The sequence below is a fragment of the Perna viridis genome, chromosome 1 (genome assembly GCF_037379345.1).
Source record: "Perna viridis isolate PV_CMFRI_1.1 ecotype Kerala chromosome 1, ASM3737934v1, whole genome shotgun sequence".
Lineage (NCBI taxonomy): Eukaryota > Metazoa > Mollusca > Bivalvia > Mytilida > Mytilidae > Perna > Perna viridis.
The window spans coordinates 66,939,490-67,227,847 of NC_142445.1; the positions used below are offsets into that span (position 1 = coordinate 66,939,490).

At 32.7% G+C, this 288,358-nt stretch overlaps 9 protein-coding genes and 1 non-coding gene across 18 annotated transcripts; 2 read left to right on the forward strand and 8 right to left on the reverse strand.

Moving 5' to 3' along the window:
- Positions 1-20,888: 20,888 nt before the first annotated feature.
- On the reverse strand, positions 20,889-29,533 carry LOC148629951 (uncharacterized). The gene is made up of 12 exons (XM_088560218.1): positions 29,175-29,533; positions 28,449-28,519; positions 27,635-27,680; positions 27,106-27,291; positions 26,240-26,295; positions 25,526-25,688; positions 25,171-25,261; positions 24,617-24,692; positions 24,235-24,360; positions 23,605-23,772; positions 22,413-22,470; positions 20,889-21,108 (listed from the first exon to the last, which is right to left on the reverse strand). The coding sequence occupies exons 1-12, from the start codon at positions 29,349-29,351 to the stop codon at positions 20,995-20,997; spliced, it is 1,332 nt and encodes a 443-aa protein (XP_088416344.1). The 5' UTR covers positions 29,352-29,533; the 3' UTR covers positions 20,889-20,994.
- Positions 29,534-31,734: 2,201 nt separating this feature from the next.
- On the reverse strand, positions 31,735-56,177 carry LOC148629952 (uncharacterized). The gene is made up of 13 exons (XM_088560257.1): positions 55,874-56,177; positions 54,768-55,019; positions 54,108-54,178; positions 53,469-53,514; positions 48,805-48,990; positions 48,292-48,347; positions 47,160-47,322; positions 45,565-45,655; positions 44,680-44,755; positions 38,190-38,315; positions 36,939-37,106; positions 36,484-36,541; positions 31,735-33,186 (listed from the first exon to the last, which is right to left on the reverse strand). The coding sequence occupies exons 1-13, from the start codon at positions 55,874-55,876 to the stop codon at positions 33,082-33,084; spliced, it is 1,401 nt and encodes a 466-aa protein (XP_088416383.1). The 5' UTR covers positions 55,877-56,177; the 3' UTR covers positions 31,735-33,081.
- Positions 56,178-60,163: 3,986 nt separating this feature from the next.
- LOC148629953 (glucokinase regulatory protein-like) lies at positions 60,164-74,895 on the forward strand. 5 transcript variants are annotated; one of them, XM_088560239.1, is made up of 20 exons: positions 60,164-60,305; positions 60,660-60,741; positions 64,074-64,135; positions 64,600-64,668; positions 66,249-66,317; positions 66,892-66,965; positions 67,531-67,597; positions 67,842-67,990; positions 68,319-68,359; positions 68,681-68,745; positions 69,321-69,430; positions 70,287-70,385; positions 71,147-71,244; positions 71,411-71,487; positions 71,867-71,957; positions 72,189-72,268; positions 72,594-72,808; positions 73,506-73,545; positions 73,869-74,003; positions 74,665-74,895. In XM_088560239.1, the coding sequence occupies exons 2-20, from the start codon at positions 60,675-60,677 to the stop codon at positions 74,788-74,790; spliced, it is 1,734 nt and encodes a 577-aa protein (XP_088416365.1). In that variant the 5' UTR covers positions 60,164-60,305; positions 60,660-60,674; the 3' UTR covers positions 74,791-74,895. The 5 variants fall into 5 exon arrangements, with proteins under 5 accessions (XP_088416365.1, XP_088416379.1, XP_088416371.1 ...); XM_088560245.1 differs by lacking the exon at positions 60,164-60,305 and adding an exon at positions 60,361-60,412; XM_088560234.1 differs by lacking the exon at positions 60,164-60,305 and having other exon boundaries at positions 60,447-60,741.
- Positions 74,896-76,582: 1,687 nt separating this feature from the next.
- LOC148629954 (uncharacterized) lies at positions 76,583-139,643 on the reverse strand. The gene is made up of 41 exons (XM_088560227.1): positions 137,316-139,643; positions 125,584-125,631; positions 124,727-124,878; positions 122,437-122,525; positions 117,252-117,414; positions 114,241-114,420; positions 113,666-113,811; positions 112,830-113,148; positions 111,206-111,382; positions 110,385-110,483; positions 109,834-109,950; positions 109,255-109,377; positions 108,444-108,685; positions 107,663-107,773; positions 107,268-107,419; positions 105,501-105,722; positions 104,894-105,113; positions 103,876-104,049; positions 103,067-103,270; positions 101,549-101,770; positions 100,785-100,879; positions 100,221-100,441; positions 99,024-99,214; positions 98,552-98,721; positions 98,013-98,107; positions 97,186-97,371; positions 96,206-96,474; positions 94,962-95,206; positions 92,236-92,384; positions 90,436-90,600; positions 89,393-89,614; positions 86,411-86,585; positions 85,782-85,975; positions 84,983-85,136; positions 83,876-84,032; positions 82,341-82,743; positions 81,434-81,551; positions 80,495-80,678; positions 78,765-78,861; positions 78,121-78,297; positions 76,583-77,469 (listed from the first exon to the last, which is right to left on the reverse strand). Exons 1-41 carry the CDS (start codon positions 137,353-137,355, stop codon positions 77,329-77,331), a joined length of 7,008 nt encoding a protein of 2,335 aa, XP_088416353.1. The 5' UTR covers positions 137,356-139,643; the 3' UTR covers positions 76,583-77,328.
- Positions 139,644-139,794: 151 nt separating this feature from the next.
- LOC148629955 (calreticulin-like) lies at positions 139,795-144,957 on the reverse strand. Its single transcript, XM_088560264.1, has 10 exons — positions 144,797-144,957; positions 144,291-144,395; positions 143,694-143,900; positions 143,386-143,480; positions 142,923-143,057; positions 142,485-142,673; positions 142,136-142,279; positions 141,689-141,869; positions 140,602-140,669; positions 139,795-140,285 (listed from the first exon to the last, which is right to left on the reverse strand). The coding sequence occupies exons 1-10, from the start codon at positions 144,879-144,881 to the stop codon at positions 140,259-140,261; spliced, it is 1,236 nt and encodes a 411-aa protein (XP_088416390.1). The 5' UTR covers positions 144,882-144,957; the 3' UTR covers positions 139,795-140,258.
- Positions 144,958-158,291: 13,334 nt separating this feature from the next.
- Positions 158,292-172,222, forward strand: LOC148629956 (transmembrane protein 59-like). 2 transcript variants are annotated; one of them, XM_088560295.1, is made up of 6 exons: positions 158,292-158,465; positions 164,683-164,788; positions 165,753-165,850; positions 167,183-167,387; positions 168,272-168,546; positions 168,837-172,222. In XM_088560295.1, the coding sequence occupies exons 1-6, from the start codon at positions 158,316-158,318 to the stop codon at positions 168,966-168,968; spliced, it is 966 nt and encodes a 321-aa protein (XP_088416421.1). In that variant the 5' UTR covers positions 158,292-158,315; the 3' UTR covers positions 168,969-172,222. The 2 variants fall into 2 exon arrangements, with proteins under 2 accessions (XP_088416421.1, XP_088416429.1); XM_088560303.1 differs by having other exon boundaries at positions 158,299-158,465; positions 167,186-167,387.
- A 2,994-nt stretch (positions 172,223-175,216) lies between these two features.
- Positions 175,217-201,969, reverse strand: LOC148629957 (DIS3-like exonuclease 1). 4 transcript variants are annotated; one of them, XM_088560274.1, is made up of 24 exons: positions 201,916-201,945; positions 200,770-200,814; positions 198,096-198,286; positions 197,427-197,560; positions 196,708-196,859; positions 196,332-196,413; positions 194,766-194,910; positions 193,949-194,078; positions 190,582-190,742; positions 188,847-188,968; positions 188,307-188,564; positions 187,619-187,767; positions 186,838-187,029; positions 183,029-183,131; positions 182,442-182,536; positions 181,043-181,199; positions 179,811-179,906; positions 178,740-178,892; positions 178,311-178,460; positions 178,069-178,173; positions 176,966-177,108; positions 176,016-176,187; positions 175,737-175,862; positions 175,217-175,445 (listed from the first exon to the last, which is right to left on the reverse strand). In XM_088560274.1, the coding sequence occupies exons 3-24, from the start codon at positions 198,244-198,246 to the stop codon at positions 175,287-175,289; spliced, it is 3,135 nt and encodes a 1,044-aa protein (XP_088416400.1). In that variant the 5' UTR covers positions 198,247-198,286; positions 200,770-200,814; positions 201,916-201,945; the 3' UTR covers positions 175,217-175,286. The 4 variants fall into 4 exon arrangements, with proteins under 4 accessions (XP_088416400.1, XP_088416396.1, XP_088416406.1 ...); XM_088560270.1 differs by lacking the exon at positions 200,770-200,814 and having other exon boundaries at positions 201,916-201,969; XM_088560280.1 differs by lacking the exon at positions 200,770-200,814 and having other exon boundaries at positions 198,092-198,286; positions 201,916-201,958.
- LOC148629958 (U8 small nucleolar RNA) lies at positions 181,763-181,897 on the reverse strand. The gene has a single exon (XR_015919387.1). It is a non-coding gene; the product is annotated as a U8 small nucleolar RNA (small nucleolar RNA).
- Positions 201,970-253,365: 51,396 nt separating the features above from the next.
- LOC148629959 (uncharacterized) lies at positions 253,366-264,849 on the reverse strand. The gene is made up of 16 exons (XM_088560314.1): positions 264,322-264,849; positions 263,243-263,504; positions 262,941-263,047; positions 262,266-262,411; positions 261,444-261,552; positions 261,065-261,189; positions 260,649-260,749; positions 259,720-259,859; positions 258,818-258,985; positions 258,418-258,545; positions 257,717-257,853; positions 257,334-257,410; positions 255,986-256,112; positions 254,747-255,031; positions 254,271-254,456; positions 253,366-253,629 (listed from the first exon to the last, which is right to left on the reverse strand). Exons 1-16 carry the CDS (start codon positions 264,457-264,459, stop codon positions 253,421-253,423), a joined length of 2,445 nt encoding a protein of 814 aa, XP_088416440.1. The 5' UTR covers positions 264,460-264,849; the 3' UTR covers positions 253,366-253,420.
- A 140-nt stretch (positions 264,850-264,989) lies between these two features.
- On the reverse strand, positions 264,990-284,057 carry LOC148629960 (plexin domain-containing protein 2-like). Its single transcript, XM_088578841.1, has 16 exons — positions 284,037-284,057; positions 283,391-283,415; positions 280,943-281,226; positions 280,028-280,150; positions 278,875-278,889; positions 278,099-278,168; positions 277,651-277,776; positions 277,028-277,081; positions 276,752-276,816; positions 275,064-275,151; positions 274,599-274,691; positions 271,868-272,010; positions 268,534-268,635; positions 268,030-268,066; positions 265,991-266,121; positions 264,990-265,702 (listed from the first exon to the last, which is right to left on the reverse strand). The coding sequence occupies exons 1-16, from the start codon at positions 284,055-284,057 to the stop codon at positions 265,595-265,597; spliced, it is 1,485 nt and encodes a 494-aa protein (XP_088434967.1). The 3' UTR covers positions 264,990-265,594.
- Between the last annotated feature and the right edge of the window lie 4,301 nt (positions 284,058-288,358).

Below are 288,358 nucleotides of genomic sequence, written 5' to 3' on the forward strand. Positions count from 1 at the left end.
TGTGAAGTCAGCCTCATATCTTGACCTACACTTAGAAATTGATGGTAAGGGAAAACTATTGACCAAACTTTACGACAAACGTGATGACTTTTCATTAAAAATTGTCAATTTTCCTTTCATCTGTGGCAACATCCCTTCAGCACCTGCGTATGGAGTGTTCATATCACAACTGATACGTTTCGCCAGAGCTTGCCGAAACTACGTAGACTTTTTGTATTGCGCTAGAACTCTAACAAATAGGCTTCTGGAACAGGGTTATGTTGCTACAAGATTGAAGTAATCACTACAGAAGTTTTATGGTCATCATCACGAACTCGTGGATCGTTATGGTGTATCCATCTACACCATGAAAACTGATTTATTCAACGTGTCATAGATTTCCTTTCCTCGTTTGTCTACCCCGGACTCGACTTTTTATGAGCAACTCGGCGGGTGTTTCTAGAAAAGCAGAGGACACTTACCCTGCCGGTGCACCTGGTCCATGCTCCCAGTTTTTAGTGGAATCCGAGTTGCTAATTTGCTTTTGTTACTTTGTATGTATGATTTTAGTTACTTCATGTTCTTTTTTGTGTATGCCTGTTTTCCATGCCTGGTCTGTGTCCCTGGATTACATTCTTTTGATTGCCGCTATAACCTTGGTTCCCTTGATTACTCTTTGACAATTAATTTTGGGAAGGCACCCAAAATTTGTTATGAAAGCTGATGTATATTTTTATTATGTTACCATGGCTACATATTTTTATAACAAAATAGAAAAGAATATCTATTTTATTTTTATGGATCTCCATAATGTAATATAAGGTTTTTAAAATATATACTTTTTACAGGAAAAAAATGTTGAATTTGCTTGTTTAAGTGTCTCAATTCAGCTTTATTTCTACAAATTGTCATAAAGTTATCTGCAGTGACCTATCTATATTTAAGAAAAAATATAACAAAAGTAAATAAATATATAAAAAATATATTGCGTGCATGTGTGTGTGGTGGGGGTATAATTGTTCTTAGATTGAGACCTAACATATTTCGTTGGAAACTAATCGGGTCGTAAATTTTTAAGAAAAAAAACCAACAAAATCAAAGCCGTGTCGTGCCCTTAAAGTGACTTACTTTCTTAAGGGAATGGGACTCTTCAAACGTAACTATAAAATTTATTCTAACACTTAAAAATTATTATATCTACTAATAATAAATCAAAAATGGATGGTCACCCCTTTTCGTGTCTTGAAGTAAGCTATTTCAATCTCATACTGAATAATTTAGCAGAATAAACACATAGACCCGAAATATATATGGTAACGAAATATAGTGTGTATAACGGATAGTTCGTTTACCGTTGTCATGTACCGAAATCGATAAGTACCGAAATGACAATAACATTGGATACTACCCGGCATGCAAGTCTTCCGGAACAAAATTTAATGACACGTTAATAATTCGTTCTGTTTATTAATATTAATAAATGATTTGTCAACACGTTAATAAATATTTATCGACATGTTAATAATTCATCTATGTATTGATATTAATAAATCATTTATGCACATGTTGATAAATATTTATTTACATGTTATTAAATATTTATTAACATGTTATTAAATATTTAATGATGTCAAGAAATGGGGAATAAATTCAACAACATCTTGCCATAAATGAATGAAACGGTAATCTGTCTCCATTATTGTTTTTGTTCAACCAATTCCGGTGCAAAGGTGAAGTTCTTGGTCTTTCATGCATTTAATTAGTATCTGATTTTTAGCGAGGAAATCCTCCTACATTGACCATTTATCAGTTCTGTTTATTTTATTTTAAGTTGGTATAAAATAAAATTAATTAATTAATTAGGTTTTGAATGCATACAAGGATTTTTAAGGTGTACAGTATATCACATTGGCGAATTTATAAAAATAATGATATACCATATATGGAATGTTGAGCAGATTTGAATATGTTAGTAAACGCCCCTTGACCTGACCTCGATGACGTATGATCAACACGCTGGCCATGTTCTTCGTTACAGAATAATAAAAATTTTCGATTGCCCGGATATTGGTTACACCGGTTATAGGTTAAATCACTTTACCTTACGTTTTTTTCTCAACCATTTCAAGTTTGTGTAAATTTGGCTCGAAGCTTACAAAACATAACCTTGGAACCTTAATAGTCATATAATTTCAATCTGAATGAATATGTAGAAATATCGAAGGAAACGAAGGGAGACAACACCAAAGGCACAACGTACTAGGGGAGACAACACCAAAAGGACTAATTTAAAATCATACAGGTGTAATACCACTATTTCGGAAACCAGTCGCCTGCACATAGAAGAAAGTAGTTGGTAATGACACGAAGTAGTCCCAGTATTGCACCCTATCATTCTCCTTGTTTAGTAGTGGCATACAAACTTGGTGTCAACTGAAAGCTGAATGAATCAGTGATACTCTAAAAACTTCATTTTCTTTATTCAGTGTAGGGTAAAACAAAAAGTCTAGGCCACTTGATATGGCTTAATTTCAAAACGAAAGTAGTGATTTCTGCACCTGTCACTTTCACTTTACCGTTCTTTCTTAGAAGGCACATAAGGTATGTTGATATTTTTTTGGGTTAAGGTAAAGGGTGACCATCACAATAATACCCCTCTAGCACCATCTGTACTGATGTAAAGAAAAAATTGAGCTTAATTTTACATAGAAAGTAATGGAGACCAGAAATAATGGTATTACACCTACAAAATATAATATCGGAATAAAAGCTGACTGGGAAAATCGGACCAATTATTATCGTTTATTAGCGTAACGCAACGAGAATTCCGGCATCTCGATCGCTGTTTTGATATTTGACAATCATTGAATACATATGTAAAAATAAATATTGAATGGGATCCTGGACACCTGAGAAGAAATACAAAACTATTGTAATCTGCCAGAGCTCATGTAATTCCTTTTCATCGGGTTTATTGCGATTCAAGATAAGGCCCCTCTTCCGACCAGGAAATGAATTATACATACATATATCTTTATCAGTTTATAACGAATAACGACAGCAGACTTAAACATCGGACTCTAAGTACATCAAACAAGTAATTTTTTTATCATGAAAGAACTGGATGAAGTAAAACTTTAAAGGTTTCAGATGACTAACTGTCGAGCCGTTTCTATTTGTCGATTTTCTCGGAGTGGATGTGGCTATAAGCGGTTCACAGGCAATAAACGTCGTTAACTTTCCCCGATCACAACAAAATGATAGCCCTGTAATAGGTCTCCCCGATGGTCATAATGAAAGAGAATTTCCGTTCCTGAACGTTGACATGGTTTTGATTTCAACCGGAAAGTGCAAACAAATGAAGCAAAGAACGAATTAAATGAAATCGTGGTATTGAATAGTACAGTTCAAAATGATGTTACTGTTAATGGAGAAACAAATCGATTAAGTGCAGCCAAGAACACAGGACTACTTCCTGTTTTTAAACAGAGAACAACATCGCAGTCATAAAACAATTGTTCTGGGTGGTTTGCAATTATTTTAATTTCCTTATTTGTTGTTTCTTCTTCATGTTTTTTTTATTTGATAATCTGCCCGTGTCTGTAAGGGTAATTTGACCTCAGCACTACACACGTAGGCGTGTAAACAAATCTCTGAGCTGGGATGGACGTTTTCAGTATAAAAACATTGTCTGTGTACCCATTCTGATATTCGAAAATGGAGCATAGATTTCACAACCATTCTATGAGAAAGAACAGTCTTATTGAAGAAGAATTAAGAGCCGCTTTAAATAAGATCGAAAAACAAAAGCATGACAAGCTCGATGAGATTTCAACAAAACGTGACATATTCAAAAAGTTGCACTCTAGACAGTGTATCAAGCGTTCTTTGGAATCAGACACTGAAGCACTACCGCAACAATTTACTAATTTAAGAACTTTGGAGTTGATGAAAGATTCAAAGCGTTTCTCGAGCGAACCAGATTTATTTGCAAAGAGGACAGCGCCAAACGATAAAAAACAGACATGTTCATATTATGAATCCGGGAAGTGTCTGTCGTACAGGAAACTTAAGTGCTATGGGAAAATTTCAATGCGCAGTTCGGTAGATTCTTCGTCCCTAGATTCGGGAATAGAGCATTTTGGCCGAGGCAGTACTGGAAGTTCGATATCCGATTCAGCAGACGATCTGAGCTATTCGGGTTCTCATTCGACGCCCATTCTTGCATTTCCTCTGATTGGTCACTGCGACACAAAAAGTACGTCTCCACGGTCCAAAAATATTTTTTCTAAATCAATGGCAGATCGCATATCTTCGAAAGACGGTTGGCGGTATCTGATGACAAACGTTTTCAAAAGACTTAATGAAAGTTCTTACAAAACGGGCAAGATGGAGAACAGAAATCATCACAGTGTTAGCATGGACGAAGTTGCATTGTGTAGATATTTGAGGATACCCCTAAAACATCACCATGGAGATGATCAACATAGAGGTAAAAGTTTAGATGAAACGGAAGCGTAAACCCATTTGCATATTGAACACACATTTTTACAATTTTAGCTTTATTAATTCTTGCCATTTGTAACTTTACTATTGTGTTTTGAAACATAAAAGTTTAAATTATTTTACTCTGGTATCTTATTATACTTGTCTTTATGAAGATATCACTTCTTCTCTCAATTGTTGACGTTAAAATAATTTCTGAGAAAGGTTGAAAATAATAGCTGTTAATTTGTAAATATGAGTCCATTTGCAATGAAAAAAAAAACAAACAACAAAAACACTACAATATACAAGCAAATAACTTGTTCAATGCCCTCCATGACAATAGTATATACATTTTATTTAAAAATCGAGAATGATTCTTTCTTGGCAACTGAGGAAAACTATAATTCTACAATGTATAAACACACGTGGACACAGTAAATTTCCGTATCTCTTGGAAAAATATTGTCTCGTCCCTGGATGGGCTCGAACCACCAACGTTTTGGTTAATAGCCGAACGTGTTTTTTTTTATCATTAGCAGCTGTTCTTTGACCATTCTGGATATTCCTCATAAAATGCAAAACAAAAAATATGTATCTTTTGTGCACATTGAAGATATAACTGTAATGTAATTTCGCTAAAATTGTTTTGATGTTTCAATGTTGTTGCTATAGAGACTTCCAGAGTCACGTGGTTACATATTAGTAATTAAAGTAGAAAAAAATTCCCAAGCATACATTTGAAACTGAAAATTAAAAGTCTTTGGCCGATCAATGACAAGTGTGATTGGAATGTGATGTCTCAGTTTATCCGATCAAGTTTTAGCCCCTCTTCATAGCACAATGCGTATGTTGACAGGTACGGAATTGTTACCTAAAATAATCTGCTTTTTAGGGTTCGGAATACAAATCAATTGGTGTCAGTTGCTTAATCATTCACGATTTGGCCTTCTTTTCAGCCAGTAGATATACCTGTATGCATCAGACAATTTTGAAGAATTTTTATTTCAATAAAGACGTTAAACTATTCGTTTTTATTAAACTCATCAGTGTATCTCTTTTCAAACATCTTTAAAGGTTAAAAAAACACCAAATATAAGGAGAGGGCGAAACAATTGGAAATACATGAAATGCAACCTTAATTGCACATGAAGTGAGAGGGGTATCTTTTTCATTTGCAAAACACAGATATGGCCAGCGAAAGTAAACATATTTCAAGCAGTGCACCCATTTCTTTTTAAAAATACATGTAGACTTTCTTCTCTTCCTTGGTCTCGCTCGAAAAAGTTCTTTATTTTAAGAAGTTTTAAACATTGTTAAAAGTGGAAGTGTGAAACTTTACTACGAACTTTCCAAAAAGTAGAAATGTAGAACTTTTCTGGGAACTTCCCAAAAAGTAGGAGTGTGGAACTTTACTGATCATTGTTGAACAGACCAAATTGTATTCCTCAATGGAAAGTGATCAACCGTTTGTTATAGTATTAAATGAATTAATACACTAATAAAATTACAATATAAAACACTATTTATTTGCCGTTTAAGTGAAAGCTGACATAATAAAATTGATTAATATGGTGACCGAGTGGCCTAAATAGGCCATTTTTTTTTATTTTTCAGAAAAAAATAAGATTATAATGGAACAGACCTGACCATTGAATTTTCAGCAGATTTTCTTCGATTTTCAAATTCTTTTTGGAATATCCTGGATTTTAAGTTCTTATCTTGAATTTTCAACTTACTATCTGGAATTTTCAAGTTATTATCTCCAATATTCCAGTTATTATCTTGAATTTTCAACATTGTGTGTTTGTGTTTTCTAAAAAATAAAAAGAGTGGTTGATATAGGCTTCCGTACATCACGCAGCATCTGAGCACATGTTTTTTTGTAGCAGATTCCGGTTTCCATAATATACCGGAATGGGCACGTGAAAACTCATAACTGGTAAATAGAAATGCAGAGGACGTTAACCCTTCCGATGAATGCATCTGAACAGTAAATAATTATATGTATGGTGGCTTCGGTCCCCCCTTTCTGTCTGTTCATGATCTTGCCTGCTATTCCCGCCACATTATCGTTATTTTTCTTAGAACAGTATTCACCCTTGAATTTCGAGGAATCAGAATGACTTAATAGAATGACTTTGAGTAGAATATATACAGCATCATTTAACAAGACATAGGAACCAGGAGTTGTTAATTTTAACTATCAATTTTGTACCTGTGTAAATTAAATGACATATAATGGGCCATAGAAGCATTTTATAATCAATATTGAGTGTAACTGTGTAATACTTCCAACTCTATTGCTTGTTTTATTTTTTATTAATAAGTTTTAATGATATCAGAACAATAATTGTTAATTCCACAGAATCATAACCCCATAAATCTGTTTATAAGAGGAAAGGTCAAGTTTAATATGATAACAATTTTTGTTGTTCTTTATTTTAATCTATTACATGAAGTATTATAGTACTATCGACAAGCATTAGAAAAACATGAGAACAGAAGACGGTATAAATTGTAACCGAGTAGACACAGCTAAATCAAACATGACTCATAAATGTTGAATAAAAATATTATTTGATCAGTAATAAACAGATGTGATAAAAAATGAAACACTTAAAAAAGTCAAAAGTTTTGGTTAATACTTTGATAAAAATATAATATTGAACATAAGACAACGTAATATGAAGGACATTTCAAATAATAAAATGTAGCTAAAAGCTAATTATAGTAACACAAACCCTCTAAAAACAGAAATACTTAAGTGCTCTGGAAGGGTGTTCAGTTCCTGTTTTTTTTTTTTTTTTTTTTTTTTTTTTTTTTGCTAGACACCCAAATTACTTTTGAAAGGATACGGTTAAGATTGATAAGACGAGTTGAAAGCAGGCAACTATTTAATAGCGGTCAATTAGAAAAATTATTTGTGTTCGTTATGGAGATCTGTTTAAAGTTTCCTACCATGGCCTTTCCGTTTTCGTTGTCATGCTAAGAAACTGACTTTTGCTCTTTCGAAGATTCAAAGTTTTTTTAAATGAGAGTAGTCACCAAATCGACAATTATCAGTTACACAATTTTATAATAACTATAAAACGACGAAAGTTGAAACAGTACAAACTTGTTTTCTCCTTTTTTGTGAATTGAAGAAAAGTGTTTACCGGATACATATAGGTGTTACTATCAATGACAAACATTCCCCTGAGTGATACATGGAGTTATATATGAGCTAAATCACTTGTAACTACTTTTATTATTAAATAAAACAAAAAAATCCAAGCTCGATTTGTTAGAGACAAAGACGACATTATGCTACAAACTGTTAGTAATTTTTACTACTGTCTTACGTATTTATAGATAAGCTGTGTGTAGTCTAGAGTAAACGTAAAATCGATACCGCTATCGTATTAAAATAATTCATGCTTAATAATATGATATAAAGTCCGATAAGATGAGCAATATAATATGAAATAAACTTATGCTTTCTGTATGTTGGTAACTGTTTATTAATATTTGCAGTAAACTATTTACTCCTTTGATCAATAGTAGTTAGATTTCAAATAGTTGTATGATTCTTACTTCACACATTCATACACATTGTAAAACTATTAATTGGTGCTAACGTCATTATGACAATCCTATAGGTCAATTATACAAAACAATTAACTTTTAAAATCAAGTTTAGCCTTAATCTACAGCATGAAGTACTTGCAAATCCGATAATCATGCTAAATATGAGGCAATCGTATTAGTAAAGACACGTCTCATCTTCTTACTTTTTTCAGGTGCTATCAGTAAAATTGATAAACTTTTAAGGTTGAATGAATATATTGACCGAGTAGCGAATGATTAACAAACAATATAAGTAAATAAAAAACAAGAGCAATTAGAGTTTTCCTTTGAAGGTGAAGCATGCAATCTAAAACAATGGAAGTATATTATGTAGACATTAATAGAGAACGTAGTCCCCATATAGGTATTGAATGCGAAATAAATTCATTGCTTGGATGCATTGTAAGCCTGATTTCAGTCTTACAGGAAGTCACGTCTTCCGGGGTTTCTTGTACAAAGTTCGGTATTTTCGTATCTTCTTCAATAAAAAGCGTTTACTCTACGATCTTCAATAGTTATTTAAATTCAGACACTTTTTTGACATGCCATAAGAGTAGGCCTTTCTGATTAGCGACAAGAAGTGTAAAGAAGTTTCAAGAAGTGACAAGAACCATCAAGAAAAGCGCCAAGAAAATTTTAAAATGCATCAATATATTCATCCTCTAACAGGCAACACCTGCCTCTTAATATACTAGTCTTCCAAACTCGACAAGTAACTCTCGGTTGCTCATTTGCTTTTGTTGCTTTGTACGTATAATTTTGGTTATTTTATGTTCTTTGTTACGTGTGTTTGTTTTCTCTGTCTGTTATTTGTCCCTGGATTACATCATTTTGATTTCCGCTAGAATCTTGGTTCCCTTGATTACCCTCTCGATAGTCATGAAAGACTAGCCACGATACCAAACCTGTAAGCAGGAGCTACAATATTAATATCCTTTCATTTAAATATATCATTTTGTAGATGAGCATTTCAAAAGAAAAGACGATGTTGGGAGTGAAAGACCGACAGACAAAAAAAAACAAAAACAAAACAAAAAACAAAAAAAAAACCAGATCTAGTCACTTAGGCCTTAAAAAGTGTACGAACTACCTTCAGATTGCGTATTCTTCGCCCAATCCGATAAAAAATGCTATTACTGAGGATATGAATTTACTCATTAGTTACATGTTAAAACATTAAATTTTAAGGTAGCCTAGATGTTGTGTCATAATTACAAAGTTTACAAAAATACAGTACTATTAGTAGTCATTGAATATAAATCACAGAACATTTGTAATGTCAGGTTCCAAAGTTTAAGAATGAAAAAGAACAGTTCAATTGTCATTTTTTTTTGTGCAGGAGAAGAAAAATTTCACCAAATGGTGGTCGTAGTATACTTCAGCATACAGCATTGTCCTTTCTGTCGTCCATTTGGGTTTTTCAGGGCAACAATTCTCAATTTACATTTTTAGAACTAATCGTAGGCCTTGTAAAAGGATCATTTCATCAATTAGACTTTTGCCCTTTTTCATAATAGGGTATAAGGCCGAGACGGAGCCTGATAGCAGGAACAAGACCTGCTTATTATTGACAATGTTCAAAAATGAGCAATGAAATGAAGTTATACATATTATCTTCTACCTAGTTGAGAAGCTTTAGCAGAGCTTTTCAAGCTAAAACTGTAAGGTTACATTTATTTTTCTGTAGCTTTTATCATTCTGTTGTTATGAGATAAACATCAGTAGCTTCAAGCCTGATTGTTCTAAAATTGGTAATGGTGAACATGTTTTATGTTTTAACAACGTAAATGTAATTTACAAACTGTTTACGCAAAAATTGCAAAGACGCTGATTACAAATGGTAACAGTTGCTTAATTCAGAGGAAAATATTTCTAAAACGACGAACGACAATAACAAATCATGTTATCTTCTAAGCAAGTTCTCCGTTACTTCTTCAAAATACCTCACGGTTAATAAGCAAACTACTTCATTATAAAACTACTAATGGCATTGTAATGTAGAGAAACAAGGAAGCAAATGTCACCGGTAATTTATTCACAAAATAAGGTGGTTAATCAGGGTTTCCAATAGTCTTGTATACGTCTCATGGCTGCTGTAAGTGACTAGATAACCACTCATCTATTCTTGGAGAGGTACACGTATCCATATACAAACTTGATCTATATGACGATTTCCGCGACATCGCAGGTTTTTTAGGATGTATATCAATGTTTGGCAGTCTAGGTCTTGGGCTTGAATTGTTAAGATCTTCAGACATTTGTTTCACAAGCATGTCAAACTTATCTTTGTTGTGTTTAAATTTATCATTAGAAGTCGATTTTTTGCCTTTTTTCGAACTTTCCGAATTGTCACCGCACATTTTTTCCTTGTCTCTATTACCTTTATTTTTCTGATGTTTGACAATGATACTTTCAGTGTCGTTGCTTTTACTATCCAATGAATTCAGCAAGCTTTCCCTTCGAACCTCTCTAGGGTCAAAACCAGATTCTTCGTACGAACCATGCTCTACTTTATCGTGCCACTCATTGTATGAATATGGAAAATCAACAGGAGGCTCCACGAAGCTATTCATTCGTATGAAACTAGGGCGTCGTTTTTGTGAAACACAATGAAATGATCTGCGTCGTATTCCAATGTTTGGTGTTTTCTTTGGCCTAACTTCGTTGTTATAAATATCACCACAAGACAACCTTTTTGTCCTATTGCACAGTGGGTTAAGTACATGTTCATACTTCCGAACAAAGTGCGATTGATTTTCAAAAATTTCCTTATCCCTCTGTCGCATTTCATAGTCAATTGTGCTCATGTGTTTTTTCAAGAAAAATTGCTCATGGACATGCTTACTAAATAACTTTTTATAATTAGTAAAGCCACAATCTGACTTTCCTTCCATAGTGGATTGACTACAACGACCATGAACTCCAAAATAATGAACGCTTTCATAAAGAAATTACAATTTATACAAAATTAAGAAGATTGATTTAATTTTGTGACCCGAATCCAAGACAATTCCAGCCTAAAAAGGATTGTGGTTTATTTTAATAGTCATTAATAGATTTGGTATTAACAACTACAATACATTGGGTTCTTACTCTACCGATTTGTTAACCATATAAAGATCTAAAGATCTACTACCAGTATTTCAACTTAAGATTCTCAAATGAATACAATTCAGGTTGAAAGAGAACATTCTGTAAATTCAGCGTGTTCGTCGATAACACTAGTAGAGTGAACTTGAACTTGCTCTCACTTTTAAGTATGCATGCTGTCCAACTAACATTCTTTTATCTGTTTGGAATTGACTTTCACTACGTATTTAATAATATGGGCTTTTCCAAGTCAACTAGAACGCGACAAAACACAACGGGAGTTATGCGAGTTAAAAGATTTATGCTAGAATCCAGTGTGAAATAAAAACAACTCTCAAATGCATTCTTTATATATTATTTCAACTTACAAGTTATACATTGTATTTAACAGAAGATTTGATTTTGGAGGCATTGTTCTAAATGTTTATCCCTTTAATTTATAGATGCATGGAAAGCATGCATGGAAAATAACAAAACATATATGTTTACCTGAAGGTACATTTGAAGTAAAAAAGGAATTCATATGGTTAAATCCATATATTAAAATAAACAAGGTTACGATTTTTCTTTATATGCTATACAGTTATAGTATTAGATTTAGGTTTGATATCCTAAACAGTCATACTAGAGAATTTATTTCACACTCATCTCCGAATGAGAAATATCAAGTAAATGCCACCTTTTAAGACGTTGGACAGCTATTCCATACTCTTGGAGAATTTTACTTTTTTTATGAAACTATTTCAAGGTTGAGAGCAATTCCTTCAAAATAATGTTAGTCATGCAAACAATACATTCCCACCTTATATGCTATTTTGCTGAATAGAAGTTGGAACAAAAATGTTCTAATTTATAGACAAACGTGGAAGTTTATAAATTAATATTCGAATGTACGACCGAAAGCCGTCTCCATTTTTTTCAGTACAAGGTATTGCATAGAAGTATTTATTACTGAAGTTCGGATACATCGCCAATAACAATGGTAAAAAAAAATGTAATGAAGTCGGAGCTATAGAACACAAATACTTCGAATGCGTGAATTAAAACACCTTTGAAACACCTTTGAAATCCGAACATAGCCACTGACATTAGATAAAGTAATGTTTGGTATTATTATGTAACACGATATGGAAGTTATAAATCTGTGTACAAGTATTTTCTTAGCAAAATTCATCAATTGTATGTCTTCTGATAAAACAGAGGACTCTTACCCTACCGATGCATCTAGTCCACGCAGCCAGATTTTAGTTCAGTCCGGGTTACGCATTTACTTTTTTTACTTTGAGGTCTTATTTTATGTTCTTTGTTGTGTATGTCTGTTTCCCATGTCTGGTCTTTATCCCTGGATTACATTCTTTTGATTTCCACTAGAATCTTGGTTCTGTTGATTATTATTTCCTGCGAGTTTTCCCTGTCTACTCTTTATGTTTTGAATATATTCTTTTGATCTTTGCTCAAATCTTGGAGACCTTGAATACTCTTGTACAGTATAGATGGGATCAGAACAACCCCCCGGACGAAAGCCCATCCCCCAGACAAAAGCCCCCCCCCCCATAAGTTTGGATCACAAAAGGGCTCTATAAAGTTATCACAAGATGGCGTTCGTGTCAATGTTGCAAAAACTATTCACTATGTTAGGTTCTGATGCGATTATCATCAGATTTGTATTACCACAGAGTATAAACATAGTTTGCACCCTCCCTCAGTCACTTCCTCTATGTCCATAACTAGTCGTAAATTGGGGAGGTGGTCTTAAGTTTAATATGCAAATCAACAAACATAAAATAAACTGTTTTGACAAGTAGCTAAAATATTTTTTTTTAATCAACTTAGTTGAAATTAGGTTTTTGACTGTGTTAATTCTTGTATTATACTAAATTCGCGTATTACTCCCAGTCGTTGGTTTCGGACAACAGCCGATTTCCCGCATTTTCTGCTATTTATGTATAAGCCATTACATTGGAAGGCAGTCTGTTAACTCAAGGGTATTTTAATGCGGTTGTGTCGGACTATTGTGTTGCTCCGTGGCAAAAATATCATGACTATAAGCTTATTCAACGGTTTAGTCAACTTATTGGGCTACTATTGAGCTTTCCGTGCTTTGGGAAGAATATTACCATGAAATATAGGGTGGGTCATATCGGCACGTATTAATTGTAATAATTACACAGCCAAATATGGACAAATATGGCGGGTCTAAGCTAAGGGTACCGTAGTAGGTCACGGAAATGTAAAACAGTACCTCGTTGTCGCTCGGGGTAAAATAATGCGGCATAAATGGTCAGCCCGTGGTAAAACAATGATAAAAAGGAGTTTCCATGATTTATTTCTTTAAAAATTTGAATTCGAATATTTTAGCTTACAAACTACATTTGCAGCCCTTTTCACAAAAAAAAATCGTAAGAGTAAAATTAGTCGTAAGTTGTGACGTCACAATACTTAACTCTATTATGACATCACAACTTACGACTAATTTTACACTTAAGATTTTTGTGAAAAGGACCGCTGTATTTGATAATGAGTTCCGCGTACCGGTTTCAGTGTATTTGTTTTTAGTTTGGTTTTTTGTGTGTTTTGTGTGTTTCTTTGTTTTTTGTTTGTTTCTTTCTTTGTTTTTTCTTTCTTTGAGGGGGGGGGTATATTTTGACTGTTTTATTTCCTTATTTTTTTTTACCATTGACTTTTAATGTATCATTTTGCCATCGATTCTACTCGAACTAAATTCATGATAGGTTTCGGTTTATTTTATTAATTCTAAATAAGATTTAACAAAAAAATTTCCATTTTATTAACAACGATAGGTCGGTCATGCAGTGATTTGTTGTGAAACGATTTACAATATAATATACGTACTTCCCTTAACTTTACTGATAACGTTCATTTAATCTTTACCATGCACTACAAAATGTCTGAAATAGACCATAACAAATCACAATTTTTTTTTCAAATATAAAATGAATATAAAAATACCTATTTTATATATCATGATGGATGAATTGTGTTAATAATTAATTCTTCAATGCTAAACTTCTGAATTCACTGAAAGATTTCCTTCTGTAATGAGACTGTAACATTTGTCGATCAATATCTTTCACACTGGCTATATCATCCTCAGTGCTAAAATGAACCCTTTTGCTTTCATGTCCTGGTAACATCGTCAAAGTCCTATTACATCGAGTATTTTGAACAGGACCGCCAATTGTTGGAAGCTTCAAAGGGTATGATGTTAAATGTCTTTTCTCTTTTACAACTGTGCGTAAATCCTCACTCAGACTGTTACTTTCATGTGATTTTTTAGGTTTCTCATTTAAAACTTTTCTATCTTTGTTCAACAAAGCTAGATTAGTCTCTGTGTCACTCCTCGTAACGAGCTCATCTGAAGACCTTTCGGTAAAATCACTTAACGATTTTAGTAATTGTTCCTTGTGAATTTCGCGAGGGTCTGTAGCGCCGGTATCTTCAAATGATCCCTCGTCGACACGATTGTGCCATTCCGGAAACGAGTATGGAAAGTCAACTGGAGGCTCAAGATAATTGTTTCGTTTAATTTCTACAACACTCTGTCTTCTTCTCCGTGGAATCTGTAATGATTTCGTCCTATCAGTATTTGACAACCGATGTTTCGTTTCTCTTTCTAACAGTTGAACATCACCACATGACGATCTCCTAGATTTATTTCGTCCGACACTATCATTCCTTGGTAGAAGAAATTTTTTATATCGTTTTACAAATACTGCTTTTTCTTCCAAAATCTGCCTGTCTCTCTGTTCCCTTTCGTAATCTATTTTATGGACTTGCTTCTTGAGAAAGAATTGTTCATGAACATGCTTGAAAAAGAGCTTTTTGTAGTTAGTTCCAATTACTTCACCGTCACTTCTAACCATTGTATCATACACGTATATGATATATTCCTATATATTCCAAACCTCCAAATTACCAGTACTATACGTCCTATGTTTTAGAAACAACTTAGACACAGCGTAACAAACTTCTATGCACGAACCATGTTTTAATTATTTTACAAGATTAGTCTAGGCTTATTCTCGTTTGTATTATGTCTGCATTAGGGTGCAGTTAAATAGTTACTGTGTCTATATACAGAAAAGAATTAATTTCTAGTGCTACACTTTAATAATACATACACTGGCTTTGGTTTTGATTTCTTGATTGTATATCAGCATTTAATTTAATTAATAAATAAATAATATGCAATTTACAATATTGTCACTAATACATGATAAAAATATATAGACGGTTTGTTATCAATTTAGATCGAAGATTAGAATTGGTATAGCAGTCATTAGAGCCTTTAGATTTGTAAAGCCTGGTAGCATCTGCAATTATCTTACACTGCCGCCGTAAAATAGTCCCTTTGACATACCCCATATACGTTCAAATGCAGTTAGTTAGGTCTATTTTGTAGGTATTTCTAATACACCAAATTTAATTCTATGTTATTTACGCCAATAAACAACTTTTACTGCGAACTTAATGTGCTGATGAATTAGGATTGTACAACGATCCAGTTGATACTTCACTTCTAATCTCGTATACCTGTCCTATATTTATTTCTATGCAATCAGTCGTTCACTGTCCATATATTCAAGTTGTCTATTTATTTTTAGACACATAATATAGATAGAAGTCACAGGCACTTGGGACCAGGATTTTTTTTTTAATTTTTCATTAAATTATTTTGCTTCCATATTTGAGTTATAATGCATGTTCTCTGAAATGGCCGCTGGCTATTTATTGCTGTTTATACTATGCCTAGTTTTCATCTATATACTTCTCTAACTATCCCAAGTGCCTGTGATAGAAATAAAAACCTGCGAGCATAAATTGCCGGAATGCTAAAGCTGTCTTCTGATATTTCACACAGGACTTGGCGGATCCAAATATTTACAGATAGGGGCAGTGGATTCGATAAAAAAACTCATATAAAGAAAGGAGTTCCATGCTATCATTAGCAACTCATTTTATTTTGCCAAATGTTTTACAAAAGGGTATCATAACCCACCGAAACCATTCCGATATATCACTCAATGTATCGTGTATCTTTATTTCTCCTCATGACATCAGAATAAAAAATAAAATTTTGCTTAGACGATGGCATAGGAATTTCGATAATGCATTTCTCGGGAATGGTGTCAGTCTGTGGTCTGGTGATATTGCTTTTTGTAATAATTATTCTATTTGGCTGTTTTGGCTATGTGTAAAGATAATAGAGGTGCTCAAGGTGCTCCAGGGCCTTAAAAGTGCATGGCTAGTTTTGTCTGCACCATACATACTTACTGAAATTATTATCTAAGACTTTGGCGTTTATGCTAATAAACATGTGTCTGGAACTAGATGCCCAAGAAACTAAGCACTTTAATTGAAACAGAGGTGTCTATGCGATAACTTGTAGCACTTGAGCTATAAAGCTTATATCAATTGAGGAATGTAGCTAGTTAAAAGAGGCATGTATCTAAGAATTTATTTCAATGATTGTGGCGGCTGAAGTTTGAATGCTTTGACAGATAGTTTCGACCTGGAGGTCAAAAATTAAATTTCGACTTGAAAATATTTAGAAACTGGGAAAAGACCAACTAATAGTTTGTAGTTCAATTACACAGTATGTCGGAGAGTTTTGTGTTCATTGATCTAGGTGTTCCATGCAAACCGACATCGAACCTGATTATTAAGCAAACTGGCGCACTGCTACGATGCATTATGAAATTAGTGTGTGTGTTTTTGTAATGTCCTTCGTTATCAGAATGGTGAATTTAAAAATAAATCAAAGAGTACAACATTAACTATTTACGACAATAAGCTTATGTTTAGATATGTTTTAATTCAATTCCCGTACTTTCCTTTTTTCAAAGTTTTTGCAATTTGACGATTATTTGAGGCGAAAAAGTTCAAACGATCGATGTAAATTGATTCAGTACCTAAGTACTTTGACTTTGATTTCAAATCAGAACCAATGAATACAATCTTTACTTTTTCATACCCACTTAAAGAAATAAGACAGAATCTGACAAGTGCAATATTTGATACGGTAAACATAACGTGGTGAAAGTTTTATTATATTCTATTAAATGGTTTCTGAAGAATTGCCGATAAGAGATAGGTACACATGTACCATATATTCATCAAAGGCAAAGTTCATGCTTTCCTATGGACCCCTATAAAACAAGATCAAAATCTGAAAAAGAAGAACGTGCGCACCTTCAATATTTAAGTTGTTAATAAGAGCACAAGACCATATGTACCCAATCTATCTCCCCAAATCAGATCAAAATCTAAGTGCACATCTTTAATATTTGATTCATAATCTCTAAAAGTCCTTACTAAATTCAGTTCAGTGGTAGGCACCCGTCACACTCTCGAGATTAATATAAATCAAATGCTACAGCTTGATCGTGAATGGAGGACATTAAGTATCGTGAACCATTTCAGTCGATATTTGTTACTTTCTCAACAATTACAGCAAAACTGCTAGCAAGGGTGGCTGTCGAAATATTGATACCACTCACTAAGACCACACATCCACACAATACTGATAATTCAATATTTCATTCAAATTTCATTTATTCGTTTCCATTTTTTTGTTTCGTTTCATTCCGTTTTTATTCTGTTTCTCAATCTTAACAATTTGTTTTTAAGTTTAAACATGGAATCCGTATATGGATATCAGAGATATTAATAAAATATAGTTCAAACTACTAAATATGTATTTGAATTGTTCTCTTACAATCATTTATGGAAAATATAATTTCAATCGTATATTGTCAAAACGGAAAGCGTATTTATACGAAATAATTAAGATATACAATTTAATATTCATCCAGCAGATCTCTTTCGCGGTGGAAGAACTTTTAAGGCGGTTATCAACCGGATGTCATTTTGATAGACAAAAGACTCAGAAGTCACATGACTCCAGAGTAAAAACCTAATCATTGTGACAGGCCCTTGGGACCAGGATTTTTTTAATCACAAAAATATCATTACATCATTTTGTTTGAAGTGTGGTATTTGAAAAAAAATTGCCCATTAGTGGTGAAATGGAAGAAAATATGAAATTCCGAAAATTCTTCTTTTTATAAAAACTCATTGTTTTCACATTGAAACCGAAAAATACTCGTCTGAAATGAGAAGATATGTTGGATACATCGATAATTAAAACAATAGTACCCAACATGTCTATTGCACACCGTTTATATATACATTAACATTTTAGTTCATGCCGAGGTATTTTTTTTCATGGGTATAGGGGTGACAATTTTTCACCTGACTTGACTTGGAAAAGTTAAAATATTTATTACGTAGGCTCATTTGGAAGCTAAGACACCATATCACACAAAAGCTTGTTTAAACTACGGTATTCTGAAAAAGAATGACAATAATGGGTGATAAAGCCAATCGCCTGAATTGATCAGATATGTTGGGTATATCATTATCTTAATTACGAATGCCTAAAATATTATTTTTATGGTGTGTGTATGCTGTGAATGAGAATTACAAGGAACTTTTTGTTTAGTGTAGGAAATAGCTTTCTCCCATTAATATTCTCAACGAGTGATTTAATCAAGACCACTTCCAACTGAGAGAGAATCTATCTGTACCACAGCTACCCTTAACTGGACTAAAGAAGCATTTCAATTACTATAGTCGGTTCATAAAGATTCAACCCTCTTTAAATATATTTACATTGAAATATTGAAAAAAAAAATACGAAAACAGCGTAGTTTCAACGACTAGGCAGTTTCGCTATGAAGCATTGTCTTTTATATATAATGAAAATAATGCTTTTTTAAAAATATTTCTGGAGGAAATTTTTGGGGTCCTGGACTGAGGGTCACCTTTCCTAAATCTAATGTGGCTCAAATACACTGGATCCTGTTCTACCATATTTTGTCCTTTAAGTTATATTTTAATTTATGAAAGTAAAGGAAGTTAATATTTAATTAAGATCATAACAATCTTTTAAGATTATAAATGATTAACTTTAAATTTAAAATAAGATTAACCTCATTTCATAACAGCCGTGATCCTGCATTGTTTGTGATGTCATAAAATACTCCTAAATTTATGATTGGACATTTAACGACCAATCGAATTTAAGGGCTTGTAGGACTGTTCTGAATTTCGCACATCCTGTCTATAGTTTCATTCAGTAATAAAATGCATACGTTAGTATATCTGAAGCACTGAAAAAACCAGTCCCAGTATTGCAGGTTTTGCATTATACTTTTTTCGGTATGCTGAACGGATGCAATCAGGTTTTTTTTAATCAGTTAAAAGAATATAAGGAAGATGAAACCTTAAACGCTCCCAAACAAATGAATTTAAACACCTTTATATGGAAGTCCTTCCATAATTTTTGTCAGCCCTGTTATTATTAACTTCAAAATTGGTTACATTTGTTACGATATACTGTTTTTATTGTCCTTAAACATTCTCCTGTCATGATCTGAAATATGTATGGGCCAAAATGTCCGGCTCTGTTAAGGAATTGTGGATTATCATGGTCCAAAAAATGTCTGGATCAAATTAACTGGTTTTTCACCATTTTCGTAAACCATCCCTATCATGGAATAAGCTAAGATTCTACTTGTTTTAATCATTTACGCTAGCTTATGTTTCCTAGGCTAGTGTGGTTCTCAATTGAATTTACCAAGTATATGAGAATGAAACAGCCATGATTCTGTTTTTAAACTCCCGATTTTACATGCACAAACCGGATATTGATGTTTTTTTTTTTAGCCATAAGTGTACTGAACCCAGTTGATAATACAACTATGAAGTATATATTTTTTTTTATTTTGACTAATTACATATTGCTTGTTTATTTGTGTATTTTAGTGCTCATTTCTATGGAATTCTCTATTTCTTGTTCGTTTTCAGTGTAGTGAAAAAAAACCTGATTGAGTAATAGCTCACATGAAGATTAAATCCACTTATTTTTTTTGCTAACTCTTCAGTTTCTTTCAAAGTATTTTCTGATCAACAACTGTTCTGTATACGACCCTTTTCGATTGATATTCTTTGCTTTCCGCACTTTAATAATGGCAAATCTTCCCTGGGCCAGCTATATTGTTGTGTATGTCTCTAATAGCAAATCTACCCTGAGCTAGCTATATTGTTGTGTATGCCCCTAATGGCAAATCTACCCTGAGTTAACTATATTGTTGTGTATGCCCCTAATGGCAAATCTACCCTGAGCTAGCTATATTGTTGTGTATGCCCCAAATGGCAAATCTACCCTGAGCTAGCTATAGTGTTGTGTACGCCCCTAACGGCAAATCTACCTGAGCTAGCTATATTGTTGTGTGTTCCCATTACGGCAAATCTACTTCTATTTTTCAGTTCTTATGACATTTTCTTTCGATTATTGTGTAAAATACAACTATCCTGGCTTCTTATGGTTATTTAAGGATTGTTTTAAGTTTTGACCAGGTTATGCGAAATAAACAACTTTGGGGTTTATGAACAAGCGTAAAATGTCACAAAAATGGTTTTGCAAGCTTAACTTGGTCAAATATTAATAACTATCCTATGATTTAATTTCTAATCGATTAAAGTCAAAATTAAGAATTGTCCCTTCACCAAAGTCTTATTTAGTTTGGAATTATTTGAGGACTGCGGACCGATCGACGTTAGTGATGTCACAGTACCAAGTTAGTTCATGGAAAATAACCTTGCCCAGATGAGAAATAAACAATAATCCAAAACCAGTTTTACTAAAACTCTAATTTCTATATTATTTTAAATATAGGATTTAGAAATATATGAGATGAAAGGTTCATTAATTGCATTGTTTTTGAAAAAAAAAACATGTAAACCTTAGTTAATATATGATCTTCTCGGTCCCCATGACACCTTATCATAACGAGCTTTCAGTTCTTGGTGTATTTCATCCGCATGTTCTTGGTCCCTAGTTTCTATTATTACTTTCACCTATAATAACAAAATAGAAGTAGAAAACAATCTGATCAATGACAATTCAGGTCCATTCTCAAACTACCCGTAAGCATGTTTAACGTTTATCAGTAGGAATTGCACAAATAAGATTGATTCAACGATTTTGAATTCAGTCACAAACTTGAAGCACGTCTATTTTTATTGGTAGGGATTTTCAACGGTCATGTGCCATTTTTAAAACTGCCTCTGAATTGTTGACGCCAAGCGTAGCGTTAAACGGCGAAGAACAGCTGTAATTTTATGTCGATTCACATCCTCCCATGTCAGGGTTTTGAGTCCTCTGTCGCTAATTATAAACTCGTGGACTGTTCGGTGTATCCATCTGCACCATGAAAACTGATTTGTTCAACGTGTCATAGTTTTCCTTTTCTCTATCCTCTACCCCAGACTCGACTTTTTATGAGCAACTTGGCGGGTGTTTCTTGAAAAGCAGAGGACGCTTACCCTAAAGGTACACCGGGTCCATGTTTCCAGTTTTTAGTAGAGTCCGAGTTGCTTATTTACTTTTGTTATTTTGTATGTATTATTTTAGTTACTGTATGTTCATTGTTGTGGTACCAGTATCGTATTGCATATCCCTGAGCGGGTGTACGTCAAAACATGGATGCCATAAAAATATAGTGCATTTTCTTTTTGCCTCTCTACAAACTAATGTTTTGTCAAAAGACATGAACAATGACTTAAAAAATAGAGCAAACATCACACTGTAAGATGAAGAACTTTTTTAAAAGAAAATCTAACATAATATCATAAAAATGTTCCACTGAAAAGGTTGGTTAGGTGAGTGCAAAACGAAAGTGAAAGTAGGGAAAATGGCTATTTATAGTTCAAGACTACTTTTCTGTCCAATCTTCGTGGACTCACCCTATTTTCTTTGCAGGAAATTATTTTTTCACGTGTCCTTAGAAATGCCACATAAGTGAAAGTTTTATTGAATCAATTTACATATTTTTTAAAAAATCCTAAAAATATGCACTTCACTATAGAGGTCTATGGGAAAATTAATACGATACTGAGACCTTGTGTATGTCTGTTTTCCATGTCTGGTCTTTGTCCCTGGATTATATTCTTTTGATTACCGCTACAACCTTGGTTCCCTTGATTACTCTTTAGTATAAGTTTTGAACTCACAAAATGCCTCAAAATGCAGGTAACATAAACTGCAAACACTTCAAAGTGACTATGGAAATGTTGGAATTTATATAAATTTGGAAAAAGAATAAACATTAACATCGTTCAAATTAGGACATTATTTTGTTGTGCTTTGGTATTTTATATACCTGCGTTGAGAAAACATCAGACTTCAGCCACGCCCTTTCATGCATTATGTCTTTGATACTGGAAGTATTTAAAAGACCAATATTTGTTACAAACCAAATTAATATAATCAATTGATTCCATGAAATATCACATTTACAACGAAATTGAACATGATCGTAAACAGTTCTGTGTTGTTGACTTACTATTTTCATTTCTGAACGTGATTGTTCGTTCACAAATAATTTCAAATTTTGTGTTTTGATTAAGCCAGCACTCCACAGTATTGTAGAACTGCCTGATTTTGGTCTTGTAATCTGATGCTTTGTAACATTTATCACTTTAAAAAATTGTCAAGCATCTGTAAATCTATATATCTAGAAATAGCTCAAGCCAAGGCCTTCAGGATGCAGTAAAAATTTTCTGGAAAAAAATTACCCACAGCATATAGGGTTACCATAGAAACCATGCAAAAATATGCGAAAATTTGCAAAAAAGTTCATAAAATCAGGTTTAAAAATATCAAATTTCCCGCAAAATATCTGAAATTTTTATTTCAATCCCTGAAACTGTTCAAACTTTTCCCTTCAAAAACCCCTTCCTCATATGGGCATCGCCGGTTAGATTTTGAGCTATTTCACTTTGTAATCCACTTATTAAATTTAGCATGGTAAAAAATTGACTTACTTTCACTTTCACAATGAAGTCAAATTGTCATTGAAAAAAAGCCCCTTCAACATTGAATATATATAAAACATTGCAAAATACTTTTAAAAGTCCCCTTTTTTCAGAAAATGTTTTATCAACAATAGATTCTTCATTTTTAATCACTATAGCAACTACCGGTTTCCATTCATGTCATTTTTCATCCCTAGCCAAAAGTGCGAAACTAAACTAAACTGTGGAGTGCTGGCTAAGTATCGGTAAATATTGTGACGGTACTAAACGTCAACTACTCATTGTAATGGGTTTGAATCGTTAGCACTTACGTCGGAGTTTGTTCCGTATTCGCTTTCATTTCGTTCTTCGTTGAGGACTCGTTCTCTTGTCTTATTAGTTCAAAACATCAAATTTACATCAGACGGGTGGTTGACATGTGATTTTTCTATTTTTCACGTAGTTCCTTTGCTTAATTGTAAAGTGTTTATCAAAAAATCAAAATCTCCGAGTAGGTACAAATAGTCCAGTTCCTTTTTAAAAAAACTTACGACATACCTAGCACCTTTTGATGCTAACATCTTAGTTAAATCGGCTACACCGCCAGGTCTGTCGCTAACAGTCACAACAAATCTATTGAGCCTACCATCAGCAGCAAGGCCTCTATCGATGGCACGACCCAGTACTGTTGTATCTATATTACCACCACACAAAGCTATCACCACTCTGTGAAGATAAATATGCAAACATGCGTAGTAAGGAACAAATATTTCGATTTGTTTGGTTATGAGTACATCATTTTTATCTGGGTTTCGATCTTCCTGTGTTTTGATTCTAATGCTGATATAAGCGTACACATACCTACATTTTAAAAAAAATTACGGTTTTAATATAAAAAGGCATTTTGTGCTGCGATTACACTGTTTACATATCAGATTTTCAAACTGCCAAAAAACCTAGTCGCATTGATTAAGCTAATGGAGTTGCAGTGGTATAATGAACACAAAACAAACCGGAAACATTACTTCATTCTCTTTCGGTTTATGTCTGCTGTCCAATGTACAGTCCTACTGGTATAAAAACACAGTTTTGCTAGTCGGACTGTATATTTGATGGTTCGTGCAAGCCCCTGCGAATTGCATGTGTGCAATCGTAGTTTGGCTTTCAACATTATCTCCAAAATTTTACTTTTTGCCTTTTAGTTCAGGGAGTAGGTTCTCTATAACAGCAGCCAACCCAACAGCTCCAGCTCCTTCAACTACGGCCTTCTCTAACTCTACCAATCTCAGTATAGACAATGCTATTGACTCCTCTCTAAAATTAAAATCATATTTACTGGATAGCTCTGTGTGATTCTTACTGCATTGACTGATAAAAAAAACGAAGACATAAATGGACCTTAGTGTACAGGATCCGCCATTGTCGCGCCCCTCAAAGCAGTAAATCCTATTATCATGAATGTTTCTTCTCATCTCTATCTACTTATTTCAATCAAATAATGACAAATTGAAAATGACTATATTTTGTGTTATTGTCACAGATTTTAATAGATTGCATAAAAATATCTTACTTGACTTGAACACATTTGTCGACGTAATCTTTGGCAGTCTCAAATGCATTTGAACCTACTACGGAAACCGCAAGTCCTACAAAGACTGGAGACAATATTTTAAGTGCATACGAAAATATATATTGTATAAATTATGTCATAGTTTTCGCATGTTTTGTCATGAAAGGAAAAATAGGATTCCATAAATCAATTAGCATCGACGCAATAGAGCGTTCTCAACATACTAATCTAGCACTGAGTATGTGTTTAATAGGGTGATCCGAGTACCACTAGATACAACCTTATTCTATTTCAATATATGAAGGGAAATATCTTTAAAAAAGGGAATAAATACTGGTTGTACAGTTATATGTAGTAATTAACATAATCTGTAGTTTAGTAAATCTTCTTAGCCAGCAGTCATATCATTTTACAAATGTATATTAACTCGTGTTCTAATGTATCGTAAACATGTAAACCATGTGTCCATGTGTATATTTACTAAAAGAATGATATGAATGTGAGAGATATAAAGTCTGGCCTTATCAAACAAGCAAAGAAATCACAAAAGTTACCATCAGCTAATGTTGACCCAGACTCTGTGAAAACAGGTTTCCCTTCTCTCATGGCGTTTGCAAAGCCAGGACATGCATCAGATTCGACTCCCTAAATGAATAGTGTTTAGTGTTACAGTGTAAAAACTGAGTCAAAACGTCCAACTTTCAATAATTGAAATAATAATAATAATTGAAACTTGATGGTAGGGTAGTTTTTCATGTTTTCAAGAAGTTCATGATAGTTTGAATCGTCCACGTTCAGAAATATTATCAGAGTGTCTTGATAGAAAATTGTATATACAACGAGTTTAAATCGAAAGTTTTCTATACAATGTTTTAATTAAAGTCAATCTCATTACAAGTATATACGTACAATAACCTGCACATCTGGTTTAAGACTTTTGATGGCCAGGGATACGCCTGCTATCAGACCACCACCCCCTACCGGCACAATACACGCATCAAGGTCCGGTACCTGCTTTAGTATTTCTAATCCAATGGTACCCTGTCCTGCTATTATATTTTTATCGTCATACCTGCAAAGTATGAAGTCTTGTATTATCGTTCAGTACGAATGAAAAAAAACCTGAGTGCAGCATGATACTACCACAGCAGGGGAACTCTGGTCACATGAGGTAAGTGTGGACACAATTCTACCTTTTGACACACTTAAGCATAGGAACTTACAATTCATAAGGGAACACAACATCTGACTTGGACACAAAATAACACTTTCATTTGAAATTCAATTAAAGGTGAAACCAAAATAAAAAGCTTATTTTTTGGGGGCTTGGCACCCTTTGGCCACTTATAACTCAAAAACAATAATAGATAGCAGAGAAATAGTAATACATCTTGTAATATGCATGCTAAATAGATAACTGAGCATCGTGATTAGCACGAGAAGTAGATAACTGAGAATCTTCATTACAGACATGTACTATGGTATATAAAACAAATAAAATATTTTGATTTACAGTAGTAATTTTTTTTTGCTTTTGACTTCTTATAAATTTTATAGTGTGATAAATATTTTTTTTTAAAACAAGAAGCTTTTGAATGCCCATTTGCAAAATAAATGCCATACCCGTTGATATATAGAAGACCTCTTTCGTTCGCTTGCTCCTTGGCGTACTGTAAACTCTATAAAATAAAGCTTAACCACTATAAATATAAGTCAACAGCTAACTCTATAAAATAAACTTAAATCGAATGCATTTTTTATAAAATAAAACTTTCAATTCTAAAACTGAACTGCAAGCTTTATAAAATAAGGTTTAAATGGAAGTTCTTTGAAGTTACACGTTAACTTCACTGACAGTTCTATAACCGTTCTATCCAAACTGACAGTTCTATAACCGTTCTGAAGTTACACGTTAACTTCACTGACAGTTCTATAACCGTTCTGAAGTTACACGTTAACTTCACTGACAGTTCTATAATCGTTCTATCCAAACTGACAGTTCTATAACCGTTCTATCCAAACTGACAGTTCTATAACCGTTCTATCCAATAAAGTTCAACTACAGTCTCTTGAAAACAAAAACATTACAGTAAGTTCTACAAAATAAAACTTTAATCAAATAATGGGGACTGCTATTTCTTTCTTATATCAACGCTTCTTTTAATTGGTCTAGATCTGAATTGTCGATATTACATATAGTTTCTTTTAAACCCCGAGGCTACAACAAAATGAAAAATGAAAAAAATACGCCTCATATACAACAGGCTTGTCTACTTGTAAATTAAATTTAAGTTTCGCATAGCAGACGAAGAAATTATGGTCAAATATCTCTCTAAGGCTCCTGCCTTTGATGTTGAAAAAAAACCCTTAATAAGAGACTCTTAACTGTTAAAACTCCTTCAAAGTAAAACCACAGGAGGAGGCAAGTTGTCCCAAAGGTTAACCATTGATAGAAAGTTTTACTGTTAAAAAAATAAGTATTCACTTACCTCTGCTAAATTTTCTCCGTGTATTAAAATTTCAGCGCCATATACCTTGCAGTTGTTAACTTTCATAAGAGGCGTTGTATTTGGTAAAACAACAGTAACTGGAATTCCAAGTTTGCTACCATGGTAACTCAACCCTAAAGCATGGTTCCCGGCACTTGCTGCAATTACTCCTCTTTCTTTCTGGTCCTTAACGAATAAAAGATATTAATGTTGTACTTCTTTGTTTAGCCAAGATACTATGACAAATTACACTGAGAATCAGAGCAACCTTACTGCTAGTTTTCTCAGTCAGAATTGAACTGATGATTTGTTATGGATTTTCATTCAATTTTAACTCATCTTCTCAAAACCAAATCGGAAGGCAAATATGATACTCGCTTTGTTAATAAAGAAGATTCAGTTTATCATTGCAAATACCAACTAAAATGCTTTGTTTCTTATACAATGAAAATGAATGACAGTTTTTTTTTTTTTAAATATCTTTTACGTAAAAAGTATTGTGTTATAAATAAAAAATTAGATGACTTACATCAGATAACATCATTAAGGCATATCGAGCACCTCGTTCCTTAAAGCTGGAAATTAAACAAAGTCAAATATGAAGTATTTTTTGTAATGTCGTCTTTGTTTTCGCAAAAAAATGGTTTTAACTCCAGTGACTGATTAGATATTTCAGATGCCCTAATCGTTTCTTGTCTTCGTCATATGACTAAGTATGCTTCAATTAATTCTGGACCTCAAAATAATTTGTATTAAGGAACCTCTGACTTATTTATATACCTGCATAATTCACTTTCAGTAGCACTTTGAATATTTCTGGACTTCTACAAATTGTTTTCATGATAGTTGATATTCATAAATTCATTACCCCCCCCCCTCCCCCGAAATCGAATATAGGCCCGAGAGCGCAGTGCGATACGACCGCATAGATAGAGTCATCGTTTGGACACTGTTTCCAAGCTTTCAACATTTTTATTTTGTTAATTATTTAATACCTATATATTTTTTTCGCACTTAATGCAATTAACAAACAGCTATTGCTAGGAGATTCAAGCTGAAACACCACAAATTTTCTATTTCGAATACCAAATAAAAAGTACTTAATTTCATTTACATTTTAAAATTGCGTGTGGATATGGTTTGACAATCTTAGCAATTGAATATAATTTAGAACAAAATCCCACATTCTTAATTTGCGTATAGAAAAAGGGCAAATTACTCCAAAGCACTAATGCAATATACACTGTATCTGAATTTGAGCTATATATTTCAAGGTCCAGAGCAATTACGAAGTAGAGGGATTAAGCTATTAGATTAGTGTCTTTCTGTATAATAGGTTGTACCTTCCTGTAAATTGAAGAAAGTCCTTCTTGAAATAAATTTCCATTCCAAGTTGGTCTGACAACCTAGATCTCTATATAAAAAAGATAAGTATAGATGTTACATGTATGATTCTCAGTTATTGTAGGCAAGTTGATCAAACCGATCATCGATCACTGATGTTTTCGTACTCTAGTCTAATTGATATACCGTTTATCGGTTATCTTGAACATTTTTTGTTGAGTGATTGGTGTGCGATTACAGTATTGGAAATATAATTTTGTCCTTAAACTTTTTTACACAACCCTTCCCCCCCTAAAAAAAATTATCGCAGAAAATATTAAAATTGGAAAATATGTATCCATCCTATAGCAAAAAAAAATATATAAAAAAAAATGCCGCCGAAAAAACTTACATCAGGGGCGGATCCAGGATTTTAGATGGGGGGGGGGCGCACAGTTAAAATTGTTTAGGTTAAATGTTTGAAATATTCTTGCAGAGTGAGTACAAAGTAGATATTCTTTTTTGGTAAAATTTGCGAGAAATTAAAGTTTCAACCTAAAAACGCCTAAATCTACCCCTGACAACCCATGCTTTGCAAATTTATGGGGGGGGGGTTGTGGCGCATGCCCCCGCCTGAATCCGCCCTGCACATGAATTATCCATGCAATATTTTCCGAATATACATGGATGAGGCAGATTTTAATCAATACAGTGTAATGAAAAGCTATATCTAGTTAAGAACTTACAGTACATGGAGTTCTCAGGACGGCACCTTTTATTTTATAAGCTGCAGCACTGACATCTTGGAAATGGGTAGTCCTTGGGTTGTTTGGATCACGTGACATGTGAACGATGGGTTCTTCGTATATACTTTCTTCATAAGAACTAGTACTAGTAGATACAGTTTCACTTTCCGACTCCATACTCACACACAGATAAGGACAGATACACTCCAGGGCGAATTATTTCCAGGAAAAACTATCATTAAGGCTATTAAATCACTCCCGAGGTTAAATATGCATTACTTGTATTCATATGATATTGTTTTGCTCCAAACACGTTAATACATGCAAGTGAAAAAAACCTCGTAGTTTTATGTTGAAGAATTAACATATCCTTTTTCTTCTTATACATTTTAAATAAGTGTTGTTACGATTAAAGATTTGTTCACTACATAAAGTCTGTGGCCGATTACTGACGCACGAAGAAAACAACAGAAGTACAGAAACAAAACTGATTATTGAGAAACAATAAGATAAAGATTAAACAAAACAAAAATAACAAGATGTTGCACGCTACATCGAGAAAACCCCTTATCAACCATCTATGTCTAACCTGGAAAAGGGAATACAAGTCATCATGCAAAAGGAATTTGTGGCGGATCCAAAGAATCACCTAAGGGCTACCAACGGGGTCCCCCCAAAAACCCTTGGTTAACACATTTTAATGCATGCCTTTACACACAAAATACATTATTTTCATTTTTGCAAATTGATAGGGGGTGCCTGCCCTTTTGGATCCGCCTTTGGGAATACACCGAAAATCTAAGCTTCACTCGTGAAGAGGCTGAGAAATCTGTTGCAAAAAGATGTTAGAACATCTGTTTTCCTAGAGGGAAAAAAGGTTTAAAAAAATGAGGAAAGGAAACAAGAAAAATAGACACATTGCAAACCATATATTACGTATATTCATATAATAACGTTTGCGTTTATTTTGATGGGCCTGACCGCATGGGTATGGCGACCATATATACGTGTATGTTCACAATATTATAAAAAAAGTAATGAGATTTAAACATTTTATCTATCAATAAAACATTTTTTTATCAATACTACAAAATTAAACAATAAACATAGATTATTTCAGTGCTAAAAATCAAATTAGGTACGTATGTGAACAAAATGTAAAAATATAGTTAAATTGTGTTCTCTTTGGTGCAAAAGTACACGGCTAAAAGTGCCATACATAAAAATCATACGGTTTGCAACATATGGTTCATTGTATAAATGGTCATATAATATTCAGGTTTTGCACACATATCTACATATGATTATTAATTTCCAAGCAAAAATTAACATATTGAAATCATATTACTATCATGTGAATCGAGCACCAGATGATTACAAGAATCATATATGGCACATTTGGCTGTGTAGTAATAATTCAGGGCACAAGTTTATCGCCGATTGAGACAAAAGCAAAAATGCTTTAAATGTGCATGAACGGTATATCAATTTCTTCATTTACTATTCAAAACAATTATTCAAAATAAATTAGAAAACAGACCATTAATTTGAGCCTTTAGTAGCTGTGAAATACTTCTTGTTTTAGTAGCTGTGAAATACCTCTTGTTCTAGTGTAAACATCTTATAATTATTTTGTTAGTGTTGGCAGAATGGTCGACATGCGTAAAATTTATTGTAGTCATTCAGATTTACAGCTGGTATTTTAGCTCCACCACACTTGTTACTTAATCCTGCCTCTCAATACGAATTTGCGCCATGCAGTGTAACCAGGTTCACAGATTGGTAATCAGTAGTCATGATAGCGCTCATGCCTAATAAAGCACCTATATGCTATCCAGGTGTTGAGAAGTCATGGTAGTGACCGTGCCTAATAAAGCACCTACGAGCTATCCAGGTGATTAGTAGTCACGGTAGTGGCCGTGCCTAATAAAGCACCTACAAGCTATCCAGGTGATGAGTAGTCACGGTAGTGGCCGTGCTTAATAAAGCACCTACAAGCTATCCAGGTGATGAGTAGTCATGGTAGTAACCGTGCCTAATAAAGCACCTACGAGCTATCCAGGTGATTAGTAGTCATGGTAGTGGCCGTGCCTAATAAAGCACCTACGAGCTATCCAGGTGATGAGTAGTCATGGTAGTGGCCGTGCCTAATAAAGCACCTACGAGCTATCCAGGTGATGAGTAGTCATGGTAGTGGCCGTGCCTAATAAAGCACCTACGAGCTATCCAGGTGATGAGTAGTCATGGTAGTGGCCGTGCCTAATAAAGCACCTACGAGCTATCCAGGTGATGAGTAGTCATGGTAGTGGCCGTGCCTAATAAAGCACCTACGAGCTATCCTGGTGATGAGTAGTCATAGTAGTGGCAGTGCCTAATAAAGCACCTATGAGCAATCAATATGACAGTAGTAAAGCAGTGATTCCTGGTGCAAGGTCGGCATTGTAAATAGTAAAAAAGTTGTAATTAAACTGAATGTTGTTCAATTTGTTTCCCAATAACTGATGATTGGCTGATATATAATAAATATTTGTTGCAGATGGTGCATAATGATAAGAAACAATTTCAATTAAAACATTTAATCAAACAATAATAACTTAATTACAGGTAAAACAGGTAAAATCTAATATGTAGAGTACACTGACGGAGATCAATGAGTTAAGTGAGGCAAACATCAGATATAACAAAACCATTGACCAAATAAATAATGAAAATAAAATGCATATAAAATTCTATCTTGGCCCTGGTTCCAGCAATAGTCAATATCTGTCAAATGAATATCCATTAAAATGGCAAGATAGAATAAATAAAAATGTGTTACTCTTCAACTTTCCCTGAGTGATGCAAGAATTATATTCTGTTTCATGTGTCAGGAAATATTTCAGTAAATACATAGTTATTTTATAGACATATACAATAAATGTAACAAGAAAAAAATGTGTTGCTCTGTTATAAAAATACACAAAAATTCACAAAATTCAATCAAGTATTAAAATGACACAATATAATACCAAAGTAGCAGTCTTTATAAAAATCAGACAGGAGATGATTCATGCATTTCAAAAGACTAACCAAATCACTTTTATTTCTTATGCTGAAACAGTTACAGACAGAATAATCAGACATAGTTTGTCATCAAGTTGTTACAAGAAAAAAGTTATACAGGTTGCGTAAGAAATTAGCACTCTGCAAGAGTTATTGTTCTTGATATAGTTGATTTTAGTGAGAGATGATTGTATGGTATTCTCAAAATTACAGATCTGTTAAACAAATAGAAATATTGTTGCATAAAAATATGGTATAAGTAGAGCAAAAACATTTGTTTGATGGGTTTTACCATGAATCACGTCACTACTGGCACTGCCTTTTTTATTTAGATTCATACTTTTATATGTACACCTTAATGTAGTTCTTATGTTTTGTTAATTTTTCTTTTATCCTTCGAAACTGGATGAAAAGAAGCAAAGAAGGACCACACCAGAGAAAAACAAAAAGAAAAAGAAGAAAGCAAGCCTTATATAATATTGTGAATGGAATATACAAAATGTAAAAGGTAATAATATGACAAAACACATGAACAAAATGCACCACAAAAATTTTCTGTAAAATGCAAAAGAAAAAAAAAAAGAAACCAAAAAAAATCTGGTACCTATATTTTAAAAAATACAAGTAAGTACTTTTAAGAGCAGTTGCCCAAGAAAAGATTGGAAGTATGAACTACAAATATATAAAACTATAACTAATAACTTTTTCATTTCTAATCTTTGTAAAAATCATTGTAAAATGAAGGTGTGCAACTATGAATACAAAGATAAAAGTGGTTTCATGAATGCACATAATTTTAACACAACTGTTTGCTCACAAAAAAAACCACAGCAGGTTGTAAAAGGCTCAGTATAAAGTTCTGATTTTAAAAGAGTCTTGGTCCCCATGCGACTTGCTTATAGCTTGCCTTCAGTGCTTCATGGAGTTCATCTGCGTGCTCCTGATCCCTTGTTTCTGCCACAACTTTAACCTATGCAGATAATCCTTATACTAATTAGTGTGTTATCATTTGCAAATATAAAAATGGTTATCAAAATACAGAAACTCCACACCAAACTATTTGTCCAATTAACAGTTCTAGCATGGAACAAGATAGATAATTCTGATCATGATAAAGACAATCTGTAAAAACTCAAACTTTCATTAGACAGCTGTGATAATAAAGTAATTATCCTTTCAAGAATACTTTATATACTCTGATAAAGTAATATGAAGTAAGGTTTTGGTAACAAAAAGTTCTGTATTTATTAACCTTACATAAAACCTTCCATGTTCATACTAACAAATAGAAATGTTAACATGCAGCATTTGGATCATGGTTTACAAAGAAAACGAGGGCTAATTTAAACTTTAAGATATGTTACTAAGATGACCACATATTACTTTTACAACCAGTAATTTAATGCCTCTCAGACGATTCCCGTGTTTCTAGGGGATTCACTCAAGGACCTTGCTTAAGCTTCATCATTTAATGACATTACATTTATAGCTTCAATTTCACCACAAATTTCATACTGACTACAGACAAACCATTTTTTTTTTTTTAAACTAAGGCATAGCATGCCCTAGACACAAGAAAGTTACATTAATTTCATGTAAAATTAAATGAAAACTGACGACTTTTGTGGTGTTGTTTTTATCAAATCTGCAGAAGATGACCAAATAAACTTACACCTGAAATTCACTTGATATGATCTACTCATTTACACACTTTAAATCACCTATTGTGTATACACATTTGGCTGTTGTCCATCTACTGACGAGCATGTCAATGTGAATAGAGTTTATTTTTAATATAATGGAAACATCTCATTATCTCAACTTAGTTTATTTTGACACTCACTGCATAATTGATAAAAACAGCACAGCAAAATCAAGTTTAGATTTTATTTCTTCAAAACAAAACAAGAGGCTCCAAGGAGCCTGAATTGCTCACCTTGTTAAATTTTGCCTTTCAAGGGTAATAAATTTAACAAGATGTTGTCCAACAATTTTGACTCAAGAAGACTTCCTCAAATCATTGAAGTTTCCTTAAATCGTAAATTATAAGCAATCTGATGGGTCAAAATTTCAGTTGAATAAAAACTTTAAGATTTTTTGTGAAACCAGGCTCAAATCTATTTACTGCCTGTTGTTTCTCTTATATTATTATTTCACATTTTGTACTATTAAGACCATGCAACTTTGTGTCTGATCCTTACTTTTGTTTAGCATACTGTTGAGCAATAACTATTTACTAATAACTATTCAGAGGTCAAATGCTGAACATATTAGGCAAGGATGAACAAACCATTTAAGTAAGATACAGGTACGAATTTTGATGGTGAATTAATAATTAACATACGATAAGAATTTGACCACAATCAAAGTGGCCCCATATTCATCAATGGCTCCAGTCACACCCTCAAAATCATACCCAGCCTTGCTTTGGGATTTCAGCACTTAAAGGTAGAATTTCAAAGGGATCATTTATATACAGCAAAGTTATTATCAGGAGAATGTTTGTTTCTGGACCCCAATTTCTAAATAGTGCAAGTCATAAACCCCAAAATCATTCCCAGAATTCCTTTGCTTCTGGACCCTAAATAGTCACAACCCCCAAAATCATTCCCAGCATTCCTTTTTTGTATTGTACCTTGTAGTATAATTTATTAACTATCTCTGCAATTATACTCAAGTCATTGTCAGGACATGAAATGTTTATAGACAACTACAATTATTGAAACACTACCACCACTGCCAACATTATGATACCATTAAATAACTGTATTTTTTTTTAGAACTTGCAAACAATCCAGAGTTACTGAAATACAAGTGTTAATATTTTTAAATGTTTCATACTGTAAATTTGGAAGTTTTTGCTTGTATTTATGTTTCTAAAGTGATAAGATTATTATTTGTGCATTTAAGTCAGCTTTATATTTCTAAAACAGGAAGTTTTAATTCTTACAAATAAAATAAAGAAAGTCTATAAAATTGCATCATGGGTAATATCTAATTAACCATTTTTTTTTGTTTTTCTCTGTTCCAATAAATACTGTTTTAGGATTGATATATTTTAGTGTGTAATTGCACAAATGACATGGTTTATAACTTTACAAATTTCTAAATAAGATGAAAAAAAAAATCAGCATCAGATTTAATAAAGACAAATGTTAAGTCTCATTAATCCACTTACAACTAATCCTTTACAAGTATCATGCACTTAAATCATTTTCAGGATACACATCATAAACTGTGTGTACTTATTACCTGAACCATGACATGCCTAAAATTTACATGAATTTTAATCCATTCATAATTAAACAGCTGGATTAAAGTACATAAAATGTCCATCCATTTTTTTCTGTATAAACTCCAACAAATTTGAAATTAATGAAAAAAAGAATTTCTATGAAGGAAAAAAATCAAAGTATGCGAATATACAGTCAAGATGAATTGATATCAATAACTAAAAGATAAAAGACAACACTTATCCTCCATTTTGCAATATTTGATCAGAATAAATTAATGAAAATTAAACCTTCTCTAAAGTTTAGCTCTATTTTACAAAACATATTTTATATAAATAATTAAAACAAATCTTTCACACTTTTCCTCTGTCATTTTGGATGATTTTTATATATGAGTCAAACAATTTATGAATTTGCCAAGTTCAGATAGATTTTAATGTCAGCTTTTATGGTGATGGCATACAATTCTGAAGGATTTTTGTTCAAATGATGTTTGTTTGTGTTTGTTTTTTTGTCTTCTTGTGTCTGATAAATACAAAAACTGAAGTTACCCACATTGTTGTGCAAGATATATCCACTCATTCAATATAGCAAAAAAAAATCTGTGAGAGTGTCTCACTAGTGATACCTCCACTTTCAATCAATAAAAAAAGGCCTCGCCAACAGAAAGTTCTAGAATTGTTCTGAAAATGTATCCCACCATATGGCATACCTGCAGGAAATTTCAAGCAACTGTGATGAGTAGTTGCTGAGAAAACTGTGATGAAAAAAATTGTTATAGACAGAACCGTGGATAAATTTCCCTTTGGAAAGGGAGGGGTATAAAAACGAAATAGCACAGGAAGTTGTTAATGGACAGCCACCAAAATCATTTTCAACATATGCCACATCTATATAAAACCACATATCAAATTAATTTATTCATTAGGAATCAATATAAGTGATGAAATTTGAACAGAGAGGGATTGACATATAAGGTAATTACAATAAACAACCCACATTGAGTGGGGTATCATTATCAAATAACAATTTACCTGTACTGAGAAAACATCGGACTTGAGCCATGCTCTTTCATGGAACATATCTTTAATGCTGTAAAAATTAATAAGAGAAAAATTTCAATGACACATTTGTTCAAGGTCTATAAGATATTTAGTACTTGCAGCTGGCAAGCTGAGTTTCCATATATTATTACAAGTACATACAAAAAAAAAATTGTAAATGAAATTCAAAGTAAATGGGTCTGACAATCTTGACAATCTGTCAAGCACTATCAAAAAATATTATGTTCAGCTACCCATAAAATATGGAAAAGCCTTTAAATCAGACTGTTTACATCCTAAAAATATATTTGCAGTAGATAGTTTCCTGATAAGACAATAAAAAATAAAAAACTAACCCTGCATTTCTGAAAAACAGATATAAAGACCAGATATTTTTTAAATGCTTTCTAAATGTCAGCAAATCATATTATCAGTAAATAACATACCTAGCACCTCTGGTTGATATAAATTTAGCCAATTCAGCTATTCCACCAGGTCTATCACTGACAGTCACAACAAATCTAACAAGACGTCCGTCTACGGCCAATCCTCTCTCTATCGCACGACCCAGGATTGTTGTGTCTATATTACCTCCACATAGTGCTATTACTACCCTGTTAATAGATTGATTGAAGTTTATTATCCTCTGATAGATATCATATGCATTTTATAATGACAACAGTTGATCAATCAAACAGACAATGCTTTGTACTAGTCCAACATGCTGAAGAAATAGTTCGGGTTAGACCTGTCATCTGAACTTCTATATGCCACATTCTTGGCAGAGAAGCAGTGACAACATATTTTAAAGTCTTTGGAGGATATCAACCGAACAACCTGCCTCGGCCAATTGCTGGAAACCAGGTACACAGGTGCACATAAAATCTGACTTCAGGTATATTTCTAAGATATAACCAATCCATACCAAGCATGGGATCCTCTAGTAATGCTGTCCCCATAACCACCCACTCTTAAAATAATTAGGTTAAAGATTCTACAATAAATGAAGTATTTTGCAATAAACCAATAGATTGCTGTTGATTGTAGAGTATTCACAACAATGTTACAGACATAATGACCTACATACAGAAAAGAAAAATATGCAGCACTCTGAATAAAATTGTACATAATCTCCATTGTTGTGGACCTCATTAATATGTACCACTAGTAAAGTACTGTAGGCCTATAAGTCAGATTATCAAAGAATTTGTTTTGTCTTAACATCTTATAAATCCTCCTTATTGTACATTAGAATTATTGATAGGTGTCCATTATTTGACACATAGTCACCTACGACTCTTTCAATGTACCTGTCCAAGGGACTTGTTTGCATTATTTAAGGAGGTAGACCTAGGGTAAAGGACATAACTCATGAAATCACTAATATATTTGTGTCACATTCAATTTCACTAAAGTCTTTCATGCTTTCATTTGTAACAGAATGAAATCAGTCCAAGTTACTTTGATGCTTACATAAGATTTATGTAAAATGCTGAATACAAACATTCCAATGATTTGTAAGAGTTATGTCCCTTTTCAAAGCAGCCCTTAAATGTATGTTAATTAACCTTGTCATGGTTATGAATATGTAAACAAAATGATGTAGTCAATGTAGATAGCATGAAGGAAATTAGGTTAGGGGTTGGGAGATAAAAATGCCATCCCCTTATCATGTCTTAGAGACTTAATCTTCATACTTTTTCCCTTTAAGCTCTGGAAGTGAGTTTTCAATTAAAGCTGCCAATCCTACAGACCCTGCTCCTTCTACTACTGCCTTCTCTAACTCCACCAATCTAAGGATTGCTAAGGCTATAGATTCCTCCCTGAAATCAGAAACTGGTGAACTATTAAATATAAAGGTAACACAACTTACATTTAACAAAAACACACACATCATTAAAGCTGGAATGTTTTCATCTTAAGAATCATGTGATCTGTTTTTCACTTACCAAGTAATTGATGTTTTCTCACTCTCAAAATGTTTATTTTGTTATCTTTAAAAATATCCTACAAGAAATTAAATCACAAAAAATACAGGTATACAAAAAAAAAACCAGCAATACAGATATGTGAATATTATAGCTAACAAGACGTCAAACGCTACTTCGTGCTAAGAATACCATCATTCGACCATTTTATTCAAAATTGGGAAATGGAGAGAAGGTACAAGTCAGCATTCAGACGCATTATACCAAATATCTTAGCATTCCTTCTAGTAGAAGCTCAGAAATCTGTTACAAAAATTTCCACTATACACAACCTAAAAACTATGAAGTTAATCGGTAAACAGGAAGATGAGCAACAAACCTAAAAAAGGGGGACACGGTACAAGTCATCATGAAAAAGCAATATACCAAATATCTGTTCTTTCCCTGCAGTAGAAAGACTCACCTTGCATAGCATGCCCTATTAACTAAATAAGTAAAGGTATCATGCTTTGTTACCATGTTTGACAAAAAACTGCTGATAAAGAGCATATATTGATGAATGTTGAAAGTTCAAAATAGTACCTAAGGCACTGTAAAATGTTGGAAATGTCTTCAAAGTACTTTAAGAACCTCTGGAAAAAATATGAGCTGGGTCTGAGGGAGCATTAGCCCATTACACATTTGCAGAAAAAGGACACAAAAGGAAGTTATCCAACATTTTCATCATCACTATTTATATCAGGAGACCATGTTTACTACATAAACCAATAATTGTTGAAATAAAAGGAAGTATAAACAAGAGGCTCACAGGAGCCTGAATTGCTCACCTGGTTGAAATTTGTCTTTCAAGGGCAGTAAATCTAAGAAGAATGTCTATCTATCATAGTTTTCAAGATATTAGCTGAAAACTGAAAAAAAAACCTGTCATTTTTCCCTTTTCAAGGGCAATACCTCTTACAAGGAATCATCTGACTTTTTTCCCTGAAGACTTTGTAGTCCTAATAATATGGATCATTTCAGCTATGGAAATAATTTGGCTAACCCTAACGGTTTTGGGGATATATATGCGAAAAGCTACTGTCTGACCCCTATGTTCTATTTTTAGTAACAGCGGCCATGTTTTTTCAACAGATCAAAAATCCCCCCATCAGTTCTATGCAGGACCCCAAGGAACATTCATACCAAGTTTGGTTCAAATTGGTCAGAAGAGAAGAGTTTTGAAAAATCAGCTGGACGATGACGACGACAATGGACGCTAAGTGATGGCAATAGCTCACCTGGCCTTTGGCAGGTGAGCTAAAAAATGCAGTAAATGGATGCCCAGAATGATCTTTGGTCATCACCATTCAACTTAAAACACCTAGTTTCCAAAAGAAACAAAAAATCATTGGAATCTTAGCAACTGGTGAAAATGGTCACAAAATGGCAGCCATTTTGATTATGGCCACTTAAAAAATAATTTTAATACTGCCAATCAACTATATATTACTGTCCATCAGAATTTTGCCAATTTCAAAAGTTTTTGAGTTATTTGCAAAAAACTGTATATCGACCCCTAAGTTCTTTTTTTAGTAACAGTGGCCATATTTTTTTCACTAATTATAAATCCAAACAGTCATTTTGTGCAGGATACTCTAAACAAGAGTCTCCCAGGAGAATGAATCATTCACCTTGTTGAAATTTGCATTTCAAAGGCAATAAATTTAACAAGTTGTCCAACAATTTTGACTCAAGAAGTCTTTTGTAGGACTTTTCATAAGATCTTTTCAACAATTGAAAGTTTCTTTGAAATTTTTAGTTGTTTTCAAGATATTGACTCAAAACTGCTAAAAAAAAGTCATTTTTCCCCTTTCAAGGGCAATAACTCTTCCAAGGAGTCATCTAACAACTTTTTTCCCTGAAGACTTTTGTAGTCCTAATAATATGGGTCATTTCAGCTATTGAAAGAATTTGGCTAAACCTAACGGTTTTGGAAATATATGTGTAAAACTACTGCCTGAACCCTAAGTTCTATTTTTAGTTATGGCTGCCATGTTTTTGGACGGATAAAAAATCCCTACAAAAATTCTATGCAGAATACCCCAAGGAACATTCATACCAAGTTTGGCTCTCATTGGTCTAGTAGTGTCAGAGGACAGGAATTTTGAAAAATTGTTGACAACGACGACAAAGGACGACGACGGACACCAAGTGACGGCAATAGCTCTCAAATGGCCTTTGGCCAGGTGAACTAAAAAACAGTAATACCAACTTTCATTATATTCTGTACAGTAGATTCTGAGGAGAAGATTTTTAAAAGAAAAAAACATCAAGAACATGACTCTAACAGGGTTAACAGATTTTCATCAAAATTTGATAAGTGATAGATCTCATCATGCTGAAAACTTGTATCCACATCAGAATTTGTTTAAACCTATCTGTATTGAGATATATGCAAAAATCTAATGTCTGACCACTATGTTTTATTTTTAGTTATGTCAGCCATGTTTTTCACTGATAAAAAATCCAAACAGTCATTTTGTTCATCATACCCTAATTAACAAAAATAACAATAACTTCTATCAAATTCTGTAAAGTAGTTTTTGAGGAGAAGATTTTTAAAAGTAATAACACCAATAAAAGGCTCCCATGAGCTTGAACAGCTCACCTTGTTAAACTTGGTCTGTCAAGGGCAATAAATTTAACAAGTTGTCCAACAATTTTGACTCAAGGAGACTTTGGTAGGCTTATCATAGGATCATTTCAGTAATTGAAAGTTTCTTTCTATCTCTTATAGTTTACAAGATATTGGCTGAAAACTATTAAAATGTCATTTTTCATCTTTCAAGGGCAATAACTCTTACAAGGAGTCGCCTGACAACTTCGATCCCTCGGGACTTTTGAAGGCCTTAAAATAAGGATCATTTCTGCAATTGAAAGAGTTTGGCTAAACCTAACAGTTTTGGAGATATATGCAAAAAACTACTGTCTGACCCCCCATTTTCTATTTTTAGTAATGGGGCCATGTTTTTCCACAGATCAAAAATCCCCACATCAGTTCTATGCAGGATACTCCAAGGAACATTCATACCAAGTTTCAATTGGTGAAGTAGTGACAGAGGAGAAGATTTTTGAAAGAAATAACATTAAAAGTAGCAAAAAATGATGAACAAGAGGCTCCCAGGAGCCTGAATCTCTCACCTGGTTAAATTTATGCCTTTTAAGGGCAATAACTCTAACAAGGAGTTGTCAGACAATTTTGACTCCATTTGATTCATTGGACACTTTTGTAAGCCTTATAATAAGGATCATTTCAGCAATTGAAAGCTATTGGCTAAAGCTAACAGATTTGGAGATGTATGCAAAAATCTGCTGTCTGACCCCATCGTTCTATTTTTAGAAATGGCAGCCATGTTTTTTCAGCCATCAAAAACAGTCATTTCGTTAAGGATACCCTATAAAACAAAAATGTCAACTTTCATTGAACTTTGCAGAATAGTTTCTGAGGAGCAGATTTTTTAAAGTAATAACATCAAAAGCAGCAAACAAAGTCCAAAAAAGGCAATCACTCCAACATGGGTCTACAGATTTTCTCCAAAATTTAACCACAGATAGATCTCATCATGCTTAATACTTTTATCAAGTCAACCAAACCGTTTTGGAGATATATGCAAAAATCTGCTGTCTGACCCCTATGTTCTATTTTTAGTAGCAGCGGCTATACTTTTTAACAGATCAAAAATCCAAATGGTCATTTTGTTAAAGATACCCTTTAAAACAAAAATACTAATTTTCATTGAATTCTGTAGAGTATTTTCAGAGGAGAAGATTTTTTTAAAATAATAATATTAAAAACAGCAAAAAACGTCCAAAACAGGGCAATAACTCCAACATGGGTCAACAGATTTTCACCAAATTTTGACCACTGATAGATCTCATCATGCTAAACACTTTTACCCTATCAGAATTTGGTTAAACCTAATGGTTTAGGAGATATAAATGTGAAAAATTACTGTCTGACCCCTATGTTCTATTTTTAGTAATGGTGGCCATGTTTTTTAACGGATCAAAAATTCCCACATCAGTTTAATGCACGATACCCTAAGGAACATTCATACAAAGTTTAGTTCCAATTAATCAAGTTTTATCAGAGGAGAAGATTTTTGAAAGAAACAACATTCAAAATAGCAAAAAAAAAGTTGAAAAAGGGCAATAACTCCAACATGTCTTAACATGTTAAAATGAAAATTTGACCATAGATAGATCTCATCATGCTGAACACTTTTAACTGATGTCAGAATTGGCTAAACCTAGCGGTTTTGGAGATATGTGCTGTCTGTACTGTCTGACCCCTATGTTCTATTCTTAGTAAGGCGGCCATCTTTTTTGACAGATCAAAAATCCTCACATCAGTTCTATGCACAATACCCCAAGAAACATTCATACCAAATTTGGTTCCAACTGGTCAGGTGGTGTCAGAGGAGAAGATTTAAAAAAAAAATAACATTCAAAATAGCAAAAAAACTATGAAAAAGGGCAATAACTCCAACATGGCTTAACACATCAAAATGAAAATTTGACCAAAGATAGATCTCATCATGCTGAATACTTTTACTCCGTCAGAATTTGGCTAAACCCAACAGTTTAGGAGATATATGCGAAAAACTACTGTCTGACCCCTATGTTCTATTATTAGTAACAGCAGCCATGTTTTTCAATGGATCAAAAATCCCCACATCGGTTCTATGCAAGATACCCCAAGGAACATTCATACCAAGTTTGGTTCCAATTATTCAAGTAGTTTCAGAGGAGAAGAGTTTTAAAAAATTGTAAACGACGACGACAACGGATGATGACGGATGCCAAGTAATAGCAATAGCTCACATGGCCTTCGGCCAGGTGAGCTAAAAAGGGCAATAACTCCAACATGGCTAAACAGATTAAAATGAAAATTTGACAACAGACAGATCTCATCACGCTGAACACTTTTATCCATGTTAAAATTGGGTTAAACCTAAGGGTTTTGGAGATATGTGCAAAAAACTACTGTCTGACACCTATGTTCTATTTTTAGTAACAGGGCCATCTTTTTCCATGGATCAAAAATCCCCACATCAGCTCTATTCAGGATACCCAAAGGAACATTCATACAAAGTTTGGTTCTAATTGGTCAAACAGTATCAGAAAAATTGTTAATGATGACGACAGACACCAAGTGGTGGCAATAGCTCACATGGCCTTAGGCTAGGTGAGCTAAAAATAGCAAAAAACATCCAAAAACAGCAATATCTCAAACATGGGTCAACAGTTTTAGAGATATATGAAAAAACTGCTGTCTGACCCCCATTTCATTTTTAGTAATGGGGCCATGTTTTTCCACAGATCAAAAATCCAGTAATTTTGTGCAGGATACTCTTAGGAACAATCATTAAAGCTTTCGTGCAAATCCATACAGTAGTTTCAGAGAAGATGTTTGAAGAATTGTTAATGGCAACGACGACAAGTGATGGCAATAGCTCATCTTGCCAGTGACCAGGTGAGCTAAAAAGTGTAACAGACAGATTGATGGAATGAAGGACTGTTGAATGATGCTCTAGTTAAAAATCGACTCCCACATTTTGGCATCCCAATTAAAAGCTTTTGGTAAATATAAAGTGGATGTGGTAAATAGCCACAGAAAACACTGCCCTCTCCCTTATTAACATATAGCAAAATCCACACAAAAAATCACTCTGATGGAATGTAAAATAAGAAGTGCACTATGACATCATGTGATAAAGAATGTTGGTAAGTTTCATCAAAAGTGATTCATGTGTTTTGTAGGAATTGTGGATGGAAACTGAGGGTGGACAGACACACAGCTGGATCACTACATTACTACCACATTTAAAAGCAGAAGATATACACACTGTGTTCATATGAGCATGGCAATAATCACAAATCAGCTGTAATACAAGATGGAAGAATCCCTTGGGCTCATATCAAATTCTAAAATTATTTTTTAGATGGGTTGAATTTTTATTACTATCACTATTTTTCCTTGCGCCTTTGAGTCAGGTCAAAGTTATTTGTAGAGTTTCTGTTCAAGATCAAAAGTGACATTAAAATAAAATATTTAGCTACAACTGAGGGTGGATACTACTTCAATCATCACATTTCTACATTCCTGGTGAAAATTTTAAGATCTTTCTGCATACAATGTTTATTTTTTAGTGAAGTAGATTCACAATTGATGAGCATGGTTGTTGGTAAAATTATTTCCTTATCAATAACAGCTCACCTGACTTGAACACATTTATCAATGTGACCTTTGGCTGTTTCAAATGCATTGACACCAACCACTGATACAGCAAGACCTGAAGCAATATTAAACATATTGTATTAGAGTAAAAAATGGTTTCATTGAAATAAACTAGTGTATAGCAGCTTACATGTACATGAATGTTTTATATTAACAAGTACTAAACTTACATTAAACATTAACAAAACTTTCTTTTTTAATTGAATAAGCATAAAACATTGCATTTATGGATCATTGTGATTACAATTTAAAATTATTTTTGTAATAATTGCATCAGTCCCATAACTGTGATATATAGCCTATATCATATAGGGTTACTAGTATCATACCTATATTGAAAAGTATTGTTCAAAGGAGAATATTATAATGCAAAAGCTTATAGGTTACAACAAATACAACACTTTGCCAAATTACTCCAACCAAAAAAAAACCATTTATAATTGAGAGTGAACAAGAGTTTTTCTGACAATGATTATATTACTTTTGCTTCAGGACAGATTGAAGCCTGCAATATTCACTATTATAGCAGATAAATAAAAATCTGATACAAGGTCAATATGTAACTAGACTAACATAGAACAGTGGCAGGTCCAGAAGGAAGGGTCCAGGGTTTGGAACCCACTTTTGATGGAAAGTTGACTTTGTGCAAAATGAGCATTTGATCAATTGGAACATCTCACAATTTCATACACTTCAGAATCTGTCCCTGTACAGATATTATCTGAATCTGTCCCTGTACAGATATTATCTGAATCTGTCCCTGTACAGATATTATCTGAATCTGTCCCTGTACAGATATTATCTGAATCTGTCCCTGTACAGATATTATCAGAATCTGTCCCTGTACAGATATTATCTACAAACCATCAGCTAATGTTGATAAAGATTCTGTAAATATTGGTTTTCCTGCCTTCAGTGCATTGGCAAAGCTGGGACAGTTCTCAGATTCTACTCCCTACAAGTAGAACACACTTTAGTTTTCTGTGCAGCTTTTAAAAAGGAGAGAATAATCTTGATAAAAAGTCAAATACAGGTAAATCTGAAGCAAGCACTAACATCTATTGAAGGACAATTAACACAAAAGGGCAGGACACTTATAAAACCTATCAAAAATGCCACCAGTCCCTCCCCAAAAAACCATCTTAGAATAATGAAAAAAACATACAACTAAATTTCAAAGGCTGGTAACAGTTTTCATGACATATTCTTAAAGAAAACAGTATACAATAAAAAGACTAATCAAGGGAATCAAGATTTGAGTGGTAATCAAAAGATAAATTCCAAAGTTAAAACCAGACAGGGAAAAAAGATACACAATTTAGAACATGAAACATATATGAAGAAATATAACAAAATGAGCAATCACATGGTTTGAAAATTCCTAAAGCCTGACGCCCGGGACTAAAAAAATTTCACCTCGGACTTCTCATTTTTAAATGTAAAAAGTCTGTCGGTCATGGCAAATCTAAAAAACTAAAAACTAATTTTTGAAATATTTTGTTGTCATTATTTGGTCCATGTTCTATCCCCTGAACTATAAATAGTTATAACTTTATTTTTAGAATGGGTATTTACTAGATCAATCTATTGATTAGTCATTCTCAAGTCTGAATCACACCTGTGCTTGATCAGACACATTTTTTGACATACTGCAAATTTTATTAATCAAGCGCTGGAATGATAAAGATCAAATTTAGTTGATAAACTTTTGAAGAAAATATCGTTGCTCAATTATAATTTCATGGTTAAAAAAAACAGCAGAAACCGAAAGCTGATGACAGGGCATCAGACGTGGAGACGGAATCAATTGACACTGTGTCTTCTTCCCTGCAAACATAGAATCATACATAAGAATATCAGATAACAAAATTGCATTTATATCGATAGGGACTTGACACAACATTGTTCGGGCTTAGTGTACAAAAGATGAAAAAGTCCAGGGCTCGGGTCTTCCCAAAAAAATTTTCAACCCCTGAACCAGAACTGTACTAAAAATCATTGACCAGGTCAATTCCAACAACTAGAACTCTACTAAAAACCATGGACCAGGTCAATTCCAACAACCAGAACTCTACTAAAAACCATGTGCCAAGTAAATTCCAACAACCAGAACTCTACTAAAAACCATGGACCAGGTCAATTCCAACAACCAGAACTCTACTAAAAACCACTTGCCAGGTAAATTCCAACAACCAGAACTCTTAAATACCATGGACCAGGTCAATTCCAACAACAAGAACTCTTTTAAATACCATGGACCAGATGCAATTCCAACAACTAAAATTGATCAATTTGGCCATTGTCACACACAAACTAAGGCCATAGATACATGTACTTAACTAAGGCAATATATTTGCAATAAACTACTGAACGTGAAGATTGGTATACCTACAGTTTAGTGTAAAGGATGATCTCTTTGACATCAGCCAGTCATCCTATTTCATATAAAATGTACTTACAATAACTTGCACATCTGGTTTGAGACTTTTGATGGCTAGGGCAGCTCCAGCAATGAGACCAGCACCACCTATAGGAATAATACATGCATCCAGGTCTGGTACCTGTTCAAGGATCTCCAGTCCCATAGTTCCCTGTCCTGCTATAATGTGTGGATGGTCATATCTACAGAAATATCAAAAAGCAATGTTTTAGAAACAAATCTTCATTTTTTTCTGTTGCCTGATGAGATAGCATTGCATAACTCAGTGAGGCTTTTAACAGGAGGGAGTGTTAAACTTTTGAGTTTGTTAAAAGTTCCACAACTACAGGTATTTGCAGTGTTCTAGGATTCCTATTTCCGTTACAAGGGGCAAATGAAATTTGGGTCAGGGAAAGTTAGGTACTTAGTTACACTTTCCTGTGGCAAGCTGAATACTTCATAAGCTGTAAGGATTTGTTTTGTTAGGAAAGCAGTCATTGACAGTGGGAAAGTTGGTTCTATATGGATTTTTCCTGAGGAAACTTCAATTTCTGAAAAATCCTAGAACACTGATTTGGGAACAATAAATTGTTATATTACAGATATAGAACCTGAATAAATTTATACATCAGGGATTCAAATCAACTTTCAAACACAGAAGTTTCTGGGCTTTTTCAAGTTTCAAATCAATGGTCCACTTGAAGAAAATCAAAAGTCCACAATAAAGTATCAATTAACAGGGCTGAAGGTCTAAGACCCTAGTAAATAACATTTCCAAGGATCCTGGACCTCAGACCACAACTATGTAGACATATATACCCTGCCTAAGAGAAACTGGTATACAAAAAGTGTACTACTAAAATGACAAAATCTCTACCAACAAGGGAACAATAAAAGTTACAACAAAATTACATGTATCAACTCGATCAAAAAGAGTTAATAAGTGAATTCAAGAGACAAAACAAGACATTTTTTATAAAGATGAAGAATATTAAACCTTGGGACAGTTAAATTAATTAAGTAGTTAAAAGAGCATCCTAACTTTGTGAAGATTTCTGTAGTCTCAGAGAATTTGTGCACATAAATAACTAACTGATGGACACACAGATGTTTAGATACATGGATGCAGATCATTACTTAGATCTGGTATATGACTAGGGACAGTATCCTACCCATTTATGTACAACTTTCCATTTTCTTTTCCCAGCTTCATAGCATACATTCTGCTCTGAAAAAAAATTGTACTCAAATAAAATTCAAACTTAAGTCCAACCATGTGAAAGTGTTATGGTTTCCAGTAAACTGATTTATCAGTCCTTTCCCCTGCACACAACAATCTTTCGAGTCTGTATGAAAAATAAACACCAGCACCATTAGTGTTTCATATGCCAAAAAAACAAATATGGAATAAACATAAAAATTATAATGGTTTGACATGTTCACACAGATGGGCATTCCTGTACCATACTGAATGTTGAGTTATATTGGTGGGTGTAATATTCAAAACTTTATAGGCAAAAATGTATACAAAAAAAATTCAAAAAGCATAACAATTAAGCTATTTTTGACATAGTTGTTTCTCTAAGAACAAATTCAGTTGTCAAGACTTGAAAAGGTATGGTATAGATGAGTTATTGTCTGGTATTACTAGATTCTAGCTACACTCCACAGCTATACAATGATACCTCATGTAGATTCCTCCCATGTACAATAACTTCAGCACCATATGTTTTACAGTTCTGAACTTTCATCAGAGGTGCTATAATTGGCATGACAACAGTTACTGGGATACCAAGATCAGATCCATGGTAACACAATGCTAAAGCATGGTTCCCTGCACTAGCTGCTATCACTCCAGCTTTTTTTTGTTCCTGTAATCATAAGGTTCAATACATACATTTATAGAAGTAGACGTCAATCCACCCAAGCATAAGGCATGCTTACAAAATATAAAGTATTTCTATCTGGTTAAACATACTTTAGAAATACATCAAATTAGAAATAACTTAGATAAGAATAGTACCTTGTATATTCATCAATTTTGTACTTTTCTTCTCTTGTATCATCAATTTGACCATAAATGAAGTACAGACAAGTGGACTTGAAGTGGTCAAAACAAGAAATCTGTGAGCAATGGCTTACTAGTGATACACCTACTTTCAGGCTTACTAGTGATACACCTACTTTCAATCATGATATAAAGAAAATAAACAAAGTCCTCAGGAAACATGAAGTTATTGTGAAATTTTTCTGAAAATAAATCACACTATATGGCATACCTACAGGAGTATTTGATGAGAAAAGTGCAAAAAAAATTAACTTTAAATTAAAAAAAACTTGAGTGCAGCATGATACAGCTGCAGTCAGTTGAACTCTATTCACTTAAGTCAAGTGTGGACACAATATTAGTTTTTGACACATTAAACATAAGGAGTTCATTATGGTAACAAACACTCAGTTGGTCACAATAATGCACAATATTTTGAAATTCAATTTAAGTATGAAGGTCTGCTTCATGATCACTTGAACCTCATTATCTAAAAAACAGTATATGATAGGGTTACTAGTAATTTAATTTGGTAAGAATACTTCTTAAAGCTCTCATATTTAGGTTAGGATTTTCATATGGAATTAAAAAAAAATAAAATAATTCAAAATTGCACCAAAAAAAGTCCATTTTTGGGGACATGGTCCCCTTTGGTCTTAAAAACTCAAAAACTGTAAGAAATATCTGAAATCTGATTGAAAATTGCAGGCAGGGATTTTCATGAGGAATCATATAAAACATATTTTTCAAAATCACACCAAAAATAAAAAGTCTATTTTTTGGGGCATGGCCCTCTTTGGCCCCTTATAATTCAATCAAAGTGCTGTTAGCACTGGCAGTTTTTGATTCTTGTGAAAATTGTAGCATGAACAAAATTTCAAAGATTATATGATATTAAATACAATTGCAGTCATACATTGCATTTTAAATACTATTAAGAACCATCCTATTTTAATACATATAAACTAAAAGTCAATCTATACTACCGATAAAACTTTACAAATTCTGTTTCATATCACCTTTTTCCCCCAATATAAAATCTATCCAAAATTTAATGTGTATTTACATTCAAAAGCTATATTAACAAAGTATTTATCCTAATTAACTATTATATTGAAATTAAACCAATATCAGCTTAAAAAAATAATATCCTTAGCACAAGATTTTCAGTTACTGGACACATTTATCAATTGAATTTTCCTGCCAATTTTACTTTGATAAAACCACTGTTCTTCACTTCCTGTTTATAATTGGTAAAATATTCATGACAGGATGGAATATTTGACTTATAAGTGTGTTAAAAGGAAAATATTTAACACATTACTGCAAGAAATTAATTCCTGAAATGAAAATTTATTACTAAATATCTTGTCAAGGCTAAAAAGGAGTCCCTCAAATCTTGAGTTGATACAAAGACTAGATCTTAATTTTATTTGCATAAATAATAGAATATTATTGAGCTGATAAATTGCAAGAAACATATTTACTAAATTTTACTGGTTATAAAAGAGGTCTTGAAGGATATAAAAGGAATTACATTTGGACTATATCTTTGTGTAGTGTTCAGAAATTGTAGGGAAGTTCCAGTGATGGACCGGTGACATAAGATATTTTTATCCTGAAGGATCAAAAACCCCATAACAGTAAAAAGATATCTGAAATTTGATTGAAAAATGCAGGAAATGAGTTTTTTAGGAACCAAAAAAAAAAAATTCAAAATCAGTTCAGAAATAAACAAGTTATCATCAAGAAATCAGAAAAAATACTTGTTTATGGCCTCTTTGTGGTTCCTTATTCTTACTGCCTCAAGTCACAACCCAAAAATTCAATCCCCGTCTTCCTTTTGTGGTATGGCACCTTGTAATACAATATCCAAAAGATACATTCACTAATAGTCAAGTCAATGTCTTGACATCAGGAAAATGCATGTCTCTGCCCCTTTTTGCTCCCTTATTTCTGAAAAGTTCAAGTCTTTACCTATCATACCTATCATATCTATCATAGTCTGTCCATTGTGGAATAAAGTATTGTGGAATATAACAATAGATATTCCTACGCTTTTATTGGAGTTACACAGTTAAAATTCCATGGAATACTTTTAGGCCCCTGTTTGGCCCTTATTTCGCAAACCAAGTGTCTACGACCAAAGACAACAACAATGACAACGCCATACCAATATACGACTGCAAATTTTTCTGGTCATATAAAAATATAAAGTAAAAAAATAAACAAAATCCTCAGTAAACAGCAAGTTGTAATTTTTTTCTGAAAATGTATCCCACCATATGGCAAACCTACAGGAAGAAAGTATTAAAATTTTAAGCCACTGTGATGAGAAGTTCATCAGAGCTGGGATATAAATCAAAGTGCTGTTAGCACTGTTTTTTTTCTATTCTTGGGAAAATTGTAGAGCACGAACAAAATTTCAAAGAATACATGATGAAAAATAAAACTATAATCATATATTTGCATTTCCCATATATTTAAAACTGTTTTTTCCTAATATGCATAAACTGAATGTCAATCAATACTTCTGATTTCTGAAGTATAAACTGTAACTGATGATTAAACAGTATCTAACTTCACATTATTTGCATCTTTTGTTCTGTTTCACCTCTTTCCCAATTTTTAAGCCTGTCCAAAAGATAATTTGCAATCACATTAAAAACTATTGCAACGGAGTATTATCCTACATTGTAATAATACTCAAATAAAACCAATTTCAGCTTAAGAAAATAATTTCTAAGAGGAACATCAGATTCTTCAAAAGTAGACACTTTTTTTATCGATTTGAATCACTGCTCTTCACCCGCTGTTACTGCTTATTGATACATTACTGCAAAAACTTCATTTCCTAAATTCAATTTTATTACTCAACACCTTTCAAGGACATTATTGAGCTGAATATTTGCCAGAAACATATTCACAGGTTATAGAAGAGGTATTAAATGAAATAAAAGGAATTACATTTCGACTATATTTTTGTGTAGTGTTCAGAAATAGTAGGGAAGTTCCTAGCATGAACAGGTGACATAAGGTATTTTGATCATAAATGATCAAAAACCAAAAAAGTACAGACATTTTAACTATCAATGCAAGCTCACAAATACACACACATCAAGATATTTTTCATCCATGTAAAAAGTTGGAAAGAATTTAACAAACTTACTTTTTCTCAACTCAGGTCTTATACATTTACCAGAATTATTGGTAGAACAAAATACAAGAATTTCATGGTGGAAGTTGGTGAATTCCCTGGTAAGACTGGTTTTACCATTCACATTTCGTGACGAAATGTGTAAATTAGTCATGTGGGTTCTTTGGACATAAGTTAAATATATCTCAATTGATAATTCAGTAGAAAACCCGTAGTGTTTCTTTTGGTCTTCATGTTTCATATCAGAACAGTTAATTCTCCATTTCAACAGAACATTTCTTAAGATTGAGACGAAATCGTACCGACCGCTGCAGCCTACAATATGTATCAATAAAGTTTCAGTATTGATTTGTCAGTAATAAATTTTTTACATTATTATTGATACTCTTGATCAACTTATATCAAGAGACTGGAAACTCTAAACAAGAAATCTTTATGGATTAAGTGCGATCAGGAAAAAAACAACAAAAAGAACATTCCAACAGAATGTGAAATTTTCTATTCCAGTGGTGTTAAAAAAAAAAACAAAATGAATAGGAAAAATGCAATGCAAGAAGCTTTGCTTTGCTCAATCATATATTAACTTTGCTGTAATAAATTTGGTAAGGGGCAGAGGTATAGATTAGAAATTCAATTTAATGTATATACGATACAGGAAATCATTCAGTCAGCAGGCTGATTTCATTTTGTCCAAAATATTTAGTTACTTATAAATGTAGCTTAAAGAAAAAGTAGCCTTTATCTCAATAAAAGAAAATAAATATATATATGACTATGCTTGCTTATATTGTGTGCATGTAAGTAACATAACACATACAATTTTAAAAAGCATTAGTAAATAATGTGTGTACGTGTTCACTTCTCCCTGTTCATCCCCACTTCTCCCTAGTGTCTCTCTGAAAGAGAAGTCAATTCTCCCTGTTTTTCTCAAGTAACTTGAGCTCTGGTAAGTCCCTATAGAAACCTAGATAATTGCTGGGTCTGAACCAACAGTAGTGTAGGACCTTAATTTAAACCAAATTTAGTCACCATAACCCAAAAACAATCTCATATATATCTTTGAAAGCCATTACACTTGAAAATGATAAAGGCTTTGATAACAAAGCAGAGACACATGAAAAGGGCATACATGGTAAAAGACTTACTGGTGTCAACATCATAAGTGAATATCTGGCACCACGTTCTTTAAAACTAGAAACAGAAATGCATTATTTAATTTTCATTTAACAGCTAAGATAGGTCATGCAGTAATATTAGATACATGAAACAATCGTTTTCTTTTATATAAAATGTATTTTAATCATTAATAACTATTTATGAACAAAATCTACCAATGCTATTTCAGACAACCGTCCAAAGTTCAACAGCTAAAGAGAATGATATAACACAAAAAGTGCGCAGTTTATCTTTCATTTACACTGCATAGACAAGTACAGAGTTAATCTACAAATATATCATTGAATTTGATTGTTTATTTCTCATCTGGGTAAGAAAGTTTATTTTCCTTAAACTAACTTGGTACTGACATCATTGACATCAGTTGTTCCACAGTCAACAATACAAATAATTCCAAACTAAATGAGGCTTTGACAAAGAAACAAATCTTAATTTTGACTTTAATTGATTAGAAATTAAATTATAGGAATTGTTTTTCATGGTTTATAAAGCATAAACTGCTCCACCAATGATCATCTTGCATAACCTGATCAAAAACTAAAAACAATCCTTAAATATCCATATGAAGTTGATATAATTTTCAGAAAGGGAGATAACCAATACAATACCTTCCAGTAAATTGTAGAAACTCTTTTTTAAAGTATATATCCATTCCAAGCTGACCAGACAATCTTGATTTCTGAAATATAAAATGTAAAATAAAAAATTTCATTAATTGAAATTTCGCATAAGCAACACAAAATTACAAGAAAAAATATTTTGAGTATTAATTAAGAAATACAGATCTGTACGTACATGTACATGTACTTCGCTGTTCATTTAACACAGTGTACAATGTTGATTTTCATGTACATGTACTTCACTGTTCATTTAACACAGTGTACAATGTTGATGTTCATGTACATGTACATGTACTTCACTGTTCATTTAACATGGTGTACAATGTCGATGTTCATGGGGTAGAGTTGATATGTACACATGTATGTATGAATTACTAACTTGAAAATGGAGAAATTCCAAATGCCTTCACATTTATACAACTTTACATTAGATATAGTTGTACATGATGAACAGAACATTTTACAAAAATAATACATATAATTAGCATCATTATGCCAAAGCAGCTAAAATTATTTGCTGGTATGTTTACAAATCAAAATCTAAATAAAAGTAAATTTAATGAACTTTGTTGATACATTTTAAGCTTTCAATTTCTATATCAACTACATGTAAACAAGAGGAATCCAATCTACAAATTATCCACTTACAGTACATGGTGTTCTCATAATACCACTTTTAATTTTGTATGCAGCAGCACTGACATCTTGAAATTGAACTTTCTTTGGATTGGCAGGGTCACAAAATACATCAGTTATTGGTTCTTCTTTGACATTTTCCTCATAAAAACTGTTACTGTTGGATGCTGATTTCTTAGACTTCTTTGCAGTAGACTCAGGTTTTGGTGAACCACTTACTTCTGACATAGTCAACCTACCGGATGACCTTTTCTGTCCTGAACTCTAGAACATTTATTGACAAAATGAAGAAAAAATGTTCTAATGACTGGCAGACACTCAGGAGTTTCAAACATAGGAAATTTTCTGGATTATTTGAAAGGTTTGTCAATTAGCAATAAATTTAAAATATGGCTACTGATTGTACAAAAATTTAAAATTGTAACATTAGTTTTCTGAATACCATAGGCATACATTAGCCCTTAAAAAGTCCTAGAAAACTGGTGTCTTCAAGAAGGAGTGTGAAAAGGCATTATTATCAAGTAAAAGGCTACTTTATTGTAACTACATGGATATATATACAAACTTGGATATTAAGTACACTTAGGACTTAAGAGGATTTCTATTTGATCCCAACGGTGATGAAAAATATTTTTTTGTAGTAAGCTTTTCAAGTCAAATAGCTAAAAAAAAGTGCTAAGAAATACCATATTTACATGCACTGCAGATATAGTAATAAAAATAAGTGTGAAAATGAACATCATATCAAAACGCAAAACTAATATCATAAAAAAATAATCAAATAAAGGAGTTGGAGATATATGTATATTTAACTCCTTGATCAAATAAAAAAAACAAACAAAAACACTAACAAACGAAACACACGGCAAAACACTTCAGTGGTAGGACAAACCGACAGTAAAGTGATATTTAATCATTTGAGGGTCGACTGCGACATACATGATTACATGCCCTTTAAAGTTTAATTTAAAAAGAACACTTTGTTGCTTTTGAAATTTGAATCGGTTAAAATAAAAAAAAATAATTTAAAGGTTACAGAAAGGGCATTTCAAATCCATGACAAAACAAATAAATAGATAAATTAAAATAAATATATACATCAACTACTAAACTCCTACCATTTTCTCCTCTTCTAACCAGCGATATATAAGCCTCTCTCAAAATGTCAATTAACCTCTTTGTTAGTCCTCGTGTGTTTTGTTGATGTTTAGGGTCAAGGTCGGCACTCAGTATGGTACGCCAAATATCAACGACAAAGATCGATCAAACAACTTTAAATCGTGTGGTACGAGTAATTTAGCTATTGCAAATAAAAATCATTAGTCTTTTAGGCTGCTGTGCTAAAAAAAAAATAACATCTATCACTGTTAAGTCGCGAATAAGAAAATGATTCCCTAACTCATTACATTTCTAATAAAAGAAGGTGTGTATGAAGCAACCAATCAATTTTGTTATGACCAGGTCACATTCTTGTTCGACAGGATTAGTCCAACCCCAGCTGCTTAAATCCGTCCAATAAACAACTTTTGCGTTTTGATATGATTTTCATTTTCTCACTAATTGTTATTACTAATGATTTGTAGTACTATATTTATTTGCAGCGTAATATTTTGACATTAAAGAACATTAATCAGACAATGACCATAGTGAAGCAACTGGATATTTATTTCAATATATCTTTATCCCAAATCCTTTATTATGGTGTTCTGTTTTTTTATAGTATTCATTTTGAAATATCAAAAACCATACATTCCGTTCAAAAAATCGAGTTAAATTTAAAAAAAATAGATACAGACATCAGTAAAATAAAACAAAAAAACAAAAAACAAAACAAAAAAAACCAAAAAACAAAAAACAAAAAAAAAAACACTCGGAAATTGAATTCTTGATATAAAAAGAATACTTAGTTATAACACCATAACGAACGAAAAAATAAACGGCGCCTGACCTCACCAAATGAAGGAAAATGAAAAGTGTAATTATCGTACGTACCTGTCGTATTTTAATGGTATCATGCAGTCGATCGTCGTCGTCCGTAGATAAATAAATAAATAATAAATACATTTTATTTAGAGTCGGCATGAAATACATAATAATAAACATCAGCTCTAGTGAGTTTTTGACCGACATAAGATAACAACAAAGCATGCAAGTACATAATGGACAAGAGATACATAAAAAATAAGTTTTATTGAAATAAAGACCAAACATTGATCTATCATCAATTAACAAAGAAACATATATACATACATACATAAGCAAGTACAGGTACAATCAATATCAATGCAAATATAAAATATGTGTTGTAATATCAGTGTAATATAAAAAATGTGCTGTAACATCCCAGCCGACGAAATTGAGTTATCTATCGTGGACCATTTTTAGCACTATTATAATAATGTCTAAACACAAAATCATGCAATATAAATACAATGGTTAAATGTTTTGTTTATAAATTCTTGATTGACAGCATGCATTCTGTTTACACAAGAGATTATAACTTTAGAAACATCTAAATCCTGACTAGTCAAGAAACAAGTAAGTTTCCTTTAAAAAAAAAAGATGGCCGACGCAGTAAAAATTCGTTCTTTTTTACTTCTAAGTTTCTACATTTCTTTCAAGAAAATAACACATGGCACGCAATTTTTAAGGTTCCGATAAAGTTTTATTTTTTCGAACGCAATTCCAAATTTTCAATACAGATCTTTCGAACGCCACTAAGTTATCAGTATTTGGCCAATCGGGAAAAAAGAACTGCCATCAGATGACTTGGGTTTCCACAGAAGAGCGTCCTTAAGGTCAAAGGGTAAAAAGCAAGGCTATACCGACTGTGTCGGAAAAAATAAATTGATCTTCTTCAGACATTGAAGAAAATGAGGGAACTATATCTAAAATATTTTCAAAGAGTTCATCCCGTTCCTTTATTAATTTAACACATTTCATTATAAAATGAAATTTATCTTCAATATCTTCATGACATAAATGACATATCCTTTTCTCAACAGGCCCCGTGCAGGTCCGGGTGTTAAAAGAATAGACCTGCAGCAGCGCTAAGCTTGTCGTAAAAGGCGACTAAATAGTGCTCAGAAACCTAGCCGGGGGCTAGGCGCTCTGCCCACAGAGCAATTGGGATGTGTGCCCCAGGTGGTGGAATGGGGTACCCCTGGCATGTTACATGCTGGGGTTGTCAGGCTATAATACGGAAAAACTGACCGCAAACCATAGTGGTGCACCGTGTTGGGAAAGATGCCACGTTCCTCGCACATTAAAGAACCCTACTGTAGTATTCGATTGGAGTAGGAATCTTTGCACTCCGCCACAGGAGGCTAAATTGCCCGACCTTACCCATCCCACCTTTTTCCAGTGGCAATAAAAATTTGTCGACCCTATTATCCTTGTGTCCCGTCCTTTTTTTCATTTCCTCATCATTTCATGTTCATCGTCTGAATATAGCTGAAATATTGCTGCCCAGACGTTAAACCGCAACAAACAAACAAACAAACATCTCAACAGATAGAAATTTACATAGCGACCCTTTTCAATGTTAAGATTACAATTACTTATACGAGTGCGGGTATAGTTAGATAATCTCTGTTTGTCAACATCTGTGTATAAATATTGCTCCCTCTTAAAGTCGTTTTTAAATTTACGATATAACTTGTTCCCTCCCACAGCTCTATCATCATTAAACGAGAGTGAATGCCAAAATTTGCGATGTCTGTCTTGTAGCTTGTTTTTAATAGCAATTAAAGCTCTCTTGTTAGAAAAAGTTCGCTGATTTTCCCGCATATGACCAAATCCAATTTTATACAATAAACACTTAATCTTATTTAGAAGACTATCCTTCATTGACACATTAACTTTATGTGCCTTAGATATCAAATCGTTGTGATTTGCCTTCAAAACATGTCGCCAATATTCAATACTAGATTCAATTGCTATAATAGACAAGGGGAATAATCCAGGATCACACTGGACTGCCAAATTGGATGCAGATTTATGAACACCAAGAACATACTTGGACATTTTCAATTGAATTCTATTGGGAACATATGATAAGAGCTGACAAACAAAGCCAAATAAAAACCAGATGAATAAATTAGAACTAGTACTCAAAGCAACTAGAACTGAGGTGATAAAAGCAATACAAAAGCGTTAAAGCAAAATAAAAAAAAAAGTATATACATGTATAAATAGACGGAATCAGCACATGCCGTGCATTTACAGTTTTTTCCATCCCAAGATTTTATAATGTTTTTAAATTGATTAAAATTTGATATATTTCTATATTCATCAGGTAGGTCATTCCATAAAACAGCTACAGCATATTTAAAAGAGTTGATACCATAAGTAGTTGTTCGTACTCTTGGTAGATCTACAATATTTGAATATCTAAAACTATAATTTGAGTTTTTAAAAACAACAAGATCATGTAAAACATGGCGGTGACAGTTTGTTTAAAATCTTAAAACACTCTATAGCCATTGTACGTATCCTTCTGATCTTAGACGATGCATGGTACTTTAGCTCTATCTAAAAGTTCATCATACATGTATGTTCTCTCATGGTCTTCATATATAAACCGCAAGGCCCTCTCTTGTATTTTTTCCAATTTAGAAGTATTACTTTTAGTACAAAAATGCCATGCCAAAGGACAAAAATTAAAGTTCGAAAGAATAAATGTGTGAAATGTATTTAATTTGATTTGGAGCCATAAGTGTATAGATCTTTATGTCGTTATACTACAAGATTAGGGAGAACTTTGTGACTTGAACCGTATATGAATTAGGGACCAAAAAGCATCGTCTTGATGTCCGGACAATAATCAGGGGCGGGTCCAGATGAGTTTGTAATGGGAATACACCCCCTTAAAAAACAAAACAAAAACAACAGCAACAACAATAACAACAACAAATAAAAACAAAAAAAAAAAAACAAAGGAAACTATCGTAAGCTGCTAAATGTTGTATTGAATATGGCAGTTTATCATATTCATTCATTAAACATGTCATAATCTGGTTTCCTGATTAACTGATTCTCGTGCCCCTTCATAAAATCCTGGATCCGCCCTTTATAATGTAAATGGAACTCTTAGCAGTATTGGACCACAATGTGCCATGCTACAAAAGTAGGCTTGAATGTGTTAATTTTTGGGAAATGACATGGACAGATTAGAAAATGAGGGTTCAAAATGAACCAGAAACAGGCATATTGAAAAACTTGTAAACAAGGGAATCACGGATCTCTAAAATTGTACCATGCTGAGTGCCGTCACCTCTAGAAAGGCTAGGGTTGTGACTGGGCTGATTCAGGAATTAGGAACCAACAAATGGTCACTTGTCTTTTAGTCATATTATGATTATGCACCTGTTCAATATTTTATCGCAATCCAAATTCAGAGCTGTAGTATACGAGTCCACTCTTGCCTCAACCTTTCAGGGTACGACTTCTGCAGACCGTCATATTAAGCTGAGCCCTGCGAAGTACTTTATTTTCACATATTGAATAACTATATAATCATGCGAACAACTCACAATCCACAGATACTAGGTAAGAATATCATATGACCTAACAAATTTTAAGCAAATACATGTCTAAAGTAACAAATGGACTGATAAGAAATAAGATCTATATTTAGACCAATATTTATTTGTGTGGTAAGTTTAGTCACAGTAAATTTCATATTTTTTACAAGGAAGAAAATTAGCTAACTTAACATTTAGTGCAATATGTACTTTACTTTCTACTGAGTACAACTGCACAAATTCGCAGTTTACGTGTACAACGTGCAACATGATAACCTTAACTTAGCTTTGTATGCAAGAAGAATTTTGAACGTACACAAAATGTATATGTTAATTCAGTAAACAAAATATTAACGATGTCCATGAACATTTTCTACAGTAAAGCTTCAGTAAAATGGAGACACCCATAACAGAAGAATGCAACTCATTGACGTCTGCAATTGATGTGGCTTGTCCTAAAGGTAATTATTCAAAAGGTGAAGAAAATAATGACAAAATTGGTTTTCTTAATGAAAATACCACATTGTTTTAATTTTGAACACGTTCCTATTTATTCAAGGTAAAACCCAAAACTTCCGAAACGTGTGCTCTATCAAACTCCCGTGAGTTGAAATGTACTCAGTGAAGAATTCTTTGTTGTTTATGATATCACTTTTTATATTTTCCTATATGTTTCATTATTATCGCACATTTGGACGTGATATGGGTGCTTTTGCCCCTTTAGTAATGCCGGAAATTGCAAGATGATATCGGCCCCGTATTATTTGATTACTTTAACAATGATGAAAAACAAGTAAACAAATACCTGTGTGGTGCAAACAAATATATCAAATGTCATAACAGATTATGTAAACATTTATGTATGCAATCAACTTAAACTTCTTTAGGATTGTTTATTTGTTGTAACTTATATGAAACCTAAACTGATCAGATTTTCAAGAAGTTTGGTTTAAATTTGATAGAATAAACATACAATATCTTACTGAAAGCCAGATACACATAATACACAAATACGTGAAATATGGTTGCATATATATATACAACGTCTCAGAATGTGACGACTCTATTTGCTACACTGCTCCATCGGATCAAATTGATACAGGGAAGATATATAAACGTATAGAAAGGTCTGAAAAATTCCCAACGATGTTAGAACTATCAAATTTGCGATGCAAATTTTTGGTCAGTCCCTCTGCGGGACTCGAACTCGTACTGCTGTGACATCTATGGCAACACCGCCTGCACGAAACCCAGCGCCCTAGACCACTCGGCCAGCTAGGCTATATAAAAAATATAGCTTTCGCTGGCCGGGTCATTCCTCCTCGTAGGATTTATCTAGGTGGTCTAGGGCGCTGGACTTCGTGCAGGCGGTGTTGCCATAGATGTCACAGCAGTACGAGTTCGAGTCCCGCGGAGGGAATGACCAAACAAAAATTTGCATCGCAAATTTGACAGTTCTAACATCGTTGGGAATTTTTCAGACCTTTCTATACGTTTATTTATCTTCCCTGTATCAATTTGATCCGATGGAGCAGTGTAGCAAATAGAGTCGTCACATTCTGAGACGTTGTATAATATTGAATGGTTGTGACATGCATCATTGGTTTGATCCTCTGTCCTACATATTAACATCTAAATGAACTGTCCCATACCACCATACCTCGTGTACTAAGTTACAGCCCTAGATAAATCCTACGAGGAGGAATGACCCGACCAGCGAAAGCTATATTTTTTATATAGCCTAGCTGGCCGAGTGGTCTAGGGCGCTGGACTTCGTGCAGGCGGTGTTGCCATAGATGTCACAGCAGTACGAGTTCGAGTCCCGCAGAGGGAGAGACCAAAAATTTGCGATTTGACAGTTCTAACATCGTTGGGAATTTTTCAGACCTATATGTCTAAATATGTTTAACATCACCAGAAGATGGTAAAATTTAAATATCCTTCCCCAGCATAAAACTCATAAAACTATATGAGCATAAAACTCACAAAACTTAACGAGCATAAAACTCACAAAGTTCAAGATCAAAACAGATTCAGAAGCTGAATCGCGTGCGCTGTGGGTGATTATACCTTTATCAAAGGCTCACATAAGCAACTGATGAGGAGCCTGAATGAAAATAACAAAGAGGGTCTTTTTATCAAAGATACAATTAACTGTGGAAAACAATTTAAAAAAATAAAAAGTCCAAATATAGTAGTACGGCGTATTGATGTATAGCAAGTAGTGCTGTACCAGCCTTAGATCCAAGACTTAAAAATGAATTGTTTTTTCTCGTTAATTCCATCTGGAGAAGTTGTTTGCAATTTCTTCATCCAAAAGCTTTCCCGAGATACTCTTTTACATTTTGACCAGTTATTATGTTCTATGATCGTCACAACAATGTTGTGGAGATCCTCCTGGGTGTGTCCGACAGATCTAAGATGGCGACTCAGAGGGAGGTCTGGTTTGCATTTGTAGTCACTGCGATGACCATTCATACGCCTGTTGAAAGGTTGTTCTGTCTTGCCAACGTACTGCATACCACATCGGCACTGGAGAAGGTATATGGTATTTTCGGTTTTGCAAGTTACGTCGCAAAAAATGGCAAATTTCTTTCCAGTGCAGTAGCTTTTAAAAGTTTTGGTGTGCAGCATCTGGGTACAGATCTTACATCTCTTATCTCCACATGGTCGACACTGGCCCGTTGTATTTTGTTTAGACTGAGATGAAATCTCTGCCCTTACTAGGGCATCTCTTAGGCTCCTCGGTCTACGGAATGCCAGGACCGGGGCCCCCGGAAAGAGCTTGGAGAGCTTGAGATGTTTTTAAATGTCTTTCCAATTTGAATGCAGTAACTGCGAAATACAACGGGCCAGTGTCGACCATATGGAGATAAGAGATGTAAGACCTGTACCCAGATGCTGCACACCAAAACTTTTAAAAGCTACTGCACTGGAAAGGAATTTGCCATTTTTTGCGACGTAACTTGCAAAACCGAAAATACCATATACCTTCTCCAGTGCCGATGTGGTATGCAGTACATTGGCGAAACAGAACAACCTTTCAACAGGCGTATGAATGGTCATCGCAGTGACTACAAATGCAAACCAGACCTCCCTCTGAGTCGCCATCTTAGATCTGCCGGACACACCCAGGAGGATCTCCACAACATTGTTGTGACGATCATAGAACATAATAAAAACTGGTCAAAATGTAAAAGAGTATCTCGGGAAAGCTTTTGGATGAAGAAATTGCAAACAACTTCTCCAGATGGAATTAACGAGAAAAAATAATTCATTTTTAGGTCTTGGATCTAAGGCTGGTACAGCACTACTTGCTATACACCAATACGCCGTACTACTATATTTGGACTTTTTATTTTTTTAAATTGTTTTCCACAGTTAATTGTAACTTTGATAAAAGACCCTCTTTGTTATTTTCATTCAGGCTCATCATCAGTTGCTTATGTGAGCCTTTGATAAAGGTATAATCACCCACAGCGCACGCGATTCAGCTTCAGAATCTGTTTTGATCTTGAACTTTGTGAGTTTTATGCTCGTTAAGTTTTGTGAGTTTTATGCTCATATAGTTTTATGAGTTTTATGCTGAGGAAGGATATCTGTTATCCGAAATATTCAATTTAAATTTTACCATCTTCTGGTGATGTTAAACATATTTAGACGTTTATTTTATTTATATATTGTTATGTTTCGCACCGTTTTTAACGATCCATCACCCCGTAAGAGTGATTGTTGACTATTATTATTTATACGATATATATATATAAATAAAATTAATTCAAATTCTGATTAGATATAGTTCGGGCGCTTCATAGTTGTGATAGAGAAATATTTGAAGGATGGAAAAGTTACAAGGTATATTGATTAAATATAGGTAAATTGAAGCTAGTCTGTAAAAGAAAGAAAACTTGTAAATAGGGTAAAAAATATCGACTTGGCACTGCCAATTCAAGAAAAAAAAACACACAGCTATATCTTGCATAGAATGTTAAGACGGTTAACATCAACTATCTTTACAAAAGTTTGTCACTCGGGGACGTCAGACCGTCAGCAGTATGAACAGATCGAAAACATGCACAAACACTTTGTTGGCTAGATAATTGAAGTTGTTCCGTATTGCAGACATAAGTAAAAAAGAAATCCATTAAGATATTTTTGCTTTATGTAAGTAGTTTTTTATGACATTTATGGTAATTTACTTTCAAATAATCAAATGTGCGAATCCCATTTCATTAATTAGTCTGCAATTTTAAGATATTATATATCACATGACATCAGTACCTGATGGCAACAGACTACGTTGATTTGAACTGTTGTAGGGGTTGTTTCATGCTGACATTATATCAGTGGTTGAACAGATCTCCAGACAGACGACGGACATTTTAAAGGTTACTATACCAACACGTTGGCTGTTGTCACACTTATTACCAGGGAACTATGATACATCAATAATGCAAAACTGAATTTCAGATTACCATCCCCATAACAAATGAATATGCTTGCATATAGAAAACAGGCGCGGATTTATAGGAGGTGGATCCGGTGCACATTCCAGCTAGCAATATAGATTTGATTACATGAATTCATGATTTTTCACAAATTCTACTAAAAATAATTCCCCTTCACTCGCCCCTTTATTCTAATTAAACTCCCTCAAATATCAAAACCCTGGATTCGCCCCGAAAAGTATGTTTTTTTTTAGCCCGATAATTTTTTTTGGACCAAAATAATCATCAATCACTTATCGGTCGCATGATTATATATTAATCTCTATAGAGCTTGGTCACTAATTTTGGTGAGAAAAAAGATTGATTTGTGATAGGTAATCACATTGTCTTGCCTTTTCATAGGCCGGATTAATTCGATTAAAAACGTAAAAAATTTGTAAAATATTATTACATTTGAAGAGTACCACACCAGACTACATGGTCTACGGGGAGCTTCCTCTTGATATTTGCATCAAATTGAGAACAGCCAATTACTGGTTCAAATTAATATTGGGAAAACAAGAGAAACAACCTGTTATTTTGTACAAACTTTGTTTACGAAAATTTTTGATGGACAAAATATGACCTGGATTAACTTGATTAAATCCGCATTTGATAACTGTGGATTGTCATACGTTTGGGATACTCAAAATTTTGTCAGTAATACCTGGCATTATAACACTGTCAAACAAAAACTGACAGATCAATTTAACCAGTCATGGAATTCCCAAGTTCAGAATTCACCGAAGGCATTGAATTTTCAAAGAAAAGTTTTAGTTCCAACACTATTTGAAAGTTTTAGATCATAAAAGGCGATCGGACATTGTAGATTTAGAACTACAAATCATAACTTGCCGATTGAATCTTGCAGATGGCGAAATATCAATCGAAATAACAGAAAATGCTTTTTATGTAACTCTCACGACATTGGTGATGAGTTTCATTACCTTTTTGCTTGCTCCGCATTTGATATTGATAGAAGGAATAATTTGAAATTTAGATTTAGATCACGTCCAAATATTCTTGTTATGAGAGATCTAATGCAAACTAAGAACGTCTCGGATCTTGGTAAGTTATATAAATTAATCAATGCTATAATTAAAAATCTGAATTCTCCTGGGTAATAAATATGTTTAATAATGAGACAATTTGCTGTACATTAGTAATGATTTCATACACTGTTTTGTAACCTATTGTACTGATATTCCTAATTATGTTGTTTTACATATAATATATTTTGCCATTAGTACTATATTGTAATGTTAACTGTCTCTATATCACTGCTGAAATTGACTTGTTTTTTAAACACCGAAAAAAATCTATCATTGAAACATGAAATTACAGCCCCAACCTCGGTAATAAAGTGGTTGGTATCTATGTAGTTGTGTATATAGCGACATAGTCATATATGTGATGAAATTTAAACTTAAGCATACAAAAACACAAACCTGGAATAAAAAGACCACACAGTCTCATTTCAGAAGCCAAGCGAAGGTATGATAGTCTTGAGTGGATGTGGAACGTCAGGGAGAATTGCCTTTTTAACCGCGGTAAGTAAAGTGATACTTCTTTGCTTATACAAACAGGTGAAATTAATATTCAACATGTTAGAAGGTTCCTTTTACGGACAAACGTGCACGCGATTGCCGGACCAAACATGTTCGCGTTTGCCAGACCAAACGTGCTCGCGGTTGCCAAACCAAACGTGTACGCGGTTGCTCAGACCAAACGTGTTCGCGGTTGTCAGATCAAACGTGTCCGCAATTGCCAGACCACGCCTGTTCGTGGTTGCAAGACAAAATTAAGTGTTCGTGGTATGGCAGGTTGTCAGACCAAACGTGTTTGTGGTTTACCAGACCAGACTTGTTCGAGGTTAAGCAGGTTGCCAGACCAAACGTGTTGGCGGTTACCAGAACAAACATGTTCGCGGTTGCCAAACCAAACACGCACGCAGTCGCTAATTTTCGGAAAGAAATGATATCAGATGAAAGACAAAAATGGCTTTGCGGATACGATTTTTCGCGGTTTCTAAAAAGAAATCAGAATACAGTATTCTTTCTTTTTATCACATTATAATTGACATCTTTGAAGTTAGACGTATGATTATGCACGATATCGTTTCAGAGGACTTTTAACCAGGCCCTTATCAAGTGTAGACTACAACCGTGTTTCAAATATGTCATCGCTGGTGGAGACAAGTAGGTTTGAAACACGACTGATTTACGCACATCCCACTGAAAATAGAGGCAGAAAGCATAATATAAAAATCAGATAGTAGACTAGTAGACTGAAATAAAAAAAAATATAATAAAATAAAATAAAAAAAAAAAAGAAGAAGATAACAAACAAACAAACAAATGCCGCGAAGAGTAGACTAAAATAAAACAAAAACAACCAAAAAAATAAAAAAAACACCGCGAGGGTGAACTCGTTTGCTCCGAGAGTTCCCGCTTCTTGTAATACGTCCGTTATACTGCTCTCTAAAGGTCAAGTCCGATGAAATAGGGAGATTACTTATGATTAATAGAGGTCGTTTTGTCGACCTGTCAAGCCATGGTCGCAAATCTACGGGCAAAATATCCTCGTACCTGTAGCTATTGCGTAAAATGTTTAAATAGCCATTCAGATAGCTTTAGTCTTTAGGATTCGGACTACAGTCTTTTACGCATAATAAACCTTTTAAAATATCACCCCCTCATTATATGAACTTTTTAAGTACTGTAAAAAAAATATGCGTAAAGATTGCATTTAATAAATTTACAGGGCACTTTTTACATCCCAAGAAGCACCGGAAGATGATCCGCAGTGTGGAGTAGAGATGTTAAAAGAGGTAAAGGTTATGTACTGTATATACTCACCTTTAAGTCCAACTTGTCATAAAGTTTTCAATTTTTTGAACTAAATAACATGTGGGCAGTATTTTAGAAACTGTTTAAAAGCCAAAGATCTATAGAAAAAAGAATATATATAAAATACATTGTATATACATGTATTTAAATATGTTACAGAGCAAAGTATCTCTAATTTTTTTTTTTCAAATTCTAATCAAACACTTTTTTGACCACACATTTCAGGCAACTAAAGGCAAGAACAGGGTACTATTTATTGGTATAACATGTGGTTTATCTGCACCGTACGTTGCAGGTCAGTTATGGCACTGTATGGAGAACTTAGATGTCTTCACACCAGTTCTGCTGGGTTTCAATCCTACAGGCTTAGCTAGGTATGTCATTGTGTTACGTTCGTGTATCTTTTTGATTTGAATTGTGAAAGAATCTATATACACAATATCAAAAGAAACGTAAACAAATAAATGATTTTGATTTCAAATGACACTGTTATTCCGAATTTTCTTTGCAGATAAAGCAGTAACCATCAGTAAGATTAATAAAGAATTTTAAATTACTTCATTTCTCACTATTGTCCAATGAATTGCTCTTTTGGATTCCTTAAGAGGAGTCATCACCTACATCTCCATGTTTTCAATGTCTTGTCAGGATTTGTATAGGTCCTATATTACAGTATGTGTAAATTATATTATTTAATTTCAGAAACAATAAAATAGAAAAGTGGGACAAAACATTCTTACAAGGTTTGTTTTATCTATGTTTCATGTCTAATGAAACAAAAAACTGCATTGTATTGCACAGAGAGTATGAGGATCTAAGGACAAGTTATTGCCTTTTTTCATATGCTTATTTGTTTCTTATGATATTTTCCTCTACTATCGTATTTAGGCATCCAATGTATGTGCTTTTTGTTTCCAACCCACTTTATTAATCACCTGTATTGAAAAGTACTTGTAGACATTGTTTTGATTTTTTTTCAATATTGAAAAAAGCAATCAAGTAAGAGTGTGGAATAAAGAAGAAATAGAACCATAATATAGTTATTGGCTATATATTGTTTTCAGTTGTTCAATTAATGCAAGAGAAAGTAATAGAAGATAAAGCTTACATACTGAATCCTATTGTTGGTGTAAGTTTAATTTTAAACAACTGTATTTGGTATAGAGAAATCCTAAAGTACTGTAAATTCAACAATTCCGGCATGCAGGAATTTGTTATTCCATTTTCCAATTTTGATATTTGTGATTTTAAAAATTCCACAATGTGAGATTTAATAATTGCAATTTGAATTTAGTAACATTTTTAACAATAATTCTTGAGTTAACAGTACTGCACTTACTTACACAATAAACTACGACATGATCTTTTCCTCATCAAAACTTCTTAATACAGAAATCTTTTTATTCTTATTTCATAAGAGCCAGAGTATATGGTATGTAGTAGAAGCTCTAGATTATTGTAATATTGTCAATTGGCAGTTGTTCTCCCCCCAAGTCTTAAAATGAAAAGTAACAAAATGAAGGCCAATTAAAAAAAAATGTATAAAAAATTGGGATATATAGCAATACCCTAATTTTTGTATTTCAAACATCTTATTGATCAACAGTTTTAATGGAAGAAGGATTTGAGTTAATTCTCATCTTGAGGTTTTGTTTATAAAACCAGGCCCATGTTTACATGGTTGTACCATACTTTGTATTTTAGCCAGAACCAATAACAGGGTCGAGTAGAATGAAGAGTGGTACAGCAACTAAGATCTTGTTAGAAACTATTTTTGTATCTAGTATGGAGCAGTATCTCAGTAACAAACCAAGGTAATCACTGATCATTTACTAAACCACGACTTGAACAGGCCTGTTGACTCAGGATCAAAGGAAATGTTGTGACTTGAACAGGAACAGGGTTATATTGCTACAAGATTGAAGTCAATACTACAGAAGTTTTATGGTCGCCATCATGAACTCGTGGATGGTTACAGTGTATCCATCTGCACCATGAAAACTGATTTGTTCATCGTGTTATAGTTCTTCTTTCCTATTTTGTCTACCCCTGACTTGACTTTTTATGAGCAATGCTGCGGGTGTTTCTAGAAAAGTAGAGGGCGCTTACACTACCAGTGCACCTGGTCCATGCTCCCAGTTTTTAGTGGAGTCCGAGTTGCTCATTTGCCTTTGTTACTTTGTATGTATTATTTTAGTTACTTAATGTTCTTTGTTGTGTATGTCTGTTTTCCATGTTTGGTCTTTGTACTTTCTTCTGATTTCCACTGGAACCATAGTTCCCTTGATTACTCTTGAACAGGCCTATTGACTCGGGATCAAAGGAAATTGCACTTAGCAATGAGATCAAATTTTTATTTCAGAAACTTAATATAATAGTTGCCTGATCAACTTCTTATCTAGAATATCAGGAGTCAATACAGAAATTTATGAAAGGAAGATTTCAATCTAATGATCCCCTCTGAATCCTTCAATGAATACAAATTGAGTTTTCTTAATTCCAAGAAAGAAAGTGTTGAGAAAAAAAAAACAAACAAAAACTACAACAAAAACAAAACAGTATAGAATTTTTCAAAGCTCAGGTTTTGATGATCCCAAAATTAAAACATTTTACAATGTGTTACATTTATTTTTACATAAGTACACCAATATTAACCCAATATTTTACAAGCAATATAGAAGCCCTCCTTAGAAGTTATGAAGACACATGCCAGCAAGTTTATACCACTACAGAATCTATAGCCTCGCTTGTTCAGCTTGCTGGTAACTGGTAAGTCTTTTAAATCCTCCAATTAAAAGTACTCTCTTGGGTTAAAGACATTTTTAACATGTTATGGAAAATTTCCTTTCTTACTTTTTTATGATAAAATGACTTCAATCGGAAATTTACCCCTGTTAATGAGCGGTATCACTTGAATTATTCCATATACTCAATTTCATAGTAATACAGGGGAAAATGTCAATTAAGAGTGATATTTCATATCTCTATACATGGGATAACTGGAAATACTGCGGGTAAAACTCACAAAGAATAACCTTGCCGTGCACATATTTTTATGCTGACTTGAGTCACTGAAGCTTGAATATAAGGTGAAATACTCTTCAAGAACAGAATCAGGTGATATATGGTATTAATATCAAAAATCAAATAATTTTAATTTTTAATTCAAATATCAAGGTCATGAAATATCGTCTTATGGTGTTTCATCCAAAACATCAAAAATGGGAAGTCCATATCAAAAGACAAAAAGGTTTTGTTCCAGACACAAATCCATGTAAAAAAACTTCAATTTTGTCTGAGGTCCAGGGTCAAGGTCATATAGAGGTCATGAACATCTCATAATGATGATACACCCATGTGCCATATATGGTATGCCTGTATAAATAAGAACAAAGAAGTTATGGCCCAGACACAAGTCTGGACAGACAGAGTGCTTCCTATATACCCCTGAACTGTTTGTAGTGGGTATAAAATCACAATGATATGTACCCATATTTTTTTTAATGATTGTGAAATAATATATTCTACAGTTTGAAGGCAGGAGGTAGTGTGAACTACATTGGCTGGGACAGTCTTGGTATTATGGGGATGATAGATGCTTCAGAATGCCCTCCAACGTATGGCGCCTGTAAGCTTTACTATTACACAATTTGTCTGTTTTAAATTTGCTGTTAAATTATTCCACTGACACCTTGCAGTACTTAAACTCAAATTAACACCTTGATATATTCAGGTATAATACAGTTCTTTCTGTTTACTATTTGTTTTGTAATTCATGTTCGTACAATTTTCAGCTCTGAGTGATATCAGAGGATTTATAGACACAGGATACAAACTTCTAAGTAATACAGAGGGAGATTTGTCACAAATGGTAAGACAAAAAATATTCTGAGTATGAAATATAGATTCATTTAATATGTAAAAATGAAAACAAATCAAGACAAAATCAAAAACCTTTTTCTTTGACCTCTGAACTACTGATCAAATTTAATTGAAATTTTAACTTATATACTTTGGGTCAAGTTGTTTTGCAGGTGGTTTGGCTGTGGAGACAGCTTCAGAAATCTGTTTGTTATACATGTTGTTGGAGGAAAGATACAAGAATCCAAAACAATATGCATTCATGAGTTTATATTTACATTTATGCACACATTAAAGAAAACCGAACAAATTAGTCTGACCAAAATTTCCAGATCTGAGTTGAGTTGTCCATGTTTTTGTCATAATACATTCTACAATATTTTTTTCAGGGAAAATATTTCCGAATTTCAATAGAAAGTTTTATTAATGATTTACTTCAAAATATGAAAGACAATGATTTAGTGGTTTTGTTAATGAAAGGTAAGTTTGTTAAAACTTCTTTAAAAAGTACTTTTGTTATTACAGAAAACACAAACATTCATGTACATCATAAACATTGAAAAGGAAACAAAGAAAAAAATACAAAAATTGAATAACAGTTTAAAGAAAGATTTCTATAGTAAGAGAAAAGCTACTAACAGAAGTATGAATTTCAGCAAACTAAAATAAACATTTAAAATCTTATTACAATGCATTATAATTATTTTCTAGACTCAAGCTGCTCATTACCAGATGTGTTTTGGAAGAAGCAATGTAAAAAAGCTTGTGTGTTTTTTGCCAATGAAAATCAGGTATATTTACTAAGAGATGATTTTATCCATGACTGTCCCAAGATGTGTGATATTATGTTTGCGTTGATTTTTTCATGGAATACTTCTGTCTGTTTGTTCATCAGTTCAAACAACGGAGTTGTAATTGATTTTAATTATAGTTATCAAAAAGAATCTTTCTTTTTTTAAATTGTTTACCGAATCAACATTTTTTCTAAGTTGTGAACAGAGCAAAGAAAAAGGAGGAAGGGCATTTATTTTGCTTTAGTGCAGTTGTCTTTTTTTCTCACTTAACCAGTTATTATTTTGAAGAAAAAAATGATGCCAATTCAGTTATTTTTTATAGACATCACCTATGAAAGGAGGAAACTTTGATGCCACTGTGGTTGTAGAATTATCAAAGGTCAAAGTTCAACCAGACCTGGGACCAGAACACTACCAAACATGGAACCAGCTCTACAGAGAGATAGCCACTAAATGGATATTGAATGCCACCACCACAGGGGCACATGTTCTGAAAGGAAAAATATATCAGAATATTATGGTTGATGTCAAAGTCAGGTATGCTTTAAATTTTGTACATTTTTTTTTCAACTGACTTTTTCAAGATAATATAATAACTATAGGCTAAAAACCACTAATTCAACTTTCCATAGGCTTCTATGCTAATTTCACAATATTCAATGGCTTCTCTGGACTTTACCTTAACTTTAACCTGCAGAGGACTATATATCAGCATGATTCTACATATGTCAGCTCACAATCCTCAGAATGGCATGTGGGGTTAGCAGACTTGCAGTGCAGTACTGGCCACCGGAAGTGAAGGGTCTATAAATAGCATGGGAAATCCCAGTGTTTTCACAAGATAGGGGTGTATTTAAAAATCATTATGGAGATTAGGCTTCACATCACAAGAAGCAAAATGCACCTATAAAATGTACAGAAATGTTTGTCCTTTCAGAAACTGTTTAAATTTTTTAAATAAGATGAGAACTTTTTTCACAGCACTATGAGGAACAGGGGTAATTTCTGCGTAGGACTATTTTTGCGTACGTTCCAAATGCTCATTGGTTGAATTGGTGGTCTGTAACCTATAGGAACAGTTTTTATCATAAAGTATCCTATATACTATTTTGTGAGTAGGAATATTCATTGCAAGATAAACTGTGTTGAAATTACTAAGCAAAGTGAAAGGACGAAAGTGTTATACACACTTCTAAATAAAATCTGTAATAACCATGTTTGATTTCTGTTTCAGTAACAATAAGCTGTTCTTTCGGGCAGTTGGAATTATACAGGTAACTTAAATATCACATAATGCAACTTTTTAAAAATATAAAAATTTGACATATAATTATTTTACTTATCACTTAACACAGTCAAACTGTCTAAGTAATAACCTGTATTAAAAAACCATGATTAAAATATCCCTACAGAATGCATTCTATAAATATGTAAAGTCAACCTGTATAAAAAGACCAACTTATTATGTGACTATGACTTTGCTATACTATGGAAAGTCAATTAAGATTTGAGAGTAATGACTGTAGAGTGATATGATGAATATACTTAAACGTTAATTCAAAAATAAGTCAACTACATACTCATATAAACATTTCAGAGGTTCTCCAAATTGCCTAAGGATACTTGCCAAGAGTATTTGCTGAAATCTATTTATGGGACCAATGATCTTACTGAGAAGCAGAGATCTGCACAAATCCAGGACCACATTGCTACAGCTACACCCATGGATAAGGTATATATGTAAACTCTGAAATTCTTGCATGCATTAATTGTTTTAATTTTGTTACTAAAGCACAAAGCCTGCTTATTTTTTTTTTTTGTGGTTGTTAGCAAATGTCCACATCAATCATGTGAAAATTTCACAATTTCAGTTATATTATGGCAAATTAAAGACCATCACATTTTTGCAATGTATATATAAACATGGCAATAAATTCTGAATTTACAGTATTAATTGATCTATACTGAAGAGCATTTCAATAAGAAAATAGACACTCCTTATGTGAAAGTTGTTAAGATCAAAACAAATAATTCAAAATTCATTACATTTACCTTTTTTAACAAGCAGAGAACAGATGAACACAGTAAAGTTATGATATCTTTGATGTTAGTTAAAATTTTGGTCCTGAACAAAGATAAATAATTATGTAAAATCTATTTTTTTCTGGAACTTGACCAAGTTTGATTTTTTTTAGGTGTTACAAAAATGTACAACTTTTCCTCCACCTTGCAGAATTTTTGGCCCCAAAGTATATCTGATTCTTAAATTTCAATGTACCATTTTTAGACTTGGGAGCACACAATTAATTTTGCCACAATTCTATCCATGGCTCACGATGAGGGTCACCTAATTTATCAGTTAATGAAAACAAAACCTGATTTTTTTCCCTCAGGTAGTGCCTACAGCCCTTGTAGCAGCCATTATCAATGTCAGCATATATGAAGCTAAAAGGATTCTATCAAAAACTCCTGTAATAAGGACAGCTATAGCAGATTTGATAGCTCAGCAAAGTAGATAATCTCCTACTTAATCTACTTAATGGTGCTATTACATTCAAAATACAATATGTTACATTTATTAAGTAGCCAGGTTAAAACTATCCAATAAAACAATTTGAATGAAAGTCTGTGTTTCTACTTAAAGAAGAACAAGAAGCTGTCAAATGGAAACCAAACCAAATTTCCTTATTTTTAGCTATATATAAAAAGGTCTTAAACTCAAAAACAATCTTAATGAAAATCATGAAAACAAGTAAAGACCTTCCTTATGATTTGGGAAACAACATATTTGAGTATTTGAGTTACAGCATGGAAAAGCTTTGGCAGCAACCATACCAAATTCATAATATTTTTTTTTCTTCAGGAAAATCTTTTAAAAACATTTTTAAAGAGTAAGATTTTAACTAAACAATATTGATTCAGGATTTTTTTATTCTAAATCTAATCTTGAATACTCAGATCTGGTAATCATAGATGTATAATGAATTGAGTGGTTATATAACAACTTTGCAATAAAAATGGAATAGCTTCTAATTCACAAATCTAAAGCAAATAGTCTTCCTGAAGTTCATTTTGGCTATTCCAACATTTTGAATTTTACAGGTAAAAAAAGTAAGAAGTATATCTGCGTTAACCATGAACTAAATTTGCTTATACTGCAACATTTTTAATTGCTATACAGGTGACTCTCTATTTTTGAAGAAAAAATTGTTTTAAATATATAATTTATAATACATGCATGTCAAACAAACTTGTAAAGCATCACAGAATGCATGTCATTTGAAAACAGAGTCATATGTTGAAAAGCCAAAAAAAGGTGCATCATCATCATATTAATATTTAGCATGTCAAATATATTGTAGATGAAGCTGCATACTCTACTACACTGATATCATGGTTCTTTATCTTGAGGATAGTCAGTCTAGTATTCTAATTCCTAAACAGGGGGACCCATCTCTTATTCCTCCTACACCACAGGATGAAATTGAATGAATCTTTAACAGAATCTTTATTACATTTTCCTATTGTGCATCTCCAATTTAATAATTTGATCTGAATCAATGAGGGCTTCACATAGCAAAACATGGACTTCGTCATCTGTGAATGTGGGGACATAGGGGACCTATCTGTTACTCCTGCTATACAATTGAGATTGGATTCAACTCTCATAATCTTTTTTGCATATTCCTTTTGTACACCCCCTTTCAAAGCAATATGGATGTTGTAAGGTGTATGTTTTAGATTGGGGAAATGTGTAGGGGAAGTATCAAATTAGTGAGTTTGATATTGCATATCTGCCAACTTTCACTATTTAATCCTGTTTTCACAATTTTGATCATTTGTCTCGCTAACACCATTTTTCAGGTCAAATTTGTCCCAAAAAGAAAGATGTACTCAATCTATTTTAAAATAGTAGAAATTCATATGAATGTAAATAAAAGTTTTCTCATTTATTTTTTTTAATTAAAACTTCAGAATTTTAATTAGGTTTAATTAGGATGAATCCACCACAAAAAATGGGCTTACGAACATCAATCTAATACAGGGCATGAACATGATGTTCAACTAAAAAAGGCCCTTTAATTCTATAGTGATTGTCTCATTCATACATTACTACAATAAAACCCATGCATTGTACGAAATATGTCCCGAAAATGTCCGTTCACACTTTGTGGCGCCCAAAAAAAAAAACCAGAGATTTTCAAAACTTGGCAGATATGATATTTATATAAGTATAACCACAAACCTGTTTGGGAAAGTCATTGATTATCTGTTTTTAAATCATTTCGACTATTAAAAATAATAATAACACAAATTTAAATATTTAATTACGAAACATTTCACAAATGATGTTTATATCTTCTAAAAATTCGGTAAAATTATCATCATTATGAATAACATCTTCAATATAGTCAGAAATATACTTTAAATTCCAACATAAAGTTAATATATTTTTAACCTGTACCTGTAAATCTAATTAGGGGTTAATTATTATAATAACACTTTATATTGTAAAAACATGTATTATTCTTTCCATGTTGAAATAGCCAGAAGACACCCTTTGTGACAGTATAATAAGCTGTCATGCACAGATTATCCTTTACAATTGAATTTCTTTGTGTCTTGATGTTGTTTTTATTTATCCTCTCAATAATATATTTTATGAAGCTTTTCCTGATTAAAATAACAAAGGTGTGAAAATCACATATATCAGGCAATGGATTTATGTTTCTGAAAATTTATTACATAACAACTTCCTATTGACTACTTCACACTTGTCAAAACATGGACAACAAAATGTAAATATAAAAACCTAACATACAACTCAGTAATGTGTTATAGAATAATCATATACTATTCATTATACAACCAGCTTAATCAAACACGATAGTTCTCCATCAAAATCCTGTTTTATCAAACACAATAGTTCTTCATCAAAATCCTGTTTTATCAAACACAATAGTTCTTCATCAAAATTCTGTTTTATTACACACTTTAAAATATCAGTCCTAAAATCAGTATTTGTATTGAAGTTATCTGGTCTGAAGGTTCCAGTTTCAACAATTATCAGTGGAATAAGCCTGCCTCTGACAAACATGCTTGACTAACCCCTCCATTCTGGTTTTCCTATCTTTCTGTAGAAGCATAGCATTAAACAGGGATCCCTTTGTTGCTGTCATCAGTTTAATCAATGATTCCTAACATAAAACAAACATTTTAATGAAGTGGTTGCAATAGAAATACTAACACTTATGATAGGTTTTTTTTTTTTAACTTTTTATTGTTTTGGTAATAATGCTTTTCTTTTCTTAATTGTCAGTATGTTATTTACATTTTCACTACAACTTGTCTGCTCATTGTAAAATGAATTTGTTGTTGACTGAACCATGAAAGACATAGTATAGCTCTTTATAAGTCTGTTCTGTTTGCTAACTTACAAAAATAACAGCCTGAAAATTCAAATTCAAACTGTTGCAATACCAAATAACACTTTGAATTCATCTTAAAAACATTTTTTTTTTATTTTAATGATTTCAACTTCAAAGAGTGAATTTGTCTTTATGAAAAAAATGCCCACAACTTAATTCTGACAGAATGTCCAGTAAACAGTAAGTTAACTTGTGTTTAACTTACAAAAAAACCTAATACAGATTTTAAAAATAAGGATGAAAAAAAAGGTTTCCATGATTTAGTCAAGCAAATTAATGGAAGAGACTGTACATATGTATAAAGGACAGGCCGTACATATGTATATAGGACAGACTGTACATCTGCACCGGTATATACTGACAACAGTAGAATATCAACAGAAAATCGGCAGTGGTATGCAAATGAAGTGTTTACCATACCTGTGGTAAATCTAGAGAGTCATCCAGAATATTATCAAGGGAAACAACTCTTCCATCCCAGTCCAGAGCTACTAAACCTTTGTAGCGGAGAACTCTATATTTAGATACCACATTCAGCATTATATTTGCCTCTAAGTAGAGAGCTTTCAGTATCTTATATTCCTCTTCATTTATGTCCTATAAAAATAATGATGAATTAAATGAAAATTGAAAAGGAATAAACATTATCTTGGTGCATGCTGGTTACTTGGTTAAGACAAGTTTTGTATATCCAACAAATTGGAAGTACAAGTCTTTTTAAGAACCGGACAAAATAGACATAAATTTGCATGCACTTTTATTGCAAAATATTTAAAATAAAGCATAAATCAGTTATACTTTAATGATTCAATCAAGTCTGAGTATCCACAATTAGAAGCAGTTATCCTGAATCAATATTATTCTGTTATTCTGTTAAAAATTTACACTTCTTATGTTTTTAATGGATTTTCCAAAATGAATTTTTCTATCCTGCAGTCATCATATGCAGCTACAAGGTGTCAAATATGGTTGTGCTGTAATTGTTTGCCTGTACATAGTAGAAACAGATTTTGTGGTTTTTTTTTCTTATATGAATTTAAAAAATTGTGAGAAGTAAAGCATACCTGGTTATTCTTGATGATTATGACCATTTTCTGTGAATGTGACCTAAATGTGTGCTGAGCAGCAATTTCCAAAGCTTCCTTTACAGTTGTGTTCTTACTGTAAATTTAACATAATACAATCAAACCTATATGCCACCATCTACCAGTAACAAATTTCCCTTTCCCAAATAAACTTTCATATTATTTTTTTGAAATATCTGACTGAACTTGACACAAGAATTCTGTAATAAGAAATAGTTGGCTTAGGCAGGTCTACAATTACAGAAATCAATATAAACGTACAAAAAAAAATATTTGTTTTATTAGGTTCTATTGTAATCAAGGGTTTCCCATAGCCAGTTTTCAAATTTTAGCTGACAAAATAATATACAACACATGATTATTAAAATCAAGAGAGACATCAGGTTATTGAGAACAGGATGTGTGACAGAGCCCTAGTCACAAGCATAGTATGATTCATCATTCTAAAGTTTAAAACAAACATTTTCCAAGATTAAGCTGAATTAAATCAACAGAGGTACAAGCACACAGACAGACAGACAGCAATAAAACTAAGACAAGGGAATAAAAAATAAACAAACCATTCCACTTAAGTATTGGAATCTTTCCTTATTTGACAGAGTAAGATGCAGACTGATAGACAGAGAGCAGTAAAACTTGAGGTGAGGGCATTAACAAACTGTTCCACTTATCATCAAAAACTCACATCCAAAATGAAAAAGTGTATATCATTAAACAGAAAAAGCAAGCCCACTGAGTCATTAAACAGACAAGCAAGACAACAGAGCAATTAAACAGGCAAGCAAGACAACAGTAATTAAACAGCCAAGCGAGACAACTGAGTCATTATACAGGCAAGCAAGCCTCCTGAGTCATTAAACAGACAAGAAAGCCCATTAAGTCAAACAGGCAAGCAAGACAACAGAGTCATTAAACATGCAAGCAAGCCGACTGAGTAAAACAGGCAAGCAAACCCACTGAATCATTAAACAGACAATCAAGCCCACTGAGTCATTAAACATGCAAGCAAGCCTGCTGAGTCATTAAACAGACAAGCAAGCCAACTGAGTCAAACAGGCAAACAAGCCGAGTCATTAAACAGGCAAGCAAGCCAACTGAGTCAAACAGGCAAACAAGCCAACTGAGTCATTAAACAGGCAAGCAAGACAACTGAGTCATTAAACAGGAAAGCAAGACAACAGAGTCATTAAACAGGAAAGCAAGACAACAGAGTCATTAAACAGGCAAGCAAGACAACTGAGTCATTAAACAGGCAAGCAAGCCCATTAAGTCAAACAGGCAAGCAAGACAACAGAGTCATTAAACAAAACAGGCAAGCAAGCCCACTGAGTCATTAAACAGGCAAGCAAGACAACTGAGTCATTAAACAGGCAAGCAAGCCCATTAAGTCAAACAGGCAAGCAAGACAACAGAGTCATTAAACAAAACAGGCAAGCAAGCCCACTGAGTCATTAAACATGCAAGCAAGCCTGCTGAGTCATTAAACAGGCAAGCAAGCCCATTAAGTCAAACAGGCAAGCAAGACAACACAGTCATTAAACAAAACAGGCAAGCAAGCCCACTGAGTCATTAAACAGGCAAGCAAGCTAACAGAGTCATTAAACAGGCAAGCAAGACAACAGAGTCATTAAACAGGCAAGCAAGACAACTGAGTCATTAAATAGGCAAGCCAATTCATTGAGTCATATGAACCCTATTTGTAAACTAACCTGTTAAACTGTATAAATGTCAACTTAACATCAGTTTTATCACAAGTCTGTAGATATCTAATTAGTGTTTCAATACAGGGGAGACAGAAATCATCACCAGCATCTTTGTATAGAAGTATTATAATGTCTAACAAAGCTTTCGATGGCTCAGCAATTTTAAGAGGGTAGAACACATCACATGTATCTGAAGAACAAAATAGTCATCAGCATATGTTCATTGTATTAAAGGGTATTTTTTTATTCTTTGTGCTAACTTCTAACTCATAGATTAAAAGAAATACTTGCATGAAAAATGAATTTATATAACAAGTATTTTACAGTTAGATATATGTTATAATATGTTGCTGTAATTGGAACTACTTTGCCAATTCTACTACAACAAAAAACAACTTTGAAAGAAAATATTTGATCCGCCCAAAAGTAGCTATCAGGAGACCAAAATAGTCCCCTCACTAGGTGGTAAAAAATTTAGTTAGATATCACTAAATAACTGGAACAATAACTACAGAACTAATGTTAGTGCAAGGAGGAGCAAAGAAAAAAAAGAAGAAACAAATCTTACTAAAACTGAATCTAAATTAAATCTAGACCTTGTGGATAGCTATGTGATTTTACATTCATACAACAAGAAAGAATAAGAAGTTTAAATTGATTTTAACAGTTATCAATAAAATTAAAATACACCAATGCTAAAGATTACACAACACAACAGTACACGATCTTCTAAAAAATTTTGTGACTAATGTTTTTTTTATGGTTTGGGAAAATTTTATTGGTTCATGGAATTTGGAACTCATGGAAAATAATAAGAGTTGTATTGAAAGTAGAGACTTGAAACTGTTACAAACACCGGTAAATTAAATCAAATTAAATGTCATGCTATGACCTTGGAGGCTGATGCTACTATAATAATACTTCTATCAGTATCACTTAATTTACCCAGTTCATTAGTAGGATTTATGGCAACTCCAGCTAAATCACATTTTGATATGTAAGCATGTATAGGTGGACATATAGAGTCTGGCATACAGGTTTTCACCCTCTCTTTACATGATGCCTACAACATAAAATTTGATCAAATAAGATATAGTAGGAAATTCAACTTAATTTTCTCAGTGATTTCTGTGAGAATCTCATTTATTCTTAATACATTCATACAATATAGTTTCACAAAATATTTTCCCCATGTATATAAGAAGTGGGTAACTAGTAAATTGGAATAACTTCTAAGCCTAACCATGTTCATGACTTCAGTCTGGTATTGTCTCCTTTATCAAATAATTTTGCTTAGAAAGTCTTCATAGTGTATCTACCTATATATCACTGCACTTATCAAGATTTTAGTAGAAATTAATGGACTGAGGAATATGAAATTGCTTCAGTTGTCATGCTAGGTATACCCTGTATCATACAAAATCACTTACAATGATTGTCTCATCTAAATAGAGCTGCATACCACAATTGAAATAAATCCCTCCAAAGGCAGACAAGGTTTTTGTGACGAAATATTCTCTATTAATCCATTAACGAGACAAATGGTTAAGTCCCACAACACAAAAAGTGTTGATACTGGAAAGCAAAACATTGCTTACAATGAATGCCCTTTCTATAAAAAGCTACATTCCAAATCAATTCATCTTTAGGGAGTGAAGGTAATGTTACAGTATTCTGACTGATGGATGGATGGACAAGGTGATTCAAAATACCAGCCACTTGTGGAGAGGAAGGAGGGGGGGTGACCAAACATATATAGGTCTTCACTTAATTATGAAGAAAATGAGATTATACAATAGAAAACACTTATCAAACATGAAAACATTTGGTAGACTGTAACATAAATACTCACTAGAAATGGTTTAGAATCCACTTTAATGAAGCACATAGCCAGTGGTGATTCAATATTGGAGAAAAAAGCATCACATCTTCTTCTCAAATCTTCACATGCCTGCACCTGGCTGAGCAAGTTAGCAGCTGGAGATTTACATGAGCCTGATAGCTCAAGTTCATATTTTTTCACAAAGTCTTTGATGTTTGGTGTAAAATGACCAAGAGGTATTTTAAATTCATTTCCAATTTCTAAATCGTTATTACCAAACAAACCAATAGTTTGATTGTGATGGCCGTTCAACGCAAAGTTACAGTGTGATGTATTGATATCACAGGAAACTGTTAGACCTACATCAAGGGTAATAACTCTAGAAACATTCTTTTTTGTTACAGTAAGGTCCTCACTACTGTAAGGTAGTTCCCTAAAACATAGAATAAGAAAAACATTGGTTTAAATGGCATACTTGAAAGGAAAGAACATTTGCTGAGTTTATGTTATTAAAAAAATATCTATATCCTCTAAATATATATTCATTGTATGATCCCAAGGACTACTGGTCTATTCCTTGGTTGTACTACATTGTATGATCCCAAGGACTACTGGTCTATCCCTTGGTTGTACTACATTGTATGATCCCAAGGACTACTGGTCTATTCCTTGGTTGTACTACATTGTATGATCCCAAGGACTACTGGTCTATCCCTTGGTTGTGCTACATTGTATGATCCCAAGGACTACTGGTCTATTCCTTGGTTGTGCTAAATTGTATGATCCCAAGGACTACTGTCTATTCCTTGGTTGTACTACAATAGTAGTAAAGGTCTATATTAGGTTCCTGTTTGCTGTTGTAGGTTATGCTCCTTCCATTTTTTTCAACTGCTTTGAAGGGATTAAATGTTTTATCTCGAAATTGAAGTCGCTTAAAATATAGTTATGGTCTCAGTTTCCATGTTATTACAGGTAATCTGAATGTCATTAAAGACCAAGAATTGAAAACATTTCTTCAAAAGGACCTAAGTACGTCCTCCAGCCAATATCAATTTAAATAAATGGAATAAATATACTGAATCATCATCAGGACTCATTCCATTTGTAATGAATAAAAATGACATAAGAAAGTAGACAAGGAAGCATTAGATTCTTTCTTCAAAACAATTATGAAAATAGTTGACATCTGAATAAAACATTTCGAGGAACACTTTACTCCTAATAAACAACATTAAAACTGTTTTACCCGAATAAAACACAAATTGAAAGAACTCAGCAAGGAATTTGTTTTTGTTCATGCTGACAATGCTGCATTATTTGCATAAGGTTTTATTTATTAGTAATTTTAGAACTCTGTCATTACAATGGTGCAGATACATTTTTTTGTTTCTCAATATACATCAGAGGCTAATATTTGTCAACTTTAACTAAAAAAAAGACCCAAAGAATAAGAGGGGGTTCCAAACCTAAAGTAACCACTGGCCCCTGGATCTGCAATTGTAAAGCACAAGGTTATCCCTAGAAATATTTTTTTCCAAGTTTGATTTATGGTATGAGAAACCTACACAGGTCTATTACATCCATTGATAAACACTTGTCCACCAGGGTGAATGGTTACCATGGATTTCTTCGTGACCACTGAAATACCATCTTTACTTGACAAAACAGCGAAGTTGGCATGCTTAGCATCAGCTGTCAACAGGTATGGGCATGTACTTTCATCTGAAATTATGTTATTCACTTTAAATAACAATGAGTTTCAATAATAGTTCCTAAACTGTTTTAATTACAACAACCAGCATCAGTTTTGACACTCTGTTTAGTGTATGGAACCTGAATCAAAATTTCAAATGCATTATTTTATGATAATGACATGTCTGTTATAGTCAGCACCATTTTTAAGTTGATGAACATTCATAGGAATGCTTAGATATTAACTAGAAAGGATAACCACAAGGTTCTCGCTGGCCCAGAAACTTATACCAGTAATCAAAATATAAATGAAACAGTCAAACAGGAAGTTGAATTAGAACAAGGCTGAAAATGAGTCTCACATTATGACTATAAAATTTCTATCAAAATATAAAGTGACTGTGATAAGTAGTTGCAGAGAGAACTTTGAAAATTTTGCTTCCAAACTATACAGTCAAATTCTGAAAATAATTGACCAAAACAAGGGAAGTAACTGTCAAAATATTATGTGGCTGTGATTAAGTAGTTTCAGAAAAAAACTGTAACAGACTAGAAATACTGTGAGCAAGCTCACAAATAGAATACTTCCCCTTTAAAAAGATTTAATGTGAAAATGCTTGTTGGTTTATTGGTTTATCTTGCTCTAGAGTCCTCCAACAGTAATTAAATTCCTTTATGCACATCTACATATAATACACCACCTTCCTATAAAACTCCACAGTGGTGAAGGAGGAGTTTCACTTACCAGGAGGTTTTAACATGTAAAACCCTTAATTTGGATTATCTGCATTGTTAGTCCTTCAACAGTAAGCACATTATTCCATTATGTACATCTGCATATGATACCCAACCTTCTTATAAAGTTTAATCAAAATCGAAGAGTTGTGTTTACATGAAATGTGAACAGGCGAATGGAGGGACAGACAGAGAGAAGCTATAACAATCATTTACTCAGCTAATTCATGTACCAGTATAATTACCTGTAATCTGATACACTTTGCCATCAAAAGTCAGGACTTCATTATTTTCATACAGGAGTGCAGTACTGACAGATGTACTGGCTTTTGAAGGATAGATTCTTGATTCTATAAAACCTTTCAAATGTTGTTGTCCAGTTGTCAAAGAAGGAAATGACTACAAAATATATAACTATGAAATTAATCAGCTCATTTAAGGTGCATAAGTTTTATGGGAAGAAAATTAAGATCCAAAAGTTTGAGTATTAAATCCATATTTTGTAAGAGTTTTGACTGATAGACACACTATGTATTAGACTTAAGTATGGTTCTGTATAGAAAATAAACATGGGGTAATTCACCGCAAATTTGACCTTTGTGACATCATTAACATCGATCTGTCTGCAGTTGGCAGTTCAAATAATTCAGAACTAAATGAAGCATTGATGAAGAAACAAGTCCTAATTTTGACTGGAATCTATTAGATACATTGCATAACCAACTATGGAGCAGTTTACACTTGTTCATAAACCATTTTGTAGTTCTTGAAGCTTGTTCATAAACCACTTTGCAGTTCTTGAAGCATAAACTGCCCAAAAGTCTGATATTTCACATAACTTGGTCAAAGTTCAAAAAATATATTTCAAGAATATAGATATTCAGCTGTAAATATTTCCGTTTTACCTTGTTTTCAAAACTGATAACATTTTTAATAAGGAGAACAAATAAGAAACATAAACAGTCTTGGATACCAGTGTTATTCTCCAAAAATCTGGGTGTTGTTAAAGGACCTTTTGATGTAACCTTTGATATATCTACTTACCACAAAATTTTTCCACTTCAAAAGGACAGGGTATGTGAATGAGATTGTGTTGGTTTTTATAGCTTGATGTAAACTTGGCTTGACATATTTCTGGAACATGTGATTCATCAAATACGGTGGTTCTATTAAGACTTTAGAGGCATAACCAAGAAGTTTAGATTCTATTTTCATCATCAGTTTCACCAGTGTCTGTCCTGAAAATATTACATATGAATGATGAGATATGAATATGATTTGAGAATATTAACTTAAATAATAACTGTGTCATGTAAAAAAAAAATCTTTTTATCTGCAAAAATGTCAATGAGTCAGTTTGACCATGTGATCTTTGACTTTGACTACAAAGACAACAGTATAAATAAACAGAGAGTATACCGTTAAAACCTAAATAAACTGGTGCATTAAAGCATGATACAAAATAAGGGTAGTTTTTAGGTCAAGACAATGTATAATCCAAGAACTCTGATAATAGAAAACATGAAATGTAATGGATCTCTTCTATAAGCATAATTATTGTTAAAAAAAATTGTTTTATAGTGTTTTTGAGTGACTACTAAAGTGGATCAACCAACTGACATATACCACATATTTAAAAATTATCCAGCTGGTGATTAAAGAAATATTCATACCAAAATACATAAGTCCTTTGCCTTCATCCTGTAAATCCTGACTACCATTGACAATATTGCTGTTTTGTACTCTGTTTCTTTGCAGTGACATATCAACTATTCTTTTCACGTTAGGGGGTAAGGGGAGGTAACTCATAACTGGTACAACAATTTTCTTCATATAATAAGCAACAGTCTGTTGCAAAGAAAAAGATTAAAGTGAAATTATTAATATGATTTTCCTCAATACATGTACTGGTACTGTGGAGAACATGTAATAGTGAAGAGGTAGGGTCATAATAGCCCAAAATATCAAAATTACACAAAATATATTTATCTTGTAATGGTGTTGTTATATAGTTTCAGGTTAAATATGAATTTTCCAGTTTAATCAGGTGCTTGAAAACAATTTATTTTAATGAAATGTCAGAAAATGCTGTAAATTTCCAAACCATATACCGTATAAATGAAACTACTGTAGGTATTTTATACATAAGTTGTTAATAAAGTAACTCCTATTAATAAAAAAACATTTGGATTAACATTCATAAATAAGATAGTTGAAGTAACAATTCTAAAAACTACATATTAGCAACCAAAAAAAACCAAGAGATTTATCAAGTTTAGAGGCGTCCATGCAAAAACCAATATATTTGTGGCACATAACAATTTTTTTTCCCAAAAAACTCCCATCCATTTCATATCATTAATCAAAGTTGAATGTTGGTTTTTATTAATTTAGATCGAAGATCAGAATTGATATAGCAGTTGCCAGAGCCTTTAGATTTGTAAAGCCTGTTAGCATCTGCAATTATTTTGCACTACCGCAGGAAAATAGTCCCATTGGCTTACCGCGTTAAGGTTCAAATGCAGATAGTTAGGTACACTTTATAGGTATTTCTAATACATCATAATTAATTCGATGCTATTTACTCCAACAAACAAACCGAATAAACAACTTTTACTGCGAACTAAATATGCTAATTTAATTTGGTTGAATTGACAATGATTCAATTAAAAGTAGTTGATATCTAACCTCTTATCAGTACCTGTTTATTTCTATGCGTTTACCCTGAATAAACAAATCGCTCAATGTCGGTATATTCAAATTGCCTATAGATGCTTTATTCTTAGTTAAAGACACCAAGGTGTTAAATATATAAATCCCTGTAGACGCATAATAAAGCTTTTGATGTTTAACTAGAAATGAAAACCCTGCGAGATTATAAATAGTCATCGTTCATAGAAATGAAATATAAAGAGGTATGCTGAGTACCAATTGGACGAACTGTTTTCAGATATTTCATGCAGGCTCTGGCGGATCCGTACACTAAGTATTTACAAAAATGTGGCAGTGGTTCCGATCAAGAAACTTGTATAAAGAAAGAGGTTCCAGGGAGGGAATACACGTCCTGTTCCAGGCTATTATGTGCTGCTCATTTTTGCCAATCTTTTAACAAAAGGGTCGTATAAGCCCTGAAACTATCCTGATGTATTACCCATTGTATCGTGTATTTTTATTACGGTTACCGCCTCGTGACATCGGCGGGTGTCTCTTAGAAAAGCAGTGGACTCTTACCCTACCGTTTCATCTGGTCCATGCTCTCAGTTTTTAGTGGAGTCCTAGTTGCGCTTTTACTTTTGTTACTTTGTATGTATCGTTTTGGTGTGTCTGTTTTCCATTTCTGGTATTTGTCCTTGGATAGCATTCTTTTGATTTCCTCTAGAATCTTTGTTCCTTTGATTATTCTTCGACAGACAGATTTGACCTAGAGGTCGATAAAATGAATTTCGACTTGAAAATTTATTAACTGGGAAAGGCCAGCTAGTAGTTAGAGGTATAATACCACTGTTTCAGGATCCATTCGCTTGCACATTTAACAAAGTAGTTCAAAATGACATGAAGTATTCCTAAGATTGTATCTCATTTTTCTCATAGTTAAGTAGAGATATAAAACTTAGTATCATCTGAAAGCTGAGTGAATCAGCAGTAGTCTTAAAACTACATTTGCTTTTCTAAGTATGGGTAAAACAATTCTGGACAAAAACTCTATGCCCTTGATATGACTAAATTTCAAAACGAAAGTAGTGATTTCTGCATCTCACTACTTTAACTTTACGGTTCTTTCTTAGAAGGCACATAACTTAAAGGTATGTTAACATTTTTATTAGACTTAAGATAAAGGGTGCCCATGATAATGAAACCTCTCCAGCACTACCTGTACTCATGTAAAATTTGCTATGAGCCTTATAAATAGCTGAATTTAACATAGAAAGTAATGGAGGGATGAAATGGTAGTATTATGCCGTGCAGTTCGATTACAATATGCATTATGTCAAAGAGTTTGTGTTCATTTATCAAGGTGTTTCATGTAAACCGACATCAAACCTGAATATAATGCGAACTGGTGCACTGCAACGATGCATCGTGAATTTTGGTTTGTGCGTTTTTTTTTAATGTCCTTTTTAATTAGAATGATTAATTTAAAAACAAATCCAAGAATTCAATATGATATTAACCATTTACAACAATAAGCTTGTGTTAAGATACGTTTGAATTCATTCCCCGAAATTTCCTTTTATACCCTATTTTTGAAATTTGACGATTATCTGAGGCATAAAAATTCAAACGATCGATAAAAATTGATTCAGTACATGAGTACTTTGATTAATTAACTGCAATGGTTCAAGAGAAATAAATTACATAGAAAGTATTTAAATTCATTGATAGATAACCTCTTCATATTGTGCAAAATTTGGTTGCTTTCTTAGGGAACTGATAAAAACATTGTCAGAGCCATACATTTTCGATTTCAAAAAATCTTTATACTGTTGCACATATACATGATATAAACATTACATTGGCCAAAAAATTCCATTGGATAAAATTGACCATATGCCACCCATATAGGATCTGCTGGTTTCTAAATGGACAGCCTCTTAACAAGTTAGAAGTAAATGATGTTATTATTGCAAGAATGATTCTTATGCATACAACATTACCTTATTGACAAAAGGCACAACCATTGCAGGAATAGGTTTATCTAAATTACTACTGAGAATATTACTGGCATGTTGTAATACACGAGACAACCAGCGAAGCTTCATACTGATGACAGGGAAGATTGTATGTGTCAGTTTTGGATTAAATTTAAACGTTTCCTTCACCATAGTACTGCCAGCCATTTCTGAGGTCAGGTAGACATGTTTAGTGTAGTGTTGATTCTGTAATAAATACCATTATGTAACATGGGCTCCTTGTTGTCAACTAAAATAATACATAACGTTTAATTATTTTCAATAAATCATTTATTATAAACTTTTTCTCTTTAGTCTTGAACTTCAGGAAGAAAATACCTTATATTTTTCCTGTGTAGGTAACTTTAACAACATTTTATATATGATATTGTTGAGAATTTTCACTTTTTTACAAACTCTTAAAAATCAAGCACACAGAGTTTCTTAAAAACTTGTAAAAAGAATACTTATCTGACATTCTTTCATAACAGAGAAAATTGGGGGTCCATTCTTTTTTTTTTGGGGTATATTTTATTGCAAATTATCTCCCCACTGAAAGAGGCTTTTTAGAGTACACCTTTATATTTTACCATACATAGTTTTATGCCAACAATTTCTCCTAAAATAATTTAAAGAATATGTTTTACATCATTTCAAACACTTTTAGCTCAATGGAAATACATACAAGATGACAGAAAGGATACATTCTACCTCAAAACTACATTGTACATCTGTCATGTGGGGAAATTTGTTCATTGTTCATATGCAGTTCACAAAAAAGTTAAATTTATAAGAAACTAGAAGAAATATATTGAAAGACTGTTGATGACAAATCTTATGTTTTATTCTTACCTCATCTTGAAAAAAATAAAATCATGTTAAATCCTTAAGCGGGATTATCTGCCTTCGCAAGGCACCTGACAATATATTTTTACATGCACATCTACAAAATAATGACTAAAATATGGTGATTACTATGTACTCCTCCAACTTTATTTATGGAGATATAGAAATCAGATTTCTGTTACCTTTTTCACTGAAAATACAGTATCAATGACCCATGGAGATTTAAGTGTAACATCTATGTGAAAACACCCATGATTCCTTGACAGTACCACAGATGCTCCTAACTTAGACACTTTAGATAGTGTGAAGGATGCTGATATGTTAGTTCTCCCCGGAAGCATACGGTGCTGAAATAAGACAAGTAGGTACCATCTACTTAAAACTATTACAGATATCATTACCATATTATCATATCATCACAGTAGGGATGGATTGTAGATGCTCTGAAATATGAATGGCTCAAAATCATTCTGTCAAAAGTGATGTATATTGGGAATGGTGTATGTAGATAAGAAGTGATATAGGAAGTTTGCCATTGGTTGAGACATTTGCAATATAACAACATAGAAGTACTTTTTCAACAAAATAAAATGTTATCTGAGTACAAACAGCTTTGTCCATCATAGACAATGCCTAAAATAAAATTATTTTTTAAAAGCCGTATGTTTACACTAATAGCCCTGAACATATTATGTGTTTACTACCTTGCAGGACAACACCAGCTCCTAGAAGACAATAAGCTATTAATAGTACGGGAATTCCCCTACATTTCACAAACAGGGGGTCTTCATACAGAACACATAAATATATTTAAGTGTAAGTCTTGGCAAGAATCAGGCAGTGTATGAAATATGATATGAAAAAAACCCATCATTTTGATAGTGTAATTTGACTATTTCAACAATCAGAATCCAGGGGAAAAAACAAGATTTTCCATATCATGTTGGTGCATTGAGATAAAATTCACTGGAATGCACTGTAAATGAACATTTAAAAGGCAGATAACTGTGTAAAAACCTCATTTTTCTAACATTCTACTGAAAAATTTCTGAGCAAATCCAATGACGCAGAGATATAATAATGGTCTTTTCAAATAGAGAATGCATCCTTGAGTGAAATTGTCTTGTCAGATCGGTGGGATTTTGACATGCATGTTTCTAATTTTTCCAATTTTGCCTGATTCTCTCAAATATTAACACTTAATTCAGTAAGTTACAATGACTATTTTATGTAGAAATAAAGAAAATATGATTCTCTGCCAAAACAGGCACATTTTTGCAGATTTGATGAGTACTTTTTCCACAGCAACATAACACAAGTGCACTAAAACTTGAGTAGGACTATTTTTCAGTACGTTCTTAAACCTCATAGGTTGAATTAGTGGTTTGTAACCTAGAACTAAAGGTACCAGTATTGCATTGCTTATTCCTGAGCGGGTGTACATCAAAACATGAATGCTATAAAAATATAGTGCATTTTCTTTTTGCCTCTCTATAAATGTTTTGTCAAAAGATATGAACAATGACTTATAAAATAGAGCAAACATCACACTATAAGATAAACTTTTTTAAAAGAAAATCTGACATAATAAAATAAAATTGATCCACTGAGAAGGTCGGTTTGATGAGTGCAAAATGAAAGTGAAAGTAGAGAAAATGGCTATTTATAGTTCAAGACTACTTTTCTGTCCGATCTTCGTGGACTCGCCATATTTTCTTTGTGGGAAATTTTTTTTTCACATGTCCTTAGAAATGCTACATAAGTGAAAGTTTTATTGAATCCATTTACATATTTTTTTTTTAAATCCTAAAAATATGCACTTCACTATAGAAGTCTATGGGAAAATTAATACAATACTGAGACCTAAACAATAAAGCCAACAAGTCAAATGTTTGGATTATCTCCCCTTTTTTACTATTCTAATTGCCAAAGTTGCTTAAATTTTGTTGTATTTTTTTCTTCCTGTTAGAAAATATGTTTACCTTTACAATAACATATCCCTCTTGTTGAAATGAGACAGACTCATCATCAATTAAAAATGTGCTGTTTAGTTCGACATTTCCCAGAACACATTTAGCTTCTAAAGACTGTTCCATTTTTAGAAAACCATTGATAACAACAAAGACATGTCCTAAAATAGAAAAAAAGTTGAATTGAATAGCTACATGTGAAATTAAACAACAGAGCATTCCAATTGGACAATATATATAATCAACATATCTGTATGTAAAATTAAAGAATTTAGCATATTTTATATTTCATTCTGAAGAAAATATTTGAATTGCAAACACGGGTAGAAAAAAATAGATAGGTAGCTGATTTAGAGATACAGCTTTTGGAATATCACTGTAATCTATATAGAAATAACATTAAAATGCCCTCAATATTTCCAGTCACGAAAAATTATCTGAAAATATAAAAAAAAATATATATATATATCAATCTACAAAAAAAAATCCTTTTTGTTGATGTATAATTTTCATATGGTAACCGGATTACTTTTACCTATAGATGTCGCCAAACATGTTTCAAAGATCAGAAAAAGGCCAAAACATGATGTCCTTGGTCATAATGCCATAACATTTGTTGACCCGTAAATTATTAATGTGATATGAGATCATATCAATTTAAAGGTGGATATATGTTGGTTTATAAATTGGGCTAGGTTCAAATCAACTTGATCGGTCCTGGCATTTCATACCAAACTACATGATTGTATAGAAAATTACATTGTAATATGGCATAAAACCTTTAAGATTTGGAGAAATTCACAACAAAAATGATACTACTCACACCATTTCATTAAACTGAAAGCATGGATCTATTGGGGTATACAAATTAATTTAAAAACTAGAAAAAACTGTGAGGAATGCTCAGGAAGTTGATACCCCCCCCCACTCCTGCATATAATAACATGCACCTTTTAACCTCAATTTTGATTTGAAACAAAATTTAAAATAAGAGGTGCACAATGAGAACATGAAAAAAAGATTCTGTAAAAGTTACACTCAAATTCATTTAGTGGTATAGGAAGAGTAACAGATAAGAGATGGGTCCCCCATGTCCCCATATTCACAATGGCAAAGTACATGTTCTGCTTTGTGAACCCCCCAAATTGATTCTGGTCAAAATCTAAAATAGGAGGTGCAGAATGAGAACATGTAATAGAGATTCTGTGAAAATGCATTCAATTTCATTCAGTGGTGTGGGAGGGATAACGAATAAGAGATGGGTCCCCATTGTGCAATGGAAGAACACCCCTGTCACTGTATATCCCCACCTTGTAAGGCGGGGGGGGTAATGGATGGATGGATACCACAATATATATACCCAAACATCGCAAGGGCTATAACATTATCAGAGCATGACAGCTTTCTATATTTTCTCCAAAAATTAAGATTTCTGGGCAATAGTGTGAAGTGGATTTCCAAAGCTTTACAACTGTAAAAAATGAAGCTCCACATGGCAAACATCTGCACAGTCTATAGGTGAAATTTCAATTTATTGTGACGGGAGTTTCAATGATTTCACGGTGACAGTGTAACAAATCCAAGTAATGACAACCAGTATCTTACAAGTCAAAATACATGTAACATATTCAAAGATTTAGTACTGTAAGGTGGCGAAAAAGAGAACAGAACATGGGCCACTTGTGCAGTCACCTAAAGCATTTACATATTACATGTATATCAATTAATGATTATGTGGGATAGTGGCATGTCTTAACTTAGGAATTAGTACTGTAAACATACTAATTTTCCCCATTTTTGCGGTGGACAGAAAACCACAAAAAAAACTACACGCAAAATTGATTTTTAACACCACACAACGCTAATTATTTTTTTTGAAACCGCAAAATTGATACCCACGAATATGTTCACTTGAGAGAATCCGCGAAAATTAGCAACCATGGAAGTTAATATGTTTACAGTATGTGAAATGTGAACCTAACTAAATAGTAGATTTTTGCAATGGGTTATAAATCAAAATAAAATATGACTAGTGTAGTTAACATTTGGTGCTTACTCCCTCCCTGGATATGAAATTCTTGGAACTATGCCTTGTATACCAGTAGCTCTTTATGTTCATGCTCCTTTTTTATGAAACTCTTGGAGGACAATAGTACATGGGTTTATTTCATGTTTTATAAAAGAATAGAAAGACAAATTGAGATGAAGACCCAACTACATACCTTTCCTTGTATAGATTCTTATAAAGGTCGGGAATCCAATATAAGTAAGGTAAGTTGGCACATTTTATTTTGATGTTGAGAGAAGATATGAAGGACTTAAGGTTGTTTTGGATTTCATCTTAGTCAAATAATCTTTTTTTTAACTGAGCCTAAGTCTCACAGACAGAACATCATACTGATGCTTCACACCGAATACAAAATTCTTCAAATAAACATTCTAAGTTTTTCTATCCATCTGTCTGTTTACTCATCCGTTGCATAAGAATTAAAGTTTGTTATCCCGTCATTTTCCTACTGAGTTCAAGCCAACAAATTGTTGTTGAACACTTCAGGACTCTTACAATTATTTTCAAGACAAAAAAGGTATTTGAAGAGCTGTGTATGGTTTGATCATATGCATACACCTAATTTGTGAGGGTGTACAGAACCATACACATACAGTAATGGGTCAATGGTAAAAAATATTTGACAAAAAATGAATTTGCTGCCTTTTCAACTTTAACCACTATAACTTACCTTCATAATTAAAGTTCAGTATCTTCCATGGTGATTCCATGTAACCTAAAGCTTTCATAGTTATCTCTCCAGTAGCATTTTTTACCTCTGTGAAGGTGTAAGAGAAGTTAAAATATGGTGTTTGACATTGACATATAAATTCCTGATATTTATTGTAAAGATGAGCAGCTTTAAAGTTGATATCATACTTCCTTGAATTCTTATAACTTGGTAAAGATGTGACTGCTTCTGTTTTTAACCAATACCTGAAATAATAGATAAAAAATGTGAAATAAAAAAAACATTATCAGATATGCTAAAGTATTTGAAGCTCTTGTCTCCATTTTTTGGGTATAAAAGGTAAATAAGAAATGAAAAATCTAAAAATGATGCAAACTGACAAGGTACTTATAATTCACAAAGAACAACATTGTATAAAAAGTCATTAAAGTCCAACAAAACATTTTTAAGTTATCAACAGAATAGAAAAGAGACAAAAAATGGGAATATGTCAAATAACTCTAATCTTTCCACCAAAAGATTTTTTAACTTTTTGAAATTTATAGTTCCATTTCACATTTCATTTGAGAAAAGATTTGAAAACATTTTTTTGCTTCTTTTACATGCGAAAAAAAAACCAAGCATTAAATTTCTACGTCAACTAAAACCCACTTTGCCATTATTATATCCCCCACTTGAAAGAAAGCTAATTAGAATTTTTACATGTGCGGTATTGGGAAATTTTCCATTGTAGATTGGTAGAAATGATTAGATGTTTGGTGATATAGTGATTAGAAGTTTGGTGATATTATGATTGGATGAGCTTTTAAGATATTTCTATATACAGATTACCTCTTTATATAACATATTATTTAATTTATTTAAAATTTCTGTCATTAGCAAGAAACCATGAAGCCATTGAACACATTAAATACTTCAAAGGTTACATGTATACAGCACTTTTGAATATAACAAAAATGGATTTGATAATATGTCAAAGAGACAATGACCAAACTGCACTTTTGAATATAGCAAGAATGGATTTTGATAATATGTCAAAGAGACAATGACCCAACTAGGGTAAAAAATATCAAAATTTTGTTGACACTTGTAACGCTCACCGATTTTCTTATGTTCTTGGTATGTTTAGTATATGTTCATAACAAAAACTTAAAAAAATATATTTCAGAAGAAATCATTGATTTCATATACTGTACTGTAAAATACAACAAAAAAACAACAGAAAATATTATACATTATCTTACTTAAAATTTGTAACTGAATTTTTCAAGTTACGTCCAATTGCCCCTTTAGAAATAATCTGGCCTTGTTCATTACAGCTTGGGTAGGAAAGACCTAAATCCCATAAAAACTCCATTCCTTCTGGTCTCCTTTCCCCAGGGACAAACACAGGCTTGGTATCAACTGTAAAGTTCAATTTCATGTTCCATTCGTCCATTGTGAATATACTACACACATGGTTATCTCTCTTTGTAACAAGAGCTGTAGAATCATCGGGATGGCCATTGGTTTGCTGAAATTGTATCACTGGTTACATTGGTAGATTTTTTAAGCAAACATTTTTTTTCGAAGGAAACACAACCAATACATATCTTGATCTGTGTGACTGTCATATATCTGTCACCACATAGGTGTCTTGACCTGTGTGACTGTCATATATCTGTCACCACATAGGTGTCTTTAATATGTTTATATAAACACTTAAACAAGTTAAAAACACCAGTGTGTGTTACAAGAATCCTAACGACAGCATCTAATCCTGACAAAAAATGTTAAGTTCAACATGCTCCAAATGTAGGAAAAAAATACCAAACTTCTCCATGGTGCACATCTTCAATATGCATATAAGCACTGTGCAAAGTTTGAGTAATATTGCTTTAATGCTTTCATTCTGAGACCAAAGCACAATTCTTGATTCCAGTTAACTTTCATATCAAATCATTCTGAGAACAAACAAAACTTATTTTATTAATAGTCTATAATAATGTCCCAAAGTCTACCAGTAATTATAAACATATTTCATTATTCAGACATCTACCTCTACTGTTCTTTACTGGTACCAAAAACTACCAATGTTCATATCTCAGCCTCTATGAGCAGTATGATTTCAGAGGATTCCAGATTTACAGTGTATAATTCTAAAAATTTCTTTACTTTTCTATCCTTTCAATCACAATAAAAACCAGAGAATTCCAATCATTTAAGAATTTATAGCAAAACATACCAGTTTTTCCTTTTTCTTGAAACTGACATCAGTCTGTATATTCAATTTGCTTCTAAGACTTCCAGCAAAATGACCTTTAAGGTCAACATCATACTTGTCCTGATGTTCCAAAGACATTTGGTAACAGAAATGGCTTGATGAACTATCACTCTCATTCCTCACATGAGCATTCATTTCAATGACCTCCTGAAACATTTTACACAATTGTCTTATTGACACAAGCATACTAACAATTTTTGCCTTACATTGAACTTCAGTTTACTTACCTGTTATAAAAGTTCTCTGAGTTTCATGGACATTATCTGTCTTATACCAGTTAACATCTCTTTTTTTTATTCCCTTTTAACCCAAACAATTTAATTCCATATCTCTTTTGTAAATTCTACATGACTCCCAAAAGGAAGTTCATAAACTGATCATTATTTTTACAGTATGATTGAAACTAATAGGTCATTGAAAGCCAAACCACTTACAAGGACATACTGATGTTGATGAATAGACTGTAGTTAAAAACGACAGGTATTTCGTGAGTTTCAGGACAAAGACATTTGACCAATCAAACAGACCCTGCTTTGTAATAGTACAACACACTGAGCAAACATTTTAATGTGCTTCAAAACATATGTAAAGGCCACCAGGAACATGTAACACTGAGCCATCAAGTTATCTTCTCCTATATGCTGCATGCTTAGCAGAGAAGCAGTAACAGCCAGGAATATAACCCCATGACCTTTGATATAAGAGGTAAGCTTGCTGTTACTAGACCACTAAGGTGCCTACAGTCATATATCCATATTTTACATTTCTAACAACATGGTATCACATACCTCTGTATTATCTACTCCTATATAGGTTATTACAGTTTTCCTGTGAGCATGTGTTAAGTTAGCCAACATATCATTAGACAAAGTAAACTTCTGACCTGTCATAAAAACACAAAAGAGCTGTACAAACAACTGATTCAACAGATTTCTAATTTTTCCATTTATTTGAAAAATATCACAAGAACAAATCAATCTTTCTACATTATAGTGACATTATCTCAAAGTTACTCTTTAAATCTTTAAGTCTCAGAGTTTTTACTGTCTATACATAATCACTAGCTATTTAGACTTCCACTTTACAAGCTATTTAAATTTGAAGGAAAGTTCTTAAGCAGTCTTAATACAGATTTTCAGCAGAGGCTGTCATACAGAAACCCTATCAAACCCCTATCAGAATGAAGGTTTTGTCCCAATTAGGCAGTGTTTGGTGTAAAGAGCTTTCAAAGTTCATTGAAAAAGATTTCAGAAAGTGTCTGGTTTAGACAGGTTTCAAATGTACTAAGGGTTCAATTAGACAGGTTGAGCTGTATTAGTAAACAAACCTGGATAAACAAACAACATCCTGTCTTGTGCACTCCATAGTTTAGCATCCTCTACAACTTTATAACCCATTTCAACATCATTTTGGAAAGATATTTCACTGATGTCACCATTAGCAGCTGCTAGATGTGGCTTCACATGGACGTTGTATAAAATGGGATAATGCTTTGCACTTAAAATCATAAAAAGTTAATTCATAAAATATGAATTAAGTATTAACTGCTGAGTATTACTGAACTGTGTTAGCTTTAATTATCATTTCAGAAACTTATGACAATATCACATGGTAAGAAATTTGTGAAATTGAATAAAACAAAATTACCATGATTGGTCCTGGACATTTTTTATAATCAATACTTTCTTACATAAATTATACATATATAGCCAAAATAAAAGATTTACAAGTTGCAAATTGATATGACTGTAAACAGTTTGCACTAGTGGTTCACAAGAATGTTATAATAAAAACTGTACCAATAATACTTCATATGGAATTTCGTATTGATGTGAGTAGAAAGTTTTTCTCTATCATTGGTGAAGTTGACATCCAGGCTGATATGAGGCCCAGCAAGGGATAACAATGTTATCACATTAGTCTTGTTTCCTATTACCATCTTTCTTTGTTTATAGTCAAAAACATCCTCCTTGGCTAACCTTTTCTCTGTCTGAAAGATTTATTTATCTAAGTGATTTATTTTTCAAAGTTTTATATTTGTGCTTCATGGGATAAAATTCACAATTATAAACAGCGTTCCACACCTTCTGTTGTCTAAGAGTAATAACCTTTTATATAGACTTTATCCAAATCTGTCAAATTTGAAAAAAAAGTCAAGATAAATTTTAATTGTGAAGGGAGATAACTGTCACAATAAAAAATTACTTTGAGATTTTTGTCAGTTACCTTCTGTATTTTGTTTTATCTAAATTTGTTGAGACAAGTAGGTAAGAGAGCATTTACATAGTGTGATGACCAGATATATGCCCAACAATTTCAAGTCTCTTTGTTGCACTGAAGTAGAAAATCACATATTTAAAATTTGTTTAACCATGGAGATATTTATAGGTCTTATTTTAATCTCAGATTCAAGTACCAGTACTATTCAACATAATCATGTGACAGATGTTGGTAAATAAACATTGTTGATTTAAACTTTTATCGCTTAAATATACCTAACAAAGTTAGTTCATTTAGAATCATTGTAATGTTTTAAGAGAACTTTTGAAGAATTATAATGCTCGCTGATATTAATGATTTACATGTATATATCTTAAAATAAGAACCCTAGTGACATTGATCAATAACAATGGTTACTTGGTTTGTGTTCAATTCTATGTGGTGTGTTTTAAATACAGGTATTTCCACCACAAACACATGCATTGCATCTGCCTGATTCTAACAACAGACAGTACTTAATTGTATCGTGGCAGACTTGTAATTTTATATACTGAATAAAGATGGGAAAGAAATAACATTACAAGAAAAAGTTATCGTTGAAATTTCTCATAATTGTTTGATATTACCAAACTAAAGCAGCAATTATCTCCCCTTCTCAAACAATACACATCCTCCTCATTCAACATACTAAGGTAGTATTCAACACTCATTTACCAACTAATATCCCTGTGTCTCAGAGAATCTATAGAAGAGGATAAAACAGTGACAACATTTACCTGTAACACTGCTTTGAACATAGTCAAGTTCTTCATTAGGATATGTATCTTTTTTGTTGTTGTTGCTACACTTTCATTTTCTACTTCATTTTCTTTTTTTAAATTCCTGTTTTCATATTGAAATCTGGCCCCAGTTTCAGGCATTTTCATCTCAGCCACTGTGGTATCATGAACAAGGCTTTGGTCTATATTTATATCAATTTGTCGTTTTAGTCTTTCACCTGAAGGAAAAATATTACTAAAATTAAAATAATCCTCAACATAAGTTAAACAAGTTTATATAAAAACCAACTACCCCAGTGGCATAATATCTTTTTTGTCAGTTTTAATTTAAACTTGACTTGATTATGGATCAGGTTAGTGTTCGGTAATTTTGTTGTCACCCTTATTTAGAACAAAAATGTAAGTTACCCCCAAGCAATCTTTGTCTTAATTATTTTGATATCAGTTGCAAATCATAATTAATCTGACTACATTGAATCAAAACACACAGTAGAAATTATAAATATGACGTTGTACTCAGAAGGCTATGTATGATAAGAATAGCCATAATTAATTTCTTACCAGGAGCAGAATAAGTAAAATGTATCATTTTCACTGGTCCATCAGTGCCATTTGTAATCAGGTAATTAGCCTCAAAACTGAATTCATTCATTTTCCTGCAGAAACAAACATCATAATCACAGTAAAATTTAAATGTTTAAAATAGAAAGCTGTTCTAAAGCATATGATCTCACATTTCTGAAACCAATAAAAACAAAGAAAACCTACTACTATCAAAAGAAACAAACTTAATTCTAACTAGAAATACTGTGAGTAAAACACACAGAAAATGTCCAAAAAATTGTGTCCCAGACATGAATCCATCTTAAAAAAAACTATAATTTCAACCTTAACATCAAGGGTCAAGGTCATATATGTAGGAGTCATATCAACTCATGGGGATACACCCATCTGCCAAATACGATGTGCTAATGTTAAAGAACAATGAAATTATGGCCTGGACACGAATTTGTACAGACAGACAGGGACTGACAAAGTGTTTCTTATATACTGCCCTGAACTTGGTTGATTTTTAATTTTTAATTTATCAATAAAAAGTGGTGCCCAGCTGGATTTATATTAATAGTAATTTATTATTATATAAGAAATTTTTGTTTATATCTAAAATTGCAATTAGGTCATTTACGGAAGTAATAAATACATATTCAGTTTTCTATATAACAATAAAAGTTAAGCTCTAGTTTTGATATGATTTCCATAAATTGCAACTTAATAACATTTTCCTCAAAACAAATAGACTGCAATAAATTCCAAATGAACAGTACCTATCTGTCCTAGAAACAATAACATCAGCATTAACTGGTCCAGACAAAGGGAAGTAAGCATGTGTTTTGGAATTCTTCACGTCAGGGTAGGTAACTCTAGCACACACTGTGTTTCCAGTCATCAACATCATAGGGATACCAGTGCATTTCTTAACTTCCTTCTGAACTGATTTGTCAACTGGTACCTCATCCCATTCACCATGGTAATGGTAAAGTCTACTCCTACAAAAAATAATTTAAAACTGTAACATGTGTAAGTTAGCTCACAGAGCTTCTAAAACACATTTTCCCTTTTAAAGCATCTAGAAATAGGCAACTTGTTTCATGCACATCTACATGTAATCCAAACCTTTTCACAAGGTTTCATCAAATTTATTGAATGGTTTAGAAGGAGTTTACAAGTTTCAAAACAAAAAATGAATGTTTACATCATAATATCTCATTGTATTACAACCCTGTTTTCATTCATCGGAAGAAGTAACTTTTACTCCTGACTAACAAGTTATGGTAAGGTTTGTAATAATCTAGTTTTACTCCTCATAAAAATGAAGAAAATAAATTGCTTTTTCTCATTCTCCAACTTCTACTAGTTTTTTTTTTCAATTAATTTCAGCACTTGTATTTCTATGAAAAATCATTGGTAAAAAAACTATATTTAGATTATATTTTTTTAAAAAAATGTCCCTTTATGAACATCATTACAGTGTAATCTGTCTAAACTGAAGCATTCCTGTAACTGAGGATGTTGATGGGATTAGATATTCAACAACTTTAAACTGAATAAAGATTCACATATTCTAATTTAACATAAACTTTATAAACATTTAAAATCTTAATCCTATTTCAGTCTATATTTGACAGGTTTCTGTCTGTATCTGGCAGGTTTCTGTCTATATATGACAGCTTTCTGTCCATATCTGGCAGGTTTCTGTCAACATCTGGCAGGTTTCAGTTGATATCTGGCAGGTTTCTGTCTATATCTGGCAGGTTTCAGTCTATATCTGACAGGTTTCTGTCTATATCTGGCAGGTTTCAGTCTATATCTGGCAGCTGGTTTCAGTCTATATCTGACTGGTTTCAGTCTATATCTGGCAGCAGGTTTCAGTCCATATCTGGCAGCTGGTTTCAGTCTATATCTGACAGGTTTCAGTCTATATCTGACTGGTTTCAGTCTATATCTGGCAGCAGGTTTCAGTCCATATCTGGCAGCTGGTTTCAGTCTATATCTGGCAGCTGGTTTCAATCTATATCTGACTGGTTTCAGTCTATATCTGACAGGTTTCAGTCTGTATCTGGCAGGTTTCAGTCTATATCTGACAGGTTTCAATCTATCAACTTTCACTGTACATAATGCCATTGTGAAAAAGAAATGATAATTGGTAAGTTCTGTATCATTTTCTTTGTCCTTCTGTCTAACAATAAAAACAAATTTCTTGTTAAAACTGACAATACAATAATTTAATTTGTAAAGACTGAGTTTTCATAATGCATCTGTATTTTAAATGGTTCAATTCTTACCTGGCCTGAGCTAAATTAAAATTGCCCTCAATATTCTTCTTTTTCAACTGTACAGTGTAATTAGCTAGAGTAGTCATCCCTTTCTTTAAAGCCATGGAATTTTCAGTTTCAGCCTTAATGTTCATATTAGTGACCATTCTCATACCAGCTTGTACTTGACCACCCAAATCTATTGACATCTGTCCAAAAAACTCACTGGCAAAGCTATAAATATAGATTTAATTTACTTCAATTTTATTTTGAAAGTTTTTAAGCAGCTGTAAGTCTAGTAGTCATGATTCATAATAACAGATAGTTAAATGCTTGTCTTTGAAAGCAATAAGATTGTAATGGTTAATGGTCACAAAAGATTATGGAAACTTTCTCAATTTGGTTTTCTTAAAAATACTGTTTTTATCATTTCTTGAAAGTTGCAAATCACTTTAAATGTAGAGTATGTCTCAAAATACTTCATCATTAATTATGTCCTAATTAGAAGTGTTATTGACATATATTAAAGAGTTCAATTTACTAGTTCTTTCTTACTTAGACATTCCATCCCCCTAGACAGACTAGTACTGCCTCATTAGCTAGATCTCAGCAGAACACTAAACATTTTTCCTTTGAAACAAAACAATTTAAACTAAAGAAATAACTTTTATAGCATATCTTTTTCATTATATTAAGGCGTGTACCACAATTAGAATGGTTTTAATCACTACAAATATAATTTGACAATTCATCCTATTCTAGTCATAAGGCAGGAAACCAGTCTGTGAATTATTTCCCTTTGTATGAAAGCAGTAACTAGAAAAAGGACTATTACTCACCCGACTGAAAAGTCTCCTATTGCTAAAAGAGGGCCTATCCCCCTCAAGTACTGAGTAAAGTCCCCTTTAACAGACCCCTCCAGTCCCATGGATGTTGTCATTAGAACTGTCATATTGATGGTAGCACCTGATAAAGTTGGCATGATTTTGGTCAAGTCTACAACATTTGCTGATCTGAAAAAATTGTATAAACAAATTAAGCCTGATGAATTCATCTTCTTTCAAAATTTGTGTACTTCTAAAACATATAAAACATCTCGCAGGGAAAATATAATGAATTTCTTTGGTCGGAGAAAAAGGATCTTCTTGAAGTACAAAAAAGTATACATTGTATCCTATGACCTTTGCTATAAGTCTTTTTCAGAAACTCTTTACTCAACAACAAATGCATTTATTTTAATGTATGTTTAGACATTTTTATTTAATGACTACAGAAGAACGTTCAGTTTCCAAGGAAACAGAATATGTCATTGACACAAGTTTGTTATTGTTTTGTTTATATTTCAATAAAAAACACTCCCCTATGATGTAGAAGCTGTTCTGAAAAAAAACTCAAGAATTCACTCCATTAACAGTTAGCTATTATACTTTATAATATAACCTTGAAAGTAAAACATTAACTTATCTTCATTGTATGAATACAAAATTCAACAGCTCACAGATAGTTATATGATATTATAAATAATAAAAGGATAATTAATTAGAAAGAGTGAATAACCAATTGATTATCCTATTTTTATATTACATAGATTTCCTTCATTATTTACACCTATTTTTAACATGAATTTTAAATTTTATAAATAGTGGATTGATATTTGTCTTGTGGCATTTTATAACATTTTGGCCGGAGAAAGTCTAAGAGTGAAATTATCAAATTTATTTCATAGTGTGAATTATTGAAAATGTTTACACTGGGAACATTTGGTAAATCGTTGCAATCTATATGATGATTTTCAAATAATTACATTACATGCATGAACAGTTGAAAACTATTTCAACCAAATTATTTTATAAATACCTGGTTTTGACTAATCTGTATCCTTTAGATAACATCCTAATGACCTTTGAAATCAGTCCACCCTGTTGTTTTCTGTGTTTAGACTGTTCATCCTGCTGCTGTCCAGACTGTGTACTGGTTGGTCTGGGTTTTTGTCCAGATCTGTTTTTAAGTAATGTGCCTATACCGTTGGTTACCATGGAAACAATGTCACTTATTTCCACATACATAACTTCATAACCTTTCAATAACAGGGTTGTAAGACCATTAGCTATCTATTAATCTTTATTTAAAAAACATTTATTGCAAAAAACTCTAAATCACAATTATTTGAACCTAATTGTAATATGAACAAAGAAGGACTTTTCTCAATTCAGTTTCCATCTAAATTGACAAATCTGCATTAATAAATGTATTAAAAAATGTACTCCAAAATGTTAATAACCCTTTCAAGGTGTCCATAATGCCTATCTGTTATAAAGGAATAAAGTCTCTTCATTCTCTTATTTTGATTCACATTGAATAAATGTAATTCTGTTTTCAAAATGTATGAAACTTTCAGAAAATGCAAACAAGACCACATAGACTTTCATATGATAAATTCATTTTTAAAACAACTCAAACTAACCATAAAGTTTCCAAGTAAGTGTGTCCTCTGGTAAACTAAACTGTGGATGGTTTACAAGCTTAACGATCTTGTTTAGAGCCTCTGACAGCTTTTTATCAAAGTTGGCAAACTGTGGATTAACTCCCTTTTCCAGGTTTCTCTTTGCCTGGGCAAGGTAGGATAGAAAGTGATACAATCCTTTCCCTTTACTGTCAAATATTGCATCCAATAGAGGTTCTAGACCTGAAACATGTCTTAAGTGTCAGTCTTTGTAACATTCAGGCAGTGGGTGAAACATGGTATGAAAAAAAACCACCATTTTGAACTTTAACTATTTGTACCATCAGAATCCAGGAAAAAAGGAAGATTTTCTATTTTACTTTAAATTTAGTTATAATTTCAATGAATAGCAATGAAAATGAACATTTCAAAGGAAAATAACTTAGTCAAAAACCTCATTTTTCTAACATTCTACTGAAAAATTTCTGAGCAAATCCAGTGATGCAGAGATCAAATAATGGTCATTTCAAATAGAGAAAGCATCCTCGAGTGGTCATATTGTCAGATTGGTGGGTTTTTGAATTGCATGTTTCTCATTTTTCCCATTTTGCCTGATTCTTCAAAATCTTACTCTTTAAAACCTATACATCATGATATTTTCCATTACAAACTATTAATTGATTACAACAGTCCGAGTCAATATCAGCAATAAACATTCAATTTTATTGGTATACTGTACTTTTTTCATTTGATCTTGTTGTCATGTAGTTCACTATCTCCTGAATATGACAAAATATTTGAAAATATCCATGAAAACATTGGCAGTAGTTGTGACATCATCAGATCTTCTATGGAGATTTCAATGAAAATCAATGACTTCACACACCAATAGTTTGTAGTCATAGTTTTAGAATTTAAGAATAAGAAATTAGTCTAAAAAAATAAAAATGATTAAAAATGCAATAATTGGATTACTGACAAACAGAATAATTGTTACTTTTGATTTTGATGCTGACTATATCATGTGGAAAATCTCAAATTACGCGCAAATGTTCGTCAAGGTTTTCCCCATGATATTGTCAGTATCAAAATTGAAAGTAACTAAAACTAGAAATACTATGAGCAAATCAATTCAGTGATTTTGAAGGAGTTGCATATGGAAAGGTAGTGCCACTACTTTGATGACAATTCCATGTTTTGCATGATGAAACTTAAAAGGCCATTCAGATAGAAATATACAACGGAAACAATGAGATTGTGTGAAATTCTTCCATTCAGCAGTTTCTAAGTTGTTGCAGAGGTGGCATGATCTTTACATACCTCCAACTTTCTAAGGGGTATAAAACTAAATAATAATCATTCTGGAGTATTACTAAGACAACCCAATGTCCAATAACCAGTCTATCTACCTGTACATCCCTGGTACATCAAACCTTAGTTATCAGCAATGACCTCTACAAATTGTGTTTTCAGCCTATTTTCATGTACCAACAAATTATAACACACTTTGATTTTTACGGGCTGTATTTCTGTACACCCCTTCCATAACATATTTTAGCAGTAACCTCTAAAAACCTGATTTAGATATGGGCAGTGGCCCCTAGCAGGCTGCAAGTTAGTTTGTCTGTCTGTACTCCCATGCCATAACAAACACCTTGTTTCTTACAAGCTGTATTTTTTGTCTATCTACCCAGGTGCCCTTACCAAAACATACTCTGATTATTAGAAATGACCACTAACAGTCTGTTTTTCTTGTCTGTCTACCCATACACCCTTACCAAAACATACCTTGATTATCAGCAGTGACCTCTAAAAGGTTGTATTTTTTTTCTATATAGTAGTTGAGTCTGATGACCGTAGACTGGATCAGATGCATAGAGGGATCATACACCAAATCAAACTCTAACTGTACACCATAAAATGTCATAGAAAATGGTAGCCTGTTTTAAAAAAAGACTACACTAGCCATTTTAAGTTAGAAAAAGTTGGACTATCTTGTACAAATGTATTAAAATCATTTCATAATTTTTGAGTATCTTCTATCTTGTACAGCTTTTGAAAAACCCGAAAAATTTACCCTATGTTCTACATATTTTTTTTCCTTATGGATACTTGTGATGATCTGATTATATACATCCAGCAGGTTATATGAATAAATTTAAATACACGCAGAAGATTCTTACTGGAAATATCTGGACAATTCCATATATCTTGTATGCCTATACAACCATTCATCTAGTTCAGGAAGAGCTCTGCCATCGGCCTGTAGAGCTTTCTGCCAATCATCTCTTAAACTAAAGTACAGAAATTAGACAAAATTAGATAAAGGATGCAGTAAAATCATGGCTAAATGAACGAACCATGTCATTTTCTTTTTTTATATTAGAATATGTTTTCACACAATAATTTTTTCTACAAACATTTCTTTGAGAAAGAGATGACATGTGATTGAATGAGTGGGAGTGTGGTTTGAGAACATGGATAGAAGAGTTACCCTACCTTTCAAATCCTCCTCCAGAAACACTTTAACTATCAAACTTTTAAACAGAATAAAAGTTTGGAAGTGGGAGTGTGGTTTTGAGAAAAAGACTAGAAGAGTTACCTACCCTTTTATATGAGTTTTTTATCGACATTTTTAAAATTGGGTGGGGGAAAAATTAACAGAAGAGTTACCTTTTCCTTCATATTTCATTGAATCAACTCTTAACAAACACTTTACTGTCTAGCATTCTTTTGAATGGGTAAGAGATGGATTGAAGTGTGGGAGTATGGTCTGACAATCATGGAAGAAGAGTTACCTATCATATCAGATTAATTATTCTCCAGTATTACATTTACCCTAAACAGATTTAATTACCTTGTTGGTGGGAGTTCTTTTCAAGAAAATGCATGGAAAATTACATTTTAAATACTTCAAACTGTGTAGGAATTTAGTTTGAGAACAAGGACAGAAGAGTTACCTACCCTTTCATATCAGGTTGATCATTCTCTAGTAGTTCTTTCACAGAGGACACCATATAGTCCCTCATGTATGTCATGGGTTCTGTGTGTAGCATATTAATCAGTTTTTGTATGATGTCTTTACCACCATTTCTCATTAGAATAGAAAATGACATTGTCCTTACAATGGCTACCCGATCTACATCTGATGTCAGCTGCTCTAGTTTGTCCCTGATGACTGATGTCATTTCAGCAATTTCTAAAATCTTGACAAACGTGTCATACATTTTTCTTTGTAAATTCATAAAGTGACAGTGTAACTCTAGCATCCATTTGATATAAGGCTTTACATATTACATGTATTATAGAAGGATATGTCGGAAGATGGACTTCAGATCTAGTTACCTAAATATCATTTTTCCTTTTTATTTTCTTCATGTACAAACTGAAAACTCAAGTTCAAATATGATTTCACTTTTATAAAAAAAACCAGTGATGAAACCATAAAAAGTATTCATGTGTCAAATCTCGTGTTCCATTACAAAACAGACACTTGTACAAGAATAGGGGATAAATGAAACATTAAGTGATACCCTGCCACGTAATGGTGAAAAAAAGGGGATGACAAAATGTTAAAAATGGCCTAACATGAAGATTAAACATAACCTGTATTTTATGGTATTAAGCAACTGTGCAAAGTTTTTAAAAAAAAATTCATTGATCGGTCCTTAAATTATCATCTTGAAAATGTCTGGGGACAGACAGATGGACAACCCACTTTTCAGAGGGTAGCACATTATAAATAAAAAAATGTAAATTGTACTGAAATATTTACCTGTAATGCTGCTTTGACTATTCTATAAGGGTATTTTTTATCAGTAAGCTGTAGTATAGAATCCATCAGTTTGTTGTCAACATCATACACTACTTGTAAAGCTTTACCAACATTCCTTATAGCCTACAGGGAGAAGTTTCTGTTATATAATTCAAAATAAAAATAGAATGAGTTTAAATATGGCAATCACTTGTACAACATTGTAGCACTCTCCCCCAAAAAATTGCAACAGGTCCCAAGTTAATAAAAAATGTAAAGATTTCCTAAAATCTGTCTCCTCTTTAACCATTGTTAACCAAATAGCTAACTTTTCATGAAAGTCAAAAACTTGGGGACATCCTCAAATAGAGATGTTATATGAGTTATTTTCAGAAAAAGTTATGTAAAATCTTATCGCAAGTTGATCTCCCATTGTTTCATCAAAACTTACAATCAATTTCATCACATTTTGTGACTGTTAGACCAGCTCTGAAATGACATTACAAAAGTATAATAATATAGGGAGAATAGGCATGGTGTATATGTCAAGGAGACAACAACCCCACCAGGATGAAAATGTCAGCCCAAGGCCTAACATACCTTTAGTATCCTCAGAGTATCCTTTGCTTCTACTGGATTCATTTCATCACCATTTTGCTGGATGTTTTGAAGGCTGTTATGTAAAGTTGATAATGTTTTTATAATGGCTCCACCTTCCTAGAGAAAATAGTACACCAAATTCTATTTTGATGTATTATTAGAGACTCTATGTGAGTCTAATCATCTGATTAACTTATCAATGTGTCTCCCACCATACTTACTGATCTAATTCTGATCATAGCTAACATGATTCTAAATGTGCAATTCAGCTAAAGCTATTTTGTAGTAAAAAAGTAATTAATTTGAGTATTTGTGATTTTTTTTTAAATGTAGTATTAAATGTTTTTTTTTAAATGAAAGTAGTTTATTTTAATCCTTATCCCAACTCACACAAGATTTTATGAGAAAACAAGAATTTTCAGTTTTCAACAAATTATATTTACTAAGTGTAATCCAGTCAAACAGTCTAACTTCATCATATGAAGAGTATAAGAACATAGAGTTTGACAGAACTGAGAGTTATCCTGTCAAATGTACTAAGCATAAGATACCTTTTGAGAACTTTGTACTGTTGACAACAGGTAGAGTTTGTTTATCATTATACTGAGTGGTAACCAACAACTGATGCTGTCTGACTTCTTACACATATCCTGGAAAACAGTAAATTAAAAAACATTTACATGTCTATTATGGATTTGCCACATCAAGAACTACTGCATTATATCTTGAATATTATTAAAAGGTTTTGTGTCTATTTTTAATATCAATCAAAAGGGGTATATCATAAAGGTTGGTGTCAAATTCAGCCCTGAAAATAAATTGAGTCAAGTCTGTTAGGATATTACATAATTTAGTAAAAAAGTGTGCTTATTTTGCAAAAAAAACTTTTCTGCAGTTTATTCATGCATAACATGGAAAGACAAAGTATTTAGTTCCTTGGAGCAAGTGACCTAATTTACTCCCGGATCTAAAAACCACATGTAAACCTCTTAATTTCTTACGAAATTTCTGAAAATTGCATGGAAATATCATTTTGACTTCCGTTTGACATTGTGACATGCATTAATAAATATTGGAAGAGTTGTACATTTTTTCTTTGGGTTTAGGTATCTTTAAAACAAAAATATGCCACTAAATCTTTTAAATGGGTAAGTTAACATTGTCAATAATTAACAGGCTGGAAACTGGTATAAACAAATATACACTTTTTGTGCTTCTTTAGGAAATTGTTTTAAACTTAATCTTTATTCACAACCATTTGCACTGAAGTGTACAAGCAATGAATTTATTTCAGCAATGAAAAGTTCTGCAAAACATTAAAGTTAATCCCAATCTGATTGGTTCTTACATCAATGAATACTACAAATCTTACCAGAATAAGGAGAGCTGTTTCCTCAGTAGGCTGATGATTAATGGCTAGATCATAGAGAAAATGTCTACTAGTCAGCCATGACACATGTCCTTCCTTCATACATTTGGTAAACAGATTTATACAAGAATCTGTAGCACAGGACAGTAGACCATCTATAAAATACTCCTCCTCAATGGTCTGAAGAGCAAATTGACAGATCAGTACACAGGATCACATTTACTTTTAATCAAATATAAAATATATAAGGAGAATAACCACAGTATTGTAAGCATGCATACATAGCTCAAAGGATACTCACACTGTCATGTATACATATGCTTTGTCAAATTTCTTCAGAAATGTATCAATAAAAGACCCAAGTCCGTATTCAATGATTGTGAGGCACTTGAATGCCTTTCCTCACTACATGAGAAATATGTTATTGTCCATGTGGACAAAGCTTGAAACAACATGGTATTTGTTTGTAAAACGAAATTACCTCAACTGCCTTATTAAGGAATTGGGCATTGACAGTAACATCCCAGGTAATGCCACATACATACTACTTTTGACAAAGACAAAATCCTAAACAACCACAAGTCATGTATGTCTTCTCTCAACGTCGAGACAAATGTAAGGACTTATCTTACTTGCATTGGATTCCCAAACTTCATAAGAGTCCATACAAGAAAGGTTTATAGCAGGATCTTCATCTAGCTCCATAAAGGATAAGTTAATTCATCTTATAACGATATTGTCTGCAGTAAAGGATGAGAGCAAGCTTGTTGTAATATCACCTACTCTCACAGTGGCTTTAACCATATGTGGATACTTAAAAATTCTTAAGATTTATTTCAAAACCTAAATTGCTTTCTTTCAAATTAGTTCTCTCCAAATTTTTTACTTCTCAACTCTTTACACTACGTTACCACATTATAAATTGACAACAGTGGTTATCTCAGCACAAAGATTTATAATGAAAGAGATTACTTTAATTTTTATATCATAAATTTTCTTTACCTGTGCAGGCAATATCCCTTCATCTCCTGCATATTGTGTTTATATTTCACAATTGATTTGCTATGCTAGATCAAGTACTAAGTACTGTGATTTCCTTGAACACCATAAAGAACTGCGTAACAGACTCCTGAATCAGGAGTATGAGGAAATGCATCTTAAAAGGTCTCTTAACAAATTCTTTTTTAGATATAAGTACTTGGTTGAAAAATACTCAATTCATTTTAAAACAATTAGTAATAGTTGCTTTTTTGTAAATTGTTATTTGTGCTGATGTGACCATTAATTTACAGATTATGACAATTATAGCATGCAAATGCTTTTAAATCACCACTGGTATTTTTATGCCGCAATGGAAGAGGGAGGTTTAGAGCACTGTAAAACCTAGATTTAACCCACAATTTGGTTTGAAATGCCTGTACCAAGTCAGGACCATTGTGGTACCAGCTGCTCCAGTGGTGTAATATATATTTTGCCAGATTTGTTTTGGACTTGACTTGATTAGTGTTCGGTAATTTTGTTGTTACCCTTATCATCTATCTCACACAAAAGAAAAGCCTGATATTCTAGATTGCTCCCTAGCCACAGTATATTCTTAGTTACCAATTAAATGTTTAAATTGTTTCACCTTCTTTTTTTGGTCACATGATCCATCAGTATTACCATGACAACTGAATATCCCAACAAGTACCCGCTGCAGAGTTTCCTGTGTAGAATGTTTCATAAACCAGACCAAGTCATGGAACTGTTCTGGCCATGCTATCAACTTTTTATCAGTATATGAATTAACCAGAGTATGTAGATGACTATCTAAAGTTTCCTTGGAAACTGTGACTTTCTCTTCTTCGGGTATCTCAAACAGAATACTGACATTTTTTACATTAGTTGGTACTTCAATAGAATCACCATTTTCTAGAGGTGTTGCACCCATCAAAGAAAATGACTGCCTGAAAAATAAATTAACTACTGGTAACAGTTTCAAATATACAGAAATATTCACAAAACAATAATAAATATTTAAGTTTTCACTTTAAATAAGATAGATAATTTCAAATTATAACTAACAGTAAATCTTTTTTTCATTATTTCTTTTAAGTCTCTCCCACACTAAATGAAATAACAAAATTTAGTATGCAGCTACAAATGAATGACTACTAAATATTTAATACAAGTAAATGAATATCAGTTTTATCAGTTTACTTGGATACTCCAAATTTTCTTAGTTTCTTGAGTTTAGAAATAATTGAATACAGCCTCTAAGTTTAAATTTTTTTTCTTTAAGCATTCAAAATCTCAATACATAACTACAAAAACCATGGAAATTGACACCCAATTAAAAAAGTATTCTTCAATAAAACCTAGACCACAACTCCTTAAAGATCTGCTTTCAATTTCACACAAAATTATGACTTACATTTACAAATTTATGCGATATTGACTGCTGATGCCTAGTATGAAACTTACTTAATTCCAGACAATGCTGTAGCATAAATACTTCCATTGTAAGCAGTTGGTTTGAAGCTCTGCTGCTGTAAACATTCTACTGACTGAACAACACTGTCTGTCAGTCTGTATTCACAATCAACTGTAGAACCAAATGGATAGATGGGCTGCAAAACAAACCCAGTTTCATTCTGATACATTTTAAGGTATCATGCTAAAAAAGTAAGTCTTAAACATTATCATATATCATAAAATAAAAATTCCAGTGGTGGATTCATAAAAATTTAAAAATTTGTAGCATTGTAAGTTTTGATGTCACAGTTCTATCTTCTATTACGGCATCATAATTTAAAACCAATTTTACCAGCCTGAGTTTTTGTGAAATCAATTTTTCAACATTTATACTAATGTAGATTTTTTAATGTTATCCTAAAAAAATAAATCTGAATTTTTTACTCGTAAATATTGAATAATAACAACAATTTCGTAATTTAAATTTTACAACATTAATTATAGATGAAACAATATTGACTACATATAAATCATACAAAAATCCCTGGTATTACTATCAACTATGATGGAAACATAAATCTTACTTCATCTGTTTTTCTCTCTTCATGTCCACCATGAAGTTTCTTAATAACTGAGAAGAACCTCATCTGTAGTTTAAAAACTTGTGGCATAGTACACAGAGTCAAGTCCCTACTGGTAAAAACACTGTCTGGTTCATGGTCATACATGTTATACTGTACAGGACAATGACCAAATATGTCCACCTTTGAAAAAACAACAATATTGGGTTGATATGAAGCAGAAAAATATTTTGCATATGCATTACTTTAAACTTGGAATTGTTTTTTCATGGTTTCTGCAACCAATCTACCTTCATGCCATGTAAAATGACTTACATTAATGAAAAAAATAACCAAAACTGCTAGAAAATATTCATGATTAAATAAAAAGTAGAAAAAATGAAGTTCAAAAGTCCAAAACAAAGCTCTATAATGTTAGTAATTTTTTTATTTCCACCATAAAGTCTGGCACGAAACTGGACATTTTCTTAATTAACAAAACTTACAAATGCAACATTTCACTTGCCATGGGTAATGAAAAAATCCAAATTCTAGAACCTTGTCATAGGTAATGGAAAAATCAGAATTATAGAAACTTGCCATAGGTAATGGAAAAATCAGAATTCTAGAAACTTGCCATAGGTATTGAGAAATGGAACAACAAACTTATAGCACAAAGGATCCCCCCTTTTAACAATATTCTGAGTCTAAAATCTGTTTCCTGATTTCTCTAAAAATGTTCTCATGTTTGGTTGCTTAAGGTAAGAAAATATTTGATGTTATAAAAACAAACAAGCACTATCTACATAGAAGAAACTGGAGAACAGCATGGGCAAAGAGGACAAACTAGATATCATCAGTCTCTGTGGGCCCTGGTGTGGTAAAAATCCTGTACATCTGCCTTGCACAACACATTCAATTTATCATACAAAAATCATTACAGCCAATACACAAAACAGTTATGCAAGGATCATTAATTAGACCTTGATGCCAAAGTTCATGGTCTAATGTTACCAATCATGGAATGTGACAGATCATCTTAAGCTGATCTTCCCTTATGTCAAAAATCAAAAGGCTACACCAAAAAACAGACACAGAATCATTACTTTGACCTTGAGATCAAAGTTCAACATGAAAGGTCATTAACTGTGATACATGACACATCCTCTTGAGCTGATCTACCCTCATTCCATATATCAAAGACAAAAAGGTTACAGCCTGGACAGGAATTTGTTTGCAAAAATCATTAACTTGACCTCGAGGTCAAAATTCAAAGTCATAGTTCATCGTCCATGGTACACAACACATTGTCTTGAGCTCATCTACCCTTATGTCAAATATCAAATGCCTACATCAAAAGGCAACTAAAAAACAGCCTGGAAATTAATCTGTATTGCAAAATCATGCATTTGACCTTGAGGTTAAAGTTCAAGGTCAAAGTTCATCAACCATGGTAGGCAATGAGTAATCAAGGGAACCAAGGTTATAGCGGTAATCAAAAGAATGCAATCCAGGGACAAAGACCAGACATGGAAAACAACATACACAACAAAGAACATAAAGTAACTAAAATCATACATACAAAGTAACAAAAGTAAATGAGCAACTCGGACTCCACTAAAAACTGGGAGCATGGACCTTGTGCACCGGTAGGGTAAGCGTCCTCTGCTTTTCTAGAAACACCTGCCGAGTTGCTCATAAAAAGTCAAGTCCGGGGTAGACAAACGAGGAAAGGAAATCTATGACACGTTGAATAAATCAGTTTTCATGGTGCTGATGGATACACCATAACGATCCACGAGTTCATGATGACGACCATAAAACTTCTGTAGTGATGACTTCAATCTTGTAGCAACATAACCCTGTTCCAGAAGCCTATTTGTTAGAGTTCTAGCGCGATACAAAAAGTCTGCGTAGTTTCGGCAAGCTCTGGCATAACATATGAGTTGTGATATGAACACTCCATACGCAGGAGCCGAAGGGATGTTGCCACAGATGAAAGGAAAGTTGACAATTCTGAATGAAAAGTCATCACGTTTGTCGTAAAGTTTGGTCAATAGTTTTCCTTTACCATCGATTTCTAAGTGTAGGTCAAGATATGAGGCTGACTGCGCAGTGTCTGTAGTATCTTTTATCTCAAGTTCTTTTGGGTAGATGCGATGTATCAAATCCCCGAAATTAGGATTGTTTAAAGATAACACATCATCTATATAGTGGAAACTGAGATTGAAGGATCTAGCCAAACAATATTCTTTCTTTCTGATCAGATCAGCTATAAAGTCAGCCTCACAAGAGTGAAGGAATAGGTCAGCTAGTAAAGGAGCACAATTTGCAATACATTGTCATGAGCTGATCTATCCTTATGTCAAATATCAAATACCGTATTTTGGTGTGTATAGTGTGCAGTTGTGTATAATGCACAGGGTGGTTTTTCCTTTAAAAGTTGATGTAAAAAAACATTTTACCGATGTATGTATGTATTGTACGCAGTGAAAATTGCGTAACTGGTTAGAACCACAAACATTTCTGGCTTTAATTTATTTGTAAATAGATGGGACCATTTCGTCTGTTTTGTGTATTTACTTCAATAAAGAATATTGTTTTTGTTAATTTTTGTATTTATCTATGTTGTCCGTTTATGTGTATTAACTTACTATTCAGGTAAGAAATGCGTAACGTAGACAATAGCTGAAATTGTCAGCTTGGACATATGTTTTGATTACCTTTGAAAGGTTTCTATTTAGAGTAAAAAATTTCTGAAGATTGCTAATTCTAGGAGGACTGTTTTTACTACAATCAATTAAGAGGTCTGAGCAAACAATGCAGACGGTCATCAAACAGGGCATGTCTGTTGATAGCTCGGCCAGGCATGACAATGAAATGCAGAATTTTCTCCGATGTGTATCAGGGATACATAAAGGGTCAATGTTTAAAATTAATAGTTTTAATAGCAATAATTAATAGTCATATAAAGCTTAATATTGTCATAACTGTCATTATTGGTAATGGGCGTTCACCAACCTAGTAAACCTTACCTGGGAGTATTTTTTCTGCTTTTTATCTGCTGGTAATAATTGAAACTGTAATGCAGATAAAATACCTCTTTTAACATTAACACTATATAAAGGATCATCTTGATGTATCAGTATACTGCCAGTTTTAATATTATTCTCCTCGAAGGTAAAATACACAGGGTACCTAAAACAGCAAAGGGAAATTTGATACTATAAACAGATCAATTTTGCTGGTTGCTAATTTTGTGGATTTTGTCAAAGTGAAAATATTTTTGGTACAAATTTTGGTGATTTAAAAAAATGATAAACATCACTTAGTATTAAATATGAATTTCATGGGTACTATTTTTTTGCACTTATTTGTCCATGGGGAAAGTAGTACAAACATGAATAAAACGGACCTGTCTGAGAGAATTAATAGAAGAAATAACCAAACATCAGTTAGTTAAATAGAAAACTTTCTTAAGAGGTAGTTGGAAGTATTTGAAACACATTTGTTTTCTTAACTGATCACCATTTTCAGTACTGTAAACATGTACATTTTTTGCGGTAAAAGCTAAAAAAATACTGTGAAAGTACTAAAGTTCATGGGGTAACAATTTTCATAGTTTTCATGGGTAGGCCAAACCACGAAATTTGGTTCCCAGCGAAAAGGAGATTTTTATTGACATGTATATTGAAAATCTCAAACTATGATTTCAAGAATTCAAGAATTTGTGTTTCTTAACTAATCCACATAAAAAATTGATACCTGTAAATATGTTTACATGACAGAATCTGAGAGAATTAGCAACCATATTAATTATTACACTTACATTAATACAATATTAATGATCAGATACAAATTTTATTTGAGTAGTTAATCAAAAGTTCTCCTTTAAAAATAAACATCATCGTGCAGTGCAGTATGATACAATTGCAGCCTTCAAACTCCGTTCACTTGGGGCAAGTGTGGACACAATATTAGTTTTTGACACATTTAAGCTTATCAACTTACAGTTCCTTAAGGACATAACAACTGGTTTGGACACAATATAGCACAAAATTTGAAATTCAATTAAAAATTTTCAAATTGGACCAAAAATAAAAGTCAATTTTGTTATATTGGGTGGCCCCTTTGACCCTCATTACACCAAAAATGGAAGAGATATCTAAAATTTGAAAATCTGATTGATAAATGCAGCTAGGGATTTTTATAAAGAATCTAATAATTTTTTTTTCAAAATCAGATCAAAATTTAAAAAGTTTATTTTTTTGGGGTGTGGCCACTTTGACACCTTATTACTTGAAGATGTTAAGAAATATCTGAATTCTGATTGAAAACTGCATGCAAGAATTTTCATTAGAGTAACATTCAAAATCGGACAAAAAATGAAAAAGTTGATTTGGTTGGGGTGTTGTCTATTTGACCTCTTATAATTCTAAAACAGTAAGAGATATCTGAAATCTGATTGCAAAATGTAAGCAGGAATTTTCACTAGGAATCCAACAAAACAAAATTCAAAATCAGACCAAAAATAAAAAAGTTGGGACTTTTTTAGGCATTGCCCAATTTTTTACCCCTTTGACGCCAAAACAGTTAAAGATAAGCCTTCCTTATAAAAAAATTTAAACAGAATTTTAAAATGAATAGATTGACATCTGAATAATAAAGATCAGATCAACAACAAATTTTCTCCATTTTACCTCCTTATTTCCAAAAGGGGTGGGACAAAAACCTCCATAAACTATAGGGCTCTCCATCATGTCCCTAGGAACAATGTGTTAAAATTTCAAAAAGATATGATAAGTTTTTCTCAAGTTTTTGTAAATAAACTTGAGTTACCTGACATCAATGACAAAAATGATGACAACAACAAGGTGGTACCATTATACAACTGAAAAAAAAATTTCTGCTGTCTTATAAAAAATTCTGATGCAAAATTTGTTTTTAAAACTAGCTTTTAGAGATCTCCATAAAAAAACTCCATAAAATGCTTTATTCCTAAATACAAGTTAAAGAACATGGAGGAACTTGTGATTTAATGCTCCATTTAAACCAAATTCTTGAAGAAAAATGTGGAACCATGTGTAATATTATTAAGTCAATTCATTTAAGTTTCAACACCATTAAACTGTAAACTGAACAGAATCTTCAGTCAAAAAATAGTTTGGTTCAGACTGATTTTACTTATCTCTTAAGTAGTACTCATGCTAAGAATCATGCAAATTCTGTAATATATGATACATCTAAAAAAAAACTATACATTTTTATTTTTGCTATTCAGTTGTTTTATAGGTCTATAAAATGGAATGGTTTATCCTTCATTCCAATCTATATATTGTCTTATTAGATAATTCACATTGAAAATCTAATGGTTTCTACTGTATTTTAGTGTCATTTACAGAATTGTCTCTCTTTATTTTGAATTCTACAGTACATTCTAAATAACTTATATCTTTTATGAACAAGGGTTCTATGAAAATTCACATGCTATTCTCTGCTAACTTGAGCATTTTAAACAAAATATAAAAAACAAGAGGCTCCCCTGGTAAACCATGCCCTGTTTACTAAGGAAGTAAAGGTATCATGCTTTGTTACCAAATTGATGAAAAAGGGCATCTACTGATGAATGCTGTAAGTTCAACTGACTACCTAAGGCATTATAAAATGTTGGAAATGCCTTCGAAGTGTTTTTAGAACCTACAGAAAAAATTTGGGCAGGAACCCCCATGCCCTGTTATCCCACCAGGTGTGAGGGGGCATTAGCCCACTACACATTTGCTGAAAAAGAACATAAAATGAAGTTAAATTATGGCTACACAACATTTTCATCATCACTTTAACTCAGAAGGCCATGTTAACTATATAAACCAAATATCATTGAAATTAAAGCAAGTGTACAAATTAGCAGGAAAATGGCTGCCATTTTGAAAAAAAAATTTTCATCATCATTCAACTAAGAATACCATGTTTTCAGATGAAACCAAAAATCATTGGAATCTGAGTAACTGGTAAAAATGGCCACAAATTGGCAGCCATTTTGAAAATGGTCGCCTGACAAAAAATGTCAATACATTTTGTACTGCCAGTCAACTCAGAATATCATGTTTATCTTATGAATAACTTTCATCTATCATTCTTCTATAGTTGAGGTAAAAATAGCAAAAAAAAGCATTTTGACCCCTATGTTCTAGCTTTAGGAATGGCGACCACATTTTTCAACCAAAGAAAAATTTCAATTAAATTTTCTAGCACGGTTTCAGAGACAAAGATTTTCAAAGTTGTAAATGTAAAAAAACCAAATCAAATATGTTTCAGGGGCCATTACTCCTACATTGGGTGACAAATAATTTTGAATATTTACACACTGGTCCATTTTCTGATGGTGAACAATATTACTCTAAGTCAGAATTTTGCCGAATTCAACTGTTTTTGAGTTATTTGCAAAAAATTGTATTTTGACCACGATGTTCTATTTTTAGTAACAGTGGCCATGTTTTTTCAAATTTCAAAAATTTTAAATAATCAGTTTGTGAAAGATGCCCTAAGGAACAATTATGCCAACTTTGATAAAATTTTGTGGCATTGTTTCAGAGATAAAGATTTTCAAAGTTGTACATGTAAAAAAAAACAAAAAAAATCTGTTTCAGGAGCCATATCTCCTACATCAGGTGATGAATCATTTGAGAGATGTTGGCATAGGTCCATGTTCTGATGGTGAACAATATTACCTTGTATCAAAACTTTACTAAATTCAACTGTTTTTGAGTTATTTGCAAAAAAAACTGTATTTTGACCACTATGTTCTATTTTTAGTAACAGCTGGCATATTGTCTAACATTTCAAAAAGATTAAATGATCAGTTTGTGCAGGATACCCAATTGCTCTAGCAGTTGCACAGAGAAGATGTTTAAATAAAGCTAATGACGACAGATGATGACAGACGAGGGATGTAAGGTGATGACAATCCCTCTAGTAAAAATATGTAGGCTTTCAAACAATGTATCACATTTTGCATGATTCTTAGCTGGAATGCTACTTAAGATCTGTTTTCACCAGTTGAATAAGTTGAGATGCCTAACCCTATGTACTTCAGCAGAAATGAGCTGTAAATTTTGATTTAATGGATGTTGAACTGGGTTTTTTTATAAGTAAGCTGCATGTTGTCTCTAAAACTTATTAACAAAATAATCAAAATCCACAATTGAAATAAAAAAAAAATGTTACAAGATACTACTTCTATCTCATTGCCCATAGATATGTTCAGTGAAGTAACCTCTCTGTGACCTTGCTATAGATAAGCATTTTATTCATGATATTTACAAATTATATTTTTTATTTCATGAATTTTTTTTTGTAGTTTCTTATGATTGAATTTGCTTGATAACTTTTATGACAAGTTTATCTTTTAAAAGAATCATAATTAGACAGACAATCAAACTGAAAAACTTAATATTTATAGGAGGTTGACAACAAACAACTCCTTTAATTAAAAATAACTTCAGCTGTGAAACTGTGCAGATCCTTTTATTGTAGTGATAGATGTCAATTGCTAATGGTGTGTTTACATGGTCAGATAATGCACATTCAATTTGAATTCAATGCAGATTCTAATCCATTTATGTTTTCACACATAAAACAAATTTCCAATGCAAATCAAAATAATAGGCATTATTGAATTTGCCTCTGGATAAGTTTTTGATAATACAAATTCAGTAATTCCCATTCAAATACCATGTGACTGGACAATTTTGGTGAAAGCCAATTCTTAAAATAAGTGCACAATTTATTAATACATAAATATATCAAAAGATAAAAAATCCTTTTTAAAAAAAATATGGGGGGATTTCTACTTGCTTGGGAGGATCCTCATGTATTATGGACTACTGATTATACTGTGCATTTTTTAACACTCAGTAAAACCAATTAAACAAATAAACAGATAGATATCGATAGCGTGACATCTTTTTACCAATTCTATGCATATTCAATATTTTTACATATGTGAACACGAAGGGAATTCAAATGTGCAATGATGTGAATTAAAAGTACGTGTGAATGTTATCAACGTTTTCAAAGTGCACTGACTCAATGAGATTTCGATAATTCAAATTGCAGGTGAACTACAAGTGAATACAGCATTAGAATGCCATCCATTTCACTTGAACATGAATTGAAAACAAACCACTACCTTATATAGTCTTACAGAAAAGATAAATGTACCTCGCTACAACTGAAGTAAAATCAGCTGTGAATGTTTCGTAGCTTTCTTTATCTTCTCTGAGTCTCTTATATACTTTGCAGTCTTCTATCTGTTGTAAAAATGAGAGTTTATGTCAATTAAAATGGACTGACTGTAAAAACAGAAATTAAAGCAAAGTTTTTATTAGTGCTGAATATGCACCTTACAAAAAAATCTCAATAATTTAAACTAACATTAAACAGTTTTAAAAAGAACTAATGCAGAATATATCTCAATTTCACCAAAATTTAAAAAATGATATTTTTTTTAAACTATTTTTAAAATGACCTAGTTTTCAATAATTTCTGCATGCATTAGTTTCTGAGTTTACAGTATTGAACAGGCAGGCCTATTTCTATAGGCAAAAACTATAGTAAAACTATATTAACAACTCATTTTGCATGACCTCTACTATAAAATAAGAACGTTTGAATAGAGGTTCAAAAATTTTGTTTTACACAAAAACTGCAAAAATGAAACCAAGAAAAAAAAGACCTTTAAAAAAACAAACAAATAATCAAAACCCTACAATTCAACCTCATTGCTGGAGATGGAGACAAATAAATTTTTGAAAAGTTTATTCAATTTCAATAAAGGAAACATTCCAATAATTTAGAATGACCAATTAAAAAAAACTATGGTAGCACTGATTGTCATAGTGTTTTGACAACAACAGATTTTCCCTAAACCCTCTATTGCCAAAGGACCAAAAAAAGTCAGTTGAAACAGCTCTACCATTTCAATTTTGCTTAAATAAGTTAACAGAGAGGCTTCAGTCTTGCATATGCCCTGAGAGGATGCCAAGTTTTTATAAAAAGTTTGAAAAAAATAAGCTAGGCCTGCCTTATCCATAGAGAAGACAAGACTATTATGCCTTCAAACTCATAAAACAAGTCAAAGCATATTTGTCTTGTCACACAATGCCTGGACAGACGGACAGACAGAAAGCTGTATACCATTATATGTCTGTTAAAAGATTAGAGTGGAAACTTATTCTTGAACAATGAAAAAGATAATTGAACTGGCCTTCAGTTACCTAGCAATAGCCTTCATGGCAAAAATTAACTGGAATTCCTAAACAACTTATTTCTAAGTAGCCATGACAAACACTGTATTTGGATCAAATGTTAAAATAACGGGTATATTTCACCTTACATGACCTAAGGTAAAGATTGTCCTATACAAACTCCTACAATAAAAACAAAAGATGAAATTGAAAATGAATGGAAATTGATTATGAGCACCATCCACAAATAAAAATTACATTCAAGAAAAAACTTTTCTCTGAGCCTTCTTATATATGGGAACTCTTGGTTCCCTTGATTACTCATTTAAAATTTAGGACATACAACTACACAACCTTGACAAGATGAAGTATTTCAAGAACTCCTTATACATGTACCATATAATTTATATAAGGGCACATACATTTACTGTTCATCAATACAAAGTTTCTTCTATCCAAATTAGTGTAGAACTTGAAAATTAAAAGAAAGCAGTTCTTGAAATGATGATTAAGGAAGTGGAGTAAATTTACACATAGTTTGTAGAACATGAGACTAGATATAAAGCAGTGTTCAGTACATGTGAGATTAAAAAAACATTGGCCTAGTCAGAGAGTGAACTAATAACACTTATTTCAAAATGGTTAAAAATAGGGCATTAATAGAATATTAATTGATACCCTGCAATGAAATGGTGAAAAAGGGAATTACTAAATGTTCAAAATGTTCAAAAGTCAAAAACCACATTTTGGATGTTGCTTAAAATCGAACTTAACCTATATTTTATGGTACTAAACAACTGTGCAAAGTTTGAAAAAAAAATCATTTATCTGTTCTCAAGTTGTCATCTGAAAATTGTCAGGACAAAAAGACAGACGGACAAACTTTTTGGAGCGTATCACATAATATCTCACCCCTACCTCATCACTTTGTTTGGAGGGTATCACATAATACCTCACCACTTTGTGTGGAGGGTATCACATTATACCTCACCACTTTGTTTGGAGGGTATCACATAATACCTCACCACTTTGTGTGGTGGGTATAAAAACATATTTTATAAAATCATTGAAAAAAACCTTAAACAGACTCAAATCACAAACACACCATAAAATTCACTCAATAATACATACAATTATCTCCATGAAATACCTCAACATACCTCAAGAATTTATACCCTACATATACGCCATATCCATAAAATTAAAAACAACAAGGTCACTTTTGAACTCTTGTTCCGATTTTTAAATAATTTAACATGTCTCACCTGCAGTACAGATTGGTAGCCAGTGTGGATATCTAGTCTTATATTACAGGTATATTTGAATCCAGATTTTGATGGTATAGTTCCAATAAAAGCACTCTCTACACTTGATGTATATGAGTATCTATACTGAGTATTTTCTTTGAAGTACAAACCTGTTAAAAATTGAAGACAGAAATCAATGTTTTGATAACTGTCCCATCCCTATACATTAAAAACGAAGAGATTAATTCTGACTTTCTTGGCTTTGAGGGGGTCCATTTTGGATTAGTTTGGTGTTTGTATATATTGGTAGAATTATATTTTTATGAAGTTTAAAATATTGTTTGACCAACCAAAAACTAAGAATATTGATACAAGTATATTAGCACTCTCTTTTATGAAACAGGTAGATGGGACAATATAAGTAGAGAAAATAGAATATGCAATTGATGTGATAGCGGAGATTTGGGGTACAAGTTTCATTTCTTGTTCAAATATGCACCCATTTCAATATAAGCAGAAAGCAGTATCTCAAAACCAAGTTCAGAAATAGACCCAACATTCTTAAAGATTTATTGAACTATGATCGGTTTGTAGAATGAACAAACTTATATATAAATTCATAGAAACTCTCCAGGGTAGAAAATGATATATCATCATTTATGATGTCTTAGCCTTCATTTATCCATTTCTATACTTGTATGTTATCCTATATATGTATTGTGTATGCTTCTCTATACCATGTACTTTTGGTGATTGAGAATAAAGATATATACTGGTATACTTATTATAGTGACATTTTTTTGGGGTTGGGGATTATCTTTTTCTTGTTACTAAATTAATATATGCCAAATTAGTATGTAAACATTAAATCTCACCAGTGTTTTCTGTATTTCTTGTACCATCTATGTGTTCTACAAAACTAACTGAAACCAAATAATACTTATAATACAATCATTTTTTTTTTGTTTTCAATCTTGGATTATTAGACATGACAAATAGATAATTGTACTGTAAGACTAAAAATATTTTTTTTTAAGTTTTAAGGTGCAGGGGTGGGAGGCAGACTTCTGCAAAGTTGAAAAAAATCCTTCAATTTATTCTGAAGCCATTATAAGCTGGTACCATAAAAATGGGCTGACAAAATTTTTTAGCAGCGTAGCATGAAAACTAAATATGGGAATGAGATCAAAATAAAACTTAATTTGTCTTATTTTGATACTAAAACCTTTATACAGTTCAAATAAAATCTGTTTGTTCTAGTGTTATCATTTGGAAATCAAAAGTAGAGACTCCGTGGAGCTTGAATCGCTCACCTAGTTCATTTTTCCCTTGCCAAGGGTGATAACTCTTAACAAAATTCAACACAATTAAGACTTTTTTAAACTTTATTGTCATGATCATTACATCAAGAAAAGTTTTTTTTCTATCTATGATTTTCAAGATAAAGGCTAAAAACTGCAAAAACATTATTTTTTTCGTCTTTCAAGAACAATAACTCTAACAAGGAGTCACTCTACAACTTTAACTCATCATAGACTTTTGTAGAGCTATCCAGGCTGAATAAGAGGGTTACATTCATTTTCCTGTAATTATAATAGTTTTTGAGATATATGTAGAAATTGATGACTTGATCTCTAAGGTCTAAAAAGAACAGTGGTGGTTTTTTTTTATGTCTTTTATGCTTGATCTGTATAATACACACAATTTTCAATGAAGATAACCAAGGGATGCTGCTGACCAAATTTGATGATAATCCACTGGTTAGTTTCAGAAAAGATTTTTAAAGAAAAGTTTAGGACGCCTGACAACGAAAGGCAATGGACGCAGAGTGGCCATCTTTGGCAAGGTGAGCTAAAAAAAAAAAAAAGGGAGAGGACAGTTATAAGTTACAAACTGAATAATGATTATGATTTTTTTCACCCTTTAATCTTCATATATGCATCAACATTCACAACAGAACTGTAGGAGTATCAGCAGAATTTTAGTATTATCTTTTTTTTGGCAAGATTTATGATTCTCTGTTCTTTAAAATCCAGGTGTTTGCTGATAAAACGCCTTTCATGAAGCTCTATGTTGTGGGAGATAACAGTGATGTATTTTCAGGATTCATAGTGTCCACACACAATCTATGTATTGAATGCAATATTAAGCAAAACTGTAAGCAGTAATTATTACTAATGGATGCTCCATTTACCGTATACTGTGGAAGTAATATTGTTTCGTATCAAAGAAACGAGACGGTCATGCTAATACTTTGCTTACAATTTTAGTTAGGAATATGAAGGTATGACTGGAAGAATAATCAAAGGAACCAAGGTTATAGCGGTAATCAGAGAGTAATCAAGGGAACCAAGGTTATAGCGGTAATCAAAAGAATGCAATCCAGAGACCAGACATGGAAAACAGACATACACAACAAAGAACATAAAGTAACTAAAATCATACATACAAAGTTACAAAAGCAAATGAGCAACTGGGTCTCCACTAAAAACTGGGAGCATGGACCAGGTGCACCGGTAGGATAAGCGTCCTCTGCTTTTCTAGAAAAACCCGCCAAGTTGCTCATAAAAAGTCATGCCCGGGGTAGACAAACGAGGAAAGGAAAACTATAACACACTGAATAAATCAGTTTTAATGGCGCAGATGGATACACCATAACGACCCACGAGTTCATGATGACGACCATAAAACTTTTTAAGTGCTGACTTCTGGAAAAAGTCAGTTTATAGCTCCGGCATTGTTTTAATTTAAAGGAATGATTTTTTTTTTTAAGTTTTACTATTGTCATCTATGCATGGAAATAAATAGTACCGTTCTACCTTTAACATCATTCCCTGATAATGACTTAAGTAGCACTCTAAGAATCATGACATAGCGTACGATGTTGGTGTCATTTTTGGTAACGTCGAAAGCGGTAAAATTTGACGTCTTTTTTTGTATTAGACGTACATCGTTCTATAATTGTTACATGTAAAAAGAAGTGTACTTATTTAATTTTTTACATAAAATTACACACACGACGTGTTTTATTATTTAATTATCCGATTCGATATTAATATTTCGTGCGTTTTGGTCAATTTAAATGATCAGATTACATCCTGATATGGTAAATAGTTCGGCATCAACCATTTAAAAATGATTTGAAGGAAATTTGATCCCATGAGAAAAATGTTAGAAATTATGAAAACAAACTTCGAGATGCGCTAAAAAAAACCGTAAAACACCCTCACTAAAACAAACAGAAAGCTTATAAACCTACAAGCACAAAAGTCAGTAGCAACCCCGCCCCCCCCCCCCCGGAAATCATATTGTGAAAGCGTATAAAGTGTATCTTTCCTATTTGGTTTTATATCTCTAATGTAGATGTATGTTGATATTTCCGAATACATGTACTCGTTTCGTAACTGTATATGGTCTGTTGCTAAACATTTCGAGGAAACAAAAACCTTGACATATCTCTCTATTTAAGAAATTTTGAGTACGAAATCTCCCGTTTTTATTATACGACGAAACGACGAAAAAAAATTTGCGGTTGTATAATGTTATGTCGCAGTCGTCGTCCGCGTCGTCGTTGTGGTTGACGAATTGTTCTGAAATGTTGATATGATTTTACCAACAACTAAGAAGATTCCTATTTAATTTGGACTTTGCTGCCCCTGCCGCTTTAGAAAAAGAGGCCAAAAAGGGTAAAAATACGTATTTTATTAAAAAGAAACCATTTAGATTGTTTTTTTTTTTTCGATTTTAAATATTCTTTATTTAATTCGGCTAAACAAATGTACAGCATATTTTATGTGTTTTGGACCTTTTCAAGTTATAGGTGGTCAAAGTTGGACAACGCCTAAAAACATTTTCAAAACTTTTTTTTTTGGTCCTATTCTGAATTTTTTAATTTCATTGGATTCTTCATTGGATTCCTCATTAATAATCCTGCCTGCATTTTTCAATCAGACTTCGGATATCTCTTATGGTTTTCGAGTTATAAGGGGTCAAAAGGGCCACACCAGAATAAATCATTTTTTGTTTTGTTTTTTTCGTCCAATTTGAAAAAAAAATTTAAAAAAATATTTTTGTAATATTTGTACAGCTTATTTTATCTTATAGCTAAAATAATTGTCAAGAGGTAATTAGACGATCATGAATACGTTGATTTTACAATAATTCACTAGCGAATGAGAAAGCGCGTGTCTACATATTTCAAAATACTCTGATGCAGGCACGCTGATCCCGATTTCACCAGGACATCATTGCATATGAACATACAGGAGTGCGCGCGAAGGAGGGGGGGGGGACTTTCTTGTTCCTGTTTTCTTTTCAACATTTCTTTCATTATATTATCAGATTCGCTAAAATCGTAATTTTTTTATTCATTACGCCCACAGTCGTAATAATTTAATGTAGTATCGTAACTTTTCAATACTTTTTATTGTTTTTTAAATTGACATTAAAAGAGTTTTTACGTCGCAAAACAGAACGTTACTTAGGAAACGTCAAAAATGCTCTTTCTAACATTTTTGTTAGACACGGTTTTACATATATGTGTGTGTGTGTGTGTGTGTGTGTGTGTGTGTGTGTGACCCATTTGTTAAGCCAAAGAAAAAGATGAATGATAAAACCATAGAGGAGGATGAATACATTGTTAAGTATATGAAGAAATCGACTCAACACCATTTGCCTTTTTGAACAATTCGTTCGAATTCCGCATGGTGTACGCGTGAATAAATAAAATATACAAATTTTAGATGTTTTAGTGACATTTTGGATAGACACAGACAAAATGCTGCGCTTAGATACTTGTTCAATCAAGTACCATTATTTTTAGAATATACTATATGCAGCATATATACATGTAAAATTCAAAATTTCACAGTTATTAGTTCACTCAAAGCTAACGAAAAAAGCTTTTGATAAAGACTTGGTACCACGCAACGTGTAGAAAACGTCGGGAAAAAGACAACGTGACATCACAACATACGTGCGTATTTATCTACTATTAGACAATAAATCTCATTATATTTATAGAATAAACATGATATTCTGAATATTTATACAGTCCTTTAAGCGTGAATAAACTTTGGTAAAAATACTATTCGTTGTTATATTTTACAACGGTAAGCAAGAAAGTAGCCAATGGCCAACGTCGAAAAAATTAAGATATGTGACATAATTGAAATACGGACAAAAAGGCTTTTAACAAAAAGACTGATTGAATATTTATATATATTTTCATTGGGGTTATGAAATAAATTGTCAATATAGTTAATAAAAGTCCCGATTGAAAAAAGCTGTCCGCATAACTTTTAAAAAAATGTCTAAAATTTTGTCTTCAAATCGGTATCTTTCCATTTTTACAATGTCCACATCAAAGGGGAGACATTTGTGATATTGTCATACGCTTTGAACTTATCATTACGTCCTGAAAGAATATGACATCGTCTGAAGCACAAACTGCTCTTTCCAAATAAGTTGGTTTTATCAAAATACGCCAAGAAACAACTTAGATATATTGGTGAAATGGGAAGCAAGCATTTCTTAATGTTACCCGTCCATATATGAAAATGGACGTTCTTGTGATCGAATAATGCTTTCCCTCCAAAATTAACGGGATCTTTCAAAGATTTATGATTGTAATTCTAAAACAGCAAACATTTCGCACATTTTAATATCTATATTGCCTTTGATGACTCCACATTCTAATAGTAATATTTCGGTTTTCGTAACCAGCTCCGGTTCAATCGAATGAGTAATCAAGGGAACCAAGGTTATAGCGGTAATCAAAAGAATGTAATCCAGGGACAAAGACCAGACACGGAAAACAGACACACACAACAAAGAACACAAAGCAACCAAAACCATACATACAAAGTAACAAAAGTAAATGAGCAACTCGGACTCCACTAAAAACTGGGAGCATAGACCAGGTAGGGTAAGCGTCCTCTGCTTTTCTAGAAACACCCGCCGAGTTGCTCATAAAAAGTCAAATCCGGGGTAGACAAACGAGGAAAGGAAAACTATGACCCGTTGAATAAATCAGTTTTTTTATGGTGCTGATGGATACACCATAACGATCCACGAGTTCATTATGATGACCATAAAACTTCTGTAGTGATGACTTCAATATTGTAGCAACATAACCCTTTTCCAGAAGCCTATTTGTTAGAGTTCTAGCGCGATACAAAAAGTCTGCGTAGTTTCGGCAAGCTCTGGCATAACGTATGAGTTGTGATATGAACACTCCATACGCAGGAGCCGAAGGGATGTTGCCACAGATGAAAGGAAAGTTGACAATTCTGAATGAAAAGTCATCACGTTTGTCGTAAAGTTTGGTCAATAGTTTTCCTTTACCATCGATTTCTAAGTGTAGGTCAAGATATGAGGCTGACTTCACAGTGTCTGTAGTATCTTTTATCTCAAGTTCTTTTGGGTAGATGCGATGTATCAAATCCCCGAAATTAGGATTGTTTAAAGATAACACGTCATCTATATAGCGGAAACTGAGATTGAAGGATCTAGCTAAACAATATTCTTTCTTTCTGATCAGATCAGCTATAAAGTCAGCCTCATAAGAGTGAAGGAATAGGTCAGCTAGTAAAGGGGCACAATTTGTTCCCATTGGAATGCCGACCGTTTGTTGAAAAACACGTCCACCACACTGGACAAATATGTTGTCGATTAAAAATTCCAGCATTTTGTAAACATCTTCCTCTGTATATTTTTGTAAGATGATTTGGAATTATTTCTTACAAAGTATGAGGAATCTCTACCAAGAACTATATATTTGTATCTAGGTGTACCATCTTTTTTGGAAAAACAACGATGTATAATGTTTTTAAGTCGGGATTTTAACTGAGTATGGGAATAGAAGTATACAGTGTTGAAAATTCATAGGTTTTAATGCTATTATATTCAGATAATAGTCTTGAACTGATTGTCTCCAAAAGATCTTTCGAATTTTTCAGGATCCACATTGAATTAATACCACTACGGGAGTAACAAGTGTTGTGGTAGGACTGTAGACCCTCTTTGACAGTTGTGAGTATAGAAGTTGAAAGTTTTGGAAGAGGTTTGGTGGAACATTTTGCAGATCCAGCTATGAAACGTTGTTTGTATGGATTCTTGTGAAGTTTAGGAATCCAGTACATAGACGGTAAATCACAATCATCGTCCTTGGTAGAGAGACCAAAAGAGGATAGTACAGATTTATGGTTTTCCTCAATCTCTTCTTTGGAAAGAGTGGTAGCAGTGTAGATCTTATCACTGCTATTATTTTCTACGTCTACCTCTGATAATAAACATTGGATATAAAACGTTTTGCAGACAAAAACAATTTGTTTTGGGCTTTGTCTGCTGGTACGACAACATACTTGTCATGTATAGTAGACAATGTTTTTGCTACATCGCAGTCTTTGAAAACTGATGTAGCCTTGGCACTCATTGACCTACTTAAAACTTTCATGCGTTTCAAAATTAAAGACCTCACGGTCTTCAACCACTCTGACAGAGAATCAATGTCTTCTTGTTCTCGTTTTATCCATTTTCTTGCATAGTCCTCGACGGCATCCATAAGAACTTTAAAGTTATAATTCCAATTTATGGAGCGTGGTTCACGGTACTTGGGACCTTTAGAAAGGATATTACGCAGAGATTCGTTTTCGATAATGGTTAAATCTCCCGTAACGACGTGACCAGAAGGATCATATTTGAATGGAGAGGTTTTGCAAGAACAGTCAGGTGGTTTAGCCTTGAAGTCCTCAATCTCGAGGTTCTGCAGTAGCCTTTTATAATTGAAAATTTTGGATGCGATGGATGAAGAATAGGAATATGAAATAATTGGTATGGATTTGTCTTTGAAATATGGGGGGATTTTGTTGGTAACGTTTTTGTGACGGAGGATGTTAGCCAAATTAATTGCATCTATACCTTTGTTGACAAACGGTAGTGGAAGAAATTATCGTTTTTCTTCATCTTGACTTTTCAAACAAACTGGTTTAAAGAGTCTGCGGAAACCAATATCCAAAATGATGGCAACAAGTCTGTATAATGATGAGGTGGGGTCAGAAACAGGAGTGTCAAGACTTGTTTTGTAAAGTGAGTGTAGTAGAGTGAGAGGTATAGAATAAAGTTTGGTTCTAATGTGATGAAGTCCAAGAGGTTTTTGTATGAAAGGAAGGAGACCATTTATGGAGACATCATGTAACTTAGGTGACGTATAGTGGCGATTGCCATGACTCCTTTCCCGTCTTGGATTTTTGTCAAATAAATTCATCACATTTATGTTATTGTTATATTGGCTTGAAAGGTTTCCTATACTTTTGATGTTGTCATTGCATCCGTAAGGTATTGCAGTATCTAGTCTGCGTATCCAGTACTCCTCTTTTTCCCTACGATAGTTTTTACTTAGAACGGGACTGTTCGTAGGATGGTAAATTTTTTCTAAAATACGAACTTTCATGGAGAGGATTGAATGATCTTGTTGATTAAAGTGTTTATAAATTGTCGGGAATTTGGTGGTGTTAATTCCCGAACGATGACCGCACATTCTTTTATTTAATCGTGCTTGCGTTTCTCCGACATATATTAAACCACATAAGTTGCATTCTAATTCATATATTAAGTTTGTTGGTTTGCAACTTAAGTCATCGTGACTTCTTGTATCAAAGGTTTTGTTTGTAAGGGAACTGGAGGAGTAAGGGTCGGTTATAAGAATGTTGCATGTTTTGTAATTTTTTATACCACATTTTGATATGGTACAATGTGGTTCGTCATCGTTGTAGTCAAATATATCGTTTAAAGTGATGGAACATGGTTTGATAATTTTAAAATAGTCAGAATTTTTGTACTGGAATAGATGGTCTGCAGACTAAACGTGTGATTGGGTACTTTTAGTTGAATTGGTCGGGGCACTTTCCATACCAGATGTGAGTGTGCTAAGATTCCCATCTGGGGACACCAACAGCGTACGCAATGTCCATGCAACATGTGATTTATGGATGAAAAGCCTACATATTATTATTTTTATATTTTGTTTGAATTGCCATAGTAAACAAAAAATAACATTCGGTTTTTCATATGTCCCGTGTTCTTAAGAGATAAAAATTTTAAAGAATGCACTGTAAATTTCAAATTTATGGGAGATAACTCTGTAAATGACACTCAAATGTAACAGAATCAATTGGATTTTCAATGTTGATTATCTCCTAAGAGCAGACAGATGTGAATGAATAATTACACATTTCATAAAAGAAAAAAAAAATATACGATCTGATCTTTGAATCTAGTAACAATTTTCAATCTATATCAGCTTCCCAATAAATGTTTCGGACATTGAATTGTGAAAAACAGGGACATCCCTAATCACTTGTGTATGTTCCTCCTGGAGTCGGAGACTATATAAAGAAAGTAACATTTCATTTATGTCATATAGCTTTATTACTTATGTAATAGCTAGGTTTTGATCGACTCACAGGGGCTTGCTCCCACTACCAAGTATGTAGCCCACTAGAATATAACCTACACAAGGGTGATCCCAGATTTGGGGGTGCCTCAACTCAACTAATTTTTTTTTCAAGTAAAATCGAATGTATCATTATCTTCATCTTTTAGCGAAAACAATAACTTCTTTGGTTTTATCTATGTTTACATCAAGTTTCTACCTTGCACAATACTCATCAAAATACATTAAACATTCTTTGCATGCCTTGTTTTGTTTCAGAGATCAGGAAAGTATCATCAGCCAAGGATTTATATATAGCATATGTAGCTCCTTGCATCAGAATATAATAGTAAAAATAGTCTTAAATACATACTTATATGCCTTTGGGCTTAATCATTAATTTTTTCAAGACATTGAACTCCCTTTTCTTTGAAAAACTGCTCTAAGTCATTGATAAAAACAACAAAAAGAAAAGGTGGCAATTTTCTCCTTGTCTGACACCCACCTGACAATCAAAAAGGTCAGACTACATGGAGTTTTGTCTTACACAAGCCTTGATATTAGAATACATCTTGAAAATGGACATAAATATTTTAATGGCTATTCTCCATTGTAAAAGTTTTTGCCGTAATCCTTTCACGCCAGATAGTATCAAAGGCTTTACGGAAATCAACAAATGTGCAGAACAATTTCCGATCCGACATTAAATATATTTGTATAATACTGTATAAACAAAATATATTGTCCAAAGTTGAATAACCTTTTCAGAAACCTGCTTGCAATTTCGTTGTCAGTTCTATTGTGTCGGCAAAAGTGTTTAGCCGCTTGATCAAAATAGCTGTGTATGATTTGCCTAGACTTGAAATCAAAGTAACTCCTCTATATGAGTCGGGATTCGTCGGGTCACCTTTGTTCTTGTAGATAGGATTAACAATACCGATGGACCATTTTTCCAATGTCTAACAAAAAGTTGAAGAGTTTCACACATAATGGCAAGCAGATGTGGATTGTGTTTTTATAATATATTCATTTATTATATGGTCAAATCAAGCTGCCTTGTTATTTTTTAAATTCGAATAATCACAATCTGGTATCTGCATTACTGGACATATTTTACTTTAGAATGTGGGTTTTTGAGTTATCTCTTCCCGAAATGTTCATATGCAGTCCATTTCAAAGAATGGTATGGACAACTTTTTTTTCTTGTTTCCCGATTCTTTAGGCACTTATATGATCAAACTGATGGGCTAATTCATACCATGTTTCATCGATATCTACTGTTTGACCCTAACAGACTGACCTTACAGCTAAGAAACCATTTCTACTGTTGACGCAGCAGTTTATTTCTACAAATGCATAAGCACTAGTACCTTTGAATACATGCCCATTTAAACAGATAAAAACGAATGTTTGTTTTCTTTTGTGTATGTTGATTTGTAAACTGTCCTCTTATGGACTGTCTGGGGAACCTGTAATTTAATGTTGACATAACTTTCTAGTAGAAAACCGCAAATAAAGATAGGTGGTATTGTAAGCCATTGGGTAGATATTGACATAGGCAAACCCCAATGCTCAATATTGGGACCTTTACTTTTTAATGTATAAAGGAAACTTGTATGATTATGCAGATGGCAACACACTACCTTATGCTTCTAATAACTATAATGAACTTGTAATTACTTCAGAATCCGAGAGCAAAATGTTCATAAATTGGTTCCATTTTAATTGTATGCAAGCAAACCTAGAAAAGTTCCAAGCGTTAGCTGTAGGACGAATGTCCGCAGGTAGAGCACCAACTTTATATATTGGTGATATTAATATATATCTTGTGGAGATACTGTAAAACTTTAGGTTAGATATTGATTTTGTGTTAAATTTTGACAACCTTATTAAATCTATCTGCAAGAAAGCTGTATAGCAACTTAATATTTCAAAAAGTAATGGCAGAAACCTATGTAAATTAAGTAGATTAATTATTTTTCACACATTAATATTGTCAAATTTTAAATTTTTGCCCTCTTTCTTGGCACTTTGTTCATTGATTAATACAAAGAAGATAGAAAAAAATACAAGAAAGAGCTTTATGGTATGTCTATGTTGATTATAACTCCTCTTACGATGATATTTTGGCAAACGCCATGGTGCCTATTTTACATGTAAGACGTGTCAGAGTAATGGTATTAGAAACTTTTAAAATATTATATGATCAGATTCCATCCGTATTATTTGCTTTAATATGTAAACAAAATCATTCGTACAATTTTAGACACAGCAACTTATGACAGATACCACATGTTAAAACAACAAGGTATGGGAAACAATCATTTAGGTACGCTACTCCAGCCCTGTGGAAATTTCTGCCCGAAAACTAGAGTCAGTGCTCGAGTTTCAATCAGTTCAAAGCCACGAGCTGGGAGGGAAAAATGTCCTTGTTCTTGCTTGTAGCGACTGTTAATCCATGTCTGGAGCAGCCACCCCGCATATTTTTGTTGATTTTATTTATTTTTGTTTTGTTTCTGTCTGTTTTGCTTTTAGTTCCTTTGCTTGATTTGATATTTATGTTTGTATGATGCATGTATCTGCCTAATTATAACTGTTGTATTGCTTTGTCAATGTATATTACATGTATGAATGCACTATATAGCTATTTATGTACCTTATGTCGGTTATAAAAGCTCCTAAGAGCTTATGTTGTATTGTTGTAATGAACTTGCCGACTTAAGCTTAAGCTTATTTGGTTTAATTTGTGTTTGTGTTCTTTTTTTATTTTTGAATGCTAAACAAAAAGGATAAAACTTGAATCCCAGTATCCCGAACAAACTGATACCAAATTCTAGACCAAGATTATCAAGACCAACAATCACAAATAAAAAGAATTCAGTTGCAGTAATACATATATATATATATTTAATTTCTGCTGTCGACTGTTGTTAATTTCACTTTTTTGTGTACATATATACACGGTGCATTAAAAAAATAAAACGGATTAATGAAATTTGACAATCGAACTAAACTTCACATGATTACATTGTTAACATAAATGTCTATACGACAACATAGAAAGTACCTAAAACATATTTTGTCTACACAGAGAGATAGAGTAAACTAGTATTCAAATTAAATTTAAAAAAATAGGTGGTCTCGATTAAACATGAATATTATTAACTAACATACCTAAGAGCTGTATGAGTCCTACAATAATCCGACAGTCCATCTTTTAAAAAATGCTGATGAGGTTATCTTACCCACTTTTATAGAAGTTTAAAGAGTCAGTAAGCAATTGTACAAAGGTTGAAAATCCTCAGAATGATAAGAACTCTTAAAACTAAACAGCACTTCAATTTCAAGAGGATACCACCATGTTAACAATGATTTCCGAGTCTTTAACTTGGTTTCGTAACCTTTCAGTGAAAGTAGTTTGAATAAAATTGACTATACTACAACGGTTCGTATGCATTCAATGACGAAAAACTTTAAAGATATATTAAAAAAAACTAGATCGACGAGAAAACGGAAGATTATCTTTTAATTACGATAACAAATATAAAAATAGAAAGTAACTTTATATCAGCAAACTTTGAAGATATGGACCTATACAGATACACCCAATATGTTTTTTCACATCTTTTAAAGCAACCTCAGGTTTCTTCCCTACTTAGTTTGAGAAATATACAGACTTCATTCTACGTTAAAATGTTCCATAGTAATGGTTGACTGTGTATTTAGCTTAGACTGGGTTCCTTTTATAAAAGGATGTAGGTAATAAAATAGAAAATTTCCAATTGAAAGGGAAAAACAGAACTTTGTTATTATAAACACAATAACTAATTTCTGTAAATAGCAATAAAAACACTGAATGACGACTGCATAATTTTTTTTTGCTGAATATCGAAATTCTATGAAAAAGAATTCTGCTCTACCATAATATAGCATAGATCTGTAATTTTGAACGCAAGCGAACTTTCAGTTACAAACAGAATTTGTCTTTCTTCCTTAAATTCATTTAGGGAATAAATAGTACATTTTCTTAATGTTCTATTTACATGTTACTATATTTATCAAGTTTCTTCATAGTACTTTTTATTAGAAATTAGAAATGTGACATTTTCATATGCAAAATCGACAAAAAAAGGGAAATAATGTCCTAGCACTTTTTCTGAGCAACCCCGGCTTGCATCCCTCCTTTTCAAAGTGTCTAGATCCGCCCCTGAACAATTTTATCATTCCTTGAATCAGCAAACAGCCTCGTGGATATTCATTGTTGCTTGCAGCATGCAGAATATGCTTTTTGGAAGTGATATAATTTATCTCGTGACATTTTCTAGAGAAAAAGTTGACACTTAATACGATTAAATACAAAAATTTTAGTAGTTAAAGTTTATACCTGCGTCTCCCTTTGAGGGCCAAACAAACCTAGAACTCGCACGTGTCAGTCTGTTTCAGACGGAAACCCACTCGAGGTCATGCGCCATTTTACACAAGATGTGTCAAAAACTTGGGATGGTTGTACTTACTGTGGACATATGAAGTATTGTAGCAAATTCTCATGGTTCCAACTAGCGGGTACACCCTGGCATCTAAATCTAGGAGATTTGATCAGAATTTCAGAAGTATAGATCTCAAAACGGGATGAATTTTTAAATTGATATCTTCTACTTGATATGCCTGCACTATTTGAAGTCCGATGTTTTTTGTTTCGTGTTAATATCGAACTTTCCGAATTTGCCGTTACGTATAATTAACTATTTGCGTTTGTCAACATATGTCTGTCAACTAAAGCAAAGGTCATAACCTGGAAGTAATCTATTCAACTTGTGTAATTAGTTTTCGAATGGGAGTGAGAGTACGAGACAACCTTTGTACGGGCAATATGCCATACAGGCATTAAAAATATTTTCCTAGACACGCGTTTCACGACCAAGATGAATTTCTGCGAGTTCTTCCTGTGACTGCAGATTAACTTTTTTCTTTATATTGAAGTGTACTTGACTATGCTTTGTCCAATAACTAATTTTGCATTTTAAAATACATTACGTCAAATACTAAGGAAAGCGATTTTACAGTAGCTTATAAGGGTTATTGTATACGACAATACGTTAATGAAGGTATTTCTAGAGTTGAATTCTACTCCAGCAATACTCGATGTATTTTCTGACTTGGTGCCAATAGGAGTCCAACCTCATGCACTGTAGTAGTTACAGCCTGACTTAAGTGGCATCAAGTTTAGTCTTATTATGGAAACTACATCTGAACAAGAAGATCTATACTACATGATTACTAATACTACCAAGGGAAACATTCAGAACAGAAATCTGAAATTCAGGTGGAATGACTGGATCATTCTCGGTGATGGCATATTTCAGTTTGTAACTTACTGCTTTTATGCATTAATAAGGTTTTCTGGTTCAGTTGATAATATTGAAAGGAATTTTTACAGTATCTGAGGACAACAACTGTTAATAGTCTTTCACTCCATAGTAGTAGTTACCTTTTATATACAGATCTGAATTATGAAGTGGAGGTTGACAAAAACAAAATAAAACATTACATACAGTATAAAAAAGTTCACAATAGAAACATCTGGCCTTGCAAATGTGGAATTCGGCTTTAACACAGATGAAAATCTTGTTTGGTTTTATAAAACAAAACCCAATTCTATTTATTTTCTTTTATTACCTTTTTCATAGTAACCTTTAACATTTTCTTTTAAAATCAACCAGAATGCTCAATTTATGTTTTAACAAAAATACACAAAAAATAACAAACTGGAGTTCTGTATCATGATCTAAGAATATAAATAAAACAGACTGAACTACTTCTTCATAAACTGTGAACTCTGGTTGACAATAGATAAAGATTGCGTATCATACCCAACTATCACACATCAATATCTTAATATCTAAATCAAACACACCACATTCGCACATTCATCATAACCCAATTACACCACTTTTAAAATACACAGAAACAAACAGGATGAATTGATTTACACAACACGATTTTGCAGAAATATAGTCCCGAACTTTGTATGAACTTATGTCCCTTAAAAAGTTGATCACATGAATGCCATAAAGTATGAAGAATGACTAATTAAAACTCCTAAAACTCTTTGGTCTTCTATAATTCATCATGGTCATGATCATCCTGGTAAAAATAAAGAAAATTTTGTTTACCAAACAAGCAAATAGGGATATGCAAATGGTGTCTGGAGCAAGCAGAATTAATATACAATGCCAGGCAGAATGTTTCTCTAGTATAATTGAAACTATTTGTCAGTAAGAATATGTCATTATTTAATATTTCTCAGAAATAAATCTTCAAAGAAATGTATCTATCAAACAAAAAATAAAAATGAATATAGTGCTGGATATATTCTATTTTGAAAAGAGCACAGATAATATTTATTATACTTTTAATTTTATGGAAAAGGGGAGATAACAAGAATTAAACATTAATTTACCTCTTTGTCTTCTCCTGCATCTTCATCTTCATCATCTTCTTCCTCACCATCATCCTTCTTATTTTTATCTACAAATTAAATGAAAGAAAATGTCACTTAAATGATACGAAACAATTTGCTCATGGCATTTTACTTATTATATGTGTAGTAAATCTATAGTCGGCGTCACATAAATAACATACTGTTAAAATTTGAATAAAAATATTTTCTACGACTTTATTGACACCTACCGTCGTTTAAATTGTCTTAAATGACTTGCTCATTCGTTTAGCCAAACGGCTTCTCCCTAAACATTGAATCGTTAAATTCCGGTCAGATTTTAATTCTAGGTGGCAATATTTACATTGTAAAAAGTCGGCCATGTTTACAGTGATCGGGTTGCTAGGAGATGTTGTTTACGTTTAAATGGTTTGTCCAAAAACCGAAGAACCCAGAATGCAATTCGGCGTTATTTCGGATATCTCGGATTTATTTTACGCGAACAACGTATAATACCGAGAAGTTGATCAAGCAGACGATTGTCACCGGAGTTCGACGGGAACTTACGCACTTCGTTTGTAAACAAATCGTCCCGTAAAAACCAACATGGCGGATATTAGTATGGGATTTTCTCGTAAGGATTTGTTACGCATGATTTAAGCTAATAAGCGACTTGTTTTTGAGAAGCTGTTTGGCTAAACGAATGAGCAAGTCATTTAAGACAATTTAAACGAAGGTTGGTGTCAATAAAGTCGTAGAAAATATTTTTATTCAAATTTTAACAGTATGTTATTTATGTGACGCCGAGTATAATATATCAATTAAATGAACATAACATTCCTTTTAAAACCTCTTTGACTGGCAATTGAAAAACTTAGGTGCAATGATTTCAACACGGAGTGAGAGAAAACTGATATCAATATACAATTTTATCTGGAAGAAATCTTAGCTCCAAGGACAATCAAAAGCCTGAACTGAAGCTTCTTCACTAAAGTTTGTATTAAAAAAAAAAACTTGATAAACAAGAAATTCAACAAGACTTTATTTAATAGAGTCCATACTTCATTACTGATACTCATAGAAACTTATTTTTATCGTATATGTTTACCTTCTTCTTCTTTTCGTTTCTTTTCTTCCTCTTCCTGAATTTTTCTTTCCTCCTCATCCTGTTTGTCTTTCATTTTCTTTTCTGCATCTTTGGTTTTCTCCCATAAATCTTTTCCTTCTTGTTCTGCCTTACTTTCATCATCAGTAACCAAAATGTTATCAAAGATAGTTCCAGATTTGACCTGTTAAGATATTCAGTTTTTTTTAATATAAACAAGTTACATTATATTTTTGCAATTTATGAAAGATAAGGCATCATACTTATTGATCTACAAGCATTGATCTAAAAAAATATTAATTTCAAAGACCATACATGAATTGTAAAAAAAAACAATAATGTTTTTATTTTTAAGTATGCCTACACCACTGGAAGAGAAGAAAATTAGAGTAATTTTTTGATCACCAAGAGTTAAAGAAACTGTAATTTTTCAGAATGTATTTTACGAACCTGCCATAAATCAAATCCTACAGCACCAATATCAGTGTATTTGTATAAATCTTTATCTTCTGTGTATTCTGGGTTATCTATTTCTGGGTGAATCCATTTTCCTTTGTAGTCTGGGTTGTCAATCTGTTTTGGTTTCCATTCTCCCTGAAAATCAAATGTAAAGAATGATTTTCTATCAAATACCTATAGTGAAACAAAGTTTATTTGTATTTCTTTTGCAAAATTGCATTGCTTTTTTGAAAAGTGCAAAAGGGAACAACCACTACATTATGTACTACAGATAATGATTCTAAAATCATCAAGTCAAATCAAAACCTCTGAACTAAGAATTGATTGGAATTATAATTACTTTGTATTCTGGGTTATCAATCTGTGGTGGTTCCCATTCACCGTCCATCTCATCATCCCAGTCATCAGGTTTCTTGGCATCTGGGTCTGGGATGTGTTCTGGCTTGTCCCAGTCTTCTGGTTTTTTGTCATCAGGGTCATCAATCTTTTCTCTCTCGTCCCAATCTTCTGGTTTTTTGGCTTCTGGGTCCTAATTAATAAAAATACATTCAAACATGTAATACTATGAAGAATTATTGTATTTGGATAAATTTTGTCATTATTAATTCACTTTGTAACCATATTAAAGCTGTATCAAATATATGTATACAGTGTAAAACATAAATTTGCACAGAACATATATAAAAATTTTCTCTTAAGTCAGACAATCAACCTACATTTATACACATTATGTACATCAGCCCAATACCTTAAAGGTGGGTGACAATCTTATACTAACCTTGATTTTCTTAGGGGGAAGGAAGTCCCAGTCATCTTCAAGACTACCACTCTCAGCCTTGACATTGTCGATTTTAACTTCATATGTGTTGTCTGGTCTAACAATCAAGGTGTACAAGTGGGTAAAGACATCATCCTACATAAGACATTAGAAAATACTGAGAAATGATTCAGGATATTTCTTTGCAGTTGAATGTGTCGTATGCTTTTCTTATTTAGATCATGAAAAAAGGCAATTCAAATCAATTTTATTTTTTATTCTTTAATATATCATAAAATTAAAAAAAAAAATCACAAAAAAACAAATTTTGTGAATTATGCATTAAATATGCATGCTTTCTTTTCCTTCAAAATGGTATGTATGGTATATGCACCTTTCTGCCTGTAATTCATTGAAGTAAATAAAACTTGAAAAACTGGTCTTGTACAATTCATTTAACCCTTAGGCAATATTGACAACATACCTTGCATCTAATTTCTTTCTTTGTCAACAGATTCTTTCCCTTGTATGTAAAAATGACATGGACTTTCTTTGTTCCTGGTCCACATATGTCAGGGCCTGAAGAAATAAAAACAGGCTTGAATATTACAATAGGAATTCAAAGCATTTATCAAATGTATGTCCAACATTATTTCATGCAATTTAAAGTTATGCATTCCTTGAGGATCATTAAAAAACAACAAATAAATAATATTTATAGGTTGTGTACTTGAAATATTTTTTCCTACCAAAATTAGCCATAATTCAATGGACTTCGAAAGACATACTTACCAAACATAATAAGGTATGCTGAATCTCCATGAAGATTTTTCTGATCAAGATTGCTTGGGTAGAGTTTGATGTAACCACCACCACAATCAATGTTCTGTTCATGTTTGACTGTAAACTGCAGAACTAAGGTCTTTCCTTCGTTGCTGATGGGTTTGTCAAGTTTTGAGGAGATTCCATAGAACTTGGCATCTTGTGATGTCTGGATACCTAATTAAAGTTAAAAATATGTATAATCATACATCTACAATGATCATTTTTGGTTTAAATATTTACTAATATCTGTGTGCAATGCTTAATCATTACTACAGGTTTATCATTGGATGGAAATCGACTGCATTCTAGCAATGAATAACATTGTAGCCTGTGTTGAATTACTATCAAAAATACAGTTCCAGTTTTTTTAAACACACTTGTATCTGGAAGCTAACATTGCAAATAATGGTACAAAAAAGTGTTGCAATAAATCAATTAAAATAGTAACACACAACAAAAAGCAGTCTACAAGTTTTTGGTAGTTCTGACCAATCCTAACTAAAGATATTTAATATGTCCTTGACTACTCTTGCGACCAACTATTTTTCTAATCTTGTTGTATACCTTTGTCCAAATCAGCATCTCCATAAAATTTTCCGGCAGTCCATTCAAATTTTCCTTGGTCAGCACCCTTGTATGTTGAATCAACCCATCGGTCTTTCCAGCCATCTACAAAAAAGTACTTGTAATTTTTATACCAACCTCAAACAAAAGCTAGTACAACATTAAGTTTATTCTCAATTGTCAATTCAGAAATTTCTTATTCTTTCATTCACGGAGTTTCCCCTTCGTGGCTTCAAGAAAAGGAGGGGAACTGGGCACAAATAGTGACAAAATAAGTGTACGAGACACTCGTGCTATGAGAAGAACGTCGGACAGACAAAAAATAAAATTATATTAATGAATTGTTCACTTAATCGTATCTCATGCACAGATCAACTTTCCTGGAAGAATTATACTTGGAGTCGGACGTGCAGCAATTTTAGTTGCACATGTCAAACTTCTGAGCCCAGTAGGCAGTACGTCAGTGAGGGTCAGAAAGTTATGAGCGATTTCACAAGGGAACTCACCGCTTGAAAAGCCTTCTTGGAAGTAAACAGTGGCTTCTGAATATACTATGCCGAAAACGGCGAATAACGCCAGCAACGATCGCATTCTCCGTGGATATTCTGTTCCGTCTTCCCCTGCAGATGTTTGTGTAGTAGTAGTGAGAAGATGCCGGTACCCACGTGACTTGACAGATGGAATACTTTCATTGGCTAGTGGCTTTATACGGTGGACCAATCGATTAATACCACGCGCCCGGCAATTTACGGATATGCAATCGGCTATTTACGTTAATGTCGACTGTAACCGACAATCAATCATAACCAATCCGATTTTGACAACTTTTCAACTGCTATCCCACACCTGGTTTCAATCAAAAATAGTCATGATAGCTAAATTTACATTATTTTTAAGTACGTTTACGAAAAAATCATTTACTGAGGCCAGAACTATCGAAAAAAAAAAAAAAAACCACACACACACAAAACAAAACAAAACAAAAACATAATCTAGTAACTTTTTATTTTTTTTAATACGATATCAATAACCATATACAATTTTATACCAAGGCTGTATTATTTTACGTTCAGATAAAGTTAAATATTTTAAATCACGGGTAAACCCTGTGCATTCGATCCCGAAAAAAAAGTATTTTTGGTCGATTACAATATTTCGCAAAGTTCATAAAAAGGTGGGAGGGACTCAATCCAGAATTCCAGGCTATAGTTTGGTTATACTACCAAAACTTTTCAGAAATAACATAAATGTTTAAACATATTTTATTCAATAAGATGAACTGGATTGGATTGCTGGCTATATATATCCTCTCCATACAAGGCAACATACAATTAGCGAACATGCGGTTAAGGAATGGTATACATATAAAGAAGGATAACTCTGTTACATTTTTTTAAAAGATGACATCAAAGCAAATAAAAATATGACCTTTTGTATTCTCATCGAAGACATTTACTGGAATCTATCTTGAAAATATAAAAAAAATGTTAAAAAAAAAAAAAATAAATAAAATAAGTTATTATTGAGAACTCGGAATATCATATTTATCTCAGTTGAGAAAAATGAAGATTTAATGAAATTTATGCCAAGTTTTTAAGTAATCTAAAAACAAATTGTGTATTTTATCAGTTTTGAAAAAATGCATAGAAAACTTAATTTTATTTCCGTCCCTACAACTGTTAGGTGGAGTTCTTTTAAATTTGTATAAATGTAAAAAAAAAAAAAAAAAAAATTAAAGTCTGTCAACAAATCAGAAACTAACATCAGCTTTAAGTAAATGAATCAATATGTGCTTTTGAAATCTTTTGGTACTTTTTATAAAATCTGGTACCGTCAGCATAATCTTCACATTTTTTTAAACGTAAAATGTCCATTTCCAAAATGCAATTTTGCAGGATGTAATGGACCTGCAATTCCATACAGACATTCTGCAGCGACCAACTCTGAAGTTGATAATGCGGACACGATATCAAAAAGTTGTAGTTATCCTATATGGAATCTCAGTGGGGACAGAAAGGCTCCTCAGCCAAGTTGTGTAGATGCAGAAGAGATTTCAGGCTGCTAGCTTCACGCCTTAGCTGACACACCCATATATTCTCTTTTCTGTTACCACTGTTAAAGTACTCGGGAGCTCCAGGATTTTCAAAGTTTAATCGCTTTTTGAAAACATTAACAGATGGGCTATTCTTCGTTGATGTTGGAAGCTGGTTCCAGAGACGAATAGTGGAGGGCATACAACTCTTGGAATACGCTATATAGTATAGTAAACAGGGAAGCGCAAGTTATTGTAATTAATCTTTTACCTGGGATTATAATCATGCATATTAACAATATAAAGTTGTATGAGAATTGATAGGTCATTTTGAGCAAGTCCATTGCTCATCTTATACATCAAAATAAGTCGATAAATTGGGGTTGAATTTATACAAAGTTCCGTGTCCTTAAGATAAACTTGTTAACTGACTAGCAAAAAACAAAAATACACAAAACAAAAACAAAATAAACAAAACAAAAACAAAAACAAAAAAAACAACAAAAAAAAACAACAACAAAAAACAACATAAATTTTTTTTAAAAAAATTAAAAAAAAAAACACAAACCTAATAGAATAAATGGAATTTAAAAAAAATAGTGAAGAGATTCAAAACATGAAAGTAAAACATTAATAGACTTTTTACCTTTAATCTTGTACATTTTGTTCAACATTTAGAACATTCGAGCCATACAACAATACGTTTACGTTTACCCCTTTTTATTGGAAAATTTGTCATTTCCCTGTATAAAATTAACACACCCTTTTTCTAAGGAATCCCGTCTGGCACCCCTCCTTTTCCAAGTCTCTGGATCCGCCCCTAGCTGCAGTGTCAAAGGTACATCAATTAAAAAAAATGGGTAGTTAATTCGGCATGACCACGGGTGCAATTGACTTTTGAAAAGAAGCACTGTTCGTTCGCAATCTGCCATGGTCGTATACCAATATAGGAAAGATTTGGGCATTTTATAAAATGTCCAAACATCAATCGGAACTTTCTTGTTATACGTACAGGAAAAACGTTATTTTTAGTGTAGCCGAAATGGTCGAGTAGATCGATTGGGGTTTATGATGTAAAAAAAATTATCGGACAATGTTAAGGTTAAACTATACAGATGGGATTGAGGTGCACTGTTTAGTACACAAAACTGACCCGGTATAATTTTGTAAAACTTAAAAATAAAAGGTGAAACTTGGTGGAAATATTGACTGTGGGTAGTAGAACATTCGTACATAAATAGATGCAATAATTGTGAAGGAAAGAGGTGTTTAACTGCATATTTTAACCTATCCGGAAAGATTTAGGTCCTCGCTGGATTGGGTTCTCTTCCCTGCACCAACTGGCAGCTTTTCAAAAATAGAAATATTTCGCACGAACTTCAAGAATTAGAATCATGAACCAAAATTAGCAGTAAAAGGTACACATTTTATCTTTTATACAATAATGCTATGCCTGCTTACTTTTTCTGGCAGTTTTAAAGTGCCTGACTTTATAGAAAACCTGCTTTTTTTACAGTTAATTTTGGGAGGTCACCCAAAATTTGTTATGAAAACTGATTTATATTTTTATTATGTTACCATGGCTACAGATTTTCATGACAAAATAGAATAGAATAGCTATCTTTTTTTCATGGATCTCTTTAATGTAAGGTTTTGAAATATATATATTTTTTACGGAAAAAAAATGTTGGATTTGCTTGTTTAAGTGTCTCAATATAGCTTTATCTCTACAAATTGTCATTAAGTTATTTGCAGTGACCTATCTATATAGTGGAACCTGAAACAAAAATGTTTCCGTGGATGTCGTTGTTTAGGCGCTGTTAAAAAACTGCTAATTCTTCTATTTTAAGTTATTGAATTGTTTCTGAGCTTCTTGTTGGTTTTCTGTGCGAGGTATTACGTACAAACGCATTTGATAGACAGACCTTTAACCGTCCACGATCACATACAATTTTCAGTTACATATAATTAGATTGGCATCAGATTTAAATACAAAGAGAAAGCTTATAGAATGGCTTACAAACTGTTCTTGGTGGCAGTGCAACTGTAGAACACACACACACACATTCACAAACACGCGCGCAATTTCATTTTGTGTTTTAGATATGAGCTATTTTTTGCCATCATATGTCGTCCTTGTCGTGAAATGCTCCTCATGATATAGACCTACACAAGTTCATTAGGTCGAAGTTGTAAGAAGAATTGTTGTTAGAGTTTTGGGGCTTGAAAAGCGAAAATAAACTTTTTATCAGTTTTTAGTCAATATTTTGAAAACCATATAATAGATAGAAAAAATGATCTTTACGATAAGGCCTAAAAAGTTTCTACTGTGTCCATGGTATCGAATTTGTACGACGATTTTTTGTCAGAAAGACGAAGATTAATGAACCAGGTGAGCAATTCAGCCTCTACTTTCAGTTACGTAAGTTCCACAAGATATATTTTGTTTACAGTTCAAGGACATACATGTACGTAGATTAACATAAGAAGAATTGCGTTTTTAAAGTTTCAACTTTTCATAAGGCACCGAACCGGCTTTTTAGACAGGTTGACACAAACAAATACTTACTTTGGGAGCAAAGTAATATTTAAACGAAGTGTATGATATCCCATTACATATTTTACCCGTTGAAAATGGCCTTTTAGAAATAATTCTGATTTATAATTTTGTGTCAAAAATTCTTTTATGATTTTTATATCATGTAAAAAAAGTAACCAAGGGAACCAAGATTCTAGCGGAAACACTACTAGCTCATTTGATCATACCCGGAAGGATGATTCCTGTCCAAACTTTGGACGATAATTTACTAGATGTTCGAAAAAAAATATGCTCCATGTGTAATATTTATGATCTCAGTCAAATTTAAGCGTGTAGCATTTTTTCTTTAGTAATTATACTGACATGTACATATAAAAATAACTTAACTTTTAGGCCAGGCTATAGTCCAGCGTCATTAATTACGAAATAAGATCAACTGAATGGGTATGTTTCCATTTCGCCTTACCTGTGAATTACAGGTAAAAAAGTAAAGGTAAAAAAGTATTAACGCGAAATGGGAATTTTTTATATATTTTTTGTTGTAAAAACAAAACTGTAAACTAATGAGGTGTTGTTATAATGCTTATAAGGCAAAATAGTTATTAAGTTAAATTTTGATCTTAAGCTACTAAATAACAAATTGAATACTTTTTAAGGAGGTAGACCTAGGGTAAACGACATAACTTTTGAAATCAGTTATATGTTTGTATCATAATCAATTTCACCAAAGTCTAACAAGCTTTCATTTGAAATTTACTTAAATCAATCCATGTTAAGTTGATGCTTATATAAGATTGATGTCAAATGCTGAATACAAACGTTCCAATGATTTGTTAGAGTTGTGCCCCTTACCCTAGGTCTACCTCCTTAAGTTTTGTCTTAATAAAAATTCATTTTAAAAAGAAACTAATGAAATATATTATATCATTTGTTTTTCATGTTTTAGTACACATTCAGGGACTAATAAAAAATTAAACTGAGTTCGAAAATGAAATATGATTTGTTTTAAAATTAAATGAGTGTACACGTGTATATTATTATATAGGATTGAATAAAAACTAATGAAGTTATTATCGATTATTATCGAAGTACTTATTATACACATATGTAAATGTGTAATCTTCATATTCTTTATTTTATTTGTAAATTCAAAACCAATAAATTGACATTTTTATTTGGGAGCATACATAATTGATACTAAGATAAGAAAAAATTAAAGCTAAACATCATTTAATTGAAAGTTAACTTGCTTATACCTAAAACATTCTAACATGTTAAAGTTTAGTTTTTTTTAAATCCTTAAACAGTTAATTTATCCATTGAGGTACATGTATGCTAGTGTCACAACCAAACGTTTCAGTCTGACTACTGCAGTGGGAAGATTTGCATCCATTTTGAAGATTCAGCATCACATATCTTGAAGCTTTACTGATTAGTATATATGGTCTATGAACCTTCACAATATTGTGCTGCTGATCTCAGCCTTTTTTGTTACAATATAAAGATCTACATATACAATGTACATGTGCATATGAGGTTTAAATAATATACAAACACAAGTAGCGATTAATTAAATGTTTGCACAAGTTCCATTTTCGCCTTAGTTCACTCCAAATCTCACTAAGGCGAAATGGGAATAATTTTATGTATCAAATTTTACACCTAAAGCGAAATGGGAACAAGCCACTTAGTACACCCATGTTTGTCACGTTGGATTGTGGTCATGATTGAGAACGACACATGAAATCGTCTTAATTATTTTTTATACAATATTTTGAATTTTACAATGGCCGCGTATGGCCAATTACTAACAAATATATTGTGAATGACCTGCGTTGTTTGTTATCGTTCGATTGATAGCTTTGTGATATCAAGTTCAAAATCAAATTCAAAATTTTCAACCAATAATTTCTGAATGAAGCATGTTTTGGGTGATTTTTCGTTGCTTTAATCTCGGATGTTTGAAAATATTTTTTGATAAATTTTACTGTGCATACAGGAAAGGACATGGCTGTCAAACAATTCTACTTAAACTTTTGGAAGACTGGAAACTTGCTTTGGAACAAAAATAAATATTTGGCTGCTATTATTATGGACCTATCAAAAGCGTTTGACGCCCCCCCCCACAATATTTTTATTTGTAAACTGTCCTCGACCTCCTACGGCCTGTCGGGCGTTTTCCTTTTGCGCCAAAAAGGAGGCTTTTTGCGAAACAACTCTTGTGCCAGTTTACTTTTCGATTGTCGTAGTTAAATTCCGCCAATAAACTGATGATCCTTTTGCCCCAGAATACAGGTAAATTTTTATTTGATATTGTTTTAGTGCTACATTAGATGCGTGGTGTGGTTATTGGATGTTATTCACCATTAAAAAAATATCTCTTTTTTTAATGGGTTGTTCATCTTTTTGGTAAATATAATTATAAAAATATAATTTTATGTTAGTTTAATAATGTAAATATAGACCCTCCCTTTTCCGGGCTTGGGACCGACAGGGTTTCCAGGCAGAGTTAATGTTCATTTAAAAAAAGTTATTTTAGTATAGCATGCAGATAAAGGTAAAACGACAAAGAACTGACGAGTGATTTCATTAATAATGTATCGAAAGATGAAAATAGACTTAAAATGTTCATGTCAGAACTATTAAAACATCAAGCAATCAAAGGTGCATTGATTACTACATTTAAATCCGAAATCACGGAGCAGTTCGAAAGTAGAATTGAACAACTAGAAAATAGGTTAGAAGAAATGGAACAATATTCCAGACGCACCTGTTTGAAATTTAGCGGGATCCCCGAACCGACAAACGTCGATGAATTGGAAAATACCGACGAAAAAGTACTTAACATTATAAACATTGACATTCTAAAACACTCAGAAGAGAAGTTATCTATTGAACACATTGGTCGTTCGCATCGTCTTGGTCAGCGTAAACCGGGAGTTCCGCGAAACATAATTTTCAGGTTTTCCACCTATCAATATCGAGCATTAGTATATCGTAATAAGCGTTTCTTGAAAGAGAGAAATGATCTACCAGAAACGACCTCAAAGATCTATGTTAATGAAGCGTTAACACAAAAGCGAGTTAACCTGTTAAAAAAAAACCAAAAAAAAAATAAAAATAAAAAAAAAGCTTTATAATGACAAGTTGATCAAGAACTGGACGGCAGGATTTTTGTGCGCAATAAGGATGATACACAAACTATGTTAATCAGCACAGAATCTGACCTTCTGCAGTTCATCAACATGCGAATTCAAAACTCCAATGGGAACCTGTCCATCATAAATCCCAGTTCCCAACCATAAGACTTTGCAAAAAAGGGGCCCTAAATGCTGGTGCCCCAGTCTTCACACCAGGCAGCTTTATATCATCAAGCTGCTACCAGAGATGACGATCAATCCAAACAAAGATCACAAAGTCCGCTCATAGGCTAGGACTAACTTGATGACTAACCTCTCATCCTACTACACAAGTTAATGAATAACAATAAAATCCAATGAAAATCTATTTTGTTCCTACCTAAAAGTCATTGTACATATGTTTTTTTCTACATGTATTCCATGCTGAGTGGTTGCATCACATGGCTAATTCAGGCATGACGGTGTAAGCATCCAGCACCTGCTTGCTCCCTATTGTCATTGATATTCTGTGTATACAAAAGTATATTTTAATCTTCATCGAGTTGCTAGCGCAATTCTTCATATCTTTTCAAGTAGAGTTATTCCGCTTTCCCCTGAGTTCAAAATCTTTCATTGCTCCAATGACCATAAACTTGTTCTTCATGGTTTTTTAGGGAATTTTTTACTGTTTCTATATGTCCATTCTAGTTAACATGATATGATTTATCTACAATCAAAATCAAAATTACCCCATTTTCACTTATCTCTTCTGTTATATGACCATTTTTTGTATAAAACTGATGGTTGTCATTCTTCTACTAGACAGTTTTTTTTATGGCATCTCTTATTTTACTTCTTGGTTATGACATCCATGAACACCCTGGACCTGAGAATTCTAGAATCCAGGCTTGTAACATATCTATTGTGAACTAGGTGATTACTGAATCTAAGCTTGATAACACTGTTAAAAGTGAGGATATGTGTATAGAGAATTATCTCAATCCTGAACCTTTTCGAAGGGATAGAAATTATGATAGGGATGGAGGTATTATATTTTATGTGAAGAACACTCTGCTAGTTAATCGTCGTTCTGACTTAGAAATACCAGAAATTGAATCTGTATCTGTTGAATGTTATTCTGGTAATAGAAAATTTTTACTTGTGTGTTTTTACAGACCTCCAAATGCAAGGTCCTCATCTTGGGATCATCTAGAAAACATTTTTTCAAATTGTATTGATTCCGAGTTTGATAATGTAATTATTGTTGGAGATGTTAATGTGGATCTTATCACCAATCGTAATAATCATAAATTATCAAGAGTTTGTGACTTGGTTTGACAAAACGTTATTTCAGAACCCACGAGAATTACTCCCACTTCTTCTAATCTCATCGATCCTATATTTGGAAATAATTTAGCCATAGTCAAAGACAGTTATGTCTTGACGAACTTTTGTAGTGACCATTGTCCAACTGTTATAGAATTAAATTTCACTACTCCACGTGAAAAATCTTACACTAAAATTGTATATGCTTAGGACAATGGTGATTGTAAATCCATTAATCAGCACTTGCAAGGTGTTGATTGGGATGGTAGATTTGAAGGGATAAATGATATCAATTTTATTAACGATAATATTATTGGGGAGATAAATCATACTTTGAATACATTCATCCCACAAAAGACGATTCGTATCCGACCAAAAGATAACCCTGGATCAATAATGATATAAAATGTAAAGTGAGAAAAAGGAATCGTCTTCACAAAAAGGCTAAAAGTAGAAATCTTGCAATTGACTGGGAAAACTTCAGGAAACTGAGAAATGAAGTTATAGATATGGTAAGAGATGCCAAAAAGATGTATATCATTAATTTACAAAATTCTCTTGTTAACAAATCAGTTCCTCCAGGTAAATGGTGGCGCATTGCCAAGAGTGTTACAAAATTTAAGAATGTAAATAGTGTCGAGACTCCTATTAAGTCAAATGGTGATATTTTCTATCATCCTGTAGATAAAGCATGTGCTATTAATGATTATTTTGCATCTGTATCTACTCTGGAGACGGAACCCGATTTACCAAATATTCCACCACTTTCGCCCTGTGAGCGCTCGCATAGAGTAGTGACCGAACAGGAAGTGATAGACCAGTTCGAGATACTTAATGTAACTAAGCCAGGTGGTCCAGATAACCTGCCACCTAAACTATCAAAAACCATTTTCCTGCCATTGGTAAAACCCCTTACAAAAGTCTATATTACGGCGTTATGTCTAGTGGTTAGAAGATGGCAAATGTTATTGCAATTTACAAAGGTAAAGGTGGTGGGAGTGCTAGTAACTACAGACCCATATCTGTTACCGACTGTTTTTGGTAAGATGTTGCAGAAAATAGTTTTTAAGCACCTTCATAACTACAATTGCCGAAATAATATTTTGACAGATCATCAATCTGGATTTCGTCAGAAGGATTCAAGCGTGAATCAACTATTGATTATTTATGACGATATTATGAAAAATTTGGATAAGGGAAAGGACGTTCGATTTATATTTTGTGATGTTTCCAAGGCGTTCGATCGAGTCTGGCATTCTGGTCTTCTATATAAACTGCGAAAAAATGGTGTAAAAATAACTTGTTGGGTTGGTTTCGAAGTTATTTATCCGATAGAAAGCAACGCGTATGCATGGAAGGATACCATTCAACTTGGAAATCTATCAATGCTGGTGTACCGCAGGGATCCATTTTAGGACCTTACCTATTTGTATTGTTTGTCAATGATATTGTAGATATTGTCTCTAATAAAATAAAGCTATCTGCAGATGACACTTCGTTATACTGTATCGTTGATTATCAAGAAATAGCTGCCGAATCACTTAACTCTGACCTTGATAGTTTATATACATGGTCTACGGATTGGGGAGTTACGTTTAATAAGACAAAGTCCATGCTATTTACTAGGAGACTATATGAAGACATTCCGACATTATACTTGAATGGTCACGCCTTAGAAAATACACAGGTTCATAAACACCTTGGTTTGAATCTTAATTCGAAGGGTATATGGAGAGACCATATTAACGATATCTACTCGAAAGCCTGTGCTCGGATGCTCAAACACAGCCTTGATCGTGATTCTCTAGAGAAGCTTTCTATCGGGTTCGTGAGACCCATTTTGGAATATGGTAATCTTGTATGGGACAATTGCACTAACCAAGAATCGGATCTAATTGAATCTGTGCAGTGCGAGGCTGCTAGGATAGTGACTGGCTTACGAAGAGGAACATCTAGATTAAAACTTTATAATGAACTGGGATGGGATTCACTCAAGGAAAGGCGCAGAAAACAAAAACTTATATTTGTGTATAAAGCCTGGAGTGGACTTCTTCCCAGTTAGGTATCTGAGCATGTTATATCATGCTAAATATTGAGAAAAAGAGGAAAACTATCCTATCAGAAACCCACGATTCTTCAATATTCCTAGATCCAATACTCAGTCATACAAGAACAGTTTTTTCCCGAGTGTTCTGGCTCTATGGAATGATTTGGACCATGAGTTTGAAAACGTGCCTTCACTTTTATTATTTAAGAAAAAACTTAATACAAATATAAAGAAACCTCCCAGTCACTATTCGGTGGGCCTTTGTAAACCTAACATTATTTTATGTCAACTTCGCAATGAAGTTAGCAATCTAAACCATCATCTTTTCCGTTCACACTTGTCTGAGAGCTCGGAGTGTGCATGCGGTGAAAATATTGAGAATGCTTATCACTATTTTTATGTATATCCCCTTTATACCAGAGAGCGTGCGGTATCAAACTCCAAAGCAGCTCCAGTTCCGTACCGTTGACATTTCTCCACTATTCTGGAATGGCAAAAGTAGTGCAGGCATGGAAGAGACAAATGCTCTGGAGTTTGGTGCGGTATTACTAGATAATCTCAGGAACTATCCTGATCGATTCCCCATTCTTGATTTCCTTTAATGTTGATCGGATGATCTGTCTCCGGAGGAGAACACACACATCACAACTACTGTTTTACAATATATATCAGACACAATACGATTTGATTAATAGACTTCAGTCTTATGATCAGATGTCCATTAATGTATAACCTATAATAATGTTAAGGGTTCGCTTTTTTATTTATAATATACATGGTATTGTTGTTCCATATATATGCTGTTTTATACAATTATGGTTGTATTCGTTTATACTGTAATTGAACATGATGGTCGACCAATAGTTCATACCATGTATAATACATTGTAACATTATAAATTTTACATATTCCATTTCCTAAAATATGTGTAACTTAAAATTATGTTTGAAAATTTCCCTTTCAGTGCATTGTTGGTCGATCGTGCTGTTTAAACAATTATTATTAATATTTGATATTATATACTTTATGGTCCATTCGTGTTTCGGGAGAGGATGTATATAGGCATAGCCTGTTATCCAATCCCTTTGATTTACTTTAAGTCAATAAAATATTTAAAATTGAAATAGATAAAAGGTAAAACTATTTTCACTTCATCAACATCTGAAATTTGTATCTAAGTGTATGCACAGATTGTCGCCTAGTAAGTTCTCCACACGTATTTCAACGAGGAAAGCTTCCTTCTCAGCATTTTTTTCTTGCGAACTAGTACTTCTCAGCTTCACATATGTTGTTGCTTGTATTATACTTTACATTTTTGACTTTTTTAATATTTAATTTCCTTACTTATATCTGGCGCAGCGCAAAAGGTAGTCTTTTTCTGGCGTAAAAGGACTACATTGTTCTTTTTATTTGTGCAATTTAACTACGATATTTTATCTAATTACCGCAAAAGGAGGATGCCCGGCCTGTCTGGGGAAGCCAACAGGTTAATGTTATCATACCTTTCTGATCGAACACAGCAATTAAAGATATGTGGTATTGTAAGCCAATGGGTAGATATTAATAAAGGTGTACCCCAAGGCTCAATATTAAGACCTTGTATTTATCAATGATATTTTTTTACTTTCTTACTTAGGAAATTTGTATAATTATGCAAATGACAACACATTATCTTATGCTTCTAATAATTATAATGAACTTGTAAATACTTCAGAAATAGAGAGCAAAATTTTAATACATTAATTGGTTCTATTTTAATTTATTTGTATGCAAGTAAACCAAGAAAAGTTTCAAGCGATAGTTGTAGGAAAAACCGCAGATAGAGCACCAACTTTTAATACTGGTGATATTTACATAACTTGTGGAGATACTGTAAAACTTTTAGGTGTAGATATTGATTTTATGTTAAATTTTGACAACCATATTAAATCTGTCTGCAAAAAAGATGTACAACAACTTAAGTATTTTTCACACATTTATATTGTCAAATTTACAATTTTTGTCCTCTTTCTTGGCACTATTGACCAATGAGTAATACAAAGAAAATAGAAAGAAATACAATAAAGGGCTTTACGGTATGTCTTCTTTGATTTTAACTCTTCTTATGATGATCTTTTAGCAAAGGCCAATATACCAATTTTACATGTAAGACGTGTACGTCAGGGTATTGGCAATAGACACTTTTAAAATATTATGGAATCAAGCACCACCTGTATTAATCTGATTTAATTTGTAAACAAAATCATTCGTAATTACAGATACCCAGTTGCGGATCCAGAGTTTTAGGTAAAAAGGGGGTGGCAAAAAAATTCTTGACATGATTAACGGTGAGAATCACGAAATGAGTGTTTATCATGATTTAACACACACAATTTTTCAACATTTTTTTCTAAGGGGGCCGCCCATGGATTCGCCATTGATACCACATATTAAAACATCAAGGTACGGAAAACAATCATTCAGTAAGTACGCTGCTCCAGTCCTCTCTCTGGAATTCTTTACCCGAAAACTTCAGGCAGTGCTCGAACTTCAGTCAGTTCAAAGCCATGATTTCAAGATGGGAGGGAAAAATTGTTCTTGTCAGCTGTGTACGTTGCTTGTATATCGACTGTTAATCTGTGCATGAAGCAGCGACCTTGAAACCATAGTTTTGTTGATTTAATATTTTGTTTTGTTTGTGCCGCTTTTAGTTTCTTTGCTTGCTTTGCTTTTAATTGCTATAAATGTTTGTGTGCTATATGTGTCTTTGTCTTATTATAGCTGTGTGTTTGACTGATTTGTCAATATATTTTACATGTATGCATGCACTAGTACTGTGTAACAATTTACGTCGGTTTTAAAAGCTTTTAAGAAGATATGTTGTCGCTGTTTGATAATTTGATTCGATGCACTGGGAGCCTCCAGTTGTTTTTGATCAATGAAAAAAAATCACGTGATCAAAATAATATCACAGCTGTTCAAGATGGCGGCGTTGAGATTGCAAGAACTTTTGTTTATTTTTTCATTACTGTCATTTTCATCAGCAATTGGAATTTTCGATAGAGTTTTAGACGACATTACATCTTGTTCTGATAAATGCTCAAATACTTATCAGCCACATACTTTCGAAAAGGTAGAAATCTGGTATAGGATCTCAAATGTCGTGTACATTTTCTCCTATTTCTGTTTTCACTTCTGCTTTGTTTTGCTATTTAATATGAAGTTACTGCATGAATATCCAAAAAAAGGCATTTGCTGTAGGTTAAGCTCATGTCATTTGTTCACTTACAGCCAACATTTAATGCATGTCACGGCTTCACTATTGCCAGTATTGGAGAACACCATTATTGACCTGTAGTTCAGAAGATGCACAACTGTAGCATCAACCAAATAATTTAGTTTGAAATCTTGCAGATGAATTTGAGAACTACTGGAATCAATGAATACTTGTATTGTGTTTTGTTAGCTGTAGATCATAAACAATACTCTGAAATGTGTAAATATTGAAAAAATTCAAATGTTGAAATATTGAAGAATGTATTTCAACAGATATTTTTGTTTATGGCAGTGGCTGCTTGTCCACGTATTTGAGGATGAGGAGCCTCAAGAGGCTAATCATCCACACATCCAGTTTGCATCAGTATTATACGGAATCATGACGGCTAAGGAAATATTTATTTATGACTTTGTGAACAATGTTTACTGAACAGTTTTCTAATGAATTAAATTTTTTACATTTTACATATTGTTTCTGTTGTGTTTACTAGAAACGGACGAATTTTATGTTGGTCAGACGTTTAATACTTTTGATAATTTGGAAAACTTTTTCAAACTATGAATGATAGAACTATGTACAACTATGCAAAAGAAACTCTTGAACTATTGAATGTGCTATCAAACGTACAGCAGAGAAAAATATTGACAAACACTTAAAATATGTAAATATGTATGTATTCATGTATTACTGTAAAGTAATTCACTGTAATATAATTCATGGATTAGTACTGGACCAAGAATGTGAAAAAATATATAGCACCTGAAAAATCTGTTTAAGAGTCATTTATGACTGACATTGATGTGTGTTTTAATAAGAATATGGAAGTTTGCTACCACCATTAACAGGTGCAAGATACCGTAACTTAATTCACAATTAGATGCTTATTTGGAAAAAAAAGATAAAAGTCATGTATTTTTTCAGTAAAAACATTATCCTTTACGTGTGAAGCATTCATTTTTATCTTGTTTATGATTTTATGGTATTTTTTCCTCACATAGACTTACCGTATGTGTCAGTTACATTTGCATGATAGCTTCAGAAAAATTGTAACGTAATTCACTGTGTTTCATGGGACATCCGTATTTTGTGGAAATTTTTTTAAAATCGTTTTCGATGTAAAAATCACAGTTAAAATTATGTTTTCTAGCTATTTTTCTCCCTAGAAAACTTATTGGGTGTTCTTCATTTGGAATATTTTATATTTTTCTATGTATTTCTTCAGGGGAACCCTAATTTGTGACATAGGGTTTTTGTCGATTGAGTCTTAGATATTTATCGTCTTTTTTAAGTGAACCAGATCAGTGTCCCGTAAACTATGTTTTTACAATCTGGCATAACCCTGATAGTAATTTGAACCCATACATTATTGGCGCAAACCGGATGTGTGGATGAGCGGCCACTGCCTTTGTTTATTGCATTTAATTGAAAAACGTTTATTTCCATGTATTGGCGACTGGAGATGTATTGCATATACATATATCAACTTATTTACCATAAGCATTTAAGGAAGCGTTCAGATATGTGTGTGCTTCAAAATATCACTGACAAGCTTGAAAATAGGAATTAAAGGGTTTGAAGGCCACGTTTAATCAAATGTTTGTCACAAGTGGCTTGAATTGGTAAACTTAACATGTGGAAACCAAAATATTGGAGGATCTTTAGATGAACAAGACTCTTGTAAGCAGTCCGATATTGACAGAACGAAACTGTTGATTTTTTGAAAGATTTAAATTCTGATAAGTTCGATGGTACTAATGGAAGGTCTTTTTGGAAGAAAATAATTTTTGAAAACATTGATGAGGAAATAAATATGCCAATAAATGTTATAAAAATTTTAAAAAATAACAAAGCATGTGCTGATGATGGTAGAATTAACAAATATATTAAGGCCACTTGAGGTATATTTATTGATGTGTATAAGAAGTACTTTAACTTGGTATATGAAATAGGTATAATTCCATTGTCATGACTAATAGGAACTAAAAAAACCCTTTTATATTATGTAGGTATCTCTGTACCTATGTCTTATGGCGATGAGAAATAAAGATATATAAAACAAAGGAGATAAATATATCAGTAATCCAAAAAACTATAGACGATTAACTAAACTGAGCTGCTTTGGAAAATGCTTATTCTGTACTGAGTAAAAGGCTAAATAGTTTCCTTGATCAAGAAAATCAAATGTGGATTCTGAGAAGGATCTTCCACTGCTGACAAAATTTTATTCTTCATTCTCTATTTGAAGTTCTTAAATTTGAGAAAACAAATTTGTATTGCAGATTTGTGGATTTCAAAAAGGCATTTGATACCATACAGAGGGACACCCTCTACCAAAAATACTTAATACATGTAATATAAGTAATATAAACGGGAAACTGTTTCAAGTTATATACAATATTTATCAAAATATCAAATCTTGTAAAAATTATAATGGTCAGAAATCAGACTGTTTCCCATGTGCAATAGGAGCTAGTGCATCAGGGTAAAAATCTGTCCATCTTCTTATCTATACATTTAAATGAAAAGACCTCATTTTGTGTGTCGCTTCTCTTCCTTCTGCGATAAACTAATCATCATGCCTTTGTGTGCTATATGTGCATTGCATAGTCGCATTTGTCACACTCACTTATTATTATTTCATTTGTGTTATTTTGGGAGAAAAACAAAAATTAAGACATCCAGATATTTTTAACTGTTATTGGACAGACTTTTAAGTCAGACTTTACTTCCGTTTTGTCAAGTTGCACTTTTTTAGAATTTTCTTTATTTTTGATAACTTTCTAGCAATAAAAGTGTTACGGGCTTAAATACAGTAACTAGTGCAACTGAAATGGAATTAAAATTATTTTTAAAACTTTTTGTCATTTTATATTATAATGGCTGAATAGGCAAGTGATCAGCAATACTCATTTAACAAATTAAGTGAGTACTGTAATACATGGAAATTAAGACAGATTTATAAGTTAATATCATAAAACAAAACCATTAATTTTTATGTGAAATAGACAACTAAAGAATATGAATTATGTCTACATTAATTTTGCTGTAGAAATCGTAAATAACTATAATGAGAAGAAACTTAAAAACATGCAAACGTCAATTAGCTGAAACGGCAAATGAAGCCATGTATAGTCCAATGAAAAAAGGACGAGTCCATAATCTTCCAATTAAATGCCAGTTGGATCTGTTGGATAAACTTGTCAATCAAATCCTACTGTATGGTTGTGAAATATGGGGCTATGGTAATAATGAAATTATGGAAAAATCAGTTTTGTAAATTTCTACTCTGAATTATATCAACAACAACTAGCTCCATGGTTTATAGGGAACCAGGAAGATATCCATTAGTCTTGGATATTAAAATAAGAATGCTTTTTTATTGAAACTCTTGATCAGTCCAGAGAAAAAGTTAAGTGCCATTGCTTAAAAGCTGATTATCAAACTAACAAACACAACATCTTTCTCGACATCTTGGTTTTAAAGTATTGAAAACATTTTGAATGAATGTGGCCTGCAATACATATGGCTCTATCAATATGTCTACAATGGTAAATGGCTAAAAAGAACTGTTGAAAAAATTCTTCATGACCACTTCACTAGAAGTTGGTATTCAAATATGGAAAATAGTGATAAAACATTGAATTACCAACTACTGTATTAAAATCAAAGCGCCAGTGGCATTGAACCTCGGAAGTCATGAGACATTTATAGGTATTTTAAAAATTTGAAAATCTGCTGATGGTAATTTGTTTTTTCTTTATTTCCAAAAAAATAAATTATTTACAACCGGATCAGTGCTTTCACCACTAATAGAACTACACATCCACACAAATCTGATGATTTGAAATTTCAATTTAAATTTCGTTTTCTCTTTTTTTTTGCCTTGTTTCATTTCAATTTCTTTTTGTTTCTCAATGTGTAATATTGACAACCTGTTTTTACTTTTAAACATGGCCAATCACGTGGAATCCATGTATGGATATCAAAGGCATTCATAAAATATAGTTCACACTTCTATATATGTATTTGATTTTTTCTTTGACACTGAATCGTGTAAAATCTAATTTCAATCAAATACCTGTACTGTAAAAACAGGCAATGTATTGATACAAAATTATCAATTTGATTCATTTTAATATTTATCTGCCATATCTCTTTCCCGGTGGAAGTACTTTTAAGGCGGTTATCAACCGGAAGTCGTTTTGATTGACATTAGATGGTTTTAAGACTCAGAAGTCATGTGACTTCCAAGATCAAGGTATTTTTGATATACTTAGCGGTAAAGATATTGCAATGCTATGTGAATTTTGACTCATAAATCATAAATTTCTTGTTCAAAGTGGAAGATGGAGAAACATACCAAGAGATAACAAAATCTACCCTTTTTGCATGTTTTGTGGGGATGGCAGTTCAGGTGATGAATATCATTTATTCATTACTCTGTTTTTATCCACCTCACCTTCAACTACATCTTATTATATTTTCCTCTATACCGGTACATTATTATTGTAAAATATGCATGTTTTTCTGTATACCAACTGCACAAGGTGCAATACCACAAAAGGAAGTCTTGGATTGATTTTGGGGTTTTGACTTGAACAGTTTAGGAATAAGGAGCCAAAGAGGAGCTAATTTGATTCTGGTCGAAATTCTTATCCTATTGTAAAGTATTAAATCAGTAACAAAATTCAGAGCTGCATGAAGCTTGAATGATATGTCCATACTTGCCCCGAATGCTTAACAGGGTTTGACCTCTGAGGTTTTATCAGGCTGTACCCTGTTAAGCATTTCATTCCACTAAATTGAAATAAATTTTGTAATAGATTGCAATACCAGATGGTAGGCCAGGTTGTAATCAGATGTTTTGAATATTGCCAGGCAAGATATGTGTATCAGGGGCAGATCCAGGATCCAGTTTAGGGGTGGACATAGATAATTAAAGGCTGAGCAAGGCAATACAATTTTTGAAGTTATAATTTTTGAAAATCAAGATTCCATGCATTTTTTTTTTTTTGTATTACAAGACATACTCCCAGCACACTTTTCCTTATATCCATGCCTGGTCATTGTGGAGTTGATACATTTTTTTGTGCAATATCATGATTAATTATTATGATTCTCCTCTTCAGTAACAAGTCTTTGATATTTTTTTTAATTGTATTAACATTGAATTATGTGTTTTGTACTTGTCCTGTATTGTAACTGGTTGTAAATCTATTATTTTGATTTTATACCAATAAACAAATTGAATTTGAATTTGTAACATTATCAAATTACAATTTGGTAATTGAAATATGATGCATGCTTTCATACTTGATACAGCTGTTACAGAGATGTATGACCGTGTTTGTGAATGAGTGATTTGCTCTGATTCTAAACTAAAATTGATTGATATGTTAAAGTTAGAAATATTTTATTTCTTGTGAACATTCATGTTTGTATGAATTAAAACAAATGTGTTAGTAAAAAAAATCTGAAACAAAATTACAACATTAACACGAGCATAGGAACATGTAATTAAAAGGTTCATGGTGTGACATTGATTATGTGTTCTTGTATTCGTGCATAAATGTATTAACTTTTGTTTCAACTTAAAATAAATCTACATGTAAATAATTTAAATACATGTAATTAAGTCCCCTCCTTTATCTCATCTGCTTTTTCTCCTTTCTAGTAATGAAATGGATTTAGGAAATGTTATATATAACAACTGAAATATACAGATTGACATGTAAATGTTTAGATCATGTTAAAGAAATTACCAGTATTCTAAGGTATCAATATTGTACTGTTCGTTCAATAGAAGTTGGCTTAAAGGGCATTGAAGTTTCGGGGAAACTTAGATTTGTGCCTATAACAAGGTTCACAGGTACTTTCTCTCACTATCAAATATACAACTTAACAAGCAAAACCACACATTACCACAGTATTACAATTCTAATAGAGGTCCTTTACAGTCACAATAATATTTACACACTTTTATACATATAAGATGTATTAAACAGCCAAAGTATAGTACACATGTATTTCCTATGTATATTAAAATTTGACAAGTCATGTTTATATTTTGTAGGGCTATTTGGCAGAAGTATGTAAACGAGGATGTAGATTTTATACCATAATGGAGTTTATATACAACCATGAGAATCCTAATATGACAATGAAAGGATGTACTTCATGTGAGTAAAACAGATGTACTGTAAATTTAGAAACTACTGTGTGCATTGTTGAAAATGTGATTTTAATTTTGTGATTTAAAAATGTTCATATTTTCGAAATACTAAAAACATTGCAATTATTCATGAATTTACTAACAAATAGGCTGCTGGAACAGGGTTATATTGCTACAAGATTGAAGTCATCACTACAGAAGTTTTATGGTCGTCATCATGAACTCATGGATCATTATGATGTATCCATTTGCGCCATGAAAACTGATTTATTCAATGGTCATAGTTTACCTTTCCTCGTTTGTCTACCCCAGACTTGACTTTTTATGAGCAACTGGGCAGGTGTTTCTAGAAAAGCAGAGGATGCTTACTCTACCAGTGCACATGATCCATGCTCCCAGTCTTTAGTGGAGTCCGAGTTGCTCATTTGCTTTTGTTACTTTGTATGTATGGTTTTAGTTATTTTATATTCTTTGTTGTGTTTGTCTGTTCAATGTCTGGTCTTTGTCCTTGGATTACATTCTTTTGATTACAGATATAACCTTGGTTCCATTGATTACTCTTTACAGTGTTTCAAATAATACACTCATGTAGATTGGTATTTAATGAAAAAGGTTAATTAGTGGAAGAGAAAAATATGAAAATGAGGTATTAATGTTGTTTATAGTAACAAATAGTATATGACAAACTATCTATTGGGCTGTAAAATCAATGGAGAGACTGGAGTCACATTGAATAAATGGTATGAATATGACCAAAACTATATATATGATAAACATGAACACATAGTTGTACACTAATGACAAACTGTTAAACAGTGAGATCTACTATGCAGGTTTCTTACAGTATTTTTATGAGTAGTTTCTCATTAACAGTACCCAGGTAGATAAATACTGTATATACACTAAATCAGTAGACATTACTTATTTAGAATATGATTGTAAATAGTCGCTTTGTAACAATCTATTTGTAGCATGTGAAGAGGCCTATAATTCTACAGAGGAAGAAAATACTTGTATATTTGGTTGCAAAAATCAAGTATCTAGACTTCAGAAGTTTAAATTTGATGAGGTAGATATTTAAAAAGCTGAAAGATTCTATTGCAGTCATGAAATACATTGTATTTTTTAAGAAACATGCAGGCTTTACAAATTCTCTGTCGTATACACCATACCTTGAGAAATTGACTGAAGTTTTCGGTACATAAATTTGTTCACAAGAATGATGATCTTAACTTTAGTTTTCTAAGATTTTATAAAGGTATAGATTATTAAAATTTTGTAATCATAGAGAAATAACTACCAGTATGGATCAACCAGTGGTATAGATTGATAATTTAATTAGTTTTTGAAGTTTTGGTAAAGGTTTGTTAATTTTCTCAAAAAAAAATCTTTTGAACTCTTTATTGGAACAATTTAAAACTGGATATGCAATTATAGAACAATTAGTTGAGTGTGGGCTTTTTGGCTTGGTCAGCCACCAACTTCATGTTTGCCTGAATGGTTTTGTTGCTATTTTGTGTTTGGGCTTTTTAGCTTGGTCAGCCATCAACTTCATGTTTTCCTGAATGGTTTTGTTGCTATTTTGTGTTTGGGCTTTTTGGCTTGGTCAGCCATCAACTTCATGTGTGCCTGAATGGTTTTGTTGCTATTTTGTGTTTGGGTTTTTTGGCTTGGTCAGCCATCAACTTCATGTTTGCCTGAATGGTTTTGTTGCCATTTTGTGTTTGGGCTTTTTGGCTTGGTCAGCCATCAACTCTATGTTTGCCTGAATGGTTTTATTGCTATTTAAGGGAAATATTGGGTAGTTCAAAGGTTGAATGTTCATTTGAAAGCTTTTAAATTGGTCTAAAGCTTCAGTATAATTATTTAAAACAATGGCCACATTAAAACCCAGTTATTTAAAACAATGGCCACTTTAAAACCCAGATTCATATCTATTTGAGTTTCATGAATCAGTTCATTGATGTCATATAGACACAATTCTTCTATATAGTCAGCAGGGATAAAATTTAAAAAATATCAGAAAAAGCAAATTGTTGGTGTGAAAACTTCATTAACATGCTTACACACAGCCAAATACACACAAGTAGTACTGTACACATACGCACAGCCAAATACATACAATATTGTACTGTACACATACACATAGCCAAATACATACATGTAGTACTGTAATTAGTATTGTTGTATTTTTTTTTTTAATAAAATCCTTATAAATGAACAGAACAGAATATATCTTTGTTGTCAATTTGATGCCCAATCATGAGCAGTACAAACATAACAAAGAAATACGTTTAGTTGTACAATATCCAAAAAAGGATATTAATAAGTGATGGACTATAATCATCAAACACAATGACCCAAAGTGTTAAATAATATAACAATATTTGTTCTCATTCAGCAGGATCCCATGGATACAATGAACATCCATTTCATCAATCCTTTCATGTATGTCCACAATATGTACAGTAATATGATAGATAAAATGTGGAACCATTTGTCTGTACGTTGGTCATTTTACATGAGAACTGGAGATGGGTCAGTTGTTGTTGTCAAATCTGAACCAGAATTCACACCAGAGTTTGATTCAATTGAAAATGATGATGGTATGTATGATTAGAGATGGACAAGGAATAAAATTTTCAATCTGTCCTCTACACAATTATTGAAGAACCTGGTAAATTTAAGGAAATCTCGGTATAATATGATTTAGTCCTGATATATTGAAAAAAAAGAAAGGCTATGGTGAAACACAACACTAGTGAAATTACAGTAAATGACATAATTGTACCTTCAGTTCATGAAATTTTGGCTCAATAGTAATTTCTTAAATTTCTTTTTATTAGTACATTGAGTTAACATTGAAATCGTTTCTTAATGTTATAGGAAACAAGTTTTAAGTTTGACACATGGTTCACAAGATGATACAAATATTTGGTAATAACCATCTGTTAATCTCCATTCCATTTCACAAAAAGAGACAGGATTGTAAAATTAATTGTTAATAATGATACCACAGTGCTGTTCTGTTGTCATGATTAACAATTTACTTTACTCTTAGTCTCTAACAGATTAAACTTATCTCTGTTGATCTGAATTATACTAATTTTTGCTAAATTTTACTAGATATCAAATTGACACCTGATATTTGCATACAATACACTATTGTAAAATGAATCTATTTTGTATCAAGCTGTTGACATTTTTTTTGTATGGATGGTAAAATGGTGTGTATGTACTTGATCTATTAGGGAATGATGATGGGGTTAAGTAAGTAAATAATTTCATTATGTCAACCATGTTAAACATGGCACAGACTTACAATGTGATTTGGTATTGTGTCCAGTGTGATATTGAGGTGGTAAAAATAAAAATCAGGGTACAATAACTAAATTACATGGGTTTTAGTACTTCCACTCCTTATATAAAAAATAAGTTCAAAGTTATTTATTTTACTTTTGATTGGCTTCCTCAACACTGTAAATTATAGACTACAACACAGCTCATTACTTAGAAACAAACTTAGAAGAGGTAGATAGATCAGCTACTCCAGTCATCAAACGATCACAGATAGAGCAAGGTACACAATTCAGTGTTAATGGTGATGCTAACTCCAATGACTGGTTGTCATGTGTTTCCAAGAAGACTGGACTCTCTCGGGTGTTCCTCAGTATGCTGCTTTTCATGTCAGCCATGATGATGATCTGGTTATGTCTGACTGCTATGGTAACTGCCCCTGAACAGCGTGTATTGGCTAGCAATCAGGTATCAGAAGTTATTATTCACTGTGTATCACTTCTACCATTTGCAAACATTCAAAATACGTAATATGAAATAATTTTTCTTTACTTTATTTGTCATCAAAATAAATAGATTCCATGATGCCTCAGCTGATCTGTTGGTAGGAAAAGCCTGTCACAGAATTGGTTTTATTTCACAATTTAAAATACAGTGAATGTTGTCCAGCAGATAGTTTTCCAACAAAATAATACTCAAAAAGTCAAAATTATTTTTACATAATTTTTGTCAGTGATGTTTAACTTTCTATCTTGCAGAGACTTAGCATTAAGGGAGATTTACAACATATCAAAGAAATGAAGGCATTAGGAATGGAAATCACGTATCCTCAGGTCATTTATGAAGAGGCTGGACCACTTCCAGTAAAGGTCAAAGTTCAAAAGCTGTGAGGACAAATTTCAAAATAGTGTTTTTACACCTAGGAGATGTTAGTGATGGTATTCAGTGATATTTTGTGGGATTATTTATCTACAAACTATAGTGGTGATGCATCGGCATTTGTAACATTTGTCAAACATTTTTAATATTCTAAATATTTTCCTTCAGATTAATTGTTTAAACATAGAGGTTCTGGTTCATGAAAACATTCGAAAAACTCTGGTCACCTTTTTTGTTGTTGTTATGGTTTCACTGTTCTTTTTTTAACTGAATCTATTTTTATTTATGTTTTGTGCTTCCTTCTGTTTTTTTTTTTGGGTCTAACATTAGGAGGTTTTTATTGTGTACTGTATTTGTTGGTGTGATTGATATAGTTTGTGGTACTTTGTTTCAAATCTTTTTTGTCTTTTTTTTTTTGGTGAATAATTTTGCTATTAGAACTTTGGAGTTAGTTGGTAAATCATTAAAAAAATGGTCTAAAATATTGAAATGTTTCTATTTTAAATTAATTTAAGACTTGAAGTGGTAAAAAAAACTTCAACTGCTGGATAGTTGCCATATGATTATGATCTGAAGTCCACCAATATAAACTTCATGAGTGCTCTTATATTATAAATAAGCAGTATTTTTATTCTATGTAATTAACTTGAATTAGTAAATCATTCCCTTCTGAGATGACTATATACAACTAAGCAAAGTTTACATCTGTATGATAATTCATGATGGTCAAGAAAAAATATGGCCTTACATGAAGGTAGTTAAACAACAAAGTATAAAATGTCAAATCTTTTATGTCCATTTAGCGAATTTATTGAAAAGAAAATATTTGGATGTTTGTAATGTACACTGTACAATATGAAACTTTCTGTAATACATATACATTTTGGAAACTGAAAAAATGATCACATTTCAAATATTTTTTTTGGTTTGCAAAGAAAAGCTGAATAATAACTGGTTTTATTTAAATTTAGGTCTGAACTATCTGACCTTGGTGGAGACATTAGGACCACCTTAGTCTTGGGCTATACACAAATAATACCTAAAAAATTAGTATTCACTTACATCAAATCTCTACTGGTCCAAACTAATGGAATGCTTTAGTGAACTTTGCAGTTGTATATTGTCAAATGCTGGTAAGCAGTATTTGAATGTTGAATTCCATAGTAAGGAGTTATGTGATATTTTTTTAGTTTTTGATGTAATGTTATTACTTTTTGTTTCGTTAATAGTTTGTCTTACATTTTCATTTTTAAGTCATATTAATGTATAAGAAAGTGCTGCCTTAAAAGCCTTGTACAAAATAGCAAAATAATGTAATTAATTTAGATACATGTACTTAATAGTAAAGAGAAGTGGCGTATAATGAGTTGTGTGTGGTTTCCGTGTAACATATTTGATATTTTTAGTGACTATTAAAGAAATAGAAGAACTTTTACAATATTGACCAAAATTATATTTGGAAAGATATTTATCAGATTCAGATTTAAAAAAAAATGTGCTGATGATCATGAGATCATGTTAATATAAAAAAGAAGCAGTGTTTTACTGGAAATTTGGTATAAAGACTTAACTGGTAATAGATTTTCGAAGATACTAAAAATAGTAAAAGTTTAAAGGATAATATATATGTATCACATTCTTAAAAGATAAGTGTTTCTAAAAAGATTCTTGTATAGGCTTTTGTCATGAAGTTGGCTGTTATTGTGAAGATGACTGATGAAGTTCCTTATGATGTGCCATTTGTACAGATTGTTTCTTACAGGTTTTTTCCATAGATCTGCCCCAGCCATCCTTTTGTAATAGGGCACCTTGTGACACCATTTCGATTTTCACTAATAAACAGTAAAAATTTCTATTCATAATACATGTGATAATTTATTTTATAACATTTTAAAAACAACATGACTGTAGAGGGAGATTGTTTTGAAGTATTGAGAAACTCTCTGTACAACTTAGATGTGAATTTTCGTTTGCCTTTTATATTGTTGTAAGCAAGATAACTGTGTTTTAAGGCGTAAAAACACTCACAAGTTCTACCACGAGTGGTGAAAAACGGGATAGCTATATATAGTAACATGGTGAAAATTACATCAATATATGTACTACATAAAGAAGAGATCATCAATGTTAGTGTGTGAACATGATAATTGTGATTACAAATGTACATTGCAGGTTTAATCATGTTAATGATTATTCCTTAGTTTTCAGGTAGAACTGCTGTTAACTCCTACAATGGTTTACTTAAGAAAATTAGTGAGGAAATTATAAGTTAGTCAATAATTGGTTACATTTCTGGTTTTGAAATAGTATAATTGTTTGCAATACACACTTATATCTTTCATCCTTAGGGAAATTTATATTGAAAAACATTGTTATTATAGACCTGTAATGTACATTGTTAATCTGCAGAATAAATGTGTTATGAATGATGGTATGCTTAAGTGTAATAGTGTTAATTAATAATGATTTTGTAATATGTAAACCTGATCTGTAAATATATCATAAACTACCACTTCTTCCAAGGATTTGGCATCATGAATATTTCAGGAGAATGAAATCTCATATTTCAGCTAAGTGTCAGTCTCTGTAAGAATCAGGCAGTGTGTGAAACATGGTATGAAGAACAACACCATTTTCATTGTTTTATTTATCTATTTGCAACATCAAAATCAAGGAAAAAGACAAGATTTTTCATACTGCTTTGTTAAATTGAGTTATAATTGAAATGCAATCATAATGAACATTACAAGGGAAGATAAATCTGTCAAACATCTCATTTTTCTATCATTTTATTGAAAAATTTCTAAGTAAAGCTAGTAATGCAGTGACCAAATAATGGTCTTTTCAAATTGAGACAGAATCCATAAGTGAAATTGTATTGTCAGATTGGTGGGGTTTTGACATGCATGTTTCTGCTTTTTCCCCTTTTTGCCCAATTCTTACAAATACTTTCACTTAAGATGTAGTACAAATTATAAATCAATTTTTTGATAACTTAGAAAATTTGTATTTCAAATTGAAGATATACATCTGTTATAAAAAAAATGATAACATGTACCTGTAACTTTCAAGAAAAGTTATTACACAGTACAGATGTCTTAAAAAGTCAAAATTATTATGTAAAACCATTCAAATCATTTGTTTATTTTGAATCTTTTCACACTGTATAAAAATGAATTGACAAGTAACTTATCAGTGTCAACGCAATCTTACAAAATGCATGTACATGTATAGTTGGGTATTCAATAAAAATTGAATGTAAGAATGTTTTCAATGTCTGTCTGTCAACCATATATGTGATTGCAGTATCTCATCAACTGAGCATGTGGTGATTAGTAATCTCACAATTTTTCAAAAATTTAATCATTGATCCTCAAGCGGTTGTGTCCACAAAGTGTTTAACTCCATAAAAGTCACTTAATTTATAAAATCAAGTGCAGTGCATGAGGATGAAGAAAATTATGTTACTTACAATCTGACAAATTTGAACAAAATCTAGTCAGCAGTCCAAAAGGAGTTGTATCTACATTAAATTGTTAAAGACAGTGACCTCAAGTAATGTTGTGGCCATGGAAAAATGTAGTTTCACTATCCTATTGAAGGAAGGAAATACAAAATACCAATGCTGTACAGCTCAATAGAAAAAAAAAAGTACATAATTATTTTATCTCTTATTTCTCATTATCAACTTTATATTGAAGGGGATGGTAACCAGAATTACTAACTCAACAGAGTTATTTTGTATATTTTCATCCAGGTGTCATCCAAAATAAGCAACAGCAATTTTGTGCCTTTACTTTTTACTGTACTCAGATATTGTAAGAGTTAGAAAGCTAGTGTAAATGCAAGACCAGTTCATAAAATGATAAATAAGTAACTTCAATAAAGCAAAAATGTGATTACAATATTTTGAAGTGGAGTTTCACATTCCTTTTTGAGTTAATCATCCAGCACCATACTATACAGGTTGTTATTCATTGGGACTTATTCTTACTTCCGTAGTTTAATCAACTTACTAAATGATTATCAGCATGTATTGCCCAATAAAATATCATTACATTGGTGCTGAGTAGTGCACGCCATATAATGTACTCTTTTTATACACGTTTTAGTGGCTGTACTGTTGTCCGTGTCGTCATCTGTAGACACTTGGTTTTTGTGCGAGGACTTGAATAGTATTCGGTGGATCTTGATTATATTTTATATACAAGGCTTCAAAATACAACAAAAGGAACACTGGTATTGCTTTTGGAGGTTATGGTTCCAACAACGAAGGAATTAGGTGCCAAAACATGGGATTTCTTCAGATTTAACTCAAGTATAAATGTTCCCACTAAGATGTTGTACCTCAAGTTCAAACATGTTTATTTTGGAGGTAGAAGCTGAAAAAGGAAAAACAAACAAGCATTTTCTGGATCTCTGAAATTATACCACAAGGTTCTAATACCTCAAAAGGAAGATTTTAATTGATTTTTTCTGATTGATTGATTCTGGTCAAAGGCCTTGTGAGCTATTGCCATTACTTGGCTTCTGGTGTTGTCGTTGTTCTTACCAATTTTCAAAACTCATCTCCTCAAACACTAATTGACTAATTGGAACCAAATTTGGTACAAATATTCCTTGGGGTATCTTACATGGAACTAAGGTAGGGATTTTTGATCAGTCGAAAAATATGGCTGTAGTTACTAAAAGTAACATAAGGATCAGACAGTACTTTTTCGCATATATCTCTAAAACCGCAAGGTTTAGCCAAATTCTGACATGGTTAGTAGTATTCAGCATGATGAGATCAATCTGTGGTCAAAGCTTTGTTTTTAATCTGATAAGCCATATTGGAATTATTGCTCTTTTTCAACGATTTTTGCTATTTTTAATGTCATTTCTTTCAAAAATCTTCTCCTCTGACACTACTTGACCACTTGGAACCAAACTTAGTTTTAATATTCCTTGGGGTATTCTGCTTAGAACTGATTTGGGGATTTTTGATCCTTCAAAAAACATGGCCCCATTACTAAAAGTAGAACATAGGGGTCAGACAGTATTTTTTCGCATATATTTCTTAAACTGTTAGGTTAAGCCAAATTCTGACAGTGAGTAAAAGTGTTCAGCATGATGAGATATATCTGAGGTCAAATTCAATGTTTTTTGTTTTTTTTGCTATTTTTAATGTTATTTGTTTCAAAAATCTTCACCCAGACACTACTTGACCACTTGGAACCAAGCTTGGTATGAATGTTCCTTGGGGTATCCTGCATAGAACTGATGTGGGGATTTTTGATCCTCCAAAAACATGGCAACCATTACTAAAAATAGAACACAGGGGTCAGACAGTAGTTTTTTGAATATATCTCCAAAACCCTTAGGTTTAGCCAAATTCAGACAACTAAAAGTGTTAAGTATGATGAGATATAACTTTGGTCAAATTTTTGTTTTAATCTGTTCAGCCATGTTGCTGAATGATTGCCCTTTTTTGACATTTTATCCCTATTTTCAATGTTATTTCTGTAAAAAAATCTTCTCTGAAACTACCAAATCAATAAGAACCAAACTTTTCTCATATATGTCCAAAACTGTTAGATTTAGGCAAATTTTTTGAATTGCAGAAATGATTCTTATTATAAGGCCTACAAAAGCCAGATGTTGTCAGAGGACTCCCAGTAAGAGTTTTTGTCCTTAAAAGGTGAAAAATTAGGTTCTTTTACAGTTTTCAGCCAATATCTTGAAAACTATAATAAATAGAAACATTCAATAGCTGAAATGATCCTCATGATAAGGCCTACCATAGTCTGTGGGGATCAAAGTTGACAGACAACTCCTTGTTAAAGTTATTGCCCTTGAAAGGCAAAAATTTAACCAGGCGAGTGATTCAAGCTCCTGGGAGCCTCTTGTTGGGGTTATAACTGTTTAGGAATGTACTTTTCAAAACTGTAATATACAACTGAGATAAAAATGTGTATGGGTCTCTCTGACATTGTATCACAAAGTTCCATGTCACCTAAGTCAGGCACGGATTGAATTTGAGGATGAGTGATGATGTCCATAAACATAAAGGAATTCATGGCAAAAAAACGTTTTCCTGGTTTCCAGACACCTGATCCTACCCACCTCTCCCTATTTTCAGTGACAAACAGAATTTGTCAATCATGGACCTCATGTTGTCATATCAAGCTGCACCCTACAAAACATTTAATATTAAAATATACAAGAAAGCACCCAAACTCCCATCAAGAGGGATGGTAGGCAATAATAGCAAAGAAAGTTATTTCTTGATAACAGATAGTACCTGATGTACAAAGCATATAATTTATTTTCATTATCATTTGTTGTCATCATGATTGTAGTGCAGTTTGTTTAAAAGATTCAAACAAATTATACAGGCTATGTTCTGCAGATGTCTGTCCATATTCAGCTTTTAAAAGGTCAAAGTTTGCACCTAGGTCATGTGACAACATGGCTGTCCTTCTCTCTTCTGCTGCCTCTGAAACTTCCTGAAAAATGTTGAAAAACAGAATGCTGATTAAATTTCAATATAAAAAGTAAAACAAAAATATAATGAAATTGATTTTAGCATTCAGAAACAAAATGAATGAATTGTTATTATTCAGCTTAATTGTAAACATGATAGCTTATGCAATCGATAATTTTTAACAATTAAGTTTAATGAACACATTCAAAGTTCAGAAAGGACAAGATATTCTATAGTTGGAGTGCAAGTGAAGAATAATTTTCACTATTTGACCACCTAAATGATAGCAAAAACTATAGCACCATAGAATGACCTTAATTATAGTAGCCTTTTGTTGTTTCGCAGTGTCTTGCTGTTCAGTGATATGTGGACCATTGTTTAACAGTTCCAATCTGACTGACAACGAATGGGCTCTGGATTCATTCAATGTTATTTTAACCTACAAGAAATAAATACATGTATTATATACAATTATGGATGAAAAACCCATTTTCAATCAATTCTAGAGTTAATTCTAAAGGACAAAAAATTTAACACATGTTGTTAAAACAGTACACTTTAGTTTATTTATCACATTTTGTGTACTACTTACAGTGATGTGATTCAGAAGTGTGTACGTCTGGGACTCATACATGCTATTAACAATGATAGAGTGGTCTGTCCTCTGTATAGATCCCCCAGTCCACTCAGGTTCAGCGCCTGGCTGTACATGTATCACCTGTCCATCTTTACTTCTCAGGTAAACTGGTCCTTTTATACCATATCTGTCAATAAAATAAGAAAACATATATATCTATTACATATCTATCATTAGGATTACAAAGTTTATAGTTCAGTTGTTGTTCACAGTATTAAAATCATAAGTTTAGTTTACAACACATTAATGTTTTATTAAGGCATATGGTCCAGTGCAACAAAACTTGAAATAACAATTAATACTGAAAATAATTCTTTTTTTTATTTATTGACATCATGAAATCCCATGACTAAGGAGTTAAATAGGAAGTTAAGAATACTGTAAACATACAAATTTGCTTTTTTCGCGGAGGACAGAAAACTGTGAAAAAAAGTACACACGAAATTGATTTTCAACACTATATAATGCTAATCATTTTTTGAAACTGCAAAAATTAATACTGGCGAATATGTTTACTTGACAGAATCAGAGAAAATTAGAAACAGCAAAAATTAATATGTTTACAGTATCTCAGACTTCAGTTTTGTGACACAGAGGATCAGGTTGTGTTCTTGCTACCATTGGGTTTTATACCTCTGATTATCCTATAACAAATTTGCCTTTGACCTTCAAAATGATTGGGTTCAGAATTTTCCTATTAACTTAAAATCATGTACAAATTGGGTCAAAATACACAGAAGGATGTTGCTTCTAGTATTCATGAAAATATTATGAAGGGATGGAAAAATATAAGAGAAAACAAGTGGATAGTTGACACCATTACTTTATTCTTTCCTGAATTTGTTGGGGAGGGGATAAAATACAATATTCAGAACCCAACTGTGTGCATCTTACAGCATCCTTACCTGGGTATAAAGACAAAGACACCATTATTCCTCAGCTGGTAAATAATAGCATCAACTACACAGCAATCATCACCTGCATCCTTCCCTTTGAAAAACAGACATTGGAACAGCTCCTGTGAGTCTCTCTGGGCATTTTGAGATGCCTGTAATGATTAAAAGATGTAAATGTTGAAAAGACCTGAATTATGTAGTTGGGCTTTGTGTAAAATATACTGTATGAAGCCTCAAGGAATTACAAAATCTTACATTACATTACATTACAGTCTTAAATTACAGACATGCCAATAAAATTGGAATTACAGAAAATGACATCACAATTTACTTGCAGGGTTAGATAATAAGCATCCTAGTCCTAACTAAAATAGCAGTACCAAATCTGTCTCATAGTCTTGTACACCTTCCTGTATTTAAAGGTACAGTCCGGTTTTGTACAATTCATTTTCAGTTTGCTAAAAAATGTAAATAACAGGAAATTGCTGGAGAGTCATTAGGTCATTTATTTAGCCAATACTTTTTGTCTCTTGCCTGTGTAAAATTGCCCCAATAAAAATGTTCAGAGAATCTGAAATATGAAATTAGTTGATACCTTTTCACAAGTAAAAATAGGAATTAGCAATTGCAATCTTTAACTAATAAAATACATGAATAACATTTCTTTTCTGTTGACCACTAGAGTAAAAAATAAGAACTTATTCTCCAAACTGAAGAATGTGTGATATTACAGCCATATCTTTTTAATGCAAATCTCCATACAATATTCTAACAATGCATAAAAATTTATGAAAATTTATCAATTACACAGGAGGAAACAGCAAGCTGAAAAATGCCACCATCCAAACCCATATCTTTAACAACACTATATCAAACCCTAATTCCCTACAATAAGCACTTCCTCATACAGCGATATAACACTGTATAAAGTTTCATAAGAATCTAGTGAGTAAAACAGAAGGAGTTGTGAACAATGTTATGATAGACAGACACAGACAGATATGGACTGAAACTAATCACCCCAAAAATCTTATAGAAGTTCAGATAGAATGATTTGTCTACAAAACAATATTGTTACTTGCTCTGAACCAGCATTTATTTTACACACTTACCCTATGTTTCTGATTGATGTGTTCACTTAGTTCATTCAATTCTTTGTTGCCAGGCAACCCTTCATTTCCTGTTTCACCAACAGCTGCCATCAGTTGCCTATGAACCTAAAAAACATCAGCACATTTTTGAATTTGTTGTCACATTTCACCAGTGTCTATTCAGTGGTTATTTTTTCTGATGAGATCAACTATGAAAGCTTTAAACAAATATAACACAGGGGGTAAAACTATAGTTTACTCACCAAAACATCAGCATATCTCCTGATAGGTGATGTAAAATGTGTATAGAGGTCTAATGCTAAACCATAATGGAAGAACTGATCTCTGGATAAACTTCCTGTAGAAAAATAAGCTGCATTGGACATGGCCTGGGTAGCTAGGCTCCTTAACAGCTGAAAAAGGTTTACAATAGTTATTATTCATGTATTAGTTTGTTGGAAAAAGAAAGTTGGTTACTAAATGATAAGCAATTCTTCTCCAACATTAAATTAATTTTGACGAGAAGTGCAACATTTGAGTTGTACTTCTTGTTACAAATTAAGTTTTGCTGTTCTTATACATCAAAAACATTTCTATATTTACATATATATACAAATATTTCCTACTCTTAAAAATCCAAATACATGTATTAAAAACATTATCTTTTATTTAAACTAATACCATGTCAGTACCTTATTGACAACATCATCAGAAGGATCTACACATTTATCAAGAGATTCTGCTAATGTTTTATTAGACTTAACATCTACTTTGAAACCTTTCACATCAGCACAGCTTTTAAGGTTACTAAACTGTTCATCTCTAGGTAGAGGATGGTGCCTCAACTGAAATAGAAAAACTATTTATTGATTAAAAACAGTATCTTGTGAAAACCACCTTTATGTACAATTTTATCAAAATTTAGTGAAACATTAAGGAGGATGTAATATCTGTAAGTTTTTTATTCATGTTTGCCAGGAACCCATAGTGATTTACTATTTTGTGCATATATACTTATTGTGCCCAATCTTTGTATACAAATTTACCATGTTTAATTGTTTAGTAGAAGTTGAACTTCTACAGAAATTAGAATTTATATCTGTATACTTATAGTTGTATACTATTCTACATACAGTAGGTCACATTCAAGTAAAGGACTTTTGTCTATAGATTTTAAAGGTAAGAAAGTAAGCTATACTAAGTCTGATGTCAACAATAGCCAACCCAACAGTTTATTAAACAAAGGTCAAACTGCAAAAATCATTCACCTATCAAATCTCTTGTAGTAGGCAGTTGTACAGGATATATTGCCAATCAAAACTGATTTCCTGATTATCAGGCCCTCCATGGTCTCTTTTGAGGATGCCTCATTATCCAATTTAAGCACCATATCCACAAAATGAAATCATTTAAGCAAACCCCCAAATAGTTTGTCAAGGTAAAAGGCACCTCCCTTTTTGGGGCAATAAAAAAGTAAAACGAAATGCCTCCTCTTCTCACTGTTTTTTTTGTGAATAATATGAAAAAATAAAACTTTGAATTGCCTTGCTGAATACCAAATTATTTTCAAGAGCAATTGATCTTGCTTAATTTTAGCAAAAAAAAATAAAAAAAAATGTGAATATAAATTGCCGGAAATAAGTCCCTTCAGCATGGAGTACAGCTGCAGTGAGAAGAAAAGAAACTAGGAAACTGAGTTGACATCCTGAAACATGATAATTATGTGTAAAATCTTTTAATTTGTGTTTTTACTGTGTACTTACCAAGGCACACTGTGAAAAGGCTGCAGCAATCTTCTTGGCAACCCAGTGGTTAGCAAAAATCATACATTCTGCTATGGTATCATGGATCTCCATGTGCTGTCAAAAAGAGCCAAATATTTAAGTTAAAACTAGAGGCTCTAAGAGCCTGATTAACTCACTTGGTAAAAAGTTACTTTTTTTACCTTTCAAGGGCAATAACCCTAATAAGGAATTGGCTTACTATTTGAACTCTCAGGGACGTAAAGAAGGACCCACACAATTTATAATTTTTCATTTTTTACCTTTCAAGGACAATAACTCTTACAAGGAGTCACCTGACAGCTTTGATCCCGTCATTACTTTTGTATGCCTTATAATAAGGATCATTTCAGCAAATTGAAAGAATTTAGCTTAACCTAACAGTTTTGGAGATACATGTATAAGCGAAAACTACTGTCTGACCCCTATGTTTTATTTTTAGTAATGGTAGCCATGTTTTTCGACAGATCAAAAATCTCCACACCAGTTCTATGCAGAACACTCCAAGGAACATTCATACCAAGTTTGGATCCAATAGGTCAAGTAGTATCAGAGAAGATTTTTGAAAGAAATAACATTAAAAATAGCTAAATAACATTGAAAAAGGGCAATAACCCCAACATGGCTTAACATGTTATAACTAAAATTTGACTACAGATAGATCTCATCAGGCTTAACACTTGACCCAGACAGAATTTCGCTTAACCTTACAGTTTTGGAGACATATATGAAAAACTACAGTCTGACCCCTATGTTCTATTTTTATGTAACACCAGCCATGTATTTTGACAGATCAAAAATACCAACATCTGTGTTATGCAGGATACCTGAAGAATCATTCATACCAAGTTTGGTTCCAACTTGTCAAGTAGTGTCAGAGAAAAGTTTCTAACAATTGTTAACGAGGGAGATGGTGGATGACGATGATGACAGATGACGAAGGGCGCAAGTGATGGCAATAGCTCACATGGCCTTCATTCAGGCAAGCAAAAAAGGAGTCATCACACAACCTGGTCCTTTAAAGAACTTTTCTAGGCCTTATCATAAGGAAAAATCCTAGATTTAAAGTTTCTTTCTGTCTATATTTCTGTCTAAGTTTTCAAGTTATATGCTAAAAACCACAGAAATATTTGACCTTTAAAGTGCAATAACTTTCTGGATGGGACCTCCCCTCTTCATATAAATTCCACCCTGAGTTAAGTTCAATAACATACATCTTTAGGAGTAAGATCTTGTATACTCTTAGTTTCTGTCAGTTGGACTTGAACTTCCACACTTTCTAGCTCTAGAGCACCTCCCCTGACTCTCTTAATCTTTAACTTTTTAGCTACATTCATCAGTTCGTTGACAGCAAATGTCAGTCCATTCACCCTAAATCAAAATAAGAGACTTACAGATGAATAAGATAAGATAAGGGCCATATTTACATATAGGAGGCATATAGAATAACAATTCAAAAGATAAATGCATATCCTTCTCAAATATGTACAGTAAGTTACAATAGTCTATTTTTCATGAAAAAAAATAATATAATGCTATCTTTTTAACTAGATTTTTTTCTATCATTATAAATTTGGAATTAAGCAGCTAAATAAAATACACTCATACACATATACCTGAAATTATACATATTGGCAAGAATGTCTAAGAAATGCTTCCTTGCTCGTTCGCTATACAAAATGTATAGCAATGAAACAGTTAGCACACTCCTCTTAAGGCATTCTAAATTGCTTAGATATCTTATTTCACTTGGCAAGCTATTCCAAATTATTAGACTAAAGTGTTGAAAAGCTCCATTAACATATTCAAAATTTGACCTTTTCTCTCAGTTAGTCTTGCATTAAATAAAGTTAAAATAAAGATGAATTAGGTTTGATGTGTTAGTAGAATCTTGTTTTCATTTGAATATTTTCCAAGGTTGTCACTAGGTAGAGATCAGACTAGGACCCCTGAGCGTTGCAAGTCCCAGGGAGCCCTGTGGTTTGTAAGTCATTCAACTCATAACCATAAGTCATCATGTGTCTGAAGGGCATAAAGCCCAACAGGTAAGAATTAACTCTACCTGATGACAACTGAGCTTTGGGTTAAGAAAATATATATCACTTTTATACATATGTTTCGAGAAGGTCTAAATGTTAATTTCCATCTGCAATGCTTTTTTATTTAAACAAGAAATCTGTTATCATTCCACTGTACCTTTCAATAAAAATTTATTTCTTCAATTGTATTAAATTCTGGTAAGCTAACATAAAAGAATTAGTCAAAATTATGATTTTGTATTCTATAAGGGGAGATAACACAGTTTTGACTGCCAGTCCATTCAAAGGAATTTAGGTTTGTTATCTATTTTCAGTAAAGAGTTAAATTTTAAACCTATAACAAGATAGTAAACGGTTGAGCAGCTGTACTACAAATATGACCTAGAAGAAAATGGCATTAAACCAAAAATGTAATACAGAACCAATTATACATAATTAAGCTACAAGTCATCTTTTAATCCCAAAATTAACCTTACGCACAATTTCACATACAAGGGGTGGAAACAAAATAAAAGATTGTACATAGAAAGAAATCAAACATTGTTTGACAAATTTCCATCAGTGATTGTTTTACCTATCAACTAATTCTTCGCCATTCAGCCCTTGAAGCTCAGGCACATTATCTATAATATCACTTAGTGAAGCACCATCATGGATTGATTGAGCCAGCTGAAAACATCATAGAATTTTACAGATAATAACAACTGAGTAAAATCAAAACTTTAAATCAAGAATAAAGAGTACCCAACAGTATTTTTTTTATTGACTTCATTATTGCAAGAAAAAAATCTATTTGAAGGAATTGATTGTGTTAAAGTAAATAAAGTCAGCTTACTGTTAACTCAAAACTTTGTGCACCAATTTACTACTATATTTTACTGCATAATTTTTAATAAGTTCTTTACAAAACTGATATAAAATAAACAATGAAATAATTTCTAAAATCACAGTATTTATTTGCAATTTTGGATTATTTTGAAGCAAACAACGGATAATTATATAAATGAGTAAACAGGAAACTTTTTTTTAGATAAGTTAATTTTACTTTTAGAATATTAATAAACAGTCACACACTCTACCCCAGAATTAGCTCTAATTTTCCCCCAACACCCACTAACATGGAATCATGGACTAACAGAATAACACTTGATCAGTTCTCACCTCATAAAACAATTTATACTGTGACCTGATGATTGTTTTTCCATACCAAACATTGACAACTTCATAATTAGAATCTAACTCCCATATCACACTCACAGCATACCTGCAACAGTATCTAGAGGTTATTACCACTAATGTTTAAGGAATGACTGTTATATTGTTTCAGTCTATGAGGAAATAACCTCAATCATATGGTGCACACTAATTAACCTGCAGATTATTTTCAAGTGTGCACCACAGGCATTGAGGTTATTTCAAACAGACCGAAAAATATAAGAGACGTTATTTATAATTTAATTTCAGTATCAAAATTTAAGGAGTAAATCAGCAAAACAGACATGAAAACATGAAGTGTTGGATCAAGCTGAACAAAAATCTAATTATTTATAGAAGCCTCTCCTAACATATCATCATTCCTGTATAGGGCTAAATCAATTATCAATATATGCAAAAAAAATTCGAGGACAATAACTGTAGACTGTATTTAATAAAACATTGTTTTAAAATCTGATCAGGATTTTTGTTGATTAGTCAAAATATACATTTCATCGATGGAAAGTTTTAGTCAGTAAAACTGCAAAAATCATCATTTGTGGGAAATAATTGTAATAATGAGTCATTAATCATAAAGACTTCTGATAGCCTTATCACAAAGATCGTCTCACCAATTGCATATGTATCTTCTTTTCTTTTATGGATTCATGATATAAGCTATAAATTTCAAAACAGCATTATTTTTGGCTTTTCTAAGAAAGAGTTGTCCAACAACTTCTACCCAATAAGACTGTAATAGAGCTTTTCAAGGTCAATGAGGAATATCACATTTATTTTTCAATATCTTTTATAGGGAAGGAGCATCAGTGACATCATACATATGTAGAATGAATGGCTCAAAATCTTTCTGTCACAAGTGACAAATTTCAGAAGTGACATATTTTTAGATTATGACATATACTGTTAGTATGTGATTGTTTGAGGTTTTAACACATCATGTTTTACAGGAAGTCTCTGATATTTTCATTGGTCGAGACATCAGTATTATAACAACATAACGGTGTATTATTAATAAAGTTAAATGTAATGAGTAGTACAAAGAGTTCCATCCCTCATAGGCAAAGCCTAAAATAAATTATATTATAAGTTATAAGCTCCCAGGTGATCATCTATGATTATTTAGACATTCAGTAGATTCTATTAGAGGGTGAGGTGTTAGCAAAATCTCTCCAACAGATCTACTGACTGTCTAAATAATAATATATGGTTATGGGAGCTTATGGCTAAAAACCACTAATTCCACTTCCCATAGGCTTCTATGCTAATTTGACAATATTCAATGGCTTCTCTGGACTTTACCTTAACTTTAACCTGCAGAGGACTATATATCAGCATGATTCTACATATGTCAGCTCACAATCCTCAGAATGGCATGTGGGGTTAGCAGACTTGCAGTGCAGTACTGGTCACCAGAAGTGAAGGGTCTATAAATAGCATGGGAAATCCCAGTGTTTTCACAAGATAGGGGTATATTTAGAAACCATTATGGAGATTAGGCTTCACATCACAAGAACCAAAATGCACCTATAAAATGTACAGAAATGTTTTTCCTTTCAGAAACTGTTTAAATTTTTTAAATAAGATGAGAACTTTTTTCACAGCACTATGAGGAACAGGGGTAATTTCTGCGTAGGACTATTTTTGCGTACGTTCCAAATGCTCATTGGTTGAATTGGTGGTCTGTAACCTTATTTACTATTTTGCTTATCTGTATCATGAGAAAATGAATTAATCTTTGTATCAAACTACATTTCTTTGAAGTTATTCAGTGGTTACTAGGTAAAATCTATTTTTATCTTGGCATCCAGGTCAAATGTACACACTGGCCAGTGGCATGATTGAACTATTCAGGTCAAATTGTTTAAAAGTACACACTTAGCATGTGTTGTTTCATTGAAAGAGCTATATTAGTCTCAACTTCATTCTGCAACCATTGTTATCATTGATGGATGGATATTCCTTTTAATGTCATTTGCATATTGTTCATTGAAATACAATGGCGGATGGATTTTTCTTCATTTGCATATTTGCTGCATCTGTTATTTGGACGAATGGCTTTATCCAATCACAAGTGGTCAACACAATGCAAAATCGAAACAATAGTTTTTGAGATATGCAAGTAGCCAAAGTTTACACTTAATCTGTAATATTAAGAAGATGAATCTGGTAGCAATCCACTGAGCAATTCTATGAGAGAAAATTATGAAGGAAAAGATACATACTACAATGGAGAACAGACTACCCAAGCAAATGGTTGACAGTAGTTAACATTAGGTCCAAGTGAGCTAATTATTAGTTATTACATAATCAATACCCATTTTTAATACTATATTTAATATTTTCAAGTTTTGATACATCAGTATTTCCAATCAAACATGACATAAATCACTGCAGGAAACCCATACTCATTTCAAAGAATGCTTCAAAGGATTTTAACTTTCTTCTAGTGGCTGGAGTACGATTTTCTTTTTGGAAGGGAGATAACTATGATTGTGCCAATCTATTATATTGACTTACTCCTGCCAAAATGTCACAACACAAAATTAATCAGCCAATCACAAAATTTAAAAATTGATGTTGAAAATACCAATAGATAAAGAGAAAATCTATCTGATAAGTAGTATTATCAATTGGTTGTAGTGAATAATCAAAATAAAATAACTTTTACCAAGAATGCTTGAAAATTTGACTCATGTGGAGAACAAGTTCTACACAATAAAAAGATATGTTACTCTCTTTTTTCAAAGGAATCAGAATAATGCTTGATTCTAAGGTTGACAGCTGCTTTATAATTGATCAGCAAGACCTATACATGCCTGGACCTGCATAACCATCATATATTCATAAGCACATATAAGTTAGATTTGTAAGCACATAAGTATCTTCAATATGTATACATGTTGATGTATAAGCACTAAGCAATATGTATATTAATGCTAAACAAAATAAAAAAAAAATTAGAATGAAGTTGCATGCACTGTCTTGAGCAGACACTGTAGTGCTACGCGTACTCGACTCATACAGGAAGTTGATAATGGAGAGCAACCAAAATCACTTACAACATACGCCTCCTCTATATAAAGCCACACATCAAATTTGAAATAAATCCATCTATTGTCAGCCAGATTTTTGTGACGACAATTTTCCCCATCATCCCTCATAGTGAAAAATCCCATGAAAGAGGAAGCTGATATTGGACAGCACACAAAATAAAATGCATGCTCCATCTATATGAAATCATTCAGTAGGAGCTAAGATAATTGTGATTAATTCAGACAGATGATGAACGGAATGTTGGAATGACAGACAGACAAGGTGATTCCAAAATACCACCTACTCGTTAAGTGGGGGTATAACTACATATGTTTTTATATCAAAATGATAGTATATACTGCAGAAAAGTGGCCAAGTTCAACAAAAATTTTTACTCAAAACTGAAATTTGCAGTGTTTGTTTTTGCTACATTTTTTTTTTTACAGAAATTGAAGTAACTTATTACAATTAAAGCTGAAATTCAATTAAGATGGGAAAAATTTCTATGAATGCAGCTAAATCTCCGGCTTTGATAACAGATCCTTAAGCAGGAGAATGTTGAATTTTTCATGAAATATTGGGAAGCTCCTACTGAAAGCAGGAGACTTTTAAAACACCTATGTAAAACTGTGGGAAAAATATTAACATATTCCAAAGTTTGCATGTGCACATTCTTTCTTTCATCTTAAATGATTGCAATACATTTTATTTCTTTTACTTACCTGTCTACACCGCTAATAAGTGAACACAAATTTGCACTGAGAATTCCTGGTAACATATCATATCGTCTATCTGCCAGATATACTGTCGTAGATCTATTTTTAGCTTCCTGATCCGTCAATGATCCAGGCTTCACAAAATGTGTTACGTCAGCAATATGTACTCCTAACTCAATATTGCCATTTTCTAAGTGCCTGAAATAGTTTTACCAGTATAAATATATAGTCATAAATGTTACCAGCATAAATATACAGTCATAAATAAGTATTATACAGATAGTATGTAAGCACGTACAATTATTATACTGTGTCCAAACCAGCCTTCAATAGAAAGACATCCCTCTACCATTTTGATAGGCATCAAATGTCCTTCAGAAGATAATTACTTGTATCATAACTTATCATTTATTTTTTAATCACAATAAATAGCAATTTTTAAATTGAAGTATGTTTTAGAAACAAAGAAATAATTAAAATACTAGATTAGTTATTATAGAACCCAAAATACAGGCAAATGTATATAAGATATGTACTTTTGATTTCAATATAATACACTTAGGTATCCTTTTTTCTATGACAGAGCCCTCTTCCCTTATTTCTGGAAAACTTGAATGTCTTCAAGCAGTTCATAAGTGTATCCACATCATTTTTCCCTATTTTCTCCTTAATGTTCTCATAAACTGAAAGAATGACATGAAAAAAACTAAATAAAAATTACTCTTGGGTATTCCCCGCATTCGTGATCATGATTTAATTTGTAGACAAGAACTAGAATCAACATTACCTGACAGACAATGTATCATCCACATCTTCACACCCTTTGGGATCAATACTAAATATCAAGTGACTTTCACGTAGATCTAGTCTTTTCTTCTGCTCAGAGTCTTCTATTTTCCATGGATTGTCTTTGGTATCCACTGGCAAATCTTTCATCTGAAGCAGATCAGTGCTTTTTACAATATATAGTTCCTCTTTTGAACATAACCAGATTTCAAGGTTTTCAACAAAATATACAGATGTACAACGTACAAAATAATTTCTGTTAGAATGTATTGTTCCAGTAATAGATCAAAATTTAAAAATTGCGATCACATCCCTTGATTAAAGAATACTATACATTACCAGTATTTTTCACACAACACGGTTAACTATAAAAAGATTAAAATGGCAACTGAATTGACATTTTGCCAACCCAAGAGTCTTGGGATCCAGTTTCATCCTCAAATTGATAGTATCTTCAAATTCTTCAAGACTTCCTTAAATACCTAAATCTAGCAATCTGATTTGTCAATTTTAAAGTTAACAATAAATTTGAGGAAATCCTCAATTTAAAATTTTTTAAATGAAGTCAGGGACATGTTTATGAAAGAATCTCAAATTCTTCTGTAACAATCAAAGAACTTGAAATCTCAATTTGAAATCTTGATTAGAAATTTTTTTAATGAAACCCAGACCAGGCTTGAATTACTTACCTGTGCATCAGAGAATGGTGGAACACTAATGTTGTTCTCTATAAGAATGGCAGAGATTTCTGTTTCTAAGTCTCCAATCTTCCCCGGACTTCTGACAAAGTGCCCGTTTGGATACTGTGAGTCTACATCCCATGAATCAATCCTAACAATAATTCTATGGTCCTTTAGTTGTTCAACTTGTCTCGTACTAATTCTAATTTTAGGAATTCTATAGTCCCAGGGAATAACCAATACTTTTCCACCTTTCTGACTTGTTTTCTAAAATAATGCAATATTCTTAGTTGCAAAATGAAGGAATTTTTGCTGAGATTCAGTTATAATTTCTGAAGTGCCAAACCAGACCTGGTAGCTTAAAATACTTACATTCTATAGAGTTTAAGTTATTCACATACGGCAATGTGTGTTTAATATTGCATATAAAGTTATACTTGTTAAAAAATTCAGTTCTATTAAATAAATACCTATGTACATTACATATTCCTCATAATCAAAATACAAATATTGAAGACCATATCTATATATTTCTATGTGCTGTCTAACCTCATCTTCTGCAAAAGCTGCCACATATTCCCTCCAATTTCTCTGTGTAACCCCAACAACTTGACCTGTTGGCATGACATTAGAATCCTCATCAGTGTCGTCTGCTTCAGTTGAAGTTTCACCTGAAGAAAAACAAAACAAAGGAGTTAAATTTGAGAAAAACAAACAAATACTACATATTCTACTTGTTCTATTTCATACTTGTTTTAAAAAAAAAACAAACTTCCTTAACACATACAGGGATAGTGCTGGACTTCGCAAATGTCACAATTTGCAATTTTTTATTTGATCTGGCGACAAAAATAACAAGATGGTAATTTTGTATATTAAAATTGACATGAAGTTTGTCAGCAACGGATATTCTCTCAAATTAAACAATTGTGTTGACACCTGGTCAGTTAATTGACCATAACCAATTTACGACTGAAGCCAATCAAGGATCATTAGACCTGATAACCGTGACTCACAATATCCTCATGGGAGGTGTCAATCAGATGTAAATATATTATTGAGCCAATCAAACCTCTCATCATCTGGTCAAAAGTTAACACAATCATGGCCATCTGTACATAGCCACATACAAGCTTCACAGCCATGTTAACCCATATAATACATTCAGAAACAGATTTACCTTATAACAATATAAATTAAATCCCATGAACAATGAATATCCTATCAGGAAGTGTCTAAAACACTTCGAAATGCAAGAATTGACAAAGAAAAAATAACATTTGTTTACACTTTTGCCATGTGGCTTTTTTGGTGGGAAAATCAGTACACAAATTTAATGGAGAGTCCCAACACCTAATTATGGAAACACTGAAGATATCAAGCAGGAGTATAAGAGAACATGAGATTATTAAAAAGGGACACAATAAATGATCCATGGTAGTTTGCTATAAATTTTATCACTTGAAAAAAGAATCAAAGTTTGTTTGAAATTTATGAATAAAAAAACAAATTATATTTTAAAATAAATTTAAGTAGACCACAAAGGACAAAGGTCAACATGTTTTAAAACCAGGGACTAAATGAACAGTAATATAAAGTCCTTGATAGAAATTAGACACCTGTTTCTTGAGTAGTACTTTATTTTTTTGCATATGAAAGTGACTATTGGTTTTAGATCCTAAGAATAGAGCTGAAAACCTGCTTAATACATGCATCAAGAGTGAATCATGGGTACATGTATGTATGTATGTATGTATATCATGAATGAAGGGGTTATATGATGAATTGACAAAGACAACTCATCAGTGGATTTAATGCTGACATATTTTCTGAAAATTGGCGAAAAAAATTGGTAGCTGTCGATTTTTCTGGCAACAGAATTTTGGAAGCCAGAGCAGCCCCGACATATTTTGGAAATATCTTCTTGTTCAGACTTAGTCATTAGGCATAAGTTTATACTTAGGAGGCCCTCTGGATACTTCAATGAATATTTTTTCTAAACAGGGAAAACTCAAAATTTAGATACTACAGCGTTCATGTGTGGATGTTGTTTAGAACTAACTGTTGTATTGTAACTTCTCAGAGATGTAAATATAAGTAGTATGTGAAGTGATAATATTGCTATTAAGCTGTTATAATTTGTATCTAAGACTTTGCACTTTAACTCAAGTCAATCTATGTTGTAATATTATAATTTGTATGTATAGAACACTAAACTGTTACTCAAGTCGATCTAATCCTCTTGCAAATTCATCTTAGCTACTTTGTCATTTGTTAAAGTTACCTGTAGAAATTTCAGATGACTCTTTAATAACATTTGACCTCCCTCTCCATTCTGACCTTGGTAATAATTCAACAACAACCATATCACCATGTACAGTTCTATTTCTACTGGCACTACCATATATCAATATATCTGAACATGTCTCTTCTTGAGAATCTAGTCTAGCATTAAATACATAAATATAAGATAAAAAATATGCAGATTGAGGAATGGAAACCATGATCACTTTATACCTCCTGCTTTCAAGCTGCAAGGTATAAAAAGGAAGAAGTATACACAGGAAAAATGCAACATATGTTGTCATATGTTTAGGACCAGTATGGTAAACATATAATATATTGCTTTTAAAAGCACATGACATCATATATTTTATATCTTTCAAAATCATACACTTTTCATATATGAAATCATATGGAAAACATATAAATATCATATGATTTTTATTTACTTGTTTTTCAAGAATTAATTCATTAATCAGAAACATATTTTTCATGGTAGTCCTAAACATATGAAAAACATATATTTTAATTTTTCCTATGTATACAGTACCTACATTAATTATTTGCATGACTACTTTTTCTGTTCATCATTTGTTCACTGATATTTCATGCATTTAAAGATAAAAATATTCAATCATCAATGAAGTGTGTCCACCTACACTATGGCTAACGACTATTTTGACAATTCCCTTTTTCCCACGGTGGGCGTGGGCAATGGTGGACAATTTGTGTCCACCCTTGGACACGTTCCCACCAGCCCACAGTAGACACGTGGTTGGTCACTGTCCACATTGCCCACGCATTCTGGTGGTCACTTTTAAATCTTATTTCGTTTTATAAGGAATCGGAGTTAAAAACTCATTCTTACGTAATAATTATTACTGTCCTGTTGTATTATAAGAAGCATATCTAATTGTATGAACTATCGGGAACAATATTTCACAGGTGTCAATAGAGCTTCTTTATAATGGGCAGTCATCAAATACCTGTGGGCGGGATTAAAACAGAGAAGCGTGAGCATTTGCCAACAAATGGAATAAATACAGGAAAACTTTTGATAGGTGCCATTTGATCTCTTTAATTGACAGTTAATCAATTAACGGTAGCGGCAGATTTTAACATAGTACAGCGCTATCAATTGTCAAAAAATAAGTTGTATTACAGAAGAAATTTTGATTTAACGTTAATTACATGTTACTTGTTGGATTGGAATATATTCAGAATACTAAATAGTTCAATATAACTTATATGAATTTGGAAACAACTAATCTTGTAAGATGAATTCTAAGAAAAATACTTTAACGGCCATGTGATGGAAAAAGTGCACCCTCCTTTTGCTTATAATTTTTAAAGTTCTCAGAGAAAATCAGCTAAGATTGGATGTGCAGTCCCTTTGTTTTGCTATGAATTTCTCACGGTGGCTAAAGATGCAGGTGTTCTATCTCGGACTTTTGATTGACAGGTAATCAATTAAATAAAATGTCAAGGGTGTGGTTTTAAGTAAAGATGCAGTTACGTTGACAGGTAATAAATTATAGGAATATTGAGGGTGTGGTTTAAAGTATTGTGAACTGAAAGTGGACAGTTAACTGGCGCGTATTAGCAAACGACACTTACATGTACCTTAGAAGACGTATTCATGTAGGTGATTTAATCATGATTAGACCTTCGTGCATGTGTGTACTAAGATTGAGGAGTAATAAAGTGTGTTTTTTATTTTGGTCAACAACCTTAAAAAAAAATAAACGAGATATATGATGAGTACAACCTTCATGAAATTCGAAAATAAAATCGAAATGACTGCGGGCTGGTGTTATGAATTTTAAATATGCTAAAATTTGAATAATACTCTCAACTATGATTAATTTAATATGTACAGTATCCATTTCAACAACTACAAGTGAAAGGCAAAATAATGCAAAAATATGAAATTTTCAAACTCATTTTTGTCCTGTTTTAGTATTGAAATATATTGGAGATTTTCAGAAAAAGGCCTACTAAGTCGGCACACCAGAGTAAATAAAAACCAGGTTAGGTGTACAATATCATTACATGATACATGTAGCAACTAGCAACTGGAAATGATAAAATTAAGGCCTTATGAATTTAAAGCATTTAATTCATATAAAAACCTAATTATATTAATTCCTAATTAAACACCTGGTGGTGTCACAATTTTGGCTTGAGGCAAATTATACATGAAAGAAAATTAATTCTCACAGTCAAGGTAATGATTGACACATTGTTCTTTTATTTGTCAACCGTTTGAACTCTGTAATAAAATTGCAGATCATGGATTAAATCCAATCAACAGGTTATCACGCATCCACCGGATACCGTGGGTGTGGACACTATACTGTCCACCGTTGGCATTAAGGGTGGGCAAAGCGTGGACAACTTGATTTGTCCACCGTGGGTGAGTGGCATCGTCAAAATAGTCGTTAGCTGTAGTGTAAGGTAAGTGTTCCAGCTAGAAAATTTGGACAGAAGGATACAACATGGATAAATGGTATTATTGATAGTTTCTGCTAAATTAGATGTTGCGTGCTAAATTATAATAAGAAGATCCCCACTCAACCATTTCTGTCAAATTATATACTACAGTAAACAGAAAGTAGATAAACAAAGAACCTACAAAGAAGAGACATGGTACAAGTCATGACGCAAAAAAAACAAGATAACTAATATAATAGTACTCCCTTTAATAAAAGTTAAGAAATCTGTAACAGAAAAGTGTAACAGATGGACAAAGTGATTGCATCACTTAAAAAAACTTAAAAAAATTATGCATGGTAAGCAGAAAGGAGATACGCTAGGAAATTGGGTAGACATGGTGCTCGTACGAAATAAAAAAGTATGTGTGGTCCCAGTCATCCGACCAACCCTTGACTTTTTTTGCCAAATGATAAAAAAAAAAAAAAATTATACTGTAAAAGCAGAAATTTCCGTCAGCATTTATTTCGTGGCTAGAACAATTCCACGAAAATAAGTCCCCACGAAGTTCATCTCAAAATATATATTTCAATTTTAAAGAAAGCATTAGTCTGAATTCAAATACACTTATGTACATTCCCTCAAAATATGTGGCTATAATTTACTTCACCTATGTGTGTCGCTGAGTGAAAACAATTCTCACAAAGAAAGCTTGAATCAGAAGTGCAAAAAAAATTTGTCCCCACATATTAAGTTTCCAAGACAAAACCACAAAAATAAATGTTTATACAGTATCTATTTTTTTAAATCCGTACCTACTAACCCAGTTTTTTTTCTATGAGGTGACCAGAACCACAAATACTATTTTTTTATCTGACCTTTCACTTATAATGAAATTCCTATCTAGAAAGACAAGTGTATAAAATGCTTCTAACCTTTTCCTTCTGACAAACGCCTCATCTCCAGCATTCTGTCTATTGACATTAAGATGACCCTGAATATATTTCCCTGTTTTTAACCCAGCCTCCAGTACATCTGCTGGTAAATAACCACTGTAGCTTTTGTCTAAGTAAAAAATGAAGACAGCACATAATATGGCATACATACATGTACATGTACATTTGGTATGTATTTAAAGCTTCTTTCAAAATATCAAGTGACTGTGATAACAAGTTGAAGAGAAAACTGTACAAAAAAGTTTTACTTGAACGAATGGACGCCATGATCACTATATATCTACCCTGATAATGGCAGCAAATCTTGTGCAATCCCAATTGTTTTGGAAGATTTTATTTTTTCCTTTCAATTGTAGTAACACAGAAATCTAACAATACAGTTTTACAACCTGTTTCACTAATTATACTTTTTTAAACTGATAACTTTGTAGAAGATGGGAATGATAATGCAATGAGAAAAGCTACAGAAATTTTTTCTGCACCATGAGAAATGATTTGTTCATAGTATCATAGTATTTTTTCTCTTTTGTCTACCTTGGTGTGACATTTGGTGAGTGTTTCTAGAATAGCAGAGGACATTAAGTCACTTACCCTATTGGTAAACATGATCCATGATCCAAGTTTACAGCGGAGTCCTGGTTGCTGAATTACTTTTGTTTCTATGTGGTTGTCTATTTTCCCTGTCTAGTAATTATTCTTGGATTAAGTTCTTTTTGATAACTGTTCGAATTCTGGATCCCTAGATTTCCCTCCACATTCTAATCCCCCCCAAGTTATGCTTCATACATGTACCTACTTTTACACTTTGTCTGTATGGCAGCAGTTAAAGAAAGAAAAGTTTCCATCAATTTTGGACTGATCTGTTTCCAAAATGTCTGTAAATATTCCTCCAGTTTCAATACAAATACGTTTATGGTCTTGGAGCCATATTCTTCTATCACCTGTTAAAGATAAAGACATGCTTTTTAAAACTACATAATCTACACCTTTATCTCCAGACTAGAAAAAAATGAGTAATAGGAATTAACTAGAAATGTTTGATAATTGGTCTTTTTTTTTTTACAAGTTTACCATTTTTTTTTGGCGCTGACTGAATACAAATGTGAATTCAATGTGAATATTAACATCACTGAAAATTAATATTCGTGGATCTATGACTATCTTGTCAAATAAAATACAAATAAAAATGAGTTATCTTTCTTTTTCTTTTCATTTCGTCCTATAGATATCCCTCCTAAATGACGGGGAACAGACATTTATTGTATAGTTAACGTTATTGACGTTGTCTTGTCAACTGCCTATGGATATTTATGGGTGAATGATTTTAATGCTACAAAACATTATTTTATTGTGAATTAAAAATAAATATTTTATATACCTATCTTATGTTTTTTTTCAGGTATTAAGACAAAAATTAAAATCAAACTTGAAAGATAACTGTCTCTGATCAACAGGAAGTTGAAAATTTGATGGAAAAATTGTACAAAAGACACCCAACCTGATCAATCCAATTTCCCAAACTTGTTCGTGGATAAAAACTTTCGCGATTTTCACAGGCTCGCGAAAACCGCAAAAATTTCTTGGTTTAGAGTATTATAGCAGAGGTTATAACCTATTTAAGATTGATAACAATGAACATGGTCACTTGACAGAATCCCCAAAATTTGATACCACAGCAGAAGTTATAACCTATTTAAGAGATACATAGTAAATCAGACAGTAGTTACAGTGGAGGAGATTCCTTCAGTATAATATGGAAACAATATTATGCTTCTTCTAAGTTTCTAATTCCATGTCTCTACACTGATATATATTTTATTTACAGAAATAAGAGTTTCCTTTATTTTTTTAAACATTGTTTATTTTCAAGCTTCTTTTATGTAAACATAATTTTTATCTTTAACTACTCAATTAATCTACACTTAAAAAGCAGTATACAAAAGTTAAACAGTATTGTTTTTGTAAACCCAACATGAGACAGGTGAAATTTGAAACGCTCCCATAGAAACATTGTTTTTACAAGCTTGGTCCAACGGAATACTGGTCCGAAGTTCAAGGATTCATATGGAATTGTGGGTAAGACTGATAATATTATTTTGTAAACACTCTGTAGACATCTAGGCCATATCTATCTTGAAAAAAAAATCTGAGATGATTTGTAAAATTATCCAAGATAGTGAATATTCATTTGGTTCTCAATTGTATTCAAACAGTAAAGAAAATAGAGTAGCCTTGATGCTGTTTTCAAGCTCCTGAATGAAGGTGTAAATAACACAACCATTTATGCTCTCTTTGGAAGTGTAATAATTTTTTTTGAAAAAGAAGAATGATCATCACTAATTAATCAACAATAAGTACATACTTTGTCATCATTGGTAACCATGACAATTGGAAGTTGACCAGCCAAATGATTGAAGTACCACTCAGCAGTTTTGTATGTACACCTGTAAAGTGAAATGAACATAATTATTTATAAAGGTGATATGTAGAAGGATACTGTAAATACCAGTATGTCAATCCCAGTTATGGGATTGTTGAACATTTTATTTTGAAAAGCTTCAAATGGAAGTAACTTTCTTCAAAGTAATGTCTACTTTATGAACCTAACTAACACTAATAGAAATTCAGTGGTTTCAGTTTTCATACATTTCTCATATTTGTCCTTCATGTATGAAATAGTATGTTTCATTTTTCTCCTATGAAATATACAAGTATGTATTCAAATTCATACAACACACCTAGACTGCCAAGTAGACAATGATTCCCCTGAATTTCTCTCACAGTATGCATACTTCTGGAATTCATTGTAAAATATTACGGCACCTTTAGATTTGTCTTTCACCATTCTCTTCAATCTATTATGAAGGTTTCTACTACCTTCATGCTGAACCTGAATAAATAATGTTGGTAGACAGAATTCATTAATACTTATCTACAAACATGCACATGTAAATCTTCGTACACAGTATGTAAATATGAAATGTAAAAAAAAATGTTTGTTGCATGTATAACTATTAACTTCCTGAACTTAGCAAAATGATTATTGTGAAATAACAATTTTTAGTAAAGACCACTTGATGTTTTTGGTGTATTGTGATTCCTATGTTGCTAAACATATTTGTTGTTCCATAGGCCAGTCACAGGCATATACAGAAGTAGGATTTATTTCACCATCCATGAAAGGCCCATGGACTGCCTTTACCTGTTTTTTTTTTCACTGTTTGCTAAGTTGTTTTCTCTTTGATACATTCCCCATTTCAATTTTTTGTAAAGTTTGTTCACTGTTAGTTTGTGGTGTTTCAAGTTTCTGAATTTGACCAAACTTCATATGTGTTTATCTTGGCATCCTTATAAGTCACACTTCATAACATCATCACTTGATTCACGGACAATTTTACATGTAGCACACATCAGTACACAATTAAAATTGTAGGTAATGATACATACAAATACTTACACTATGTTCTGCAGTCTGTGTGAAGATGATCCCATGAATTTCTGGCGTTTCTAAAATTTCCAAGTATTCCCTAGCAATCTGACAATCGGGTACTAGATAATGTGTCAGATTTGATGGCAACAAATCAAGCTGGTCTGTATTATAGAAGTAAATTACATGTGTAATGTTTCTTGTGATGTATTTATTAGACACAATTTTTGTTTAGACAAAAAAAATCTAACACGGCTGACATCAAAGGATAAAATTTGAAGTTTCTCCATGGTTCTGTCAAGTTAATGAACATTAAAAACTTATCCAAGGTGGTGTTTATTTTTTTTTGTCCCCTCTAAAATTAATTTTGTGATAAGTAGCCTACATTCTATTGTCATGTCATGAGTAAAATAAATCTCAAATGGTTGAAAAGCAATATGTTCAAAGTTCCATAACTCTGAATGTAAAAAACTGAAAACAAAGAAAAATGAAAGGAAGTTTATTTATATTATTACAAACATTGTACCAACTTGGGTAATAAAATTTATTAAAAGTCATCATTTGAGGTGTGAACAGTCAGATTAACAGACAGCAGAATTGGTACCAGTGTAATCAGAAGACATGTATAGAAAAAACCCTACTCATTATAATACATTGTAAACACCATAATAAGTTTTACACAGCAACCAACATACTAGCCTCCATCAAAACTACAGGTTCCCAGACATAAACGACTTTGACATGGAATATTTTCTCTTCTATAGACCTCTCTAACAACACTAACATTTTTTCCATGGCTACTTTTCAGTCTTAGATATCTGTTGTCTTTTTCAAGGTTTTCTATAACCATTTTGTCTGCTTTTTTAAAGCATATTCTTGAAATTTAACAGCTGTAAAATAGAATTAAAACACATTGTATAAATCACAGATATACTGCTGGAAGTAGATGTAAAATACTTCACATTACTTGTACACATGTACGTAGTCTACATGTACTAGTACAAAGAATTTCTGAAAATCCAATTTTCTAGAAGCTTTGATTTAAACAGAATATTCAATTGATTTGTAAAGACATGAATTTCTGGTTAATATAATATTTACTCTTGACAAGCCCTTCTTAAGAGGGCATCCATGCAAAAACCAGGCAGTGGGTGGCACATGACAAATTTTGTATTTAAAAAAAATCAACCATTTCATATGGCAAATACATCCTTTCTCAAAGTTTAATGTTGGTTTTTGATTAACAGCAAGAATTAAGTAGAAATAAATTACACAGAAAGCATTGAAAAAGGGAGATAACCTTTTCATTTTGCACAAAATTTGCTTGCTTTCTTAGGGAACTTCAAAATCATTTTCTGAGACATCCATTGTACTATTTGACATACAGATCATCTAAACATTAGATTGGAACAAAAAATTTCCTGGATTAATATTTCTGTCTGCCCTCTATATCATAGTAATTGCCTGGTTTCTTCTACATGGATAGTCTCTTAAAATTTAAGGTAAACAACATATAAACAATTTCCACTCTGTGGAACAAAAACAGCAGTCACAGATAATGCCAGATAAAAAAAGCTGGTTTACCTTGGACAATTACACTAAGCTCAGAGACTTACTATTATAATAACTGGTACAGACCATAGCTTGGGGTTTCATCATTGATGGTAACAACATTAGCAATGGGGGAAAAACAAAACATATCAAAAGGTTCCTATGGAATCTCATGCATTTTGTTCTTTCTTAAAACTGTTTAATTACTATCAGGAATCAAAATAATAAAAAGGAAAAATAAGAAAGTTATAAAGTTTGACAAGTTGATGTCTATAATACTGACAAAAAATAAGCTATCAAAAGAAGCATTGCTCTATCTAAAGGTACTAGAAAGAATTCATTTCCCATTTCCCATACCCACATGTTTAAAAAAAAACTTTCATCCTGTTGTTTTCATTCTAGTCATCTATAATCAACTAGAGAGAACAAGATGTATATAGTATTTTGCAGTACAACAAAAATGTTCAAATTTTTTTACTGGTAGTTTTTTTTTACAGGTTTTGAATGTAAAATTGTCAGTAAATGTTCAGGAACCAGTTTAAATCATCTGATTAATCAGAATTGCATTGAGGGATCGTTTAAATTGATCACAGGTGTCTGGTGATTTCTACTCACAACAAATACGAATATTCATGGAATACATATTTAAAGTGTTGGCTTATTTAATGATACTTGGGGCTGCTAAGCTTTCAAGATGCAAATGTGTGAGATTTGGCAAAAGTTTGAAAGACAAAAGGGAAAAAAACAATTGAAGGAAAATGCCACCAAATGTGTGAGTCTGATGCCTTTCAGCTTGGATACTTGTGGAAACTGTTGACAGGAAGCTGATAATAGTGTAGATCTTTTTCACAGGAAACATTTATTAGAAATTTATAATTCATGTTTAGATTGTCAAAAATGCAAATGTAGAAGTCATAAAAAAAAAGACAATCAACAGTTAATGAATATTGTATTTGTTAATAACTGTCATTAGATGAGCAAATAAAAATGAAAGTGTCTGTGATAACGCAATATAATATACACATGGAAAAAATCAGAAATTATGCAGAATTTGTTCATTTGGTACAATTTATGTGTAACTGTATCCATCAACAAATAGTACTATAGTGGAACATGTATTTTCGATTTGAATTTGAAAAAAAAAATAGGTAGCAAGAAGTCTATGAGCGTAAGATCACTATGGATACCTCCTCTTTCCATCACAATATAGGGAAAATAAATGATTTTTCAGCAAACAGGAAGTAGATTTCATACATGTACATAATTATGAGAAAGAAAATGCATCCTACAACAGAGTACCAATATACCCAAATAAAGCTCTGTATAAAATATCAACAGCCCGTGATTTACAGAAGCTGAGAATTTAGTAATGGAATGTATGTGTTACAGAATGATGTTTACAGGTAAAATAGTATCCTCCCTATCCTATGGAGTAGGGGTATAACTATAACTGGATGTGAAACACTAGGGAATACATTAATTTATTCAAAACACTAATTGAATCATTTTGTAACTAAGCATTTACAATTCATAAAAAAGCAGGAGGATAAACATAAAAGCTACTAAAGGTACATGAAACATGCAAACACAGCAAATCAAAATGAAATTATAAAGCACAGACACTAAGCATAAGCATGCATGCATTTATACATTTGTGCTAATAATTATAAAATCTAGCACTGTTAAGCAAGCACTGAAAAATATAAATATGAAAAAGCAGCTGAAGATCCACATCTGCACGAGTTGCATTCCAAGTCATTGATAAGACTTTTAAACTAGTTAAAGTTTGTCTAAAAGAATGCAAACCAAAAGTTGTTCTCACCTGAGGAATTTCTGTTACATTTTCTTTTCAATGTGGCAGGACAGCCTAATTGCGTTGTAGTAGGTAGTGAGATTTAAATAGCCAGTTAATTGACTTGGCTAAAGGATTAATTCGCTGGCTTGTCACCGTGCAGTCTATACTCGACGTCACATACAACACATTCTCGAATTGAAGCTCTACTTTTTTAAACCGTCGGGACTTACTGCTAGAGTTGTCTCTCTTATATTTAATATGAAGATAGTTCGCATATATGCATGATGTGTTAGTACCAACGAGTCGCTTATTAGCTTAAATCATGCGTAACAAATCCTTACGGGAAAATCCCATACTAATATCCGCCATATTGGTTTCTACGAGACAATTTGTTTACAAACGAAGTTCGTAAGTTCCCGTCGAACTCCGGTGACAATCGTCTGCTTGATCAACTTTTCGGTATTGTACGTTGTTCGCGTAAAATAAATCTGAGATATCCGAAATAACGCCAAAATGCATTCTGGGTTCTTCGGTTTTTGGACAAACCATTTAAACGTAAACAACATCTCCTAGCAACCTGATCACTGTAAACATGGTCGATTTTTTACAATGTAAATACTGGCACCGAGAATTAAAATCTGACCGGAATTTAACAATTCAATGTTAAGGGAGAAGCTGTTTGGCTAAACGAATAAGCAAGTCACTTAAGACAATTTAATCGACGGTAGGTGTCAATAAAGTCATAGAAAATATTTTTATTCAAATTTTAACAGTATGTTATTTATGTGACGCCGAGTATAGGGTTCAATCATTGGTGGCAGAGTATAATTTTGGGAGTCAAATCATGCTGTCCCGTTACATCAAAAACATTAATTAAATTCTATTATGCTGATAGATTTCAACTGCTTGTAGAAGGACAAGTTCGAAAACCCTGTAAGCCAATATCGAAGGTGCGCTTTGCTTTTCCAGAAATCTGAAAATTGTAAGGGACCGTCTGATTGTAAATGATTATTATTTCAACGCCCTGACTCTTTATCTTTGAGCTCTCATTCACTCTGTTCAATGGCTGTTTTATGTTATTTTTGGTTATGATCCAAATATGTCACAGACGCACAGCTTTTTTGACAGTAAATATCTGAATATTCATTAAATTTCTTAAAAAGTAATAATTACTGAATCTGTTTATTCCCGCAATTTTCCTCAGCTACTATCTCCCTTGGAAAAATTAAACACTAAAATCACTGACGGATGTTTTGCCGTTCCGCGTATTAGTATCTAATTTATAATCAAATCGAACATTTAATGTCAACTTTTTTTTTTAGAAATAACTCGTAATAAGGGAACTTCATGAGAAATAACCCTAAGTTCATCAAATATAGTCCATGGGTTGGGAGCGTCAATCTTGTATCAACGTCATGATGATTTCTCAGGTACCTGTACATTTATGTTGGATAATCGATATCAAAAAAATTCCCGAATGTCTTTTTATGCATTATTAATATGCTAATAAATTAATTTGAGATAAATACTGTAATCTGACAGGTTAAAATAATTTTGTAATATTTCAATGGATAAAAAAAATATATTGACATGCCCCTATTCAGTTAAATTCAGAGCTACTTTTCTCTATTTTTCAATAGAAAAATATGAAGGAGTAATCAAGGGAACCAAGGTTATAGGTAATCATAAGAATGTAATCCAGGGACAAAGACCAGACATGGAAAATAGACATACACAACAAAGAACATAAAGTAACTAAAATCATACATACAAAGTAACAAAAGCAAATGAGCAACTCGGACTCCACTAAAAATGGGAACATAGACCAGGTGCACAGGTAGGGTAAGCGTCCTCTGCTTTTCTAGAAACACCCACCGAGTTGCTCATAAAATGTCAAGTCCGGGGTAGACAAACGAGGAAAGGAAAACAATGACCCGTTGAATAAATCAGTTTTCATGGTGCAAATGGATACACCATAACGATCCACGAGTTCATGATGACGGCCATAAAACTTCTGTAGTGATGACTTCAATCTTGTAGCAACATAACCCTGTTCAAAAACCCTATTTGTTAGAGTTTTAGCGCGATACAAAAAGTCTGCGTAGTTTCGGCAAGCTCTGGCATAACGTATGAGTTGTAATATGAAAACTCCATCGCAGGTGCTGAAGGGATGTTGCCACAGATGAAAGGAAATTTGACAATTCTGAATGAAAAGTCATCACGTTTGTCGTAAAGTTTGGTCAATAGTTTTCCTTTACCATCGATTTCTAAGTGTAGGTCAAGATATGAGGCTGACTTCACAGTGTCTGTAGTATCCTTTATCTCAAGTTCTTTGGGGTAGATGCGATGTATCAAATCCCCGAAATTAGGATTGTTTAAAGATAATACGTCATCTATATAGCGGAAACTGAGATTGAAGGATCTAGCCAAACGATATCCTTTCTTTCGGATCAGATCAGCTATAAAATCAGCCTAATAAAAGTGAAGGAATAGGTCAGCAAGTAAAGGAGCACAATTTGTTGCCATTGGAATGCCGACCGTTTGTTGAAAAACACGTCCACCACACTGGACAAATATGTTGTCGATTAAAAATTCCAGCATTTTGTAAACATCTTCCTCTGAATATTTGGAAGATGATTTGGAATTATTTCTTACAAAGTATGAGGAATCTCTACCAGATTTTTTTATGAAAATCGCCACAAGTCACCAAAAGAACCCCAGAAGCATCAGTTGTGATAGTACTAACAGAAAATACCAATCATTTTTTACATTACAATATATGTCAATGTTAGCGATTTTCGGTGGGGTAGGGGTACATTCATTGCATATATATAACTTAATGGCCGTTAGTGTTACCGCATGTTTCGTGACACTGTTGAACTGAGACACGTGAATTTAGGAAGAAGAGGGTTGAACAATAAAATAATAATAATAATAATAATAATAATAATAATAATAATAATAAAAAACAAAATTCTGGATTTTTGCCTCGACGAGATATATTAAGAGGCTCAAAGGAACCTGAATCGTTCACCAGCTTAAACCTTTGCCATTTAGGGGCAATAACTCTAACAACAGGTTGTCCGACAATGTTGACTCAAAGAAGACGTTTGTATGATTCATCATAAGGATAATTTCATCAACTGAAAGTTTCTATCTATTATACTTTTCAAGATATTGGCTGAAACGGCTGAAACGGCTAAAACTTTATTTTTTTGCCTTTCATGAGCATTAACTCTAAAAAGGAGTTGTCCAACATATTTGATCATCGCAGACTTTTGTAGGACTTATCATAAGGATCATTTCAGCAATTGAATTTTCCTTCCATCTATCATAGTTTTCAAGGTTCCGGCTGAAAACTGTAAAAAAAAAAATCCACTTTTTTCACCTTTCAAGGATAGAGATTCTTACAAGGAGTCACCCGACAACTTTGATCCAAAGCAATCGTTTGTATAATAAGGATCATTTCGGCAATTGAAAGAATTTGACAAAACCTACCGATTTGAACATATGTTAGGAAAACTTCAGACTGACCCTTTTGTACTATTTTTTCGGCAGATAAAAAATCCTCACAAAAATCTATGCAAAATACCCCAAGGAACATTAATATCAATTTCTGATTGGTCTTCTTGTTTCAGAGGAGAAGATTTTTGAAAGAAATAACATTAAAAATAGGGAAAACCCTTCGAAAAAGGGCAATAACCCCAACATGGCTTCACAGAATAAAACAAAAATTTCACCAGAGATAGATCTCATCGTTTTCATTTCGTGTCAGAATTCGGCTTAACTTATCGGTTTTGGAGATATATGCAAAAAACCTGTGTCTGACCTTTATGTCCTGTTCTTAGTAACAGTGGCCATGCTTTTTTGACGGTTCAAAAAATGCATAATACCAGAAGGAACATTCATACCAAGTTTGGTTCTGATTGGTCTAAATTGTAGTTTCAGAGGTGAAGAATTAAAAAAAAAATATTATCGACGACGACGGACGACGGCGACGACGAACGCCAAGTGATGGCAATATCACACATGGCCTATGGCCCGGTGAGTTAAAAAGTGGTCAAAGTGTACAAAAATACTTCAGTTTATTATTTTTGTGACGAATTGGTTCGTACATTGGAGGTATTAGGATATCTGGGTTCATATTGGAGTTGATGATTGTTATCGAGTAATATTGGATTCGATGATATCGCTTTGTGAATGCCCATTTTTTCACAGGTTCCCAAATCCATTAATTTTCACATCTCAATTTAACCCATAAAGAGGTTTGTCTCTCTTTCGTACAAGTTATTGAACCAAACCATTTCAGTGCTGAAGGCAATATGACAAGAGGCTCCTAGGAGCCTGAATCGCTCACCTGGTTAAATTATGCCTTTCAATGACAATACTTAACAAAGAGCTGTCCGACAATTTTGATTGAAGAAGATTTTTGTAGGACTTATCATAAGGATCAATTCAACTATTGAAAGACTTTGGCTAAACCTAACGGTTTTGGAGATATAATACGCGAAAAACTACTGTCGGACTCCTATATTTCATTTTCAGTAATGGCGGCGATATTTTTCGACGGGTAAAAAATCCCCACATCAGTTCTATGCAGGATACCCGAAGAAACATTCATACCAAGTTTAGTTCCAATCGGTCAAGTAGTGTCAGAGAAGAAAAATTCCGAAAGTAACATTAAAAATAGCAAAAAAAAAAAAAAAATGGCTCAATAGATTAAAACTAATACGTGACCAGTGATACCAAGTTTGGTTCCAATTGGTCAAATAGTGTCAGAGGAGAAGCGAGAGCTTTGAAAAGTTGTTAACGACGACGACGGACGCCAAGTGACGGCAATAGCTCACATGGCCTTTGGCAAGGTGAGCTAAAAAGTGCATCGCGGTCGTTAGCTATCAGCTAGACGTTAATTGGTATGATATATCAAACCATGACAGATTTACTAAGTGGTCATATTTCCATCTTCAGTCTTGCACTGGATATGAACAATAAGTCGGTATTTAAAGGTACCCTTCTATTACTTGTCATATGTTTCGACTTTTTGCGGTCCGAGTTGCTCAATGAATTAAGTTTTCTTTATGAATTATATCAGTTTCTCGTTGTTAGTGCCTTACTAGCTGTTTTAAGTATTTTTCTTGACTCCGTTCTTTTATTTGACATGACATCCGATTAATTGGAAATTATTTTTAGTTTTGATGAAATGCACCAAAGAAACCAAGTTAACAAACCATTTTGTACGTTTATTTATAACACAATTTCTAGTAATTGATAGAGCAAGGTCAAATTCATATAAAGAGATTTAGGTCCAAATTCATATTAATCAAGAGGTTGTCTGCGCACCATTATTACATTAGATATTTATTTAAGCACTCCTAATTACTTTAAATCTCAAACTAAATGAAACTTTATATTGCTTATATAGTCCATCTTTTGCTAAAAGCCTATAGATCCATAATCTGGCCATTAGAAATTAAAGTAATTATAGTCTTTAATCCACATGGTACAATAGTCATTCAAAAGCACTCAAATTTTAAATTCAGATTTCTATCAAAACTAGCTAATAGTGTCTATGGCACGAAGCGTTCACAAGTGTCACGACATTAAACATCAAAGCATTTCCCTGGGAAAATAATAACCGATGTTTCAGGTTGAAATGTGAAGAAAAGTAATATAAATAATTTGATTTGAAAATAGACAAAAGTCGAGTTTTTTCCCCGATGGTAGTTCATGAACCATTGACAAAAGTAAACCGAAAGATGAAAACTATAAAAAAAAACCGGAAGAATCAAAATAGATTCAATTTGTAGATCCTTAAAATAGCAATAAAACTTAAGGGGAAAGTCAATTCAATTACGACCCTACAATACATTCATACAACATTTGCCTTCTATCAACTTGCTCGTCCCGTTATATCCATACTACAGACACCTGTCTTCACAGACCATGACAAAAAAACAAAAACAAAAAAACAAAACAAAACAAACAAACAAACAAAAACAAAAACAAAACACTATTGAATAAATGGTAGTTTCTGTTTGTTTCATTTACTTTATTTCAACTTATGATTATCGATTAATAGAAAACACACACAGTTTTATACATTGTCAGTACAATACCTATTCATTTTTACTTCAATAGAGTATATTATATACATATAATTAAATGAAGAAATTTTATATAATAGAATACTAGTAACATGAAACACGACAAATCTTTATCACCCGACAACAAACTATTTCGCAAGTAAAACAATTGACCAAACTATACGCCAAAGGCAATGACTTCATTCCGAATTATCAACTTTCCTTTCATCTGCTGCAACATCCCTTCAGCACCTGTGTATGGAGTTTTCATATCACAACTCACAACACTAAGCTAAGCCAGAGCTTGATGTAACTACGCAGACTTTGTGTACTGCGCTAGACTTCTTACAATTAGGCTTCTGGAACAGGGTTGAGTTGCAAGATTGAAATAATCGCTACAGAAGTTTTGTGGTCGTCAGCATGGAATAATGGATTGTAACGATCTATCCATCTACACCATGAGAACCGATTTGTTCAACGTGTCAGAGTTTTCCTTTCCTCTTTCGACTGCCCTAGACTGTTCATCGTGTCAGAGTTTTCCTTTCCTCTTTCGAGTGCCCCAGACTTGACTTTTTAAGAGTAATTCGGCGATGTTTCCAGAAAAGCAGAGGGCACCTGGTCAATGTTCCCAGTTTTTAGTGGAGTAGTTGAGTCCGAGTTGTTACTTTGTATGCATCATTTTGGTTATTTCATGCTCTTTGTTGTGTGTGTCTGTTTTCCATGTCTGGTCTTTGTCCCGAGATTACATTCTTTTGATTTCCACCAGAGTCTTGGTTCCCTGGGTTACTCTTAATATTAAAGTTAATCTACAAAACAAACAACATCAAAAGTGAACATAATGTATTTATTGATCTGATGGCAACAATTAATGAACGATATGCGTATTTGTTGACCTGATGGCCATCTAAAGCTTTTAACGTATTTGTTTAATAGGCATAAAGTTATAAAGTCTGATTATTTATTTATTGGAATGTTGCGTGGTAAATCAGACTAAAACGTAAAGATAAGAAACATAAACAAGCAGTAACCAGTCTATCATCATTAAGAAGAATCATTTTTATTTAATTAAGATATACCTTGGATTGAGTTTTTAAAATGAAGAATTTACCCATGGTGTATATAGCGAATACATTTCCGAAATGTACTACAAAAGATAAGTAAAACCTTGAAAAATTTAAAAAAAAAAAGGAATAAATTGTACAATACATTATTTTATCGTATTTTAACTTATGTAATATGTTCCGTTGTGAGTAAGCTAAACATTAATAAGAACAACCTTTAATTCAAAATGTTTTAAAGGTTTGGAGAATGTTGACTGTAGCGTAATCATACGATAATTATCAGTCGTTGTAATGTATGTTTTTCTTCATGTTAGTGTCTTATTTGGGTTATTTTTAACCTTAATTACCTTGACGTATAGTCAGACCAAAATATCACTAACACCTCAAAACTCAAACACTAGTTTTAACAGTAATGCAAAATATATTTGGAAAATGTCCATGATGCAACTACACGAGCTGTTAAATTGTAATAAAAAGCAAGGTCGCATCTTCTACCCTTCAGTATGAAGTATGAGTCTCACTACAAGACAAAATCGTATATGAAAAAAATTCAAAAGAATATTATCATAAATGACAACTAAGAATTAAAATAATAATAATTAAAAAAAATACAAATACAGTGACAATATTCCAGTGTTTTTTAAAGAAGATAAATCCCATAATAATTTTCATTATTATATTCTAGTGGTAATCAAAAGAATGTAATCCAGGGACAAAGACCAAACATGGAAAACAAACATACACAACAAAAACTTAAAGTAACTAAAATCATACATACAAAGTAACAAAAGCAAATGAGCAACTCGCACTCCACTAAAAACTGGGAGTATGGACCAGGTGCACCGGTAGGGTAAAAAAAATAAAAAGTCAAGTCCGGGGTAGACAAAAGAGGAAAGGAAAACCATGACCCGTTGAATTAATGGTGCAGATGGATACACCATAACGATCCACGAGTTCATGATGACGACCATAAAACTTCAGTAGTGATGACTTCAATCTTGTAGCAACACAACCCTGTTCAAAAACCCTATTTGTTAGAGTTCTAGCGCGATACAAAAAAGTCTGCGTAGTTTCGGCAAGCTCTGGCATAACGTTTGTCGTAAAGTTTGGTCAATATTTTCCTTTACCATCGATTTCTAAGTGTAGGTCAAGATATGAAGCTTACTTATGTAATGATACTTGGGGCTGCTAAGCGTTCAAGATGCAAATTTGTGAGATTTGGCAAAAGTTTGAAAGATAAAAGGGAAAAAAACAAAGAAAAATGCCACCAAATGTGTGAGTCTGATGCCTTTTAGACGTAATAGGCCGGATACTTGTGGAAACTGTTGACAGGAATCTGATAATAGTGTAGATCTTTTTCATAGGAAACATTTTTTTCAGAATTTATAATTCATGTTTAGATTGTTAAAATGCAAATGTTGAAGTCATAAAAAAATGACAATCAACAGTTAATGAATATTGTAAATGTTAATAACTGTCATTAGATGAGCAAATCAAAATTAAAGTGTCTGTAATAATGCAATATAATATACACATGGAAAAAATCAGAAATTATGCAGAATTTGTTCATTTGCTACAATTTATGTGTAATTGTATCCATCAACAAGTAGTTCTGTAGTGGAACATGTATTTTCGGTTTGAATTTGAAAAAAAACTAGAAAGCAAGAAGTCTATGAGCGTACGATCACTATGGATATCTCCTCTTTCCATCACAATATAAGGAAAATAGGAAGTAGACTTCATACACGTACATAATTATGAGTAAGAAAATGCATCCTACAACAGAATGCCAATATACCCAAATAAAGCTCTGTATAAATTATCAACAGCCCGTGATTTACAGAAGCTGAGAGTTTAGTAATGGCATGTATGTGTTACACAATGATGTTTACAGATAAAGCAGTATTATTCCCCCTACCCTATGGACTGGGGGTATAACTATTACTGGATGTGCAACACTAGGGAATACAGTAGTTGATTCAAAACACAAACTTACATGTAACAGTTGACCATCTACTGTGATCCCCTATCTTTATTCATTCTGTAAACTTACATGTAAGAGTTAACCATCTACTATGGTCACCTATCTTTATTCATTCTGTGACTTAATGTAACAGTCAAGCATCTTCTGTGGTCACCCATCTTTATTCATTCTGTAACCTTACATGTAACAGTTAACCATCTACTATGGTCACCTATCTTTATTCATTCTGTAACCTTACATGTAACAGTTAAGCATCTAATATATCTAATATGGTCACCTATCTTTATTCATTCTGTAACCTTACATGTAACAGTTAAGCATCTAATATGGTCACCTATCTTTATTCATTCTGTAAACTTACATGTAACATTTAAGCATCTAATATGGTCACCTATCTTTATTCAATACATTTATTATGTACATGTACACATACAATTCATAAAAAGCGGGAGGATAAACATAAAAACTACTAACGGTACATGAAGCATGCAAACACATAGCAAATCAAAATGATATTATAATCATTTCAATGATAAAAGCACAGACACAAAGCATAAGCAAGCATGTAAATATACATTTGATGTATATAAAAACTAGCACTACCAAGCAAGCACTGAAAAATGTATATATGAAAAAGCAGCTGAAGATTCACAGGAGCCACATCAGCACGAGTTGCCTTCCAAGCCATTGATAAGACTTTAGAACTGGTTCAAGTTTGTCTAAAAGAGTACAAAGCAAACGTTGTTGTTCTCACCTGAGGAATTTCTGTTACATTTTCTTTTCAAAAACATTAATTAAATTCTACTATGCTGATAGATTTCAACTGATTGTAGAAAGACAAGTTCGAAAACACTGTAAGCCAATATCGAAGGTGTGCTTTGCTCTTCCAGAAATCTGAAAATTGTAAGAGACCATCTGATTGTAAATGATCATTATTTTAACGCCCTGATTCGTTATCTTTGAGCTCTCATTCACTCTGTTCAATGGCTGTTTTATGTTATTTTTGGTTATGATCCAAATATGTCACAGAACCACATTTGTTTATGACAGTAAATATCTGAATATTCATGAAATTTCTTAAAAAATAATAATTACTGAATCTGTTTTAATCCCACAATTTTTCCTCAGCTATAATCTCCTTTTGGAAAATTAAACACTAAAATCACTGACGGATGTTTTGACTTTTGTGACACAAAATTGAAAATTTGTAGAATGTTATAAATTCTGTTAATATGAATTCATTTTTGTAGAACAAAATTCACTTTTGTCTGTACAAAATTGAATGTGAATTGAGAAAGAAGAGGGTCGAACAATAAAAAAAATAGTAATAATAATAAAAACAAATTCTGAATTTTTGCCTCGACAAGATATATTAAGAGTCTCACAGGAGCCTTAATCGCTCACCTGCTTAAAGAGTAATCAAGGGAACCAAGGTTATAGTGGTAATCAAAAGAATGTAATCCAGGGACAAAGACCAGACACCAGACATACACAACAAAGAACATAAAGCAACTAAAATCATACATACAAAGTAACAAAACCAAATGAGTAACTCGGACTCCACTAAAACCTGGGAGCATGGCCCCAGTGCACTGGTAGGGTAAGCGTCCTCTTCTTTCATAGAAACACCCACCGAGTTGCCCATAAAATGTCAAGTGCGGGGTAGACAAACGAGGAAAGGAAAACTATGACCGTTGAATAAATCAGTTTTCATGGTGCAGATGGATACACCATAACGATCCACGAGTTCATGATGACGACCATAAGACTTCTGTAGTGATGACTTTAACCTTGTAGCAACATAACCCTGTTCAAAAAGCATATTTGTTAGAGTTCTAGCGCGATACAAAAAGTCTGCGTAGTATCGGCAAGCTCTGGCATAACGTATGAGTTGTGATATGAACACTCAATACGTAGGTGTCGAAGGGATGTTGCCACAGAAAGGAAAGTTGACAATTCTGAATGAAAAGTCATCACGGTTGTCGTAAAGTTTGGTCAATAGTTTTGCTCTACCATAAACCTTTGCCATTCAGGGGCAATAACTCTAACAACAGGTTGTCCGACAATGTTGACTCAAAGAAGACGTTTGTATGATTTATCATAAGGATAATTTCATCAACTGAAAGTTTCTATCTATTATACTTTTCAAGATATTGGCTGAAACTGCTAAAAACCTATTTTTTTCAATGGCAATAACTCTAACAAAGAGTCGTCCAACAACTTTGATCATCGCAGACTTTTGTATGACTTATCATAAGGATCATTTCAGCAATTGATTTTTCCTTCCATCTATCATAGTTTTCAGTAAAAAAAAATCCACTTTATTCACCTTTCAAGGATAGAGACTCTTATAAGGAGTCGACCGACAACTTTAATCCAAAGCAATCGTTTGTATAATAAAGATCATTTCGGCAATTGAACGAATTTGACAAAACCTTACGATTTGGACATATATGAGAAAAACTTCAGACTGACCCATTTATACTATTTTTTTCGGCAGATAAAAAATCCGCACATCAAGTCTATGCAAAATACCCGAAGAAAACTTCATACCAAGTTCTGATTGGTCTTCTTGTTTCAGAGGAGAAGATTTTTGAAAGAAATAACATTAAAGATAGGGAAAGACCTTCGAAAAAGGGCAATAACCCCAACATGGCTTCACAGAATCAAACGAAAATTTGACCAGAGATAGATCTCATCGTTTTCATTTCGTGTCAAAATTCGTCTTTACTTACCGGTTTTGGAGATATATGCAAAAAACTTCTGCCTAACCCTTATGTCTATTTTTAGCAACAGTGGCCATGTTTTGACGGTTCAAAAATGCATAATACCTTAAAGAACATTCATACCAATTTTGGTTCTGATTGGTCTAAATTGTAGTTTCAGAGGAAAAGAGTTTAAAAAAATGTTACCGACGACGACGGACAACAGCAACGACGAACGCAAAGTGATGGCAATATCACACATGGCCTATGGCCCGGTGAGTTAAAAAGTGACCATTAAGTACAAAAGTACTTCATTTTATTATTTTTGTGAAGAATTGGTTCGTACATTGGAGATATTAGGATATCTGGGTTCATATTGGAGTTGATGATTGTTATCGAGTAATATTGGATTCAATGATATCTATATATTGTGAATGCCCATTTTTTCACAGGTTCCCAAATCCATTAATTATTAAAAATTAATTTTCACATCTCAATTTAACCCATAAAGAGGTTTGTCTCTCTTTCATACAAGTTGTTGAACCAAACCATTTCAGTGCTGAAGGCAATATGACAAGAGGCTCCTAGGAACCTGAATCTCTCACCTGGTTAAATTATGCCTTTAAATGGCAATAATTAACAAGGAGTTGTCCAACAATTTTGATTCAAGAAGATTTTGGTAGGACTTATCATAAGGATCATATCAGCAATTGAATGTGTCTTTCTATCTGTCATAGTTTTTAAAATACTGGCTGAAAACTGTAAAAAAAACCTGTATTTTTCATTTTTCTTGGGCAATAACTAATACAAGGAGCTGTTGTCTGACAACTTTGGTCCGTTGGAAACTTTTGTAGGCCTTGTAATAAGGATCATTTCAATTATTGAAAGAATTTCGGTAAACCTAACGCTTTTGGAGATATAATATGCGAAAAACTATTGTCGGACTCCTATATATAATGTTTAGTAATGGCAGCCATGTTTTTAGACGGATAATACTATGCAGGCTACCCCAAGGAATATGTATACCAAATTTGGTTCCAATTGGTCTAATAGTGTCAGAGGAGAAGCGAGAGCTTTGAAAAATTGTTAACGACGATGATGACGACGACGGACGCCAAGTGATTGCAATATCTTATATGGCCTTTGGCAAGGTGAGCTAAAAAGTGTTTCGGTCGTTGGTATGATGTATCAAACTATGAGGACAGATTTAATATGTGGTCATATTTCCATCTGCCGTCTTGCACTGGATATGAACAATAAGTCGGTGTTTAAAGGGACCCTTCTATTACTCGTCATATTTTTCGACTTTTGCGGTCCGAGTTGCTCAATTAATCAGATTCTCGTTGTTAGTGCCTTACTACCTGTTCTAAGTAATTTTTTTGACTCCGTTCTTTTATTTGACATGACATGCTATTAATTGGAAATTATTTTTAGTTTTGATGAAATGCACCAAAGAAACCAAGTAAACAAAACACTTTGTACGTTTATTTATTAATAGCTAGAGCAAGGTCAAATTCATATAAAGAGATTTAGGTCCTAAATCATATTAATCAAGAGGTTGTTTGCGCACCATTATTACATTAGATATTATCTTTTAGCACCCCTAATTACTTTAAATGTCAAACTAAAAGAAACTTAATATTACTGATATACTCCATCTTTTGCTAAAAGCCTATACATCAATTTTTAATCCATAATCGGCCATTTAGAAATTAAATTAAATGGCAAATCTTAATCCACATGGTACAATAGTCATTCAAAAGCACTCAAATTTTAATTTCAGATTTCTATCAAAACTAGCTAATAGTGTCTATGGCACAAAGCGTTCACAAGTGTTACGACATTAAACATCAAAGCATTTCCCTGGGAAAATAATAACCGATGTTTCAGGTTGAAATGTGAAGAAAAGTAATAGAATAATTTGATTTGAAAGTAGAAACAAATTCGAGTTTTTTTTCCCCGATGGTATTTCATGAATCATTGACAAAAGTAAACCGAAAGATGAAAACTATAAAGAACGGAAGCTTATAAATGATCCAATTTTTAGTGTTTGTAGATCCTTAAAATGGCTACAAAACTTAAGGGGGAGTCAATGCAATTACGACCCGATAATACATTCATATGACATTTACTCATTCAAACCATTTTTAATTATGTATAATAATAACAATACTTCAACCATGTCATTCCCTTAATTTTGCCGTCTATCAAATTGTTTGTCCTGTTATATGCACACTACAGACACCAGTCTTCATAGACCAACAAGGAAAAAACAAAAACAAAAAACAAAAAACAAAAAATTAAAAACAAAAACAAAACAATTGAATAATTGGTAGTTTCTGTTGGTTTCATTTACTTTATTTCAACTTATGATTATCGAGTAATAGAAAACACATACAGTTTTATACATTATCAGTAGCATACTTATTCATTTTTACTTCAATAGAGTATATTATAAACATATAATTAAATGAAGAAATTTTATATAATATAATACTAGTAACACGAAACTGAAACACGACAAATCTTTATCATCTGACATCAAACAATTTCGCAAGTAAAACAAAGGCGATGACTTCATTCCGAATTGTCAACTTTCCTTTCATCTGTGGCAACATCCCTTCAGCACCTGTGTATGGAGTTTCCATATCACAACTCACAACGCTATGTCCGAGCTTGACGTAACCACGCAGACTTCTTACAATTAAGCTTCTGGAACAGGGTTATGTTGCAAGATTGAAATAATCGCTACTGAAGTTTCATGGTCGTCATCATGGACTCATGGATTGTAACGAATTATCCATCTGCATCATGAGAACCGATTTGTTCAACGTGTGAGAATTTTCCTCTCCTAGATTTGACTTTTTATGAGCAACTCGGTGGATGTTTCTAGAAAAGCAGAGGACACTTTCCCTACTGGTGCACCTTGTCAATGTTCCCAGATTTTAGTGGAGTAGTTGAGTACGAGTTTTTCATTTACTTTTGTTACTTTGTATGCATCATTTTGGTTATTTCATGCTCTTTGTTGTGTGTGTCTGGTCTTTGTCACTAGGTTACATTCTTTGATTTCAGCTAGAGTCTTGGTTCCCTTGATTACTCTTAATAGTAAAGTTAATCTACAAAACAGACAACATCAAAAAGTGAATATAATGTATTAATTGATCTGATGGCCATAATTAAGGGAATATATGCGTATTTGTTGACCTGATGGCCATCTAAAGCTTTTAACGTATTTGTTTAATAGGCAATCGAGCATAAACAATAAATTCTGATTATTTATTTATTTGAATTTTGCGGGGTAAATCGGACTTAAACGCAAAGATGAGAAACATGAACAAGCAGTAACCAGTCTATCATCATTAAGTAGAATCAAATGTTTTTCGAATTAATATATAACTTCGATTGAGTTTTAAAAAATGAAGAATTTACCCATTGTGTATATAGCAAATGCATTTCCGAAATATACTACAAATGATAAGTAAAACCTTGAAAAATAAGGAATAAATCGTACAATACATTATTTATCGTATTTTAACTTATGTAATAGGTTCCGTTGTGAGTAAGCTAAACATTAATAAGAACAACTTTTAATTCAAAATGTTTTAAAGGTTTGGAGAATGTTGACTAAAAGGACTGTAGTGTAATCATACGATAATTATCAGTTGTTATAATGTTTGTTTTTCTCCATGTTAGTGTCTTATTTGGGTATATTTTTAACCTTAATTACCTTGACGTATAGTCAGACCAAAATATCACTAACACCTCAAAACTCAAACACTAGTTTTAACAGTAAGGCAAAATATATTTGGAAAATGTCCACGATGCAACTACACAATTGTAATAAAATGCTACAAGACCGCATTTTCTACCCTTCAGTATGGAGTAGGAGTCTCATTACAAGACAAAATCTTTTATGAAAAAAAAATCAAAAGAATATTATCATATACGACAATTAAGAATTAAAATTAAATAAAAAAAATACAGTGACAATATTCCAGTGTTTTATAAAGAAGATAAATGCCATAATAATTTTTATTATTATATGAACTAAATGATTGACTGACGTGAATGAATACAGTTTTCTTTGAAACATTATTCATAGGAAATATAGCAAAGGAATCGAAAGAGTAATTAAGGGAACCAAGGTTCTAGTGGTAATCAAAAGAATGCAATCCAGGGACAAAGCTCAGACATCCACAGCAAAGAACATAAAGTAGCTAAAATCATTCATCCAAAGTAAAAAAAGCAAATGAGCAAGTCGGACTCTAAAACACTAAAAACTGGGAGCATAGACCAGGTGCACCGGTAGGGTAAACGTCTTCTGCTTTTCTAGAAACACCCGCCGAGTTGCTCATAAAAAGTCAAGTCCGGGTAGACGAAAATGGAAAGGAAAACCATGACACGTTGAATAAATCAGTTTTCATAGCGCAGATTGATACACCATAACGACTAAAGTATTTGTACTTTTCGTTAAAGCAACATCATTAATACTCGGCTTACTGCAGATAACGATGATTATAATACTGTCTCTTTAGAACCAAACAAACGATTAAAATAGAAATAATTATTAAAATATATTAATTGCCATGAACAAAAATGATGTTATCTGCAATGAATGTCGTCAATCTGTAAATCTTTAATCTTTACTTTTGATGTACATCTTGAAAAAGAAAACAATCACCAAATTGCTACCGGACACTTTTCCCCTGTCAATTGCATCAGCGATGCAATTGATGGGCGGCTAATTATCTTTTATTTTTTTTTATCTCGAAAAGGCTGTGTCGTACATTGGTATGGTGATCTTATTTTGCTAACAAAGAAATTTAGAATGTAATAATTTATGAATCTTTCATTACGTCAATATTCTTATATATTATGGAATATAAAGATAAACAATAAACAATGTGGTTTGCCTTTGTCCTAAAACTTATCCTAATATACCTTCAACATAAGTTTTCTTGAAAAATATGAAATAAGAATGCCAATCTTTATATTTTTTTTATAAAAATATCAGCTTCTATTTATTTTATTCTGGTAACAATATGTAGAAAAATATAATTATATCCAATTACACGCCGTACAGTCACTGAGGTATTGGAAAGCTCAATGCTTACGATATAAAAAAATTACTGTAGAGTTGGAATCCAATTTGTGTTCATTACCGTATAAATGTGCAAAAAAAACTTAATTTGATTGCTTTTTTCAGAGTTTTTTTTTTATCTCCATCATTTTGATAAAATAACAGTGTGGTAAATCTTTTATTTTTTAAAATCTTTCCTGACCGTTTTAAAGTAGTTGAAAAACAGTTTTACAGTTGGCGTTTTAGGCCAATATTCACATTGTAAAATGGTCACATTCTTTGGAACTCTTTCCCATGGATAGGTAAATATAAAAGTGATATGTTTTGTTCCACTAGAGAACCTGGGGAGGGAGAAACTATGCTTTAAACATATCCAGTCGAAACAGTTGAAGGAGTAATCAAGAAAACCAAGATTCTAGCGGATATTAAATGAATGTAATCAATGGATTAGAAAAAAAACTAGAGAGGGAAAAGAGACATACACAACAAAGAACATGAAATTAACAAAAATAACACGTACAAAAAAACCCCAAAGTAAATGAGTAACTCAGACCCCACATGCAACTAGAAACATGGACCAGGTGCACCGGTAGTTTAGCGTCTTCCGTTTTCTAGAAACATCCGCAGAGTCAATAAAAAGTCAAGTCCAAGGTAGACGAAAGAGGAAAGGAAAACTATGACAAGTTAAGAGTTAAGAGTAATAATGATGACCATAACACCTTTGTAGTGATGACTTAAATCTTGTAGAAACATGGCCTTGTTCCAGCAGCCTCATGGTCCAGAAGAATTTGACTTTTATTGGAATAATTGTAGTAAAACACTTGTTATACCTGTATTGAACAATCTTATTGTCTTTCTGCCAAATCTTTCGAACACAGTGATGAGCTATTGTATAACATGTATGTAGGGTTAAGCGACATGTTTTAATCAAATATCTTTAATCAAAGATCTTTTATTCCACCTCATGGATTAAAATATTTTTTCATAGTTTTAAAAATTGAAGAAAAAAAGTGATTATTAATATGGTATTCAGTCCATTAAGTTTTAATGATTATATTAAGATTTGAAACGAAAGCGTTTTTAATCAACTTTGGTATGCCCATCGTATAAGATATGTAAATGATATTCTAAGTGATGATGGTTCATTTTTGTCTTTAGAGCAGCTTCAACAATGTTATAATATTGATACACAATGCACTATTTTAATGTTATTTCAGCTGTTAGAACTACAGAAAAAAACGTTATGGCAGAGTTTTAAACAGACTGATTTGCATTTTTATAATATGTCGTGTCGTATATTTCTAAGAAATATAAGGGGTTAAAAAGATCTGCATAAAGCATTAGTAAACAACAGCATTGTACCTAAAATACACAAAAGTGAAAAATTATGAATTTAGAAGATAATTCATGTGACAATATTTATCCACCAACTGTTTTAGTTACTAGAAATACTAAATAGCAATTGTTAAATATAATATAAATCATCATTTTCTAGCAGCAAATATATTTGAGTGAAAAATCAAGATTGTCAACTATCAGCTGTTCTAAAAATGAGTGATTACCAATTGATAGTGGGCGGTTTCTTTGATCAACTTTCGGATCATTAGCGATCCCTGCTTTTATAACTAAAACGATTTTCGTTTTGCCAACATTAAATTTCTGTGTACCGCAATAATTTCCCAATTTATTGATGGCATTTTGTTATATCAGCCATTATAACAGTTTTATCTACGTACAAAATTCCGAGATGTCATTTGACAATGTTTTCCCGTTAATTTTTTTGTTTCCTTATCGTACTTAAACTACACATGAAAATAGTTCTGTGGTTAATCCTATGTAGTAAAGAGAAGGCTTTATATTTTGTTACATGTTAAAAAAAGTTTTGTACATATTAATATTTCCAATTACTAGTATAAAATTTTTGAGAAGCTTATATCAGGGCAATACATTGGAAGGTGTAAAATCAGATGCCTTTTCGAAGTCAAATAGTGAACAGAATAACTTTTTCTTATGTTTGTAAAATTACTTTAATTAAATCTTAACACGAAGGTATAATCTATTGTTGAGTAGATTTCTGGAAAACCATTGTGTTTTAGTAATTAAATACCCTTAGCATGATGTCATTTTTATGAACGGAGAAAATTGTCCAACGCAGTTCACGATTGTCATCAGGCGATAATGTTTTGGATCATCTTTATCGCCTTTGGTTTTATAGATCGATTTGATTGTAGCCAATAGGTTTGATATTGATCATATTGAAGATGTTTACGTACATATTTAGAAAAAGGCGAAAATAATCGTTCTAAATATGACATTCGGCGCAAGTGGCCTTATTTGTTAGATTTTTATCAGCCTAAAGTATCTTCTCTCTTGTATTCTGCTTGTGAAGTTCATTTTCTGATATTTCGTTTGTATTTCTGTTCTGTATTATCATCTAAAGTTCTCGTGTACTATTTCAGTAATATTGTTCTTTGAGAAAGAAAGTAGTTTGTTAAGGTAAAGTGGTGGTTGACTTGTATTTTCAGTTTATTCAATATTTGCCTTTTTGCGTCTATTTTCTTAAAATGATCTATTTTGTCTTTTTAATAATCAAACGGACACTGATCAGTCAGGGAAAACAGATTAACACGACAAAGATCGTGAATTTACCAAAAACGACACAATGACACCCAAACAAAAAATCATGTATTAACTCACACGAATAACGCATATCAACACTAATGATTTCTGTATGAGTTTAACGTGAAAAAAAAAACCAAATTATGTGCAACTCACAAGAAGATCACAAGAAACTTGTACACACAACTATGCAAAACTTATACAAATAACTTCCAATAAAACTGTAAAATAAATCCTAAATAACTCATACAGCAATATCTTTAACAAAACATAATTCTAAAAACTCAAACAAAAACCAAACTTGAACAAAAGGCTTCCAAGAGCCTGACTCGTTCACCTGGCTAAATTTTTGCCTTTAAAGGGCAATAACTCTAACAAGGAGTTGTCCGACAATTTTGACTTCATAAAGACTTTGGTAGGACTTATCATAAGGATATTTTCATCAACTGAAAGTTTCATTTTATCTATGATAGTTTTCAAGATATTGACTGCATACTGCTAAAAACGTTATTTTTTTGCCTTTTAAGGACAATAACTCATACATGGAGTCGTTTGACAGCTTTTATCATTGGGGACTTTTGAGGGCCTTGTAATGAGAATCAGTTCACCAATTAAAAGTTTTATTCTATTTTTCATAATTTTCAAGACATTGGCTGAAAACTGTAAAAATAAGTCATTTTTTCTCCTCTCAAGGGCAATATATCTTACATCGAGTCGTCTGACAACCTTGATCCCTGAAAGACTTTTGTAGGCCTCATAATAAGGATCATTTCAGCAATGAAATATATTAGCTAAACTTAACGGTTATGAAGATATATGAAAAAAACTACTGTCTGACCCCTATGTTCTATTTTTAAAAACGGCGGCCATGTTTCTAATCTGATCAAAAATCAAAACTGTCTGATTTTTTCACGATACAATAAAAGATAAGAATACCAACTTCCATTGATTTCTGTACATTAGTTTCCTGTGAGAAGCTTTGTTGACAACACATAGATCTCATTATGCTGAATGATTTTACCCTAAGCCAGAATTTGGTTAAAGAGTAATCAAGGGAACCAAGGTTATAGCGGTAATCAAAAGAATGTAATCCAGGGACAAAGACCAGACATTGAAGACAGACATACACAACAAAGAACATGAAGTAACTAAAATCATACATACAAAGTAACAAAAGCAAATGAGCAACTCGGACTCCACTAAAATCTGGGAGCATGGACCAGGTGCACCGGTAGGGTTTTCTAGAAACACCCGCCGAGTTGCTCATAAAAGGTAAAGTCCGGGGTAGACAAACGAGGAAAGGAAAACCATGACCCGTTGAATAAATCAGTTTCCATGGTGCAGATGTATACACCATAACGGTCCACGAGTTCAGACATACACAACAAAGAACATAAAGTAACTAAAATCATACATACAAAATAACAAAAGCAAATGAGCAACTCGGACTCCACTAAAAACTGGGAGCATGGACTAGATATGAGGTTGAATTCACACTGTCTGTAGTATCCTTTATCTCAAGTTCTTTGGGGTAGATGCGATGTATCAAATCCCCGAAATTTGGATTGTTTAAACATAATACATCATCTTGCGGAAACTGAGATCAAAGGATCTAGACAAACGATATTCTTTCTTTCGAATCAGATGAACTATAAATTCAGCCCCATAAGAGTAAAGGAATAGGTCAGCAAGTAAAGGAGCACAGTTTGTTCCCATAAAAAAACAAATTAACTATAAGGCTTGGTTTATACAAAGTAAATTACAATAATATAAAACGAACGAGGCTGAGACCTTCAGAACAACGTAACGCTTGTGACGTCTAAACACAAAAATATATTTAGTCAGGGGTTGTTGTCTCTTTGAAAAACTCTCCATATTCATTCTCATCATTTTTAAAAAAGAACTGGGTTTGACTTTAAAATATAATCCATAAACATAAATAAATACCACAAAGACAACAAGAGATGACTGCAAAGTAGAATAAAGAAGTTACTGTATCCCACAAGATTAACTTTTGACATCAATAATTCAGATTCCATTTCATAATTGCAATAATCAATGTTGAGTAAAGGAAAAGGATCTTCCGAGTGAAGTTTTGCTTCCGAAATGGCTAATTGTTAACAAATGTTTTTACACTGACCTTTGAGATTGAGTCTTCTGTAACAGGAATCACCAATGACGAGTTTGTCCCGCCTACATACAGAATGCCCTTAATAAAACGCTAAAGTAAACAACTGATTAAGATCATTGTAGTAATTATAACAGTTCTATTGACAACAGACGATCATTTTACAAAAGAAAATGAATATAACGTCGACTGAAAGTCAGACAATATTGTCACGAGTTAACAACACCTCTGACTTATATACTTCTTATACACCAGTTGCAGAATGTCATTGGAGTTTATCTTTATTTGAATGGACTAAAACTATCATGCTGTTTGTTGGAGGTGTAGCAAATGCTTTAACTGTCTTCGTAATAGTTGCAAACAAAGCCTTTCACAATGTTACATACGTAACGATTGCCCACATTGCATTCGCGGACTTTTTATATTGTATGTGTTCATTTGCATGGATGGTATTTTTGATTGGATATTTGGACACAGAAAGAGCTTTTCGAACCTACGTAGTATGTGTGAACAATACTCTTTATGACTTCCTTACAGGGGTATTGGTGATAACTATGAATTCGTCATATCTCGTGTCAGCATGGTCTGTTGCGACTCTCTCCGTTTTTCGATACATTATTATAGTACATCCATTTAAATCAAGTGAAATTCTTAGAAAACACTTAATTGTGATCATATTTGTTGTTGTATGGTCGACAGCACTTTCATTTGAAGTATCGAAACATACAAGAAAAAGTAAGATCTTAAAAATTATTTCTGATCTTGGACTTTCATACACTCTACCGTGCATTTTCTTAATAATATTTCATACGCTAAAAATTATAAACTTGAGACGCAACCAGTTTAGAAAGTGCGACAAACAAATTCAAAAGATGGAAAGAATAGTCATTACAGCAGTTTCAGCTTTTGGAATCCTTCCATTGATGTGGCAGTTATTAACATTTCTTCAATTTGCCTCCATTTATAAGGCAGGCTATTGGCCATTTACAATTGCTGGATTTTTGATCCAGCTAAACAATTGTATTAACCCAATCTTATATGCATTGTTATCACCACGTATTAGGATTATGGTGTTTAAACTTCTATTTTGTTGTTGCTGTTCGTTTGATGTTAAAAAGCTACATTGTATTAAACGACCGAATGTTTTCTACTCTGAACGCAATATATATTCCCTTACTGACAGCAGTACGTTGAGCACTGTTGATACCATCTCTAACACGAACAAGAGCGGTGTACAAATAAGTCTTTAAACCCAGTTGGAGAAGACAAATAGACATATAGAATACAAAGGAAGAAGATAACTTATTGTATTTTGAAAAGACATTAGATTGAAAGGATTAATAAAATTTACACTCGATTGACGATGACTTCTGACCTTGTTGAACTGGAACACCCGAGGTAAATACCAGTCTTTGTTAAATAAACTCCTCAATTAAATTAGTAACAATGGAGCTTAATATCTATGGTCATTTAAATAGTCACCTTCATTAAAGCAGTTAAACAGCTGAAAGTAGGGATTTTTCCTATGATGTAGGAGATTTTTACTCACACGTAAAAGACTTGTTGTTAACTTCAGATGAAAAAGCTTGAGATCCTCATAACTCTGGGATAAAAATGGAATAACATTGACTGTATGATAAATAATTAAAGCCGTATCATTTGTTTTGTATAATTTTATTACTAGTGGACATGTTCACACTAAAACTATACAAGAACTTGGACAAACTTCTCATAAAATTTTCTGAAATTAAAAAAAGGATTTTGGAAATGTACATAAGGTAATTAGAAATCGAAACTATTAGCACTCCTTTTATTACATGAAAATAAAAATTACAAAAATTTTCAACAGTATGGTCATATTATTCAGTGTGTCATGATTTATTTTCCTCAAAAAATAAGATTACATTTAACATTTTTTTTTTGTGGAACTGTAACAATTGAGAAAACAGAATATTTTTATTTGAACACTGAGAGTTGTTTTTTTTTCTATCACACCCCAATGGTCACCTACTGAAACTCCTAACACGCATTTTTCCCATTTGAATGAAAAATCAAACATCAAATATCATTTATCATTTCACCGACATCAATTATGTAATATATAGCAAAAATCTATTGTATTAGGTAGATTAATATCTAGAAAAAATTAAATTGCTTCTAATGGACAAATTAAATAATGCTTCCATTTTACCGGTTTACTCGGAAATTCTGGTTTAACATTTCAGAATGAATTTGGCATTTGTTTTAAAATTCTAATTGTCCAAGTTAAACATCGTAGTCGACATCAATTCTGTAGGAAATTTACAAATCATTTTGAAATAAGAATCGAAGCAACTTCATTCGTTCAAGCGGACAAGAAAACTTATGATAATTCTACCGATGTTGAATTTAACTAAGCAACATAATTCCTCGCAAAATACAAATACTGCAATAAGAAAAGAGGACCCAAGAATCGTTACCACACTTATCATTTTCCAACAACGTCAACTCACGAATTCCATATCTATTCATCTAATTTAAGGTTAGATTTCTAAAATACTTAGATTTTCGAGATCCATCTTCCTAGTTTTTTTCAGTGGTGTTCATTGTCTTTTTTTCTGGGCGTAGCTTGAAATTTGTGTCTTCAGTTTTGCCTGGTTTCTCGGCCTTGTTTATAGCATTTCTGATCTCACTTTTACCCTTTATTGACCATCAGTAACTTTCTAATAACTAATTAATGAAATAATAATCTGAATTCCCCTTTAAGTGTTTGTTCCTTATCTTTCGAACGTCAGGTACATTCACACCTTATTCTAATACATTATTATCAGGTTCAAAGTACGTAAGCAACACAACACTTATATTGAATTTTCGCATAGTTTAAGGATTTTTTTATTTATTTAAACCTTTATATAAGTAAAAAGTACACATATATGTCACTATCCGTGGAGGAGTTTGAATCCCTAATGTACACAACTAAAGCCTATAAATATAGTAGCATATGTCAGTTGAAGACAGAGGAAACACGTCTACATTAAAAGAATACAATAACGTTAGCTGAATTATTATAAATGTACCAGTTTTAAAAGGATTATAGCTCAAATTATACTTTGTTATCATATTGTACAGTAAAAATAATTTAAGGTAAAGACTTTAAAAATGCCTCAATTGTTTAATTCAAACAGAAGAACAAGTCTTTTAAAAGATACTTTGCTAAACATCGAACACGAGAAATTCATGGATAATTGTTCAAACGTCAAACTTTCCTACGAAAGAGAATGGATTAAAGGTAATGATATTCGTGCGACCTTACAAAAAATCGATCGGGGGATACTTCCACATGGATCAGAGATCTCACAAAGGATTATAAAGGAAATGACTGGAAAGTGATACAAACTGTGTGTTATCATTTCGTCTATCCCATTCTCCGGATAGGAAACTCAACGGATTAAATAAAAGCTTTACAATTTTGCATCCGCGGTTGAATGCAAATTGTAAGTTTTTACCCAATTGTACTTTTGTGTACATAACACAAACCTACACTGGAACTGTTATAGCCACCCTGAAAGCGTTTGGCTGGTCATAAAACCTGGACCGACTGTCAGGAAACAAGAAAGGAACTAGTGACTATTTCCATTTAACTTTTTAATCATTGACATTGCCACTTCATTTATCATTAATATATTTTTCTGATTTTTAATTATGAGTTGTTATCAGCGTTATTATATAAACTTGTATGGGGCATTTTATTGGAGATGATTATAACTGTCAAATGCTTCAGATGTGTTCATTAAGTAATTACGCAGCGTATATATAAAGAAAAGAAAGAATATAAATTAAATAAATGTTTACATCAGATCAAAGCTAGTAACAAAACAAGCAAAACTACACCAACAAAACAAAAAATAAACAGGCTAAGAATAATCTAATGAAACAATATTCGAGTCAAAAGAATATTCCAAGGATAACGAATAGACACATACAACAAAGAATATGAAATAATCAAATCAATACGTACAAAGACGCAAAAATAAACGGGCAAACCGGACTTTACTAAACATTGGGCAAAAGAAAGGAAAAGAGAGTGGAAAGAGCTAAATATATATACTTTGGACTATACACTCTGAAAGACTGATGGTTAGATCTCTGTCCACATTGACATATTTTTTAAATTTGTTTTCCTTTTAACAATGACTTCATTTCATGTCCGAGAAGAATGAGCTATTTATTAATGTGCATTACAGTCAGGCGAGTGACCTGGTAAAAATGTTTATTCACACACCTTATATATACTTGTAGCATACATCAATCAAAGACGGAAAAAGAGCTTTTAATTGGATAAAATTTTATTCTGCAACAAAGGTCATATACTGATCGAAAGTCATGTTGCATTTTAACCTATTATGGCTTTAATTAAACACGATATCTCTGGTTAATGAAACTCAAAACACCTCTCATCATATAGGATATGAAATTTTAAACTTCTTGTAATTCGTGTTATTGAAACTTACTTTATACTTTCAATGGTTCATTTTATGTGAAAAACAAAAAAAATATAATTCTTATTTCTTCGTTTCTTTGGAAATTTCTTTGCTCTATGTGCTTTTTTGAAGGTAGCTTCTCAATTTGTTTAATGGGGTTCGGAAGATGTCCACAAAAAATGCGGGTTTTCTCGTTTGTCCACCCCGGTCTTGAACTTTTATGAGCAACTCGGCGGGTGTTTCTAGAAAAGCAAAGGACGCTTACCCTACCGGTGCACCTGGTCCATGCTCCCAGTTTTTAGTGGAGTCCGACTTGCTCATTTGCTTTTGTTACTTTGTATGTATGATTTTAGTTACTTTATGTTCTTTGTTGTGTATGTCTGGTCTTGGTCACTGGATTAATTCTTTTGATTACCGTTATAACCTTGGTTCCCTTGATTATTCTACGACACTTGAAGCGGGTACAAACAAATATGAAATACTTGAAGCCGAATGGATCATGTCATATATTTATTTATTTTATTTATTTTGTCATTTTTAACCCGTTTTAAATCATGAAAAGGTCTAATAGTATATGTACGGATAAAGACAATAATAAGTTGATCAGGGTGGCATTTTATCTTGGATATCTATGTTTGTCATTCCCATCTTGGTGTTGCTTTTATTGTGCATTTTCATTGCTAATTGTATAAATTTATTTGTGACGCAGATAAATTACTGTTTGGATTCAAAATATTTGCATAACAAAAAAATCAGAATGACACATTTTTTTAAAAGTATTATGATGCACATCATAAATTTACCTTAAAGCCGTTGAGAATTATGCATAATATTTTAAGTTATAAATTCATACACACACAAATTATTTTGTATTAAACCTGTCTGAATATTTGGGTAGAGAAAAAGAGGAGCGCACCAGGAAATAATGTATACAACCTTAAATATGGACGTGATGAGAGTCACTTACAATTAGACGTTCATCGAATAGTGTGCTTATGTTCACTTATCACCAATATACGTAATTCGAATAAAACAAATGCAAATTAAATGTGGATTCTCAAAACATCAAAACTAGACGATGTCTCGACTTGAAACCAAGAAGAAAGAAAAACTTTGACCCAAAAAGGCATCATTAACCATTTCTATCTTTGTATCGACGGAATATATTCTAAAGCATATTTTACAGTATTGTTACTTTCAAAAACAATCATGATCCTGAAAAAGTCATCAATTTTACAAAAAAGTTACCGTACGATTTGTTTATCGACCGACCAAAAAAAAAATGAAGTTAAATTATCTTAGCAATACTTATAGAAAAATTGAGCTGTATGTTAGGTGGTTGCAATAAAGTCAAAAACTGAGCGCGTTTTGGAAAAAAAGTAAATTGCTTAACTGTTAAGAGGTCATGACAACATGATAAGCGTAACACATTACAATTAAGTATGCCCGCTTCAGATAAACATAGCCTAAAAGTGAACAAATGATAAAACTGAAGATAAGAGAGTGCCCTGTAATAATGTAATGACATATCTGGAAAATGATATTGCCTCCAGCTCGAGCCAATGTCAACGTTGAATGGTATCTATTGTATAAATATCAACCGTAAGAAGAATTCTTTGCAATTTCCTGTCAATAGAATATATTGTTTAGATAAATTCCCTTCTATAAATAATCTTTATGATGTGACTCTTTTATCTTTCAACCCTGAGTTAAATATCCACTCAACATTTTCCACTACAATGACAATATAAATAATACAAGTCGAGATTCGTGATTCAGTATCGATTTTATACGCTCCCGCAGGGAGCGTTTATGGTTGTATTATCAACTTGGTTCTGTATACTTATGGCACGAAAAAGCATCGATATCCGGTTTGTACCTGCATTTTTAGGAGCTGAAAAATAGTGTAATGGCAGCTTCATTTGCGTATACTTGTACATGTGCGATTGAGAGCAAAACCAGTCTCCGAAAATATTTGCCACTTACAATAATAAATACAAATCGAATCATAGCTTTTCCAAGATAGGGTTGGCATTATAGTCTGCAGTATGGCGCCCAGATGTTTACGAAAATTACGTAATCAATATTACCCATAATTCTCGGGTCATAAAAATTGCGAAACGAAAACGAACTAAAAATGAAACGAAAATAATCGATAAAAGAAAGAATATAAACGAATCAACTCGATAAAATGAATCAAATCGTAATGAAAACATAATTAAACTATACAAAATGAAACAGAATGAAGTAAAACTAAATACATTAAATGATATCATTTAAGACGTTTGGCAAATTATAAGAACCATATGTTAACCAGTGCCGGACAATTCGACCCGAAGACATTTCGGATCATGACAACCAATAATTCTTTATGAATGCCGGACGATTCGGCCAAAAGACATATCAGACCATGACAATCAGTATAAGGTATAAGGTCGAATAGTTCGTCTATAACTATCACGCGCTTTCGTACAAGCATTGAAAACAAAATGGCAGTAAGTAGTAAGTTTCATTTAGTTACACTGATTGAAAATGATGTCCCCGGAATGAGGTTGGTGGAACCCGGTATTAAACAATTGATCTCAGTTGCTCAATAGGTAAGCGAAATCATATGAAAACAAAGTGTGAAAGTGGAGTAACTTTTAAATACAAATCAGAATAATTCAATACCCGATGCATGCTTCCCTTTTGATAAATATTTCAAGCTGATAGCAAACTATAATTGAATTAGTAGGAATAAATATCGAGTCTTAGCGGTAAGTAAAGTATTGAAATGTTATGACATGGGTAAATTCTTAACTTGTCAGATACAGAAATATACCTCAGTATGAAAGGACACTTTTGATGATTATATCCAACAGGATAAAAGGGAAGCCTATTTCATCACCAAAGGACGTTATCACAGGCAAGAAATTGTTAATTACGTATATGTTCTTATATGTATAGTTCTACATAAATATTTTGGTTACTCGAAAAAGAGATAGGATCTATTTCCTAAATAAGAATGTCAAAGAGTAATCAAGGGAACCAAGGTTATAGCGGTAAAGTAACAGCTATTTGGAAGAGTAATCAAGGGAATCAAGGTTATAGCGGTAATCAAAAGAATGTAATCCAGGGACAAAGACAAGACATGGAAAACAGACATACACAACAAAGAACATAAAGTAACTAAACTCATACATACAAAGTAATGTTTTTTGTTCAGAAACACTACGCTAGATGGAGCTTTGGCAGCTAGCACGCCGACGGACGTATTTGAAAACTGTCAAACCGATTTAGTATCATAAACTTGATGGACGTTAAACTAGAGTGTGTCTCGACAATATCAATGATTTTTTGAATGACATGTGAACTGATGGAGTTTCAGAAACACAAACACAAATTATGTATATCGTCTCGTTTCATGTGTTCATGTTAAGGCCATGTTTTTAGATTTTTACGCATTTAAATCATGCCACCCCTCACGCTTCGTTATTTTTGCCGACATTCCAAGAACCGGACACTGATCCAATTCATAATCAAGTGAAGTCCAACATAAATTATTATGGCAAAAATAGGTATTACACTACCGGAGCAGCTGGTACCGCAATGGTCCTGACATGGTACAGGCACTTCAGACGAAATGGTGGGTTAAATTTAGGTTTTACAACGCGCTAAACCTCCCTATTCCATTGCAGCGTGACTATAACAGTGGTGATTAAAAAGCATATGCATGCTTTTGTCATAATCGGTAAATCAGTGGTCACATCAGCACAAAGAACATTAAAAAAAACAATCAATACTCATTGTTTTAGAGGAAACTGAGTATTTAAAAATGAATTTTGTAAGATACTTTTTAAGACGCATTTCCTCATACCCCTGATTCAGGAGTCTATTCCGCATATATTTATGGCTTTCAATGAAATCAGAGTAGTTAGTACTGGACTTATTAATAATAGACTTTTCCATCAGCATTTGTAAAATGAAAGAGCGATTGAAAAAAATAAAAAACATGTGAGGAGACTACATTTATACGAATACACAAAGCCACAAAGGACAAGGGAAGGAGTTGCAATACTCATAAAACAATCTTTTTCACAAATTGAATTGATATAAGTTGAGTCACAAATTTGTCAAATGTCAAATGAAACATTTATGAAATTTTCAACACTTTAACTGTACAAAAATAAAGACAAAACATAAAAACAAAAACAAAATAAAAACAAAACAAAACAAACATAAAAAAGAATCGATATAAAATAATAAAAAAAAACATTCATGAAGCCAAAACAGCAACAATACAATGTTTAATTAAAACGAACTACAAAATAATTTCAACTAGCAATAATAGAATGTTTGCCTTTCATGTTATTTTAGCTTTTCATAGGAAATTTTGCAATGTTTGAATGATTAGTTCCAGCAGACATATCATAGGCAGATCGTCTGCTCTTTGAATCTGGAGGCGGAGCTGTGATGATATTGTAAAATCAGATTAGACAAATAGATTCCCATTATAAATGCTTCATAACATTACCAGACCAGAATTGGATCAGAACAAAATAATTCAAAATATATTGAACATTTGTTTCGAACGGATTTGTCTATCAGTAATATGAATACAACTGAACTTGACAATTTGACGATTACGTTGCCTTATTTTAATTCCACAGAAAATTGTACAATTGGCGTGTCTTCATCTGGTTGTAATTGGAACTTACCAACGTTGGAATGGATTAAACTGATAGTTATTTTCCTTGGTGGCGTTATTAACGCATTAACAGTCATAGTAATAATTGGCAATAAGTCTTTGCACAACGTGACGTATGCAACCATTGCACAGATCGCCTTTGCAGACTGCATGTACTGTTTTAGTGCAGTTGTATGGTTGCTAGTAATAGTTAGCAACGTGGATTTGGGAAAAGACTTTCATACTTATGTTCAGTGTGTCGACGATGTGTCATACTATTTCGTTCGGTATATTTTAAGTAATGTAATGGGTTCAGCATACTTCATTTCGGGATTTTCGGTTGCAAGTCTATCGATATTCCGATATATAATAATCGTTCATCCTTTCAAATCTCAACAACTTCTAAAGAGGCACGTCATAGCAATAACATTCGTTTCCCTGTGGATAATCGGAGTTTTATTTGAAACGTGGAAAACCTACAATATTAACAGTAATGGTGCCATAAGAATCGTTTCAGAATGTGGGATTTCATACGCTTTGCCAAGTATTGTTATGATCGTGTTTCACACTTTAAAAATTATTAATTTGAAACAAAACCAATTTAGAAAGGATGACCAGCAGATAAAGAAAATGGAACAAATAGTAGTAGCCGCTGTTCTTGCATTTCTACTTCTTCCTTTGTCCTATCAAATTTTTCGATTTCTGTACTTTACTGAAATTTATAAAGCTGAGTACCTGGCTTTTACTATATCTGGATGGTTACTACAGCTGAACAGTTGTATAAATCCGATACTTTATGCCTTGCTTTCGCCTCGTGTTCGACAGCTTATTTTGAAAATTCTATGCCCTGTCCGACATTGCGTATTTAGAAACAAAAACAATAGTTTTTCAAAATCAACAAGGGCACCGGTTACCAGAAGTACCATCTTAGATACATCAAATACTATATATGACAATTAAGATGACTTGCAAACTTTATGATGTGTTCAAGCACAGCAAATTCATTTACGAGATATCAAAATGCTATTATCGTTCATGATTACATAAGGTTGTCCTTTCTGGGTTTTTAAAGCGATTGTACCGCCAGTTACTAATAAAGTATGTAGTTATTCTTCGTACAGTTTTTGATTGTTTTTGATTTTTATGGAATGAACCAACTGTCCCAAAATAGAAATTGGTGTGTTTTTATGTTTATTTAAACCTGATTGTCAGTGTTCGTACAAGCCTGATTGTCAGTGTTCGCACAAGCCTGATTGTTGTGTTCATACAAGCCTGATTGTCATTGTTCATAAAGCTTTATTGTTTGCGTCCTTACAAGCTCGATTGTTGTGTTCATACAAACCAGATTATGTGTGTCCATTTAACCTAATTGTCAGTGTTCATACAAGCCTAATTGTGTTCATAGAAGTCTGATTGTTTGTGTTCATACAAGCCTGACAAAGTCGCTTGATATTATGCAATATTCTTATGTCATTATTCACGACTTTTATTCAAACAAAACCCAAAGAGCTTTATCAGTTTATACTGAAAAGTAGTCAGATTTAGAACTATAGTAAAATATTGATATGCACATTAAAACAATGGCACCAAAAAGAACACTGTGTACATCAAATAACAAAACGATGATTTACGTCTTCAATACTTCAAAGCGCTGCAGACTGAGCATACGTAATGCTGTGTGACTTGCTCATTTATATTATTTCATTGTTACTTCATAGAGACGACAAAAGATATGAAGACTTTAAATACTCGATTTCTCTCTCATCCAACTCGCAAGTACTCGGATAAGACTTCAACTTGTGTTATTGCCGTTTTTATACAAGTTGAACTATGATGAGTATTGGCATCGCCCTACACCTTAATGGAAAACATACAAATTATCCCAGAAATCAAATTAAAATACTAGAACCTTGACAAGTAACCTTCCATAATAACAATTATAATATGTGAATCTATGTTTCAAAGGACATTATGTATTCCCGGGAGTTACAATTTTAATTTCGTCTTGTCCTTAAAATTTATCGTAAACAAACACTTTTACAAAAAAGTGTCTAACCATTGGAGTAAATTGTTTTTACCTTGGTAATTGATATCGATTAGTGTTACAAAGGGACATTTTGCACAGTTCGAACGTAACTGGGAACTGCATCAAGATGTTTCAACGCAAACGAGTATCCGAGTATTTAAAAAATAAATCGATAAATTTTTATTGCCACTAGAAAAAGGGAGGGATAGGTAGCGTCGGGCAATTTATCCTCCTGTGGCAGTGCTCAAAGGTTCCTACTCCTATCAAATACCATAGCAGGGTTCTTTAATGTGCGAGGAACTTGGCATCTTTCTCAACACGTTGCACCACTATGGTTTGCGGACAGGTTTTTGGTATTATAGCTTGACAACCCCAGAATGTAACACGCCAGTGTTACTCCATTCCACCAACTGGTGCGCACAAACCAGTTGCTCTGTAGGCAGAACGCCATAGCCCACAGCTAGGGTTCTGAGCACTATTTACGACAACCTTATAATTAGCGCTGCTATGGGCCTATTCCTTTGACACCCGGACCAGCATGGGCTCGAGTACTCGAATGCCGGAGTATTAGTTGCCAACAGAAGATCATATGAGGTGAATTTATTAAAGACAATGTTAACCTAAACCGTTTAATAAAACTAAATAATTAATGAATCATTTTGAAAAATAACATTTAAATAAAAAGTTAGACTTACGGTAAGATGTGATATTAAAACTGGCATGAAACAATTCTAACGATCACATGATACGCGAAAGCAGCACAAAACACGATTCGAGACTATACCTGAATATCTAGGAAATATGTTATATAAAAAACACGGTCTCAAAAGATACACATCTATAAATGTTCATGCACAGGCTCTGCTAGATACCGCTTACATTTTAGAATATATGCCTAAATGGAAAATTTACGCATCAATTGTCAAAAATATTGAATGAATAAAATGCAACAAGTAATAAACTTAGTTTGTTGGTTCATTATTCGTCCTGATTAACTTATCTGATGGCATAAAAATGATGAAGAAAGAAAAACAAATCAATACTTTACTCCAATATACGAAGGCTGTATTTTTTTTTTTATATCAGTTGAATCCATTATTTATCGATCTGATCAATCTGTCAAGAGTAGTGAATCCCAAGGAAATAATACCGTTGAATCTCCTTGTTTCCCTAGTTTATGTCCTATATATATACGCTAGGTTGTTACAGATCTACCTTTGTTTGCTCTTAGCATCTAATATTGAAGCTCTCCATATAGGATTGGCTTCTAGTTTGATCACTTAATTACCAGTTTAAAAACTTCTGTGTATGGTTGTTTTATTTGTACCCGTCGTCAATAACTTCCGGCAAGTGTAAGCAATAAACCAATCATCTCAATAATTTACTCCTGAAATATTTTACCGAATTACACTGACTAAATTGCGCGACGCTTAACCTGAATATATAAGTTAACACATATTCGAAGGACTCAAATACAATTAAAATAAACTGATTTGTTGTTGTCTTATAAAACGATTTGAACACTCCAAGGATTGAAAATATGTCAGTAATGGTCCTTCCATTTACCTGCTCTAAACTTTAAAGATAAAAAATTAAAAAAGCACAAATTAAGTTTAAAGTTACAATCATGTTGTAACTAAGTTGGTGTTCTGAGTTTTGGAGCAGCTGCCAGAATGTAACAAATGGAAACTTAGAAATCGACAAATCCATTAAAATGACCCAATAACGCAAAGAAACACGTCACAAACAGATGAATACCAGTCAATGATATGATATAGATACCTGTTCTATAATCCATTGACATTGTTACGGTTAGTTCGAAATTCCCCTCTTGTAAATGTATCTTACCAACGCCGAACAAAACTAAAAATGCCTATAGTGATAAGGATTTTCCTTCTGTTACCAAATTTAAATGTGTTTTTGTTTTGGTAAGAACATTGAATTTGTTCTGATATAAATAAGCTGCGTTGAAATTTGTTAAAATCACTCTAAAATATGACACAATGTTTAATACTTTTAAACATGAAACGGTGTAGATTGTTTAATTATGGGATAAATATTTTTTTATTTCACGACATAACCGTTTCACGTACACACTAAAGTAAACTTGCTGCTCAAATGCCATATAAAAGCAAACACAATGAACACATTCTGGAAAATGGACATATAGGAAAATCAGATTCACAAGGTAAAAGAGTCGGGAAAGGGCCAAAATTATTCCCTTGTTTTAAAATGTATTTTTTAAAACGGTTTTTATTCGGAAATGATATGAACTCTCAACGCATTCTGTTTTTTAATGTAAAAATAAAACTGTCTTTATTTTATATCTTTTCGTAATAAAAACTCGTGTCTTTAGATAAATAGTACTCTCCCTTATTGGATACTAAACTTTACAAATGTCCCCACAAATCTTGTATCTTGTTAGGTCTTACAAGAAGGGAAATAAAATCCGTTCAAATTTCTATTCTTATTTCAATACAGCAGGACTAATTGCTATAAGGCTTACACTACAAGTGGTGTGAATCCGATGTGCATTCTCAAGAATACATTAGACCTACACTAGTAATCTTACCTATTTGTAATAGAGCAAGCAAACTTAACTTTTCTACCTTGTACACATCAGTACCACAGTGCCATATGACAACTTGCTGAATTGTCATTTCTTTGTAATCTTATTCCTCAAACTTTCTGTACAAAGTAGGGGTTACTTAACGATATATTTGTCCAGTATCATGTAAAGAAAAGGTCCATTATGTGAGTAAGAAATACTCAAAATATGATTATCTTACAAATTGGAATTTCTGGTCGACAATACTTGTGTTAGAGAAGCGAATAGCCCAGCCCTTCAGTTTCAGTTGACGAAATATTGATGATGAATGATCTATGAATAATCACCACAAAGATAATTTACATTTTTTCTACCCAAAGGACCTTTAAAATTAGTGAGAAAACTTATACACCTTTGTCTCTTTCATAAATGACACGATAGAACGTTGTTATTTATTTTCTCCAACAATATCACTTTTGTTTAGTCTAAGCATGTTCATAGTTGTTTCAATCTGCCATTTCTCTGTACAAAATAACGGTTTAAACTTGTATGTACGGGCTTACTGCAAATACGACTACAACGTATGTCCAACGTTTCAGCAACTCGGTAATGAATATGCAAATATTTCTTACCTTGTGTTCAGTTTTAGTAACTGAACACAAGTAAACACTTCCGGAGATCAACTAAAGGTTTTCAACAAGTTAACAATAATAAACACCACTTTATACAAGTAAACAATTGTGATTTAGTCGACCTTACGGAAACGCCAGTTTTTTTTCAACGTTCAATTCATTTTGTTTAAATTATCATTATTCATAGATATCAGATAATTGTTTTAATATCATACCTTGTTAACTGACCTTATGAAAACATGTGCTAGGATATAATATTCTTGATCAACAGTTTTAAATATACAAATGCGCGTTCGTTTAATCTCTCAAATTGCATGCATGCGTTTGTACAATTTACAGCACATACAATACTAGTACATGTAGAAATGGACATTTGCAGTTTAATTCAAAGATGTCCGTTTTTATCATTGTTTTAAATTCACTCGAACATACGTACTACATGTACCTGTTGGTATTACTAAAAACAAATCCTAGTATCCATTTAAAATCTGGTTTGACTCACCATTACCATCAGAAATGCCTGTAACAAGTCAGGTCTATTGTGGCTGCTTTATAATTTCCGGTTTGTTTAGCTTTGACATTAATTTGTTTTATGGACTTTTCTTCATCTGACTATTCCTATTGGTTATTTGCTAGAGTTTGGTTATTGCCTCTAGTTTGTCTTTATATACTCAGTAGTGTTTACTCGTCTAGTTCTTTTATTAATTTATTTGCAAGCCTTGCTTGTTATAGTCGTCGCATTCGTATCAACATGACTTTACGCGGTATATAATTCAGTTGTTATATAAAGACATTAACCACAATTATAGCTCCCCAACAAATGAATAAGAATTTTGGAACTTCAGTACTGTTTAAAAGATACGATCTCAGTTTATTACTTTGACTACGCAATAGCAGAATCTTAACAATTGCGACATTTGTTTAAAAAATGGTAAATAAACGATGATGTCTTTCATTATTAATTAAATGCAATATTCTATCTTGATATGGAGGCTTTCAGAGAGAAACTCGATTCTATTCCACTTTACCACAGATAGAATCCCATAAAACGTGAAATAAAATCGGCTATTCATTAATGGAGAACTGTTATTGTTTCTTGCAAGATACCCACACTCGCCGATCACTGAAGGACGCCAGTCAATCAGGAGATGGTGACAATCTTAAATGTTTGGACAACCATAACACAAAACACTAGGTAGCCATTCTGTAAGACGCTTAATTCTATATAGAATGCGATTGAAACGGTGATCATGACGGTAATTTAATGAACGTGTCATAGTTTTCCTTTCTTCTTTCGTCTACCCGGACTTGACTTTTTATGAGCAACAACATAGAAAAATATGTTGACTTGTAACCAAGAGCAGCATAATTTTTTGAAACAGCAAAAGATTTACGAACAAGTTCTTTTAAATAAGATTTCAATTTATCATGTGGCAACAAAGTGTAAATAGGTGAGAAGTCAAAAGTTTGGAGAGAACTAATTTCCGAAAAGCTGCGAGATTTTAGGTTCTGAAGTAAATCTTTAATAAGGCAATTGATGTAATGGGCTTTACAAATAAAAACCATGTCATTTGAAGCGTTGTCTGCATGGATGATCACATGTTTCTCATGTAGTCAAGAAAGGCATTCAAGTGTCTCAAGGACTTGCTTCTTTTATTGACACATTTCTTGAGATTCACAATACGATTTCGGACCAATTATCGAATGGTACGTATCCAATCTGACAAGGCCTCGTGTTCTGTTTCTTGTTCTTTTTTATTTCTTTACTATGGTCTGGCATAATCTCCAAGAGCTTTCATTATGGTTTTGAAAATACGTTTCCAATTGAGGCGCTATGGTTCTCTGAATTTTGAACCATGAGACCATGAGAAATTAAGTTACGTAGGAGTTCATTCTGAATTATATTCTAATTACCAGAAGGACCGTAGAAATAATACAATGACAGTTATGAACAACTGAATAGCGACATTAGTGGAAGACTAATCAAGGGAACCAAGGTTATAGCGATAATCAAAAGAATGTAATCCAAGGACAAAGACCAGACATGGAAAACAGACATACACAACAAAGAACATAAAGTAACTAAAAGTATACATACAAAGTAACAAAAGTAAATGAGCAACTCGGACTCCACTAAAAACTGGGAGAAAAAACCAGGTGGAAAAAGAGTTTACTTTGAGATTTATATTACACTGGTTCAATATTAGAACCAGATCAACATTAAGGAAATGTGTAAAATTTCTTATCGTTAGCATACAATATTTCAAAATTATTAATTACTATATACAAAAATGAAAAGAGGCCACCGTTGATTCTTCAATACGGAGTTTGATTCGTACCAAGCGACTCCTGGTAATTCGAGGTAAAAGAGGCCACCGTTGACTCTTCAATACGGAGTTTGATTCGTACTAAGCGACTCCTGGTAATTCGAGGTAAAAGAGGCCACCGTTGACTCTTCAATACGGAGTTTGATTCGTACTAAGCGACTCCTGGTAATTCGAGGTAAAAGAGGCCACCGTTTACTCTTCAATACGGAGTTTGATTCGTACTAAGCGACTCCTGGTAATTCGAGGTAAAAGAGGCCACCGTTGACTCTTCAATACGGAGTTTGATTCGTACTAAGCGACTCCTGGTAATTCGAGGTAAAAGAGGCCACCGTTGACTCTTCAATACGGAGTTTGATTCGTACTAAGCGACTCCTGGTAATTCGAGGTAAAAGATGCAGTAGCTAGAGCTTTGAAACAAGACCAAACAATAGGTATCAAAATTATCAACTTTTCAATATGTCAGAAAATTCAGGTAAATTAGGGGGATATTTGAATAAATGTAATGTGTTTTGTCTATTCAGTAAACTAATCTGATCATATGTGGTTAGTTGTGTTTGCCCTACTAGCAGTGAACTCAAGAACCATAGTGTCAGGTATTTATCTTTGGTAACTAAAAAGCAGCATGTTTATGATTTACAGAGTACTGAAGCAAATAAAATATTTAATATCGAGTATTACTTCAAATCTCCTTTCATCTGTGGCAACATCCCTTCGGCTCCTGCATATGGAGTGTTCATATCACAACTCATACGTTATGCCAGAGCTTACCTAAACTACGCAGATTTTTTGTATCGCGCTAGAATTCTAACAAATAGGGTTCTGGAACTGGAACAAGTCATCACTACAGAAGTTTTATGGTCGTCATCGTGAACTCGTGGATCGTTATGGTGTATTCATCAGCACCGTGAAAACTGATTTATTCAACGGGTCAAAGTTTTCCTTTCCTCGTTTGTCTACCCCGAACTTGACTTTTTATGAGCAACTCGGCGGGTATTTCTAGAAAAGAGAGTACGCTTACCCTACCGGTGCACCTGGTCCATGCTCCCATCTTTTTAGTGGAGTCCGAGTTGATCATTTACATTTGTTACTTTGTATGTATGATTTTAGTTATAAAACGCTATAACTTTGGTTTCCTTGATTACTCTTTCAAACAAATCAAACGAGACAGTATACATTTCTTCAAATAATACTAAACTGGCTACGAGTATGCATTGCAGTATCAGTAAAACACTAGAACTGAATTTGATTCTTTTTACGTTGAAAGTATATGATCTAGTGTTTCGTTTTAGGTTGGTTATTCTGGTATTCCGAGAAGTGTTACGACAACAAAAGATGCTTCAGTTATTAGTCTATCATTCAACAGAGCTGGGATGCGGTTCCTAGAGTCTTCGGATCATATACATGTACAGTTTCATCTGACTACCCGTCACAACCAGCATACTCCACTTCTTGTTGATCCCTGTAGTTATGACAGTATAACGTAGGCCAACCTTTGACAGGACAAAGCTGTCGATCTTCGTCATTTATGTTTATTCTGACAGTGGGGCGCCAAGTTCAACTAGTTGGCAACGACGTATGACTCAAGAATTTCTTAAGAAAGTTTATTTAAGGCCTTTTCACAAACAAAATATAATTAAAACTTGCTGATATTGATTTAATATTCTATAGAAAAGTCTGCACTAGTAAAATAAAACAGACCATGAATTGGGTTTTGGTTAGGTTTACAAATTTCATATTCACAGAACGAAAGAGTTCTTTCAGAATCGAATGTAAACACACATGCCGTATTGTACTTTTGGCCATAGACTAACATGCCGTATTGTACTTTTGGCCATAGACTTTTAAATTGTTTAGACTTTGCCTGTTTGGTTTTCATTGTATTCTGAGTTCGGTGTCACACTTATTTCAATTTAACATTTAAATAAAAATAAAAAAATAAATCCTTACTTACCGATCCTACAAAATTTTAGAATGATGATCGGAGACATAATATTATTTATTTCGGTATTGGAGATATCTCATCAATTTACTGGCATGCACCAATAAGTTGACTTACCTATCTGTCTTACATGAACTGGTAAGTATTTTGCTTGGTGAAAGATTCAGCAAATGCTGTAGGCTGTGTAATGTATATGTGATGTTTTTAACGAGCCGTGAGATACTTTAAATGATAGCAATGGGCGTCAAGAAACCACTGAGTCCGTCATGTATTACAAATACCACATATGAATGCAAACCGGGTCAAACAGTATTGAGTATATTTATTAGCACGCACACGACAATTACACCATGTGTAGGAACATTCAGCTGATGGTCAGCGTCACTGATATCGTGCAATTGATTGTCTAACACTGTGTTGCGAAAGATTTTTGAAGATTTTAGTGGGTTATATCCACAAAGACAGTCAAATTTTCTGCCAAATGCAACGGTGTCCTAGCTTTATAATGCATGAAATGAAGGGTGTAACGGATACACAAAAAGTGCTATCTTTTTCAACTTTATAGCGTTGTTTAAATATAATGATAATTACGAAAAATATTTCTCACAGGGTATCGCATTATACTCGCAAACACATGGAATACTTGTCACCAATATAAATACAAATATCCTAACGTAAACATTAGAACATATCTCTTTTCTTTCATATTTAATTGAAGGGCAAATTGTTCTAAAGCCTGTAATTCAGTAGCTTAATTAGTGTGATAAGTTAGTATTCGTAATTACACAAAAAAAAAAACTTGAGTAAACCTAATGTTGTGGATCATACATGACCGTGATTGGTATTCAAATAACTACGGTCTATAAACTCCGAACAGTCGTATTTCTATGGCAGTTTATCAAGTCAGTTTTCATTATGATTTACGTTCTTTGTTTCATAATAATCCTCCATATTAGTTATTGCAATATAGACATATTCGTATCCGTATGACCTCCCTTAAAATGCATATCTTACATACTTACCTTGAATAAAGTGTTCTTCCCACATCAGCGACAGTTTAAGAATAGAATAAAAGAAGGCGCTAAGTATCAAAGAGTAATCAAGGGAACCAAGGTTATAGCGGTAATCAAAAGAATGTAATCCAGGGACAAAGACCAGACATGGAAAACAGACGTTCACAACAAAGAACATAAAGTAACTAAAATCCTACATACAAAGTAACAAAAGTAATTTATCAACTGATGGTGAATCTTCCACCAGTTGTTGGAAAAATTTATTCTGTTTTTGCAGTTGTATAATATATTCTACATATTAAAAAAACATGTTTTGTACATATAATAAAGATAAACACTTCAGTGTGTTCATCATATTGTAATTATTACATACAATCTGCTTTTTACAATTCAGATGAATCTTAACGCGTGTGTCATATTGTTACCATTATAAACATTTGTTTTATCTGATGATTCAGAATAAATGACAATACAATCTGCACAAATAAACAAGAAATTATGGAGACAACTAATATACCTCTACTGTTTGAAATCGACACTTTATTACATGCGTGAAGATTTTGACTTTCCAATTGTGAAACTCCCAATTAAAAGTAGCAGTATACAAACATTTTATGGAGTATAAATTTCACAGATGACCTGTACTTGTCGTGCCTGTTACCTGTACGTCTACTTTCCATGCAAAAAAATAAGCTTCCAACTCATAGTTATGTACATGTTTTGCTAATATCATCACCACAGAGAGCTTTACAGTGGCCATTATATTTTGATTTAGAAAATAAAGTTTCTCACAGTGAGTTAAAATTTCACAACTAACTAGATTGACAAACTACCGAATTAACTTACAATTGGACGGTGCCGTCTGTGGAGTGGGGCATGCGTATGGTCTGGAACACTTGATTAAAATTTCATTTTTGTGGGAGTTAATAATGTAGTAGTTTTGGTTTATTTTTGTGCTGTCTTGTTTCCCCTACCTTTAATGTTTTTACGTAATTGTATTTTATTACCTAAATCTATATGTAAATCATCTCCGTTTTCTGTATTCACGTTAAAGCAATGAATTGTGATGTTTCTCAAATTATTTTTGACACTCCTTTTATATATATGACTAATAATTCGTCAACCTAACGCAAGGAAAGAAGTAAAAGAATTTCTGCATTAACTGTAAGCGACATGTACTTCAATTTGAATGGACTATTTTATTCATGAAAAGGAGATTCTGTAGTACCGGTTTGTTTATTTATTCATTTAGCTAGTATTAATGTAGTTATCGTGTAATTTATAAAATGTTGTCTTTATTTCAGATTTATGTTTCTTTTCCCCTTTCTGATCACGCTCTCCTTGCTGTGACTATTATGTTCAAATATCTTTTACTAAAAAGGCTTTACATGCAAATCCTTGTAAATTCCATTAAAAATGCCTTGAGATAAACTTCATATCATATTAAAAAATGAATATTTTTTCTTAGTTTTATTATAGGATTGAAAAGCTATTTTCGGTCGTTCATGCATGTATGAACGACCGAAAATAGCTAGGCCGTTCATTGAGTTTGGGAGCTCCGAGATCCTTCATACATGCATGAACGACCGAAAATAGCTGTTCAATCCTTATAATTCTGTCCGACAGTCAAACTTACCCTCTGAGAGCCTCAGTCGGTTATATTGATACATAGGGTTTATGTTTACGCTTCAATACACACACACATTCTTTTTCACACGTATGGGAGCGCGGACGAATATTTACATAGTCGACTGCATAACGACAGTGAAGGCGGCATAAACGAAGTGATATTTGGCATTGAAAAATGCGAGTTGTAAACAATTCAACAGAATAAATTATTAAGGAAATACAACAAGGTGTTTTCAATGGTACAGACTCAGTTATAAGTTTCTTTCCCCGAGCTGAAAATTACTCTCTGTAAACAAACTTGACCGGTAAAATCAATGTGCATGTAATAAACTATTCTTACGGCTATATTATGTCGTTCAGTTCGTTGCCACACTCTTTCGAACTACACGGCCGCCATATTGGTTTCAAGTTTACTGGCGTTCATGCATGTATGAATGATCTGGCGAAGTTCATGCATGTATGAACTTTCTGGCAAAGACGTTCTCGACCAATCAAAAACGGCTATAAGCATGAAGAATCAATTATAGCTTTTTAAAAAAATATATTTGTACAAAACAAATATACAGGATCAGAACAAACCGTATCAGTTTCTACATATTTGCTTTACAAAATTCAGTCTTACATATGTTACATCCAAGGTAATTACATTATCACAATTTTTGACAAAAATATACACCATCAGTTGATATAAAAAAAAGTAAGTATTGATTAATAGTTAGAGGTGCAAATGTGTGATCCAGTCTCTGATATATACATCATCAGATGTTTGATGACTGTATCTTCTATTCAATCTTTAAAAAAAAAATTTACACTATCGTTTCATAGACAAAGTATACCGAAGCGTCAGAAATGGGGTAATTCAAATACGTCAGCATCCAATAACATGACATAAACGCGACCACCTGAAACAGAGACGATCTACAAACAAAATGTAGCGAACCTAATATAACAGATCACACATACAAACTAAAGATAGGGAAAACCAGACGTGAATGCTTTCTGTTCTGTTATATAGTATTACATAGATAAAATCTGTCGGCTGACAAAACGCATTCATATCATATTACAAATTTAAAACCATCGACATTAGGAATACGTTGACAACCATTTCCTAATGTCCGCTTTATCTTATCTGAAATCATTTTTGTCTTTTTTTTTTAAATTGAAACATCGAAAATTGAAGAAAAAAATTCATGTATTGACCATTCAAGAAAACGAAAATTCGATTGATTACAAAAAAAAAAATAAATACATGTACGAGGTAAATTTGAAACAAATATATGCACTTATTTATATGTATCACAAACATATTTGTTGGTTCTTACTGCGACAAAGAAGTCATTTTCGATTTTACAAAACATAGCACAATAGTATTATTAAACGATTCATCACAAGTAAGTAAATATCAAGGGCTTTAAATTGTATTTACTAAACGATGAACATTCATTACAACCCGGAGGAACGATATCAATATTAGCCTGAAAAATACAAAATGCACACACAATGATTGATATTCAGGCGTTGAAATATGTGATAAACAAACCTCTTCCCATAATAACCCATACAAATATGTTAAATATGTTTGTCTGATACATTTGATATACCTTGCCTCTGCAATTCCTGTTTGTATGTTTTGAATGAGAAAATAATAAAGGTACAGTGGCAGATGTAAGTAAGTAGCATATAGTTACTGTGTTTTATATTTTATACCGCTCATTGTTCATTTGATTATATTACTGTGAAAATATTATTCTTCGCGGGGTACCAATTTTCGTGGGTTTCTTGGGTAGGCCAAACCATGAAACTTGGTTACCAGCGAAAAAGGGATTTCCATTGATATGTATACTGAAAACCACAAAACCACGAATTCAAGAATCCATGAACTGGTGTTTCTAACCTAAACCACGAAAAATTGGTATCCACGAATTAAAGAACTTTCACAGTAATTGTGGAGTATAATTAATTACATTCTGCTTCATTGTTTGGTCGATAATAACACCTCTTCTGTATATTTCTTGGGACGCCCTCTCTTCTTATTAAATTTAGGCCACACTCCTTGTCGATTCTCGATGCATCGGAGATAATGGTGCTCCTCGCACTTAGGTTTATCAACCTTTACCCAAGATATTGTTATGGAACTTGCTTTATGTTCTGAGGTTATATTTTTCAAGTAGTTTCCAATATTTTGAGCATCGTATCCAGACAAATGACTCAGAATTCTTTCTCTCATACAATCCTGTGATTGCCCTACGTAAATAACGAAATCATTCTCCTTGATAGAGAATATTCCTTTCGTTTCAGGCGGAGGCAATTCTGTCATGACCCAACATTGTTGCATCAACTCTTCACATTTGTATTCTTTGCAACCTCTTTTAGGCTGAAAAATATAGACACATTTAATTGTTGTTTATGCGACTGAAAAATATGATGATATAAAATACAATACAATACATGGAAACATCTAGAGTCGACAGAAGAGTGATTCAGTGGTAACTGCAATATTTATATGATTTGCACTTTTGTATTTAGAAACCACTGGCCGGATGCCACCGCTGGTGGACTACCGGTCCCCGAGGTATTCACCAGCCCAGTAATCAGACTCGTCTGACCCAGACTATGTATCATATATTTTGATTTATCTACAGCAAAAATTCGAAACCCCTAAAAGGCTAAGGTTCCATTCCTTATATTAACTAAATTCAATGAATTAACCATTAAATGCGTTTATTGAATTAATACAAATTGTTATCTTTTGTAGGTTATCATTTAGTTGGAATTTTCAAATATCTAAGCGACATTCCAAAGAAATTTTAAACGGTATAAGCGATTGCGCGCATTTAAGTCCGTGCAAAGACATATACTTTTCCTGCTTTCAAAGGAGTTGTATTTTTAAAAGAATGTAATTAATTCACCATTCACAATTTGATATTGGAAGAAATACAATCGAAATTCTTCCCACCCAAAGCCCTTTATTTATATACTTCTTTCTGCTGTTCGGTTTCTTTTTCAGATGGAACAGTATCATCAGAAAACACAAAGTGTCACGACTTACCATAGAATGTGTCTAGAAAAAAATATTGTGTTGGCGGAATTTATCAATCGTCCTACTGGTAGCCCGGTGGAGACTTTACAAACTATATGATGGTTGCCCGTCATTGAACATCAATATATTTATTTCGTTCCTGCGCCAACACACAACTTTTTGTTGACAAGTTGATTTTATTGAATTCATTTAAGTCATGACAATTTTCGCCAAAACCAAATAGTTGAAATATTTATTTGGAAATAAATATAAACATAATATTGAAATAATTCTGTATTTCAGATAATAGTTCAATATACGCAATAAACTTTTTAGTTCCTTTGACATGCTTTGTAAGTTATAATTGCTGGAGTTTTACTTACTTCTTAATTAACGTTTTCTACGTAATTTATTTATTGGATGTTTAACTTTCTCATCTGTTTTAATGATGTTACTCCTTGAAACACCTTTAATGCATACCGAAATTTGTATATATCTTATTTGTGTATGTTTATCCATAAGCCTGTCCTCGTTTAACCATGATGATAATAGGATAATTAATTGGAAAGAGTAAATAACCAAAATGTTATCACGAGTGCCGAAGAAGACACACATTTAACGAGTGTGCGGAATCGTCAAGCGTTCTTGGCACGACTAATCCTAGTTTGGTTATTCACGATAACCAATTGATTTTCTTATTTATTATATAAATTTTCCTCATAATTCACCAATATTTTCAACATGAATTTTTAATTCTGTGACTGGCGGATTGATACCAGTTGTGACGTTTTTGCGGGATAAAGTCCGAGAGTGAAATTACGGAATTTATTTCACATTGTGAATTATCGACTTTTATTACACTGGGAACATTCGATAAAACACTGTTATCTATGTAATCAAACGCAAATGATGAGGTAAACTAAACAAAGAAGCAGTTTACTTTACTTGTATGATTCGCAGACCCATTTCTTCATTAACTGATGTTACAAATTTCACAAGGCGTACACACTGATAATCTGCGAAACTGTTTACGGTGTACTTTATTAGATTACATGAGACCATGGGCCAGGCGAGTCCACCGTGCACCCCCATTCGTCAACTTCATGGTAATGTTCAGGTACATTTATACCTCCCATTACCGAATCCATTTGTCGCTCAAGAATGTTCTCGGATTCTTTTTCAATATAAGCTTATATTTGTAACCCATTAGATCAAAGAAAGATTTTTGTGACTCTATTGTTCGAACGTCTAAGTCATCCTTAGACAGCATGTGTGAAGAAACTATCCACAGTCATACTAAGAAAAAAACGTGATGACTTCTCATTCAGAATTGTCAACTTTGCATTCGTCTTTGGCAACATCCCTTCCTCACCTGCGTATGAAGTGTTCATATCACAACTCATACGTTATGCCAGAGCTTGCCGAAACTACGCAAACTTTTTGTATTACGCTAGAACTATAACTAATAGGCTTCTGGAACAGGGTTATATTGTTACAAGATCGAAGTCATCAATACACAAGTTTTATGGTCGTCATCATGAACTCGTGGATCGTTATGGTGTATCCATCTACACCATGAAAACTGATTTATTCCACGGGTGATCGTTTTCCTTTCCTCGTTTGTCTACCTCGGACTTGGCTTTTCATTGGCAACTCGGCGGGTGTTTCTAGAAAAGCAGAGGACGCTTACACTACCGGTGCACCTGGTCCATGCTCCCATCTTTTTGTGGAGCCCAAGTTGCTCATTTGCTTTTGTTTTTATTACTTTGTATGTATGATTTTAGTTACTTTATGTTCTTTGTTGTGTATGTCTGTTTTCCATGTCTGGTCTTTGTACCTGGATTACATTCTTTTGATTATCGCTATAACCTTGGTTCCCTTGATTATTCTATATTAATTCAAAGAAGACAGCAGTTAATTGAATTAAGTTCACAACATTGCACATGTGTTAGGTACGTTACAAAAAAAATAGTTTAGTAAGGGCTTAATTTGGTCTAAAAAACAAAGTTCACATGAAGAAAATTTTATGTTGTTTCTGAAGCTCTTTAATGTGTTTTATAGTATATGCTAATAGTATAATTTATGGTAATAATTTGAACATGTACTGTCATACATGCCCTTCACACCTGGCTGAGATAAAGAAAATCTATAAAAAGGCTGCGAAACACCAAAATATGTACTGTTTTTCCCTCATTTAACAATGGCCACATGCGTGTTGACTCTCGTGCTTCATATATTGTGTATAATTGTCAGTTACAACTTTTGTAAAAATATCTTGAGTGAAAAGATGTGTGGCAACATCCGTTCCACACAAAAACTATCTTAAAAATTCCGAAAATCTAAAACATTTTTGGTTAAAGTTACATAAATGTGTACTTTTATTTCTGGAATTACGCCATGAAAAACATCTGATATTCAGTGATTTAAGTATACTACTTCTAGCCAGAAATCAGCTGTAATCAAATTTTCAAAAGTGCCCAAATTATGAGGTCAAAAGGGGTCCTTACCAAACTTTCTCCTTTCTCGTTTTTATTAATTAAATATTTTCTTACGCTTTTTCTTTATAACGTCTATTAAATAATTCACATTTAGAAGTACATATATTCAAACATATAACATAATTTAAATTTGTTATGAAATGCCTTAAATCTTAATCCTGGAAAATCTGAGGATATCTATCTTACCGATGCACCGGGTATATGCATGTACTTAATTAGTTTTTGTATGATGTATTTTGACTTTGCTTGACTTAAGGCAACCATTGCATTAATTCTTTATGACAAAAATGATACGGCCGCCTAAAAGCATAGTTTAAGTTTTGAACATCTTAAAAAATGGATCAATGATGCATAGTGATTTCATATGGTTTTTTTTAAGGCATCAACTATACCAAAATGCAAGTTGCCGTAAACTTGAAATGATGCTTTGATATTTTTTGGTTAAAGACAACGATAAAAAATCTAGAGTATACATTTGGATGATGTGGAATGTTTATATAACAAATGGACTAAAGAAATGACTAAAAGTGTTTTGTTGTTATAATAACAGGCAAGTCTAACTTGTAAGAGGACGAAGTTTTAAGCTCGGGTGGCCTTATTAATGACAACTCAACTTCTAGTAGATATGGGATGACTTATCGGTGGGCCGAGTTGTGCCATATGTTCAGAAACTAGTTTACTAGATACATTCATTTTGTGTTTATCATGCGGAAATATTCCACCTGCACTAAACTGTAAGTTCACATCTTTTATCTTCAGTGGAATCACAAAAGGAAGACAAGACAAAATGATTGTTTATTTATACGTCCAATGTCTGCTATATTGATCTGTCATGTTGATTGAACTACATGTATATTCTGTATAGCATTTGGCACATACTGAATATTACATGTCAAAATCTGTATCGCATGCGGTATCAACCCGAGACTCCTATATCGTCCCAAGGGCCACCGACCCGCTGGGTGATATAGGTCGAGGATTAATATCATATGCGATACAGATTTTGACATGTCATTTTAATTATAGTTTAAGTGTATTCTGTGTAGGGATGCAATATAGGGTATGCGATATAGAATTAAAGATGTAGGTTTTAAACAAACACTTATAATTGATATACAAAAAAGGTATATTTCAATCTAAATATATGAAATCATAAAGAATAGAATAGGATAGAATATAACCATGGTCCGAAATATCTTTGGGATATAAATGTCCGGCATCCGTTAGGAATTATGAAAAAGACTGTTAACGTCATTTTCGAAAACAACCTTTGTACAAACCCACCCAACAGATAATGCTTTTTCAGTCTATATGTGCTATTGTTTTTATGCAAAAATAGTCCTTTCTTCGTTCAGATCTATAGCTCAGGGAAAAACTTATATTTATATTCCCCTAAAGTCAACTAAATTGAACCAAATTTGTAAAATTTCAATTCCATACGCAGTCTGTATACTCCAAGTATGCATGCCCTTAGCATTTGTATCGCATTTCCTTTCTTGTTTCGATTATCTAACCATAGTAGCCAAAATAAACTGGAAATTATCATTGGTGTTTTTATATACTACATCAGAAATAATCCACATCACTTGTTCCCGTGAAGTTAATTTCATAGGCAACCTTTACGGCATTAGAGTTATGTTCCAAGTATTAATCCGTGTACAAATCCCGCTCCATAACTCCCCTCCCCCCAAAAAAACCAAATAAACACTAAAAATAAAACAAAACATTAGTTGCGTGAATTGTATTGATGCTGATTAATTAGCATTAAAAGGGGGATATCAAAAGGAAACTTAATATTTTTAAACAAGAATCCCGGATACTAAATTGTAAAAGTTCGGTTCTTTGGCTAAGGACATTGTAATAATACATGTATTACTATTGTTGCTAGCGAAATCGACACATATATTTAACGTCTTCTCATGCCCCCAGCTTTGCAACTTTCATAAGTATGCACTATTTACAGATTAAAACATGAAACAAACTTTCTGCATTTTGTTCCAAAGTTGAATAATTATTAATGGAGTTTAAAAGACAAATAAAATCATTACCATGTCAGTGTTAATGTCCTTGTTATCTGTCTTTTTAAAATGCTTACTACGTAAAATATTTAAGTTTTGGAATTCCCAAAATCAAAGGTTTATATTTAATCGAAAATTCTATATTATTTTAAATCTTTACTCAATTTGAGCTAAATGCAGAATACCAGGAATGCAAATGTGATTTCGATACAAGGAAAACTGAAAGACTAATATAATGTTTTATAGTGCAAAGTAATCTAAATATACCAAAGTGCAATTCCTTGGAAACCTAAACAAGAAAATATATCATGAAAATAAAATAAATTAAATTAAACAAAAAGACAACAAGTTCTTTGTCAGAATGTGTGTAATGTATAGGTGTGTACTGTTGTGCATTTTATAGTAGTCAAAATAAGTTTATTATTTATATCCTTGTAGAGAAATGTATATTATAAATATGAATTTATATACTGAAATAATTCTCCACCGCTACGATTTGATACTTGATTGCGTTTTCCCTATTTAAAAATTTCTTTAAAAAGTCCCAACCGGAAGATATTCTATATAAGCTTTATGTAATTATTAGTTTAGACACGTATCAAATCAGTTAATTTAAACATACATGTTTGTATGCATTCATTCAAAATTAAATAAATAGGTTTCAATTGTCTTTTATATTTTGCTTCAAGAAAATAAATTTGAACTTCCATGAAATTAAAAACAATGTAAAGCGGCAGAATACTAGATGATGAAAATCATAGCAAGGGATATTCAAAAGGAAAGACACAAATAATCGAACGAAATATAAGTTGAATCGATATGGGGAATATTTTAAAGAGACAACATCCCCTTCAAGCTGAATTACATCATCCCTAGGCCATAAAAGTTTACTTAAAAAAGAAGCAGTATAAATTACATATACATATATTTAAAAATACATTGTTTACATTTTGTTTTTGTTTTTGGTTTTGTTTTGTTTTTTGTTTTTTGGTGAAATGTAGTTTTAACCTCTTTCGTCTACCACGAACTTGACTTTTTATGAGCACCTCGGCGGATGTTTCTAGAAAAGCAGAGGACGCCTACCCTGCCTGTTCATTTGGTCCATGCTTTCTGTAGAGTCTGAGTTGTTCATTTATTTTTGTTACTTTGTACGTATTATATTGGTTATATTATGTTCTTTGTTGGATGTGTCTTTTTCATGTCTGGTGTTTGTCCTTGTATTACATTCTCTTGATTTGCGCTAGAATCTTGATTTCAGAGCTATGTTTAATGCATACTTTAAATGATGAATGAAAACAATTCATTATGGAATTTCCTAGATATTAACCTTTGTGGAACCTTAAGGATAGTTTCAAAACTATGGCTCTAATCAGCGTTCTGAATACAAAGTTGCATAATCGTTTGAATCCTTGTTACTAAATAGTAACAGTATTTAAAAATATTGGTACTTCCCATTGATATAGAATAAACATTGTAGAAAATACCGAAGCGTTAATAACAGGTCAATTGAGATACATCAAAATCCAATTACAGCCTGCACGAGAAAACAGGAAACAAAGACGATCTTCTTACACAATGTAGCGAACCGATTAAAACTGATTATAATAAAAAAAAAAGAGAGATAGGTTTGACAAAACTTAACACAAAAAACTAGGTAATAATACACTTGAATAATTTACGTTAATTACAAGAACAATTTCAAAAAAACTTTTAAAAACGATCCTAATCTTTAAACAGAAATAATTTAGATACTTGTAAATGTTGAACCTTTTGCATAACATTAATGGATATAGAGTTAATGACTCATCTTCTACATTTTTGTAATTGCATGCCTTAGTCAAAGTCTTGTTTCGGATATCCAGTACAGAAGTATAATATAAATATGTCGTACTAGTTTCTTTTTTAAATAATTAAGATCTTTAACGAATTGCACATCTGTATAATGCAAGAATCCATAAATTCCAATCTACATGGGTGAAATTCTAGTTTTTGTTGATTCTGTTTTGCTTGTTTCTTAATACTTTTTTAATGTGAGCTTAACAATATCTCGAAACATAATATAGTGCACATATACAATTTCGAGCTCATGTAATTTTTGTTTTGAAGAAAATTAACAAAAGGACATGAAACGTAAGTCTGATGTTTACATCGTATGATACTTCAAAATGACATTTAATGGACTAAATATATTTATAAACGTGTGTTTAATTTCAACAAAAATATATTCAACAGATACAAGTTCAAAGTAAAAGTTTAGTTTTTTCGTCAGCAATGTCACGTCGGCAATTATTTCTTAGTGTAGACACGCTAGGGTAATACTTATATGTTCTTCGGCGCATAATTACTAAAGCTCCAACGATGTTGAGAACCAGTGATAAGGATAACACTACCGCTAATATTGTGGTCCCGATGACAGATGAAACGGACAAAGCAGCATCGCTATTCATAGCTGTGAAAAACATTCAATTTATATTAGATTAACTAGTTTTGAAAATCCTGAATCGCATTTGATATATCGTTTGATTATGTATAAGTAAAACCAAAAGAAAATATATACTTAAACGTATCATTCCAAGAATCTCAGTAAGCTTAACCTTGATTAAACAGATATATACGCTAAATTGGTTTCTCTAGACGGTTTTATTAACAGATGTAGTTCTGGGCTGAGCAACCTGACCCGTTTATAGTAAAACGTTTGTCAATACGAATGTGGTAGATAAGCCAATTAAGGTTTGAAGCCTTTGTAACGGTGATTACAGAGTTTTTTTTTATATTTGGTTATAAAGAAGCTTAGATACTTTTGTTCCTCATTTTGTTTCATCAAGCGAAATCATAAGTTATTTTTGTTAAAAATGGTACAAAATAGTATAATTACCAATACCAAAACAAATGTAAAGCCCGTTGTACGAATATTAAAATGTCAATTCTGTAAAAAAAAGGATAGTTATAAAAAGTATAATATAAATGTTTGCAGCAATACAAACAAACCTCGTACTCAATATAATTAAAAGACCGACACATTACAGCATCGGTAATATAGGAAGGTGATATATATGTATTAACGCCAATCTTCTTGCTCGACACTATTACCTTTCAACGATGTTTCTCTCTCTTCTGACAAACGGAACTGATGTAATGCAGGACTGTTATACGAGTTACCGCATGAGTTCATATATGAAGGCGGTTCTGGAATATCACTTTCGTCGCCCTCTTTGAGAATTAGAGCCATGCCATCTAAATTATGCAGCTCTATATGGCAGTGCATGAACCAGTAACCTGAAAATGACCAGTCATAATGGAAAACGTGACCAGATTCTGTTTTAAATTATGCGATTAAAAAAACTTAAATTGACATATTGTTTGTGAATTTTTCTATTTCTATATTTATCATACTTTAGGTTAGGCAGCAGATGAAATGTAATATGGTCAATACTATGATGAACAACACAGAACTGTTTTTAAGTTGCCAGATAAAAGAAAAGAGAAAACAAAAACATGCCATAAAATAATAAATCTGAATTAAGTACGACATAAACTAAGTAGTTATATAAAAAAACTGACTGTACCAGGATTATCAGCCACAAATCGAACCACAGCATACCCTCCCCACGGTATAATCAAAGTATCTTTTAAAGGAGGATCAATAAGGTTCAGTCCAGGAACATTTCCATTCTTCCAAGTAGGGTCCCTCCACTTGGCATGATCACAACTTGGTGTATCGCAGATAAGATCGTCGTTCACATGAGTCATGTTTCCGGTTTTACGGTCATATACCGGAAATGCTATTTTGAGGACGTGGAATCTATGCCCATGTATATGAATAGGATGGGGTCTTCCAAACGCGCTTCTTTCTATGAGAATAAAAGCATCTTAGTTAAATTAAAAAGGTATTTACACACAGAAAAGGAAATATGTCGATGAGACAACTATTCTGGCCAGTAAATAAATTCAGATGGTAATAACATTCTAAAATGTTAGAACAATAAATCCTCCAAACATATGTAGAGATAAAACTTGTTATACTGAAATCATGCATGAATGTATTTTATTTCCTATTTAAGAAAAATATGCGTTCAACGAAGTATATTTATTATTGTACATATTCAGAGACCACCTAAAGATCAGATTAGTATTCCCCATCCCCATGACAAAATATATCAATTGTATTAATTATCTATGAATTGTGACACATGATTATAATAATAGAGAGAACAGGTCAAGCTGCACAAAAGTCACAGCCTTACGAAAGAGAATCAAGGGAACCAAGGTTATAGCGGTAATCAAAAGAATGTAATCCAGGGACAAAGACCAGACATGGAAAACAGACATACACAACAAAGAACATAAAGTAACTAAATTCATCCATACAAAGTAACAAAAACAAATGGGCAACTCGGACTCCACTAAGACCTGGGGGCATGGACCAGGTGCACCTGACCCATGCACACGCAAGGTAGTGGCGTGCAGAATGATGAGAACTGAAATAAAACGTCGCGGAGAGAAACTAAATTATCATTAAGTATCTCTAATACTAAGACATGTTTAAAAAATACAAAGATGCTTTAAACGTATAAAAATTTAGAACTACGAATATTCAGCAACACTTTTTGTTGACTTTTTGTCACTAGCAGTGAAGCCACATACGGGAAAGTTATGCTGTACTCGCTTGTACACAAATCCAAAAAAATAAATACAATGAGTTTGCATGTAATAAATAACCCCTTCAAAACATTGTTAGTACAAAATGTGCAGGTCCATTTGATTTAAACTTAGGGTAACCTGTTAACCAAAATCTTCGTACATACCAAAATTTATCAAGACTAGCTGTACTACATGCCCTAGTTTTAAATTCAGAACGTGGTTGCATTCAGAAGCAAAGGTTGTTACTAATGACGGGCATTCTATTTCTGGAAATGTTATATTCTTCTTAATCTGAAAGATGATAAATTTTAAAGAAATGATGCCTCTTTGGAAAAGTCCTTATTTCATATTATAGTTTTAAAAAAAGCAAATCAAACTCTACAATATAAAAAAAATAATTGCAATAAAATTTAATTAATCATTTTACATTTTAATTACGGATCAAGAATCATGACTCACCACATGTTAACCTTCTAGTTCATAATTACGTCTTTTGGTGCTCCCTTTTTTAAACTTGTCATAGTTTTCCTTTCCTCTTTCTTCTACTCCAGACTAGACTTTTTAAGAGGCGGATGTTTCTAGAAAAGCACTACCGGTGCACCTGGTCCCTGCTCCCAGTTTTTAGTGGAGTCCGAGTTGCTCATTTGCTTTTGTTACTTTATATGTATTATTTTATTTGCTTTGTGTTTGTTGTTATGTATGTCTGTTTTTACATGTCTGCTCTTTGTCCCTATATTATAATCTTTTGATTACCGCTAGAACCTTGGTTCCCTTGATTACTCGTAAAACCACCCCACTTTTCTAGGGATTGTACAGAGATTTTCTCCATGTTTTGGTTAATTTGTCTTGAAAGGCTTATATCAATGAAATGTACCATTTTTCTGAGCGGACAGGAACTAAGAAGAAATCTTCAAGTGTTCGTCCATCTCTAATCTGTAAAAAAGGATCGAGGGAAGCGGAAAACCCACGCTGACAGCGAAATCTGGAGGCTTTACAGGTTTGCAGTATGGTCTAAACATTTGTTCAATAGCTATGTTTAATTGGTTTAGCAGGTTTCTGACTCCACAAATTAGTGCCAAGTAATTAATGCGAATTTTCAGTGAAAATATTGTACAAAATTGTGTTCCTGTCCATTTTAGCCCCCCCCTTTCCCCTGTTGTCTCCAAGGTAGCCATGAACCATACTTCCCAACGTGTTTGCTGAAGACACTTTGCCAGTTAATACTTCCACGAAGTTTGTAGTTTTTTTTTAAATTAATTTGAATGATCTAAAACATTGGGTATTATTGATTGAAATCACTAATGTAAAATACAAAATTATAGCACATTAGCCAAATCTCAAGAAGGAAGGATTACTAATCTTATCTGGGTTTTGTGCTATTAGTGTTGCTGTTTGTCCTGTGTTTTACAGGTGTCATTTTGATGCCAAATTTGTACAACAGCGGAAACATATAGCAAAGAACAAACCTCCTCGAAGTATTTGGAATGAAGAACCTATAATTGGAATATTTACCAAAGGTGGTGATGATGGCAACGTCATCCTTAAATTGTTTATCGTAGATACTGGTGTTTTCGGGGTTTCTTCCTTTACTGGAAAAAATAATTGGATTTAATAACTACGATAAAGGAAATGTTTACAGATTCCGTTCTACAAAACAACAATGATATATAATAATATAGTATCTCAGATAATATATTTTACTTGATTGATTTGACAATACTGTAGCGTCTCCCCAAAATATTAATATCAAACAATTCAGTAAGCAAGTCACTTTGTTGAAATATTTTTTAAATATGTATCAAGTTCAATTGTTTTTTAAACTAGCCTTCTAAGAACAAATTTTCTTAAATCCTCATAATTTAAGCTTTAAAAAAGAACGAATATGATGTACTTACTTGAATAATGAAAATTAAGAAAAAACTCTTGAAAATTGAATGCAGATGCAGGCACAGGAACATTTCCGTGTTCTTTAGACGACGAAAGTAACTCAGACACGGGAATACAATCTGTATTACTTGATTCGGGAAATACACTGAAAAGAGTTGATACATGTGTATTGGATTTTTTTTGGGGTCTTTTTCCCTGGAAAACATTCTTTTGATTACCGCTATAACCTTGGTTCCCTTGATTACTTTTTGATTACCGCTATAACCTTGTTTCCTTTGATTACTCTTTGATTACCGCTATAACCGTGGTTCCCTTGATTACTCTATGATTACCGCTATAACCTTGGTTCCCTTGATTACTGTTTAACGGTACAAAAATGAAAAAAAAACACTCGTTTAATTTATCAATACATCAACTTTTTCAAGAAAAAATATCAACTAAGTTTTCCTTAAATTGTTTGTCAGTCTTGGATGTGTTGGGTTATGTCTGATCATTTTATCCCTTTTGATATAATAGTGCATTTGAAACGAATAAAACAAAATGATTCGCTTTTTGTGCTCAGTTATTTATCTTCTCCATACACATTTCTATACTCTAATATTCTATACTTGTTTGCTTCTAAATGCATGTATATTCTTTAAGCGTGCATGTAAATCTTAGAATTATTAGAAATAGAACAGTACACTATTTTAAAATCATTATTGCCTACCCAAATATACAATTTATTACACGACATTTTGACTTTCTTGTACAAATTCTCTCAGTAGTAGAGGGATCCACATCTTGAACTCCTTCATATTTTAGTTTTCCAAAACCGAAAGTCATTGGTAAAGGATTCTGTGTAAACAAAAATGAAACATATGTAAATATCACAGGTTTTTAATCTGGATGAAAAAGTTGGAAGAGTAAAATCAAAATGCACAACTAAGTAAATGTTTATGTTTCATATCTGATGTACTGACAATGCCAAATATTTTAAAATTTGGACAATGATACAAAATGTTATCAACTAGAATGATATGAGTTTATAGTACATTTAAAAAATCATGACGAAGTACTTAAGAGAGCTGCTTTGTCTTAATATTTAGTAAGACCATATGTATATATACCCCATGTATGTCTTGAGTTGTCAGATCTTCTAATCGTATCCAATAGTTTTCTACGGGACCATCAGCAGCTATTATAACATCGTACCGCTCGCCACTTTGAATAATGATATAATCACATATTTCTGGCTCTATATCAGAGCCATCTACGGCAACAACAGTCATCATATGCTATTTGAAAATGAGAATGATCGTTTAAAAGCTAAAATGGAACTACATACAAATAAAATGTAAATCAAACGTAAAAAAAAATATGTAGACTGTAAGGCCAAAACGTTAGGCCTCATGGCCTTCGTCATGGCAAAAAGTATTGAAACGAAGACTGACAACTGCCGACCCACACCACAGAGACAAGGTACCCTTCTATTTTTACGTTGTTCTTATTTACCTTTAAAACGTGGCTATTGTTCGCTTATTTATGATTCTTATTTACGTTTAGATGAACCACTTCACAACACGTATCATATTTATTTTAATATAAGTAGCTACTTCAATTAATTATAGAGGAAATATTGTAACCTTTAAGAAGCGCATGCATTCACAGATTCGATCATATACATGTAGTATATTTAGAACTTACAAATAAACATAAGTCCTGCTACATATCACTCCATCAGTTCATTGTTTCAATATATTTCTGAGTTATCAAATTGTAATTCTGAACAAAAGATTGGTTAAAGTTTTATTTATGAGTCTGTTGTTTTTCACCCACAAAAAATAGATGATTGTTGATAATTGTTAAGGCATTAGGTTATTTGGATAGTTTTTGTCGTTATTTTTAATCGGCTCATGGGAATTAATCAATCACCTCTTTGCTTTTTATATTTAACCAAATTTAATTACTTTGAGAGTCGTGCGGATTTCTTTTTTAATGCAAAATTACGATAGAAGCTGAAGTCCCCTACCTCGTCAATAGAAATGCGGTAAGTACTGATTGCTTGAGTCCCAATGATTCGAAACAAATAGTTATTGCCTTCTTGAACGGTAAAAGTCTCCAGAGGTAAAAAGTTTGTGTCATCACTGCCGTATGGGTCATAGTATCTTCCTTAAAGACACAAGCATCATTTATCATATAAAAAAGAACATGTTTCCTTGTTCCTGATATTTTATTGGCATTTCGGTGGGTGTTGCTAGAAAAGCGGAGGACGCATACCGTACCGTAGCTCCTGGTCCATGCTGAGCCCGGATTGCTCATTTACTTTTGATTCTTTGTACGTGATATTTTGGTTATTTCACGTTCTTTGTTTCTTGTCTTTTTCTTTGGCATATATTATTTTGATTTTCTCTCGAATCTTAATTCCATTGATTACTCCTCCTGATATCACTGAGTAAATGAACAGATCATATCTTTTAATTTTAATACTTAAGTTTAAGACATTTCAGTAGTTTTACATGGCATAGCATTTCAATTTCTTGGTACTGGTCAGCGGTTCATCACATGGCGAATTTTCATTCTAGTGACGTACGCAATATATATTATGTGATGTTTGAATAATATAAAAATGATAAATTTAGTTCGTTGTTTAAAAAAAAAAACATGCACTGGTATAGCATAGTTGTATTGCCAAACCATTCAAAGTACATACAGTAAAAAGGTTTTCGTCATTTTAAAAGGTTTGTTATTATTACTAATTATTAGTAATATGTAAGAAGTGTTTGGGCAATATTTGAAGATTAAAGCAAATACCGGCCTCAACGCTTTTTAAGTGTATGGATCCAATTTGTTTGGCTTAAATTTGATTCTGAAAACTATTGAATCATATGAAAATAGTAAACGCAATGTAAACTTGATTTACTTAACGCGTTTTTGTTTTTAAACTAGAATACCTTTTACCTTTGCCATTAATAACAGGTGTTTGTCTGCCTTTCTGTCCTACTACAGATCCATCATACGTCTTCTTTACATCAGCGCAAAATTCACCACGGTCATTTTTTGTAAATCAGAATTTTTTTAAAAATGTTACATGAAATATTTCAAATTTTGTGTTGTTTTTAATGTTACAAATAAAGTTTCATTGCGTCATTTTTTATTCTTTTTTGCAAAGCCGTTTCGTTTTCATAATACGAACGATTGATATTAAAATGAGTGCAACTCTAAATACTAGAATACTGTCACTTATATTGATATTGCAATTTTCTGTATATTGTAAAAGTATTTCACGAGTAGCATCTTATCAATCGTAGAAACAAATACATTGAAGGATGGAACTATGTACTGAGTATATGTAAAAGCTTCTACATAATGTGATAAAATACTTGTTTAGATTCCAGTCAGTCAGTTTTAATTCATGTGTATACCCTCTTTGGAACCAGTCGGAAACCAGGAAAGCAAAGTCTCTTACATAGTTCGTAGCTGATTCTCTTTCTCCTTTTGGCTTCAAAGGAAAACCATTGAAACATTATTTGAGTTGTGTTTAAGGAAAAACAGGAGTAGAAATTAAACATAACACACATATATACACTTCTCTCAGTCATAACACAGACGTCAAAATAGGTTTTTCCTCTGACAAGAGTCTTAGCTAAAATACGGTGTAAATATTTCTGAAATTTAAAAAAAAACAACAAAAAAACAACAAAAAAAAACAACAAAAAAAAAAAACAGAAAGAGTAAAGCAAAAATAATATTTACCTCTGTTTTTGGTCTTCTCAGTATTACCAGTGCTCCCGCTATTCCATCTGACCTTTGTGCACCTAGATGAGAATGGTACCAAAATGTTCCATAGGGTACTGCTAGAAACCTTGTAGGAAATATAACAATGTTAAAAAGAATCATATGTAATTCAGACATCAAATTGTTCAAACCATATTTTTATTTTAAAGAGTATTAAATGTTGTTACGATAACAGAAAAAAAAACTTTCTGTCTTATTTACAAAGAGTAATCAATTGAACCAAGGTTATAGCGGTAATCCTAAGAATGTAATCAAGGGACAAAAAATGTGTAACGAGAGCTTCGAATTGTATAAGTATTAACGCTTATCATTGTTTTCTTGTTCACTATTATATTCAAATGGAATGAAGGCTCTCATAGAATGTTAAGGTCTAAAACAAAAATATCCTAAATTTCAGATGCCCATTTATGTTCCCGTTTTTTGACATCGGGGTTATTTTTATTTTTCTCCTTGTTCTCTGATCTACGTGGCCTTGCATTTTGACTTCTCATACGAATTCGGTTACCTACAGAGAGAAAAATAACCGCTTTGTATTTCAAAGCTTGTACAACCATGCCATACCAATACTTTAGTGATTCCGCTTCTATAAGCAAATTAGTGCAGTACAACGGAAACAGCTTGAGAAGTTTTCAAAATGACTTGTAAATATTTTCTCAGCTTGTATGGCAGAGCCTACAAACTATGTGAGTGATAAGTTGTAAATCAGGAAGCGGTTGTACGTCAGCGTAGGCGATTGATACCAGATAAGACTAAAAAATCAATAACCGAAGACATAGGTACCTGTAGGTAAAAGTTTCCCCAGGACTTATAGGACACTGAGTGACTCTTGATACACCATCCATGTGAGGGAAACCTTTCTGCGGAAGTCCATGCCAGTGAATTGTTATTCCTTCCATCAGTAACTTGTTATGAACATGAACAATTATCTACATAATGAAATTGACTTGCAAAGTAATGATAGAATATACATGTATATCGCAAACGAAGATACTATATTTGAGCATAAAGAGCCAATACACCTATTGAACCTAAACGTTTAAAGTCGAATGACATATTTCAAAGTTCTTATGAAACTATTGGCAATTTTATTTCCATTGCTTATTCAGTTCAGTTCTACAGGATACTTCTGGTGTATTCCCTGAAACTTTATATAATGTTATCTGCAGTTAAGTGACCACTTGTCCACATGGACTTACTCTAATTCCCATTAACAAGTATACACCCCAATCCTTATGGTACATGTAAACACGAATAATATACTAGGTAGGCTGCATTTTTAATTGTGAAATTAAACCCCTGTGATTTGCAAATAGTAAGAAAAAAAGTAGAAAAGAAAAATCATATGAATCTTGATAACTCAAATAAGACCTGGAGATTTCGTTGGAAATTAAATTTATAGTATAGTACTAAAACAGAAATAACGTCTATATGTTTTCTTATTTCTATATGTATTACCTGCTGCCCTTCGTACACAGCAATAGTTGGCCCAGGAACCTGGTCATTTATAGCAAACATAAACTTTGGAATACCATCACCAGTAACAAAGACATCATCGCTTGTGACTAAAATATACAGTGTGTTTGATATTTAATGTTCTAAGATTATTTTTAAATATTTAAATTCTGTAAAAATGTAAAAGAAACTATTCTTGTTGTTTTATTTTAATTGTGTAATTTAAAAATTGCTTGATTGATAAATTAGAAACAATGAATTTTTTTGAAGTATTTCGATGAAAGATTATCTATGTAATTGCATACCTTTTCGAATGTTATCAAGAGATCCACAACTCGATCTGACGTATAATGTACCGTTTATGTTGACTAGAGGTTGTCTTGGTCCTAATCCGTTTAATGGAATAGTTGTCATTGTTTGGAAGTAGTTAACTCTCCAATGAAACGTGCAGGTTTCATTTTCTGCTGGGCAGTTTGGTGTTATCACGTTATTGTAGCATGTTATAAAAGGAGTAACGAACACATGAAGGGCAACAATCAGGTTTTGACGTCTGCTTAATGTAACGTCCTGGTATATGAAAAAAATAAGCATTTTTTTTTATTTCAAATAAAATACGAATTCGATCATAGGAATCACGGTGGAATATCGTACAAAAAGTACGATGAAGAACATAAAAGAGGCAAGGCCTGAGCGAAGTAAGCCCTATATATGTTGGTGGCGCTTATTTTTATTTTTATTGTTATTATTTTTTTTTGTAAATTTCCTCCCCACAATAACAAAAACGTATCAAATAGTAACATTATTCTGTTTAAGTGCAGTAAATAAAACTTCTTCTTATTCCTTTAGTAATCATTTTAGACAAACAGTTTGCCAAAATAAAAATACGGCTTACCATTTTACCCGAGCGTACCAGTAGTATATAAAATAAATACAAACTGAAACCTTTAACAGATTTTTGAAGATTATACCCTTTAACTAAAGTGATATGTTAATCATCTCATGTCATCCTAAGTTATTATTTAAATGTTATCATTTAAATGATGGATGAGTGCTCTTAAATCTGGAGGTTCCCAAATTATCAATTTTGCATTTCTTTACTTCAAACGCTTGACACTGATATGTGTCTTAAAATTAAAACCGCATAACTGGTTTTACAATATTAAGTCATAAGAGCTTTATACCTGCTAAACATATAAAAAGCTGGTGAAACTTTTTATCTAAAAACAATATCCTGCCATTTTCGCATTATTTACTATATTTGCATTATACTTTGTTAATTTAAATGATATCGCCTAAGTGTGAATTATTTTAAGGAACCTTCTGTTACTCATTTCGTGGGACTTCATTGTTGTTTCAAAACTATTATCAGATCACACTTACTTACTATATGACAACTGCCGCTGGCGGAGCAAGTCATGATTGCCCTTCTGGAGGAAACACTCCCTGACGGATTTGAATTGTCCCATTGTTCACGCTTCCGTATTTTTGCTGACATTGACGTTTTGTGAGAATAATACTCCATTTAGACTGCATGGAAAGAACGATCTTTAGAAAACAAGATAGACCTTTCCGAAGTGTAAAGGTCAGATATTGATAGTTAATCGTAAGTTTAAAAATACATCGAGAAATTGTTTTTTAAAGATTGATCTTTTTTTTCAAAATCTGAAACAGAAGCTGCTAATGATTGGTTGACACAAAGTGTGGACGTTTGAAGAACCAAATAAATTGTTGATAGAAAATAATTGCATATGTAAGACATGTTTTTTTCTTAAATAAAATCGCAGGTAAAACACTCAACGTTAAAGGTTTTTGTTTATATTTTGCGCAAAAAACATTATTTATAAGCTAGTATAAATCATGCAATAAAGAAAAATTAATTGACCTTGCTACAGATAGCGAACACATCCTTTTAGAATATATTCAATTAAAGACTAATTGTACTTTCTGCAAATGTTAATGTAGTCATTTTGGTCTGTTGTCATGTTCTACTACATTTCAGATATGATCAATTAAGATTTAACATTTCTGTTGTTGCTAATTGAAAATAACATGTAACAATAACAAATCAGTTTTAATACAAATAACAACTTAACAATATAAAATATACAATTTTAACATCATGCAAGACGTTAAGGGAAGAAAACATAACTACACTGACAATTATAGCAGGACAACTAGATTTCATTCACTATCGTTATATCAGTGAAACTTGACAGAAACATTAAATTTATATTTGATGCAGGAATATTAACGACTGTACATAAAAAACCGACATTAAAAAAATAGTTCAAAACAGTAGGGTTTGCGTCGAATCTTAAACACTCGGGCCCAATTCAACACTTTTTACAAAAGAAGGACCAAGTATTCATGAAACAAACTTAAAGCTGGGACAAGACGGAACAAACGGATTTTAGGAAATATTTCAACAAAAATGAAAAACAAACAATTTTTTAAAGTTGTGTAAAAAGCTGTAAAAAGGTATATACTTGCATGCCAGCAGACGAGTATGTAGGACGGAAGTATCAAAATGGATTTACAAAAAGAGAAGCAAATTCATCATACTATATCTAGATACAATGTAAATCAACTAGTATATTGATATACTAGTATATATACTAGGCAATGCCTTCTTAATGTTTTATAAGGCCAAGGTTCTGCTATGTATCAGTAGTTTCAGCATACTCTTTGATTCGAATTTTATCGCCTTTGGAGTCTTTAGAGAAATGTACATTAGAAAAATTTTCCTTCCACTGACTTGGGCGATGCTGAAACATATAAAAAATATATTTGAATTTAACTTACATATTTCAGTTTGTATATATTGCTGTTCTATAGTGCAACTTGAACATCCAAGTTTATTGTATGATAAAGCTAACAAGCAAGCTTTTCAATCCATTACATTTTACTTTTTGTCCGAAACAACAATTGTGTAAAAATGGTTTTCGCCTTATTTTTGAGTGTTTGTATTGCGTTTGTTTTTGTATGTGTTTTTTTTTTGTATGAGCAAGACGGTTTCAGCATTTTTGCAAAATACAAGTTTATTTGTTTATTACCTTGATGATCCACTGTCCAGGTTTTGACGTCGGATGAGTTCTGGCATATATAAAAAAAGCAGCAACAAAAACAATGATAAGCGCAACAGCCGTTACCATGGGAACGACGATCATCGCTGTCTTTTTCGAACCTAAAGGAAAGAAAACAAGACATGTTGCGATTCCCAACATATATAATTAATACATTTATACCAATATAACGTTTAAATAATCCTTAAGTTTTGGGTAATCCAAACATCAAAAACAAAAATAACAGAATTTGACTTGGAACATGATTGGCTGGTTCTCTTTAAGCAAACCAGGTTATTTTGAATAACCTTGCTTGGTATTGTCACGTCGTCTTCGTTGATTGATCTGCATTCCGGGATTCAAAGAGTAATCAAGGGAACCAAGGTTATAGCGGTAATAAAAAGAATGCAATGCAGGGACAAAGACCAGACATGGAAAACAGACACACACAACAAAGAACATAAAGTGACTAAAATCATACACACATAGAGCAAAAGCAAATGAGCAACTCGGACTCCACTAAAGACTGGGAGCATGGACCAGGTGCACCGGTAGGGTAAGCGTCCTCTGCCCCGTTGCTCATAAAAAGTCAAGTCCGGGGTAGACGGAAGAGGAAAGGAAAACTATGACACGTTGAACATGGCACAGATGTATACACCGTAACGCTCCACGATTTCATGATGGCGACCATAAAACTTATGTAGTGATGACTTCAATCGTGTAGCAATATAACCCTATTCCAGAAACCTTTTTGTTAGAATTCTAGCGCGATACAAAAAGTCTGCGTAGTTTTGGCAAGCTCTGGCATAACGTATGAGTTGTGATATGAACACTCCATACGCAGGTGCTGTAGGGATGTTGCCACAGATGAAAGGAAAGTTGACAATTCTGAATGAAAAGTCATCACGTTTTTCGTAAAGATTGGTCAATAGTTTTCCTTTACCATCGATTTCAAAGTGAAGGTCAAGATATGAGGCTGACCTCACAGTATCTGTAGTATCCTTTATCTCCAATTCTTTGGGGTAGATGCGATGTATCAAATTCCCAAAAATTTGGATTGTTTAAAGATAATACGTCATCCATATAGCGGAAACTGAGATTAAAGGATCTGGCCAAACGATACTCTTTCTTTCGGATCAGATCAGCTATAAAGACAGTCTCATAAGAGTGAAGGAATAGATCAGCAAGTAGAGGAGCACAATTTGTTCCCATTGCAATACCGAAATAATCCAAAACAGACAACGTTTTATTAACAAATCATAACGTTTTAATTACGAACCAATTCTTAATATTTTGACTCGAATCAAATAGAAATTAAATTCTAATCCTTTTTTTTTATTATTATTTTTGAACAGGTCATACGAAATTAAATGTCAACATTAGAAGCATTCCTTTAACAAAGCTTCTTGTTCAATAATGTTCACAAGATTGAGGAATTTAATATTATTTAACTTTCTCACGAAGAAAACACGAACACCTGAGTTAATCAGGAAATCGAAAATATTACTCGTTGTGAAGAATATTGTATACACTTATAGAATCATTATTAAATTAAGAATTCTTTCGAAAGAGCGTGACCGTTTCTTTTTTAGTCTTTCATGTCACTAATCTTCAATACACATCGGTAATTTCTTCCTCAGTAGGTGTGCTTTATTTTGTTGTTTTTTCTTTGTTTATCTGTTTGCACTTTTGTTGGATAATCAAGATATATAAGCGGCAAATATGAGTAACTCGGTCTATGTGTGTCATCTTCATTGTTTTGCGGGAAGGACATATTTCTTACTTGTTTCCAATCCATTTGGTCATCATTAAATAAAAATATGTTTTACTTGTAAATTCATTGGAATAACATTCGTATTATTGTTTTGCAGAGAGCAAGAATCCTATGTGCAAAGCAAAATCGTGATAAAAAGCAATGTCTAATAAAAGTACTTTACTAATCATCGTAAGGTTGAATAATGTTGTTTTAATTAGACGTATATTTATTCCATTATGCATATAACTATATAAGGGACACAGAATATATATACCTTCTCTTTTCTTTGATTTTGAACTCTGGGTTATCTCCTGAAAAGATTGTAAAGATAAAAGAACCAATATAATTTCCCTTTAATGAAAGTTTATAGAATTGCAGATCGAACATGTTTCGCTACCGGAATCACAAACACACACATCTTAAATTTAGCACCCAGAATCACATGGGCATGTCAAAAATTGAAAATCTATCACAAAGTAAAAAGGGATGAGTGTTTCTTCTTTCATTTGCAAAATAATTAAGCGTTGAAATGATGTTAAAGTAGAAAAATTCAAAAATGACAATACAAGTAGGAAAACGTGACTGTAATTACATTTTCATCTGTTGAGGTAAAGTAATTTACACGCTATAATTGGATTAGTATTGATTCAAAAACTTTATCACTGAGATCAGATATTCATCTTCTGGATAGCTGGTATATTATCCAGTAAAGAACTTTTATAGAGTGGTATGATCTTATAAACAACCTGTTTTCTAGCTGAAGTTATTTGATGTTTACCTCGTCGTCAGAAGTTAATATAATGCCCGGTTTAATTGTAGTAGTTTTCTCTGGTTGAGGTTTATTTGTGGCAATGTTGCACATACTGTCACTTGTAACACCCTGTTAATACAATAATTAATACATGAACAAATATTATAAGATGAATCAAAGCACCGAAGGTGCTGAAACTCGGAAGTCGCTTGGCGTGCAACCTGCAAGATACAAATGTAGGTTCCTGATGTTTATTTTTTAAGCCATGTGCTAGAGTGCCGGTCATAACATGGACTAAGGTTTGAGAATGTTTTGGTGTTGAACCCATTTTTTCTCTTGCAACCTGCAGCAAAACAAAACAAAGATGTACACAAATATCGTGAAAATAAGATTATTGCATTTGTTTACGTTCTTGAGCCCTTTAACTTGAAAAAAGGCAGCTGATGATGTTGATTGTGACGCTTCTTGATAAAATGATTTTGATTATAATACCATTCACGGGCCAAAGTTAAAATCCAACACCACCAAAAGAGAGATAACTCCAATTAAATTTTATTGGCTTTTATCTTCTTTGAAATTACTACGCAGCCAAGCGCAACAAGAGGCTCTCAGGAGCCTGAATCGCTCACCTGGTTAAATGTTTGCCTTATAAGGGCAATAACTCTAACAAGGAGTTGTCAGACAATTTTGACTCTATTTGATGCATTGGACACATTTGTAAGCCATATAATAAGGATCACTTCAGCAATTGAAAGCTATTGGCTAAACCTAACAGATTTGGAGATGTATGCAAAAATTCTGCTGTCTGACCCCATTGTTCTTTTTTTAGAAACGGCAGCAATGTTTTTTCAGCGATCAAAAATCTGTCATTTCGTTAAGAATACCCTATAAAACAAAAGTGTCAACTTTCATTGAATTCTGCAGAGCAGTTTCTGAGGAGAAGATTTTTTAAAGTAATAACATCATAAACAGAAAAAACTCCAAAAAGGGCAAAAACTCCAACATGGGTCAACAAATTTTCACCAACTTTGACCACAGATAGGATTGATCTCATCATGCTGAACACTTTTACCCCATGTAAGAATTCGGCTAAACCAAACGGTTTTGGAGATAAATGCGAAAAACTATTGTCTGACCCCAATGTTCTATTTTTAGTAACAGCGGCCATGCTTTATAACAGATCAAAATTCCAAAAGGTCGTTTTGTTAAGGATGCCCTTTAAAACAAGAATGCCAAATTTCATTGAATTCTGTATAGTAGTTTCGGAGGAGAAGATTTTTTTAAAATAATTACATTAAAAACAGCAAAAACTGTCCAAAAAGGGCAATAACTCCAACATGGCTTAACATATCAAAATGAAGATTTTAACACAGCTAGATCTCATCATGCTGAACACTTATAATTCGTCAAAATTTGACTAAACCTAACGGTTTAGGAGATATATGCGAAAAACTACTGTCTGACGCCTATGTTCTATTTTTAAAAACAGCGGTCATGTTTTTAGACGGATCAAAAATCCCCACATCAGTTCTATGCACAATACCCGAAGGAACATTCAAAGTAAGTTTGGTTCCAATTGGTCACATGGTGTCAGAGGAGAAGTGTTTTGAAAGAAATAACATTAAAAATAGCAAAAAAAAACGTTGAAAAAGGGCAATACATCCAACATGGCTTAATAGATTAAAATGAAAATTTGACCTCAGATAGATCTCATCATGCTGAACACTTTTACCTAGTCAGAATTTGGCTAAACCTAAATGTTTGGAGATATATGCGAAAAACTACTGTCTGACCCCTATGTTGTAGTTTTAGTAACGGCGGCCATGTTTTTCGACGGATCAAAACTCCCCACATTAGTACTATGCAGGATACCCCAGGAAACATTCATACCAAGTTTGGATTAAATTGGTCAAGTAGTTTTAGAGGAGAAGAGTTTTGAAAAATTGTTATCGACGACAGACGACGACGACGGACGCCAAGTGATGGCAATAGTTTGGCGTCTCGATTTACAAGTTCGACAATATTTAGCTGAAAAATAACACTTAAAATGTTTGAAATATCATTCATTTGGGATATCGGTGAAATATTTAAAGTTTAAAAGAGAATCGCACATTAATTTGAAGAAAGCATTTCCGTCCGTGAAGTTATCTGCCGAAAGCCCTTTTGTTATTCATATACTTACAATACTCGAAGCCACTGGCGTGACTTCCGAGTAAAAATCGGGAAAATGTAACGGAGGTGACTGTAGCTAGTTGATATTTTAATATTATTGTTTACTTATCAAACTGTTTACGTGATTTGGCTTTGGTCATGTGACATTGTTACTGATGTAAATAGTCGTAACTTTCATTATGAGCTTGCCTCGGTGTTTATACGTTAAATGTTTGAGTCTCAGTATTTTAAATAAGTTCAGTTTATTTCAAAACGAGTTTTACCCAGATCGAGTTCATAACATCTGAGTTGATATCCTTGATTTGATTTGTTGATTCATTTTGAACTGAGTATTTAAGCGCGGTTCTTCTATAGATAGCCAGTTCAGGTGTGTATCACACCGTTTCTCTACTTCAAGACTGTTACAGTCTGTGCGTTTTTTGTTTCTGACCTATTTACGGTTGTTGCCGTTTTTTCTCAAAGGAATGTAACATTCCGGAGAATACTTTTGAAATTTTTGGCTTACTGATTTAGAGAATGATTTTGGATATTTAGGCTTCTTTATACACTAAAACATTTATACTTATTGGTTTTTTACTGTTTAAAAAAAAAATGATTACGTTTTGAAACAAAACTACCAAAGAATTTCTTACCACTAATTCAAATTATGACAAACACAACGAGTTAAAATTTGTTTAAGTCTAGAATTTCGTAATTTAAGACCGACTGGAGTATATTAAAATATGATTGAAAATTTACATCCTAAACAACTGAACCAAATACTTCTAGTAGTATAATTAAACCTGTCTAAACCTTACATGTGTTGAACCGGAAACCTGTCTAAACCTTACACGTGGTGATCCGGAAACCTGTGTAATCCACACATCTCCTAAAGTTCTTTCATATCGGTTTAAATTATGTTTTTTTTTTTTACATTTGTAAACCTTACATTTTCTTCAAACTAAACAAATTCTCCAGTTCAAAAGGGTTCGGTTTAGACTAGTTTCGCTAATGATCAGATATAATCAGAACAAAACCTTATTTTGCGTTCAATTTATTTGTATTTCCTTAATAAAAACCATAAATGGTAACCTTTTTATACAAAATTCTTATCATAGTCAAACATAAAAACGGTAATCACTTAACACAATGCAGTAATTTCATTCTGGAGTTGAAACACAAAAAGGTGATTTCGTCCTCCAATACTTACGTCTATAGAGCAATCTTTCCAAATCCATTCTTGTCTGTGTCTATCTACACCATCTGAGCATCGGGAAGCTGCATGGCACCACGAACAATCGAAGTCAGTGTTCATTGTCGTACATTCTTTACATGTTGTTGCTAAGTTACATGCTGAACAAATAAAAAAGTAAAATAGAAACAAATAGCTTTTATCAACATTAACCTATTATGGGACTGAATCTTAGTTAAAACAAGAGGCTCCCAGGAGCATGAATCACTCACCTTGTTGAATTCCGTCTTTCAAGGGCAATAAATTTAATACGAAGTTGTCCAACAATTTTGATTCAAGAAGACTTTGGTAGGACTTATCATCAGCATCATTTTAGCAATTGAAAGTTTCTATCTATCATAGTTTTCAAGATATCGGCTGAAAACTGTAAAAAAAAAAAAAAAAACTTTTTTCCTTTTCAAGGGCAATAACTCTTATAAGGAGTCGTCTGACAACTTTTATGGCTGAAGACCAATAAAGATCATTTAAGCTATTGAAAGAATTTGGCTAAACCTAATGGTTTTGGAGATATATGCGAAAAACGACTGTCTGACCCCTATGTTATATTTTAGTAACGGTGGCCATGTTTTTCGACAGATCAAAAATCCCCACCTAAGTTCTATGGAGGATACCCTTAGGAACATTCATAGCAAGTTCAATTTCAATTGGTAAAGTAGTGTCAGAGGAGAAGATTTATGAAAGAAATAACATTAAAAATAGCAAAAATAAAAACGTTGAAAAAGGGCAGTAACTCTTAACATTGCTTAACGGATTAAAACGAAAATTTGACAGCAGATAAATTTCATCATGCTGAACACTTCTACTCATGTCAGAATTTAGCTAAACTTAACGGTTTTGGAGATATATGCGAAAAACTACTGTCTGACCCCTATTTTCTATTTTTAGCAACAGCGGCCATGTTTCCGACGGATCAAAAATCCCCACATTAGTTCTATGCAGGATACCCAAAGGAAGTTCATACTAAGTTTGGTTCCAATTGGTCAAGTAGTATCAGAGAAGAGTTTTGAAAAATTGTTAATGACGACGGGTGACGACGACGGACGACGACGACGACGGACGCCAAGTGATGGCAATAGCTAAAAAACGACGTTTCATTCCCGACAAAATATCTGACCTGACTTTTCCATTTAAAGGTAACTAATGGTTACTAAGGGCGTTTGTTTTTAGATTCAATGCATGTGCTCTGCAAGACGAGATATCAGTTGAATCTTGTATAAAAAGTCGAGTTTACAAAAAATTCAGTCATAAGTAGTTACGTCACAATAGAAAAACCTGCATCCTTTTCTAAGTGTAAAATTAAACGTATATTATGCCGTCAAAATACTCTGATATAATACACAAATACTGCCTGCAGTTGAAGATGTTATTCTAGATTACCACACGAAGGAAGAATATCGCCCGAGACGAAGTCGAGTGTGATATTCTTATCTGGGTGTGGCTTTCTAGTTTAGCATCCTTTGGAAAGATTGTTTTCTTCGGGTGCTATGGGATTTGATGTTTGGATATGTATTTAATTTAGTTTTAGAGCAAGCTAACAAATATAACTTCATATTTCTATAATCGCTTGGACCGAACGTGAAAATTATGCGACATTCACATCGCTAGACAATCTGGGTTTTCTCTGTACTTATTATTTCGTATAATAATTTGCAATATCACTTGAAAACAAATTCACCCGTGCTTTCTATGGTCATGGAAAATCATACAAAAATTAGCTATGTCAAGATCGCATTTGCTTCTCTTTCGGTCCAAGCGAATGTTAATATTTGGAGTTTGGATGTACAGTTCCTTGTTTTGATTTAATTAGAAGTGTTTGGAGATTATACATGTATATATTTATACGATTAATGTTTTGTTAAGTGACTGCTGAGCCGTAAATAGTAATATGTTCGATTATATTTGAAAAAAAAATGAGTTGAAGCGAGGTACTAAGTCTTTGATCACCCTTTACGTGTTTATAAACTAGTCGGCCTACATATTTGATAGTCTGTTGTTTTTGTTTCGACAGAGCAGAACGGAAATGATAAGACAAATTTCCGTTTCGAGCGGTATACTACCCTCTTGAACTAGCTGAAGAAGGATGGTATACCAGAATAGATTATTTTTGTAAACCCATGGAAAACGTTAAATATTGCATGAAGTATAATACATGTAGATACTAGGCAGATCATATGATGTGACCGGCACGGAGTAAATCTTTTACACCAATAGTTTGAGTTTCAGTATAATACTGAACTTACGGTTTTAAAGAGAACAGGAATTTTTTTCTGATTCAAAAATGGATGACTCAGAATAAATTTTTCCCTTTTATTTTAAGTTTCGAAACACTACATATAGAGGCAACAATTCCTGCTTTGGGACATTCGCAGAAAATGCAGCGGGTTAAAGTACGTTGGCGCGATCACTTCCCTGAACCCCCTTTTAAATCTGGCCATTGTGGACAATTAAACATACCTAAAATCAGTTCAAAAAGGTCCGAGTCCGTGGCCACAAACAAAGAACTACTAGCAGTTAACTGACATACTAGCTCCAGACCAGTTTAAACCTACAGAAAGGTATGTCCTCATCGTATGTAATATAATCCTAATTCTTCCCTTGTGGGGTTGAGAATCACGGTACATCATAAGTCATACAATAAGGACACAACCTATGTCATGAAGGCATTATTACTATGTTAAATCACCCTTACTTGGAACAGGATTCAAAATTATGACCATATCATCTGTGATGTCCGTTACATTAAATGCTACATCATGGTATTTGAAAATGAAGCGTATATATCCTACAACACAGATATAAACAGTTTTATACATCATTTCATAAAAGAATTGTACAGTCAAAAGATATCTTAAAATTATCTTCCACTTAAAAGCGTTGATATGTGTTTTTTTATTGGTTTTTGTATGACCTATATTTTCGTAATGTAATTAATATAAAATTTTTTGTAAATATCTGCTTAACACAACTTGACAGGTTTCCAAAGAAATCTGATTTGGTACAAATACTTACGCTTAATACTTATGAACATATAACATCATAGCTAAATATTTTAATGCGATATCAAAGTTTAAAGATCTGATTAACAAACATAATGATAATTCAGAAAGTCAAAAATGTTCTATGGAGACTATTATTATCTCGTGCACCAACTTACCAAAGAAGCTGTTTATGTCATAATAAAATGCATCAGACAATCCGATCTTAACAGGCCATGCGTCTTGAGAAATATTTGTTTCTGGAATCTAGAATTATATCATAATGTAAACACTAATACTTCTCTATAGTTTTAAACAAACATAATTGTTGCTTTTATATATAAAAATCAAACCAATATTTGAAGGTGTTCAAAATCATTTCCAAGGCTTAGCAGTCGTTTTTTTAAAGCAAATAATTAAACTTGAATCAATATAAAACAGATATCATATCTTCTAATATACTAAATATGTTCCAAGTATCTGTATACGTTATTGCTTTCGTTGATCATTGTGAGGGTATAGTATAATACAACGGAAAACACATGTATCACCATGAATAAATGAAATTCATTTAATAACTTTAGAAAGTATTTCAAAGTAAAATAAAATGTGATTACGGGGCGCCGAATGGGACGTGATCTTTTTGTAATCAAAATCAATTTTGTACACACAAAATTGAATTCTGTCATAACAAAATAATTGTTGTCGTACAAAACTGTTATACATACTTGTTTTATGATCACTTAAATTTTGTAATGACAAAATGTAATTTTGTAGACAAATTTTGTCAAATAGGTATACAAATATTAAGTTATTTGCATAGAAAATTGACTTTTGTTACTTGATATGGAAATTAAATAACAAAGTCAATTTTGAGACAAAATTGAAATTGTATGCAAAATGTTGATTAGATTAGTTAACATCCTGTGATTTTGTAATTAAAATTAATTTTTATGGAGACAGAAGAGAAAATTTAACACATAAGTCATTTTTGTATACAAATTAGTTACATGTTACAGAATCCTTTGCATATGCAAATGAATTCTCTCATCACGATTCTGCAAGGCGTCTCATCGGATATATAGCAACCGCTGGTCTCGCAGATTTTCGATTACTTTGAGCAAGGGCATATCATATGGTTGATGCGCTATTCTGCAAAAGCAAGTAACACTTTATTAGGTATTACTTACTATTGAACAATAGCTCTTCACCCATATGATATGTCCTTGCTCGAAGTTATCGGAAATCGGAGACCCACGATCACTATATCCAATGAGATACCTTCTAACAAAATCGCGATGAGAAAATTCATTTGCATATCCAAAGGATTCTCTACACTAATTTGCTTAAAAAAATGCATTTTGTGACACAAAATTGACTTATGTGACTTAAAAATGACTTTTGTGACACAAAAGTGATCGAATTTAAATTGCATGCAAAAGTGATTTTGTTATGACAGAATTCAATTTGTAAACACAAAATTGACTGTTGTCGTAATATTTCTCAGTTTTGTATGCAAATTAGTTCAAAGAATCCAAACTAAACTAATTTGTATACAAAATTAACTTTTGTTACCCAATATTCAAATTAGGTAACAAAAGTGAAGTGTGATACAAAAATGAATTTTGTCATGATAAAAGTAACTTTTGTCCACTGAAAGATTACTTTGTTTGACATAATTTAAATTTGTAGTATGTTATAAATTTTGTTAACTCATCTTTGTTGACCAAAACACACTTTTGTCTGTACAAAACTCACTTTTGTCTGTACAAAACTCACTTTTGTCTGTACAAAATTGAATTTTGAGTACAAAACCACAAGAGTCCCATTTGGCGCCCCGTAGTGAAAAGATATATGTACAACTCACTGTCTTGTAAGCAAACATAATTGTTCCATTCTTAAATATTGTGGTTTGGAAAGTGTAATTGCCATCTGAAATATAACAATTAAATTAAATGGGCAGTATAAAAAGCAATTGTCCCCGACTTTACAAAGTACTATTTCTGTTTTGGTCTTTGTTTCATTTGTATTAACCTAATTTTTCAGGCTACTTTTGGCAATATTAAAAAATAATTGACTTTTTATGAAAAGTTCTGGAAATTATTATTTTTATTTCGATAGACGGATTGTTTCTTATACTTACTCTCTTCTTGGTCATTTAATTCCACGTTTCTCCATTCTATAACAAAGCTACTACCTGTAAAAATCATTTAACTTCCAAATACTGTTTAGTGTCATAAACAATGTCATTAATTAAAGAATGAGTTTCAAGGTTTCACTGTCTAATGAATAATTTTATGATCTTTGAAACCGAATAAAAAATCATCTTTATCTAAATTTTAAAAGAGAAAAGAAAGAATATATATATATATTTGTATAAAACAAACTGTACTAAAATGTTTAACAGAAAATTTATCAATCATGCTTTTTTCGTATATTTACGTACATTTATACAACATTAACAAAGGCAATTTTTCAGTCTGAAGTGTATTCTTTACCAGGCATGTCATGAATTCTGTTTTCACATGGCACTTATCAGTAGCGTTGATGAAACGGTTTTACAATTTAACAAATGTCATGATGTTGCTATCAAGGGAACCAACATAACATTTATCTAAAGATTTAGCCGTCGAGGCAAACCATTAAAAGCACGCATTTTTAAAAAAACAAATGCAACAAGAGGATAACAAATACTATGAACAAGTGATAAAGAAAATGACGTATACTTTAGTACAAGAGATATATCGATTGTAACATTAAACAAACCGTCATCCTTGTACAGTATTTTGGAGTAGTTTCCTGTCGTGTCAAAATTTGCCATCAGTGGTGCAATGTAATGAGAAAAAGCAAAATCCAGATTCGAATGAATGAAGTTGCTTATATACAAAAACCCTGAAATTAAAATAAAAGATAGAATCGTTGTTTTAAATTAGGACCACATGACAGAAACGTACACAATCTTGACCCTAATGAACTAGGCCTGCTAGAAACTAGACGATTTGTAAAGTTGTCATCGTATTGTTATCACAAACAAACTTAAAAACTAATGAAAATCTATCCTCGAAATGAGAAGATTTTATCATCACATTCAAAGTTTTGGTGTTTCATTTTTTAAAATTATTTTCATTTATTTATTTTAACATAAACAAGGATTTAATCATTAAACACATTTTTTTTTTATTTGACTTTCATCATCATTAGCATAGATACCTACCTAAAGGGGTAATTGCAAATCTGTCAATAAAATGACCATAATAAGGAAACTTGAATGACGTGTTTACAAACTGAAAAAAAAAACCCAAAATATTAACTTTTATAGATGTGTTGTTACTGTTTGTCACACATGTACGATCATTTTTTTACTTTATAATTACTATAAAATAAATACTAAAACATATTGAAAATATTAAAAAATGCATTGAAATTGAAACAAAATAAAATGATAACAACATTTTTACCGCCCCACTTGGATAAATTATTCTGATTCTAAGCTAATAAGTCGTCGTGCTACCTCTTATTTGTTGGCCGTTGGGTTCAGTGTGTCTCAGCGGGGAGCATGCACACTTTTACGAGATTTCTGAGGTGGTTTATTACAGTTAGATCCGAAACATGACATAGCATCGAATAAAGAAAATCCTTTACAATGACGTTAACATAAACGGAAACGGAAATGATGACAACATATCTAAATATGGGCACATGTAAATCACACGGAAAGAACAACACAAAATGTCTCAAGATAAGTAAGCAAATGTAACAAACCATATCGATGTACAGATGCACGGACAAAATACATAACTTTATGCGCAATCAGGTCTGTATAAAAAGCTATGTGTATTTATATATTGTAGGTCAAACACTAAAATCTTGATTTTCAGAGAGAGCCTTAGTTCTAAAATTGCAAAATATACCAAACTTGTCAAGATTATTACGGTTATAATGAAGTAACATGAATAAGCGGGCAAATAGATGATTAAACATAAAATATACCTTATAATCTGGTTGCTACAAAAGAAATTAAAACAAAAATTAACATAAATGTATAATATATTTACAATTAAGAAAAAATTTAGACTGTCTGAGTTCGTTCATATATCTTTAATCGTTATGGGCCGATTTCAAACAAAAGCAACTCTAAGAAAACATTTATTTAACTTGAATTTCCTAATATTTTGGGGAGTTTGTTACATGTTTTTTGTAAAGAATTGCTATCAAGTTCATGCAACATTTTTTGTCAAATACAAATCGGAAAAGAATACAGTAAGAAAACATTTTAGCGATCTTTTACTGTTATTACTCTAATTTTAATATGTACATCCGGTATGTGAGATTACTTGTCACTATTCTTGCCACGGTATTTGGAAATGAAGTGAAGTAAACAGAATGTTACAGTATCACATGATAACAATATCAGCAGACAACTTCTTAACTGAATGGTACTGGCATCTAACGAAAACTTTACACTCAAATCTGTACTCCAATCCTGGAGTCGTACTCGGATGCGTGCGGTATATTCGGTCTCGCTAAATTGACAATGGTTTGACAGGCCAAAAATGGGAAAACATACTTCCACTAATAAATTCTTCAATAAATATTAAAATCAAAATTAAACTTTTGAACTTTAACTTTTATATACGGCTTCAGTTATGAATAGCGGTTTTTCCGACTATGAAACCCGAAAAACTGATTGCAAAAATAAGTTGTTTTTTTTTTCAGAATATTAGATTAAATGGTTTCTCTCTCTGTCACACTTAGCAACATACGGCTAGCATATCTACATAATCTCAAAAGGTGGGTTCACAACGGTTGGGATGGAAGGGGGTCTGCGGTTGACAACAATCTATTTTTCTTAGTATGGAATTTTTTTTGCGGTGTTGTATATGGCATTTAAGTTAACATCTTTGGCGAAATATTGTCAGTTTACATAATATACCTATACAGTAGACTCCGGCTGGTGATTTGGTTTGACAGAATAGAGATTAAAACGAGTGATGGAGAACTTTAAATTTCTAATGCAACACCTGCTGAATTATATACCTTGCTTCGTTGTTAAAGTGTAATATATAGTAGACTTAGGTGGCTATAATTTTATCACAAATTATTTTGAACCCTAGTTAAATGATCGGTTGTAATTCAAACTTACCGAATCAACCTTATGTTTATCGTTGGACAGTTCATGCTGTGTATTACCCTGAAGCTTATTCCAGAAGTGTCCCTTTGGGTCTAAGAATATTTTAGACGTGTAATACGTATGGTGGTCAGTTGTCTAAAAACAGAAATTCTTAGTTAAGGCAATATATATATATATATAATGGTCTGAAAAAATCCCATATGGTGTTGCCATAGATGTCACAGCAGTACGAGTTCGAGTCCCGCGGAGGGAACGACCAAAACTTTGCATCGCAAATTTGACAGTTCTAACATCGTTGGGAATTTTTCAGACCATTCTATACGTTTATCTTCCCTGTATCAATTTGATCCGATGGAGCAGTGTAGCAAATAGAGTCGTCACATTCTGAGACGTTATATATATATATATATATATGTGTCATTTTTTATGTAACACATGTTAAATGTCAATTTAAAGGTAAAATGCAATGTGTATTCCTTAACACGAAAGCATTTGCTCGTTTGAGAGCATGTCGATAATTATGGAACGCGAATGTATACGACTATAAAATTAGATATCTAGGGTGATGTAAATGATATACAACCTATCAAGTAAGGCAAAAAACTTAAATATGCGTAGAAAACATGAAATACCGGTTGTTGTAAATGAAACACATAAACCGGACATTACGACAATATCAAAATTCTACTGCGTTCTTTTATTTTCAATTAAATATAATTGTTCCAGAAGTGAGTTTCGTCATTTTTTTCTTACTCTATACTGTCAAAATAATTGTATGGTGCGAAGGTTACACGGTACATTCTTAAAGTTTTGTATTTTTAGATGTAAAAACAACCGTACACAGGGTAAGAGGGTACCCCCTTTCATTTAAGAGTACTAATCAGAAAAAAAATGAAGTACCATTTGAGAAAACAACAAATACAATACCGTATTAGTATTTTTTGGTTGTGCAGTAGTTGTTTGCTCTTGTGCTGTAGTTGGACGGTGTTGTGCTGTGGTTGATTGCTGTTGTGTTGTAGTTGGACGGTTATGTGTTGTAGTAGATTGCTGCTGTGGTAGGTTTGATTGTGTAATAGCTTCTACCGAGGTCACGTTAGATGCATCTGTTGAGCTATCTGCGTTAGATCGCTTATAAATGTTGTGTTCTCTGTACTCAACTTTCCATATCTTAAAATTTCCATGGTAACTTAGTGTAAGACAACACAATGGTACTGGAATGGAAAAAGAATACAGCTAGAATTTTGACGACTGACCCTATTTTAAAACATGATACTTAACAACATATAAGGGAGACAAGAATTACTTCCATATCTTTGGTAGTTTATGGAAACAGGCAAGGGTTATGTAACTGAACCTAATCCACAGGATATCGTGATAGGAGAATACATCATATAACTTGATATTGTCTTCAAAAGGCAGTATGGTATGTATCTAGGAAGAAAAGAAGGACTTCTTCATGTTTTCTGCGTGCATTATTTGTTTCTTTTGTGATATAATATCTTCACGTCTTTCTGTGTTTCCGGTTATGTTCCCTACCGCTTTTATTATATATTTATCTTGTTGTTTCTACACACAAGAATTAATCCTTTATGGAAAAACCACGACTGTGGTGTACTAAAAGAGACCAATGCCGCATCACTCTAGCAAAAATCCGAAGTTAATTGCACCCACAAAAAAGAAAAGAAAAACAAAGCAGGTTGGTGACTCGTTTTTTATTCAATAGCAAAAATCTGCCAAATACCTCGAGATCAGAGCAAACTGAGATGAAACATGAGTTGAAAAGAAATATCTTCTTTTCAGCCAAAAATATTCAATAACGACGTGAACTGTTTTACGAACGCAAAGGATACGCATCTTTGTTTGCATCACTACGAAGACTAGAATTAACAGAAGGTTCAATTTATTTGATTACTTGCAAAAACCTTTCATAATATTGTATAACTTTTTAAATAAATGACATTACAAGATGCAAAGTTGGAGCCTAAAAGTGACCAAAAATTCCTGAAAGGAATCCTCCATCCACCTACAGTTTGGGATTTTGAAGGTCGCAAATTTCTTTATTTTTAATACATCAGCCTTTCAAAATTACACACGAGGATGTGTAATGAGTGGTTAATCAATCCACGCTGCAGCCACATATACTGTTACAGAAACAAACATGTATGAATAATAAATTAATCTAATAAAAGATAACATTATACTTATACATGTGTTGTATAACATATTTTAAGGGCCAATCTCATCCACCATTGTCAAAATATCCAACCACAAAACACCTAAGATTTCAACAATTGATGTGCAAATTTGAAAAAGAAATGTGAACGCTTAGCAACTTGTAATTTTAAGTAAAAGTCATTGTGTTCATGAGAAATGTCTTTCGATTTAAAACAGAAAAGTGGTGTTTTATCATAGTAACTATCAAATAGAGACAATGTGTTCACAGACGTTTTATAAGTAAGATGCGTGACGAGATGTAAAATCCGCCATTGAAATCCTACGACTAGGAAGTGTAAAGGGCACGCTAAGTACTTTATACAGATTATTATTTTAATTTCATGCACAGCTGAATATGAATGACCGGGAATAAAATATCAGTTACATGTAACAGTGTGAATATAAGGAAGTAGCTTTGCTACACATACACGTACAACGTCAAATAAGCTCTTTACTCATGAACGTAAAGTATGACTAGGTGTTATAAATAATATAACTTTTTGATTCATATACTCGGTTATTTGCCTCAAATAGTAAATTACCAAGTCATTTAATAAACAATATTGACTTGTATTTCATGTTGTTGGTTTTTCTCTTCTTTTAATGATATAGTATTGCAGTCTGTATAGCAATGTCTTCACATTTAATTATAGTAGTCTGTATTTAGATTTTATCACTCAGCCCTAAAGTGGTTTAGACTTTGATTATTTGAGATTTTGACAAACGCTATTACATGTATAACTATTTCAATCGGAGTGAATTGAGCAGAATATTTAATACACGTGAACAAAAAAAAAAGATTAAAATTTTGACAATGTATCATAATATTTCAAATGTTTTTTTTTATTCATAGTGTAAAAAATTATGAACAGCATACAGTAACATATAATAGTATTATTGACACCTGTTATAAACTACACACACATGTGACATATACATTGTATACATAATTCAATAATTGATTTGTCAATATATTGACTATTGAGGCCAATCAACGTGTTAAGATTTTCAGTAATGATGGAAATAATTCCAAACCAAGTAGAAACACAATGATCACTCTTCAATAAATCGATATTGGGTAAAGCATAATGTAAGTAAACGATAATACCTGAAAAAATACAAACACCAATAGTTCGCATGTAAATATAGAACTAAACTTACGTCCAGGACTGAAATTCAATTCGCCCTTAGCGTTGGAACATGAAAGTCTTTATATATGGGCTCATAGCATATGACGAAGCAGCATTTTATTGTGCTACTTAATTATATGTCACTGAATATAAACCCGAGTTATCTATGTACTTACATAAATAGAATATGTAAAAATATACACTAATATCCATCCCATTCATAATGAAAATTTGTTTATCATAATCCTTTTCCGCGGTATTTATGTAACGCTTTTGAATCGGAAGTCATCTTGATAAACCAACATTAAGCTACATGTACTACGAACTAGCAGTTCTGTGCTTATACAATCCTATGTGTATTTATAATATATTTATCGGTTATAGAATTTAAAGTTTCTTTTGGTTCAATAGTTTTCATGTAACGCAATAAAATACGGAGTCATATAATTTACCTGGCTTTGACTATTAAAAATAAATAATAAATTTTTAATCGCATTGTAAAATTATAGATAAAACTCAATACAATTAATTTAAATAATTAAAAGTGAAAGTGGCAAATTAATAAGACATCTGTTTGGTCAATTATATATTAATTGACATTTAAAATCATTTAATTTTATTATTATTCACAATTTACCTAAATGGACCCATTAAGATAATTTGGCAGCACTACTCACAATGATCTTATGAAGAAGCATCGTGATAGCCTGAACGAAGTCTTACGAAGAAAAACTAACGACCCTTGTCAGTGTACAGACACATTATTAAGAACTGTATAATCGGCATGCTGCTACACCATTACATATGATTATATGGTGTTAAATGTACTTTCAGCTGATGTTTGTTTGTTTTTTTTATATTTTTTTTTTATGTTTATATTAAAACTAAACTTTTTATGGTCATTTAAAGAAGATGATCTGAAAAGTCTCACTGCAGCACACATACTATATTTTGAAAATGTTTCAATGAAATCTGTATGTTACCCCGAAGTCAAGCTCCACGCAGCGGCACACGTTCGCTCCGTCTCTTACTTCAGTGAATTTCGAACGTCAGACGCTGTGTCGGAACTTGCCCTGAAGACAGTCCGATTTCAAATGAACAATCAAAGTCGGGTAAAAAATATCCGAAAGGGTTTACGGCTTCAATAACACATTCTTGGTCCGTCTGCAACTGTATAGTGCATAGTAGTTACTGGGATAGAGGTTGACATGAAGGGTCCACGAAGCTTTTTTTTTAAATCTTGTTCACATTTTGAAGATAACAGATCAACGTAGTTATTGTTTTCTTATGTTACAGATTTCAGACATTTTTTAGGTATATTGTTTTGTAGTAATTTCCAAAACTAAAACCCCGTGCTGCGGAAACTGAAGTTAAAGAATGTGAGACAACTTGCGTTTTTTGCTTTGGTATAGTTCATGTTTAGACAGAAGACGGTCTAATAGGAGTGGAGGATGAACAATTGGTACCCATTTAGATGCTTATTATCTGTTGATACTCAGGTTCAGTTAAACGTATTTATTGTTTATCGAATATTGTACATAGGAATGATTTGTATACCGAAATTTTGTGTAATATGACCACGAAGTACTGATATATCACCCGTTACACATAAACCTGTAGATGTACAATGATTGTATAGATAGTACACATAGAAGGAGTAATCAAGGGAACCAAGGTTATAGGGTAATCAAAAGAATGTGATCCAGGGACAAAGACCCGACATGGAAAACAGACATACACATCAAAGAACATAAAGTAGACAAACGAGGAAAGGAAAACTATGACCCGTTGAATAAATCAGTTTTCATGGTGCAGATGGATACACCACAACGATCCACGAGTTCATGATGACGACCATAGAACTTCTGTAGTGATGACTTCAATCTTGCCTATTTGTTAGAGTTCTAGTGTCTGCGTACATATGAAAAAATATTATGTATTACTTGTTGACACACTTTTGTATCATAAATTAACGAAAAAATGCGTAAGAGTCTCTAAATTATTGACCAACAAATTTATCATTTTCCGCCATTATTATTAGAATTGAAGCGCTCTCTAGAAAATTGAACAACGAACCAATACTTGAATGCACTTTATTTCAGACGGATAATAAAACCATCATTAAAACTGACTAATACCACTTTTTGATTTCCAGTTATCCCCCCTTATAACCATTACCACAGAGGGACAACAATGGATTTATCCGCAATATTTTTCACAATGGTTTAAATAATTGGTCGTCTAATCTACCACTGTCATGTATCCAAAACATTTCTTGTTAAATAGCATGGTAAGTAGACCCCATTTACTTCGAATACTGAAATTTACAACAATGTCACATTGTTGGTTGAATGCCGCAATTTGCAATGTCAATTCCTGATGCCAATTTCTATAAACGAGAGTCCCCAAGAAAAAAACACAACAAATACATAGAAGATATTTTGGGATTGCAAAGAGTAATCAAGAGAACCAAGATTCCAGCGCAAAACGCAAAACAAATGTAACCCAGGGACAGAGACCAGGCATGGAAAACAGACAATCACAACAAATACATAAAATAAACAAAATAATACATACAAAGCAACAAAAGTGAGCAACTCGGAAACCACTAGAAACTGGGAGCAGAGACCGTGTGCACTGGTAGGGTAAGCGTCATCTGCTTTTCTAGAAACACCCACTGAGTTGCACATAAAAAGTCAAGTCCCGGGTAGACGAAAGATGAATGGAAAACTATGACACATTAAACAAATCAATTTTTATGGTGTAAATGAATACACCGTAAGGTTCCACGAGTTCATGATGACGACCATAAAACATCTGTAGTGATGACTTCATTCTTGTAGCAACATAACCCTGTTACAGAAGTTTAATTGTAAGAAGTCTAGCGCGATACAAAAAGTCTGCTTAGTTATGGCAATCTTTTGAAGATTTGAAAACTCCATACGTAAGTCTGATGGGATGTTGCTACAGTTGAAAGGAAAGTTGACAACATGGAATGAAAGTCATCGCGTTTGTCGTATATTTTGTTCAATAGTTTTCCTTTACCATCGATTTCTAAGTGTAGGTCAAGATATCAGGCTGACTTCACAGTGTCTGTAGTATCATTTATCTCAAGTTCTTTGGCCTGGATGTGATGTACAAATCCCCGACACTAGAATTGCATAACGATAATACGTCATATGTATAGCGGAAACTGATTTAAAAGGATCTAGTGAAACGATGTTCCTTTTTTTGGATCAGATCAGCAATAAAGTCAGTCTCATAAGAGTGAAGGAATAAGTCAGTAAGTAGGGGAGAACGATTTGTTCTCATAGGAATGTCGACCGTTTGTTGAAAAACGCGTCCACCACACTGGACAAATAAGTTGTCGATAAAAAAATTCCTGCATTTTGAAAACATCTTCGTCGGTATACCTGGAAGATGATTTGGAATTATTCTTTACAAAGTATGAGGAATCTCTACCATGAACTACATATTTGTATCTAGAAGTACCGTCTTTTTTGGAATAACAACGATGTATATGTTTTTGAGCCGGGATTTTAACTGAGTATGGGGAATAAAAGTATGAAAAATTTAAAAGTCATAGGTATTCTATTGTATTCTTATAATAATCTTGAATTGATGGTCTCCAGAAAATCTTTCGAATTTTTCAGGATCCATATTGAATTAATACCACTACGGGAGTAACTAGTGTCGTGGTATGGCTGGATACCCTCTTTGACAGTTGTGAGTATAGACGTTAAAAGGTTTGAAATAGGTTTGGTGGTACACTTCCAGATCCAGCTATGTAACGTTGTTTGTATGGATTCTTGTGGATTCTAGGACATCACAATCACCGTCTATGGTAGAGATACCAAAAGAGGATAGCACAGATTTATGTTATGATTTTCTACTCTCTCTTCTTTGGAGAGTGTGGCAGTAGTATGGGTCTTATTACTGCGATTGCCTTCTACGTCTACCTCTGATAATAAAAAAATGGATGTAATGCAGAAAAAACAATGTTGTTTTGGGCTTTGGCTGTGGTCATTTATAGTAGACAATGTTTGTGCTACATCGGGGTCTTCTGTACATTGATATGTTGCAACATTCAGAAGAACAACATGCTCCAATAGCTGATCCAAGATATTTCTGATACAGCTTCCCATTGATTTCAGAAACTAGTATGCGGTTTCCTAAAACTATCTTCAATAAAATTATTCATCATTTGTAGGATGGTGTTTTATTTTATATTGTGCTTTGTGAACGTCATTATAGGCGGTTCTTACAGTTGATAGAATTTCATCAACCGGACAGTTTGTAAACATTTGGCTAATCATCAAAGCTGCATAACAAACAACTATCCACCTCTAACTTTTGTATGAAGTCAGCAGAATCTCTAATGTACATGTATGTGTTCAGCTTTTGAGCTATAATATATCGGCCTACAAATATTCGATGATGGTTTCTATTTGTGAGATGAAGGGCCTATCGGATGTTTCAGACGGTTATTTAGGCCACGCTTTCTAAAATCATCGGTGCCACTCAAATTCAATTTATGAATTTATGAAGTATTCTGTAGTGAGAAGACTCGAGTTGCCTTTCTGCTTCCGATATGTATACATTCTATCCGATACTACAACATTGTTGCTTTCGTCAGTCTTTTTTAAGTGATAATTGAGCAGTCTCTCATGAGTCAGTACATGCTTGACATTTCTATGTAGCTCACCGTATCTCGGAGGGTATGTATGTGTGGTAGAAAGAGAGTACCATGCAAATTAACATCGTAACATATTACAGTGAATTACCGTGGAAATAATTTAATTTAAGATGGGGATACATGGAAGATAGTGTTCCATCCTATGTTATTTGAATGAAGGATTGATGCAAACAAAATTGAAAACAAACATATTTTTACACATTTATGAAAACCAAAAGTACAAACAACTGTAATATTTCCTGTCCAATATCTGAAAATTTTGCAGTAAATTATTGTGAACAATAATCTGCGGAGGGTATGAGT

Excerpts from the sequence above, each read along its gene's own strand:
- LOC148629951 (XM_088560218.1), bottom strand. The coding sequence starts at position 29,351 with ATGGAGTCGGAAAGTGAAACTGTATCTACTAGTACTAGTTCTTATGAA. Across the intron at positions 27,292-27,634 it reads CCTTAATGATGTTATCTGAT|GACCAGAAAGAAAGAGGAGT; the intron begins GTAAGTCATCTA and ends TTATTCGTTAAG. Across the intron at positions 24,361-24,616 it reads GACAAATGTGTTCAAGTCAA|AGAGGAGTCAATAGCATTGT; the intron begins GTAAGATATTTT and ends TTTTAATTTTAG.
- LOC148629952 (XM_088560257.1), bottom strand. Across the intron at positions 54,179-54,767 it reads TTATGAGAACACCATGTACT|AAATCAAGATTGTCTGGTCA; the intron begins GTAAGTGGATAA and ends TTTATATTTCAG. Across the intron at positions 44,756-45,564 it reads TTTATCAACATTAGCTGATG|GTCTTGCTGTATCAGTGGTT; the intron begins GTTTGTAGATAA and ends ATATTGCTTCAG.
- LOC148629953 (XM_088560239.1), top strand. The coding sequence starts at position 60,675 with ATGGAGACACCCATAACAGAAGAATGCAACTCATTGACGTCTGCAATT. Across the intron at positions 68,360-68,680 it reads GGACAAAACATTCTTACAAG|TTGTTCAATTAATGCAAGAG; the intron begins GTTTGTTTTATC and ends TATTGTTTTCAG. Across the intron at positions 71,245-71,410 it reads CCCTCCAACGTATGGCGCCT|CTCTGAGTGATATCAGAGGA; the intron begins GTAAGCTTTACT and ends TACAATTTTCAG.
- LOC148629954 (XM_088560227.1), bottom strand. The coding sequence starts at position 137,355 with ATGGACTGTCGGATTATTGTAGGACTCATACAGCTCTTAG. Across the intron at positions 110,484-111,205 it reads AAACAGCTCTCCTTATTCTG|GATATGTGTAAGAAGTCAGA; the intron begins GTAAGATTTGTA and ends ACTGTTTTCCAG. Across the intron at positions 77,470-78,120 it reads ACTCTCTAGATTTACCACAG|GAATCATTGATTAAACTGAT; the intron begins GTATGGTAAACA and ends GTTTTATGTTAG.
- LOC148629955 (XM_088560264.1), bottom strand. The coding sequence starts at position 144,881 with ATGCGATCGTTGCTGGCGTTATTCGCCGTTTTCGGCATAGTATATTCA. Across the intron at positions 144,396-144,796 it reads CCAAGAAGGCTTTTCAAGCG|ATGGCTGGAAAGACCGATGG; the intron begins GTGAGTTCCCTT and ends ACTTTTTTGTAG. Across the intron at positions 140,286-140,601 it reads ATGCAGGAGAAGACAAAGAG|GATGATCATGACCATGATGA; the intron begins GTAAATTAATGT and ends TATTTTTACCAG.
- LOC148629956 (XM_088560295.1), top strand. The coding sequence starts at position 158,316 with ATGGCGGCGTTGAGATTGCAAGAACTTTTGTTTATTTTTTCATTACTG. Across the intron at positions 158,466-164,682 it reads AGCCACATACTTTCGAAAAG|GGCTATTTGGCAGAAGTATG; the intron begins GTAGAAATCTGG and ends TATATTTTGTAG. Across the intron at positions 164,789-165,752 it reads AATGAAAGGATGTACTTCAT|CATGTGAAGAGGCCTATAAT; the intron begins GTGAGTAAAACA and ends ATCTATTTGTAG.
- LOC148629957 (XM_088560270.1), bottom strand. The coding sequence starts at position 198,246 with ATGGTTATAGAAAACCTTGAAAAAGACAACAGATATCTAAGACTGAAA. Across the intron at positions 196,860-197,426 it reads CACAGACTGCAGAACATAGT|GTTCAGCATGAAGGTAGTAG; the intron begins GTAAGTATTTGT and ends TTATTTATTCAG. Across the intron at positions 188,969-190,581 it reads GTCATCTGAAATTTCTACAG|GTGAAACTTCAACTGAAGCA; the intron begins GTAACTTTAACA and ends GTTTTTCTTCAG.
- LOC148629959 (XM_088560314.1), bottom strand. The coding sequence starts at position 264,459 with ATGGAGTATTATTCTCACAAAACGTCAATGTCAGCAAAAATACGGAAG. Across the intron at positions 262,412-262,940 it reads CTGTGTACGAAGGGCAGCAG|ATAATTGTTCATGTTCATAA; the intron begins GTAATACATATA and ends TTCATTATGTAG. Across the intron at positions 261,190-261,443 it reads TGAGAAGACCAAAAACAGAG|CCAAAAGGAGAAAGAGAATC; the intron begins GTAAATATTATT and ends TTTCCTTTGAAG.
- LOC148629960 (XM_088578841.1), bottom strand. The coding sequence starts at position 284,057 with ATGCTTCTTCATAAGATCATT. Across the intron at positions 280,151-280,942 it reads AACCAAAAAATACTAATACG|ACAACTGACCACCATACGTA; the intron begins GTATTGTATTTG and ends TTCTGTTTTTAG. Across the intron at positions 277,777-278,098 it reads ATTTGCAATTACCCCTTTAG|GGTTTTTGTATATAAGCAAC; the intron begins GTAGGTATCTAT and ends TTTTAATTTCAG.